Source organism: Giraffa tippelskirchi, chromosome 10 (genome assembly GCF_054371585.1).
Source record: "Giraffa tippelskirchi isolate mGirTip1 chromosome 10, T2T-mGirTip1v1.2.pri, whole genome shotgun sequence".
NCBI classification, from domain to species: Eukaryota; Metazoa; Chordata; class Mammalia; order Artiodactyla; family Giraffidae; genus Giraffa; species Giraffa tippelskirchi.
This window is the reverse complement of record NC_137284.1, coordinates 28,575,102-28,848,829: the sequence shown is the minus strand read 5'-3', so window position 1 is coordinate 28,848,829 and position 273,728 is coordinate 28,575,102. Positions and strand designations below refer to the sequence as shown.

Here is a 273,728-nt window from a genome sequence, read left to right as displayed (position 1 = left end):
GTTGCAACAAATTACCACAAACTAAGGGGTTTAAACAGAAATTTATTGTTTCATTTATGGAGGCTAGAAGTCCAAGATGAAGGTGTTTGTAGGGTTGGTTCCTTCTGAGAGCTGTGAGGAAAAATCTGTTCCATGCCTCTCCCCTCCCTTCTGGTAATTTGCTGGCAATCTTTGGTGATTCTTGGCTTGAAGAAACATCACTCTGATCTCTGCCTTTATCTTAAAATGTTCTACTGTGTGCATCTGTCGCAATATTTTTTTTCTAATAAGTATACCAGATGACAAAGGTCGATCTAGTCAAAGCTATGGTTTTTCCAGTAATCATGTATGGATGTGAGAGTTGGACCATAAAGAAAGCTGAATGCCGAAGTATTGATGCTTTTGAACTGTGGTGTTGGAGAATACTCTTGAGAGTCCATTGGACTGCAAGGAGATCCAACCAGTTCATCCTAAAGGAAATCTGTCCTGAATATTCATTGGAAGGACTGATGCTGAAGCTGAAACTCCAGTACTTTGGACATCTGATGTGAAGAACTGACTCATTGGAAAAGACCCTGATGCTGGGAAAGATTGAAGGCAGGAGGAGAAGGGGATGACAGAGGATGAGATGGTTAGATGGCATCACTGATTTGATGGACATGAGTTTGAGTAAGCTCCAGAAGTTGGTGAAGGGAAGCCTGGCATGCTGCAGTCCATGGCGTTGCAAGAAATCGAACATGGCTAACCGACTGAACTGACGAGACTCGTTGGACTAGGGGCGCACTCTACTCCAGTGTGACCAAAACTTAACTAATTATACCTGCAAAGGCCCTATTTCTAAATAAGATCACATTCTGAGGTACTGGGAGTTAGGACATAGAAATCTGGAAAAAACCAATTCATCCCCTAACAAGGGTACTTTAGCACTGCTGCTCCTTAAAATATGCACATTTTTCCTGCCAGGTCAACAGGACCTTAGTGAATATCTGCTTTATGCAAGACCCTTGTTGGGAGAAGGATGACTACAAGTATTTGGAGTTAATGATTTTTTTTCTTTAATATATGGTTATTTTATTTGACTGCAACATTTCTTAGTTGCTGCATGCAGGATCTTTAGTTGCAGCATGTGGGATCTAGTTACCTGACCAGGGATCAAACCCAGGCCCCCTGCATTGGGAATGTGGAGTCTTAGCCTCTGGACCACCAGGGAAGTCCCTGGAATGAATGATTCTTTAAGGTCTTGGCCTAGGGATTCAGCATAGCACAGTGGTTTAGAGCTTAGGCTCTGGGCCAGACTACCTGTTTGGGGATCAGTGAAAAATTAAGCCTTTAATCATGGATTGAGCATCCTTGTCCCACACTGGGTTCTGTAAATACACTTGTGAAGTACAGAGTCCTTGGCCTCTGTAGGAGCCTGCCAGGCTCCTCTGTCCATGGAATTCTTGAGGCAAGTATACTGGAGACTGTAGCCATTCCCTACTTCAGGGAATCTTCCTGACCCAGGGGGTGGACCCGAGTCTCTCACATTGGAGGCAGATTCTTTACTGTCTGAGCCACCAGGGAAGACCTTATAGGAGTTTAAAGCTCAATAGATAGCTAAATAAACCTATAAGTATAATAATGTCCTTGATTTATGTACTTTTCCATGTTTCTCTTGCAAGGGAAAAAAAAAGGCAAAAGAAGGAATGGCCAGAGATTTCTCTTTGTTCAGATTTTGAGCACATGATTCACACTGGTTTTGATGCTGTCCCAGATGAGTTTAGAGTAAGTGCTGGGTCATAGAAAGACCTTTGGTCTTTCAGAGTTCTGGTTATATTATACACTGTTAGATTCAGTTCTTTCCAGACTTTCTAATGTCTCTCTCTTTGCCTGAGACCCTCATTACTATCTTCTTACAGTCTTTAAAAAAAAAAAAAAAAAAAACTTTTAAAGTTAATTAATTAGGTAATTTATTTTTGGTTACCCTGGGTCTTTGATGCTGCACTCAGGCTTTCTGCCGGAGTCCAGCTCCAGCAGGTCCAGGGGTTCCCTCAGGATGGACGGCGTCGGCGATGCAAATGAGAAGACACAGCGAGTCTCAGCGTTTCCAAGTGTCTCCCAAGTGTCTTCCAACTTTATTATTTTTAAGACAGCTTTTATATTTTTTGTGGTACATAGAAACAAATGTAAAGTGTAGAGTCATACCAATTCAGCTTAGTGGGCATACCAATTTAGCTTAATGGGCATATGAATTCAGCTTAATGGGCCTATCAATTCAGCTTAATAGGCCAGCAGTTTTGACCTTCATCGAAACCATTTGCATATTTTTAGTTACCAAAAGCCTCATTTTGTTTACATCATCTTCTGGCCTGGGGGCCTGCTAACATCTTGTGACTCTCCATTGATAACGGTTGATCAGTCAGAACACTTTTGTATCAGGCACAGCAGGAAAGAATTCATCAATAGAAAGTTTCAAAGTAAAACCTGTTTTCGGTAATTTACTCTATGCCTTGAGCTTAACAGAAAAGAATGTGGTCCCATAAAGTCATAGAACAGCAAGCTGAAGTTCAGCTTTTAGTAAGAATCATCAGTTAAATCAACAATTGTCTTATTATTTGTATTAAAGCTAAACTTCTACTTATATAAATCTCTAACTATTATGCTTTTATTATATAGGCTAAATACGTTAAGAGTAAAAACATAGTGAGTAAATATAGATTAAGTAACAGTTCCACAAAGCAATATTTTTTGCACTTCCCAACAAGCCTTTTTTCCTGCGAAGGGTTTTGTGCCCATAGGGGCTTTCTGTGTGGAGGCTCTCAATATTATTTTATTATTAAGGAACAGGTATGCACATTAGCTCCAAAGGCACAGGTACATTTATTAAACAAACCAATATGTTAGCAAAAGGAATTTAGATCAGCATACTCTATATCCCAGATAATTTTATTTAGGGTGCTACCATTCAGGGGCCTTGTTGATTGAGTTTTCAGATTGATCTATTTTAGAAGGAAATCGGGAAAGGCCTTTTGCCTAAGTCACAGAAAATAAGAAGAGGTTTATTATAGTAAACATCAGAAAGACAGATATCTTTAAGGTGAGCGCTGAGGCAGCCTTCCGAGAATCCCTGAGGCCTGAGAAGCCGTGCTCAATCATTCCTCTTTCCCATGACTCTGTCATGGGTGGGATCTCGTGAGCTGGCTCCCAGCAGCTTTCTCTAGTTGTGGCGAGTGGGAACTACTCTTTGTTGCAGTGAGCGGGCTTCTCATCACAGTGACTTCTCTTGTTGCAGAGCACAGGCTCTGAGCACTTGGTCTTCAGTAGCTGCAGCACATGGGCTCAGTAGTTGCCGCTCTCGGGCTCTAAAGCACAGGTTCAGTAGTTGTGGCCCATGGTCTCAGTTGCTCCTGGATGTGTGGAATCTTCCCAGACCAGGGATTGAACCCACGTCCCTTGCATTGGCAGATGGATTCTTATCCACTCTGCCACCAAGGAAGTCCTCTTCTTATATTCTTAAGAGGGACACTGTTCTCCCCTCCAATATTGTACTGGAGAATCCTTTGAATCGCCATTCCTTAAATAGACCTGGGATAAGTGTTCTCTTGGTAGTAAGCTCTATGCTGGGCACTGATGATCCAGAGACAAATCAGACATGATTCATGCTCTAAAGGAGGAGCAAACATCTCAAGAAATGAGTGATACAGTGAGATGTGTTATAAGAGAGGCTTGTGAGGTGCTTTGATGGAAGAGAGAGAAAGGAATGACTGAAGTCATCTTTAGCTGCTGTTAGTTATTATAGTTGGAGAAGGAAATGGCAACCCACTCCAGTATTCTTGCCTGGAGAATCCCAGGGATGGACAAGCCTGGTGGGCTGCCGTCTATGGGGTCGCACAGAATCGGACATGACTGAAGTGACTTAGCAGCAGCAGCAGTTATCACAGTTAGTTCTGAATTTGCTTCAGTGTCCCTGGGACTGTGCCTTGCTAACAGCCTTGCATGTCTGTCTTATAGGGAATGTCAGAGCAGTGAGCCCCCTCACTCAGACATCAAATATCACTGAGTCAGAGCAGAAGAAAAACCCACAGGCTGTTCTGGATGTATTGGAATTTTATAACTCAAAAAATTTCTAACAGAAGTAGATAACTCCCTGATGTAGAAGTTTTTTATAGCTTATAAAATAGCACCATAGGAAATAACACCATTGCTATCATATTTGTTTTTAATTGATAACAATTATTATGTGAAGGGCTTCCTTGGTAGCTCAGCTAGTAAAGAATCTACCTGCAATGCAGGAGACCCTGGTTTGATTTCTAGGTTGGGAAGATTCCCCTGGAGAAGGGGTAGGCTACCCACTCCATTGTTCATGGGCTTCCCTGGTGGCTCAGATGGTAAAGAATCTGCCTGCAATGCAAGAGACCTGGGTTCGATCCCTGAGTTGGGAAGATGCCCTGAAGGGGGGCATGGCAACCCACTCCAGTACTCTTGCCTGGAGAATCCCTATGGATGGAGCGGGCTGGCAGGCTACAGTCCATGGGGTCACAAAGAGTCAGACACAACCGAGTGGCTAAGCACACAACACACAGCGTTATGTGATAGTGCGTTTAATGTGTATCTTTTAGGTAGGCAAGCCCAGTTTTTGCTCAAGGAACTGATTTTAATCATTCAAATGAAAAACAGGCCAGTAATAATAAATGGTCTTTATGTGTACTCATATATATATATAGGACTATGTTTATATATATATTATATATAAACATATATATATATATATGTCTATGTTTATATATATATATAAAGGACTATGTTTTTCACAATGTTTTTAATCACAAAATTGGGATTAGAATTCAGGTCTCCTGGTTCCTGAACCAGTACCTTTACAGTTTACCACTTGCTTCTAGTAACTGTATTTGGAGAACCTCCTTCTATAGCAGAGAGATTTTTTGTTTCTTAGGCAACTCATAAGAAGGCCTACATTTTTGGAAACTTGCCTTTTATATGGCAGCTTAGAATTTAGGGGAAGAAGTATCCTTAGTATACACCACTTCCAGTCCTCCTTTGTTTTGCAGACATTAGAGCCCCACATGCTTTTCTAATGTGGTGAAATTAGTGCTCTCTTAACCATTGGTCTTAACTCTGAGTCCAGAGATCTTTCTGGTGTTCATGCTGTCCCTTTCAAAGGGCAGTATTATTGGGGAAGGTGAGAACCAGGATGAATAAGCTAATTTTGAAGGATGCTTTTCCCGGCAAGTATCTGACTTGCAGCAAAGGGCACAGATGGTCAGGATGACAGATTGCAACTTTGCTCATGCTTCATGGTTGTGCCCTGGAGAGGGTCATGCATGTCCCTAGCATATTTCCTTCTTGACATCTGGCCTGCTGGGCCTGTCTCACTTCTTTCACTGGAGGCCTGGATCATTCCAAGGAGGCACTGGGATTGAGAGATGCTGGGTAGGCAAGTTTTCTAGTCAGGAGATCAGGGCTTGTGTTGTATAGAGTTTGTCGTGGAAACATCAGATTAGAAGCTGGCTTTGAAAACCTCAGCACCAGTCTTTGGAAGAATCTATTTTTATGTGTATGCGTGTACAAATACTATTTATGTGTATGGAAGCATAGCTCTGTTGGTTTGCATATGTTTGAAATTAAAGTCCACTTCAGTGTTTATGACTGAATATGGGTATAGATATACAGATGCAGGTAATTCTGTGTTTGTTCCTCTGTGCATGCATAAATGAATAACACTGAGTGGATATGTATGGATACATACCCATACAGCTACTTCTCTGTGTATAAATTTGTGCAAACTTGTATATGTGTGTGTGTGCATGCATGTGAGGGATTTTTAATTTTCTAGAATTTGAAGACCAGGGCTAACTGTCCCTTCTTCTCATACTACTAATTATGATAAAAACTACTTCAATTTGTATATGCTTACACATGAATTATCTCATTTGATTCTCATGATGGCCTTGAGAGATTGGTAGGGAAAAGAGTATTATCCCCATTTTGCAAACTCAGATGAATTAAAGAGGCTTTGGGAAAGTAAGTGACTTACTCAGAATGACTTAACTGCTGTGTGATGGAAGTGTGTTTTCAGCTTGGTCCCTTAAACACTTTGCTGTGGTATAACCCAAACTCAATCCTCTGTGCTAATTTTTGGTCATGTTTCCTATTTTTTTAGTGCTTTATATTCTGTACCAATTAGTAGCTAATGTGATAAGCAAATCCTTGTGACAGACAACCCCAAGTTTTGGGTTTTAGCCCACTTTGCCACTGATTTATGTAACCTTGTACCCGTTTCTTTTCCTCTGAACCTTAATTAATTTATTGTAAAATGAAAGGATTGAAAGTACTTTGCATTCTGTCATTCTAGGCTATGGAATGAAATTTTGATATATAGAAATTGTAAATCATATTTGAAAAGAGCAATGTTTACCTGTTTTTAATACAGTGGCAATATATGTACTACCAGAATATCTAGGGCATAAGGTGAAGGCATAGTGTTGCACTTTTTTTCTGTCTGGGGTGATGGACTTTTGGACAAGAAAAAATGTCAATCAGTCCTGAACTGGTTTCTCCAAGGTACAGATGGCTGTTGAGGATTGTTTTAAGAATGTGTTAACACAGCTTATGCGTCCACTATTTGTCATAGGATCAAAGAAGCTGTACCTAGTACTTTCTTATCCGATGAGATTGGAATCTTGGACATCCTTTGGGCTTGGTTCTTGGTGAGAATTAGGTTAAATTTGGTAGGCTTTTGTCCTTCTTAATTCCTTTGGTGGTGAACTGGTGAAGTTAGTTTCTTCTTAGACCTTTAAGAATTTAAGAATAAAATCAAATACAATACTTGGTCTTTGATCTTATGTTTTTGTTATAATCTTTGTTGGATCTATGTTTCACATTTCATTAAGTTTAAGCTTTCATTCATTGTAAGATACACCACTATTTTATATACCATTAAAGAAAAAAGTTGTCAGTTCAACCATGGAAATATCTTTGATTGCAAGATACATTTCTGTTTCAGAGGTGTTAATGTGGAAAAAATATATATCTAAGAATCAATGAACTATGGTAATTATCTTATTGTGGAAGTTGGATCTATTCTTAGGAATAAGATCCTGCCTTGATTAGACTTGAGATGATTAAAACTTCTGTTTTCCTAAGTCTTAATCTTTATCTTCCTGTGGGGAATAGACATGGATGTAGATGTGTCCTTTCTAAAAACTAGTCACGATGTGTTATGGATGGCTCAGGATGGTACCAGCCATGGATTACTTTCTCTTAAAATGCAGGAAACCTCTTTGGCCATTGAGGCTTGATGATGATATAGTTGATGATATGAATATGGTTCTAGCATAGTGTTTAGAAGTGCACAAATGTTCAACACTTGACTCCTACCAATATATATGTTAAGTGATTACTGGGTAAATTACTTAACTTTCCTTAACTTCAGTTTCTGAATCTATAAAAATAGACATGATGATAGTACTCAGAGCTGAAGTGAAGATTAAAGGAGGTAATGTTAATAATGTGCTTAGCATGGTTTTGGGCCCGTAGTACTAATAACACTATGATTATTATACTCTGAGCTTGGAAACTGCTTTACTGAATAGATTTCCTTAGCTCTCAAGAAAGGATTAACTGTAATTGTTTATTGACTAAATTCCTTGTCTTTTTCCCTTTGGAGGTAAATTTGCTGAAGATTATAATCCTAACATTTTGGTAAGCCTTTATTTCCTCTATTCTGATATGGGCAGGTATGATTTTTAGGGATCAGGTCAGTGTGGCAGATTCAGAGTCTGGGCTGAAGGGCACTCATCTTGGTCACTTGTCTACCCTGGGCCTCAGAGTAAAGGACTTGGATTTAGTAAACAATAAGCATCCCTTCCAGTTTTAGCTTATTAATGTTCTAGAAATTCTAACCTTAGAACCAGAAGAACTGGCTGCTAGACTCAGTTTTTCATTTGTAGATTTGAACCTTACAAAAACTAATTTGCCTTTCTGAACTTCAATTGTTTCATCAATAAAGTGAACATAATACACTTTGATTTTCCTGGACATGTCTTCAAATGGCTGAATTTGAAAGATAATTTTTTTCTTTTGAGTTAGTTGGGTCTACAAAACCAGGATTAAGACTTAATTGTTGAAGGGAGCAGATTCTATTAATTTTAAAGTCATTCATTCTGTCCTCTGAAGTTGTAGTGAATGCCCTGTCGGTTGAAGGGCTATTACAAAAATCAGTGATGAATTGGGTGGAAAGTAAAATTAAATGACCTCAAGGACTCCTCTATCTTTCTCAGCTTATGAATTCTGTTTTCAAGAGCAGATAAGATGAGATGTAGATATATTTGAAAGGGTCTTATGAATAGTAAGCAGTGATATATCTGAGAGATACTGCTGTTTTTTTAAGGATAAGTTTTGATTTATAGTCTTACAGTAAAGGGGGAAGCCTTAACTTGGAAGATGATTCTTCAGCTATGTACAACATACTTTTTATTTCCATGGAATGGAATCAAATGTGGACTGAAACTACAGCATATACACTAGAAATCAGCAAATGCTGGAACAGAGTAAGAAAAAGACAAATGAGGCCTAAACAAAACTCTTCACTGGGGTCTACTGACCACCACCAGAACCAGGGCTGGATCACATAATGGGGACAGATTCCAGAATAGTCTGAAGGGGAGTGGGGCAAAGGTGGGGAGGGGTCCACAGTGGGGTGTGGGTTTAGTACGAGATGAACCGCTCTTGGAATTTACAACATCAGTTGGATCTGTTTCTTAGAAATACTCAAGGAAAGAAAGGAAGATTTGATCATTACTTTATGAATCTGTCACTTTGCAATACCAACATTATCAGAAATAGGAATGATTCACTCAGATTCAAATTTCAGTAGCAGGAAATCAAACCATCATCACTGGCCCTCAGTACAAAACCTATGGTAGGCCCTCAGTACCTACCTAAAAGGTAGCTTACCCTATCCTCCCTCCTTGGCTCAACTGCTACCACTCCCCTCCCTGGAGGCTGCCACTCCATTGCTGCCCTCACACTACACAAGTGTCATACAGCCTCCCTAAGGTGGGCTGAAACAAGCAGGCGTGAAACAGGCCAAGACTCTGCACTGCAAGTCTGTCCCCACTTCCTTTTATACCACAAACTTTTTCAAGGATCTGGTCTTGCAGTAGGAGCGATAAATAGCCCTTTAGGGGGAAAAAAATTCCTTAAACAAAGGAGGAATTACTCAGATTACTCTAGACTGGTCATCTTCTGAAAGTAGGGCAGTTCTAAGATTCTCAAAGTCTATCAAACAGAGGTGAGGGTTGCCGGGAGCCAGCACACGAGATCCCAACCATGACAAGGTCATGAGGAGAAGACCTGAAGAGCAAGGCAACTCAGGCCTCAGGGATTTTGATAAGCTGCCTCAGTGCTCACCTTAAAGATGATATCTTTCTGATGCTTGCTATAATAGACTGCTCCCTAATTTCTTGACTTAGGCAGAAGGCCTTCCCTGATCCTTTTCTAACCAAGTCAATTTAAAACTCTAATCAGTGTGCCCCTCGAACGGTGGCACTCTATAAGATTATTCATAAAAAAGAGTATTTTAATCTAAGCTCCTTTTGCTAGCATCTTAGTTTGCTTGACAAATGTGCCTGTACCTTTAGAACTAGTATACATGACTGCTCCTCAGCAATAAACAGCATTGAGAGCCTGAACGCATAAAAGGCCCAATGGGCACAGAGCCCTTCGAGGGGGAGAAAGCCTATTGGAAAAACATAAGAAATATTACTTTATAAAACTGTTATTCAGTCTATATTTACTTGCTATGTTTTTGCTCTTAACGCCCTGAGCCTACCTATATAATAAAGGTATAGTAGTTAGAGACTTATAAAAATAAAGGTTTAGCCTTAATATAAAAATAATAGGACAGTTGTTAATCTAGCTGGTGATTTTTGTGAAAGAACTGACCTTGGTGCTACACTGTTTCAGCCTGCCGTACCATGACTTAATGGGACCACATTCTTCTCCCTTAAGCTCAAGGCAAAAGCTAGATTATAAAAAACAGGTTTTACTTTGAAACTTTGAGTTAATGAATCCTTTCTTTGTCACAATCCAGTGTGTCTGTATTCTTTAAAAAAATGTAGCTCTGGCACATTCTGTGCCTGATACAAAAATACTTTTAGAAAAAGTGTTCTGGCTGATCAACCCTTATCAATAAAGAGTCATAAGATGTTAGCAAGCCTCCAGGCCAGAAGATGATGTAAACAACATGAGACTTTTGTAAACAAGATGTACAAAAAAAGTATCCTGGTTTCGATAAAGGCCAGAAACTGCTGACCCGTTGAGCTAATATGGCATGACTCTACATTTTACATTTTCCTCTATGTACAACTTAAGATATAAAAAGCTCACTTTGAAAAATAAAGCTCAGATGCTGATGCTGCCTCACACCTGCCTAGTCTCGCTGTTTCTTCTCTACGCCGACGCCGTCCATCCTGAGGGAACCCCTGGACCAGCTGGAGCAGGACTCCGGCAGAGGGTGGCCTGGGAGGAGAGGCCTGGGAGGGGCAGGAGCCCACCCAGCATGTGCTGGGCAGGGCTAGAACAGCTGGTGGGTGATTAGGACACCATGTGCTCAGAGGTCTGGTCAGCTATCTGTACTCCATAGAAAAAGCCGCAATGTTGGGGTGTTTGGTTTAAAAATTCCTGGTGGGGACAGGGAATCTCTGAAGGAAAACGTTAAAAAGAATGGAAATGAGGAAGGAGAATGAGAGCTATTTCCAAGGACTTTTATGTAATAATAAAATTTTTAAAAAAAAAGGAGAAAGAACAAAAAATAAAGTGTCTCTTAAATGATTCTGAGAGTTCTAAAGATGAACTGAAAGGCAGATAAGATGACAGAGGAGATAGACAGTTTTTATTGCTGGCCTTGCCCCACTGAGCTTAGCTGGTCTCCATCTGAAGCTTCTTCCTGCCTTGGGGCTCTTTGGGCTCTGAGTCTGAGCCCCCATCAAAGGCAAAAATGGTGGATTCTCAAGAGTCTTCTCCAGCACCACAATTTGAAAACATCAGTTCTTCGGCACTCAACCTTTATGCTCCAGTTCTCTCATCCTGCAACTACTGAAAAAACCGTGGCTTTGACTATACAGACCTTTGTCAGCAAAGTGATATCTCTGTTTTTAAATATGCTTTCTAGGTTTGTCATAGCTTTCCTTGCAAGAAGTAAGTGTCTTTTAATTTTATGGCTACTGTTACTGTCTGCAGTGATTTTGGAGCCCAAGAAAATAAGATCTGTCACTGTTTCCACTTTTCCCCTTCTGTTTGCCAGGAGGTGATGGGACTAGATGCCATGATCTTAGATTTTTAATGTTGAGTTTGAAGGCAACTTTTTCACTCTCCTCTTCCATCTTCTCTGGTGGCTCAGATGGTAAAGCGTCTGCCTGCAATGTGGGAGACCTGAGTTCAATCCCTGGGTCAGGAAGATCCCCTGGAGAAGGAATTGGCAACCCACTCCAGTTCTCTGGCTTGGAAAATTCCATGGACGGAGGAGCCTGGTAAGCTACAGTCCATGAGGTTGCAAAGAGTTGTCCGGACACGACTGAGTGAATTCATGCATGCTTCCATCCTCATCAAGAGGCTCTTTAGTTTGTCTTCACTTTCTGCCGTTTGAGTGCTATCATCTGCATATCGGGGATTGTTATTTCTCCCGGCAGTATTGATTCCAGCATGTGATTGATCCAGCCCCACATTTCACATGATGTACTCTGCATATTAAGTTAAACAAACAGGGTGACAATATACAGCCTTGTCATTCTCTATTCTCAATTTTGAACCAGTCCATTATTCCATGTCTCACATGCTAGCAAAGTAATACTGAAAATTCTCCAAGCCAGGCTTTAATAGTACGTGAACCGTGAACTTCCAGATGTTCAAGCTGGATTTAGAAAAGGCAGAGGAACCAGAGATCAAATTGCCAATATCCGTTGGATCATCAAAAAAGCAAGCGAGTTACAGAAAAAAAGTACTTCTACTTTACTGACTATGCCAAAGCCTCTGACTGTGTGGATCACAACAAACTGTGGAAAATTCTTCAAAAGATGGGAATACCAGACCAGCTGACCTTTCTCCTGAGAAATCTGTATGCAGATCAAGAAGAAACAGTTAGAACTGGACATGGAACAACAGACTGGTTCCAAATAGGGAAAGGAGTGCATCAAGGCTGTGTATTGTCACCCTGCTTATTTACTTATATGCAGAGTACATCTTGAGAAATGCTGGACTGGATGAAGCACAAGCTGGAATCAAGATTGCCAGGAGAAATATCAGTAACCTCAGTTATGCAGATGACACCACCCTCATGGCAGAAAGCGAAGAAGAACTAAAGAGCCTCTTGATGAAAGTGAAAGAGGAGAGTGAAATAATTGGCTTAAAACTCAACATTCAGAAAGCTAAGATCATGGCGTCTGGTCCCATCACTTCATGGGAAATAGATGGGGAAACAGTGGGAACAGTGTCAGACTTTATTTTGGGGGGCTCCAAAATCACTACAGATGGTGACTGCAGCCTTGAAATTAAAAGATGCTTACTCCTTGGAAGAAAAGTTATGACCAACCTAGACAGCATATTAAAAAGCAGAGACATTGCCAACAAAGGTCCGTCTAGTCAAAGCTATGGTTTTTCCAGTAGTCATGTATGGATGTGAGAGTTGGACTGTAAAGAAAGCTGAGTGCTGAAGAATTGATGTTTTTGAACTGTGGTGTTGAAGAATACAGTTGAGAGGCCCTTGGACTGCAAGGAGATCCAACCAGTCCATCCTAAAGGAAATCAGTGCTGAATATTCAATTGGAAGGACTGATGCTGAAGCTGAAACTCCAATACTTTGGCCACCTGGTGCGAAGAACTGACTCATTGGAAAAGACCCTGATGCTGGGGAAGTTTGAAGGTGGGAAGAGAAGGGGACAACAGAGGATGAGATGGTTGGATGGCATCACTGACTCAATGGGCATGAGTTTGAGTAAGCTCTGGAGGTTGGTGATGGACAGGGAAGCCTGGCGTGCTGCAGGCCATGGGGTTATAAAGAATCAGACATGACTGAGTGACTTAACTGAACTAAACTAAACTGAACCATCAGTGCAAGAAAATTCCCTTTTCTCCATACCCTCTCCAGCGTTTATTGTCTGTAGACATTTTGATCCATGTGATCAGTTTGCTTAGTTTTCTGTGATTGTGGTTTTCATTCTGTCTGCCCTCTGATGGATGAGGATAAGAGGCTTGTGGAAGCTTCCTCATGGGAGGGACTGGCTATGGGGAAAACTGGGTCTTACTCTCCTGGGCCATGCTTAGTAAATCTTTAATCCAATGTTATGCTGATGGATGGAACTATGTTCCCTCCCTGTAGTTTGGCCTGAAGCCAAACTATAGTAGGGGTAATGGCAACCTCCTCCAAAAGGACTTATGCCAGCATGCTGTGGATTCCAGGACTGCTGCAGTCAGTGTACCTGACCCCGATGCAGGCCACTGTCGATGCATGCCTCCTCCAGAGACTCCTGAACACTCACAGACAGGTCTGGCTCAGTCTCTTGTGGGGTCATTGCTCCTCTCTTCTGGGTCCTGGTGCACACAAGGTTTTTGTTTGTTCCCTCTAAGAGTCTCTGTTTCCCAGTCCCATGGAAGTCCTGTAATCAAATCCCACTGGCCTTCAAAGTCAAATTCCCTGTGGATTCTCAGTTCCTTTGCTGGACCCCCAGATTGGGAAGTCTGTTGTGGGGCCTCGACATTTTGATGATGGCCCTTCTACTAGTGGGAGATGATATTTCATTGTAATTTTGATTTGCATTTCTCTAATAATAAGTGATGTTGAGCATCTTTTCATGTGTTTATTAGCCATCTATATCATCTTTGGAGAAATGTCTGTTTAGGTCTGCTCACTTTTTGATTGGATTGTTTGTTTTTCTCGTATTGAGCTGCATTTGGAGATTAATCCTTTGTCAGTTGTTTCATTTGCTATTATTTTCTCCCGTTCCGAGAGTTGTTTTTACCTTGCCTATAGTTTCCTTCATTGTGCAAATGTTTTTAGGTTTAATTAGGCCCCATTTATTTATTTTTGTTTTTATTTCCATTGTTCTAGGAGGTGGGTCATAGAGGATCTTGCTGTGATTTATGTCAGTGTTTTGTTTATGTTTTCCTTCAAGAGTTTTGTAGTTTCTGGTTTTACACTTAGATCTTTAATCCATTTTGAGTCTATTTTTGTGTGCAGTGTTAGAAAGTGTTCTAATTTCATTCTTTTACATGTAGCTGCTCAATTTTCCCAGCACCACTTATTGAAGAGACTTTTTCTCTGTTGTATAATTTTGCCTCCTTTGTCAAAGATAGGTTGCCCATAGGTGCATGGATTTATCTCTGGGCTTTCTATCTTGTTCCATTGGTCTATATTTCTGTTTTTGTGCCAGTACCATATTGTGTTGATGGCTGTAGCTTTGCTGTGCATTCTGAAGTCAGGAAGCTTGATTCCTCCAGCTACATTCTTTCTCAAGATTGCTTTGGCTATTCAGGCTCTTTTGTGGGAAACTACTGACATTATTTCTATACATATAAATTTACCTTTTCTAAACAGTCTTAAGTAAATGGATTCATATAACAGGTAGTCTTTTGTATCTAGCTTTCTTTTACTTAGCATAAAGTTTGCGAGATTCATTCCTGTTATATCAGGTATCAGTATTTCATTCCTTTTTGTGTCTTAATAATATTCTATTGTATTGGTATACAATATTTTGAAAATCCATTAATCAGTTGATGGGCATTTGGGTTGTTTCCACTTTTTTGGCTGTTATGAATAATGCTCATATGAACAGCCATGCTTTTGTGTGGATGTATGTTTTAATTTCTGTTGGGTGTATACCTAAAAATAGAATTGTTGGATTATATGGTGACTCTATAATTAACCTTTTGAGGAACTGCCTTCCAAAATGGCGGTACTATTGTACACTCCCACTAGCAATTACGAGAGTTCTAATTTCTTTGTATCTTCTCTCACGTTTGTTATTGTATGTCTTTTCTTTATATTCATCATAGTGGGTATGAAGTGGTATCTCACTATAGTTTTGATTTGCATTTCCTAATGGATAATGATATTAAGCATCTATTCATGTGTTTATTGGTCATTTATCATTTTGGAGAAATGTCTTTCTTGTTGTTTAATTTCATTCCACTGTAGTCAAAGAATACATTTTATGTATTTTAAATCCTTTTAAGCTTATTGATATGTGTTTTATGACCTGTCATATAGTTTGTGCTAAAGAATCATCCATATGTGGTTAAAAAGAATTGTATTCTGCAGATCTTGGGTGGAATGTTGAGTTGATTAATACAGTTGTTTGCATCTTGAATATCCCTGCTAATATTCATTCTGGTTTTGCTAATTATTGAGATAGAGTAGTGAGCTCTTCAGCTATAACTGTAGAATTTTCTTTTTTTCCTTTAATTCTGTCATCTTTTGCTTTATGCAGAACCACTTTCTTGTTAGGTGCATATGCATTCAAAATTGTTAAATCTTGATATATTGACTCTTTTATAATTAAGAAAGATCCTTTTTTATCTCTGGTAATATTTCTTAAAGTTTATTTTAATTGATATTAATATGGACACTTCCAGCCTCTTACGATCATTGTTTCTATGATACATCTTTTCCATTATTTTGCTTTCAACTTACTCGTGTCTTTGAATCTATAATGTGTCATTATTTATATGTTTAGCTTTACATTTGACATTTTGCTATTTGTTTTCTGTATGGATCCTAGCTTTTTCTGTTCTTCTTCCTTTTGTTAAATAAATTAATTTATTATTTTTCTTCTTTTATAAAAACTATATTTCTTAGTGGTTGCCTTCAGGATTAAAATATACATTTTAATTTATTATACTCTATTACAATATAATATATTATTATACTCTATTTCAGATCAACACAAAATGCTTTCCAATAAAATACATAAATTTGGTTCCAGTGTAGCTTCATTCGGAGAAGGAAATGGCAACCCACTTCACTACTCTTGCCTGGAAAATCCCATGGATGGAGGAGCCTGGTAGGCTGCAGTCCATGGGGTTCCTGAGTCGGACAAAACTGAGCGACTTCACTTTCACTTTTCACTTTCATGCACTGGAGAAGGAAATGGCAACCCACTCCAGTGTTCTTGCCTGGAGAATCCCAGGGATGGGGGAGCCTGGTGGGCTGCCGTCTATGGGGTCGCACAGGGTTGGACACAATTGAAGTGACTTAGCAGCAACAGCAGCAGCATAGCTTCATTCCCTGCTCTCTGCTTTGTGATATTATTACCATATACTCACATGTACATATGCATGTGCACACACATACATACAGATACATCTATGTATAAGCCCAGCAATAAAGTGTTATAACTATTGTTTTATACAGTTTTTTTGTTTTTAAATGTTAATAAAATTTATTTTAAAAGTTTATTTATGGAATTTTTCATGTTAATTTACATATTTACCTTTTCTTCTGCTTTTCATTTGTACTTGTGGACTTGAATTACCATTTGTGGGTTTTTTTTTTCAGCCTGACATATTTATTTCAGTATTATATGTAAATAGGTCTTGTGGTAAGCAAATTTCCCTAGTCTTTGTTTATATTGGAATTTATTTTTTTAATACAAATTTATTTATTTTAATTGGAGGCTAATTACTTTACAATATTGTAGTGGTTTTGCCATACACTGACATGGATCCACCACAGGTGTACGTGTGTTCCCCATCCTGAACCCCTCTACCACCTCCCTCCCCACCCCATCCCTCTGGGTCATCCCAGTGCACCAGCCCCGAGCACCGTCTCATGTATAGAACCTGGACTGGCAATTCATTTCTCATATGATAATATGCATGTTTCAATGCCATTCTCTCAATTCATCCCACCCTCGCCCTATCCCACAAAGTCCAAAAGACGGTTCGATACATCTGTGTCTCTTATGCTGTCTCGCATATAGGGTTATCGTTACCATCTTTCTAAATTCCATATATATGTATTAATATACTATATTAGTGTTTTTCTTTCTGGCTTACTTCACTCTGTATAATAGGCTCCAGCTTCATCCACCTCATTAGAATTCATTCAAATGTATTCTTTTTAATGGCTGAGTAATATTCCATTGTGTATATGTACCACTGCTTTCTTATCCATTCATCTGCTGAGGGACATCTAGATTGCTTCCATGTCCTGGCTATTATAAACAGTGCTGCGATGAACATTGGGGTACATGTGACTCTTTCAATTCTGGTTTCCTCAGTGTGTATGCCCAGTAGTAAGATTGCTGGGTCATATGGCAGTTCTATTTCCAGTTTTTTAAGGAATCTCCACACTGTTCTCCATAGTGCCTGTACTAGTTTGCATTCCCACCAACAGTGTAAGAGGGTTCCTTTTCTCCACAGCCTCTCCAGCATTAATTGTTTGTAGACTTTTGGATAGCAGCCATTCTGACTGGCGTGAAATGGTACCTCGTTGTGGTTTTGATCTGCATTTCTCTGATAATGAGTGATGTTGAGCATCTTTTCATCTGTTTGTTCAGTTCAATACAGTTCAGTTGCTCAGTCGTGTCCGACTCTTTGCGACCCCATGAATTGCAGCACGCCAGGCCTCCCTGTCCATCACCAACTCCCGGAGTTTACCCAAACCCATGTCCATCGAATCAGTGATGCCATCCAACCATCTCATTCTCTGTCGTCCCCTTCTCCTTCTGCCCCCAATCCTACCCAGCATTAGGGTCTTTTCCAATGAGTCTACTCTTCGCATGAGGTGGCCAAAGTATTGGAGTTTCAGCTTCAACATCAGTCCTTCCAATGAACACCCAGGACTGATCTCCTTTAGGATGGATTGATTGGATCTCCTTGCGGTCCAGGGGACTCTCAAGAGTCTTCTCCAACACCACAGTTCAAAAGCATCAATTCTGCGGCGCTCCGCTTTCTTCAGCGTCCAACTCTCACATCCATACATGACCACTGGAAAAACCATAGCCTTGACTAGACGGACTTTTGTTGGCAAAGTAATGTCTCTGCTTTTAAATATGCTATCTAGGTTGGCCATAACCTTCCTCCCAAGGAGTAAGCGTCTTTTAATTTCATGGCTACAATCACCATCAGCAGTGATTTTGGAGCCCAAAAAACTAAGGTCTGACACTGTTTCCACTGTTTCCCCATCTATTTCCCATGAAGTGATGTGGATTTATCTCTGGGCTTTCTATTTTGTTCCATTGATCTATATTTCTGTCTTTGTGCCAGTACCATACTGTCTTGATGACTGTGGCTCTATAGTAGAGCCTGAAGTCAGGCAGGTTGATTCCTCCAGTTCCATTCTTCTTTCTCAAGATTGCTTTGGTTATTCGAGGTTTTTTGTATTTCCATACAAATTGTGAAATTATTTGTTCTAGTTATGTGAAAGATACTGTTGGTAGCTTGATAGGGATTGCGTTGAATCTATAGATTGCTTTGGGTAGTATGCTCATTTTCACTATATTGATTCTTCCAATCCATGAACATGTAATATTTCTCCATCTATTTGTGTCCTGTTTGACTTCTTTCACCAGTGTTTTATGGTTTTCTATATGTAGGTATTTTGTTTCTTTAGGTAGATATATTCCTAAGTATTTTATTCTTTTCGTTGCAATGGTGAATGAAATTGTTTCCTTAATTTCTCTTTCTGTTTTCTCATTGTTAGTGTATAGGAATGCAAGGGATCTCTGTGTGTTAATTTTATGTCCTGCAACTTTACTATATTCATTGATTAGCTCTAGTAATTTTCTGGTGGAATCTTTAGGGTTTTCTATGTAGAGGATCATGTCATCTGCAAACAGTGAGAGTTTTACTTCTTCTTTTCCAATCTGGATTCCTTTTATTTCTTTTTCTGCTCTGATTGCTGTGGCCAAAAGTTCCAAAACTATGTTGAATACTAGTGGTGAGAGTGGGCACCCTTGTCTTGTTCCTGACTTGAGGGGAAATGCTTTCAGTTTTTCACAGTTGAGGATAATGTTTGCTGTGGGTTTGTCCTATATAACTTTTATTATGTTGAGGTATGCTCCTATTCCTGCTTTCTGGAGGGTTTTTTATCATAAATGGATGTTGAATTTTGTCAAAGGCTTCTCTGCATCTATTGAGATAATCATATGGTTTTTATCTTTCACTTTGTTTATGTGGTGTATTATGTTGAATGATTTGCAGACATTGAAGAATCCTTGCATCCCTGGGACTCAACTCAACAGTTGAGTCCACAGTCCCAGAGAATCCAGGAGCAGCAGCAGAGGTGGCACACATGACTTTGGCTTCCTGGCTACAGTGACTCTCATGGCCAAGGTAACTGGGAAGCAGTGAACACTACCCCTCCAGCCATAGAGGTACCAACAATTCTGCCCCCACCCCTACCCACAGTAGTGGATAGGATCCTGAGAACCTGACAGCACGAACATGGCAGAGGTGTCTACCTGACCTAGCTCCCTGCCCACCCCCATCCCCATGCTCAGGAGTGAAGCCTGCAGGAACCCAGAAGCAACAGAAAAGTCCATCATGCTGGTGCCCCAGGAAGCATTACCAGTGACACTGGTAGCATCAAGGCATCAGTGACCATGGAAGCACAAACAGTGATAGTAATGGCAAGGGACAAAACTTCTGACAGACATAAAGTAGGGGATATAAACTGTGGACTTTCAAGTATAATCAGAGGTAGATTGGCTAAGTGAAATCAGACATACTATAGTGCCACCTACTGGAAAATGAAAGACCTCTCATTTCTAATCTGTTGAATTGTTAGAACCAAGTCGAAAGGCATTCACTACTTCAAATGCTTTAGCAGAGAAACAACTCATCAATTGCCATAAGAGCCTCAGTAATGCTGTACCAAACAAAAAAATGACAGTTCTTCAGAAACCAAACTTAAAATATTGCAGCCTAACTGGTGGAGAATTCAAAACAGTTGTCATGAAGAAACTCAACAGGCTATAAGAAAACTCAGAAAGGCATTTTAATGAGCTCAGAAATAAAATTAATGAACAGAGGAATAATTTACCAAAGAGACTGAATATCTGAAAAGAACAAAAACAAAATCTAAAGCTGAAGATTCAGTAAATAAGATGAAGAATGCATTAGAACACATTGGAACAAGAGCAGAACATATGGAAGAATTAGTGAGCTCAAAGATAGAAATTTTAAAGTGATACAGCTAGAAAAGGAAAGAGAAATATTTTTCAGAATGAAGAAATTCCACTAAATCTATCTCACTCTTCTAGGAAGGGCAGCATTAGGGTAATGACAACAGCAGAAGAGAGAGAGAAGGGACCAGAGAGATTACTGAAAGAAATAATAGCTGATCCCAATCCTAAGAAACAGCTACACAGCCCAGGAAGCTAAGAGAACACCTAAAAAGTGAAGAGGAACTAAAGAGCCTCTTGATGAAGGTGGAAGAGAAGAGTGAAAAGCTGGCTTAAAACTCAACATTCAAAAAACTAAGATCATGGCATCCGGTCCCATCACTTCATGGCAAATAGATGGGGAAACAATGGAAACAGTGACAGACTTTCTTTTCTTGGGCTCCAAAATCACTGAAACCATGAAATTAAAAGATGCTTTCTCCTTGGAAAAAAGCTGTGACAAACCTAGGCAGCATATTAAAAAGCAGAGACATCACTTTGCTGACAAATGTCTGTATAGTCAAAGCTATGGTTTCTCCAGTAGTCATGTGTGGATGTGAGAGTTGGACCATAAAGAAGGCTAAGCACCGAAGAATTGATACTTTTGAACTGTGGTGTTGGAGAAGACTCTTGAGAGTCCCTTGGACTTCAAGGAGATCAAACCAGTCAATCCTAAAGGAAATCAGTCCTGAATATTCATTGGAAGGGCTGAGGCTGAAGCTCCAATACTTTGGCCACCTGATGTGAAGAGCCAACTCATTAGAAAAGACCCTGATGCTGGGGAAGATTGAAGGCAGGAGGAGAAGGGGACAACAGGACAAGATGGTTGGCTGTTATCACCAACTCAATGGACATGAGTTTGAGCAAGCTCTGGGAGAGGGTGAAGGACAGGGAAGCCTGGCGTGCTGCAGTCCATGGGTTCACAAAGAGTCAGACACGACTGAGCGACTGAACAACAACAAATAGTTAGTATATACGCCAGACTGCTGAGTGCTTTGCTTATTGTGTGCCTGACCTGGACACTTTCATAGCCAAGTCATCCCAGCAGTTCAAACCTGACCTCGAGTAAGTCTTATGGCCTAAACTGCCTGCCCAAAGTCTCCAGACAGCGTGGTTGCAGAGGAGATTGACACCTTAGAATTTGTCACTAAATTTGTAACCTGTAGCTCCTACCAGGTGAGGACAGCTATTCCTTTTCTCTCCCTAAGTTTACTATATTCTCACTGATCAACCCTGACAAAATGGGTTTTAGCATCAGAAGTATCCATTTATTTTAGAGAATGGAGTTCTATTGGATTTCCTGTTTTCCAACTAGCTTTTTTAAGACAAATATAGTATAATTTCTTTACAATGTTGTGTTAGTTTCTGCTGTACAACCTAGTGAATCAGCTATATGTATATATATATTCCCTCACTCACCTCCACTGCACCCACACATCTATCTCATCACAGAGCACCGAGCTGAGCACCCTGTGCTATACCTCAGGTTCCTACTAGCTATCTATTCTATACATGGTATTGTATTTATGTCAAATCTAATCTCCTAATTCATCCCACTCTCCCAATCCCCTTCCCCCATGTCCACACATCCATTCTCTAAATCTGCATCTCTATTCCTGCCCTGGAACTAGGTTCATCTGTACTGTTTCTCTAGATTCTATATACATTCATTAATATATTTGTTTTGCTTGTTTTGACTTAATTCACTCAATATGACAGACTGTGGGTCTGTCTACATCTCTACAAGTGACCCAGTTTAATTTCTTTTTCTGACTGAGTAATATTCTATTATCTTCTTTATCCATTCATCTGTCTATGGACACTTAGGTTGTTTCCATGTCCTGGCTATTGTAAAAGTGCTGCAGTGAACACTGGGGTACATGTGTTTTTTTTGAATTATGGTTTTCTCAGCGTATATGCCCAGTAGTGGGATTGCAGAGTCATATGGTAGTTCTGTTTTTAGTTTTTTAAGGAATCCATTGTTATTGTTGTTCAGTTACTAAGTTGCGTCCTAGTCTTTGCAACCCCATGGACTGTAGCGTGTCCGGCTCCTCTGTCCTCCACTATCTCCCAGAGTTTGCTTAGATTCATGTCCATTGAGCCGGTGATGTTATCTAACCATCTCATCATCTGCCATCCCCTTTTCCTTTTGCCTTCAATCCTTCCCACCATCAGGGTCTTTTCCAGTGAGTTATTTCTTCACATCAGGTGGCCAAAGTATTGGAGCTTCAGCATCAGTTCTTCCAATGAATATTCAGGATTGATTTCCTTTAGGATTGACTTGTTTGATCTCCTTGCTGTCCAAGGGACTCTCAAGAGTCTTCTCCAGCACCACAATTCAATGGCATCAGTTCTTCAGTGCTCAGCCTTCTTTATGGTCCAACTCTCACATCCATACGTGACAACTGGAAAAACCATAACTTTGACTAGACAGACTTTGGTTGGAAAAGTGATGTTTCTGTTTTATAATATGCTGTCCAGATTTGTCATAGCTTACCTTCCAAGGAGCAAGTGTCTTAGTTTCATGGGTGCAGTCACCATCCACAGTGATTTTGGAGCCCAAGAAAAGAAAGTCTGTCACTGTTTCCATTGTTTCCCCATCTATTTTCCATGAAGTGATGGGACCAGATGCCATGATCTTAGTTTTCTGAATGTTGAGTTTTAAGCCAGCTTTTTCGTTCTCCTCTTTCACCTTCATCAAGAGGCTCTTTAGTTTCTCCCACTTTCTTCCATTAGAATGGTATTATCTGGATACCAGAGGTGGTTGGTATTTCTCCTAGCAATGTTGATTCCAGCAAGTGATTCATCCAGGCTGGCATTTTGTATGATGGGCTGTATCAATTTACATTCCTACCAACAGTGCAAGAGGGTTCCCTTTCCTCTACATTCTCTCCAGCATTTATTGTTTGTAGATGTTTTGATGATGGCCATGCTGACTGGTGTGGAGTGATCCCTCATTGCAGTTTTGATTTGTGCTTCTCTAATAATGAGTAATCTTTGAGCATTTCTTCCAGTGTTTGTTGACCATCATTTTTTGATTGAGTTTTTCTTTAATATAGAGCTACATGAGCTGTTTTTATATTTTAGAGATTAATCCTTTGTGCATTACTTTGCAAATATTTTCTGCCATTCTAAGGATTGTCTTTTCATCTTGTTTATGTTTTTCTTTGCTGTGCAGAAGCCTTAAGCTTAATTAAGTCTCACTTGTTTATTTTTGTTTTTATTTTCATTACTGTAGGGGGTGCATCAAAAAAGAACTTGCTGTGGTTTATGTAAAGATTGTCTTTTCCTATGTTTTTCTCTAAGAGTTTTGTAATATCCAGTCTTACAGTTAGGTCTTTATTCCATTTTGAGCCGATTTTTGTGTATGGTGTTAGGTAGCATTCTAATTTCATTCTTTTACATGTATATGTTTAGCTTTTCCCTGTATCACTTTTTGAAGAGACTGTCTTCTCCATTGATCCTGTTGTCCTATTTTTTTATCTACATTTCTGTTTTTGTGCCACTACCATAATATTTTGATTATTGTAGCTTTGTAGTATATTCTGAAGTCAGAGAGCCTGTTTCCTCCACTTCTGTTTTTCCTTCCCAGGATTGCTTTGGCTATTCATGGTCCTTTGTGTTTCCATACAGTGCTAGAACCTTTTGTTCTAATTCTGTGAAAAGCTCCATTAGTAGTTTAATAGAAATTATATTGAATCTGTAGATTCCTTTAGTAGTATAATCATTTTCACATTATTAATTTTTCCAATTCAAGAATATACCTCTCCACCTTTCTGTGTCATGTTTTATTTCTTTTAGCAGTGTTTTATAGTTTTTTTGAGCACAGATCTTTTTGCCTCCTAAGATATGTTTATTCCTAGGTATTTTATTCTTTTGGTTGTGTTGGTAAATGGGATTGTTTCCTTAACTTCTCTTTCTGATTTTTCAATGTTAAGGTATAGGAATGCAAGAGATTTCTGTGCATTTATTTTGTACCAACTTTAACAAATTCATTGCTTAACTCTAGTAGTTTTCTGGTAGCATCTTTAGGATTTTTTATGCATAGTATCATGTCATCTGCAAACATTGACTCTTTTACTTCTTTTCCAATTTAGATTCCTTTTATTTCTCTTCTTCTCTGATTGCCATGGCTGGGATTTCCAAAATTATATTGAATACAAGTGGCAAGATTGGACATCCTTGTCTTGTTCCTGATGTCAGAAGAAATGCTTGCAGTTTTTCACCATTGAAATTGATGTTTGCTGTGGATTTGTCATATGTAGTCTTTATTGTGTTGAAGTGGATTCCCTCTGTTTACACTTTCTGGTTAGTTTTTAATCATAAATGGGTGTTGAATTGTCAAAATCTCATCTGTCCCTGCTAAGATGATCATACAGTTTTTATTCTTTAAGTTCTTAATGTGGGGTATCACATTGATTTATATGCATATATTGAAAAATCCTTGCATCCCCAGGATAAATTCCTCTGGATTGTGGTATGTGGAATGTTGGATTGATTTTTCCAGGTTTTTTTTTTTGAGGATATTTGCTTCTATGTTTATCAGTGATATTGGCCTATAATTTTCTTGTTTTGTGCTATCTTTGGTTTTGCTGTCAGGATGATGGTGACCTTGTAGTATGAGTTTGTGAGTGTTCTCCTGTCTGCAATTTTTTTGGAAGAGTTTGAGAAGGATAGGTGTTACCTCTTCTCTAAATGTTTGACAGAATTCACCTGTGAAGTCATCTGGTCCTGGACTTTTGTTTGTTGGAAGATTTTTAATCACAGTTTTAATTTAATTACTTGGTCAGTTCCTATTGTCTATTTCTTCCTGGTTCAGTCTTCGAGTGCTGTACTTTTCTAAGAATTTGTCCATTTCTTCCAGGTTATCCATTTTATTGCCATATAGTTGCTTGTAGTGGTCTCTTACAGTCCTTTGTATTTCTATGGTGTCTGTTGTTTACGTTCTGCTTTTTTATTTCTAATTTTATTGGTTTGAATCCTCTCCCTGTTTTTGTTGATGAGTCTTGCTAAAGGCTTATCAATTTTGTTTATCTTTTCAAAGATCCGGCTTTTAGTTTCCTTGATCTTTGCTATTGCTTTCTTTGTTTCTGTTTTACTAATTTCTGCCCTGATCTATATGATTTCTTTCCTTCTACTAACTTTGGTTTGTTTTTGTTTTTGTTTTTGTTTTTTTGATTCTTTTTTCTCTACTTGTTTTAGGTGTGAGGTTAGGTTCTTTATTCGATGTTTTTCTTATTTCTTGAGGTTGGCTTGTATTGCCGAAAACTTCCCTCTTAGAACTTCTTTTGTTGCACCCCATAGGTTTTGGGTCATTGTGCTTTTGTTGTCATTTGTTTCTAGGTATTTTTTGATTTCTGTTTTGATTTCTTCAGTGATCTGTAGGTTATTTAATAACATGTTGTTTAGCTTCCATGTATTTGTGTTTTTTAAAGTTTTTTTTTCTTTCTGTTGTTGGTTTCTAATCTCACAGTGTTGTAGTCAGAAAAGATGATTGATATGATTTCAATTTTCATAAATTTACTGAGGCTGCATTTGTGACCTACGGTGTGATCTGTCTTGGAGAATATTCTGTGTGCATTTGAAAAGAAAGTGTATTCTTCTGCTTTCAGAGGATATGTCCTATAAATGCCACTTAAGTCTCTGGGTCTAATGTGTCACATAAGGCTTTTGTTTGCTTATTAATTTTTCCCTCTGGAGGTTCTTTCCATTGGTATAAGTGGAGTATTAAAAGTCCCCTACTATTACTGTGTTACTGTCAACTTCCTCTTTTATAGCTGTTAGCCTTTGCCTTCTTATGTATTGAGGTAATCCTATGTTGAGTGCGTAAATATTTGCAATTGTTCTATCTCCTTCTTGGATTGACCCTTTGATCATTATGTAGCGTGCTTTCATGCCTCTTATGATAGGTTTTATTTTAAAGTCTATTTTATTTGATGTAAGTACTGCTACTCCAGTTTTCTTCTGATTTCCATTTACATGGAATATTGGAATATATTTTCATCCCCTCACTTTCAGTCTGTAAGTGTTCCTAGTTCTGAGGTTGGCCTCTTGTAGATACCATATATATGGGTCTTATTTTTGTCTTTATTCAGCTAGTCTGTGTCTTTTTAGTTGGAGCACTTAATTCATTTACATTTGAGGTGATGACTGATATGTATATTTCTCTTACCATTTTCTTAATTGTTTTGGGTTTGTTTTTGTAGGTCTTTTCCTTCTCTTGTATTTCCCACCTAGAGATATTCCTTTAGCATTTGTTGTAAAGCTAGTTTGGTGTTGCTGAATTGTGTTAGATTTGCTTATCTGTAAAGTTTTTTATTTCTTTGTCTAATCTGAATGAGGTCCCTGCTGGTTAGAGTAATATTTTTCTAGGTTTTCCCTTTCATCACTTTAAATATGTCCTGCCACTCCCTTCTGGCCTGCAGTTTTTCTGCTGAAAAATCAGCTGATAACCTTATGGGGATTCCCTTGAGTGTTATTGGTTGCTTTTCCCTTGCTGCTTTTAATATTTGTTCTTTGTATTTAATTTTTATTAGTTTGATTAATATGTGTCTTAGCATATGTTTCCTTGAATTTTTCCTGTATGAGACCCTGTGCTTCCTGGACTTGATTCACTATTTCCTTTCTCAGGTTAGGGAAGTTTTTGACTACAGTCTCTTCAGATTTTCCCAGGCTCTTTCTCCTTCTCTTCTTCTTCTGGGATCACTATAATTTGAATGTTAATGTGTTTAATGTTGTCCCAGAGGTCTCTGAGACTGTCCTCATTTCTTCTCATTCATTTTTTTTTTTTATTCTGCTCCTCAGCAATTATTTTGCTCCTTGCCTCTGCCTGTGTCAAGTGTGTGTTTCGGAGTGTCTGTGAGCTTAATGGGTGGGGCTGTGTTCCTGTCTTGCTGGTTGTTTGGTGTGAAGTGTTTGGCACTGGAGCCTGTAGGCATTTGGGTGAAGCTGAGTCTTGGTGTCAAGGTTGATACTTCTGGCAGAGCACTATTTAATATTACCTGGGCCCTAGAATTCTTTGGTGGTCTAGCATCCTGAACTTCATGTTCTGACCCTGGAGGCCCAAGCCTGATACCTGGCCAGTGAACCAAGAGCCTTCCAGCCATGCTCCATGGCCAGAGAAAAAAGAAAAAGGAAAATAAAATTAACAGAAAACAAGCCCCAAGATAAATAGCAAAATCAAAAACAAATACACAGCAGCAAACTGGAGACAATACACACACACACTCAAAGAATTAAGAAAACAAACAGACACACAACATCCAAGAATTATGATAAAAACAATGAAACTAACAGAAACAAAGGAGCAGACAGAAAAGAGGAAAAGAGAAAAAGAACAAACGAAAGAATTCAAACATGAGAACAGTTAATAAGGCTAAAATAATAAAAACAAAAAAGTGAAAAATAAAACAAAATCAGAAAGCTCACATACAGGAAAAAACAAAGAAAAATAAGTACATAGAAATAATAAAAAAAGGAAAAAAAATAAAAAACAAAGCATAAATACAAGATAAAAACCCCAGAAAACCACAAAAAGTAAAAAGAGCAAAATAAAAATGTGCATTAAAAAAATAAATAATATAAACAACAACACCATCCACTGAACAAAACAAAATAAACAAGGAAAGAATAATAGTAATAAGAATATTTCCTTGGGGCCTCCTCTGTCAGTGTCGGTGCTCCCACAGTGAACCGCAGACAATCTCAGCCTCCAACAGGAGGCCCTCCAATACCTGTAGATAGGTCTCTGGACCTGCTGTTGGAACTGTGGTGCCAGTTCAGACTCTCATCTGGCCGAAGTACTGTGTGTAATTGCCTCCAACGTCCATTGTTGTTAAGGCTAGACTGATAGCCGTTTGGGGACCACTCTGTCTATTCAGGTATTCCGCAGATGTAGGATTTACCAAGCCTATTGTGAAGATTTAATGTGTGGCTTGAGAAGCTGGACAAAATATTTGCATGTTTCTTCCTTAGTGACATTGCCCCTGGGGCTCAGCTTTTATTTTGGCCGCTACCTCTTCAGGTGCATCACCCTTAGGCACATGTTCCCCACACCAGCAATAGGGAGCAAAGCAAGGCCGCATTGGGTCACATTTACTTCTTCAGTCCTGGGAGGGGTACAGCAGCCACAATTGGGGTGTGTGTGAATTGCCTCAGCCATTAGGAACTGACAGGCAGTTGCAATAGTCTGGGGCATGCTTGCTCTCGTGTGAGTCCCTCTCTGTGCCCACAGGAACCAAAGAAACTGGTGGGTGGGGAAAGGGGTTGTACTGGTGGCCCTGCCTCTTGCATACCACTCAGTAATGATACCTTGCTTCTGTGGGATCCTGGACTTTTTCTGCAAATTTTCTTGATTGTGTTGCTCCTTACTCCTGTCCCTCCCTAGGCTGTCTATTCACAGCAGTTCCCTCCCTGGTTCATGCTCCAGGACCCACTTTACAGCACCCAGCCCCTCTCCATAACAGGAGCCTCATGACTCAGGCTGGGGTGCACAGAGCTCACATGGCCACACAGACCATGCAAACAATTCTTACTTTGTCCTGTCTTTCTCAGGCTGTCTCAGGACCTTTGATCTCCCTTTCTATCCCAGCTGATTTCCCCATCGTGAGATTTTTCTTAGTGCAGGGACCTCCCCTCCCCTTCAACTTCCTGCCAGAGTTGCTGGTCCCTTTTTTGATTCCTCTTTTTTTTCCCTTTCATCCTACCCAGTTACTAGAGGATTTTGTTTGTCCTTTTATGTGTTCAAAGTCTTTCACTAATGTTCAGGAGGTGCTCTGAGAGAATTGTTCCATTTGTGTATATATATCCTCCTGTTCCACCATATTCCAGTTCAGTGTATCTTTAAAATTTACCTTGAGACTTGGTCTTTGACCCACAGGTTATTTAACAGTGTATGGTTAAATTTCCAAATATCTGTAGATTTTTGTGTTATCTTTCTATTATGATTTCTAGTTTGATTCCAGTGTATCACAGAACACATTGTGCATGATTTAAATTCCTTTAAAAGAGGATTGGTTTTAAGGCCTAGAATATGGTGTGTTTTGGTGTATGTTCCATAAGTGCTTGAAATGCATGTACATACTGATGATGTTGGGTGAACTATTCTATAAATATCAGTTGGATCCTATTGGTTGATGTTCTTATTGAATTCCTCTTAAGTGTTTGTTGATTTTCAATGTAATTGTCCTATAAATTTTTGAGACTTTGATAATGAAGACTTGAACTATTGTGGGTCTGTTTTGCATTTCACTTCTATCAGTTTTCCATTCATATGCTTTGTAATTCTGTTGTCTGCTGCACACAAATTTAGGATTGCTGTGTCTTCTTTGTGGATTGACCCTTTCATCATTATATAATGTCCTTCTGTGTTTTTAGTAATTATCTTTGCTCTGAAATATAATTTATTTGGCATGAATGCAGCCTTTTCTGCTTTCATTTGATTCATGTTACCATGATATAACTTTTCCATTCATTTACTTTAATCCAACCCATACTGTTATATTTGAAGTGAGTTTGTTGTAGATAGCATATAGGTGGCCCATCATGAGTCCTGTTCTACATATTATACCAGGAAGGTGATGTAGAGCTCAGATCATTATTTTTTATTTATTTATGTCCTTATTTTTATTTATTTATATTTATATCCTGCCCTTTTTACTCAAATGGTTTAAGAAAACCTGCAACAAGGATTTTTGGAAAGGAACAAAAAAGTTCCTTTGGAAACTTTGAAACAAGGAAAAGATAAGCAGAGATAGGTTGATTACAGGGGCTAAAATATTGCTATACTTGAGCTTAAACTTTAGAATTGAACTTCCTAGAAGTTAAAGTAACAAGATATGCTATGTAATCCTCATGATCAGAAAAGAGAAAGTGTATCCCACTTACCTGTGACTAGATCATAACTATCTGATAAACTTTCTGCAGTAATGGATTCTCTACCTATGTTGTTCAGTGCATTAAATACTTGAAATGTGGTTAACAAATGAGGATCTGTCTTTTACATTTTATTTAATTTTATTAATTAAAACTTAAATAGCCACTAACTGGACAGCCCAAGTCTAAGGAAACAATGTAGCATAGCGTAATTGGAATCAGATGGGCTGGGGTAATTTTGGGCTCTGTCAAAGGTATGTGTGACTGTGTAAAAGCTACTTAACCTTTCTGAGCCTCAGTTTCCAGATCTGTGAAATGAGAAAAATGATAGTATCTAACTCTAAGACTCGGAGGAAATAAAATAGGATGTGCAAAGCATTTAACACAATCCCTGCTGCTGCTCAGTCGCTTCAGTCGTGTCCGACTCTGTGCGACCCCATAGACGGCAGCCCACCAGGCTCCCCCGTCCCTGGGATTCTCCAGGCAAGAATACTGGAGTGGGTTGCCATTTCCTTCTCCAGTGCATGAAAGGGAAAAGTGAAAGTGAAGTCGCTCAGTCGTGTCCGACTCTTAGCGACCCCATGGACTGCAGCCTACCAGGCTCCTCCGTCCATGGGATTTTCCAGGCAAGAGTACTGGAGTGGGGTGCCATAACACAATCCCTAACACATAGCAAATAATAGCCCTATTTTATACTGCTTGGAATTACCTGGTTTGTCAGACTTTATGTCTTGATTTTAACAGGCACTCAAATGGAGGTTTTATACAAGAATAACAATGAGGAGTCTCAGTTATGGTTAAGCATCTTGGCCAATAACTGGTTTTCTGTTCACAGAATCAAAGATCAATCAATGTTGTTAACGGTCTATATCCACTTCAGGCTACTTGAGAATACTCTGTATAAAAGCATGGGATTCTCTTGCTTTTCTTGTCAAGTTGTTAAGGGATTAAATCCTAATATTACCATTCAGTAGCTCTTTCAGGCTTGCTGTTCAGTTCTTCTTGTAGGTATATTAAAAGCAAAAAGTACTAATTTCAGTGGGCTTTTATTGAAACATGAGAAGATTCATTACTTTTAGTAAAAAGAATAGTTTTTAAACTAGGAATACCATATGTATTTAGTGGAGATAATGTCCAGACTTTGGGCTTGATACATTGATGTACAGTTGACTAGGGTCTGGCAAGCCCCAGCATACTGCCTAGAAAGAGAAATCAGAGGCTGGCACTCAGCTGGTGAGGTGAGGTATCTATAGGTCTCAAGTTTATCCCTTTTTTGTGTCAATTTTATTATTTTGCAGATTTAAGTAACTGGTATTTAAAACAACTTGTAAGTCATCTGTTAGTCCAAGCAGTGAATGATAGAATTGCTCTTACAATAATTAGAAAGTTACAAAAAATGGTTGGGGTTGATATTGCCTAGCCTGTAGGCTGCAAGGCAAGTTAGGAATTGACTGTGTTTTCATAATATTACTAGGTTCTTATATTTTTCTGATAAGCCACTCCTGTACAGAAAGGCCTGTGTGACAGTGTGATATCCTAGATGTTTAAATAGCACATGACAATGTGTGTGTGTGTGTGTGTGTGTGTGTGTACATATATTTGTAAAGTATATGAAACAGGCTTTATGGACAATAGCAAATGCAAACTCTCTTACATTGTTTTTAGTAGAAATCCCCCCAAAATGATAGTGTGACAATGACCACTAGAAAAAACTTTATCAGGTTGGCTTGCTCATTATGGAAACTATTTGACTCAGAGCCCCTATTCTACAGGAGGGTGGAGTTTTTAAAAAATGACTGACAATCTTTGTTTGCAGGTTTGAGAGGGTCTTGAAAAGATAATTGAGTTCTTCCAGCATAATCTTTTATGAGTTCATCATATATTTTGTGTAGGATCATACATGGTCCCGGAGAAGGCAGTAGCACCCCACTCCAGTACTCTTGCCTGGAGAATCCCATGGACAGAGGAGCCTGGTGGGCTGCAGTCCATGGGGTCGCTAAGAGTTGGACATGACTGAGCGACTTCACTTTCATGCATTGGAGAAGGAAATGGCAACCCACTCTAGTATTCTTGCCTGGAGAATCCCAGGGACGGGGGAGCCCGGTGGGCTGCCGTCTATGGGGTCGCACAGAGTCGGACACAACTGAAGCTACTTAGCAGCAGCAGCATACATGGTCCACTAGACTTTGAACAATATTCATTACAAAATAACAGTTTAATTAGGTGAATAATGATTCTATAAAATTGAGTCAGTTCTTTTGGGACAATAAATCTGGGAGAAAATATTTCCCAGATATCAGTGGGAACCTGTGGTCTCTTTCATTACATCATGTCACCAAGTCACCTTTCTCTATTGACTTTTTTATAGTCAAGTTTGAAGACTCCCACAGAGATTGAGTACTTATGTTCTTTGAAATAAAGATGTGATGGTTAGACTTATTTGATAAACTCTTTGGTATCCTTTTTATATTCTGCTTAGCATGCTTTAATTTTGTCTTGCTTCTGCTTTAAAACCAGGAGTGATATTATCAGACCTTGTTGTTGTTGTTCAGTTGCTTAGTCTTGTCTGACTGTTTGTGACCCCATGGACTGCAGCACGCCAGGCTTCCCTGTCCTTCATTATCTCCTGGAGCTTGCTCAAACTCATGTCCATTGAGTTGGTGATGCCATCCAACCATCTCGTCCTCTGTCATCCCCCTCTCCTTCTGCCTTCAATCTTTCCCAGGATCAGGGTCTTTTCTAATAAGCTGGCTCTTCGCATCAGGTGGCCAAAGTATTGAAGCTTCAGCTTCAGCATTAGTCCTTCCAATGAATATTCAGGACTGATTTCCTTTAGAATGGACTGGTTGGATCTCCTTGCAGTCCAAGGGACTCTCAAGAGTCTTCTCCAACACCACAGTTCAAAAGCATCAGTTCTTCAGTGCTTAGCCTTCTTTATGGTCCAACTCTCATATCCATACATGACTACTGGAAAAAGCGTAGCTTTGACTATACAGACCTTTGCCAGCAAAGCAATGTCTCTGCTTTTTATATGCTGTCTAGGTTTGTCATAGCTTTTCTTCCAAAGAGCAAGCATCTTTTAATTTCACGCCTATATTTGCCCTAACATGGAACCAATCTCCAGAATTTGTTTCATTTTCTGTTGATAAGAGAAGAGGAAAAGATGTCTAAAGAAGAAATCAGAGTGAAGTTTTAGAAAATCATCATATCAAAAGATTTCTTAATCTCTTAATTGCTACCTAACCTCAGTGGGTGCAACCATTTCAAGGGACATATAAGACAAGAGGAAGATGTATTCAACTGAATCTGTTGGTGAGGGGTAGGTGGTGATGATTAGTGAAGACTCCCTGAGCTGAGTCTTACACCAACAAGAAGTGTTAACTGGGTGAAAGTTGGAGGTGGGAAATGGGTCAGCCTTGCAGTAGGGAAAACATGAAGAAAGGTAAGGAATGGTATAGGAGAGTAGTACAAGGGTTTTGGTTTTGCCAGAGTTTCAATATGAATGAGGATGAAGGGGGGTTGGGGGAAGATATAGCTGGAGAGAAAGAAAAGATCTAATTGAAGGATCTTAAACTTTAACCTTTGGAATGAACTTTAAACATATTCAAGTTTGCATTTTAAAAAGATCACTACCTGAATTTGGAAATGTAAACTGGAAGTAGTGAGATTCTTTGGGAGTCTACTAAGTAACTACCTTAATAACTTACCATAGTAGTACTAAGCAGTTGGTACCCAAGGAGTTGATTAGGGGCCCAGTGGACATTGAAATCAACAAGGGAATGAGTAGGAGAGATAAATAGAAGTGAATCAGAAGTATAATAATCAGAATTTGGTTGGTATAAGTGGGAGGGGTGTTGCAAAGGAAAGTAAGCTATTAAGAATGAGGCATTCATTTCAGATCTTGTCATCCATAGATTTGGAGACACAGAAGATGGAGTAGATTTGAAAGTAAAGATCATTCACGTTAAGGTTTACTGAGTTTGAGGTGTCTACAGAAGGACATTGAGAGAAAGATGACCAGTAGATTGATGGATATAAGAGTCTAGAGCTCAAAATGAGGTCAGAGCTAGAGAAATAGCCAGAAGAATCAGATATTAAAGAAAGCTAAAACAAGTCCATTTTTGAAGCAGGTTAGTGAAGAAAAGCTTCCTAGGTGGCACAGTGGTAAAGAATCTGCCTGCCAATGCAGGAGATGCAAATAACACAGGTTTGTACCTCGATCAGCACGATCCCTTGGAGGAGGAAATGGCAACATACTCCAGTATTCTTGCCTGGAACATTCCATGGACACAGAGGAGCCTGGCGGGGTATAGTCCATGAGGTCACAAAAAGTCCAAGGTGACATAGCATGCAGTGAAGAAAAAAAAAAGCAAGAAAAATTATTTTAAAAGAAAAGACAATCAGTGACTACCTGGGCTATAAAAATAGTTAATGCCTGAACTAAATGACTGGTGAAAATTGTTTATTTTTAAAAGAAGAGAAGCAAACACGGTATACCTTAAAAGACATTTAAAGTGTGGTGCACTGTAAGGTTGGGGGCTGACTTTAGATTCAGTCTTAGTGCTTGACTGGGCATTAAGGCCACGCCCCTGGCCACGCCCACCAACACCTGCCACCTTAGTCCTCGTTCTGCCTGGCCTCCATCTTGAAAGACGTTGGTTTTATCTACCCTAAATTCTAGATTTAGGTTTGGGACCTTAAAGTCACGTAAATGTTGAGTCCAGCTCCGTGCTTTCCCTAAGTATCTCCAGAAAGAGGAAGGTACGTTAACACCCTTAAGTTGGCAGGCATACTTGAGTGAGGCACTGTATCCTGTCAGCTCACCATGGGTGAAGCTGGAGCTGCCGTTATACCTCTGCTGCCGGGAGGTCGCTTGAGAACTGAGAGCTTCCACCTAAGTGGGTCTCAGAAGCCCCGCGAAGCCCCACAGCCCCTGGGCGGGTTTCCTGCCTCGGCTTCTCTGGAAGTCCCTGCAGATGTGAAGGGTGCTCTATATATTCTGTCTCTTTTTCTAGTTTTATTTTTATGTCAGAACGTATTTCTGTTTGTCAATCCTGAGCGGCATGCCCTGGATTTTACCTCAAGCAACTCTATGAACAGTGGTGCCCTGAACTAAGTTGGGACTGAACACAAGAGCAGTAGGTTTTGGGGGAAAGGTCAGGGGTTCAGTTTAGGACATAATAAGGTTGAGATGCGTGTAAGAAGTCCAGGTGGACATTTCAGTACAGTTTTGATTGTATGGGTTTGGAAACCAGAGAAAAGTTGTTGGAGGGAAATCATGTTGATTAGCCTTTCCCTGTGCTCAGTCATGTCGGAACCCTTGTGACCACGTAACTGTAGTCTGCCAAGCTCTTCTGTCCTTGGGATTTTCCAGGCAAGAATACTGAAGTGGCTTACCATTTGCTTCTCCAGGGAAACAGTCTTAGTTTTTTCCTAAATACTACTTAATTTTCATGTGAATTTGGCTACTCTGACTGTTGGAAGTAAATGCAAAGGATCTGTAGATACGTGGGAGATGGTTATGGTAATGATTCTGGTTAAAATGCTGACTTTTATTTAGTATTCATGCAGTTTACATTCCTCCCAATCACAAAACTTTTGTTCACAACACCTTTTTTTGACAGGCCAACATTTGAAACACCAATTAGCGAAATTTCATCACCAGCCAGTTAAAACGTTTTTCTGATTTTAATTGTGTTTATTTTCCTTTGACCCATAATTTTTTTTTTTTATAAATACAGTGTTTTTTTCCTGAAATGTGGAGTTTTCTGATTATCATATTATGATTGATTTCTAACTTGACTGCACTGCAGTCAGAAAATATACTGTTAAATTTCTGTTACCCAACTAGGTTTGTTTTTTCAAGGGGCTTTATGGTTCCATAGAGTCCACTTTAGTTCCTTAAAGCTGTTGGATCATATTTGATTATGTATTCTTCAAATAGGACATTTCAGTCAAAACCATGGTAATATCAGCAATATTTTCAACTGTGTCCTGTTGTAAGGAGAACAAATTCTTATTTAACTCATTCAAATAACTGTATTTCCATGAAAATAAAAATAGTAAAAGAGTTTACCAATTTTGGAGGGATTGGATAGAAAAGATAAAGGCTTCAACTTTACTTAAAAAGGTATAATTTACCATATTGCCTCACCTGATAATTAGCTTAAGAGGAAAGCTTCCCTTATACCTGGAAAACATAGATAAAAAGCCAGTAATATTTTAGATTAAAATGATAAAAGTTATAACCATATTCATCAGATCACTCCATCCTATATATCTAATCATTGATCTTAATCTTTTGTTAACATTTTAATGAAACCATCAGGGTTTCCATTAGAATTTTTAAATTTCTTCTTCTGTTCAGGGGTATGATCTGAAAGTTATCTAAAACCTGTCTTAGTCCTTTCTTTGAGTCTTCTTGAAGATGAAGCATTTTTGAAAAAGCATAAGATGTACTCTGCAAATAGTTAAATAAGCAGGGTGACAATATACAGCCTTGTACTCCTTTCCCAATTTTGAACCCATCAGTTGTTCCATGTCTAGTACTAACTGTAGCTTCTTGACCTGCATACAGATTTCTCAGGAGACATGTAAGGTGGTCCAGTATTCCCATTTTTTTTAAAGAATTTTCCACAGTTTTCTGTGATCCACACAAAGCCTTTAGCATAGTCAATGAGTGAGAAATATATGTTTTTCTGGAATCTCCTTGCTTTCTCTATGTTCCATCGAAATGTTGGCAGTTTGATTTCTCTGTCTTTTCTAAACCCAGCTTGTACATCTGAAAGTTCTTAGTTCACATACTGCTGAAGCCTAGCTTAAAGGATTTTGAGCATTGCTTTGCTAGTATGTGAAATGACCACAATTGTATGGTAGTTTGAACTTTCTTTGGCACTGCCCTTCTTTGGGATTGGAATGAAAAGTGACCATTCCCAGTCCTGTGGCCACTGCTGAGTTTTCCAAATATGCTGGTATATTGAGTTCTTCACTTTAATAGCATCATATTTTAGGATTTTAAATAGCTCAGCTGGAATTTCATCAACCTTCACTAGCTTTTTTCCTGTAATGCTTCCTAAAGCCCACTTACTTCACGCTCCAGATTGTCTAGCTCTAGGTGAGTGACCACAACATTGTGGTTATCCAGGTCATTAAGACCTTTTTTTTTGTATAGCCCTTCTGCGTTCTTGCCACCCCTTCTTAATACCTTCGTCTTCTGTTAGGTCCTTACCATTTCTGTCTTTTATCATACCTGTTTAATTAAATATATTTTACAATTTTTATCTCTTAAAAATATTAGTCTTTAGTGAAAACGAAGAATCAAGCAGTTGTGAACATAGCAGCATTTCCTGATTGGCTAACTTATGAACATATTCTACACCTCTAGCAACATACATTTTCTCATAGCATAGTTTCTTTCCTCAGTATGGTACAAGACATACATCAGATGAACCCAAGTATCTTTAATTTTTCTCTCATATGACGATAAAAGTAGGTAAACTTAAACTTGTTAGCAATTAAAGTTGCCGTATTTTATCTTATTTAGAAGTGATCTGGATATTTAATGCCTTCCTATCATTGAACATAATTTAGCAAAACTCTAAACTTTCAAATTTCCGAATATTTTGAGAGAGATAGGCCTAAAATATAATTGGGCTGCAGAAATGGTGCAGTAGTAAAGAACCATCTTGCCAATGCAGGAGACATAAGAGATGCAGGTTTGATCCCTGGGCTAGGAAGATCCATGAAGTGGAAAATGGCGATCCACTCCTGTATTCTTGCCTGGAAAATTCCATGGACAGAGAAGCCTGACTGGCTACAGTCCATGGGGTCACTAGGAGTCAGATATCAAAACTTGAGCAGCAGAGCAGCAAACGGTCATTTTTCCCAAAGATTTCACCAAGAAGGTTCTTCTGTCATTTACATTTAATTAAAACAATTTATCAGAGAATAGTTATTTACTATGATGTGTTGATTTTAGATGTACAGTAATGTCAATCATATATATATGTGTGTATATATATATATATACATACACATATACATACATACACACACATATTACATTCTTTTTCAGATTCTTTTCCCATATAAGTTATTGAAGAATATTGAATAGAGTTCTTTGTGCTATACAGTAGGTCCTTATTAGTTATCTATTTTATATAAAGTAGTGTGTATATGTTAACTCTAATTTCCTAATTTATCACTCCCCCCCATGTTCCCCTTTGGTAACCATCAGTTTCATTTTGAGGTCTGTGAGTCATTTACATTTAATTTTCTTAAAAGTTTCATCATATCAACTTTTTTTTGCAGAAACATTTTGCAGCAGAAAGAATTTAACTTTAACTTTCAGTTAAAGTAGATAAAATAAAAGTATTAGACTTAATGTTGATGACATTAAAGATATGCCTATATTAATTAAATCAATCTTAAACTAATATTAATACCAGATATGAATTTAATACTGAATATTTACCAGCTGTCGTGAACCTGAAGTTCATTCAGGTTAGGTTTTTCCCCCCATATTTCTGAGAATTTATATAAGCAATTGATTTCCTTTAAGCCAGTTAAGTAGAGCTCACTTATAAATTCATTTTGGTAAAAGCATTCAGAGGTAAAGATATGTCACGCTTATAAAGTACACACATACATACCTAGAGATTTCACACCTTCATTTAAAAACTTAGTCATGAATTAGGTATTACAGTGTAAAGCAGTTTGTAAAACAACAACAGAAACAAAAAAGTTGGAATAAGTTCTATTTCCTCCATTGAGTTTAAAAGACCTCTTCATTCCCCCACTTGTCTTTCTTTGTCCAGATTTAGGTTCTACTAATTAATCTAAGGTTGTAATCTCTGGCTTTCTTATCTCTACTTGCTATTCTTTGGAACTCAGCATTCAAATGGATATATCTTTCCTTTTCTCCTTTGCCTTTCACTTCTCTTCTTTTCACAGCTATTTGTAAGGCCTCCTCAAACAACCATTTTTCCTTTTTGCATTTCTTTTTCTTGGGAATGGTCTTGATCACTCCCTCCTGTATAATGTCATGCACCTCTGTACATAGTTCTTCAGGCACTCTGTTTATCAGGTCTAATCCCTTGAATCTATTTGTCATTTTCACTGTATAATCATAAGTGATTTGATTTAGGTCATACTTGAATGGTCTAGTGGTTTTCCCTACATTTTTCAATTCAAGTCTGAATTTGGCAATAAGGAGTTCATGATCTGAGCCACAGTCAGCTCCCGGTCTTGTTTTTGCTGACTGTATAGAGCTTCTGCATCTCTGGCTGCAAAGTATATAATCAATATGATTTTGGTATTGACCATCTGGCGATGACCATGTGTAGAGTCTTCTTTTGTGTAGTTGGAAGAGGGTGTTTGCTATGACCAGTGTGTTCTCTTGGCAAAACTTTATTAGCCTTTGCCCTGCTTCATTCCGTATTCCAAGGCCAAATTTGCCTGTTACTCCAGTATTTCTTTACTTCCTACTTTTGCATTCCAGTCCCTTATAATGAAAAGGACATCTTTTTTGGGTGTTAGTTCTAGATGGTCTTGTAGGTATTCATAGAACCATTCAACCTCAGCTTCTTCAGCATTACTGGTCAGGGCATAGACTTGGATTACTGTGATATTGAATGGTTTGCCTTGGAAGCAAACAGAGATCATTCTGTTGTTTTTGAGATTGCATCCAAGTACTGCTTTTCAGACTCTTTTGTTGACTATGATGGCTACTCCATTTCTTCTAAGGAATTCTTGCCCACAGTAGTAGATATAATGGTCATCTGAGTTAAATCCACCTATTCCAATTCAAGAAAATTAGAGATACCAAGGGAACATTTCATGCAAAGATGGGCACAATAAAGAAGAGAAATGGTATGGGCCTAACAGAAGCAGAAGATGTTAAGAAGAGGTGGAAAGAATACAAAAAAGATCTTCAGGACCCAGATAACCATGATGATGTGAGCACTCACCTAGAGCCAGACATCCTTGAATGTGAAGTCAAGTTGGCTTTAGGAAGCATCACTATGAACAAAGCTAGGGAGGTGATGGAATTTCAGTTGAGCTATTTCAAATCCTAAAAGATGCTGCTGTTGAAGTGCTATACTCAATATGCCAGCAAATTTGGAAAACTCAGCAGTGGCCACAGGACTGGAAAAGGTCAGATTTCATTCCAATCCCAAAGTAAGGCAATGCCAAAGAATGCTCAAACTACCGCACAATTGCACTCATCTCACATGCTAGTAAAGTAATGCTCAAAATGCTCCAAGCCAGGCTTCAACAGTCCGTGAACTTCCGATGTTCAAGCTGGATTTAGAAAATGCAGAGGAACCAGAGATCAAATTGCTAACATCTGTTGGATCATCAAAAAAGGAAGAGAGTTCCAGAAAAACATCTCAGTTCAGTTCAGTTCACTTGCTCAGTCGTTTCCGACTCTTTGCAACACCATGGACTGTAGAACATCAGGCTTCCCTGTCCATCACCAACTCCCAGAGTTTGCTCAAACTCGTGTCTGTTGAGTTGGTGATGCCATCCAACCATCTCATCCTCTGTTGCCCCCTTCTCCTCCTGCCTTCTATCTTTTCCGGCATCAGCGTCTTTTCAGATGAATGAAAAGTGGCCAAAGTATTGGAGTTTCAGATTCAACATCAGTCCTTCCAGTGAGTATTCAGGACTGATTTCCTTTAGGATGGACTGGTTGGATCTCCTTGCAGTCCAAGGGACTCTCTCAAGAGTCTTCTCCAGCATCACAGTTAAAAAGCATCAATTCTTCAGCATTCAGCTTTCTTTATAGTCCAAATCTCACATCCATACATGACCACTTGAAGAACCATAGCCTTGACTAGATGGACGTTTGTTGACAAAGTAATGTCTCTGCTTTTTTATATGCCGTCTAGGTTGGTTATAACTTTTAAGGAGCAAGCGTCTTTTAATTTCAAGGCTGCAGTCACCATCTGCAGTGATTTTGGAGCCCCCAAAAATAAAGTCTGTCACTGTTTCCATTGTTTCCCCATCTGTTTGCCATGAAGTGATGGGACCGGATGCCATGATCTTAGTTTTCTGAATGTTGAGCCTTAAGCCAACTTTTTCACTCTCCTCTTTCACCTTTATCAAGAGGCTCTTTAGATGAAAAACATCTACTTCTGCTTTATTGACTATGCCAAAGCCTTTGACTGTGTGGATCACAACAAACTGTAGAAAATTCTTCAAGCGATGGAAATACCAGAGCACCTGACTGGCCTCCTGAGAAATCTGTTTGCAGGTCAAGAAGCAACAGTTAGAACTGGACGTGGAACAACAGACTGGTTCCATATCAGGAAAGGAGTATATTAAGGCTGGCTATTGTCACTCTGCTTATTTAACTTATATGCAGAGTACATCATGAGAAATGCTGGACTGGATGAAGCACAAGCTGGAATCAAGATTGCTGGGAGGAATATCAGTAACTTCAGATATGCAGATAACACCACACTTATGGCAGAACGCAAAGAACTGAAGAGCCTCTTGTTGAAAGTGAAAGAGGAGAGTGAAAAAGTTGGCTTAAAACTCAACATTCAGAAAACTAAAATCATGGCATCTGGTCCCATCCCTTCATGGCAAATAGATGGGGAAATAGTGGAAACAGTGACAGACTGTATTTTGGGGGGCTCCAAAATCACTGCAGATGGTTACTGAAGGCTTGAAATGAAAAGATGCTTGCTGTTTGAAAGATAAGTTATGACCAACCTAGACAGCATATTAAAAAGCAGAGACATTACTTTGCCAACAAAAGTCCGTCTAGTCAAGGCTGTGGTTTTTCCAGTAGTCATGTATGGATGTGAAAGTTGAACTATAAAGAAAGCTGAGCACCAAAGAATTGATGCTTTTGAACTGTGATGTTGGAGGACACTCTTGAGATTCCCTTGGACACTAAAGAGACCCAACCAGTCCATCCTAAAGGAAATCAGTCCTGAATATTCATTGGAAGGACTGATGCTGAAGCTTTGGCCACCTGATGTGAAGAACTGTCTCATTAGAAAAGATCCTGATTCTGGGAAAGATTGAAGGCCGGCGGAGAAGGGGACAACAGAGGATGAGATGTTTGGATGGCATCACCGACTCAGTGGACATGAATTTGAGTAAACTCCGGGAGTTGATGATGGACATGGAGGCCTGGTGTGCTGCAGTCCATGGAGTTGCAAAGAGTCAGACAAGACTGAGCAACTGACCTGAACTGAATCTCTGGCTTTGTGGACTGTGTTGCATTTCAAGAACATGATAGGGTGATAACTTTAAGCCTTTTCCTAGGAATGTTTTTGTTCTTTCAGGATCAGAATTTTGAAAAGATATTTTATCAAGGCAGCTTCTTTACTGGCATATGCAAAAAATCCATGTATTTAAATGTCAAAAGATCCCCTCCCATCTTGGCCATTTTAGGGTAAGATTTCCTTCAGTTCTCAGTTAAATAAATACTCGCAAATACTGGCTCCATACCAATTGGCTCCATGTTCATGAATCAACTGGAATTCCAGTAGGTCACTGTCTGTCTGAGAGCTGGTAGGCTTTAGAAGCCGAATTTCCCATTTTCTTTTAGCTTTATTTTAGCATACAACGCAAATCTTTCCAATTTTTTAGCCCCTATATAGCCAATTATTAACAAATAAGGTGATCAGACATAGACAAGACAAATAGGGCCAAAAATAAAACTAGAAGCTAGGTCCCCAGGATATTAACCCAGGTTTAGAATATCTCAGTACCTAAAACATTTTGTATTGTATCTATTAGTGTGGGCCTCTATCCTGTGATTCTGCTGAATTCCCACCAGCAGGACCTCTAACCCATGATTTAGACAATTTAGGCATAGGTAATTTTTAATAGGGCTTCCCTGGTAATTTTTGGTGAACCTACTCACCCAAAAGTGTCTTTCAGACCCAGAAACTATTTCTTAGCTGCAAAGAAAAATTATGTGCCAAATGTCAATGGCCCCATGCTCGGGGAAGTCCAGGGAGTGGTCCCTGGACCAAATGGAGCTGCTTGGGCTTATCCAGCTGTTGGGCTCATTGAGCTTGCTTGCTCAATACCAGAAAGCCACTAATAAACCATGGGTAAAAAGTCCATCTGCACTTACCTCCTGACTGACTACCAAATTTGTTACAGAATTAGGTTCATTTGCCTGATATATAGGAAACCAAACTCTAAGATGCTGAGGTTTGCAACAGAGACTAAATCTCAGAGCCAGGAAAATAAATCTCAAATTCAGCTTCCTGAATGTGGGGCTTCAGATGTTTATGGGATAAAGAAGTAGGGTGGTCTTGCATGGGGAAAGATGATCAGAGGTGTGGAAAATGTGAGGTAACTGGTATTCTGTGTAGATGTATCTGAGTTACATTCTTCTTCATGGGATACATGTTCATAAATGGAGGCAGTTTAGCATGATCATATGGTTAAGTGTGTGGGCTTTTGAAGTCAAAAGGTCAGCCACTGGACACTTGTACATGAGCAGTTTTAGGGTTGGTGGTCATAAATAGTTAGGCTGGCTCAAATTGGACAAGAGCTGACTCTTAAGTTCCTAATCTATGTGAAGCTTGAAGAGTATCTGTTCTGCAAGAAATAATTAAGAAAAGTTGCTCATTGATGGCAGGCTATAAGCAGAGAGTTTTTAAAAACAAGATATTCCCTTATCTGCTGATCTGTAAGACAAGCTTATGAATTTCTGTTACTCACCAGTTTCTGGTAATCTTATGGTGCATAGTTTCAGGGTGGCTTTTTTTTTTTTTTTAACTCTATGGGACATGGTTTCAATTTCAGTTCTTAGATGTTTAACACAATCAGTTGTGTGGCTCAGTATGTGATCACTGATGATAAATGCTCCATTTTCTTTGGAAAAGAATATACATACTGTAAATATTGAGTACAGTATTCTATAAATGGTAAAACTAGTTTATTAGTAGAGTTGTTAAATCTTCAGAATTCTTAACAGAATTTTTGTCTGCTTATTATATCCTTTATTGAGAGAAGTGTGCTAAATCTCCAAGTATTATTATGAACTTGTGTATATTTCCTCTAGAGGCTAGGTGATTGGATGCATATATATGAAAAATTATTTTTTAAAAAATCATTTTTCATCATTATGTCCTTCTTTGTCTCTTCTAATGTTTCTTTCCCTCAAGGTTTTTTGATATGCTGGTAAACCAGTGAGATACATGATGTCATTTGTCCCCAATTCTCACCCTTCCTTTAGTTACAGCCTTTTCTTCACACCTTTTGCCATTCAAGTTTACATTTGCTTCCTACCATAAGTTGATATGCTTTGCTTTTGACTTTGACATGAACTTATCCCTTAGAGCAAAAGGTTGAATTTGGCTTATACCTTGGGACTTGTTCTCTTGGACAAGTTCCATCACCATTAGAATATACTCAGGCCACCTGGAGCAGAATTGTCTGGTCATATTAGCTGAGGCCAGTCTAGATAAGCAGGATGAATAGTCAGTCAACTCAAATGTATGAGCAATAAATTCTTATGGTTGTATATGACTGGGGTTTTGGTCCTTGATTGGTACATGACATTATCCTGGTGATGAAGCACTGATACATATACAAGTTTTACGTTTTTTTTTAACCTATCTCAACAAACCAAGCTCTTCTAAAGTGTATATGATTATTGTTCTTTTAATCTAGTTAGACAGTTGTTGTTGTTATTTGGAGCTTTTAATTCATTACATTAAATGGCATTACTGATAACATTTAGTTTAACTCTAGCATTTATTATTTTTAGGTTTAAATTTGGCATTTGCTTCATTTATGACTTAATTTTATGTCCTTTGTTGGATTATTATGTTATGTCAGTTCAGTTCAGTCATTCAGTCATGTCTGACTCCTTGCGACCCCATGGACTGAAGCACGCCAGGCTTCCCTGTCCACCACCAACTCCCGAAGCTTGCTCAAACTCACGTCCATTGAGTCAGTATGCCATCCAACCATCTCATCTTCTGTCGTCCCCTTCTCTTCCTGCCTTCAGTCTTTCCCAGCATAAAGGTCTTTTCCAATGAGTCAGTTCTTCACATCAGGTGGCCAGAGCTGTTTGAAGTTTATAGTGTTTATCTTTAACTTATCCAAGTCTACCTTCAAGTAATATTATACCACTTCACATGTAGTAGAGAACTGTACAACAAACAGTACACTTTCATTTCCTTACTTCTGGCCTTCTGTCATACATTTTACTTCTACAGTTGTTTTAAGCTGCAGGATTCATTGTTATACTTTTTCCTTCAAACATTGTTATCTTCTAAATTGATTTTATAAATAAGAAAATCATTTTTGTATATCTACCTATATATTTAATACTTCCAGTGCACCCCATTCCTTTCTTTAGATGTGCATTTCCTTCTGGTATCTTTTTCATTCTTACTGAAAGACTTTCTTTAACTACTGGAAGTCTTTCTTAAAGACTTTCTATTTCTTTTAATAGAAGTTACCTGTCTTTCTACTTTTGAATATCTGAAAAGATCTTTATTTCACTATCATTTTTAGAACTCTTCTTGCAGGGTGCTAAATTCTATTTTAACATTTTATAAAATAATTTCTTCAGTTCTTTGAAGAGGTTACTCTACTGTTTTCTGGCTTGACTTTTTTTTTAAGAGAACTCATTTTTTTTGAAAGAATGTTCAAGAGTCATTCTTTAAGATTTTCTTTTTTCAGTGTTTTTAAGCATCTTGATTAGGATGCGTTTTATTTTTTGTATGTGCCTTTTTTATGGGATTTGTGGTGCTTCTTGGTCTGTGGGTTTATAATTTTCTTCAACTTTGGAAGATAGTAATTTGTTCTTCAAATATTTTTTGTCCCTTACTTTGTCCCTCCTCTCTTTCAGCAACTCCAGTCACATTTATCTTAGAATGCTTAAAGTTGTTCTGCAAGTCACAGTTTCTCTTCTTTTATTCAAATTCTCAAGTTTCTAATCTTTTTTTCTACAGTCTCCTCTTAATCTTAGCAGTGTATTTTTCATCTCACATGTTATATCTTTCATTTCTAGAAGTTCAGTCTACATCTTTTTAAAGAATTATTTTGTAAAGAATACGTATTATAAATATCAGTGAAATAAATAACACTTGTTGATGTTTGCAAAAAAAAAATCATGTATTTCCTTCAAATATACACCTTCTTCTGCTGTCTTGAACATGGGATACAATTGTAATGACACTTTAATGTCCTTGCCTACTAAGTCTGTCATTTGAGACGTTTCTGAGTTGTTGTTGATTGATTTTTTTCTTATTTATGGATTGTGAAGTTTTCCTTTTTTGCTTTTTAAATTATTTATTTATTTTTGGCTCTGTTGGTTCTTTGTTGCTGCCTGGGCTTTTCCCTAGCTGTGGCAGGTAGGGGCTACTCTCTAGTAGCAGTGTGAAGGTTTCTCATTGTGGTGGTTTCTCTCTCTCTTTTTTTTTTTTTGGCGGTGTCCTCTCTTGTTGCAAAAAATGGACTGTAGGTTACGTGGGCTTCAGTGCTTGTGGCTCCTGGGCTCTAGAGCACTGGTTCAATAGTTGTGGCACACAGGCTTATTTGCTCGATGGCATGTGGGATCTTCCCGGTTCAGGAATCAAACCCATATCTCCTGCAATAGCAGGTGGATTCTTTACACTGAGCCAGTGTGGAGGCCTCTATCAGGAAAAATCCTGATAATTTTTCATTGGGTGCTAGGCATTGTGAATTTTGCTTTGTTGGCTGTGTTTTGTATTAAAAAAGTATTCTTGATCTTGTTCCATTACTTATGTAACCTGGAAATATTTTCATTATTTTGAAACTTGCCTTTAAGTTTGTCTGGTTAGACCACAGCAGCCTTTAATGTAGGCTTAATTTTTTTCCCACCTCCCAGGCAATAACCATCTGAGTATGCTACGTGGTGCTGTAGGTATTACAAGGTTTTGCTGCTCTGGTGGAAATACCAACTCTTCTCAGAGTTGGTACTATGACCCTTTGGAGATTGTCTCATCACCTCCTTTTATGCAATTCTCTCCCTGTCCTCAGGTAATTTCTTTGCAAGTGTGTATTGATTAGTATACAGTCAGAGACTGGAGAGACCCAGGAGGTGCCCTTATTTCCCCCAATTCCCATTTCTTTCTGCTCATTTCTGGAATATTGCCAGGCTTCACTGTATTCTCACACCCTGTGCTTCATCCTGGAAGCTCAATACAGATTATAAATGGAGCATTAATAACACTCACTTCCTGTTTCCTCTCTCAAAGATTGCTATCCTTCACTGTCTACTATATACTATGTGAGACCTTTTGTTACATATTTTGCCTAGTTTTTAAATCACTTAATGTGAGAGTATTACCCTAGGCCTTCTTACTTCATTTTAACCTGAAGTGGACATTCAGACTATTTGCTTTTTGCTACAACACTGGAGTGCCTTTCCAAAAAAACAAAATGGAGCACAACAGAAAGTTTCCAGGGACATAGATAATTTCCTGGGATAAGGTCTCTAAGACTATTTTTGTTTCATTAAAAGAAAGTGAAAGTGAAGTTGCTCAGTCATGTCCAACTCTTTGCAACCACATGGACTGTAGCCTAACCAGGCTCCTCTGTCCATGGAATTATCCAGGCAAGAATATCAGAGGGGGTTGGCATTTACTTCTCCAGGTGATCTTCCTGATCCAGGGATCAAACCCGGATCTCCCACATTGTAGGCAGACACTTTACCATATGAGCCACCAGGGAAACCATGTTTCATTAAAATTTTTCCCCAAATCCATACATTCTCTGAAAGTTCATATGTCTGAGAGCCTTATCTGAGCACAGAAGGATGAGAAAATTCAGTATTGATGTCTAGATGTCCTTAATATCTGGCTATTGTTGTTTTGCTGGTAAGAAAGCCCTTGTTAGTGAAATGTCATCTCCAACTTCTTGAAACATCCTTAAAATAGGGGGAAGCACCCTTCTTTGTTCTTTTCTTCTTCTTGTTAGTTGGAATTTGGAATGATAGATACACCTTGAGCAGCCATTTTGTACTCTGAGGAACCATGTGTTGTAGTGGAAGAGCAAACTGAAAGATGTCTGGGTTCTAATGACATTGTAAAGCAACATACCACATAATTTCTTCTTTAAACCTTTGAAATTTTTTTTGTTGGCAAAAGCAAAAATAAACTTATTTAAGCCATTGCTGTTCTGAATATTCCATGATTCTTAATTGAAGGTAACTCTAGAAAAGCCACATGTGGGAGGAAAAAGAAGGGGCAGACACTTGTGTGTCTGAGTAACTCATTAGTAAAGAATGGTATTTTTTCATATACTTCAACCATGTCTCTAAGATCTCAGGTTATATCAAGATCATTGTTGTTGTTTTTCAGTTGCTATGTTGTGTCCAGCTCTTTGTGACCCCATGGACTGCAACACACCAGGCTTCTCTGTCCTTCACTATCTCCTGGAGTTGGCTTAACTCATGTCCATTGAGTCGGTGATGCCATCCAACCATCTTGTCCTATGTTGCCCAGTTTTCCTCCTGTCCTCAATCTTTCCCAACATCAGGGTCTATTCCAATGACTTGGCTTTTCTCATCAGGTGGCCAATGTATTGGAGCTCCAGCTTCAGGATCAGTCCTTCCAATGAAAAGTCAGAGTTGATTTCCTTTAGGATTGGCTGGTTTGATCTCCTTTCAATCAAGGGACTCTCAATAGTCTTCTCCAGCACCACAGTTTGAAAGCATCAGTTCTTCCTTGCTCAGCCTTCTTTATGGTCCAGCTGTCACATCCGTACATGACTACTAGAAAAACTGTAGCTTTGACTGCATGGACCTTTGTCAGCAAAGTGATGTCTCTGCTTTTGAATAGACTGTCTAGGTTGGTCATAGCTTTCTTTCCAAGGTGGAGGTGTGTTAATTTCATGGTTGCAGTCATTGTCCATGGTGATTTTGAAGCCCAAGAAAATAAAATCTGTCACCATTTCCATTTTTCCCCCTTCTATTTGCCATGAAGTGATGGGACTGGGTGCCATGATTTTAGTTTTCTGACTGTTGAGTTTTAAGCCAGCGTTTTCACTCTCCTCTTTCACCCTCATCAAGAGGCTCTTTAGTTCCTCTTAACTTTCTGCCACTAGAATGGTATCATCTGCATATCTGAGGTTGTTGATATTTCTTCTGGCAATCTTGATTCCAGCTTGTGTTTCATCCAGCCTGGCATTTATCATGATGTACTCTGCATATAAACTAAATAAACAGGGTGACAATATGCAGTCTTAATGTATTCCTTTCAGGAGCATATTACCGTTTTAATAACACATTCATATATATTATCTAATTTGAATTTTTTCAGCATCTATTAGTTAGCTAGGGTAGAGAACATGAAACCGTTTTAGCAGTGAAAAAACTAAACTTTGAATGGTGCAATATCTGCAATAAACACTCACCTAGTTAGTAGGAAAGATAGGCTGAAGCTCTGCTCTTCTACATCAAATCCAGTTCATCTTCCTAGATTATGATCTTTTGAAAGATCTGTGCATTATTGATGGAATTTTCTGTAGAATAGTGGGGGTAGGAAACATGAAGAAGCTATTGGATTCTAACTATTTTATTTACCATTTCAGCAAAAGGGTGAACCATGGATGATGTTAACAGGACTGAGACTGGAAATGAAGAGACAGGAAGATGGAAAAACTTTAATTCCTGGATTAAATACTACTTCAACAATGAATGCTATATGACTTTCCTTAATGGCTGCTACAGTTGCAAATGGGAAGCCCAACAGAAGAAAAAAGCTAGACGTCCACTCTGCTGCTGCTCTTTGGTATACAACTTGGGAGGGAGATGGACCACACTTTCTTAGATATGGGAAAGTGTGTATTCTCTCCTTGAGAGAAGTGCTGTCTAGTGTGCATGTCTCTTTGTGTGCATGTCTACATACACAGTCATGCATCATGTTTAATGGGTCAAAAATAACTTTATTTAGAAGGTGTAAAGTGGTCAGAATTAGATAGGGAAAGAATGGAGAATGGCAGAAGAAATGATATTAGAGGAGTCAAAGGGCTTAGTATATTTTAGGTGGAGTGGAGGATATGAATGGAGAACTGATGGGAAGTGAATGTAGAGAAAAAATGGGACAGATGTTGTGTGGTTTTAAGAATTTGACTTCTGCCATGTAGGAAATAGTCCCTAAATTAAGATCAGGCAAAAAAAGAATCCCTAAAGATTTTAAGCTTCTAATGTTGCCCAAGCTGTGTTTTGGAATGGTTTCATATGGAAGATGCAATAAAAGGTACAAGAGTAATGCAGGGAGATGTCTTTGCCTTCAAAGAGAAAGCAACAACAATATTCGAGGTAAAGCTGATGGTGTCCTGGATTAGCGTAGTAATGGCAAAAGTGGAGAAGAGCAAATTGATTCAACAGATATTTATTACTTAAGGATGATGTAGTAAGTCATAAGAGAGCTATACAGAAGGACATAGAGTGAAAGAAGAGAGGCTTCCTGGGAAAGATGCCATTGGAAGAGGCATTGTGGTATAATGGAAAAAATGCCTGAACCAGTGCCTGAGACAATGTTTTAGTCCTTGTTCCATCTCTTCCCTTGGGCTGGTTTTGTGCTATCTCTGAGCCCCTCTACAGATATGGAATTAAACTGCATAATTCTCAAAGTCCTTAGATAATTCTCAAAGCCCTATTTCTGCTCAGGGGAAGGAGTCTAGCATATAGCAAAAGAGCAAATTCCTTGTGTTCTAGGGAAAGACTGCCTGAATTAAATTTATGGCTTCATCACTATCTCCAAACTAGAGCTTAACTACTGTGGAACCTTGAGCCAGTTGTCTAACATTCCAGTGATTGGTTCCTCATTAAAATAATAGAGATGGTAGCAACAGTAACCACCAATTGGGTTTGTTGTGAGGAGAGAAGTGTTATGTGGAAACTTAAAACTGGGCTCAGCACACAATTAGCACTCAATAAATGTTAGCTATCATTTTGCTGTTCTTGGAGGCACTGACTTGTGAAGTCATCTTTCACTTATAGGAATGATGGTGTAGGGGATTCTGGGTGGAGGAATTCAGGTGGTCAGAAGTCCAGAGATAGAGAAGTATAGTGGTGTTTAGGGAAAAATGAATTTCTGGTATTGAACTTATGAGCAGATAAGGTGATAAATGGTAAGTGATCAGGTCAGAAAGGAATGTTTGAATCAAATTTTGAGGCTTCTTTATGTCAAGCTAAAATGTTTGAACTTTGTTCTGTAAACAGTGGGGAGCCTGTGAACATTTTGAGCAAGTATGGCAGCAGTGAGAATCAAAATAAGGAAATTTGTTTATGCAACAAGAACAAGTTCATTGAATGTGCTCTACAGTGAGTAAAGACCACTAAGGCTTCTGGCCTTCCTGTGGCTTGTATTGTGGTGGGATGAGTTAGGTAATAAACAGTAATGAAGAAAGATGGTTTCATATAGTGATAAGGGCTTTGAAGATAATACATTGGAAAATGGGAGCATGGTTAGAGAAGACTACTTTGAAGCAATGTCATGTGAACAATCTCTTAAATGTAAAAATCAAATCAGCCTTGTATACGTGTGCGGGCAGAAATATTCCAGGCAAGGGAACCAGGAAGTGCAAAACTCTTAGGAATTAAAGAGCCCCCCCTGATGAGGATGAAAGAGGAGAGTGAAAAAGCTGGCTTAAAACTCAACATTCAAAAAACAAAGATTATGGCATGTGGTTCCATCACTTCATGGCAAATAGAAGGAGGAAAAATGGAAACAGTGACAGGCTTTATTTTCTTGGGCTCCAAAATTACTGCAGATAGTGACTGCAGCCTTGAAATTAAAAGGCACCTACTCCTTATAAAAAAAGCTATGACAAACCTACACAGTGTATTAAAAAAGTGGAGACATCTCTTTGCCGACAAAGGTCTGTATAGTCAAAAACTGTTTTTTCCAGTAGCTATGTATGGATATGAGAGTTGGACCAGAAAGATGGCTGAGCACTGAACAATTGATACTTTTGAACTGTGGTACTGGAGAAGACTCTTGAGAGTCCCTTGGACAGCAGGGAAATCAAACCAGTCCATCCTAAAGGAAATCAACCCTGAATATTCATTAGAAGGACTTATGCTGATGCTCCAATACTTGGTCACCTGATGCAAAGACCCAAGTCAATGCAAAAGACCCTGGTGGTGGGAAAGATTGAGGGCAGGAGGAGAAGGGGACAACAGAGGATGAGATGGTTGGATGACATCATCAACTTGATGGACATGAGTTTGAGCAAACTCCAGGAGACAGTGAAGGACAGGGAAGCCTGGTGTAGTGAAGGACAGGGAAGCCTGGTGTAGTGAAGGACAGGGAAGCCTGGTGTACTGCAGTCCAAGGAGTCACAAAGAGTAACATGACTGAGCAACTGAACAAAAAAGGAACAGATCTGATCATGTTCTAGAAGCATAAAGAAGACCAGTATGTCTGGAGTTCAATAATGGAGTTAGTATTGAGAATGGAATGAAGTCAGGAATGGGCGAGACTTGATCGTGTAGGACCTTTGGGCCATGGCAGGCAGTTGGGATGATATTCTTGTACAGCCAGCTGCTCTGGGAGGGTTGTAAGCAGAGGAGTGACTAAGTGATACATATTTTTAAAAGTCCACACATGATTTGTGTAGAGAGAGAGGATAAATCCGAGTCAGAACCTGTTCTCTTCGTATTCCTACTCCAGAATTGGTGGTTTAGTGCCTTGTTACCTACAATATCTCTCACCATTTTGGAGTGCTCTGTTTTCCATATTGTTTCCTTATTCTTAGTGCTCACAATAACTGTATAATTTGTACAGGGCAGGGATTATTCTATACATTTTTAATAGTTTGGATGCAGTGTTCCAACGAGGCAAAATTTCTCATTCTTGTGATGCAGTCATAGTCCTGGGAAGAGCTTGACAGTGCATTGTTCGGCTAGTTTGTGATACAATTTTCAGTGCAGGGGTTGTCTTCAAGGTTCAGTTTGTACACGTTTCCAGAAAGATCATTTCCATCTTAGTTTTGAGCTCATAGATCTAGGCTGTTTCTCTGCTTGGTTGTGTGACCCTGAGTCATTTAACCTTACCTCTCTGAGTTTTAACTCTCTCTTCTACAAAATGAGATTAACAATACCTAACTCATATAACCCGTATATGAGAATTAAAGTAAATGTAAGTAATTTGTAAAGTCCATAGCATTATACTGGTACAAAATAGCTACTGGAAAGAAAAAAGATTTATTCCCTAATCTAATGCTCTTCTCCCTCAAATGTGGGTAGATAAGTGACTATTCATTAGTGAACTGATGAATAATGAATGAATGAATTACTCAGTGAATGAACATACATTTGGTACATGGAGAGGTAGATGAATTCAACAGATGATTGTTGAGAGACCATGATTGGCAATACATAGAAGTGTAAGGAAAGGTCCTCTTCCCCAAAGAAGAAACTGTGACATCAGATATAAACATAAACATACAACTCTAGTTCAGGATAATGTTATAAATACAATTTTGCAAAATTCCATAGGGTTAAAAGAATACAGTGGTCTCTCCAGTCAGGGGAGGGGGTAATGCTGCACTGTAACTATGTAGACCTTTGGGGAGTATAAACAGATGTTGCAGAAGTACCATAAATAAATGGAGTTAAATGAGATTTCTTTCTGTCTCTTCCCAGAGAGAGCGATTATTTTACCCATGGCTGATTATGTCATTTTGCTTGTCTGTGCTTTTATTTTTCACATGGATAGAAACTTCAAATGAATTCAATGGCTTTGACTGGTGAGTTTCACTTTTTGTATTTTCATTTGTGTAAGGGCTCTTTGGTATAATTAGCACATAGATCTTACTTCAGGCTGAAAAGATCTGGTAACATAAGAGGGAGGGTGGACAAAGTTGGATTTTCTACATCTGGTGGATGGGAGGCCTGACTCTGGGGAAGCATAAGCATGCTCAGCACCCTCAGCTACTATACTTCCCTTCCACCTGTGCTCACTCTCTCTCTTAGACCAAATCTGCCTCAGGGGGAAGCTTCCTCTGTGCTTCCAGTGCCCCCAGTCCTTCTATTCAGATGACTTCCTGATACCTTGTTCCTCAACTTCTTGATCTGGGTTACTGATGCCTATACTAGTTGGTCTTCATGATCTCTGTCCATGAACCCTGATATCTGTCTCACCTCCAGCCTCTTACTCTTTCTCTGTCCTTACTGGGCTTCCTAAAACTCTAAAGACAGGTATGGTGTATAATCTGAGCACCCTTCTGGCCAAACTCCTACTCTAAGACAACTCTCAGTTTTTCCAGCTTCTCTAGCCTTGATTGTTATATATCTTACCCATTATTTGGTGTTTGATGGGGAAAGGGGTCTGTTTAAGTATGAGGCTTTTTAAAAATGTAATTTATTGTTTTTGTTCAGTCGCTAAGTCATGTCTGATTCTTTGTGACCCCATGGACTGCAGCATGCCAGGATTCCCTGTCCTTCATTATATCTCAGAGTTTGCTCAAACTCATGTCCATTGAGTCAGTGATACCATCCAACCATCTCATCCCCTGTCACCCAATTCTCCTCCTACCCTCAACCTTTCCCAGCATCAGAGTCTTTTCCAATGAGTTGGCTCTTCGCATCAGGTTGCCAAAGTATTGGAGCTTCAGAATAAATTCTTCCAATGAATATTCAGGGTTGATTTCCTTTAGGATATCTGGTTTGAACTCTTTGTTGTCCAGGGGACTCTCAAGATTCTTCTCCAACACCACAGTTCAAAAGCATCAATTCTTCAGTGCTCGGCCTTCTTTACTGTCCAACTCTCATATCCATACATGGAGAAGGAAATGGCAACCCACTGCAGTATGCTTGCGTGGAAAATCCCATGGACAGAGGAGCCTGGTATGCTACAGTCCATGGGATTGCCAGAGTTGGACACAACTGAGCAACTTCACTTTCACTTTTCACTTTCATGCATTGGAGAAGGAAATAGCAACCCACTCCAGTATTCTTGCCTGGAGAATCTCAGGGACAGAGGAGCCTGGTGGGTTGGACACAACTGAAGTGACGTAGCAGCAGCAGCATATCCATACATGACTACTGGAAAAACCGTAGCTTTGACTATATGGACTTTTGTCAGCGAAGTGATGTCTCTGCTTTTTAATATACTGTCTAGGTTTGTCATAGCAATTCTTCCAAGAAGCTAGCATCTTTTAATTTCATGGCTGCAGTCACCATCCACATTGATTTTGGAGCCCAAGAAAATGAAATCTGACACTAATTTCCACATTTCCCCCATTGTTTGCCAAGAAGTGATAAGACCAGATGCCATGATCTTCATTTTTTGAATGTTGAGTTTTAAGCCAACTTTTTCACTCGCCTCTTTTGCCTTCATCAAGAGACTCTAGTTCCTCTTCACTTTTTGCCATTAAAGTGGTGTCATCTGCATATCTGAGATTGTTGGTATTTTTCCCAGCAATCTTGATTCTTGGGTCTGTTTAGGGCTGTTTTGTTGCTGTTGTTTTGGATGTTTCTTTTGGTTAGTCTTGTTAAAGGTGTGTCATATTGCTTATCTTTTTTAAAAACTAACTTTTAGTTTTGTTGATTTTGTCATTGTTTTCCTGTTCTTTATTTCACTTATTTACCAAGTAAACTGGCCCTTGAATGAAGGAAAAGCATTGACAAAAGATGAAAGACATTGCTGCGCAGCCAGGACTGTATGCTATCAACCTTACACCTAGTTTTCTCCTAGAAGAACTTATAATAATTTACCAGATTTCTTGTCATTGGGGAAGAAGAAATACTTTTATGGGATTCCTGGACACTGACTGTGAACTTTCTGAAATGTATAACTGGAGATATAAAATGCTGCTATGATTCCTTAGTAAGAGTAAGAACTTTTGAGTATTAGGTAGTCAATAGAATTCTGGTTCAGACCCATATCTTCAGTGGGCATAGTGGGTCCTTAGACCACCCTGTGGTTATTTCTCTAGTTCTGGAATGCATACACCAATACACATACTCAAAATCATTCACAATCCCCACAGCAATACTCCATCATCAAATAGAAGGTGTAAATATAAGAGTGAGCTCCCCCTGATCCTAAAGCCACAGTAGGTTTCATAGGCAGTTCCATGGCTGCCATGGCAAATTACCACAAATTGAGCGACATCAAAGAATACCATTTCTTTTGTTTTTTTAATTTTAAATTAGTTTATCTATTCTCTAATTTTACAATATTGTATTTGTTTTGCCATACAGTGACATGAATCCACCGTGGGTGTACATGTGTTCCCCTTCCAGAGCCCTCCTCCCACCTCCCTCCCCATCCCATCCCTCCGGGTCATCCTGGTGCACCAGCCCCGAGCACCCTGTATCATGCATTGAACCTGGACTGGCGATTTGTTTCACATATGATAATTTACATGCTTCAATGCCATTCTCCCATATCATCCCGCCCTCGCCCTCTCCCATAGAGTCCATAATACTGTTCTATATATCTGTGTCTCTTTTGCTGTCTCGCATACAGGGTTATCTTTACCAATTTACTAAATTCCATATATATGTGTTAGTATACTGTATTGGTGTTTTTCTTTCTGGCTTACTTCACTCTGTATAATAGGCTCCAGTTTCATCCACCTCATTAGAACTGATTTGAATGTATTCTTTTTAATGGCTGAGTAATATTCCATTGTGTATATGTAGCACAGCTTCCTTATCCATTCATCTGATGATGGGCATCTAGGCTGCTTCCATGTCCTGGCTATTATAAACAGTGCTGTGATGAACACTGGGGTACACGTGTCTCTTTCAATTCTGGTTTCCTCAGGTTGTATGCCCAGCAGTGGGATTGCTGGGTCATATGGCAGTTCTATTTCCAGTTTCTTGAGGAATCTCCACACTGTTCTCCATAGTGGCTGTACTAGTTTGCATTCCCACCAACAGTGTAAGAGCGTTCCCTTTTCTCCACACTCTCTCCAGCATTTATTGCTTGTAGACTTTTGGATAGCAGCCATTCTGATGGGTGTGAAATGGTACCTCATTGTGGTTTTGATTTGCATTTCTCTGATAATGAGTGATGTTGAGCATCTTTTCATGTGTTTGTTAGCCATCTATATATCTTCTTTGGAGAAATGTCTGGTTAGTTCTTTGGCCCATTTTTTGATTGGGTCGTTTATTTTTCTGGAATTGAGCTGCAGGTGTTGCTTGTATATTTTTGAGATTAATTCTTTGTCCATTGCTTTGTTTGCTATTATTTTCTCCCATTCTGAAGGCTGTCTTTCACCTTGCTTATAGTTTCCTTTGTTGTGCAAAAGCTTTTAGTTTTAATTAGGTCCCATTTGTTTATTTTTACTTTTATTTCCAATATTCTGGGAGGTGGGTCATAGAGAATCCTGCTGTGGTTTATGTCGGAGAGTGTTTTGCCTATGTTTTCCTCTAGGAGTTTTATAGTTTCTGGTCTTTATAGTTTCTGGTCTGATCTTTAATCCATTTTGAGTTTATTTTTCTGTATGGTGTTAGAAAGTGTTCTAGTTTCATTCTTTTACAAGTGGTTGACCAGTTTTCCCAGCACCACTTGTTAAAGAGATTGTCTTTTCTCCATTGTATATTCTTGCCTCCTTTGTCAAAGATAAGGTGTCCATAGGTACAGGGATTTATCTCTGGGCTTTCTATTTTGTTCCATTGATCTATATTTCTATCTTTGTGCCAGTACCATACTGTCTTGATGACTGTGGCTTTGTAGTAGAGCCTGAAGTCAGGCAGGTTGATTCCTCCAGTTCCATTCTTCTTTCTCAACATTGCTTTGGTTATTCGAGGTTTTGTTATTTCCATACAAATTGTGAGATGATTTGTTCTAGTTCTGTGAAAAATACCGTTGGTAGCTTGATAGAAATTACATTGAATCTATAGATTGCTTTGGGTAGTATACTCATTTTCACTATATTGATTCTTCCGACCCATGAACACGGTATATTTCTCCATCTATTTGTGCCCTCTTTGATTTCTTTCACCAGTGTTTTATAGTTTTCTATATATAGGTCTTTTGTTTCTTTAGGTAGATATATTCTTAAGTATTTTATTCTTTTCGTTGCGAAGGTGAATGGAATTGTTTCCTTAATTTCTCTTTTTGTTTTCTCATTGTTAACATATAGGAATGCAAGGGATTTCTGTGAGAATACCATTTCTTATCTCACAGTTTTGTTGATCAGAAGTGAGGTATGACCTGGGTATTTAAAGCGCTTAGCTGGCCTGTGCTTTTAACTGGGGCTGTAGGTGAGACTCACTTCCAGGTTTATTTCAGTTGTTGGCAGAATCCAGTTTCTTCTGGTTGTTGAAATGAAGTGCTTATTCATTAGTGATTGTCAGATGGGAGTGCTCAGCTTCTAGCTTGTGACCTTCTCTATCTTCAAATCTAACAGTTATGTTTCAACTCCTTCTCATGCTTCAAATTTCTCTGATTACTCCTTTCTCATGTCTCTGACTTCCTTTTCTGCCTTCTTTACTTATTTTAAGAGCTCATGTAACTACACTGGATTCAATCTAACAATCCAGAATAATCTCCCTACTTGAAAGGCAGCTGAATAGTAACCTTAATTGAAAATGTTCCTCTTACAGTCTAACGTAACATCATCACTAGTGACACCAGAGGACAAAGATATATATTATGTATGATATATATATATATATATATGTATGTATCTATATATATATTTCCCAGACCCTGATGCAGGGAAAGATTGAAGGCAGAAGAAGAGGGCGACAAGAGGATGAGATGGTTGGATGGCATCACCAACTCAATGGAATGAACTTGGGCAAACTCCAGGAGAGAGTGAAGGACAGAAAGGCCTGGCGTGTTGAAGTCTGTGGGGTCACAAAGAGTTGGACATGACTTAGAGACAGAACAACAACATACAGATATATGTGTGTATATATACACATATATATGTATTTAAATGATAAATATATAAATAAAATGTATGTTTATAATATATATAATATGTAAGGAGATATATATATATATATATATGAATTTTTGCTTATCCCATTTCTCTGTCATTGAAAATAAGATGTGTGAATAGTAGTTAACCTTATATACTAGTACTTAAATTAGAGGCATAAACATCATCCAGTGATCAACTGTCAGAGCAGATGTAACAAGCTTCTCTAGCATTTTCTGTGATAGCATAAGGTCTAATCCCAACAGTGAATACTTCTCTGGATCATTCCAGGCCAATCCAATATTTTTAATCATTTTGAAAATTCTCTGGCTTTATCTTTCATTTTTCTTTTTAAACTATTTTTAAAGCAATTGCTTATTTATTTTTGGCTTTGTTGAGTCTTTGTTGCTGCATGTGGGCTTTTTTCTAGTTGTGATGAGCAGGGGCTACTCTCCAGTTTCGGTGCACGGACTTCTCATTGCAGTGGCTTCTCTTATTGTGGAACATAGACTCTAGGATGTGTGGGCTTTAGTAGTTGCTGCATGTGGGCTCAGTAGAGTGGCTCACGGGCTTAGCTGCCCCATAGCCTGTGGGATCTTCCTGGATAAAGGCTTGAACCCGTGTCTTCTGCATTGGCAGGTGGATCTTTACCACTGAGCCACCAGCAAAGACTTCATCCCATTTTCTACTGCCTCTCCTTTTGAAACTTTAGTTTCTTGTGTGTTAGGCCTTTTGTCTTCTTCCCATAAGTGTCATATCCTTTCTTCTGTACTTTTCATGTGTTTTGTGTGTCTCTGTTTCCTTCTTGATATTTGTCTCCTGACTTGGTTTTTTGCTAAACAAATTATTTTGGCTGTGTTTTACCTGCTATTAAATTTGTTCACTGCATTCTTAATTTTTGTTGCTGTATTTTCCTTTGTAGAATTCTTAATTGGTTCTCTTTTTAATAGGTCTCTGTGCTTGGTCGCTCAGTCCAACTCTTTGTGACCCCATGGACTGTAGCCCGCCAGGCTCCTCTGTCCGTGGGATCCTCCAGGCAAGAATATTGGAGTGGGTTGCCATGCCCTCCTCCAGGGGATCTTCTCAACCCAGGGATCGAACCCAGGTCTCCCACATTGCAGGTCTCCCACAATTTTTCCTTTGCCAGCAGTACTCAGCAGGTAGATGGGACCTTCACGTGTTTGGTAGGGGAATTTGGAAATGACCTAATATTTAAATATTTACATGTGAGTGAAAATAGATAAGAAGGCCATTAGGTTGATGAGGGGAGAAAATAATGTGGCTAGAGAAATTATTGGAAAAGACAGAGGTACCATTGAAGGCAAAACCAAACTTTTCTTTCTCATTTGGAATGTAAAGTCAATATTGCTGCTGGATAAGTCGTGTAATTAATTCTTTGACTATCTTTAGACTGCTTAATGTCTATCCTGCGTGGTTTTTTCCCCTGTATTTCATTTTTTGATCATTACTCTGCTTGCATATAAACATTCTATTCTTGTTATGTGGGTATGAGTCCTTTATCTCTCTGAAGATTTTGAATATATTTTTTATTGTTCTTTTCTGATTGTTACCTTAATTATATTTTTGTGCAAGTTATTGTATTAGTTGGCATTATTAGGTTAATTTGTTAACATCATTTACACATTTTCTGATTCCTGGCTGTGAGATCATGTTTTACAGGATACTGTTCCCAGTGTCTTGATCTGGGATCAAACTTGCTAGGTTGACTGCTTGTCTAACTTTTTCTCTTGGCATGTCTTCTCACCCTTGACCAAAGATAATTTTTTCTTGTATTGAATGTAGTAATATGTTCAATAATCTATACTTTGTATCATTAAAACATAATTTCTCTAGGCCTCATAAGGAGAGAAAATAATTTCTGTTATCTTGAAATGAAGAGTCTAAATTCTATGATGTATAATATTTAGAGTAATTATAACATTGTTTAACTTAAATCAGTTTATTAGCGGTTTTAACTTATAAACTAATTTAGGAACAAGGAGGACTACAAATCTCTTACACGGGATATAGATGTTAATATAGTGGCTTGCTATTATGTAAGAGAACATATTCATAAGGACAAGGAATCTGCCAAATTGGCATGTATTAGCTATATGAAGGCAGTGAACTTATGGATGCTTTTTCTCTTTTTACATTCCATAATTTCTGCATTTTATTGTTTTTTAAAGAGTATATTTTTTTGAGTCTTTATTCTAAATAACTTTAAAAAGCATACAAGTTGTACAGAATCCTATTAATGTACCTGATTGTCTATAGAGCAAAATTAAAACTTCTCAACTAAATACCTGCAAAGGGTAACTGTTCCCAAATTGCTCCTCTTCTTATTCCCCTGTTTTCTTATGCCTCATCTAGTCCAGTTTTATCCCCTATCCTTGACAGAGATGCTACTAACTCTTTATTTTAGAAATTGAAACACATTTTTGCAGGGTTGTTTTCCTAGGTACAGGAGTCTGGTTCTTTTGGTCCATTGTCTTGCTGAGTTTCCTTGGAATCCTGGCTGCCTACACAACATTGCTACTGGTAAGTAATGTTTCCCATTTCTCCCACTCCCTTCCTGAGTCTTCTCATGAGGTGCTCTGTCTATTCTATGGTTCCCAATTGGTGCTGGGAGCCCTCAGATCACTCTTAACAGAGTCTGGGTTTTCATCAACCACTTAAATATTAGGCAGGAGGGATAGAGGGGTAAAAAGGCTTGTGCTGTTAGAGGGTGTGTCTTTTCACTTTGATCCTTTGAAAGGGTGGCAGACATACTTTTTCTCTTCCTGTGTTTCATGGCTTATTTTCTGATTCATTCAGTGTTGTCATTTTAGACACCTGCATCTTCACATGGCAATACACTTACTCATTGAACTACTCATTTCATAGCCCATCTCTTGAGGATCAGTCTTTGTGGACCTTGCAAATTATCTAGTGAGTTAAAGCTGTTCTGTGGAGCAAATGCTAATCCCCTAATCCAGGTGCAAATTACATTTTAGCAATGGTATTTAGGTAATAGAGACCCTGCCTGTTTCCTAACATAGTAGTGTTGTGTAGTGTGGAAAATTCACACCAGGCAGAGTAGTATCATGTAGTGTGAGAAATGTAGGTCAGGCAGCAGAGGAGTCTTCAGAACTGGAAAGTTTATGGGAGACTAACTTTTAGGTAACTAGAGTTTTTCAGTGCCCACTTACACATAGGACATGTATATCTTTCTCTGGTTTCATAATTTCTTGTCTCCACTGATTTCCCCTCTGATACTAAAGAACCCAACCCCCACATCAATTGACATCTGCATTAATTTTTCTTTCAGCAAAATATATTATATGAGTGATAAGTACTTAGGTTACAGAGATCAAAGACATTCTGTTTCTGTTTTCATACAGGGCACTTCAGAGATAAGTATGAGAAATAAAGTTACAGTTGTCCTTAATTCAATGAGTGTAGAATCTAGTAGGGAACTAGGACATAGACAAAAGTAAGGGACACAGAGCATTATAATTGTCATTAGAAGGTCCTAAATAAAGTTCTACCTGAGTACTGAGAAGGAAGAGTTAACTTCCAGCCAGGAAAATTAAGTAAGGCTTCTTGGAAGAAGTGGCACAGGAGGGGGATCTTGAAGGGATGTTAGATTTAGATGTGTTTATGGGGATGCAGAAAAAAAGTTCCAGAACATGGGGATTTCATAACAAAGTCAGCAAGACAGACATACATAGAGTTTGACTAGATAAGATGGAAGAATCAGTGATAGTGGTGGTTTAGTCGCTAAGTTGTGTCCGACTCTTGCAACCCCATGGACTGTAGCCTGCCAGGTTCCTTTGTCCATGGGATTCTCCAGACAAGAATACTGGAGTAGGTTGCCATTTCCTTCTCCAGAAGAATCAATACTATTAACATTTAAGGTATAATGAAGAATAAGGTGGAATATGGATAAAGTGATAGGATTTTCAAAGATTTTGGAAGGCATGAAAAATAGGCCAAGACATTTAGCATAAATCAGATTTATAGTTAGGATAGTCATTCTGGAAGTCATTGCATGGAGAGTGTATGTAGACAGAGATTAGTTAGAAACTTTTTAATGAGGAAGATGCAAATGAATAATGTGCTTGGGGCAAGAATGTGTCCACCAAACTGTACTTCATTCATACACAATAAACATAAAATGGTATAGGTAACTTCTAAGATGGACTTGCAGTGTCTAGTAAGCCATGTAGTTTAACAAGCTTCTACTCTATCCCACCTCTTTTTGGATATAGTGGCAGCAACAGAGGAGACCAGATTTCTATTTCTTTATCTTTCAGTTGTTTGTAACCTTAACCAAGTCACATAACTCTTCTAATTCTCAGTTTCTTTTCTTTCAATTGAGAGTGATAATGATATTTAATAAAGTGGTATATTATAGGACCTAAAAGTGAAAGTGTTAGTTGTTTAGTCATGTCCAACTCTTTGCAACCCAATGGACTGTAGCCCTCCAGGCACCTCTGTCCATAGGGATTCTCCAGGCAAGAATACTGGAGTGTATTGCCTCACCCTCCTCCAGGACCTCTTCCCAACCCAGGGATTGAACCCAGGTCTCCCACATTGCAGGCAGGTTCTTTACTCAAACTCCCTTTAATATCCTTAGCATCTAAAGACTCCAGTTTTCAGTCTCCATCTCCACACTGACTTGATGATTGCATAGACTTGGATTCAAATCTAATTAAGATTTATTGACTAATACCAATGTTAACAACAGTGGTTAACAATTGTAACAAGGGCACTGGTTCCTCAAAGAAGAGCTTTTTTTTTTTTTTAACATTTCAGTATTATTATTATTTTATTGTTGGCACATTTATAGGAGAAACTTGATTAGATGAGAAGAGGAAGCAAAATTTAAGGAAATTCAATGAGACTATCAAAGAGCTGGCCCCTCACTCCTGATCTCTTATTACTAGCTCTGCATAATACTAGGAATAAGCTCCATCACAGGAAAAAGAAGTTGGTAGGAACTCTGGAAGAATATTAGTGTGGTGATTGTTACAAATTTGCAGAGAAGATAATAAACTCTCTCTGGGTTGCTGGTGAATGTTACAAGTAGGAGGTGACATGGAGCACTGTTTGAAGGGTCAGTGGCATGGAAAGGGAGAGATTTTTAGGCAGAGGAATAGTATAACAAACCTCTGATGCTGAAAAGGGCAGGTGTAGCGAGAAGTGAATGTAATGCTGGACTGAAAGGAATGTTGAGTTGACCACAGTGTTTTGGGTAACATCGTGGTGATTTCATTTCAAATTATTCTCTTCTTTTTTTTTTTTTTATGTTTCAGGTTCTTGGATTTTTGTTGTGTTGGGAAAAACAACAACTATACCTACACTGGTATCATAAGGTAGGACATCTGAATCTTCAAATAGGAGACCTGAGACCAGGACTGAATGTGCCTTTTTGGCACTAAGTATTAAATACAGAGTTTCCCTTTTGTTGTCTCCCTTAGAAAAAAGAAATCTGCTTACACTATTTCAACTGAAATGATTCAGTTTCTAACAGGTGGAACTGGCTTACTGACCATGCTGAACCCAAACTTTATTTTTTCTCACTACTCTGTGTTATACTTACTATGTGTGTCTGTTATTCCCATCCCCATAAAATCTTGAGCAAGCTCCATTAATTTCCCAGTCCTTCATAATTACAAGGGCATTCCATTTCAATTATTAAACATTTCAGTTCATTGTAATGAATTCCAACTTTATGAGACATTTCCCTTACCCTATTTCACATGACCCAGGCCTGGAAACCAACAGTGGTGAAGAGAATATGATTGTCCTTTTACCTTTCTTCCAGAGTACAGCTCAGGGGAAGGAGAGAGAGCATAAAGAACACAGTCCCACAGCGAGGGTTTGGTTCCATTAGGACCAAGAAATTGCAGTTTTTGGCTCTTTACTGCACGGATTTTTCCATGTGTATTTTCAGAGACTCTTTATGCTGAGACCTTGACTGCAACTCTTGGTGAATTCAATGCCTGTCTTCCTGTACCCTCTAAAATTTCTCTGCTGATGTCCTTTTTATTCTCCCTGAGTTTGGAGCCCTTTAAAACTACACAAGAAAGTACAAAGGATCTGTTTTTGTTCTGAGGAGACAGGCATTACTGACCCAGCATCTGAAGACATGCAACTCATTTCCATCATTGCCTCCCTTGTCTTGTTTTGCCATGGGCTTGAGCATCTCCAGCACAGCCTCTTGGTATTTATAGACTTTTTCAGGCATGGTTTTCTCGTATTTCCTCAAATCCAGAAACATGTCAAACTCCCTGAGAGGTTCCCTTAAATTTCCTCTCACTTGAAAGGGAAGTATGAATTGAAAGTATACATTTAAGAGTTAGAAAGAATGGAAATTGAAGTAATAAGATCATGCAGGGAAAGAGGAAATTGAAGCATGAAATATGGGTGTTACTGAGATTCCCATAGGTTTTGGAGTTTGGCTTCTATGAGCAATTTGTCACTACCAAGAGTCCCTGTGGGTTAAACCATTCTGATTACCATTCCAGGCTTGTGTCTATTACAGAAACCATGCTTACCTCGCCTCTGGCAGTGAGCGCTGCTACTTGGCCTCTGCCACAGCAGAATCTCATCAGTGCCTTTGAACTCAGGAAGCCAGTTTCTGTGGCAGCACCTCTCACCATTATCCAGGCATAAAGCATGGCCACTACAGTGCTTTTCAAGGATGCTGACACTCTCCTCACCAATGTGTTTCTCAGTGTCCTCTGAGACTGCCTGTAGGGCACAATATGGAGTGGGTTAGCTGACCATAGGTGATAGCATTCCAACAATATTTTCTCTTTAAGAATTATTCTCAGTTTGTTGTAATCCACACAGTCAAAAGCTGTGGCATAGTCAATGAAGTGGAAGAGATGGGAATACTAGACCACCTTATCTGCCTCCCCGAGAAACCTGAATGCAGGTCAAGAAGCAACAGTTATAACTGGAGATGGAATGACAGACTGGTTCAAAATTGGGAAAGGAGTATATCAAGACTGTATATTGTCACCTTGCTTATTTAACTTGTATGCAGAGTACATCATGCAAAATGCTGGGCTGGATGAATCAACGTGAAATCAAGATTGCTGGGAGAAATATCAACAACCTCAGATATGCAGATGATACCACTTCAATGATAAAAAGTAAAGAGAAACTAAAGAGCCTCTTGATGAAGGCGAAAGAGGAGAGTGAAAAACCTGGCTTAAAACTCAACATTCAAAAAATGAAGAACATGACTTCTGGTCCCATCACTTCATGGCAAATAGATGAGGAAACAGTGGAAACAGGCAGATTTTATTTTCTTGGGCTCCAAAATCACTGTGGATGGTGACTGTAGCCACAAAATTAAGAGATGCTTGCTTCTTGGAAGAAAAGCTGTGACAAACCTAGACAGCATGTTAAAAAGCAGAGGCATCACTTGCTGTCAAAGGTCCATATAGTCAAAGCTATGGTTTTTCCAGTAGTCATACATGGATGTGAGAGTTGGACCATAAACAAGGCTTAGCTCTGAAGAATTGATGCCTTTGAATTGTGGTGTTGGAGAAGACTCTTGGGAGTCTCTTGGACAGCACAGTGATCAAACCAGTCAATCCCAAGGAAATCAACCCTGAATATTCTTTGGAAAGACTGATGGTTAACCTGAAGCTACATACTTTGGCCACCTGATGTGAAGAGCTGACTCTTTGGAAATGACCCTTATACTGGGAACTATTGCAGGAAGACAGAGAGAGTGGCAGCAGAGGATGAGATGGTTGGATGGCATCACCGACTCAATGGACATGAGTTTGAACAAACTCCTCGAGATAAGAGAAGGATAGAGAAGGCTGGTGTGCTGCATTCCATGGGATTGCAAAGTTTTGGACACAGCTTAGTGGCTGAATAACACCAACAACGATAACCTTTTGTCAATAAATTATTGGATTTTTTTCTTCCATACTTTTTAAAAAGGGAACAATGTTTAAAAATTTATTTTAATTTAATTTTCTTTATTTGTTATTTTTGGCTCCACTCAGTCTTCTTTGCTGTACACTGGCTTTCTCTAGTTGTGACAAGCAGGGGCTACTCTTCGTTGTTGTGCACAGACTTCTCATTGCGGGTGGCTCCTGTTTTTGTGGAGCACAGACTCTAGGCACATAGGCTTAAGTAGGTGCACCACATGGACTCAGAACTTGTGGCTCATGGGCTATAGAGCATTGGTTAGTAGTTGTGGCTCACCGGCTCTAGAGCACTGACTCATTAGTTGTGGCACATGAACTTAGTTGCTCTGTGGCATGTGGAATCTTTCTGGATGAGGGATCAAACCCATGTCCCCTGCATTGGTAGGCAGATTCTCATCCACTGTACTGCATGAAGTCTTCTTTCTTTCATACAATACAAAGAAATTGCTGGCATCCCAGTTCATTAAGCATGGGTTACTATTGAGTGAAGTTTTCAAATAAACAATTAGAGATGAATAATACCTGGATACTTATATATTGAACTTATATATAACTATATATATATGTACGTACATATACTTTACATATTGAACTTAGAATTGCTTGTTAGTGCACAGTGAGTGAAAGTCTCTCCGTTGTGTCCGACTCTTTGCGACCCCATGGACTGTATATGTATAGCTCATGGAATTCTCCAGGCCAGAATACTGGAGTGTGTAGCCTTTCCCTTCTCCAGGGGATCTTCCCAACCTAGAGATCAAACCCAGGTCTCCTGCATTGCAGGCGGATTCTTTACCAGCTGAGCCACAAGGGAAGCCCTGATAAATTCAGCCTGATTTAATATTATGTTCCTTTCTCCTTGTATAGTGAGCACCTTTAGAATTCATTCCCACACACAGGGTTTTTTTGGTCAATATATTTAATGAAGCCTTCATCTCTCGAGGTGTTTTGTGATCTAATTCCAGTTATGAATCCATAACCAATGAGAAGTGGTGGAGCTGGGTATTAGAAGAGTTGGAATACCCTTGGAAGATGACTAACTTGATTGGGCCTTTAAACCCTTGGCCTTCAGACCTCCCTGGCAAGGGAATTTCTTTAGGGCTCGGAGTTTCAATGTGCAAAGAACAAACTTAGATGGAAAGAGCACCAGGCCTATAGTGCATTCTCTTCCACCTAGGCATGCTCAGAGAGCAATGAATGACCTCAATCAAAACTTTTTAAATAGCTAATAACCCAACCTTCTTATAAATGTACTAAAGATTTTAATTAGCCAAAAGATAATGGCGAGTCCTTATTTATGAAAATTTATAGCAGCCTCTGACCTGTATATCTAGGTTGCTTATAATAAATAAACCTGGAAGTTATAGATTTATAGGGTGAGAGACATGGCTGGCTGGAGTTGTATAGTTAATGGAAGATATAAGAAAAGGATGCACCATAATGCAAAAGACTTCTGTAGAAAAATGTTTTCTCATACTTTGCTCAAAACACACCTCACACTTTAATCCCAGACCAGAGCATGTATCCTAATACAGGAAAGGAAAGACCTTTTTATGAATAGCTGCATTTGACAGTCAGATTTATCCAAAGGAAACTGTTTGTACCTTATAATTTTCAGTTGCCTTAAATCATTAGTAAAGCTTGGTGTTGAGTAAGATCACAGAATCACATGAGATTCATGTGAGTCTGATTTGTCTATAAATATTTGTGTTATGAGGCATTTGGTCTGCTAACAGTTTTTTTTTTTCTTCAGATTTTCACATCTATTTGTGTCTATGTATAGAAGAGATTGGACTGTAGGTTTTGTTTCCTGTGATTGTCTTGTTCAGTTTGAGTATCAATGTTTTTGCTGGCTTCAAAAAACAAGTTAGAATTCCCTCTTTATTCTCAGGAAGAGTTGGTTAAAATTGAAATATTTCTTCCATTGTTGTTGTTCAGTTGCAGCCCCATGGACTGCCACACACCAGGCTTCCCTGTCTTTCACTATCTCCCAGAGTTTGCTCAAACTCATCTTGATGGAGTCGATTATGCCATCCAACCATCTCATCCTCTGTGGCCAAATTGTCGTTCTGTCCTCAATCTTTCCCAGCATCAGAGTCTTTTCCAATGAGTTGACTCTTTGCATCAGGTGACCAAAGTATTGGAGCTTCAGCTTCAACATCAGCCCTTCCAAAGAATATTCAGGGTTGATTTCCTTGAAGATTGACTGGTTTGATTTCCTTGCTGTTCAAGGGACTCTCAAGAGTCCTTTCCAGCACCACAGTTGAAAAGTATCAATACTTGGTGCTCAGCCTTGTTTATGGTCCAACTCTCACATCCATATATGACTACTGGAAAAACCATAGCTTTAACTAGACGGACCTTTGTCAACAAAGTGATGCCTCTACTTTTTAATACACTGTCTAGGTTTGTCATAGTTTTCCTTACAAGAAACAAGTGTCTTTTAATTTTGTGGCTGTAGTCACCATATGCAGTAATTTTGGAGCCAAAGAAAATAAAGTCTGTCACTGTTTCCTTTTTTTCCCCATCTATTTGACATGAAGTGATGAGATCAGATGCCAAGAGGTTAGTTTTTTGAATTCTGAGTTTTAAGCCAGGTTTTTCAATCTCCTCCTTCACTCTTGTCAAGATGCTCTATAGTTTGTCTTGGCTTTCTGCTATTACAGTGGTGTCATCTGTGTATCTGAGGTTGTTGATATTTCTCCCAGCAACTTGACTCCAGCTTGAGCTTCATCAAGCCTGGCATTTTGCACGATGTACTCTGCATATAAGTTAAATAAGCAGGGTGACAATATACAGCCTTGACGGACTCCTTTCCCAGTTTGGAACCAGTCTGTTGTTCCATGTAAGGTTCTAACTGTTGCTGTGTGACCTGCATACAGGTTTCTCAGGAGATAGGTAAGGTGGTCTGGTATTCCCATCTCTTTCAGAATTTTCCACAGTTTATTGTGATCCACACAGTCAAAGGCTTTAGCTTAGTCAATGAAACAGAAGTAGATGTTTTTCTGGAATTCCCTTGCTTTTTCTATGATCCAGCAGATGTTGGCAATTTGATCTCTGGTTCCTCTGCCTTTTCTAAATCCAGCTTGTACATCTGGAAGTTCTCAGGTCACATACTGTTGAAGCCGAGCTAAAAGTTATACCTTGAGTTATACCTTTGAGTTATACCTTGCTAGAATGTGAAATGAATGCAGTTGTGCAGTAGAATGAATATTCGTTTGTATTGCCCTTTTTTGAGATTGGAATGAAAACTGACTTTTTCCAGTCCTGTTCCACTGCTGTGTTTTCCAAATTTGCTGGCATGTTGAGTGTAACACTTTAACAGCAGCATCTTTCAGGGTTTGAAATAGCTCAGCTGGAATTTCAAAACTTAACCATTGAAGGCAGCAAGGCCTGGAATTATTTTTTGAGGTTTGATCATGGATTCAGTTGCTTTCATAGGTACAGAAGTCTCTAGAGGGCACCACAGATATAGGAAAACTACATTTGAAGGGGAACAAGTTAAAATGTGTGTTCTTGGTTTCTTGTTCTTTCGATATAAAATGAATAGTAGATTTTTAAAATCTGTCCAACAGATATTTGGTGAATGATTACTGTGTGTCAGGCAGTGAGAATATGATCTTACCTAAATATTGTCCTTGACCTCATAAGCTTATAGTTTATTTGGGAAAAACATATGTTGAAAAGGCAATTACAAATACTGTTGACCTGTGATTATACTGAGTCACTTAAAGTGATATTGAATATTTAAAGTGGCCATTGGTGAGATATGCCAAGCAGTATTGAAGACCCAGCTGAGGTGGAAATAATTAATTAGCAAAGACATCAGACCATATAGCTGTATAATTTTTTTCCAGCCATGCTACATAACTTAGACTTGGCAGCAATAAGATCAAATCCAAGTAGTACTTGGGGTCTGAGGGGTGGTTAGATTAAAGAGATGAGGAATAAGGTCACTGAAATTGTGAGAACAAATATACATTTCTCAAGGACTGTTATGATCAAAGCCTACTGCATGGAAGTCAGGACATTCTTTTTGTTTCCCCAGATCCTGGTTCTGATAATGATTCCGTTTTGCTTATTTTTGTTTTGGATTTTATTAACTTACTGGAAAGAGAGGTGGCTCACCATTGGGCTGTCACTGCAGGTAAGCACCATACTTAGTTGTAGCCCTGTCTATCCAGATGTGTTCAGGCTGACTTTTCAATTTCCTCACAGGTCTTTGCTCCCTACATACACCTGAGCAGCATATCTGTGATGGTTTTGCTTTCATGGCCGGTGGCCTTCTACTTGATCCATTTGGAAGAAGAAGGTATGTTCTGTGGGTGGAACCTTCCCTGATTCTTCCAGCTCTGGCTTTAACTTCTGTACTTTACTCAGCAGAATAAGCAAAGCACCACTGTATCTTTTTGAAACTCATTTATCTTGTTACTCAAGCATGCTCCTTGTGATCAAACTTACAACCCTACATGGCCTGTCATAACATCCTGTCCTAGCATTTCCCAGGCTAAGCAGTCCATCTTCTAAAGAGACATTCTCCTTCTAGAAAAATAAGTGTTTTCTCTCATTAACTGTAGAGGAATAGATTGGAGTAGTTTTAGGGAGGGTAGAAGGTGTTTTATTTTTCATTTGGCCAGTGATGGTACAAGTCATAGTTCTTTTAGTTTGTATTCAAATATTACTATTTTCAACTCAAGAACCAGGTGCAGATATCCACTGGATACACTTTAGTCCTTCAAAGCAGTCTCTGGTGAGTCTTTGTCATGTCTGAGGACTTCCACAGAAGCAGAAATATCTGCCTCTGCCACTGCTTTCCTCTTCATTCTTTGTCCTAATATCATGGAAACAAATAATCAGAGCTGTACATGAAGCTGTTTTGAGAATGGAGTTAACTCTCAGCACTCTTACTGAGAAACCAGCAGAACCTGCTTCTGTCTATGTCTCTTTTTATTATTACTGGTTAAACAAGGAGTGCTTGCTTACTGACTTGTCCAAGGATGCAGGAAAGAAAAAAACAGGATTGGTAGTGTTGCCATTATGTGTGTATGTGGTCAGTGAATTTTAGGAAATGTTTCTGGGGGCAGGAACTTAAAGGGGACAATAATGAACTCTTTTCTTTTTTATTTCCTGAATTTTAGCTAGAATGAGACGTTACCAGATTACAAGTAATGAAAGAAGAAGAAATACGTGCTGTAGTATGCTCACAAAATTGAGAGGTTAGAGCTGGAGAGCTAGGTTTGAAAGTGACATGGATGGTAATTTAAAAATGTACAAATAGGTTAAATCCTCAGAGGCATAAAATAGTAAATGTTGGGATATTGCCAGTGATAACAGATATTGTGATTAGTCTGTGTGTTTGTGTATGTGTGTGTGTGTTTAAAAGAGGAGTGGGGGAGAGAGAGAAATATAACTATTGAGGGTCTATGATGAGTCAATAGTGTCATATCAATTACATGAGGTAATACTAGTAGCAGAATAGCTCCATTTTTCAGAATGAAGAAAATGAAGACCCAGAGAGATTAAACAATAAGTCTGAGTCACAAAATTAGAAAGTAGTAAAGTCTTCTTTGTATTTGGATTTCTTTCTACTAGTATCTCTTCTACTATTCCTCTCTGCCATCAATACCCGGGCATTTTAGGCTGATCTTTAAGGGCTTGAGAGTTTTCTCAGAACCAATCAAACTCCTCCTCCTTCTGAGAAGCTACTCCTTAACATTCCCTCTCCTTCCTGCCCCCTGAACAATTTATTCCCTTATTAATTTGTATTTGTAATTTTTTGTTGTTGTTCAGTTGCTAAGTCATGTCCAACTTTTTGTGACCTCATGGACTGTAGCACACCAGGCCTCCCTGTCCCTTACCATCTCCTGGAGTTCGCCCAAGTTCATGTCCATTGAATTTGTGATGCCATCCAACCATCTCATCCTTGGTCGCCCCCATCTCCTCCTGTCCTCATTCTTTCCCAGTAACAAGGTCTTTTCCAGTGAGTCGGCTCTTTGCATCAGGTGGCCAGAGTATTGGAGCTTCAGCATAAGTCCTTCCAATGAATATTCAGGGTTGATTTCCTTTAGGATTGATTGTTTTTATCTCTTTACTGTCCAAGGGACTCTCAGGAGTCTTCTTCAGCACCACAGTTTGAAAACAAATTCTTCGGTGTTCAGCCTTCTTTATTGTCCAACTCTCACATCTTTACTCAACTACTGGAAAGACCATGTCTTTGACTATACTGACCTTTGTCAGCAAAGTGATGTCTTTGTTTTTTAATACGCTGTCTAGGTTTGTTATAGCCTTCCTTCCAAGAAGCAAGTGTCTTCTAATTTCATAGCTGCAGTCAGCATCTGCAGTGATTTTGGAGCTCAAGAAGAGAAAATCTGTCACAACTTTCACTTTTCCCCATTCTATTTGCCATGAAGTGATGTGACTGGATGCCATGATCTTAGTTTTTTTAATGTTGAGTTTTAAGCCAGCTTTTTCACTCTTCTCTTTCGCTTTCATCAAGAAGCTGTTTAGTTTGTCTTCACTTTTTCCCATTAGAATGGTATCATCTAAATATTTGAGATTGTTAATATTACTCCCAACAGTCTTGATTCCAGCTTGTAACTCATCCAGCCTGGCATTTTGCATGATATACTCTGCATATAAGTTAAATAAACAAGGTGACAGTATATAGCTTTGTTGTACTCCTTTCCCAATATGGAACCAGTAAATGTAAGGTTCTAACTGCTGCTTCTTGACTTGGATACAGGTTTCTTAAGAGATAGGTAAGATGGTCAGGTATTCCCATCTCTTTAAAAATTTTCAAGAGTTTGTTCCGATCCACACAGTCAAAGGCTTTCTTGTAGTCAATGAGGCAGCAGTGGATGTTTTTCTGAAATTCCCTTGGGTTCTCTATGATCCAAAGGATGTTGGCAATTTGATCTTTGGTTCCACTGCTTTTTCGAAACCCTGCTTGTTCATCTGGAAGTTCTTGATTCAAGTACTACTGAAACCTAGCTTGAAGGATTTTGAGCATAACCTTACTAGCATGGAAAGTGAGCATAACTGCCAGTAGTTTGAACATTCTTTAGCATGGTCCTTCTTTGGAATTTGGATGAAAACTTACCTTTTCTAGTCCTGTGGCCATTGCTGGGTTTTCTAAATTTGCTGACATATTGAGCACAACACTTTAACACCATCATCTTTTAGTATTTTAATTAGCTCAGCTGAAATTCCATCATTTCCACTAGCTTTATTGGTATTAATGCTTCCTGAGGCCCACTTGACTTCACACTGCAAGATGCATTTGCAATAATTTTAATAATCATGCTTGTATTTGGGTAGCCTTTTACTTTCAAATAATTGAAATGTGGGGGACCTGAGAGAAATAGTAAATCTGTGAGTTCACAGAGTCAATGAACCCATGGATTAGATATTTATTGTAACTATTTTGGGGGGGATACTTATTTGCTTGAGATGGTTCTCCATTCTTCTTTTCTTTTTCATCACTTTTTCATTCCAACTTTTTCAGCTCTACAAGTGGCTGTTGGATTTCCCTTTTTTCTTATCCTTTTATGTCTCTATGTGGTGCCGTTTGGGACTTACTCTCCCTGCCTTCAGGAGAAGGAGAAATTGGCACCCAAGCCGAACTTCTTTGGACATAGAGGTGCACCCATGGTAAGTCTGAGCTTGATGGATGTGGCTGTGCATGGGTGTGGATGAGACAAGGGCACATCAGATCCTCAGAAACCCCTGGAGAAATAAAGAGGTTGGCTTGAGATGACAAGTAATTAATTGTAGAGGTTGGACTTAATTCTCCTAATTGTCAGTCCATTTCTCTTCATTATGTCCAGTGACATTGTCTCAGATGAACAGAATTCCCAAACCAGATTTGAGAGAGGAGAATGTAGGCAGGTTCTTAGACCAAAGAGCCAAGAGAACCAAACTCTGCTTCCTAAAGTCCTTTCATTACTGTGCCCCCTTCCTATGCTAAAATGGATGTTGGCAGAAAAGACTGTGAGATTAAAGGCCTGATGTCCTTTTCTTCCACAGCTGGGACCTGAGAATACCATAATGTCCTTTGAGAAAGCTGTTGAATATGGGGCCCATGGACTGGAGAGTGATGTACGAATAAGGTAGGAAATAAGGGGCCAGGGTGGGAGGAGAAAAGACCAGCGGATGACTCCAGCCTGGCCTAAGCTGTAGAGAGGACAAGCCCTGGGAGTTTCTCCCTTATTCACCTGGCACATCTGCACATAACACAATACATGAATCACTTCTCCTTTACGAACCACGTATCTGCATCTCTACATTCTCAATCACAGGCTCATAAATCACACACTCTATACAGTCTCCACACACAGCTCAAATTTGTCCTCCCTGCAAACATGCTTGCAGCTTACCTCTGTGCCCTACCTTAGCAATCTATTTAGCTAACATTTCCTAGGCATTGGTTATATTCCTACTATATCCTTCTTCTGAGTGCTAGTGAGAGGCAGATGAGTGAGACAGAGTCATGCTTAAGAGCTGTTTGCAGCCAGTGAAGGAGACATGGCATGTTTACAAATAAACACAGTATAGGACCATTTGTGGTGAGTGCCTTCCAGAGAAGAGTAAGGCAAATGCAGTGGAACCAGTGGAGGAGGAAGAGGCCACCTCTTTTGTGAAAAATGTGGTTTGAATCTGAATTCAAAGAAGAGAAATGTGTTGCTGAGGACATAAGGCTAGAATGTACATGATAAAGCCAGAATTAGAACTAGATTTCCTGACCCCAGACTAGGGTTCTTGTCAACAGTGACAACTATTCCATGCAGACTATTTGAATCAGGATTGAAACTGGATGCCCTTTCAGAGCTTCCATTTCATTGTGCAAGTTCCTCATGGTCATGGCCTAATGTGGTAATGGTGCTGTGACAGTGAGCTCCTGGCACATTGTCCTTTTCTCTTCTGTGACTTCAACTTCATTGTAGATGATCTTCCCAACTGCTCAGTTTCTCTGTTGACATCTTCATTTCCCATGACCACCTCCTCTACATACCTCCACCATCCACACTGATGGCTATGGTCTATACTTCATCGTTAATAAATATTGCTTATCAGTCATAGTCTAGTCAGGACATGAATACCATGAAAGTAACTAGAACAGGAAAAATCATATTATGATTACTAAGAAGTAAAATTGGCTAACTACTGAAAGTGGGACACAGGACGCTGGGAAGTGCGCAAATTGCAACTACTACTGTGTATTCCACCATATTTTCTCCATTAATTACCAAAAAAATTAAAAAAATAAGATACTGGACAAAATTCACAAAGCAACTAACAGAAAACTCTGAATGGTGAAGAATAGAATGTGGGCTGGCTTGGTTCATAAGACCAAAGGAACTTCATAATTGGGAGCAAGTTTCCACTTGCTAATTTCTGTTTTTCCTCATGTATTGTGACATGAGCTCTGAAGAGAGCTGACCTGGAAACACCTATAGCTGCAGACAGAAAAAAGCTGCACAAAAATCTGTTATTTCTAGCCCAATAACAGTATTTGTATTTTGTGTTAAGCTCATTTCACATCAGCATGATGTCAGTATAGCTCATTTCACTTTAGCATGTCAAGACTCATCTATATTGTAGCATCTGTCAAAATTTCCTTCCTTTTAAAAATTCTCTTAAAAAGCACATAACAAAATTTGCCATCATAACTATCTTTTAAGTGTACAATTTAATAGTATCAAATATATTCACATTGTTTTGAAACAAATCTATAGAACTTGCTCATCTTGCAAATCTGAAACTTGATACCTGTTAAATAACCTTTCCACCTTTCCTTCTGCCCTCAGCCCCTGCTTACCACCATTCTACTTTTTGCTCCTATGAATCTGACCACTTAAATAATACCCGTAAGTGGAATCATACAGTATTTGTCTTTTCGTGACTATCTTGTTTGATTTAGCATAACGTCCTCAGATTTCATCCATGTTGTGTCATGTGACAAGATTTCCTTCCCTTTTTAGATTGAATGATATTCCACTGTGTATATATATATATATATATCACATTTTGCTTCTTCATTTATCCTCTGATGGACATTTGGCTTGCTTCCGCCTCTTGGCTGTTTTGAAAAATGCTGCTATGAACATTAGAGTACAAGTATATTTTCAAGAACTTGTTTTCAGTGCTTTTAGGTGTGTACCCCAAAGTGGAATTACTGGATCATGTGGTAAATCTATGTTTGGTTTTCTGAGGAATTGCCATGCTAGAGAAAGGGAATTTAAAAACCTGTTCATAAAATCCTGGGCAGACCTCTGTATAACCTATGCATGAAACCACACAGACACAACACAACAGAAGGTTTGAGAATCTGTTGGAACACTATCTGTGTTGTAGATTGATTTCTGCAGAGCCTTTGGAAACTAAGTTGGCGTTAAACCCGTATCTTACAAATGTGGTCCAGGACATGTTTTCTGAACCTAGACATGTTAAAATAGATTTTAATGAGATTTCAAATCTCCAAATACTCAAAATGCTCAGGATACAATCCAGAGTTTTCCATACCAAGATCTAGAAGAAACTCAGCTTCAGTGAGAAAAGGTAATCAATAGATGTCAACAGCAGGAGAAACAGATGTTGGAATTATTTCTAAGAATTTTAAAGAAGCTATCATAAAATGTCCCCAACAAACAATTATGAACACTTGTTAATTGAAAAAATAAAAGGTGTTAGCAGAGAAAGAGAAGTAAAGAAGAATCAAATGGAAATGAAAAATTCTTAGACAAAAGATCATGATGTTAAAATTCACTCCTATGCATATATCAAATCATGCTGTACACCTAAAAATAATACAATGCTCTATGTCAGTTATACCTCAATAAAACAAGGGTAAGGAAAACAACTTGGAATATGAGGAATAAAACAAAGCAAAGGAAAGGGTAAAAAATACATAGGTGGGGACTGCTCTGGTGGTCCAGTGGTTAAGGAGCCACTTGCCACTGCAGAGGACACAGTTCACTCCCTGGTCTGGGAAGATCACAGAAGCTGTGGAAAACTAAGCCTGTGCACCGCAACTGTTGAGCCTGTGTGCTACAACTAATGAACTATACATGCCTAGAGCCTGTGCTCTGGAACAACAGAATCCATCACAATGAGAAGCACGCCCACCATAAAGAAAAGTAAGCCAACTCCTGAAACTAAAGAAAGTCCATAGGCAGCAACCGAGACCCAGCCCAGCCAAAAATAATAAATATCTTTTTAAAAAAGTAAATATTAATGGGTGATTCTTCTATTCCAGAGTTTAAAAATTGTGTTCAGTGGTTAAAGACAAAAGTGATAATATTGTTTGATATATGGGTCTCAATATATTTTGAGATATTTAAGACATGTATATCATAATGGAAGGAGGTTGGGTAAAGGGACCTAAAACGTATTCAGTTTTCTACATAATACTTGAAGTGGTAGACGGTTGACACTCGTAGAATGTGATCTATTGGGTCGTATTTGGAATCTTTGGGGCAACCACAAAATTCTACAAAGAGATACACAATTGACCCTTGAACAACAGGAGATTGAAGTGCCCTTCAGCTCAGTTCATTCACTCAGTTATGTCTGACTCTTTGGACCCCATGGACTGCAGGACACTAGGCTTCCCTGTCCATCACCAACTCCAGGAGCTTATTCAAACTCATGTCCATCAAATCCATCTCATCCTCTGTTGTCCCCTTCTCCTCCTGCCTTCAGTTTTTCTCAGCATCAGGGTCTTTTCCAGTGAGTCAGTTCTTCCCATCAGGTGACCAAAGTATTGGAGTTTCAGCTTCAGCATTGGTCCTTCCAATGAATATTCAGGACTGATTTCCTTTAGGATTAGCTGGCTTGATATCCTTGCTATCCAAGGGACTCTCAAGAGTCTTCTCCAACACCACAGTTCAAAAGCATCGGTTCCTTGGTGGTCAATTTTCTTTATGGTTCAACTCTCACATCCATAGATGACTACTGGAAAAACCATAGCTTTGACTAGATGGACCTCTGTCAGCAAAGTGATGTCTCTGCTTTTTAATATGCTGTCTAGGTTTGTCACAGCTTTTCTTCCAAGGAGCAATCATCTTTTAATTTCATGGCTTCAGTCACATTCCACAGTGATTTTGAGCCCAAGAAAAGAAAGCCTCTCACTGTTTCCATTGTTTCCCCATCTATTTGCCATGGGGTGATGGAACCAGATGCCATGATCTTCATTTTTTGAGTGTTGAGTTTTAAGCCAACTTTTCCACTCTCCTCTTCCACTTTCATCAAGAGGCTCTTTAGTTCTTCTTTGCTTTCTGCCATAAGGGTGGTGTCATCTGCATATCTGAGATTATTGATATTTCTCCCAGCAATCGTGATTCCAGCTTGTGCTTCATCCAGCCTCGGCATTTGGCATGATGTAATCTGCCTATAAGTTAAATAATCAGGGTGATAATATACAGCCTTCACATAGTCCTTCCTCAACTTGTAACCAGTTTGTTGTTCCATGTCTGGTTCTAACTTGCTTCTTGATATGCATACAGATTTCTCAGGAGGCAGGTAAGGTGGTACAAAATGAAGCAGGGCAGAGGCTAACAGAGCTTTGCCAAGAGAATGCACTGGTCATAGCAAACACCCTCTTCCAACAACACAAGAGATGACTCTACACATGGACATCACCAGATGGTCAATACTGAAGTCAGATTGATTATATTCTTTGCAGCCAAAGATGGAGAAGCTCTATACAGTCAGCAAAAACAAGACTTAGAGCTGACTGTGGCTCAGATCATAAACTCCTTATTGCCAAATTCAGACTTAAATTGAAGAAAGTAGGGAAAACCAGTAGACATACAGGTATGACCTAAATCAAATCACTTATGATTATACAGTGGAATTGACAAATAGATTCAAGGGATTAGATCTGAAAGACAGAGTGCCTGAAGAACTATGGACGGAGGTTCGTGACATTGCCCAGGAGGCACTGATCAAGATCATCCCCAAGAAAAAGAAATGGAAAAAGGGAAAACGGTTGTCTGAGGAAGCCTTACGAATAGCTGAGAAAAGAAGAGAAGCTAAAGGCAAAGAAGAAAAGGAAAGGTAGACCCATTTGAATGCAGAATTCCAAAGAATAGCAAGGAAAGATAAGAAAGCCTTCCTCAGTGATCAATGCAAAGAAATAGAGGAAAACAACAGAGGGAAAGACTAGAGATCCCTTCAAGAAAATTAGAGATACCAAGGGAACATTTCATGCAAAGATGGGCACAATAAAGGACAGAAATGGTATAGACCTACCAGAAGCAGAAGTTATTAAGAAAAGGTGGCAAGAATACACAGAAGAACTAGACAGAAAACATCTTCATGACCCAGATAACCATGATGGTATTATCACTCACCTAGAGCCAGATATCCTGGAATGCAAAGTCAAGTGGGCCTTGGGAAACATCACTATGAACAAAGCTAGTGGAGGTGATGGAATTCCAGTTGAGTTATTTCAAATCTTAAAAGATGATGCTGTTGAAGTGCTGTACTCAATATGCCAGCAAATTTGGAAAAATCAGCAGTGGTCATAGGACTGGTAAGGGTCTGTTTTCATTCTAATCCCAAAGAAAGGCAATGCCAAAGAATGCTCAAACTACTGCACAGTTGCACTCATCTCACACGCTAGCAAAGTAGTGCTCACAATTCTCCAAGCGAGGCTTCAACAGTACCTGAACCAAGAACTTCCAGATGTGCAAGGTGGATTTAGAAAAGTCAGAGGAACCAGAGGTCAAATTGCCAACATCCGTTGGTTCATTGAAAAAGCAAGAGAGTTCCAGAAATACATCTACTTCTGCTTTATTGACTACATGAAAGCCTTTGTATGGATCACAACAAACTGTCAAAAATTCTTAAAGAGATGGGAATACCAGGCCACCTTACCTGCCTCCTGAGAAATCTGTATGCAAGTCAAGAAGCAGCAGTTAGAACTGGACATGGAACAACAGACTGGTTCCAAATAGGGAAAGGAGTAAATCAAGGCTGTATATTGTCACCCTGCTCATTTAACTTATATGCAGAGTACATCATGCCAAATGCCAAGCTGGATGAGGCACAAGCTGGAATCAAGATTGCCAGGAGAAATATCAATAACCTCAGATATGCAGATGACACCACCCTTATGGCAGAAAGCAAAGAAGAACTTAAGAGCCTCTTGATGAAAGTGGAAGAGAACAGTGAAAAAGTTGGCTTTAAACTCAACATTCAGAAGACCTAAGGTCATGGCATCCGGTCCCATCACTTCATGGCAAATAAATGGGGAAACAATGGAAACTTGACAGACTTTATTTTGGGGGGCTCCAAAATCACTGCAGATGGTGACTGCAGCCATGAAATTAAAAGACGCTTGCTCCTTGGAAGAAAAGCTATGACCATCCTAGAGAGCATATTAAAAAGCAGAGGCATTACTTTGCCAACAAAGGTCCATCTAATCAAAGCTGTGGTTTTTCCAGTGGTCATGTATGGATGTGAGAGTTGTACTATAAAGAAGGCTGAGCGCCGAAGAATTGATGCTTTTAAACTGTGGTGTTGGAGAAGACTCCTGAGGGTCTCTTGGACTACAAGGAGATCTAACCAGTCCATCCTAAAGGAAATCAGTCCTGAATATTCACTGGAAGGACTGATGCTGAAGCTGAAACTCTAATACTTTGGTCACCTGATGCGAAGAACTGACTCACTGAAAATGACCCTGATGCTGGGAAAGATTGAAGGCGGGAGGAGGAGAAGGGGATGACAGAGGATGAGATAGTTGGATGACATCACCGACTGGCTGGACATGAGTTTGAGTAAACTCCGGGAGTTTGTGATGGACAGGGAGGCCTGGCATGCTGCAGTCCATGGGGTTGCTAAGAGTCGGACAGGACTGAGCAGCTGAACGTGTGGCTCTGGGGAGCACAGGGCTTTACCTCATCCCTACCCTACTCATCTTACTCTCAGGTCATTACCTTTTTCTTCATTCTAAAAAATCCCTGGATAGGGAAGCTACACTTTCACCATAAATAATATGATTAATACAAACCCCAAAAAGAGATCCCTAGGGGAGAAAAATACTGATATTGGTAAATTATTGACACTTAGTCCTTTGTTGTGATATGGGAGGGAGTACGGAACCTTAGTTAGACTTCTGACCTTGACGGGCTTTCTGAGAACCCTGTCTGCCAAGTTGACTGTATTCTGCCAATTCTCCCATTTTCCTTTTCTCCTCATGCCTGCAGTTTTGATGGGGTGCCTTTTCTCATGCATGACTATGACTTGACAAGAACGACCAATATAAAGGAGGTCCTGCCAAATGCCTCCAGTAGACACCCTTCCCTGTTTCAATGGAGTTTCCTGTCGACTCTGAATGCAGGCAAATGGTTTTCAGATGCATGGGTAAGATACATTTCCCAGGTCAAAAAACTGAGTCCTTTTGTTATACATGGTCACACACTCTCCTAGAAATAAATACACTGTGTACAGTATAATTTTGATGCCCTCGTGAGATGGGACTACCTGAGAGAATTGGAGAACTTCATGCAAAGCTATCATTTGATCTGAAAGAAGATTATTGCTGAGGGGAACCATGGGCAATAATGGTGGTTTGTTTCATATATTACAGTAGACTGGAGCAAGAAGATATGTAGTGTGTGTGTGTGTGTGTGTATGTGTGTGTTTATGAAAGAAAGAGGAAAGGAAGGGTGAAGGGAAGGAGAGAGAGACAAAAGGAGAGGTACAGAGGAGATGGAATATACACTGGGAAAAGAATCAGAAAAACATATTATGAGGAGAATATAGCAGTGTGTAAATAAGACAGTTTAGAATTATCCTGAGTATTTTAAAGTGGGTAAAAAAGTCAAGCCTGTCTTTTCAAGATAGTTTAAGAAAAAACAACTGACATTTTCCAGGTTATCATATGTTTACAGGGAATCCTTGCAACCTAGGTTTTACCACTCAGATATACTCATTTTGAATCTTTGATTTTGACAACAAATATCTGAGCAGGACAGACAGCAGACACTCATATTGCTAGTACCTATGGCAGCAGAGCTACAATACTTGGGGGTCAGCTGTGGTAATAGCTCTCTCACTAGATAATTGTGTAATTAGGAAAATAAATCTTCAGGTAATTTTGTTTATGTTCTAGGTGGAATGGAACTTTATTTATATTACATGTTAATCCTGAAGACTGACTTGATCCTTTTTCATGTTAAAAAAGTGACAAGTTAAGACTTAGGTAAAGAGAGAATTATCCACCTCAAATTCATTCTGTTAACAAGTATTACTATAAGGGACAGCTAAATGTTGGTTTATAATGACTATATCACCTCAGAATACTTATTCTCATGTGAGTAGATAGCCTACAAATGCTGTTTCCATGTGTGAAATGGTGGTATCCATCTGATATTCCAGGTTTCTGTGTGTGTGTAGGCTCTGAATATAAATCTCATCATACATGAATAAATAGAAACATACAGACTCGAGAGGCTTCTTTAGTATGTATAATGTATATAGGCTTAGTTTGCCATGTAGCAAACTTTTCTCTTGTAACTCAGCTGGTAAAGAATCCACCCACAATGTGGAAGACCTGGGTTCAATCCCTGGGTTAGGAAGATTCCCTGAAGAAGGGAAAGGCTACCCCTGGAGAATTCCATGGACTGTATAGACCATGGTTTGCAAGAGTCGGACATGACTGAGCGACTTTCACTTTCACTAGTTGGCCATAGGTAATGTTTTAACAAACATGTATTCCAAATGAAAAGGCCGTTTATTAATCTGATGTGTAATGTATGGTTTGTGAAAGTCTTATTGTAAGTGATGGAATTGGATATGTTGTTATAAAGTTTTGTTTATTTTATAGGATTAATAGTTTAATTTTAGCTTGTTTAGGTGGTAAGTTTACAGTGTTTAGTTTTTCGATTATTCTGGTTACTGAAGGGTATCTGAAAGCTTGACTTCAAATATGATTATCTAGGAGGCTTTATTTTTAGGTTTTATAGTAGAGCTTTCTTTGATTGCATGTTGTGCAGGCAGGAAGTCAAGGTGGTGTGGGCACATGATTGAAAAGATTTGGATATTTGGTTAATTTTTGTAGTAAAGAAATTGGTTTTGTTTGTGAAGGTTTTTCTGGGTGCTCTTTATTGGTTGGGTATAGTTATGGGTTGATGGTGGTCGTGAGTTGTTTATTATTTGTCAGTATAATTACTATTCTCGAGATTACTTGTGAAAATTAAATAACCTAATCAGATCTATAATTAAATAAAAATAGATACTAAAGTTCTGGGAGTTGTCACTGGAAGCTCAGCTGAGTTCCTATTTTTTAGTAAAACCAACCTTTGTGTGGAACATTTTATATCCTTTTGTGAAAGTATAAATCTCAAGATTACAGAGGAATTACTTGAGACATTTATCTCATGCATAAAGATAATGAACTAGGTACAAGTTTTATTTAGCACATTAATATGGGAACAAATAGGATGACAAAACCCAGTCAAGAGAAAAGTGAGAAACCAACATGCAAATTCTCAGTGCAACAAAGAGATGCTAAGAATTGCATTGCTAAGTTGGATACAAACCTAGTGTATTGTTTCAGTTAATACACTCTGTGACAATAACTTAATTTTAAAGTTGTCTTCTCTATGAAAACTCATTTGCATCTCTACTAGACAAAAATCCTGTCCTCTTTTATCAGTTTTCTAGAAGTCAACATCTAACTTTACATGGTAAATCAGTTCAGTTCAGTTCAGTCGCTCAGTCACGTCTGACTCTTCGCAACCCCACGAACTGCAGCACGTCAGACCTGCCTGTCCATCACCAACTCCCAGAGTTTACTCAAAGTCATGTCCATTGAGTCGGTGATGCCATCCAACCATCTCATCCACTGTCGTCCCCTTCTCCTGCCTTCAGTCTTTCCCAGCATCAGGGTCTTTTCCAATGAGTCAGTTCTTTGCATCAGGTGGCCAAAGTATTGGACACAGCAATTCAAAGAAAGATACATTCCCATAAGAGTCAGATGATCTTTAGGTGTACTTGTTAAACAGTGTGCTACAATGATACTAGAGGGTTCAATGATGAACTTATGCTTCATTTCTGAGTTTTGAATAATTTAGGTTCCTTCTTGTGCTCATAAATAACCTTTGTAGATTATTTAGAGGAGGGTGTTATTGTGATTTTGTGTTATTTAACCTTATTAATTTGCATCCAGTGCAGTTTAAAATATCAGTTAATACACATAAGGTTTATTGTTGTATAATCAGCAAATCTTAATTTAGATTGTGTTAAATAACTATTAAGCTTAATAAATTAAGGTTCTGTCTAGAGCATGTATAGGGAATCTAGAATTTCATTTTAAATAGTCCCTACTGTTCCAGACTCTTATTCTTACTATGACTTGAGAAGTTTACTTGAATCAGGTTTTACACATATACCTGCAAATGTCGGCAAATTTTTCTCTCCTGTTCCTGGTAATCAGTGATGTTTCTTCCTACTGTAATGCTGGGATAGTGTACAACAAGGGACACCAAACTGTTTGCCTAGGAAAGCTGTAGGCTTTGATTCCAAATACCAATTATGCATGTGTCCTTAGTGGGGACTGGTGGCTTGTTCTTTTGGATTGAATGACATGTATTCTCAAATATGATTCTTCAGTTATGACCTTGATGACACAATCAATTTTTCCAATTACATCCCAGTGTAAAGGAGTACATATTTTCAGCTTTTGCAAAAGACTGCATTGCCATGAAACATAGTGACTCAGTAAAAACAAATTTTACCTGAATTCAGAGGGGTGGTGAGAACAAGTTACTAAATAAAAGAATGTTTTGCACAAGTGTAACAGAAAAAAAGTCAAAAGAGAATGGGTTTTCTCATACACCCATGAGGAAGTAGAATGTTTAAAAGAGTACTAACAGGGAATTCCCACCTGGTCCTACAGTGGTTAGGACCCAGCACTTTCACTGCTGAGGGCCTGGGTTCAATCCCTAGTCAGGGAACGAAGATCCCACATGTCACACGATGTGGCCAAGTAAGAAGAAAGGAGTACCAACAATTTCCAAAAAAGAAAAGATGAATGTGCATGATTAGATTGCCCTCATCAATTTGTTCAATCTGGTGTAGGTAATGTCCTACTATATCTAGGGTTATCAGTATACTTCTGGGGAGTTATCTGCTCCTCTCTAAAATTTAATCTTGGAAATTCTGATTCAGTCCCCTGATCAGTTGGATTGGTATCTAATTGAGATGGCAGTGTCATCTTATACTAGGAAAGCTGTTTCCACGAGTTTCTTCCTTGCATATCAGTAGACAAGAGAATATCTGTAAGGTCCTCTCAAACATGATTTTGAGGTTAATTTTTCCTATTTCTGATCTGTATCATGTAGGAAAAACCTACAGATGAACATGGGAATAAAGCAGAAATCACATGATAATTAAAATTAATTTGATTATTATATGATAGTACATAGCAGTGTTAGAAAGGAGAATACAATAGTCTACTAAAGTGAAAGAGGAAAGTGAAAAACCTGGCTTAAAACTCAACATTCAAAAAACAAAGATGGTGGTATCTGGTTCCATCACTTTATGGCAAACAGATGGGGAAACAATGGAAAGAGTGCAAGCATCTTTTAATTTCATGGCTGCAGTCACCATCCACAGTGATTTTGGAGCCCAAGAAAATAAAGCCAGGCATGCTGCAGTCTATGGGGTCACAAAGACTTGGACACGACTGAGTGACTGAAAAACAAGAGCTCACATGGGTCTGGAAGATACTCAAGTTCTAACTAGCCATATTAGAAGATAGACTTTTTTGGACATATGGAAACTTCAGTAAAAACCCCAGAAAGGTCACACCATAGTAACAAGCCTAAACCAGCTCTAAATTAAAGGCTATTTTAGACCCACTTAAAAGAAATCCAATTGATTTGTTCATAATATAATCCACACCCCCCCCCAAAAAAAAGCACTTCTCTTGTAGCTCAGTTGGTAAAGAATCTGCCTGCACTGCAGGAGACCTGTGTTCAATCTCTGGGTTGGGAAGATCCCCAGTAGAAGGAAATAGCAACCCAGTCCAGTATTCTTGCCTGGAGAATCCCATGGACAAAGGAACCTGGCAGGATACAGTTCATGGGTCCCAAGACTCAGATACAACTTAGCGACTAAATCACCACCACCAAAAAAAAAAAACTAGGAGAGACAACAGTACTCAGACATCTAACAGTGTAACAGTTACAGTGTACAAGATCCAGTAATAAAATTACTGTGCATACAAAGAAGGTTGAAAATGTGGCTTAAAGGCAGGGAAAAACTACACATAAAGATCCAGAAAAAAAAAAAAAGAAAAAAGAGCTGATAGAATTAAGAGAAAGGGAGTTTTCAAAAGCTGTTCCAAATGTATCAAGGATTTAAAGAAAAATAACATAATGAGAGAGATGTAAGATATAAAAATAACTGAATAGAATTTCTAGAACTGAAAGCCTATGCCATCTGAAATTCTTCAGTATTTGTTGATAGTTTGTGTATTTTGAGTAATGGCTCTATATCATCAAGGTGGTTGAATGAATGGATATAGAGTTGTTCATAAGATTTTTTATTATCCTTGTAATGACTTTGGGATCAATGGTTATATTCCATTTTTTCATTCCTGATTTTCATAATTTGTAATTGTCTCTCCTCCCCTGCCCTAGAGATCTATGCATTGTATTGATTTTATTAGAGATACAGTATGTGGTTTTGTTGATTTCTGCTCAGATCTTTATGTTTTCTTTCTTTTGTTTGCTTTGGGTTTGATTTTAGGTTTTATGTAGTTTGCAAAAGGGTCAATTTTAGGTTACTTTAGTTATTTTTTCTTTTCATTATAAGCATTTAATACTATACATTTACCTCTAATACCACCTTAACTGTATCGTAGATTTTGATGTGTTGTATTTTAATTTTTATTTATTTTGAAATATTTTAAAATTTCCATAAGTTTTCTTTCTTGTTATTGTTTAGTTGCTAAGTCCTGTCTGACTCTTTGGGATCCATGGACAGTAGCCCGCCAGGTTCCCCTGTCCATGGAATTTCCCAGGCGAGAATACTGAAGTGAATTGCCATTTCCTTCTCCAGGAGTCTTCCCAAACCAGAGATTGAATTTACATCTCCTGCATTGGCAGATGAATCCTTTACTGCTGAACCACCAGGGAAGCATGACCCATGGTTTATTTAGAAATTTTCTTTAGATGCTTTCAGATTTTCTAGTTATCTCACTATGGATTTCTAGTTTAATGCTGTTCTGGTCTGATTACATACTTTGTATGTTTTCATATTTATTGAAGTTCATTTATTTTATGGTTCAGAATATGACCTGTTATATTGCTACAAATGCACATGAAAGGACTATGTATTCTGCCATTAAATGAGTTGTAAAATAACAAATAAAATGTGTCAATCCATCTTCCAATTTATTCATCCCAGCCCATAACCATAAGTTTATTTTCCACATATATAACTCCATTTCAGTTCTGCAGATAAATTCATTTGCAGGCTTTTTTTTAAGCACATATAAGGAAATCCAACCAGTCCATCCTAAAGGAGATCAGTCCTGGGTGTTCATTGGTAGGACTGATGTTGAAGCTGAAACTCCAATACTTTGGCCACCTGATGCAAAGAGCTAACTCATTTGAAAAAACCCTGATGCTGGGAAAGATTGAGGGCAGGAGGAGAAGGGGACGACAGAGGATGAGATGGTTGGATGGCACCACCGACTCAGTGGACATGGGTTTGGGTGGACTGCAGGAGTTGGTGATGGACAGGGAGGCCTGGCGTGCTGTGGTTCATGGGATCGCAAAGAGTTGGACACGACTGAGTGACTGAACTGAACTGAAGCAATACCATATATTTATCTTTCTCTCTCTGACTTACTTCCCTCAGTATGACAGTCTCTAGGTCTGTCTATGTTACTGCGCATGGCATTATTTTGTTCTATTTTGTAGCTGAGTAGTATTCCATTGTATATATGTATGACATCTTCGTTATCCATTCCTGTTTGTGGACATTTAGGTTGCTTCTGTGTGCTGAATATTGTACACAGTGCTGCAATGAACATTGGGGTGAATGTGTCCTTTCAGGCCATATTTTTCTCTATATATATGCCCAGGAGTGGGATTGCTGGATCATATGGTAGCTCTATTTTCATTTTTTAAGGAACCTCCATACTGTTGTCCATAGTGGCTGTACCAGTTTACATTCCCACCAACAGTCTAGTAGGGTTCCCTTTTCTCCACATGCTCTCCAGCATTTTTTGTTTTGTGCATTTTTGATGATGGCCTTTCTGACCGGTGTGAAGTGATGCCTCATTCAAGTTTTGGTTTGCATTTATCCATTAATTAGTGATGTTGAGCATCTTTTCATGTGCTTTTTAGCAATCCATATGTCTTTGAAGAGATGTCTGTTTAGATCTGCCACCCATTTTCTGATTGGGTTGTTTGTTCTTTTGATATGGAACTGCATGAGCTGTTTGTATATTTTGGAGATAAATACTGTGTTGGTTGCTTCATTTGTAAATATTTTCTTTTTCTGAGGATTTTCTTTACATTTTGTTTGTGCTTTTGTTTTCTGTGCAAAACTTTTAAGTTTAATTAGGTCCCTTTTGTTTATTTTTGTGTTTACTTTCATTATTCTAGGAGGTGGATGAGAAAAGATCTTGCTGGGACTTCTCTGGCAGTCTAGTGGTTAAGACTGTGTAAGCCATTTACTTGCCCTTGTGACTCAGCTGGTAAAGAATCTGCCTGCAATGTGGGAGACTTGGGTTCGATCCCTGGGTTGGGAAAATACTCTGGAGAAGGGAAAGGCTACCCAGTCCAGTATTCTGGCCTGGAGAATCCCATGGACTGTGTAGTCCTTGGGGTCACAAAGAGTTGAACACGACTGAGCGAATTTCACTTCACTTCTTCACTTCATGGTTTTTTTTTTTCTTTCTTTCTTTCTTTTTTTATTTATTTTAGTTGGGGGCTAATTACTTTACAATATTGTAATAGTTTTTGCCATACATTGACATGAATCAGCCATGGGTTTACATGTGTTCCTCTTCCTGGACCCCCCACCCACCTCCCTCCCCATCCCATCCCTCTGGGTCATCCCATTGCCCCGGCCCTGAGCCCTTGTATTCATGTTTAATAATACATGTAAATTTCTTTCTAATGATATCTTTAGAGCTGGCATAAATCATCTTGCTTTTTAAAGGTGCACTTTTGGGAGCCTTTCACATCATTAAAAACTTTGGTGACTTCATCATTCACCGTTACTCCAGAAGCCATAGTGCCTGTGGCTGAGGCTGTGGTGGAGGCTCTCAGAAATCATCTTAATTTTCTTTAGTTGGTTGGTTTTTGATAACTTTTCATGATTCGCAGTCTCTCATTATGTTATATCTCTTCCTTAGCCAATATCGGCCCAAAAGTTGGTTTGGGTTTTTCCATAAGATGTTGTGCAAAACCTAAACGAAGTTTTTGCCCAACCTTATATCATGGCCTAGATCAGGAGCTGACAAACTGCAGCCTACTGTCTAAATTCAGCCCAGTGGCTGTTCTGTGTGGCCTGAGAGCTGTGTATGGTCTTTGAATTTTTCAATCACTGGAGAAAATCAGAAGAATAATGTTTCATGATGTGTACAGCTCACATAAAACTCAAGTTTTTAGTGTCAGTAAATAAATTTTTATTGAAACACAGCCAAGCTTATTCACTTATGAATTGTCTATGGCTGTTTCTGCACTGTAATAGTTCAGTAGTTGAGACAGAGCTGTGTCTCACACAAAGGAAAAAGATATTTGACACTTCTCTCTTGACACATAAGTTTGCTGAACCCTGGATGAGGAACTGTTTGTATTTTATAGAGCTAATTTTCTCCTTAGAAGATTTGTGAATAGAATTATAAATTCAGTCTTAGAATTTCAATGTGAATTACTGCATAGACTTAAGATCTTGGTTTAAGACTTCAGAAACAGTAGGATGACCCTTCAGTAAAACCTGAAACATAACTTTCCAGGCCAATTGTTGATTTTGGTCTGATCAGGGCTATCAGTGTTGATGATCTTCATAAGCTAGGATAAGGACACAAAGAAAGTAAATATAGAACCAAAGAGAGTACATTTGGATATAACTGGTTAATAGCTCACAGATACTAAATGAATTTTTATCTTCCAACTGTCTGAGTTTGGGAATTTTTTTGTAAAATAAATGAAATAGATATATTGGTTGGACTAATATAAGGTATAGTTAATCCTTGTTATATCAAGTCTGCCATTATAGTTGGGTTAGATCTTCCTTAAATTCAGCACTAGGAAAATTTTAGGCAAAAGTTATCAACACAGATAATGTGAATTCTTACAGGTTTGACTCTAATTATTCCTGCTCTTTTCCCCTCAGGAATTCTGCTGCCATGACCATTTATTTACTTTTTGAATCAATATACTAGTGTCCATACTGATAGTTAAATAATGTTCAGTAGAATTTTCTGTAACTCCTGATACTAATTTTTCTGTGGTGCTTTTATTCTGGTTATTCTTTTGCAAATAAGATTCCTAGCATAAAAATTTTAGGAAAGGGCTGCAGAGAACAAAGAGGTGTTATGACAGTGGTCTCAAAGTAAAAGTTATAGGTTGGTTCATGGAAAAGGACTTAATATTGTTAAAAATTCCCACCATTTGAGTGGTTTTAAGCACTAAGGAATCTGATTTTCTACCGTAGTGGGATGAATAGTAAAGGTAGTGGCACTTGTTTCAATAAAAAAATGATATTGCTGTTTATATTTTTGGCTAGTTCTCCTCATGATTACCTGTTGGGTGGTAGTGTTTCCTTCTAAATGGAGTCGTTGAGAAGATTTTGCATAATTGTCCTTTTTTTAAAAAAATGAAGTATAATTGACTTAGAATATTATGTTAATCTAAGTTTCAGATGGATGACATAGTGATTTGATATTTTTATGCTTTGCAAAATGATAAAAATAAGTCTGTTTACCCTCTCACCATAAAAATTGTTACAATATTATTGACTATATTCCCTATAATTTATAACCTCATTATTATTTATTTTATAACTGGAAGTTTGTACCTCTGAATCTCACCTATTTTATTCATCCTCCCTTCCCTCTGGCAACTACTAGTTTACCCTCTACATCTGTCATGCGGTTTGATTTTGTTATGTTTGCATGTTTTGGTTTTTAGATTCTATATAAAAATGAAACTTCAAGCTTGTGGAATAGACTGAGAAGGACAGATGTTAACTCTTCTAAAAATTAGGTATAATCCACCTGTTAAACTGGCTGGCTGGAGCTGGAGTATTATTGTTGGGAATTTTAGGTTATCAGTTTCATTACTGGTTATTGTTTTGTTCATGCTTTCTATTTCTTCCATATTCAGTCTTGAGAGATTGTACCTTGCTAAGAATTTATCTTTTTCTTATAGGTTGTTCATTTTATTGGCATATTTTTATTTGCAGTTATCTCTTACAATCCTTTGTATTTCTGTGGTGTCAGTTGTAGCTCCTCTTTCATTTCTAATTTTATTTATTTGGGCCCTTCATCACTTTCCTTGATGAGTCTGGCTAAAGTTTTATGAATTTTGTTTATCTTTTAAAAGAACCAGCCCTTAGGCTCACTGATCTATTCTTTAGTTGTTTTAGTCTCCATTTTGTATATTTATGCTTTGATCTTCATTATATCTTTCGTTGACTAACACTGGATTTTGTTTTTTCACTTTGTACTTTCCTTTAGGTGCATATTTTCAGAATTTCTTTTTTACCTGAGGTAGACTTGTATCACTATAGACACCCCTTTTAGAATTGCCTTTTCTGCATCCAACAGATTTTTGGATCTCAGGGTTTCCATTTGTCTCCAGCTATTTTAAAATTTTGTCTTTCTGACCTGTTGGTCACTCATTGACTGTTCAATAGCATATTGTTTAGCCTCCATGTGTTTGTGTTTTTAAAATTAATTTTTATCAGAGTATAGTTGCTTTACCCTGTTGTGTTTCTACTGTATAGCAAAGTGAATCAACTATACATATACATATATCCCCTCTTGTTTGGATTTCCTTCCCATTTGTCACCATAGACCACTGAATGGGGTTCCCTTAGCTATACAATAGGTTCTCCTTGGTTATATATTTTATACATAGTACCAATAGTGTGTATATGTCAATCCCAACTTCCCAATTCATCCCACATATCCCCTTCTCCCCCTTGGCGTTCAAACATTTGTTCTCCACATCTGTATCTCTATTTCTATTTTGCAAATAAAATAATTATACCATTTTTATATTCCACATATATGCTAATGTTAATATATGATATTTGTTTTTCTCTTTCTGACTGACTTTACTCTCTGTGACTATGTAGATACATCCACATCTCTACAAATGACCCAATTTTGTTCCTTTTTACAGCTGAGTAATATTCCATTGTATATATGTATCCTGTCTTCTTTATCTATTCTTCTGTTGAGCGACAGCAGAGGACCCTTGGACTGGAGAGTCTTATGTGGGGCCCAGACCCCATGATTCTGGGGAGAATATTCTGTAGTTGTGATTATCCTTCCTTTTGTGGATTGCCTCCCTGACATATGGTTCTTAACTGTATAACATCTCTAGATTCCTTTTTTATATCTGTAATTGTGGAAATGTTCTCTACTAGTGTTTTTTTTAATTTGTTTATTTTTGGCTGTGCTGGATCTTCATTGTTGTGTTCTGGCTTTCTCTAGTTGCAGTGAATGGGAGCTACTTTACATTGTGGTATACACGCTTCCCCTTGTTGTGGCTTCTTTTGTTGCTGAGCACAGGCTCTAGGTGCACAAGCTTCTGTAGTTGCAGCACTCAGGCTTCAGTAGTTGTGGCACAGGGATTCCTTAGTTGTGGCTTGTGGGCCCTAGAGCATGGGCTCCAGCAATTGTGACACACGGTCTTAGTTGATCCACGGCATGTGGAATCTTTCTGGACTAGGGATCGAACCCATGTCTCCTGCATTGGCAGGTGGATTTCTATCCACTGTACCACCAGGGAAGTCCACTACAAGTCTTTAGGTTGTTCTCATAGATACTTGTTCTGCCAGAGGTTGTAGTTTGGGTGTGTCCATGGGAGAAGGAAAGTGGAGGGGTTTTCTACTGTGCCATACTGGCCACAACTCTAATTGTTCTGTTTCTTAACAAATTGATAAGTTGGATCATCCAGCAGCCCTTCTACTTGTAATTTCTCTAAGAACAGACATAGAGAACTGAGAACCATTAATATTACTTTTTACTTGAGAAACAAGGTTTTTTGTGGAGAATTTGTCTTCATTTCTAGCTTGTTACTTACTAGAGCCTTTTTAAAATGTTCAGTCATAGGCTGGAGAGAGTCTAAATTGGCTTTGTCCCATTTCAGTATATTTTTCTGAGTATTTTAAGGTGAGGCCTGATTTACCTAAGCTATTAGATTATCCATTTTACTACTTAAAACTACTGGAATCTAGTTTTAAACCCTCCTGTTAATCTTGATAGTTTTTGCTATTTCAATTTTTTTTGTTCAGGTTGTCCTTGAGGGAAAGACTTCATGAATATCCTTGTATAATGGATTTCCTATTCCCTTTGCCATTTGGGGACATTTTAGAAATTAAGCACAAATGAGTTATTTAAATCTGTTTTTGATCTTTCCCGTCCAGTTTTTTTCCACTGTTTTCCCCACATGAAGGTCTAGCAGTTAAGTGAATCATTTAGTCTAGAACTGGTAGAGCTAAGGAAATCTTGAGTTATGAAGCAAATTCCTATGTTTATGAGGATTAAGAAAAGACTTAATTATTGACTCAGCTGAGATCTCGACCATGGTTTAATTCAATACTGATGATCTGCCTTGTTGGTATTATGAAATATGATTCTTTCTTTCCTGAGAAAAAAGTGAGAAAGGGCAGCTTTCTAGGGTGTTACGGGAATGAGGAGAAATACAGAGGATAGAATAAGAATGAAGATTAAGTTGTGTTGAGATGAAGAAAGAATACTTTAGTCTTGAGAAAATGTGAGGTAGCTACTGCTTCCTTCTGAAAGATACCCATCTATCACTGACTTTACCAACAAGTGATCTAAAATTGGCAAATAATGGTAAAAGTAACAATCTACTAAGTTTAATATAGACCATATATATATATATATATATATATATGGACTGAGGTGTAACATAAAATGCTATGTCTTAAAAAAACTGACAGTTCTTGCTGTGAGAAAGTTACACTGAGTAGAAGTAGAAAAGTGAGGGGACTGTTGTGAATTGTGCAGTATTCTGTGTACCAGACATTCTCCTAGACCCAGAAAATATTTTACTATATTTAATCATCAAAATAATCATTCAAAATGCATAGATTATTCCTCCCCTTTCCAATTTTATAGTTTGAACAATAAAGACTTGGAGAATATAAATGGTTTTACCAAGGTTACAAAGCAAGAAGCATATGAAGCCAAGATTTGAATTGGGTTTAAGGCATATACAAATAAGTAACTATAGAGAACAGAATTAAAGAGGCACAAAATTAGTCATTGGAGTTTAATGCCATCAAAGTCTCTTTAGTTCAGAAATATTTCAGGAAGTCTTCATGAGGAGGTAGCATTTGAACTAAGCTGTGCAAGTAGAGGAAAGTTTTGTAACAGGTGAATGTGGCAAGGGAGGCAGATGTATGATAGAGGTGGGTTTGAATCCAATTCAGTCTGAAGCTAAAGCGTATTTTTTTGTTCATTGCCCATAACTAGAACAGTGAGAGAGAATGTGAGATACCATTGAAACTAAAAATGAATTGTATTACATTGAATTTTTAAAAAGTTTAAAAAGGGAGCTCTAGAGAAGAATAAGAAGAACCTTTAATGCAAATACAACAGGTTCTATGATATAGAATGCTGCTGCTGCTGCTAAGTCACTTCAGTCGTGTCCGACTCTGTGCGACCCCAGAGACGGCCGCCCACCAGGCTCCCCCGTCCCTGGGATTCTACAGGCAAGAGTACAGGAGTGAGTTGCCATTTTCTTCTCCAATGCATGAAAGTGAAAAGTGAAAGTGAAATCACTCAGTCGTGTCCGACTCCCAGCGACCCCATGGACTGCAGCCTACCAGGCTCCTCCATCCATGGGATTTTCCAGGCAAGAGGACTGGAGTGGGTTGCCATTGCCTTCTCCAATGATATAGAATAAATCATTGCAAATACCATCACTTCCAATGGAAATTACATTTAATTTCTCTTCTTGGCAACTCTTATCTCAGGACCAGTATTTCAGAAGTCCTGGTGGGTTGAATGGTAATGGATCAACATGGAGGTAGGGCTGGGTGTGGGCCTAAATGCAGGAGAATTGCAAAATGCTTTTGATAGGAGCCAATGTTTTCTCTGATGTACTTATTTTTAGATCAAACCATTTATTCATATGAAACCCTTATCAGAGGCTGATAAGAAAAGAGCAAGAAAGCAGAGGATTGCTAAGCTAACTGATTTATTGGAAATTGCACAGAAGAAAAAAAAATTGGTGATATTTGATCTTGAGGCTCCTCCTACAAAACATCCTTCCAGATCATCGTATATCCACCTTGTAGTAAGAGTGATCCTTGACTCTAAGATTGAGCAACATCTGGTATGTCTGTCTAAGTATTTATGATAGAGGTTGGGAGGTGGATTGCTTGTCCCAAGAGCATAGCTTTTCAACCTGACCTACCTTGTAGATCTTTCCTGGGATCCTTAAATAATTCTGCTCTCTATAGAAATGGAGTTGGTTGCTTATACAGCTACATGTGACAATCCAAGAATGACCCAGTTAAATTTACATCATTGAGGAAAACATTGAGGCTGTTTGCTGTTCCAAACCAAATGAAATGTCACCAGTGTGTTAAATGGGAATGTGTGTGATTGCTATACAATGTGACCTTCACCATCACCAACATGCATCTATTAGAAAGGGCCTGGGCATGGAACACTAAGGCTTTGAGGACTTGGTTTTCATTAATAATATAGAAAGGACATCTGGTTCTTATTTGAGCAGAGATTTGTTCATCATGTTTTTCAGAACTTGCTGCATTTTGGCAGCTAATCATTCCAAATGTCTTAAAATTTAAAAATATGGAAGAATGCTATGAGTGAAACAAGTACGTATCTTTGCAAATAGAACCATTTCCACAGATGAGTCATCCCCTGTTAGCAGGATATGACTCTGCTCAAAGGTGATTTTTTAGCATCATCACCCAGAGGAGATGTTTATAGTTCTGACTTTTCATCCACACCTACCAACTCCTCATCCACTTTGGCTAATATGATATCACTGTGGACCCTTGGTCCAATGATGTTAACTGGGAAAACTCATCTCCAGAACAACCCTGGTGAAAGCCTCATTATAGGAGTTCGTTAAATGTTGTATGGCAGAAACCAACACAACAATCTAAAGCAATTATCTTCCAATTTAAAGTAAATTGTAAAAAAGTTCATTAGACAATATTAAGTCAGGTTGACTATTCCACCAAAGGCTCCCTGTAAAATGTACCCATGCTGGAATGGGTCTCCTCCCATTCTACATGGGGCTATTTGTGTCTAGAGTGCTGATTATCCACTGAAAGACGTCCTATTTCTCCCTATAGATTGCTTGGTTACCAGGTTCTGAGAGAAACTATATCAAGAGCAAAGCTCCTGGTTTTCAGCACGTGGGCACATTTTATACCCTTCAGAAACTTGCGGATGAAAATATCACTAGAATAAATGTTGACTATAAGAGGTTGTACTACAATGGATTGAGGTAACTGATCACACCTCTTTTGGCATGTATTGCCTTACTTGCACAAAATCTGCATCCTAGCCAAGATACTTAGGTTCCTCCTCAGGATATCTGTGTGTGGTTATCTGTTTGGAACCTCCTATTCTCTTCCTCTTGCCGCTCCCACCCTTTGCCAACAAACATTTATCAATGATAGGCTCTCTTCCTGGGACAGTCTTCAGCCCCTTATCCTTGTGCTCCAATCTTTTATCATTGTTGCTCTTTTTCTTTTTATATAATGTTATCAGTGAAAGTCTGAGCTCAAAAAGTTGATGATTTTCTCTGCCATTACCAGATAGATTACAGTACCTTATAAATGGCTTTGTGATCCAGATATCTAGATATCTTATAGGAATAACCCAGGGCATAATTAAATCATTATTTCAAAAAACTTAAAATCGGCAGATGAATGGATAAGAAAGCTGTGGTACATATACACAATGGAATATTACTCAGCTATTAAAAAGACTACATTTGAATCAGTTTTAATGAGGTGGATGAAACTGGAGCCTATTATACAGAGTGAAGTAAGTCAGAAAGCAAAACACCAATACAGTGTATTAATGTATACATATATAATTTAGAAAGATGGTAACAATGACCCTATATGTGAGACAGCAAAAGAGACACAGATGTAAAGAACAGACTTTTGGACTCTGTGTGAGAAGGCAAGGGAGGGATGATTTGAGAGAATAGCATTGAAACATGTATATTATCATATGTGAAATAGATCGCCAGTCCAGGTTCGATGCATGAGACAGAGTGCTCAGGGCTGGTGCACTGGGATGACCCTGAGGGATGGGATGGGAAGGGAGGTGGGAGGGGGGTTCAGGATGGGGAACACATGTACACCCATGGCTGATTCATGTCAATGTATGGCACAAACCACTACAATATTGTAAAGTAATTAGCCTCCAATTAAAATAAATAAATTTAAAAATAAAATAAATAAAAGGGAAAAAAACAACTTAAAACAGCCTAGTATGAGAATAAAGTAAAATCATTTAGATACCACATTTATAAATATATAATTAGGGACAGATTTTCATAATTAAAACCACCTGGGAATGAAATGGTAACTTTTTCAAACTCAACTGTTATTAGTCACTGCTCATGTTAATCCCTTTACTCTTTCTATTAGATTTTAAAATAGTTTTTCAGATAATTCTAAATACTTCCAAGACACAGCTTCCTTGGAGATACAGATGTAGATGTGCATATAGTTACAGGCATCAGTTAAGAGATGTAGATATCAACATAGCTGTAGTTATAGATGTATATTCAAAATCTCTTGGGGTTAGTAGGAATTCCCATAGATACCTTTCTGTATTTGAAGCCATGAACTTGGCTGCTGGATGCACTTGTGTTACTTTTCCTGGCTCTTTGACCATAGCAGAATTGATCAAAAAGATGTCATTTTTTTTTCTTTCAACATTAGAAAATTATATATGTATGTGTATTTCTGTCTCCTTTTACTTATTTTCATATAGGAAATGTTTCTAGTTAATTTTTTTCTCATAATTATTATTTAGATTACTAGTAGTTGAAATTAATTACAATTGCTTCCATTTATTGAGCTTTTATTATGTGTCAAGTGGTTGGTAGACCGCAGACTCATTTTCAAATCCTGGCATACCCATCAGACAAGTGATGACCACACCTATGACTTAGACAAGTTTCTGCAAAGTGTTATCCCCATAACAAAATTTTTATAATCAAACAGGGTATTTTCTAGAGTTTCTCTCTGAAGGATCTCACCCCTTACTCCTGTCTTGACTAGTTAGTTCATTCCTGTGGGTGGTTCTGAGAAGCAGTGTGTCCTTGGAGAAGCTTCTCTTTTTGTTTAGTTGTGGTTGAAGGTGGGTTAGACCAATAGGAGACACTACTAACTTTGGAGAGTGTTCAGTTCTGTGTTGATCAGGACTCTTCCTCCACATTGTAGGATATTTAGCACCCAGTGATGTCACTGCATCATTGTGACAATCTCAAATGCCCTAGATATTTCCACATGTCATCTGAGAAAATGATTATTGTTCCCACTGAGAACCATAGGCTAGATGAATGTGTCCAGGTGAATGTTCAACTTCAGCCCAGGATTTTGTGATTATTTAAGGAGATGCAAATGCTGTCCCAACACTCAGGCATATCTTCACTCTTAGAAACTGGAAAGCAGGAGCTGTCCACGTGGCATGCCAGTCAGGTAGTCAGAAATGGTGTACCCTCAGCACAAAAACATGTCACAAAAATGGCACCAAAAAACTCAAGTTTCCATAGGTGACTTCTTACATAGCCAGCAAAATGATAGAGTATTAGTCCCATTTGAGAATCCACTTAAATTGAAAATAAAAGCCATATCTCACTTGAACTAACCTGTATCTCACTATTGAGAGATTTTGAGACCTGCAGCTTTTTTGTTGCTGCTGTAGGGCAAGCTTGCCAACCTCAAGGCAAGGTACTTGAAATCAGCAGCCATAAGCAGTTCAGTTCAGTTCAGTTCAGTCACTCAGTTGTGTCCGACTCTTTGCAACCCCATGAATCGCAGCACGCCAGGCCTCCCTGTCCATCACTATCTCCTGGAGTTTACGCAAACCCATGTCCATCAAGTTGGTGATGCCATCCAACCATCTCATCCTCTGTCATCCCCTTCTCCTCCTGCCCCCAATCCTTCCCAGCATTAGGGTCTTTTCCAATGAGCCAACTCTTCGCATGAGGTGGCCAAAGTATTGGAGTTTCAGCTTCAACATCAGTCCTTCCAATGAACACCCAGGACTGATCTCCTTTAAGATGGACTGGTTGGATCTCCTTGCAGTCCAAGGGACTCTCAAGAGTCTTCTCCAACACCACAGTTCAAAAGCATCAATTCTGCGGTGCTCAGCCTTCTTCACCGTCCAATTCTCACATCCATACATGACCACTGCAAAAACCATACCCTTGACTAGATGGACCTTTGTTGGTGGAGTAATGTCTCTGCTTTTAAATATGCTATCTAGGTTGGTCATAACCTTCTTTCCAAGAAGTAAGCGTCTTTTAATTTCATGGCTACAATCACCATCAGCAGTGATTTTGGAGCCCAAAAAACTAAAGTCTGACACTGTTTCCACTGTTTCCCCATCCATTTCCCATGAAGTGATGGGACCAGATGTCATGATCTTAGTTTTCTGAACGTTGAGCTTTAAGCCAACTTTTTCACTCTCCTCTTTCACTTTCATCAAGAGGCTCTTTAGTTCTTCTTCGCTTTCTGCCATAAGGGTGGCGTCATCTGCATATCTGAGGTTATTGATATTTCTCCCAGCAATCTTGATTCCAGCTTGTGCTTCTTCCAGCCCAGCGTTTCTCATGATGTACTCTGCATATTAGTTAAATAAGCAAGGTGACAATATACAGCCTTGACGTACTCCTTTTCCTATTTGGAAGCAGTCTGTTGTTCCATGTCCAGTTCTAACTGTTGCTTCCTGACCTGCATACAGGTTTCTCAAGAGACAGGTCAGATGGTCTGGTATTTCCATCTCTTTCAGAATTTCCCACAGTTTATTGTGATCCACACAGTCAAAGGCTTTGGCATAGTCAATAAAGCAGAAATAGATGTTTTTCTGGAACTCTCTTGCTTTTTCCATGATCCAGCAGATGTTGGCAATTTGATCTCTGGCTCCTCTGCCTTTTCTAAAACCAGCTTGAACATCTGGAATTTCACGGTTCACGTATTGCTGAAGCCTGGCTTGGAGAATTTTGAGCATTACTTTACTAGCGTGTGAGATGAGTGCAATTGTGCGGTAGTTTGAGCATTCTTTGGCATTGCCTTTCTTTGGGATTGGAATGAAAACTGACCTTTTCCAGTCCTGTGGCCACTGCTGAGTTTTCCAGATTTGCTGGCATATCGAGTGCAGCACTTTCACAGCATCACCTTTGAGGATTTGAAATAGCTCAACTGGAATTCCATCACCTCCACTAGCTTTGTTCATAGTGATGCTTTCTAAGGCCCACTTGACTTCACATTCCAGGATGTCTGGCTCTAGGTGAGTGATCACACCATTGTGATTATCTGGTTCAATACTGAAACTGAATGGTGCTATTTCTGATGACTCAGTGACTTATTTCACTATCTAAACTTTACATGGTTTAATGTGACACTTTGGAAGTTATGTGGTTTGAAAAATTGTCTATAATAAATCTTTTGTTTTTGAACATCAAAAAAGAAAAGCAGTTTAATTTAGCTCAGCAATATTTCCCAAATAGTAATATGTGTATAGACCAACTAGTTTTAGTGAAAAGTCAACACAAGCAAGATATGATTCTTTTTGTAAGGAAACCCATATATTCTAGTAGAGGAGTATACTGGTTTTTAAAATATACCTATACTACAGGGTGGATCATGATTATTCGTGAACCAGACTTTATTCCAAGCACTTCTCCTCAAGAAACACTGAATATTAAAAATTCAGCAGTTGTACCTTGTTAGTCGTATACTGTTTATGATCAGAATATTTATTCCAATCACATTTCCAATACAGTCTCTATGGTCAGTGTTCATTTTGATCAGACCACTGGTGCAAGACATTGTAACCTCGCCATTTTGACTGCTGCTGCTGCTGCTGCTAAGTCGCTTCAGTCGTGTCCGACTCTGTGCGACCCCATAGACGGCAGCCCACCGGGCTCCCCCGTCCCTGGGATTCTCCAGGCAAGAATACTGGAGTGGGCTGCCATTTCCTTCTCCAATGCATGAAAGTGAAAAGTGAAAGTGAAGCCGCTCAGTCGTGTCCGACCCCTAGCGACCCCATAGACTGCAGCCTACTAGGCTCCTCCGTCCATGGGATTTTCCAGGCAAGAGTACTAGAGTGGGGTGCCATTGCCTTCTCCCCATTTTGGCTGAGAATGCTTTAAATACATTGTTTTAACCAAAACTATATGAATACAAAGATGTCCTCTGATTTATTTCTGATGTGGGACTTCTAAGTGTTTTTAAAATTTTTAATTTTTAAAACTAATTTGTTGAGGTGAAATTCTCATAAAATTAACCAATTTAAAGTAACAATTCAGTAGACTTTAGTACATTCAGAATGTTGTTCAGCTGTCACCTCTAGGTCCAGTACATTTTGGTATTGGACATTTTTATTTTCCCTTTTTTGGTCAGTCTTGCTAGAGGTTTATGAATTGTACTAACCATTTCAAAAAACCAAATTTTAGCTTCATTAGCTATATTCTCGGAGAAGGCAATGGCAACCCACTCCAGTACTCTTGCCTGGGGAATTCCATGAACAGAGGAGCCTGGTAGGCTGCAGTCCATGGGGTCGCTAAGAGTCGGATACAACTCAGCGACTTCACTTTCACTTTTCACTTTCATGCACTGGAGAAGACAATGGCAACCCACTCCAGTATTCTTGTCTGGAGAATCCCAGGGATGGGGGAGCCTGGTGGGCTGCCATCTATGGGGTCACACAGAATCAGACACGACTGGTGCAACTTAGGAGCAGCAGCTATATTCTGTTGCAGGTTTTCTTTCCTATTTCCTTGACTGCTGTTATCTTAAGTTTCTTTTTTATATTCCCTTTAGGTTTACTTTGCTCTGCTTTTATTAGTTTCTTTAGGTAGAAAATTAGGTGTTTGATTCTAAATTTTCTCTTCTAGCATAAACATTTAAAGCTATACATTACCATACAAGCATTACTTACATTCCACAATATCTAATTTAAAATATTTAAAAAGTGTTTTATTTCCCACTTGACTCATAGATTACTTAGAAATGAATTGATAACCTTTTAAAAATGTATTAATGCATCTATCCTTAGTGTTATTTGCTTTTGACTTAAATTCATTGTGTGTGTGTGTGTTAGTCATGCAGTCGTGTCCGACTCTTTGTGACCCATGGACCATAGCCTGCCAGGCTCCTCTGTCCATGGGATTTTCCAGGCAAGAATACTGGAGTGGATTGCCATTTCCTTCTCCAAATTCATTGTGACCCAAGAACAAATCTCGATGACGTCAATACTTTAAATATATTTAAACTGGTCTCCTTGCCTACCAAATCATTTACCTTGATGAATTTCCCACGTCCACCTAAAAATGATGAACTCTCTTCATTTCTTGGATGTGGTGTTCTGTAAATATTGGTCACTTTAAATCGGTTGACAGTCTTTTTAAACATTTTATACTGTATTTTCCCTTCTTTTTCTATTGAGTTAACACAAAGCTGACACTTTGTTTGTTGCAGTTCAAACTCCCACACAGCATAGAACTTACCTACTGTGAAGCTTTATTATTAATTTCAAAGGTACAGCAGTCAATCAAGAGGTTTAGACAAAGCAAGGAAAGGTCAGTCATTGATTTCAGCTTTGCAGGGTTTTTCTTTTATTGGATTCATACTCTATGGCCTGCAGTAATAGATAAGAGCTCCAAGTGAGTTTTTGCAGAGCTGTTGCACTTAGAGGGGAGCATTTGCATTATAGAACATCTGCATTTAATATTCCCAAAGAGATGTGTAGTTTATGTTACCTTCTCCAGGAAACCATGCCTCATAAATCTACATTGTATAATTACTTACAAAATATATAATAAACATTCAACCAGGAAATCCTTTTTAAAAAATATTCTATGCATAAGGCCTCTCTTCACAGTAAATATTATTCTATTTAGAAAAGAAGTAGCTATCAAATCGACAAGATTAGACCATGTCACCTGCCTTCTTACTTCTGTGAGCAGTCTGCCACACCAGAGAAATTAAGGGCTCCAAATGCCTCGTCTGTGAATTATGGAGAGAGGGGTATTGATATCTCCCACTCTGGTTGCTGATTTATGTTATTTATCACTTTAGCTCTGTTTATTGTTTTTATTGTGGTTGTTTGGCTTCTTTTTTTTTTTTTTTTTCAGTTCTCAAACATCTTTATTCTTTATACCAGTGATAAGGTAATGGAAAAATGAACATTAACTGAGGAAACAACTAATAAGTACTCTGTAAACTTCTCAAACTCACTCAAATTTTTATTTTTTTTATTTTTTATTTTTATAAATTTATTTTATTTTAGTTGGGGGCTAATTACTTTACAATATTGTAATAGTTTTTGCCATACATTGACATGAATCAGCCATGGGTTTACATGTGTTCCCCTTCCTGGACCCCCCACCCACCTCCCTCCCCATCCCATCCTTCTGGATCATCCCATTGCCCCGGCCCTGAGCCCTTGTCACATGCATCGAACATGGAATGGTGTTCTGTTTCACATATGTTTGGCTTCTTACATTTTAAACACTTTTTAAAAATACATTTAAATTTAGAATTGTTAGATCTTGTTGGTGAATTCACCCTTTCATTATGAAATATCCATGGTCTCTGGTTATAATTCTTGTCTAAAGATTGCTTTTATTAATATTGCTACATTTTCTTATAGTTAGAGTTTGTGTGTTGTTTTTTCTGTCCTTTGTCTTTCAACTGCTTTGCATATTTATGTTTAAAGTGCATCTTTTATAAACAATATTGGTTCTTACTTTTTATGAGGATAATGTCTTTTTTAATGAGAATCATTGGTCCATTAATATTTAGTTTATCTGGTATACTTGGGTTTACATTATAATTAAGACCATTTTTTCTTATGTATCCTCTCTATTCTTGGTGAGTTGTTTTGGTTGTTCTTTCATGTGTTTTAATTTTTTAGTTAATTTCTAATTCTTTAGTGTTCCTTTCTGTCTCCTCTATAGGCTTTTACAGTTTTGAATTATTTTAGGGGTGGTTGCTCTAGGGATTATAATTATTTTTATAATCTGTAAATTAATATTATTCTATAATACAAAATACAAAATATTAAAGCCTTAGGGCAACACAATTCTATTTACTACCTTCTGCCCTTTGTGCTCTTCTTGTTATAATACTTTTGATATAAAACCCAGAGTTGTTGTTGTTGTTTAGTCATGCAGTCATGTCCGACTCTTTGTGACCCCATGGACTGCAGCACCCCAGGCTTCCCTGTCCTTCACCATCTCCTGGTGCTTGCTCAAACTCATGTTCATTGAGTTGGTGATGCCATCTAACTATCTTGTCCTCTGTTGTCCCCTTCTCCTCCTGCCTTCAATCTTTCCCAGCATCAGGGTCTTTTCTAATGAATCAGCTCTTCATATCAGATGGCCAAAGCGCTGGAGTATCAGCTTCAGCACTGGAGGATTCAGCTTCACTGGAGGATTCAGCTTCCAGTGACTATTCAGGGTTGATTTCCTTTTGGACTGACTAGTTTGATCTCCTTGCAGTCCAAGGGACCCTCAAGAGTCTTCTCCAACACTATTCTCCAACACTACCAGTTTGAAAGTGTCAATTCTTCAGCGCTCCAGATTTCTGTATGGTCCAACTCTCACATCCATATGTGACTGCTGGAAAAACCAAACCCAGTGTACATTTGTATTGTATTTTAAAAAATAGTCCGTAGTATTTTTTAAACTTTTTATTTTGAAATGATTGCATGTTAACATGTAGGAAATAATACAAAATGATGATGTGTGCCTTTTACCCAGTTTACTCCATTGGTAAAACTTGTAATGGTATGATATCGAAACCAAGCTATTGATATTGATAAAACCCACCAATCTTACTCAAATTTCCCAAGTTTTACTTACATTCATTTTATGTATCTTTTGTGTATATGGTTCTGTGTAGTTTTATCATATGTATGTTTGTGGATCTTAACAGCACAACCAAGATAGACTGGTTTAATCACCAGAAGTATTACCTTTTTTTTTCTAGCACAATCAATTTTAATTCGCATTGCTCATTATGAGAAATAATAAAGTATCAGTCATTGTAATTGCAAATGTTGACAATTATTCAAAGTCATTAACATCTCAAGACATAAGATAATACAGACTTAATGAATTTTAAAGATGTGGAGGTAAGGTAGGGAGAAGTTGCTAGGAATACCTTCAGTTTTGCATAGGCTCAGTAAACATACCCCGTGAATGATCATTTCCAGTTTTTTGAAGAGGTGAAGAGAGATTCTTAAGATACCACTAGCCTGGCCTCCTTCCTTATTAGCCACAGTGCTACAGGAAGTTGCTTCTAAACACATAAATGTCAGTGTTTCACTCAAACACCCTGAGGATTCCCCCACTGCCTATAAGAAAGAGTTCAATCTCCTTAGCCTTGGATTCAAAGTTCTTAATTTCCAGCTCCAGTTTTTCTTTTCTTTTCTTTTTTTTACAAGTGTGTGTGTGTGTCTGTGTTTAGTTTATTTATTTCAATTGGAGGCTAATTACTTTACAGTATTTTAGTGGTTTTTGCCATACATTGGCATGAATCAGCCATGGGTGTACATGTGTTCCCCATCCTGAACCCCCCTCCCACCTTCCTTCCCATCCCATCCCTCAGGGTCATCCCAGTGCACCAGCCCTGAGCACTCTGTCTCATGCATCAACCTCGACTGGAATCACCAGAAGTATTACTTCTGTTGCCCTTTATAACCACATTCCCCTTCCTTCCATCTGCATCTACTCACCTCAAACCCTAACCCCTCTCAATGACTAATCTCTTCTGCACTTCTATAATCTCGTCATTTTAAGAAAGTTATATAGAAGAATCACAGAGCATGCAACCTGTTGTGATTGGCATTTTTTCCACTCAGTGTAATTCCCTTTGACATTCATCCAGATTGATGCATGCATCTACAGTTTTTTCAATTTCATTGACGGACAGTATTCCATTGTATGAATGTACTAATATTTGTATAATTATTCATCAACTGAAAGATATCTGATTGTTTCCATTTATGATAGATAAATGTTATGAACATTTGAGTATAGGTTTTCATGAGAACATGATTTTTTAACTAAGAGTCTATAACTCACTCAGATTCCCCATTCTTTAAAAAGTGTCTTCATTGTGTTAAAATACATATAAAACTTACTTTTGCAATGATTTTTAATATAAAACACTGTGGTTTTAATGTACATTCACTGTGTTATACAACGATCACTACCATCTACCTATCTACTTTTCATCTTGTAAACTCAAATTCTCATTAAACAATGAACCTTCATCAATCCCTCATTAGAGTGTTTCTGTTTATGATTTTGATTCATGTAAGTGGAATCACATATTTGTCTAAGACTAACTTATTTCACTTAGGATGAAGTTCTCAAGGTTCATCCATGTTGAATTCATTCATTTCAGAATTTCATTCCTTTTTAAGGCTGAATAATAGTCTATTGTATGTATGTACCACAGTTTTCTTACCCATTCATTAGCTGATGGACGTTTGGGTTGCTTGAACATCTTAGCTCTTGTGAATAAGGCAGCTTGGAACATGGGTATATGAATAGCCCTTCAAGACCCTGCTTTCAATTCTTTGGGTATTTACCGGAAAGTAGAATTGCTGGATTGTATGCATTCTTTTTTTAATTTTTTGAGTAAAATACTGTTTTCCACAGTGGCTGTTAAAACAGGACACAAATGTTCCAAGTTTTCCATGTTAACACATCCTTATTGATTTCTGGTTTTTTGATGTAGCCATCCTAATGGTTTGGTATTTGTGATTTTTGGAATGTTTGATGAAATTCACCAGTGTAGTCATTGGGTCCAGGAATTTTCTTTGTTTGGAGAGTTTTGGTTAATGATTCAATTTCTTTACTCGTTGTAGGTCTATTTGTGTTTTCTTATTCTTTACTGATTTCTTTTCTGATTCAGTCTTGGTAGGTTTTATGTTGCTAGGAATTTTTCCATTTCATTGAGTTTATCTAGTTTTTTGAGATATGATTCCTTATAGTACTCTCTTATAACCCTCATATTTCAGTTAAATCGGTGGTAATTTTCCCACTTTAATTTCTGACTTCAGTAATTTGAGTCTTTTCTCTTTTTCATGTTTGTATATTATGTTAAAAGCTTATCAATTTTGTTGATATATTCGGAGAATAACCTTGGGTTTCATTGATTTTTCTCTGTTGGTTTTCTGTTCTTCATTTTGTTTATTTCTGTTTTGATCTGTATGATTTTCTTCCTTTTGCTTTTTCCATTTTCTTAAGTTTTAAAGCTAGGTTGTTGATTTGAGAGCTTTCTTTTTTTTTTTTTTTTAAATGTTTGCATTTAGATATACATTTCCCCCATGTACTACTTTTGCTACATCCATGGATTTTGTTATTTTCATCACATATCCAAATATTTTATAGTTTGCCTAGTGATTACTTTTTTGATCCACTGGTTGCTTGAAAGTATATTAAGTTCCACAAATATGTGAATTTTCATTTTTGTTTTGTTATTGACTTCTAACTTTGTCCTGTTACCTATCTTTTTAAGTCTATTGCGATTTTGTGGCCAAACATCTAGTCTGTCCTGAAAATGTTCCATGTGTACTTGAGAAGTTTGTGCATCCTATTGTTGGGTGGAGCATTTTGCATATGTCTGTTAGGTACAGTTAGTTTCTTGTATTGATTGAGTCCTCTGTTTCCCTATTTATCTTCTGTATGGTTGTTCTGTCTGTTAATAAGAGTGGGGTATTAAAATCTCCAACTATCATAATACAGTTTCAATTCTGTCAGTGTTTGCTTTATAAATTTTGCTTGTCTGTATTATGTACATAAATGTTTATAACTATTATGTTTTCTTGCTGTATTGAAACTTTTATTAATGTTCAAAAAATACAAAAAAAAGAAAAAATGGTAAATCTATACAGTGTAATATTATTCAGCCATAAAAAGGTACAAAATTGGGTTGTTTTTAGAAATGTGGTTGGTCCTAGAGTCTGTCATACAGAGTGAAGTAAGTCAGAAGGAGAAAAACAAATATCACATATTAATGCATATATATGGAATCCAGAAAAAGGGCAGAGATGAATCTATTTGCAAAACAGGAATAGAGATGCAGACATAGAGAACAGACATGTGGACACTAAAGTGGGGGAAAGGTGGGAATGTGAGGGTGGGATGAGCTGGAAGGTTAGGATTGACATATATATACCACCATGTAAAAAATAGCTAGTGGGAATCTGCTGCATAGAACAGGGAGCTCAGGTGTATGCTCAGTGATGACCTAGATGGTTGGGTGTGTGGGGTAAGAGGCAGGTCTGCTGCGCTGCTAAGTCACTTCAGTCGTGTCCGACTCTGTTTGACCCCATAGACAGCAGCCCACCAGGCTCCCCCATCCCTGGGATTCTCCAGGCAAGAACACTGGAGTGGGTTGCCATTTCCTTTTCCAATGCATGAAAGTGAAAAGTGAAAGTGAAGTTGCTCAGTCATGTCCGACCCTTAGTAACCCCATGGACTGCAGCCTACCAGGCTCCTCTGTCCATGAGATTTTCCAGGCAAGAGTACTGGAGTGGGGTGCCATTGCCTTCTCCATAGGAAGGTCTAAGAGAGAGGAAATATATGTATGCCAGTAGTTGATTCACTTTGTTGTACAGCAGATCTAAAATTGAATCTCTTGTAAACACCATGAAATGTGTTTTTATGCATTCTGCCAATCTCCATTTGATTGGAGAGTTTAATCCATTTCCATTTAAAGTAATCACTGATAAGGGGGGCTGTTGTCATGTTACTTCTGTCATGTCTGTAAATATTTGTTGTTTTGTTTCTGTCATCTGTTTTAATTTGTTATTTCTATATACTTTATAATCTTTTACTCCTTATTTCCTGCCTTACTGTTTTCTTTTGTGTTTAGTTGTTTTTTGCAGTGAAACATTTAAATCCTTTTCTCATTTCCTTTTTTATATATTATATACCTAATTTCCCTATGGTTACCATGGGAATTGCACTTACCATGTAACATTATGACGCTGTGATTGAATTTATACCAGCTTAAATTCAATGATATGCAATAGCTCTTCTCCACAGGTCCAGTCCTACCCCTTTTGCTTGTTGATGTCAGAAAACTTCATCTTTTTGTGTGCCCCTAAAAATAAACTAATAATACTTCTAAATGTAGTAGTTTCTCAAATGATATTGAAGACAACATGTGGAGTGATAACCAGAGTTACAAAATACTAGCTTTTAGACTAATGATTGTGGATTTTTTTTCCCTTTAAGTGTTTCAGTCTTAAATTATGTGAAAAATAAAGACATATTTAAGTCGTTGTATTTACAGACCATTTTTACAGTAATGCTAGATTTTAAATTTGCCCACATATTTACTTTTACTGAAATCCTTATGTTACCATACAGCATTGATTTACTATCTCATGACTTTATTTTACCTTGGCGGACTCCCTTGAATTTTTCTTACAGTGTCAGTCTAGTGGCCATGAGTTCCCTCAGCTTTCTTTTGAGAATGTCTTAATTTCCACCTCAATTTATTGAGTCCAAGCTCATACTTCTCGCTCCACAACAAGCCAGTAAATTGAGACAGTTTTTTGGGGCAAGTATTAACAACTTTGTTCAGAAAACTGGCAGACTGAGAAGATGTCTAGTATCTCACAGAAACATCTCACCAACTTAGAACTTAGTCTTCATTTATACTACAAGTGGAGGGGTTGTGGTTGCTTGGTGCAAACTTCTTGGTGTATAAATCCTCTGTTCTTGGAGGTGTCCGTGTAGTTCAGATCATGATTTCCATGGGGGTAGGGGTAAAGAGCTCTGTCTCTTTTTTGGAGGGGGCATTTCATAAATGCCATCTAGAGTCTTAAAGCATGCTCTGATAGGATTCTGATGTCAAGCTGTTCTGGCGAAAAAGTTATTTGAGCATTTCATATACAAAGGAAATCTCAACTCAAAAGGATTGGTTACTCTGGCATATATAAGAAGTTGTGTTTCAGGATGAGATCCCTTAGTTGGCATTCTGGAATTTGTAAGAAGGAATGATTTTGTACTTCTTTAGAGACTTTTGTGACTGAGATGGATCGAGATGTTTTCTGTGCTACCCTGGTGTTTACCGTAAAGTATGTTGCACCCTTGTCTATCAGAAAGTCAATCAGATCATTCCCCACTGTCAGTTTTACCTTGGGCTCCTGTGGGGAAATTGTAATTGGGTGCCTCAAGTCCAAGAGAGAATCTGAGCCTCTTCATTGATCTTCAGAGTTTTCCTCTCTTTCTGCCAAATGAAAGGTTCCTATATTTCTTTGTTTTGTTTTTAGTGTTTTAGCCCAGGACAGTCATTTTTTCCACTGTCCTTCCTCCTTACAGTAAGTATATTGTTCCCTCCTCCGTGGTGACTTACCTCTATTCAGGTTACTTGTCTTCTGGAATCAAATGCTGCTGCCAGAAAAGTGGCATTCTGTTTGCATCTTCTTATTTCTGTTATTGTTTCCTGTTGTTGAATATTTTAAAAGCAGCATCTACCAACTGAGAAGGGTTCATTCCAAATGCATCATCTCATGTCTGCAGTTTTCTCATATTTACATTTCTAGCACTTTTAGAGACCCCAGGATCTGCCGTGGGCTTGTTAAATTCATTGAAAAAAATCAGAGGAGTCTTTATTTGGTTTTTACTGAATTAAAAATAATTTATTAAAACCAGCCTGCTGGCTGTTTGCATTTAGGCCCTCGCAGGATAATGGCATAGGGGAAATTGGCTTGAGCAGGGAGTGGCTCCTGGTCCAAACGTGGTGTCCTAACAGGTCTAAGATGGCAATACCAGACTAGGTCTCTGTGCTCCGGGACCTAATACAGGATTTTCTAATTGATCCCTATAAGGTATGGGAGCCAGTTCAAACATTTCCTGAGCCCCAGCATTGGGAACTGGCTCTGGCTGTATAGGAAAGTAATGAAATAATGAGACATAGATATAGTCACATAGCAGCCAGAGTGGCTGGCGCAGGTGGCTCAGACAGAGGGGTGAAGGTTTTAAACAACATATCCTCACTCTAGTTCCCTTTCTTCTTTAATTTTCCCTGATGTAATAGCACAAATATTTGTACATAGGGTATTTCATCATTCTTCCCCACAGTCTTTACAGAATAGCTCTAATTGCAGAGTGTTTTACTGTAAAATCAAAAATAGCAATTGATCGTCTCTTAACCATTTTGTCTTGGCATAAACCTATCAGCCGAATTCTGGGCTGAGGCTTTCAGTTTTAAGAACAGAGTGGGAGTTTTCTCTTCTCCCTGGGAATGTCCCACTCTCAGACACAAACAGACAAGTTTTTGTGTGTGTGTGTGTTCCTTTCTTCCATTTGACATCAGTAAAAGTTTTAAATATCACAGACTGATTTGACTGTAAATCAAGAAATGGTTCTAAAACAAAGTGAAACAAAAGCTTAAAGACAAACAGAGAATTCTAAATAAGCCCTTAAGCTTGGTCTTGGTGTTTTATTTTACATATACCAGTGACACAGGCTGGAGAAGTGAAAGGCAACCCACTCCAGTATTCTTGCCTGGAGAATTCCATGGACACAGAAGCCTGGTGGGCTACAGTTCATGGTGTTGCAAAGAGTCGGATATAACTGAGTGACTTTCACTTTCAGTGACACAGGAGACCACAGATGATGCAATTAACACAGCAAAGGTGGCAGTACATGGTACACAGGGTCTCAAGATAACCATATAAATCCCATTGGAGTTCCAGACAGGTACTGTGACCACACATTGTTACAATAGAATGTTCTCTTTTCCTTAGTCATGGGTTCGTAGCTGTAATCAAACCACTCCCTAGAGGAATTTCTTTAGTAATAGTGGTTTTAAAGACAGAAATATAAGACAAACAAACAAATGGCACACACAGATGCTTTCATTCAAATAAACAGAAAAACCAGTTCGAAAATCGGATGAAAATCAGCAACTGTTTCCTCTTTCCAACAGGGTACCTTACTCAAATAAAAAAAAATGACTTATTCCTGAGAAGAAAAGCCCCAAACAGAGAGGAGTAAAGTTTTTGGTTTATACACAACAACAGCTTACCTGTTGACTTCCAGATACCAATTGCTCATTCCAACTGCCAAGTGCTGGGATAGCTGGGGCCACTTTGGGTGAATTTTATATGGAAGATCTTCAGCATAAGTGGTCCCAGCAGTTGCTAGGGCTTTATCCAATAATTTCTAAGTTGGGGATAGCTGGCCATGAGCAGCAGGGATCTTCTCTAGATTCATCAAAATTTGTTACCTAAATCCAAGCTCATACTGCTTGCTACCTGACAGTTGCTGGGTCAAGGAGTAGCAACTTTATTTGGAAAGCCAGCAGACTGAGAATACGGTGGATGAGTGTCCCAAAGCACCATCTTATCCAAGTTAGAATTTGGGCTTTTTATGTTCTAAAAGGAGAGAAGATGTGGTTGGTTGTTGGAACTTCATGGTATCCTTTGTTGTTGCACCTGTCCACGTAGGTCACATCACAATGTTCCTGAAGACCTCCAACAAGATAAGTGCTATTCTGTGTTCCACAACTTTTAATCTCTATGTAAATGGAAAAGTGTTATACTTTAATAAGTCATAACGTTGAGAATGAACTGTGCTATATATATATATCAGGCCATAGGCAACATTCTTGCCTTGTCACCAGAGCAATTTAACTTGCATATTAGAATAAACAGATCTACTATGGAGTCAGATTTGTTTTTTCCTATAACACCCCTTATTTTTAAAAGACAGGCTTTGCTGGATGTAAGTGTCTTGGTTGACAGGTTTTTCTTTTAACACTTAGACTATGTGGATCCACTACCTTCTGTCTTCCAAAATTTCTGATGAGAAATCTGCTCAGGATGTTATTGAGGATCCTTGTATGTAACAAGGTGATTTCACGAGTCTTTTCTATGCCTTTGGCTTTTGAAAGTTAGATTATAATATGTCATAGGGTGGATCTCTTTGAGTTCATCTTGGTGTACCCTAGATACACCTAGATTAAAATGTTTTATCAGACCACAGATCTCCAATAATTGGAGGATAGTGACCTTTTGGCCCATCTTGGCTTCCATAAGCTGTGTGTGAGCTGCTCCGGGAACATGGGCACAGCTGTCTGTGATAGGGCTGAGAATGCAGAGTGGATAATTGATACTGTGCTAATTACTGAAATTGACCAAAGTTAACCATAAATTATAAAACTTCCTGGAAGTTGCAAGACTTCAATAAACCCCATAGAGCCAAAACAGTTACATTTGGTAGATTTTGCCAGTGCAGTTGTTGGTTAGATGGGGGTAGGTTCCTGGTGCTTCTTTTTCTGCTGTCTTCCCAGAATTGCCTGCTGTGAATATAAGTTGTTACCTCTGTGGGATAAATGCCCAAGAATGCAATTCCTGGGGTATGATAGTTTGACAAGTTTTATGAGGAACTTTATAAGTTTTATATAGTTTATGAGAAACTGCCAAACATTTTCAGAGGGCCTATACCATTTTATGTTCCCACCAACAATGTATGATGATCCAGAGGTTCTCTGTCCTTTCTAGTTTAGGGCATTGTGATTCATTTTTAAATGTAGTCATTCTGTTATGTATGTAGTGATATCTCATTGTGGTTTTAATTTTCATTCCCTGGTGAGTATGTTCAATATTGAACATCTTCTCATGTGCTAAGTTGCAATGGTCTGTCCTCTTCGGCGAAAATGTCTTATACCATTTTTAACTGAACTGCTTGATTTTTTATTGTTAAATTTTGAGAGTTCTTTGTGTGAGTATAGTTCTTTGTTGGATATTTGGTTTGCAAATATTTTGTCCCAGTCTGTTTCAGCAGTGTACCATCTCCTTAACAGAGTCTTCCACAAAGCAAAAGTTTTAACATTTTGATTAGGTTTACCTTTTCAATTTTCTCTTTTATGAGTCATTCTTTTAATGTCAAGTCTAAGAGCTCTTTGTCTAGCCCTTAGATCTCAAAGATTTCTGTTTTTTTCCCAAAAGTTTTATGCTTTTACATCATGTACTTAACTCTGTGATCCATCTTTAGTCAATTTTTATATGAATTATGTGGTGTGGGTCAAAGTTTTCTGTTTTTTGCCTTTGCCTATACAATTGCTCTAGTACCATTTGTTGAAAAAAACTTTTTATTTCATTGGTTTAATTTTGCACCTTTAACAATGATCATTTTGACATGTTTGTTTGGGTCTGTTTATGGCTTTTAAATTGTTGTTCAGTTGCTCAGTTGTGTCCAGCTCTTTGTGATTTTACATTATGTTCCATTAATCTCTGTTTCTTCTCTAAGACCACAGTATTTTGATTACTGTAGCTATATAGTAAGCCTTAATATTGGTAGAGTGATTCTTTCTCACTTTATTCTTTCTTAGTATCATTTTAGTTAATTTTGGGCTGTGCCTTACTATATACATTTCAGAATCAGCTGGGCCAATTGTACAAAAATCCTTTCTGGTATTTTCATAGGAATTGCATTAAGCTTGCAGATCACTGTGAGAATTGACATCTTTATAATGTTGAGTCTTCCAATTCATAAACACATATGTCTCTTCACTTTTTAAATCTTCTTTGATGACTTTCGTCAGTTCTTTGTAGTTTATGGCTTATAGGTTTTGTTAAGTTAGTACCTAAGTATTTACTTTTCTTTGGAGTAATTGTTTATGGTATTGTTTCAATTTCTATATAGAAATGGCATGGCTTTTTGTATTGGTTTCAAAAAGTTTTGAAAAGTAGGTTTTTATTACTGTTTCCTTATTTCTATTAAAAAAAAAGCTTTTAGGTGATCTGTAGAATTGTCTTAGAGACAATTCCAACATACTAGGTAACTAATTGTAAGCACTCCTACAAATGTAGTAGTATGATTTTTTATCTTACAATTTATACACTGAGCCTAAGAACCTGCCAAGCTAGTATATGACAAAACTACATTCACACCCAGGCTTATACAGAGCTGTTTCCAATAGACTGTGCCATTGCAGTGTTAAAACAAAAATTTTTGAAGGGATTTATATGGCATATTTTGTGAGAAGTTTTCTCTGAAGGTGACAACTTGATTAGAATTACTAGATGTTCTTCTACTTATTTTCTTTCCATATCTATAGATACTGTATGCATATCTACTGACATTTAATGCACAGGGAAATTTGGGTTCCATTTCTCCTACTCGGTGCTTTTGAAAATTCTTTTAAAAATTTGAAATGTAAATATTTACCAGACAGGCATTCATTTATGTATTCCTTCAGTTAACTATTTATGAAGCAGGTACTGAATATATGGAAATGAATAAGACAGAATCTCTGCTTTAATATGCTTACAGTCAAGTAAAGAAGACTGATAGGAAAGCAGGTAGAGTAGAGAGTGGTAACTTCTCTGAAGGAAGTAAATATATTTGCTTCACAGTAGCATGTGGAGCTCACTCATACCAGCTCATTGGAGCCAAAGAGGTTTGCAACCCTGTTTTAACAGTGGTGGTTAAAATTGGGCTAAGGCTTCCCAGGTGGTGCTAGTGGTAAAAATCCAGTCTACCAGTGCAAGAGACATAAGAGGCACGGGTTCAATCCCTGGGTTGGGAAGATCCCCTGGAGGAGGGCATGGAAACTCCATTATTCTTGCCTGGAGAATTCCATGGACAGAGGAGCCTGGTGGGCTCCAGTCCACAGGGTCGCAAAGAGTCAGACACAACTGAAGTGACTTAGCATGCACTCATACATAGGAATATTTATACCATGGAAATTGGCTAATTTTAATAGGGCTTTCCTTCCTCCCATTTTTTCCTCCATCTTTTCTTCACTCTGTACCCCACTCTTCCTTCCTTCCTCTTTTCTTCCTTTCTTTCTTTTCCCCTTAGAACATGCATACTACTGTTGACTGAGGAGGAAAGGTATTAAATGCAGTTCTGTGTCTCACTGTAACATGAGCTCATTCTACGTGTCATGTCATAAGTCATCCCATGCCCAACTAATTCTGGTGATTTAAGTTATAGTCGTTCACAAATATTGTGGCTGTTTACCTTTTAGATGATAAAAATAAGATTAAATCTAAATCTCCTCTGGGTTCCTTTTCTTCCCAGAGAATATAAAGCAGCTAATATCAGCATCAACTTATACATCGTCAATGAACCTTGGCTCTTCTCATTGGTCTGGTGCCACAGTATTCAGTCCGTGACCACAGACAACATTGAAGTCCTGAATGAGATGAATCACCCTTACTACTTCATGGTGAGCTGGTTGTTCAGATTATTCTTCCTAGACTGATACAATAGGAGTCTCTGTCCCCCACCCACCCCTACATTGTCCACTGTGCAGTCCCCAGGGGAGCTACTTAAGAGTGGAAACAATATGTGCCATTGGAAATATGGCATTGTCCCTTCTCTCACCCAGATCCTTCTGTTATTCTCAGGGAGAAATTACTGTTGGTATAAATAATTGGCTGTTTATTGAATCCCCACAATGTGCCTTTCTTGGATACTGCAATTCAACCCTTTGAGCTAGCCACTAGGAGTAACGCACAGGGAATCTGAAATTTGAAGCTTCACATGATGCAGGATTCACAATATCTGACTCCACTGTGTTGATACTGCGTCCCCACCTGTAGGCAGAACAACAGTGACAGTGTCATGAGGTGTGGGAATTCAAGTGTACTTGAATTCCAAAGTGAAAACTGTGGGTCCTGACCAAAATGCTTTTGAGAAGGACTGTGAGTGTCCATCACCTAGCTTGATTTCCCCTTCTGTCCTGCTTCTGCTTATGATCAGAGGCTTGGGGACCTGAACACCTGAGTTACACTTCCAGCTGAATCTCATCACTTATTATTTATGAAGGGAACCCCAGCTAACCAATTAACTGCTACAGAGCCCATTTTTCTTATCAGTGTGTAAATAGGATGACTGCATCAGACACAATAGGCAACAACAGAAAACAGCTTAATTTCTCTTTTCTGACTTTTTAAACTGCTCTGTGAGCTAGGCTCTTCCTTACCCTGAATGAGATTTCTCTCAGATCTCATAGTTTTTCTAGTCATTCTTAGATAAACTTCCAACATACTGTTTAGTCACCAAAAAGCCTCAATTCAGGATCAAAATGTGTAGTCCAGAATAATAACTCAAACTCTAAACTGCCTTGAAAATTAAAGCTTTAGGCAGAGAAACCTAAATGAGAAGACTGAATATTTTTGGTTGCCTTCTCCATACTTCTAGCCTTACTGACCCTTTTTTTTTTCTGACTTGTTCAGGGTCAGGAGCAGGTGCAAAGTAGTTAGGGCAAAGGGCACAGTCTTGTAGGGCTGGTATTTCATTGAGGCCCTCTGGTGGCAGTGTAAAATTGCCTACCCCTTCTTTCTTGGTGGCTTGGGGAGGTTTCTACAGATGATCCCCAAGAAAACCTAGGATGGCAGGTCCCTTGGCTCAAGTGAAGCCTCTTCACTTGTCTTTCCCCATATTATTCCTCTTCTTGTATGTACTATATACTTTTCTAATGTTTTTGATTTTTAAAATTGCAGTGTAAACTTGTTCATTATATAAAATTCAGTTATTACAAAATGCAAATTAGAAAACAGTGCACCCTTCATAATCCTATCCCCTAAATCAGTAATGGCTCAAAATTGTCCCTTCAGATATATTAAATAAAATTTTTTATTTCAATACTTGGATTGGTAATATTTAAATTTATAATAAATTCATTTGTTTCAAAATCAAAGAGTGTAAAAGGATAAGTAAATTACTTCTTTCTAAAAGAAAGATGTTTAAAGGACTGAATGTAACTTTGGTCAAGGAGGTGGGACCAGCATCCTAAAGGCTTTCCTAAGCAGCCCATACTCTGGGTCAGAATATGCAGATTCAGCTCTTGGCTCTACCACTTATTGTGTTAACTCTTGGAAATGTTATCTAACTTGCTGGGCCTCAGATTGTTTATTTGTAAATTGGAGACAAAACTAGTAGAGTAGAAGCAGTTTTATCCAATACACATGGGTCTGCTTAGTGGTCTGTTTGTTGAAAAAGTTAGAACAGGACATCATAAAATAAGTTATATATAGTCTATTACCATTTTATTATGTTTACAAAGCATAACTAATATTTAGTGGCTTAAAATTAACAAATATTCATCTGTCACATTCCATATGATGGCTGAGTTGTTTCTCCAGCCTGAGACAGCTTGACTGGACTAGGTGGTCTAGGATGGCCTCATCCACATGTCTAGGTTCTTACCTGGGATGACTGTGGTTTCTTCATTTGGTCACTCATCCTCAAGGAGGCCAGCTTGTGCATGTTCACCTGCTGGCATTGGATTTCCAGCAGCAAGAGAGGTCAAGCACCAGTGCACATGCTTTCTTAAGGATCTCTCAGTGTGATGTTTGTAAATGTATCATTGGCCAAAGAAAATCACATGGTTAAGTTCAGATTCAAGGTGGGTGGGGGAAAAACAGACTTTACCTCTTAATGGAAAGTGACAGTACAGTCACATTTTTTATAGGCCTGCATTTTGAATCAAACAATGTGGCCATTTTTATAAACAATCTACTACAACAACAAACTCAGAATGGATTAAAGACATAAGACCAGATACTTTAAAACACTTAGAGGAAAGCATACAACACTCTACCCTGTAGGGCTCTCATCCAGATTCATTGGAGAAATCAAAAGCTTTATAGAAAAGCAAAAGCTAAGAGAATTCAGCACCAGCAGACCAGCATTGCAACAAGTACTAAAGGAACTTCTCTAAGCAGAAATGAAAACGCCACAGATAGAGACAGAAGAAATTACGAATGGAGAAACTCATCGGTAAAGGTAAACATACAGTAAAGATAGGAAATCATCTGTGCACCAAAATATGACACCAAAACCATCAATTGTGAGGAGAGCACAAATGGAGGATATTGGAAATGCATGTGAAATTAAAAGACCTTAAAACAATCTTGTTTATATATAGACTACTATGTCAAAACCCCATGGTTACCACAAGCCAAAAATCTACAGTACATACACACACACAAAAGAAAAAAAAACCCAAACACAACACTAAAGTTAGTCGTTAAATCACAAGATAAAAAAAGAAGTAAAAAGACCTGTAAAAACAAACCCAAAACAATTAAGAAAATTGTAATAGGAAAATACATATCCATAATCACCTTAAATGTAAATGGATTAAATACTCCTATCAAAAGACACACACTGGCTGAATGGATACTAAAATAAGACCGATATGTATGATGTTTATACGAAACCCACTTCAGACCCAGGGATATATACAAACTGAAAGTGAAGGGATGAAAAAGATACTCCATGTAAATGGAAATCAAAAGAAAATTGGAGTAGCAATACTCATATCAGACAAAATAGACTTTATAAAATAGAGACTGTTATAAGGGACAAAGAAGGACACTATATAACAATCAAAGAAACAATCCAAGAAGAAGGTATAACAATTGTAAATATGTATGTACCCAAATATAAGCACCTTAATACATAAGGTGCTTGATACATAAGGTGCTTAATACATAAGGTGCTTAACACAACCAAAAGTGAGAAATTGACAGGGATACAATAATAGTGGGGGACTTTAATATTGCACTTATACCAATGGGCTGATCTTCCTGACAGAAAAATTGATAAGGAAACACAAGCCTTAAATTACACATTAGACCAGATATTAACTAATATTTATAGAGCATTCCATCCCAATGTAACACAATACACATTGCCTTAAATGCACATGGAACATTCTCCAGGATCGACCATATGCTGGGCCACAAAGTGAGTCTTGGTAAATTTAAAAATATTGAAGTTATATCAAGTATCTTTTCTGATCATAATACTATGATACTAGAAATCAACTACAAGGGAAAAAAATGTAAAAGACCAAAAACATGTGGAGGCTAAACAATATGTTACTAAACAACCAATAGATCACTGAAGAAATGAAAGAAGTAAAAAGATACCTAGAGACAAATGAAAATGAAAGCACAGTGATCCAAAACCTATGTGACACAGCAAAAGCAGCTCTAAGAGGCAAGTTCATAGCAATACAATCTTACCTCAGGAAACAATAAAAATGACAAATAAATTAACATTACATCTAAAGCAAGTAGAGAAATAGGAACAAAGAAAACCCAGAGTTAGCAGAAGGAAAGAAATCATAAGATCAGAGCAGAAATAAATGGTAAAGAGATGAAAATGATAGGAGCAATCAATGAAAAATAAAAGCTGTTTTTCTTTTTAAAAGATAAAATTGATAAACCTTTTCCCAGATTCATCAAGCAAAAGGGGAAGGGGCACAATCAATAAAATTAGAAATGAAAAAGTAGAAGTTACAACTAACACCAAAGAAATACAAAGGATCATAAGAGACTAACACAGGCAACTGCATGCCAATAAATTGGACAACCTGAAAGAAATGGACAGATTCTTAGCAAGGTATGATCTCTCAAGACTGAACCAGGAAGAAATAGAGAATATGAACATACCAGTCACAAGCACTGAAACTGAAACTGTGATTAAATGCTCCTAACAGGTGAATTCTACCAAACATTTAGAGAAGATTTAACACATGTTCTGAAACTATTCCAAAAAAATTGCAGAGGAAGAAAAACTCCCTAACTCATTCTATGAGGCCGCCATCACCCTGATACTAAAACCAAAGATATCACAAAAAAAAGAAAATTATAGGCCAGTATCACTGATGAACATAGAGACAAAAGTCCTCAACAAAATACTAGCAAACTGAATCCAGCAACACATTAAAAGGATCATACACCATGATCCAGTGGGATTTATCCCAGGGATCAAGAACTTATCAATATCTACAAATCAATCAGTGTAATACACCACACCAACAAATTGAAAAATAAAAACCATATGATAATCTCAATAGATGCAGAAAAACTTTTGACAAAATTCAGCACCTGTTTATGATAAAAACTTTCCAGAAAATGGACATAGAACATACTTCAACAAAATAAAGGTAATATTTGACAAACCTACAAATAACATCATAAATCAACACTGAAAAACTGAAAACATTTCCTTTAAGGTTAGGAACAAGACAAGGATGTCCATTCTCACCACTTTTATTCAGCATAGTTTTTGGAAGTCCTACCTATGGCAATCAGAGAAGAAAAAGAAATAAAGGGAATCCAGACTTGAAGAACTTAAACTGTCACTGTTTGTAAATGACATGATATTATACATAGAAAATCCTAAAGATGCTCCCAGAAAACCACTAGAGCTCATCAATAAATTTGGTAAAGTTGCAGGTTACAAAATTAATATACAGAAGTCTCTTGCATTCCTATACACTAACAGCAAAAGGTCCAAAAGAGAAATTCAAGAAACAATTCCATTTACCATTGCATCAAAATAATAGAATACCTAGGAGTAAACCTGCCTAACAAGATGAAAAACCTGTACTCCAAAAACTGTACAATGCGGATGAGAAAATCAAAGAAGACAAAAATGGATAGAAAGATATGCCATATTCATAGATTGAAAGAATCGATATCGTTGGTACAGCTATACTACCTAAGGCAATCTATAGATTAAGTGCAATCCCTATCAATTTACCAATGACATTTTTCACAGAACTATAACAGAAAATCTTAACATTTTTTTGGGTACAAAAAGTATCTTGAATAGCCAAGCAATATTGAGAAAGAAAAATGGAGCTGGAAGGATCAGGATCCCTGACTTTGGTCTATATTAAAAAGCTACAGTCATCAAAACAGTATGATAGTGGCACAAAGATAGAATTATAGAGAAATGGGACAGGATGGAAAGCCCAGAAATAAATCCATGCACCTGTGGCCAATTAATTGATGATAAAGGAGGTAAGACTATATAATGGAGAAAAGAGAATTTCTTCAATAAATAAGGCTTGGAAAACTGGAGACCATCATGTAAAAAAAAAAAAAAAAAGTGAAACTAGATCATTCACCTTTTGACATAGCCTCAAAGTCTTTCTTTTGAGAGCATTCAGCTGACTGAATTTTGTATTCTCTCACTTGTATGTGCTTCCTAGTGCACCAGCTGTGACTTCTAAGTTTAGTTTCCTTGGTGTACAAGAACTTCAGCTCATTTGGTGAATGAGGAATCTGCAGATTTTTATAATCCTCCCACCCCTCAGTTGCAGTTTATTTTTTAAAAACCTCTTCTGTCATCATCGAGTTTTTCAAAGCATTGGCTTTTTTTTTTCGGAAAATGTTGTACTTTTTAAACTCTGGTCATACAGATTTAATATAACATTAATTAAACTCCTTCCTGGATGGTTCAGTGGTAAAGAATCTGCCTGCCAATGCAGAAGGCACAAGTTGGATCCCTGGATTGGGAAGATCTCTTGGAGAAGGAAATGGCAACCAACTCCGGTATTGTCGCCTGGGAAATCCCAAGGATAGAGGAGCCTGGGGGGGCTGCAGTGCATGGGGTTACAAAAGAGTCAGACATGACGTAGAGACTAAAACAACAACAATAATTACACTGTACATTTTTAACAAGTACAGGTGTTCTAAGTCATATGGACCGTAAGAACAACTGATTCTTAGTGACTGTACAGCTGATCTGGTGGGCAGCCTGCAGCAGGGCAAGGCATCAGTCAGTCAGTTGCCTACTGGGGATAAGGAGCCTTGGCTTAGTAGAAGTTGGTTAAGAGATTTTATTATGCCTGCCTAGTAGAGCTGTTGTGAGAATTAGCTGTGAAAATATACCTCACATGCATAGAATACTACCTTAGCTCCTGTAAATGCTCATTAATGCTCATTAACTTGATCATTAGTATTATTGTTGTTGTTCTTGTTATCATTAGTAATCAGACCAAGCAAAGACCTTCAATTAGGATGGAAATGACATAAGAAAGATAAAAATGCCAGACTTAGTACCATCAAGTACTATTGGAGGTGCAAAAATGAAGGTAGAAAGGGAGGATCAAGCCAGGGAATTAAAAAATTTATTCAGTAGAACCTAGTTAATGGAGCTGTGAAATGGGTGATGTAGGCAAGAAGCCTAGAGAAGTGGGCATGTTAGTTGCTGCTAAGTCGCTTCAGTCGTGTCCGACTCTGTGCGACCCCACAAACGGCAGCCCACCAGGCCCCGCCATCCCTGGGATTCTCCAGGCAAGAACACTGGAGTGGGTTGCCATTTCCCTCTCCAATGCATGAAAGGGAAAAGTGAAAGTGAAGCTGCTCAGTCATGTCCGACTCTTAGCGACCCCATGGACTGCAGCCTACCAGGCTCCTCCATCCATGGGATTTTCCAGGCAAGAGTACTGGAGTGGGGTTCCATTGCCTTCTCCGGCATGTTAGTTAAGAATGATAATTTCAACATTTTTATTTGGAGCATGATGATTTAGAAGAATAATTCCTAAATGCTGGTTCACAGACTGGTTGCTTGTTTCTGGGGAGCTTGTTAAAGATGCAAAAATTCTGATTCCTGAGTCGCTAGTGAGGCCAAGAAAGCTGTATTACGAAAGGCTGCAGCTCAGGTAGATTTGGATGCACAGCCAGGTTTGGGAAACTGTGCCATGAACACATAGAGCACTGGAAGTCAAGGAACTTGGGCTGTAGTCCTCAGTCTAGAGAAGACATGCTATTGTGACATTTCTGGGACTCCCTCAGACCTCTATCGAGGGTCCAAGGAAATGAAGTGTGTGGAGTGTTTTAGTCCTTGTAGAGCCCTCAGCACATGTAAGGGGGATTGTTAGGTTAGCAGCAGGTATTCTCTGTGTTTGACTTCAATCTCAGCAATCAAGGTTCCTCCTCCTGCTCTGCCCCTGTTCATTCCCGCTCAAGCAAGGGACTTGACTCACATGATCTACAGTCTTCTCCAACTGTAAATGCCTATAACTGTGTTTTCTATTTTGCAGACACCAAAGTTCTATCTGTTCTTGTGGATTTTCATGGATATTATTTCTGCAGTTTTCATTGTTTCCATATTTCATTTTCATTGGTAAGTATGCATTTGTAATTTTGTATAATTTTTTCCCAAAATAAGATAAAAATGGTTTTGTACTTTGTGACATTTGTGAAAAAAGTTACACTCTTCCCATGATCCCACGTGACAAATCCTCAGGGAGACAGGGTTTTAAGGGTTTTATCTTCCAAACCTCCTGTTTCTTCTCATGCTGCCTGCAGTTCCTCACACCCCCTCTACCTCCTTGATGTGAGACCATATTCTAAGGATAAGGACTCTCACTAAAGCTTAATCAAAGCTTTTTATTACATATCCCTTGTGGATCAATTGGGAGAGGACAAGAGTTGAAGGTTGAAGGTTGTTCAGAACATGTGTCCCACCTTCCACAGAATGGGACATAGCAGGGTGCTGGGTAAAGAGCAAGCTCACACTCCAGGAAGCCAGGGTTTTAGTCCTGGTTTTTCCTGTAGTTGCTGGGTGACCCTGGGAAAATCATTGCCCCTTTCCAGAACATAGTCTCTTTTATCTGACCAATCAAATGACATTTGAGAATTTTTGAGGGAAAAAATGAATCAAGATTATAAGGTTCAGGATGGGAGAGGGAACATCTGGTAGAAGAATTTTAGCTAGAAGAAATCATGGTCTTTAGATCTCATCATGCCCATCGTTTGCTCATTTGAGTTATCCTTTAAAGGAGGAGACTTCATACCCTCTGCCCAAGGTACCATTTGACTGGTAATGTTCTTTTCTGGCCACTGCCTGTGTTATTGTTGCTTTGGAAGAGGTCTGTGAGGCTCATGGACACTCTGCTTCCTTCTAGGTGGAGAGAGAGCCAGAGTGAAAAAATTCACCAGGGTATCACCAGTTACACAGGTAAAGTCAAAGGCCTAGCTCCCTCTCATCTCTTCACCCCTCCCCATTGCCTCCATGAGACAGGGCTTGCCTTTAATATTTCTGACAAGAGTTGAAGGAGTCTAAAGTTACAGGGTGGGAACCACTGAGAAGCTGGGCAAAAACAGGCTGTACACAGACTCTGCGAGCCCCTTGACATCAGAATACATTGTAGACTTTATCTTCTAAGCAGTGAGACTCCTTCGAAGATTTTGAACATGGTTGTATATTTGCTTGCTTTGTCATATATTCATTCATCACATGGTTATAGAATACCGACTTTGTGCCAGGCAGTGTGAGACTGAAGTACCTGAAAGCTTCGTATATGGAGGGTGTCTTGAGAACAGAGACTCTGGTCCACAGAGAGCAGTGAGGAAGCAGGAAAAGGTATAGCAGCAGTTGACATCTTTGGTTCAGCCATCTAGTTCCAGGACAGAGAAGCTGCCATGCTCCTCAGGGCTGAATGTGCTTTATGTGGCTTCAGTTGTGATGTATGTTGGAAGGTGGAAGGAAAAAATTGCCAAGATCCTGGAATGCTGGACTGGAGTCTAGACTCTGCATATAAACATCAGGGAATGGCAAGTGAGTTTCAGACAAGGGAGCAGTATGCTTAGACACTTGTGTAAAGGGATAGAATAGCAGAATGACTTATTAATCAGCAGAATAACTCAGGACTGAGTAAGTGGGATAGGTCCAGTAAGGGAAGGGAAGCTAGAGTTTATCATTCAGGAGGTTGTGGGGATAATCACACAGTGAGTTACTGGCTTGGGAAGCCAGTGTAATGTTAAAGGGAAAACCAGTTAGGAGGCAGAAGACTGTGCAGTACATGATGCAGTTTCCTCCCATTGCTGTTGGAGTCTTTAAGTAAAGTTGACACAGTCAAAAATGATTAATTAATTTCTTGTGAACAGTTGTGAGGATGATGAGATACTTTGTATCAGCAATCAGTCTTCAACACATATATTACTTAGATTTTCAGGAATGTATCCACAGAGACTACGAAAAAATAAGAAATTTGAAGGGTAATGGTCTTTTGTATTGTAAAACTGAACGTTTAAATCAAGTCACCCAAATTTATTAAGGTACAGAGTAATCTCCAGTGACTCTGAGTTTTATGGAATTTAAAAAGGTCACTCTGCAGGCTGTTAAGGAGACTGAAGGCTGTGTTCCAGCTGCCTTATGATATTCAGAAGTTATATCAGTAAACTGCTGCTGCTGCGTCGCTTCAGTCGTGTCCGACTCTGTGCGACCCCACAGATGGCAGCCCACCAGGCTCCGCCATCCCTGGGATTCTCCAGGCAAGAGTACTGGAGTGGGATGCCATTTCCTTCTCCAGTGCATGAAAGGGAAAAGTGAAAGTGAAGTCGCTCAGTCGTGTCCAACTCTTAGCGACCCCATGGACTGCAGCCTACCAGGCTCCTCCGTCCATGGGATTTTCCAGGCCAGAGTACTGGAGTGGGGTGCCATTTCCTTCTTCGATCATTAAACTAGGGCTTCCAAAACAAAATACTGTAGACTGGGTGCCTTAAACAACAGAAGTTGATTTTTCTCACATTTCTGGAGGCTGGAGGTGCAGAATCAATGTGTCAGCAGGTTTGGTTTCTTCTGAGGCCTCTCTAATTGACTTGCTGATAGACATTTTGTTGCTGTGTCATCACACAGCCCTTCCTCTGTGCACACACAAACCCCCAGTGTCCTCCATGTCTCCAAGTTTTCTCTTCTTTGATCTGACTGGATCAGGACTCACCATAATGGCCTCATTTTAATCATGCCTTTAAAGACTTTATCTCCTAAATTAGTCCTATATTGAAGTGCTGTGGTTAGGGCTTCAACATATGAGTTTGTGTGGCACACAGTTCTGCCCATAATAGTAATCTAATCAAGAAATGAAAAGAATATGGAATTGGTGTGGAAAGCATGGATGGGATAGAAGTTCTGAAGGAAAGTTCAAAGAACCATTTAAATTTGAATGAAGAAAGGTGGGTATCATGCCTTAGAAAATAAGTTAACTTGACAACACTTCCCACCATATTTAAATGAGAATAAGAAAATAAGGTGAGTAGATAATAAACTAAGAGTCTTTCATGTTTTTAATTTTTAGTTGCTTATTTACAGAAACCAGTTTTGCCTGATCTAAATAAATATATAGAAAGACCATTTGAGTACCTAAAAGAGAAAACTAGAAGGCAAGGGATGAAGTTTAATATCAGGGAATGAACAAAGATGACTAGAAAGAAGCCATAACCATAACCTAGAGCCATCAGTTCAGTTCAATTGCTCAGTAGTGTCCGACACTTTGCGACCCCACGGACTGCAGCACACCAGGCTTCCCTGTCCATCACCTACTCCCAAAGCAAAGCTTGCTTAAACTCAGGTCCATTGAGTCAGTGATGCCATCCAACCATCTCATCCTCTGTCGTCCCCTTCTCCTCCTGCCTTCAATCTTTCCAAGCATCAAGGTCTTCTCCAGTGAGCCAGTTCTTCACATCCGGTGGCCAATGTATTGAAATTTCAGCTTCAGCATCAGTCCGTCCAGTGACAGCCTGGAGCCATGCAGGGTGGGAAGAGCAGGCCTTGCATACTAAGCCTAGTGTCACATCTTGCACCATGACTACCTTTCAGATTGACATGTACTGCCGCACCTGCTGCTGCTACCTTTAGGATACACACACACACACACACACACTCACACATCTTTAGGATATATTTTTCAGCCCTTCAGAGAAGTTGATCCTTTATCTTTTGTCTCGTATAATTTCTTACGAAAAGTCATCCAAAAAAGAAATCTTCCTTTATTTTAATCATTGTTCCTATACTTGTAATATGTCCTTTTTAAGGTTATTTCTTTTTTCAGTAATTTGATTATGATTTACCTTAGTGTATATTAGTGTGTCTACCTGCTTAGAGTTTGCTGAACTTCTTAGAAGAGTATAAATTTTCAGCCTGTATTTTTCAAATATCTCTCTGCCATTACCTTCTTTTTGGGTTTCCAATTACATAGATATTAGATGGTTTCATATTATCTCATAAGTTACCAAGACTGTTTATTTTTATTTTTAGCCTATTAATTTCTATGCTTCATTTTGGATATATTCTATTAAAGTTTGGGTTGTTTTTGATCGCTGTGTAACAAATTACCACGAATCTATCAGTGTAAAGCAACACAAATTTATCATCTCCCAGTTTTTGGGCCAGGAGTCCAGGCATGGGTTTTCTAGGTCTACTGCATATCTCACCAGGCTCTCATGAAGATCTTGGCTTGGGCTGCAGTCTCATCTGAGACTTAAGAGTCCTCTTCCAAGCTCATTGATTGTTGGCAGAATTTAGTTCCTTACAGTTGCAAGAACTGAAGTCAGTCGTGTTTTCTTAATCACTCTTGACTGAGTTTTTCTCTGAGATCTAGATATTCCATTCAGGTCTTAGTCATAAGGCTTTCTCACATCATGGCATCTTACTTCTTCACACCCAGTATGAGAATATCTCTTGTAGCACATGGATTCAGGAGAAAGAGAACAAAGGAAAAAAATAATACACAAAATAAATAGAAAACAAATTGAAATATGGTAGTCATAAATCCAACCATTTTATTAAGTTCAGTTAACATAAATGTACCAAATACTCAAAGCAGTAGTAGAGATTGTAATATTGGATAGAATTAAGCAAGACCCAACCATACGCAGTTCACAAAAGAAATGCTTGAAATATAAAAACACAGATTAATAGTGAAAGGACAGAAAATTAAAATAAAATCAGAAGGGAGAAAAATGAAAAAGATAGGATGGAAAATAATATGCCATAAAAACAGCAAGCATGAAAATAATATCTGAAAGATAAACTTTAAAACATGGAGCCTTACTTTAAACAAAGATAGCTTAAGAAATAAAAGGTCAGTATATCAAGAAGGCACTATAATTATATAGTTAGTAACAGAGCTTCAAAACACATTAAACAAAAGTGGAAAGAAATAGAAAAATCATAGTTAAAGATTTTGACATTCCTCTCTTAGTACCTGAAAGAACAACTAAATTCATCAAAAAGTAAAATCAGAAAGGATATAGAAATCTGAACACTTCCAGCCAACCTGAACCTAGTTTACAGAAAATATTATATTCAACAACTGCAGAACGTACAATATTTTGAAATGTAAATGGCGTAGTTGCAAAATAGACCATACGGCAAGCCATAACGCAGATCTGGAAGATAGAGCTGATTTACCCAACACACAGATGCAAACACACTGAATTATGTAAAATAAGGAGACAGAGGAATATGTTCCAATCAAAAGAACAAGACGAAACCCCAGAAAAAGAACTAAATGAAACAAAGATGAGCAATCTACCTGATAGAGTTAAAAATAATTGTCATAAACGTATGCTTATTGAACTCTGGAAAAAATTGAAGGACATAGTACAAACTACAACATAAAGGACAAGAAAGTACCAAACAGAAGTAATAACTGAACCAGAAACATACATTAGAAGAGCTCAGCAGCAGAACAGATGAGATAATAGAACAAATCAGTGAACTGGAAGACAAAACAATGGAACTCACCCAGACAGAGTGGCAGAATGAAAAAAGAACTTTAAAAAGGAAAGATATTTTATGGGACTGTTGGGACAGCATCAAGTGTAATAACATGTACATTATAGTGCTCTCAGAAGGAAAAGAGAAAGAGAAAATGCCCCCAAAATTAACTGAAGAAACAGTGGTTGAAAACATCCCTAATCTGGGGAAGGAAAGAGACATCCAGATTCAGATCCAGAAAGCCCACAGAGTTCCAAATAAGATGATCTCAAGAGACACATACCCAGACACATTAAAATTAAAATGGTAAATTTAAGGATAAAGAGAATCCTAAAAGGAGAACACAAAAACCAACTTGTAATCGAGGGAAACAGCATAAGGTCATCAGCAGATTTTTTAGCAGAAACTTTACAAGCCAGATAGGAAAGGTGTGATATATTAAAAGTGTTGAAAGGAAAAAACTTCCAACCAAGAACTCTCTACCCAGCAAGGCCACCATTCAGAATTGAAGGAGATATCAAGAGTTTCCCAGATAAACAAAAGCTGGAAGAGTTCATCACCACTAGACCAGTTCTACAAGAAATAGTAAATGGAGTTCTTTGTTGGAAGAATACAAAAGTAAAAATATCACTGGAATATGTTTATGTATAATAAAGGTAGCGGAGGAATCACGTATAACAAATATAAAGATTAAAAAACAAAAGTAGTAAAAATTACTAAAATTGTAATAATTGGTAAAGGATGTCTAAAATAAGAAGATATAAAATGTGTCATCAATCAGTATATTTCAAAAGACTGAAATCATACAGTATTTGAGCACTAAAGTAGTTAAATTAGAAACAATCATTAAAATATCTAGATAATTTCATAATTATTAGAAATTGATGTATTTATAAACTTTTTACTGATCAAGATCACAAGGGAAATTGGAAACTATTTTAAAGTGTAATGCATATACAACAGCAAAACTTGTGTGGTACAACTTAAGCCATAACTTAGAGGGAAATTAGTAGCTTTAACTTTTAGAAGGAAGCCTGGCTTAATAGTGATTAAGAGTTTACCGTAGCAATCTAGAAAATGGAGTTATTTTTTTCACCAAGTAAAAGAAATGAAATGATAAAGATAGCAGGAACAATAAAATAGAAATGATACAAACTATGGAGAAAATTTAAAAAGTGAAAAGTTAGTTCTTAGAAAAGATTAATAAAATTGATAAATGCTTAGTAAGGGGAAAGAGGAAGAGACAGACTGATTGCCAGTATGATGAATGATTAATGAGAGATTATCTCTCCAGATTCTAGACATAAAAAGGAAAATCATGGAACATTTTTAAGCCATTAAATTTAAATGAAGTAAACAAATTACTTCAAATGACTCAATTTTCCAGAACTGAAAAAAGAAATAGAAATTTTAATAACCTATCAGAATTTTTCAGAATCAAATCCATGTATCAAAAACCTCACAACAAAGGAAAGTCCAGGCCAGATAAGCTTCACTGGTTAAGTGAATATTTAAGAAGTAATACTAATTTTATACCGACTCACTGAAAAAACAAGTGCATTTCCTAGCTGATTTTTTGTGGCCAGCAATAATCTCATATAAAAAATATCTGACAAAGACAGTGCAACATCTAAATATATAGATCAATATCATTCACCAACTTAGTCATAAAACAATATATTAGCAGATTGAATCCATCAGTATATAAAAAAGGATAAAATATCTGGAGCAAATGAGATTTATTGCAGCAGTACAAGTTGAATATATAATTTGCAGGTTAATCAAATTAATCTATCATCTAATCAAAATAGACTAGAAATAAAGTATATTTGACAAAAATCCACATCTATTTATGATCAAGATCTGAGTAGCCTAGTTATCGAATGAAACTTCCTCAATCTTATGAAAGATACTTAAAAATCAACCTCAGCCAGTATGATTGTCAATGGTGAAACCGAATTTTCTATCCAAGAGCAGTAATAAGGCGAGTCTACTCACTACTCACTACTGTCTGCTCTCACTACTTTTACTTGGTATTGTACTGAAGATCCTAGCCAGTTTCAGTTAGTTCAGTCACTCAGTCGTGTCTGACTATTTGTGACCCCATTGACTGCAGCACGCCAGGCTTCCCTGTCCATCACCAACTCCTGGAGCTTGCTCAAACTCACGTCCATTTAGTAAGATAGCCAGTTTAGTATATATAAATACATATAATAAATGTATATATATATATAAAGATAAATAACAGGCATAAATGAAGAAATAAAACTAATTTGCAGATATGACTATATACAGTAAAAAATTCTAAGGAATCAAACAACAAACCTACTAGAACTGGTGACTTAAGCAATAGCTCAGGAATGTTGTTGTTCAGGCTCTAAGTCATGTCTGACTCTTTGCAGCCCTGCAGATTGCAGCATACCAGACTTCCCTGTCCTTCACTATCTCCCAAAGTTGGCTCAAACTCATGTCCATTGGGTCAGTGATGCCATTCGGCCATCTTATCCTCTGTTGTCCCCTTTTCCTCCTGCCTTCAGTCTTTCCCAGCATCAGGGTATTTTCCAATGTGTTGGCTCTTTGCATCAGGTAGCCAAAGTATTGGAGCTTCAGCTTCAGCATCAGTCCTTACAATGAGTATTCAGGACTGATTTCTTTTAGTATTGACTAGTTTGATCTCCTTGGAGTCCAAGGGACTCTCAAGAATCTTCTCCAATGTCACAGTTCAAAAGCATCAATTCTTCGGCGCTCAGCTTTCTTTACAGTCCAACTCTCACATCCATATATGACTACTGGAAAAATCATGAATATTCAGAATTAATTTTCGTTAGGATTGACTTTGGTTTGATCTTGCTGCCCAAAGGACTCTCTCTAGAACCTTCTCCAGCACCACAACTTGAAAGCATCAAATCTTTGGCACTCAGCCTTCTTTATGGTCCCACTCTCATATCCATACATGACTACTGGAAAAACCATAGCTTTGACTATTTGGATCTTTGTCGGCAAAGTGATGTCCTGCTTTTTAATATGCTGTCTAGGTTTTTTCCCAAGGTAGCAAGCATCTTTTAATTTCATGGCTGCAGTCACTGTCCTCGGTGATTTTGGAGCCCAAGAAAATAAAATCTGTCACTGTATCCACTTTTTCCCCATGTGTTTGCCTTGAAGTGATGGGACCAGATGCCATTAGTTTTTTGAATGTTGATACAAGGTCAATATAGAAAAAACAACTGTATGTTGATATATTATCAGTGAATACTTTAAAAATTGAAATAGCATCATCTACAATAGTATAAAAACATAAATAGGAATTTTAGGAAAATATTGTAAGCCCTTGCAAAGAAGATAGATGATTGCTCACTGAAAACTACAAAAGTTTAGTGAGAAAAAGAAGACCCAGATAAATGGAGCAACATAACACATTTATGAATTTGAAAACCTAATATCACAGATATTGGATGTCATGGAATTGAAGTACAAATTCAATTCAGGTGCATTAAAAATCTCCATCAGCCTGTGAAGCTAAAATTAAGCTCATGTGTGCAACTGTTTCTTCAAGAGTGAAATTACACACAGGGGAAAAATAACTGGATTCTATTTTTGGGATTTTCACTCTCTTCTAAATTTTGTGTCCACAGTTCCTTCTTATATTGTAAATTCTTAGATAATTTTAATATATTTTCTTCATTTTATACATGATCCAGTTTTTAATTTGTCTTTGATGAGAGTCCATTTCCTAGCTGCATTATGAGAAAAAGTCTCCATCATCTATTTTTTCTATCATTCAGTTAGAAAAAAACCTGAAACTATTTTCTGAGCAATTACTGTGGAAAATTCTGAAAGAGATGGGAATACCAAACCACCTAACCTGCCTCTTGAGAAACCTGTATGCAGGTCAGGAAACAACAGTTAGAACTGGACATGGAACAACACACTGGTTCCAAATAGGAAAAGGAGTACGTCAAGGCTGTATGTTGTCACCCTGCTTATTTAACTTATATACAGAGTACATCATGAGAAATGCTGGGCTGTAGGAAGCTTATTTAACTTATATACAGAGTACATCATGAGAAATGCTGGGCTGTAGGAAGCACAAGCTGGAATCAAGATTGCCGGGAGAAATATCAATAACCTCAGATATGCAGATGACACCACCCTTATGGCAGAAAGTGAAGAAGAACTAAAGAGCCTCTTGATGAAAGTGAAAGAGGAGAGTAAAAAAGTTGGCTTAAAGCTCAACGTTCAGAAAACTAAGATCATGGCATCCGGTCCCATCACTTCATGGCAGATAGATGGGGAAACAGTGGAAACAGTGGCTGACTTTATTTTTGGGGGCTCCAAAATCACTGCAGATAGTGATTGCAGCCATGAAATTAAAAGACACTTACTCCTTGGAAGTAAAGTTATGACCAACCTAGATAGCATATTAAAAAGCAGAGACATTACTTTGCCAACAAAGGTCCATCTAGTCAAGGCTATGGTTTTTCCAGTAGTCATGTATGGATGTGAGAGTTGGACCATAAAGAAAGCTGAGTGCTGAAGAATTGATGCTTTTGAACTGTGGTGTTGGAGAAGACTCGTGAGAGTCCCTTGGACTGTAAGGAGATCCAACCAGACCATCCTAAAGGAGATCAGTCCTGGGTGTTCATTGGAAGAACTGATGTTGAAGCTGAAACTCGAATACTTTGGCCACCTGATGCGAAGAGCTGACTCATTGGAAAAGACCCTGATGCTGGGAAAGATTGAAGGCAGGAGGAGAAGGGGACGACAGAGGATGAGATGGCTGGATGGCATCACCGACTCAATGGACATGGGTTTGGGTGGACTCAGGGAGTTAGTGATGGACAGGGAGGCCTGACGTGCTGCGGTTCATGGGGTCACAAAGAGTCGGTCACGACTGAGCGACTGAACTGAACTGAAATGAACTGTGTAATAGACACTCCTGAGCACTATACATGGGGTGGCAAGCAAGGCAAAGTCTCTATTCTTAAAAAGCTCCCATTCTAATGGAGGATGTATTCAGTTTTCTATTTACACTGCTTCGGAGTCAGTGGTTGGGAAATACACGAACCTTAAACAAATGTTGATTTCCCCCTTCTGAGTGCTCCTGTGGTGAGTTAGAACCTCACCCAACAGACTCTTAAACTTAAGCACCTTGTTGTACAGATGACCGCAGCGAAGTCTGCCCAAAGGCTGGGTAGGGAGAAAACTAGGGGGAAAGAATCTAAAATGGTAAGTGAGGAGCTGACATTTTAAAGATGACTAGGATTTTACCACATTACTAGCAAAGATTGGAGAGTCGACTTTGGAGGAATCTATGTTGTTTTCTTTTCTATCCCACAGAAACTTCAAGTGCAAGCCTTCAAAACGAAGTATTGGAAATATTGGGTTTCCCTGGATTTTTATCAGAGAGGGAAATGGAACCTTCAAGTTCTAAAGCTGTTATACCGGAGGTTGTCGATGAAACCACTATACCAACCATGCATCCCACAGATGACATTGGACAACCAGTGCCCACTGAGCCAGCCTTTGAACCCATCCAAGCACCCACTTCGGAAGCCACCAGAGAGGCCACCCTCCAAACTGTATTGCCTACCTTGGAGGCAAATGAACCAACGGTTCCCTCCATTGAGAAGCCTCCTCCTGAAACGTAACCTGAAAAGCCCCCACCATTGACTCCCCCCAATAATCCTCTTTTATGATGGTTACCACCACACCCAGCATGTCCTTCTCCCCCTTTTGGGCTGTCTTCAAAGAATAATTAGCCACACTTGCCTCCTTCTCCTTTTTCTTCCTCTCTGTGCCCAGGGTGACCTGATGGTAGAGAGAGGTCAGGAAAGGGGTGTGGAAGAGCCAGGGAGGCTCTCAGGAAAACCACTCTGGTCTCACCTTTCCTCTCTAGGGGATGAGCAGAGGGGAAAGAGTATGATCCTGGAGTTGGAGCTGGTTGTTCTCCGGGTGTCGGAGGATCTGACTCATCCTAACCCTTCATAATATTCCCTGCTAAAGGAGTGGCTGTGGTGAACCTCAGCCTGTAAATAAAGGCAGCCTCTCAGGAACTGAGAAGGTGATTGATACAATGTTTGAGGCCCTCTGTGGTCACTCAGGCTGACAAAGACAAGGGAGGAGTGCCAGAGTGATGCCGTCTAGAGTCAGAGAAGGAGACTGGGTGTGAGTGGGGCAAAGATCTCACCCCACTCACACGTCCTGTCGTGCAGTGTGCGTGGGGTGCTTCCTCATAGCTTGTCGCTGGCTGATTCCCCAGTGGGGTGATGCGCTTAATCCCATGCCCACTTTGACCTTGAAGGGAAACTCAAGCTGAGAACCCTGGGTTAGAAGCAGGAAGTTGTGTTCCACTGTGTGACCATCACCTACTCACCCTCTTGTCCAGGGCTCATGTTCCCATGTATATGGTGATGGGCAGGGGCAGACACCACAGCACCTTCCCTGGGCTGACTGTGGAGTCCTGTAAACATTGTCAGATGGCCGCATTGTCATCTCAGAAAGCAGGGCTGTCTGGTTTGGGGACTTTGTTTCAGCAACAGCCCCTCCCCCTCCCACACAGGCGTCTGGAGACCAGGAATAGCACTCCCTGTGGAGTGGTTTGTCACCTACATGTAGGTGACCCCAGACGCTTGTGCATTTGAGGACAAGTGAGCTGGGCTGGCTGTGCTGAAGTATCAGGGGCCTTGAGGACTGATCCCTAACATGCCAGAGGCAACAGGATTCTCCCCTCTCACCTCTCCAGGCTCTCAGCCTAGCTACAGCCCAGAGGGATGCCCCACCCCCACATCACACATTCCCTGTCTGAAGACCCCACCCCAGAGCTGCCCAGGTCATGTCCAAACTTGATTGTTCCATCCTGATCACAAAGTAATATTTTACAGGTTCCCACTGGACATAAGGATTTAACCCCAGGCAACACGGTTCTTGGAGGTTCTGGGGTTCTTGGAGGTTTCTTGATTGACCAAGGAGATATCTCTGTCAGGATTCAAGGGCCACTCTAGATCCACTGGCTCTAGGTAAGGCACAGAAGCTGGATCCCCCTCTGGATCTCCAGCCAACCACACATAGGTCTCTACCTCCCAGGATGACATCCAGTATTGCCCCCTTAATCCTGCCCTGGTCCCAGCCCATCCCTTTAAGCCCCTTTCAAGCACACTGTGGGCTCAGGCTCCTCAACCCCCAATTCCAGAGTAGCTTGACCCTGCACTTGCAGAACCCAGAGATGCTTATATAGATCACTCACCTGCAGGACCCTGTCCTGGCCCCACACAATACCCCATCCCCCTTCCCCCCAGCAAGGACTCTACAGGGCCAGAAGATAAACACAGACTTTATGTCTGAAGTCATCAGGGGAAATTTGAGCAGTGGCTCAGCACTCACACTGTTATATATAAAAGTGTTCTGTCTACTTCACACCAGCTGAGGCTCCTGGAGTTTAGGGAATTAAGCCAGTCCCTTAGGTTTCAGGATAATCTTGGTTTGATTGTTCCCAGCATGGAGAACTAGGTGGTCCTCTTAGTTACATTTCCAGGCCATGCACAGAAAGTCAAAAGAGGTCACATTGTATGACTAGTCTGAGTTACGAATGATATCGAAGGAGCCAAGTCTCTTCCAATGGTAAGGTCACAGTAAGCCAGGACTAGAACCAACCAGGTGCTTCAGGGTGAATGGAGAGAGTTCTGCCTCCTGGCAAGGTCACCTCACTGGAAGAAGGGTCAGAGGCCACAGTGGTGCCATCAGTGGTGGCCAGCCAGCTCAACCTCCCTGCCTGGGTAGTCAAGGTCTTCCCCTGGCTGTGGAGGTCATTGATGGTCCTGAGCCAAGCATGGGGCCAGAGCCACCTTCCCACTGGTCCCTCACCACTCCTGGAGCCCCACTGTTTGCTCATGGCTGTGAGCATCTGGCTAATATAGGGAGTCAGGAGGTCATCCATCTTGTAGCCCTGAAAACAGCAGCAAGAAGGTAAACAGAGCACCGAGAAGGACACGGCCGTCCACTCAGACCCAGAACACAGACAGCTCCCAGGAAACTGCAGTGGACAGAAGCCTGGACAAAGACAAATCCTGCCCCCCTGGGCTCAGCCTCCCCAGCCAGACAGCTGAAGGTATGGATTCATCCATCCAGACATCTAGGGTTCTAAGTTATTGTGACCCCACATTAAGGTGCTAGTTTGTGGGTCCCTCAAATCCTGGATGCCTATCTCCAGGAGTGATTGTAAAGGCTGTACCAACTGAGCTCAGTCCAGGAGGCCTCATTGCAAATGGCTCTGCAGTTGACCTCAATGACCAAAGGCTCAATCTCTAAATATCAAAGACACTGGGACATAGTTACTGAGTGGGTGATGTGTTCCTCAGCTCTAGATTAAGTCCCTACCCCAGACCTAACCTGATCTAACCTTAGGTCCAACTTGATCCTGACCACAGGCTAAGCTGCACACTTCTCCTGTGATGTGGAGACTGGGAGGATGGCTGAAGCTGCACGCAGGGCTAGGGAACCCCCCCAGTCCTGGAAGGAAGTGCTCTCACCAGTGACGTCTCACAGAGGAGTTTGCTCCCATGCACCAGGTTCCCAGTGGTGATGTGGCAGAAGGTGTTGTGCTGCTCCAGTTGGAGATCTTGGTGGAGGGGTGAGTGGCCAGGATGTCCTGTGGGAGCAGAAAGAGTCTGAAGCTGCACAGCTGGACTGTCTGGCCTCGCTCTCCTCAGCTCCAGCCCAGAGACACCACCTGCATGAAAGGCTTGGGCCCTCAGATGGGGAAAGGAGCCAGAGGGTAGAGTCTAGCTGTGCCACAGAGCTGCTGTGGGAGGCAGGCTATGGTTGGGACCAGCTAGAGGGACAGCCAAGGAAGCTCAGGAGGCAGTCAGGTGTATGGGGCCAGTACTGAAATTTTAAGAGTTTCAAGAAACTATGGTCCCACATGAGATGATCCAGTGGAGTTGGAAGAGGGAGATGAGAAGACACCACCTTGGGGAACGCAGAGTGTGGGCTGGGTAAAGACGCAGCCCAGGGAAGCAGAGAAGAGTAGAGAAGCCTGGGAGACCAAGGGAGATGTGAGGAAAACCAAGCAAGTGGGCATGGAGCCAAGGAGGAGATGGTGGTCATTGCTGCCTTCGCCAGCAGCCCCAGGTGTGCCCTCCTATGTCAGTGGGAGGACTCTGCCCCCTTGGTAGGAACAGCTCAGGCCCTTACAACTGAGCACAGTTACCCCAGCACAGCCTGCCACCCCGACTAATGTGGGCAGAGGGCATTCTGGAGGGAGGAAGTGTGGGTGGTAGCGTCTGATGATGCTGAAAGACCAAGCACTAAAAGAGTTAAATGGATTTAATACTGAGGACTTTGTTCATAACTCAGAGAGCAGTTTTGATGGAGAGATGAGAGGTAAGGAACTAGACACAGCAAACACAGACAGCCTCTCAAGATGAGTGGCCAGGAGGGTGGATGAAGTGAAGATGATGGTGATAGAAAGGTCTTTTGGGTTTGGGTCTGGGGGCCTTTGTTAGAAGTGCATACGGAGAAGCCCACCCTCCCCTGCTCTTCCCTGTCACTGCTCACCTTGATTCTGGGATTGAAGAGGCTGAAATTCTTGTTAATGACAATTAAGAGGATCTCAGGATAGAGGAGATCAAGATGGCAGAGTGGGAGAACGCTCACGAAAACATCAAAATTACTAAAAATATAAAGCAACTCTCACTAAATTCACCTGAGACAAGCTGAACACTTGTTCTACAGTCAAGGATGTAAAGAAAGATACACGTAGACTCAGGAGTGTATGAGAAGTGATTAGGTCGGGACTGACCCCTTTAGCAGGAGACACGGAAGAGGAGAAGGATATCTTGGGCTCAGGGATTCTACTTAGGGGGTGAGAGGGTCAAGCCATGTGTTAGGAAAGTCCTGCATATAAATAGCCCTCCAGGACTATACCGTAGATAATTGTTTCTCCTAACTTAAAGAATAAGAGGAACATACACAAAATGCAGAATCAGAGGAACCATTCCCAGTTAAAAGACTATGAGAATTACCCTGATGGAACGAACAATGAAACAGACCTTTTCTGTATAATACTGGGATAGTCAAAAAGTTCGTTTGGGTTTTTCTGTAACATTTTATAGATAATGAGTTTGAAACTAAGTTCAAAAAGAAGGTAATGAAAATACTTAAGGAATGAAAAAATGCTGTGAACAGAAATGCAGATTACTGTAAGAAGGAACTACAAACTATAAAGCAGACACAAGAAAAATCAGGAAATTCATTTGCTGAGATGAAAACAGAACTAAAGGCAAAGAACAGCAGAATGAATAATACAGAATAAAGAATCAGTTATCTTAAAAACAGAGTAATGGAAACTATCCAGTTAAAACAGTAGACAGAAAAATCAAATTAAAAAAAAAATAAAAGCAATATAAGAGACTTTGGGTATAATACAAAGTGTGCTGATCTGTGCATACAGGGATTCCAGAAGGAGAAGAAAGAGATGAGGAATTGAAAATGTATTTGCACAAATTATGGCTGCAAATGTCCCTAACCTAAAGAAGAAAACAGATATGATGATACAGAAAGCACAGAGAGCTCCAGACAAGATGAACCCAAACAGACCTACACCAAGACATAATACAAATGGCAAAAGTTAAAAATAGAGGATTCTAAAGGCAGCAAGAGAAAAACAGAGAGTTAATTACAGGGGAACCCCCATAACGTGAACTATTTGAAGTAATAATGACCGAAAATTTTCCAAAGTGAATGACAAAAACCAAACCACAGATTCGGGAAACTCAGAGAACCTGAAGCAGGATAATTACTAAAAATTCTATACCTTGTTGTAATGCTATGGTTATGTTACTGTGTCATTCGGCCACCGTCTTGATGACGCATGCTCCAGATGCATGATCTGATGTACTGTGTTCATTGCTTGTACTTATGAACTTAAACACAATAAGGAATGGAAATATCATGAAGCATCCATCAAGAAAGGGGAAAAGACGTCCAGAGTAGATAAAGATCAGGAACAGTAAGAGTTTTGGGAATACTGTTTTCCCCCTTTGATCTGGACAATCAAAGGAGGACCAGATTGCTTTCCACCTCCCTAGCGCTGCAAAGTCTTTGAACTCCTTTGAGAACAAAGAACTCTGTAAGGTATAAAATATCAGTCATCCACACTTAAGGTAAGGTCACCTTCCACGAATGCGTGCATGTAGTGGATGGTGTTGATAAAGAGTTGATGGTTTTGAACTGTGGTGTTGGAGAAGACTCTTGAGAGTCCCTTGGACTGCAAGGAGATCCAACCAGTCCATCCCAAAGGAAATCAGTCCTGAATATTCATTGGAAGGACTGATGTTGAAGCTTAAACTCTAGTACTTTGGCTACCTGATGTGAAGAACTGACTCATTGGAAAAGACCCTGATGCTGGGAAAGATTGAAGGCAGGAGGAGAAGGGGACGACAGAGGATGAGATGGTTGGATGGCATCACCGACACAATGGACATAAGTTTGAGTAAATTCTAGGAGTTGGTGATGGACAGGGAGGCCTGGCCTGCTGCAGTCCATGGGGTGGCAAAGAGTCGGACATGACTGAGTGACTGAACTGAACTGAACTGAGTGGATGGTGTTCCCGCTGAGGCTCTGGTGCTCTGACCCAAGGACTTCCCAGCTGCTGAGAGCCAGATGAAGGTTCTTTCCCCTGAATTGGTGAGATTCATTTACTAGTGCTACTGTAAATTCCATTCTTTCCTTTTGCTTTGATCCTTGATTCATACTAGCCTAAATAATAAATTGATGTTTGCTACCATCTTGTGGACTGCATCTGGAATTCTTTTTTTTTTTTTATCTATTTTTTTACTTTACAATATTGTATTGGTTTTGCCATACATTGACATGAATCCGCCATGGGTGTACATGTGTTCGCCTTCCATGCCATGGGTGTACATGTGTTCGCCTTCCAGAACCCCCCTCCCAAAAAAGAAACACTGATGCAAAGCTAAACACTGCTGCTGCTGCTGCTGCTGCTGCTGCTAAGTCGCTTCAGTCGTGTCCGACTCTGTGCGACCCCATAGACGGCAGCCCACCAGGCTCCGCCGTCCCTGGGATTCTCCAGGCAAGAACACTGGAGTGGGTTGCCATTTCCTTCTCCAATGCATGAAAGTGAAAAGTGAAAATGAAGTCGCTCAGTTGTGTCCGACTCTTCGAGACCCCATGGACTGCAGCCTACCAGGCTCCTCCGTCCATGGGATTTTCCAGGCAAGAGTACTGGAGTGGGCTGCCATTGCCTTCTCTGAAGCTAAACACTAGACATATTATATTCAAATTGCAGAAAATCAAAGACAAAAAAAATCTCTAAAGAAATCAGACAGGAGGAAAAAAAATCCTTACCTATTGAGGAACAAAGATAAGAATTATGTCAGACTTCCCATAAAAAACCACACATACAAGAAAAGAGTGGACTATTTATAATTGCAAGAAATGTCAAAAGAAGTTCTTCAAAAATAAGGAAAACAATATAGCTGAGAAACTCAAATCTACATAAAGAAAGAAAGAGCATCAGAGAAGGAATATGTAGCTCTAAAATGAAGTATTTTAAATTTAGTTTAAAACTTCTAATAGAATAATAGAAAATTTTAGTAACCTTGGATTACATAAAGAGTTCTTAGAACATCAAAAGTATGATTTTTTTTTTAAATGGATAAATTGGACCTCATCAAGATAAAAAGCTTTTGCCTGTGAAAGACATTGCTAGTATTTCAAGACAAGGAATATCGCTAAGGGTAAAAGTAATATGGAGCATAATATACCTAATTGTATTATCTTTGCTTGTCAGTGCTATGCTCAGGTTTACATCCTGGAGTAGATAACTTTTGATATTTTGCTAAGGAACAGCACATAATTAAGTGTAAAAAATTTAATTTAATTTTTCTGAATTTAGGGTCCTATGTTTGGAAGATAGCATAAGAATGCTATAGTATACAAGTCATTTAAGATTGGAGTGTTAGGTATCTGAGAACAGAGAATGATTCTAGTTTTATTGTCTATTAAGCATACTGATAAAACAATGTTTTAAAATAAAAATAGCAGAACATAACATACTTTTAAGGAAATTTAATTCCTTAAGGTGAAAAACATTCGTTTTTGCTATCTAAAAATAATAAAGGGCATGCCAAACTTAAGGAATACAATAACAAAGCACAAGTTATTTGAAGGAAATTAGGAATAGATTTTGAAGTTATTATTAGACACAGAAAAAATAGTAGGAGACTAGCCTGTGTTCCTTCAGCTGCAAAGGGAAGTAGGAGACAGTGAGTCTCAGATAGTGACCAGTTCAGGACACTAGGTGGTGCTATTAGCCTAGACTATTTGATGTCACTGGCAGCTGGACAGCCTCAGAATAGAAAGATAGAAAGTCAAAAATTGCTTATATATTGAAGGTGTGATTTGTTTTGTAGAATATATATCAAAGTATTGCGATAATTCTTTATTTTCTCCTAGAGAGATGATTTTGAAATTTTTCTGTTTTGAAGTAGTTTCTTTTTAAATATTTTATTTGATGGGCACTCCATTTTTTTTATTTTAAATTAAAGATTATATATACAGTGTGTTTCTGTTTAGAACTCATAGTAAAACAAGATAACAGGTTTTCATATTGAGATGATAAATTCAGAAGGAACTTGGTGTTAAGTTTTAGTGAACTTACTTCAAATCGATGTTCAACTCCATTAAACTTTTCAAAATACTGAAAATAGTTTAATTCCTGTTGATTTAAGATTGAGAATAATTAAATTTATTATTTGACTTCTGTAGATGATTTATACCACTAAATTTTTATTGATATCTTCATTCAACAAATGACAGAAACCCCTAACTCAGTGTGGCTTAAACAAATGGAAATTTATTGGGTCACATAATTAGAAAGATATGGCATTGCTGATTTTGAGTGAAGCTTGATCCAGTGGCTTAAATTAATTTTTTGGATTCTCTTCAACTCTTAGCTGTGTTTCTCTCGCTTTTGGCTTCTTTTGCAAATAGGCTCTCATCTCCTGAAGGTGGGGTAGGTCTCAGCAGGTTTATATCCTTCTCATTTTGTTTGTTTGCGTCTAATGACTCCAAGAAGAGTTGTGGTGTTAGATCATATTAGGTCTGTTTGGCTTGTCTTGGGCTGCCTATCTATTCCGGTAGCTGTAGATAGAATTAGCAGTCCTGGATATTTAAATATTAAGAGTGTTGGAGGGATGGTTTCTCAAAAGCAGATTTGAAGATTGTTATAGCTTCCCTTGGGCTTCCCTGGTGGCTTAGATGGTAAAGAATCTTCCTGCAATGTGGAAAACCTGGGTTTGATCCCCAGGTTGGAAAGGTCCTCTGGAGGAGGGCATGGCAATCCACTCCAGTATTTTTGCCTGGAGAATCCCATGGACAGAGGAGCCTCGTGGACTACAGTCCACGGGGTCACAAAGAGTCGGACACGACTGAGCGACTAAGCACAGCACAGCACATAGCTTCCCTGGTGGCTTAGATGGTAAAGAATACGCCTGCAATGCAGGAGACCTGGGTTCGATCCCTAGGTTGGGAAGATCCCCTGGAGAAGGCAATGGCTACCCACTCCAGTATTATTGCCTGGAGAATCCAATGGACAGAGGAGCCTGGTGGGCTGCAGTCCAGGGGGTCGCACAGAGTCAGACACGACTGAGTGACTAAGCATGAGCACGATAGGACCTTTGCTAAGTGGACAGATGGCCCATAATATAAATAAAGATTTAGTCTATATTTTAAGGAAAAGACTAAATATTCAAAGATCCATCTGGTGTTTTAACAAAGAGAAAATTGAATTATGGTTGTGCAATAGTATAACATTTGTCAATAGAGACTCAAAAGCCTTTTAACCATATTTTTAAATGAGTTAATCTGAACTAACTTTGTCAAAATATTCATACATTTCATTGCCTCTTGCCACATTCATTATTTGCAGATATTACAAACCACAGCAAATATATCAGTAGTTCTCCTTCCCTCAAATCTTATGTAATTTATTGTACACACTTATTTGCCTTTAATTATTTTGTTTCACATTCTAGAACAACCAAATAACTTTCAGCTATTTCACTAAATTATTACATTTTGATTACACTTGTTTGACTTAGTATGAATAGAATGCTACATTTCTGGTTAAAAAATAGATATGCAACAATAACAAAGTTGACTGTATAGCATAGGAAACTATAGTCAATATCTTGTAATAACCTATGATGGAAAATAATTTCAAAAATAATATATGTGTATTTGTATAACTGAATCACCTTGCTGTGCACCTGGAACATTGTAAGTCAACTATTCTTCAATAAAATATATATATATTTAAGTTAAAGGTAACAAGGGAACATTTCACACAAAGATGGGCACAATAAAGGACAGAAACAGTATGGACTTAACAGAAGCAGAAGATACTAAGAAGAAGTGGCAAGAATACACAGAAGAACTGTACGTAAAAGATCTTAGTGACCTGGATAATTATAATGGTGTAATCACTTACCTAGAACCAGACATCCTGGAGTGAAGTCAAGTGGGTCTTAAGAAGCATTACTGCAAACAAAGCTAGTGTAGGTGATGGATTTCCAGCTGAACTATATCAAATCCTAAAAGATGATCCTGGTAAAGTGCTGCCCTCAGTATGCTAGCAAATTTAGAAAACTCAGCGATGGTCACAGGACTGGAAAAGGTCAGTCTTCATTCTGATCCCAAAGAAGAGTAATGGCAAAGTATGTTCAAACTACTACACAACTGTGCTCATCCCATGCTAGCAAGGTAATGCTCAAAATCCTTCAAGCTAGGTTTCAACATTATGTGAACCGAGAACTTCCAGATGTATAAGCTGGATATAGAAAAGACAGAGGAACCAGACATCAAATTGCCAACATCTGTTGGATCATCGATAAAGCAAGAGAGTTCCAGAAAAACATCTGTTTCTGCTTCTTTAACTATACTAAAGCCTTTGACTGTGTGGACTACAAAAATGTGTGTAATATTCTTAAAGAGATGGAAATACCAGACCTCTTTACCTGCCTCTTGAGAAACCTATATGTAGGTCAAGAAGCAACAGTTAGAACTGGACATGCAACAACAGACTGGTTCCAAAATGGGAAAAGAGTACGTCAAGGCTGTATATTGTCACCCTGCTTATTTAACTTACATATAAAGTACACCATGCAAAATGCTGGCTGGATGAAGCACAAGCTGGAAGCAAGATTGCCAGGAGAAATATCAATAACTTCAGATATGCAGATGACACCACACTTATGGCAGAAAGAGAAGAGGAACAAAAGAGCCTCTTGATGAAGGTGAAAGAGAATGAAAAAGCTAGCTTAAAACTCAACACTCAAAAAATGAAGACCATGGCATCTGGTCCCATCACTTCATGGCAGATAGATGGGGAAACAATGGAAACAGTGAGACTTTATTTTTGGGGGCTCCAAAACCACTGTGGACAGTGACTGCAGCCATGAAATTAAAGAGGCTTGCTCCTTGGAAGAAAAGCTATGACAAAGCTAGACAGATTATTTAAAACCAGAGACATCACTTCTCTGATAAAAGTCTGTATAGTCAAAGCTATGGTTTCTCCAGTAGTCATGTATGGATGTGAGAATTGGACCATAAAGAAGACTGGGCTCCAAAGAATTGATGCTTTGGAATTGTGCTGGTGAAGACTCTCAAGAGTCCCTTGGACTGCAGGGAGATCAAACCAGTCAATCATAAAGGAAATCAACCCTGAATATTCATTGGAAGGACTGATGCCGTGCTGAAGCTCAGCAATACTTTGGCCACCTGATACAAAGAACTGACTCATTGGAACAGACCCTGATTCTGGGAAATACTGAGGGCAGGAGGAGAAAGGGGATGACAGAGAATGAGATGGTTGGATGGCATCATAGATTCAATGGACATAAGTTTGAGCCAACTCCAGGAGATAGTGAAAGACAGGGAAGCTTGGTGTGCTGCAGTTTATGGGGTCACAAGGAGTCGGACACAATTGAGCGATGGAAAAACAACAACAATTCTATAACACAGAACCTGCTGTATTTGCACTGAAGGGCCTTCCTATTCTCTAGAGTTCCCTTTTCAACCTTTTATCCTAAACTCAAGGTAATAAAATTCATTTTTACTCTCATTGGTTTCCCAGATTTTCTCTCACTGTTTTAATTATGCGTAGTGGGAAAAAATAGACTTTGGCTTCCGACTGAATTGGACTCACTCCCAGCTCTATCACTTTTTTGTCTTCCTTGCTGTGTGTGTGTGTGTGTGTGCGCACATGTGTGTGCGTGCACGTGCGCGCATGAGCGCATGCAAGCACTCACTTGTATTGCATCTTTGCAACAGCATGGAATGTAGCCCAATCTGCCAGGTTACACTGTCCATGGGACTTTCCTGGAAAAAATATTGGAGTGGGTTGCCATTTCCTTCTCCAACACTAAGGCACACTAAGGCTTTGAATACCAGCTTTCATTTATGATATAGAAAGATCTTATTTAAACAGAGATTTATTCATAATGTTTTCCAGAGTGCTCTGCATTTTGGCAGTCAGTCATTCCAAATATCTTTAATTCTCAGAATATGGAAGAATGCTATAAGTTAAACAAGTATGTGTCTTTTTACAAATAGAACTCTTTCCACAGGTGAATCATAATAGCATCTCCTATTGGCAGAAAATGACTCTTCTCAAAAATAATTTATAGCATCATGAGCCAGAGGAGATGTTTATGATCCTGACCCTTCATCCACACCTATGAACTCCTCATCCACTTTAGCTAGTGTGGTGACACAGTGGACACTTGGTCCTGTGATGTTAACTGGGACCAGCTTAACTCAGTGCCAGAACAACCCTGGTGACATCCCATTATAAAAGTTCACTAGACAACTTTAGGGCAGGCTGACTCATTCATCAGACAAGAATCTCTGCTCCCTGTAGACTGTTACCCATGCTAGAATGAGACTCCTCCCATTCTACATGGGCCTGTTTGTACCAATACAGCTTATTTTCCACTGAAAGACTTGCTGTTTGTTCTTGCAGATTATTTGGTTACCAGGTTCTGACAGGAAGTATGTCAGGAGCAAAGCTCCTGGTTTTTCAACACACTGGCTGGTTATTCACCATTGAGGAACTTAGAAAATATCACTAGAATAAATGTTGACTACAAGATGTTGTTCTACAATGGGTTGAAGTAAGTGTTTAACCACACCTCTCTAGGCATGTGTAGCCCTTCTTGCATAAAATCTGCATCCCAGCCAAGCTACTTAGGTTCCCCCTCCCATCTCAGGATGTATGTGTGTGGCTTAGTTTAGTTCAGTCACTCAGTTTTGTCTGACTCTGCGACCCCATGGACTGCAGCACGCCAGGCTTCCCTGTCCATCACCAACTCCCAGAGCCTGCTCAAACTCATGTCCAATGAGTCAGTGATTTCATCCAACCATCTCATCCTCTGTCGTCCCCTTCTCCCGCCTTCAATCTTTCCCAGCCTCAGGGTCTTTTCCAATGAGTCTGTTCTTCCCATCAGGTGGCCAAAGTACTGGAGCTTCAGCTTCAGCATCAGTCCTTCCAATGAGTATTCAGGACTGATTTCCTTTAGGATGGACTGGTTGGATCTCCTTGCAGTCCAGGGGACTCTCAAGAGTCTTTTCCAACACCACAGTTCAAAAGCATCAATTCTTTGGTGCTCAGCTTTCTTCACCGTCCAACTCTCACATCCATACATGACCACAGGAAAAACCATAGCCTTGACTAGACTGACCTTTGTTGGCAAAGTAATTTCTCTGCTTTTTAATATGCTGTCTAGGTTGGTCATAGCTTTTTTTCCAAGGAGCAAGCATCTTTTAATTTTGTGGCTGCAGTCACCATCTGCAGTGATTTTGAAGTCCAAGAAAATAAAGTCTCACTGTTTCCATTGTTTCCCCATCTATTTGCCATGAAGGGATGGGAACAGATGCCATATTCTTAGTTTTCTGAATGCTGAGTTTTAAGCCAACTTTTTCAGTCTCCTCTTTCACTTTCATCAAGAGGCTCTTTAGCACTTCGCTTTCTGCCCTAAGGGTGGTGTCATCTGCATATCTGAAATTATTGATATTTCTCCTGGCAATCTTGATTCCAGCTTGTGCTTCATCCAGCCTGGCATTTCACATGATATACTCTGTATATAAGTTAAATAAGCAGGGTGACAATATACGGCCTTGTTGTACTCCTTTCCCATTTTGCAACCAGTCTGTTGGTCCATGTCCAGTTCTAACTGTTGCTTCTTGACCTGCATACAGATTTCTCAGGAAGAAGGTAAGGTGGTCTGGTATTCCCATCTCTTCAAGAATTTTCCACAGTTTGTTGTGATCCACACAGTCAAAGGCTTTGGCATAGTCAATAAAGCAGAAATAGATGTTTTTCTGGAACTCTCTTGCTTTTTCACTGATACAGCAGATGTTGGCAATTTGATCTCTGGTTCCTCTGCCCCTTCTCAATCCAGCTTGAACATCTGGAATTTCACCGTTCACGTACTGTTTAAGCCTGGCGTGGGGAATTTTGAGCATTACTTTGCTAGCATGTGAAAGTGAAAGTGAAGTCACTCAGTCGTGTCCGACTCTTTGTGACCCCATGGACTAGACATTAGGGCAGGACAACATTAGCCTACCATGCTCCTCCCTCCATGGGATTTTCCAGGCAAGAATACTGGAGTGGGTTGCCATTTCCTTCTCCAGTGGATCTTCCCAAACCAGGGATTGAACCTGAGTCTCCCCCATTGTAGACAGATGCTTTATGGTCTGAGCCACTAGTGAAGTGTGAGATGAGTGCAATTGTATGGTAGTTTGAACATTCTTTGACATTACCTTTCTTTGGTATTGGAATGAAAACTGACCTTTTCCAGTCCTGTAGCCACTGCTGAGTTTTCCAAATTTTCTGGCATATTCAGTGCAGCACTTTCACAACATCATCTTTTAGGATTTGAACTAGCTCAACTGGAATTCCATCACCTCCACTACTTTGTTCATAGGATGCTTCCTAAGGCCCACTTGACTTCACATTCCAAGATGTTTGGCTCTAGGTGAGTAATCACACCATCATGGTTATATGGGTCATGAAGATCATTTGCGTATAGTTCTTCTGTGTATTGTTGCCACCTCTTCTTCTGTTAAGTCCATACGATTTCTGTCCTTTATTGGGCCTATCTTTGCATAAAATGTTACCTTGATATCTCTAATTTTCTTGAAGGGATCTCCAGTCTTTCCCATTCTGTTGTTTTCCTCTATTTCTTTACATTGATCACTGAGGAAGTCTTTCTTATTTTCCTTGCTATTCTTTGGAAATCTGCATTCAAATGGGTATATCTTTCCTTTTCTCCTTTGCCTTTAGCCTCTCTTCTTTTCTCAGCTATTTGTAAGGCCTCCTCAGAGAATCATTTTGCCTTTTTCCATTTCTTTTTCTTGGGGATGGTCTTGATCATTGTCTCCTGTACAATGGCATGAACCTCCGTCCATAGTTCTTAAGGCACTCTGTCTATCAGATCTAATCCCTTGAATCTGTTTGTCACTTTCACTGTATAATTGTAAGGGATTTGATTTAGGTCATACCTGAATGGTCTAGTGGTTTTCCGTAGTTTCAACTTAAGTCTGAATTTTGCAATGAGTTCATGATCTGAGCCACAGTCAGCTCCCAGTCTTGTTTTTGCTGACTGTATAGAGCTTCTCCATCTTTGGCTGCAAAGAATATAATCAAAACTCTGTTAACCTTCGACCTGCTTTGTTTTGTAGTCCAAGGCCAAATTTGCCTGTTACTCCAGGTATCTCTTGACTTACTATTTTTGCATTCCAGTCTCCTATAATGAAAAGGACATCTTTTTGGGGTGTTAGTTGTAGAAGGTTTTGTAGGTCTTTATAGAGCCATTCAACTTCAGCTTCTTTAGGATTACTGGTTGGGGCATAGACTTGGATTACTGTGATATTGAATTGTTTGTGTATGGCTATCTTTGTGGAATGTCAAATTTCCTCTTCTTACACAACTCTCCTTGTCTGCCCAAAAACATTTATCAAGGGTAAACAATGTTTCTGTAACATAGTCTTCAGCCCTTTCTCCTGTCCTCCAATCTGACATAATTCAACCCACTTTTGTGTATTCTTGTTGTTTTTCTTTTTATATAGTGTAAGTTTTGAAAAGTCAGAGCTCAAAAAAGTTGCTATTTTTTTTTCTGCTATTTCTCTGCTATTACCAGACAGATTCCAGTACCTTATAAATGACTTTGTGACCTAATATCCAGGCTCTTATAGAATAATTAATAACATAACTAAATCATTGTTTTAAAAAATGTGAGACTGCCAAGTATGAGAAGAAATAAAAGTTCTTAATCATCACATTTATAAATTTTATAATTAGAGATACATTTTCAGAATTAAAAGAAATAACCGTATTTCTATTTAAGTGTTAATTTGATTAACGTTAATTTTGAGTAACTGGGTAGTTGAGTACATAGTGTGATTGTTGACACTGTAATGGCACAGCTTCTGAAAGTAATTTAAAAATTTGAGTGAGTTTGAGAAGTTTACAGAGTACTTATTAGTTGTTTCCTCAGTTAATGTTCGTTCTTCCATTACTTATCACTGGTATAAAGAATAAAGATGTTTGAGAACTGACTTGCATGAAAATTTTTTAGTGTTAAGCTTTAATTTGCCTAAAATTAGTACTGTGGTGCTTTCTAAAATAACTATTTTAGAAACCTTATTTTACTGCAGAATTTCCAAGTCTATACAAAAAAAACTGGACATATATTGGCAATTATTTTGTAAAGATTCTGTGAATTATGTGTAAGTCTCTTTTAACATTTAATATTTTTTAAATAAAAACTTATTTTTACCTAAAAAAATCTTGTCAGAAAGTAAGAGTGTGCTCAGAAAACAGAATTATGGAAGCATGCTGTTAAAGGGACTGAACTTAATGGCCTACTTCTAAATAATACAGTATAATAGGAAGGAAAAATTGTAACTTTACAGTGGAGAAACCAATAAGCACTATCTTGGCCAGGTAATCAATGTTAACATCATCATGACAAGTCATATTGATAGCCTATTACCTTGACATAATGTGGTAAGAGTAACACTTCATCTCTGTGATCTTCCTTAAAAGCCACATAACCCCAGTCTAATCATGAAAATTACATGTCAGACTAATCCCAACTGAGGGACAGTCTACAAAATATCTGATCAGTACTCCTCTAAATTGTTATTGAGGTCACTAAAAATAAGGAAATTCTGAGAATGTCATAAAGGAGATTAAGAAGACATGATGATTAAATGTAATGTTGCATCTTGGTCTGAATCCTGGAACAGGAGAAGGTAAAACTAATAAAATATGAATAAAATCAGAAGTTTAGTTCACAGCAATGGACCAATATTGATTTCTTAGTTTTGATAAATGTACAATGGTGATTTTAAAAATAGTAGAAACTGTTAATATTTTGAAGAATATTTTGAATGGTGTACAAATAGTACACCATTTTTTTATTAAAAATTATTCTAAAATCTGTTAGAAGGGGATAATTAAGATATACTTGACTGTGAAATATAAAGACACATACACATTTATCAACAAATGTTCCCAGAACATTGTAATTATGAACTTTTTCTGAGAAATTTACAAGGGAAAAACAAAAAAACCTGAGTCAAGATGACAAGAGACATAGAAATAGGACTGGTGCTCAGTATTAAATATCTACCTATTCAGATAACTTACAAATCTAATGTGTGTTTATGCATGTTGCTTTCAAATGTGTATATAATGTACATATATGTAAATGCTTCATATATGTATATTTGCATGTATATATAAATGTGTATATATTCACACATATTTAAGAAAATATACAAATCTGTCTTGACTTATAATGGGGTTACATATAATAAACCTATCATAAGTTGAAACTCTCATAGGTCAAAAATGAACTTAATAACACCTAATGTTGTTGTTTAGGCACCAAGTCCTATACCCCATGGACTGTAACTCACCCCATTCCTCTGTCCTTGGGATTTCCCAGGCAAGAATACTAGAGTGGGTTGCCATTTCCTCCTCCAGGAGATCTTCCTGACCCAGGAATCAAATTCAGGTCTCCTGCTTGACAGGCAGATTCTTTACTACCGAGCCACTAAAGAACATCATAGCTTAGCCTTGCCTCTTTAAACATGCTTGAAACACATTAGCCTACAGTTGGGCAAAATCATCTCACACAAAACCTATTTTATAATAAAATGTTGTGTAACTTACTGAAAATTCTACTGAAAATGAAAAAAAAAATGGCTTATATATACAGAATGGTTGCAAGTGTATTGGTTGTTTACCAAGCTTAATATGGAAACTCCTTTGCTTATAATGGAAAAGGCAATGGCAACCCACTCCAGTACTCTTGCCTGGAAAATCCCATGGACAGAGACTTGGTAGGCTGCAGTCCATGGGGTCGCTACGAGTCAGACACGACTGAGCGACTTCACTTTCACTTTTCACTTTCATGCATTGGAGAAGGAAATGGCAACCCACTCCAGTGTTCTTGCCTGGAGAATCCCAGGGACGGTGGAGCCTGGTGGGCTGCTGTCTATGGGGTTGCACAGAGTTGGACACGACTGAAGCGACTTAGCAGCAGCAGCAGCAGCTTGCTTATAAAAACTACTTGCTACCTAAGTCTTCAAAGTTCTGCCTCTTTCTTTGGTCTCTTCCTGTCCTCCAAGTGCAGGGGCCAGTTTCAGATTTCACTCTGAAAACTCCTGAGTTTACAAACCAACAACAGTGATCTGATCTACTCTAACATTATAATGAAGATAACCTGGGCCATTCACCATCTTTTGTACATGTCAATAATTTCAATATCATTACCCCTGCTTTGTCATAATTTTATTTTTTCAGAGTCTTCCTTCATGCTCCATAGAGTTTAATATCTCCTTCTCCAGTTCCCTTCCCTTTCACTAAACCAGAAAAAGAGCTCTCCTTAAAGTTCAGATTCCTTGGCTTTGCATTTGACACAGCTCCTTTGATGACCCTAGGAAAACTCAGATCCAAAGGCCATGAGCAACAGCTATGTCACCATGGAGTAAAGAGCTCTTCCAGTAAAGAGCTTTTTGTCTAGTGAGTGAATAGATTAGAAGACAAACTGCTTAGATTGTGAGAGCTCAGAAATGGCACCTAGGTCTAAACTGACCTCTTTCCAGAGCTAATGCTGAAGGATGCTGCTGAAAGGAAGAAGCTGGCTGACAGAACAAGGCTAGGGAACACTCTCATAGCATCCAGACTTCTCTGTGTGGTTTTTAGAGCCCCAACACCTGGACACTTACTTTGTAACTGAGATCAGTCCCCTCTTGTCAGTTCCTGTCGAAATGGGACAGTTGTAGTCCCTGACCCCTCTCTTGTTACTCTGCCTGGAAGTTCCTCTCATGAGCTCCCATGCACTTCCACCCTAGAGCTTCCACTTCCACTTCTAGTCCTACAGCCTCTAGTTGCCCCTGTCTGCTGGGAGCCCAGGGCTTCGTTAAATTCACAGGGCCCTGGAATCTGCAAGGAACCTGAGAAACCAAGCAGAAATCTGAGAAGTGTTGTGTAACTGCATGGTGGGCACACTCCAGCTCCATCCTGTAGATTCCTTCCCTGGGCCTCCAAAGTCCCACTCTGAGTTTCCTTGGTGATGATCAACCTGTAAACAAAGATTGTGAAACTGGCACTGCAGCTTCTGAAACCACTGCTGCTCAAACAGGACACCTCAATGATGAAGAAAAGAATCTCAGTAAAAGGAGGCCCACAGTGAAGAGCAGAGGGAACAGGTGAGCAGCAGAGCTAAGGCCAATACATTCCCACTCCTGAAACACTGTTTCACACTTAAAAAAAAAAATCTTTTGTCAAACTTCCAATACTTCTGTATTTCCTCACCTTCATTTACTAGCATTTGTCATGTTTAAATGATAAAACAGAAGCAATCAGATGAAAGTGCTCCATTTTTCTGGTGAATGTTAAATGACTAGTCTGGCATCCCTCATGTTAAAACAGATGAACTTTACCTACTTTTCTGAAAAGTTCGCTGCTTCACTTAACTCTCTGGATCTACTCTACTTCCTATTCAGACATCACGCCGACAACTGACCTCTTTCTTCCTGCTTTCTTAGTTTTTTTCCTTCTTGACCAGATTATTGCCTACAAAAGGAAAATATTCTGAGAAGGTAATAATTTTTTACAAATCAATTTTATGGAGGTATAATTTACATGCAATGCAATGCATGGGTCTTAAACTGCCTTCACTGTTTAAGCTCTCTTTATTTTAGTTGTTTTGGTTTCTTTTCCATCTGTTTAATTGCATTCCTTCCTAGCTTCACCCAGCCCACTTGTTTTACAGAGACTTGCCCGTTCCTATCCAACAAGAGCCAGCTGGGGCTGGTTAGGTCCACTCTCCTTATAGCTAGGCCAGCCAGGTCTCTTTATAAATGGTCTTTTCATGACTGAGCTCTGGAAAGCTCCACCCTCCTAGCCCGCCAAGGGCCTCCATTTGTGCCTGCGCAGAACACTTTTTAACTCCCTTTCCCCCTTACCTCCAATCACATTTCCCCATGCCAAAGACCTGCCTGCTTAGCCTATAAATACCCCAACCCCCTCACCTTGAGAAGGTGAGTGTGAGGCCTGTTCTCTGCTGTCCTTGCTGGGCTGCCTTGTGAATAAGCTCTTCCTCCACAACAAGCCTTGCCGGTGTATTGGCATCAGCATTTGGCTGGCGTGTTGGGCAAACGGATTTGGTTCGGTAATATTATCTTTAAACATTTGTTTTCTTCTTTCTTGAGTCTCAACAAAATGTCTGTATTAACATTCTCATGCTAACATGACAAATTACTACAAACAGTAGCTTAAAATTGGTATTATTTTACAAGCCTGCAGGGCAGAAGTCTGACTATGGTCTCATGGGCTAAAATCAAAATGGTAAGGAGACCTCGGTCCTTTCTGGAGATCCTTAGTGGGAAAGCCATTCCCTTTTTTTGTTGGCAGAATTGAGTTCCATGTGTTTGTAGGGAAGAGGGCCTGTATTCTTGCTGGCTGTCTGCTCAGGGTCATTCTTAGCTTATAAAGGTCACCTGTGTTTCTTGGCTCTTGGTTAATGCTCCCTCTACCTTCAGAGCTAACAGAGGAAGATAGAATGTCTCACATTTGAAATCTCTGCTACTTCTTCTGTCATTTCATCTCTCTTACCCCAGCCAGAAATAATCCTCACACTCTAAGGATCCCTGTGACTTAATTGGGCCCACCTGGGTGATTCAGAATAATTACCTTATTAATCACATCTGAAATGACATCTACAATTTAAAGTAACCTATTCACAGATCCCAGGGATTAAACTATTGACTATTTTCGGAGGGGGACTTCCCAGGTGGCACAGTGGTAAAGAATCTGCCTGCCAGTGCAGAAGATGCAAATGACCTTGGGTTTAATCCCTGGGTCAGGAAGACCCCTAAAGTAGGAAATGGCAACCCACTCCAGTATTTCTGCCTGGAAAATTCCATGGACAGAGGAGCCTGGCAGGTGACAGCCCATGGGGTTGCAAGGAATCTCACATGACTGAGCTACTGAGCACACATATACACATATTTTTGGAGGGCCATTTTTCTATCACAGTGACCCCAAAACACAGAGACTCTTTCAAGTTTAGTTAACAAAGAAAGAAAATCCAAGTTCCTGGTAGTGGGATTCTCAAAGTATAGAATTAGCAAGGGTCTAATGGTACTTAACATAAAAGCAGAGGTTTCATTATTTTAAAATGCTAGTTCGTGTCACTATAAAACTAAGGTATACAACATTTAAAATTTTCTCATCAAGTCTAAGCAAATTAACTGTTAGAAGTACATGGGTTTCTCATTAAGATTTTAGAATTGGGATTTAAGGCTGTTAATGAAGATACCTAGATGAGTAAATGACTAACAGATTAAGCAATTTTTTTTTTTTTTGGCTACTCCCATAATCACCAGGTGGAATACTGATGGAGTAAGAGGTCAAGAAATGCTTCTATGGTATTATTTCCAGCAAGTAAATAAAACCTAGACTACAGAAGCATCATGTTGAGGGAATGAGATTTTTACCTTTAATGATAATAGCAGATGCTTTTGTAACATGTGAAGCTGTGCCTAGAGCCCAGTGCTTTGCCACACCTGAGAAATGTGATAAGCTTATAGTTCTAGGACTTTGAAAGAATTAAGCTTATAGATAAATTTTGCTTGTGCTCAGTCGTGGTTGACTCTTTGCAACCCCATGGACTGTAGCCGGCCAGGCTCCTCTGTCCATGGAATTTTCCAGGCAAGAATACTGGAGTGGGTTTCCATTTCCTTCTCCAAATTTTGCTTGGACAACAGTAAATGTCAGTGAGTACTGGATGTACTCAAACTCTGTCTTCAGTGTGATTGACAAAATTGGAAACTTGCTATTTGAACTTAAAATTAGGTTGGAGCCTGTAATAAGTTAGAATAAATAAAATAGATTTAGCCACCTTTCTGTACTGGTTGAGGTTGATGAGAAAATAAATTGCTCAACAATCTTTCTCTCAAATCTTAGAGATTAAAGGCATATACAAGTATAGTAAAAGTAGAACTTAATGTTGAGGAGAGGTAGAAAATGATTTATAGTTTCATAGGAAGGAGTGATTTACTCTTAAAAGTGGGATAACAGGAGATAAGAAAGGCTTCTGGCAAGAAGGAAATTTTGAGCTGTTTAAAAAAAAATCTTTGATTCAGTAAGCAAATGTGAGAAGCAGGAGATTTTAGAGCAGGTAGGGGTAATTCTTTCAGTATAGCAAGAATGAGTTGTGTGACAGTTGGTTAATGTTATACTTTTTATAGAGCCAGAGCATCATATTCATTGTTGGTCCTTTGTTGTTCAGTTGCTTAGTCATGTCTGACTCTGCAACCCATGGACTGCAGCATGCCAGGCTTCCTTGTCCTTCACCATCTCCTGGAGCTTGCTCAAACTCATGTCCATTGAGTCGGTGATGCCATCCAACCATCTCATCTTCTGTCATCCCCTTCTCCTCCTGCCCTCAATCTTCCCCAGCATCAGGGTCTTTTCCATTGAGTCTGATCTTTGCATCAGGTGACCAAATACATTTAAAGTATTGGGCCTTCAGCTTCAGCATCAGTCCTTCCATCAGGGTTGATTTCCTTAAGGATTGACTGGTTTGATCTCCTTGCAGTCCAAGGGACTCTCAAGAGTCTTAGTATTCATAATGATGAAGACAGAACTAGAAGATAATTTGAGGGAAAAGGAAGGAAATAACTTTTTTTTCCCTATGTGCTTATACCCAGGCTTTTTGCTGGACATTTCACATTAACCTAGTTAATATAATCCTGTTTAAATTTTTACCTTACATGCAAAAACTCATTTCAGTCAGGTTAATCAGTGTGCCCAAGGTTGCATATCTGGTGTTACCAATAATAATGATAGAACATTATATGTTAAGTCACAGTTCCTATCAGTATGGTAGTAGAACAGCAGTTCCCACACTTATGTGCTTATTAGACTCACCTGGAGATTTCATTCACTTTCTAAATCCCAGATCACACACTAGAACTGTTAAGCCTTGGTGCCTGGTGGTGGATGCAGGCATAAATAATTTTCAGAGCTCTCAGAGTGATTCCACTTTGCAACCAAGTTTGGAAACAAAGTGTACAACACTGTCTCCTTTGAGCCTCACAGAGTTGCAGCATATAAATTGTAACATCATCCCCATTTACAGATGAAGAAACACATGTCTAGATTATGCCAGGTGTCTAAAGCCTTACATTAAAAATGATGGAGCCAGGACTTGAGTACAGGTATTTTAGCTTGAGCCATTTCAGTGCTTTGCTGTGACAGTCACAAGGCACTTTTGTTTCTCTACAAAGCAAGACATCTTTAGCTTTCTCATCATGCTATTTACAGTGATGCCAACTTATGTGCAAGAGAGACAGTCTTGCTGAAGAGATTTTTTTCAAAGATTGAAATATTCCAACTTGGGTGTTAATGTTGTGGTGGTTGGTTATTTTAAGATGGCAGTTTCCTGATACCTATTTCCACTATTTCTGGAGTTTTTTTTTTAATCCAGAAATGCTTCTTTTAGAGAACATCTAGGAAATTGTCTCAAATGTTAGCCCAAATTTTAAACTAATTACAAATGAGGCTACATCATCATTCAATTATTTATAAGGTACCAATAAATTCTGATTGCTTAAAAGTTCTGGTTCCATATAAGCAATGGCACAGGAGAACTAATTATAGAAGTTTCAGGCAAAAATGAAAAGTTTTTATTGTTCAGTGGAAATTTAATAATCTCTTCATTCTTACACAACACGTCACAGTATGTGCATGGTCATATCATTTGAACCTGGGTTCAGATGCTTTTTTTTTTCCTTTTTGGGTGAATAAACTTCATTTTTACCATCTTTAAAAGGGAATGAGGATGAGGGAGAGAGAGGGATGAATGGAGAAGGTAGCATAAACATATATAGTATCATGTGTAAAATGGATAGCTGGTGAGAAGTTCTGTATAACACAGGGAACCCAACCCAGTGCTCTGTGATGACCTGGATAGGTGGGGTGGGGAGAGGGGATGGAGGCTGGAGAGGGAGGGGATATACGTACAATTATGGCTTATTTACATTGTTGTACAGCAGAAACCAACACAACATTGTAAATTTTTTTTTAAAAAAGGGAATGATGCCTTACCAATAAGTCATTCAGAGAGTGAAATGAAGTAAATATAACACCTATCTCATGAAAGGTACTTGATAACATGTTAGAGTTCATTTTTATAATGATTATCTTATAATGTCATTTTAGATTACTGGGTATTATTTTTTTCCACTTTGCTCTTTAGTTTCTCTTATTATTTCATGGATGGGGAGAGAATTCAGGGAGGGACAGTGGTAAGAATCAAAATAAACCAAATCACTCCATGTGAGTTGCTGTCCAAAACCAGGATCTCCATATTGGCTCCTGGGTAAATGTAGTCTCTTGATTTTAGAGCACAGTCTCCATTGGAACATGTCCTAAAATAGCAAATGTTGACATAAATCTAGATATTGACAAAATACCCTGAATTCTTGGACACGGTGGTTTAGGAAATTAAAAAAAAAAAAAACTTAGTCCCAAAGATAACTTCATCTGAAAAGATTACAAGAACCAAAGCTGCAGTTGTTACTGTAAATTTGTACCTAAGGTGGGATTTCAGATGAGTCAAACTGAATCTCAGGGATCCTCATTTTCTACTTCCCAGTGATACTGTAATTGGGTCTCTATAGTAGATAGTGCTCAACCTGAGCAATTTTGACATGTGCTTCAGAGACATGACATGATCAGTGAAAAAGCTTACATAATTTAGACTTGTTTGGAATGGTTGGAGTTTGTGCTAAGTCGCTTCAGTTGTGTCTGACTCTTTGCAACCCCATGGACTGTAGCCCACAAGACTCCACTCTCCATGAGATTCTCCATGCAGGAATACTAGAGTGGGTTGCCGTTTCCTTCTGCAGGGAATCTTCCTCATCCAGGGATGGAACTGAAGTCTCTTATGTCTCCTGCATTGGCGGGCATGTTCTTTATCACTAGCGTCACCTGGGAAGCCCCCAGAATGGTTGGAGTAGATTCTCAAATATTGGGTTGGCCAAAATGTTCGAATATTTCATAGCATCTTATGGAAAAACCTGAACGAACTTTTTGTCCTACCAATAAAATGCCTCCAGAATTCCCAAAGACATCAGAATGATTAAACCTCATGAGATTCTTGTTTTGTGAATAAAATCATTGTATGAATTATTGCTTAGCAGTGGACACTAATGGATTAATTCAATACAATTAGTTAAGGATCATGTGTTAGTAACAATGCTGGAGATTCAATACTCTGAAGTTAGATGATAAGGTCAGCTTAAATAGAAGTGGTGTTACAGAACTATATATGATACACCTCTCAGCTGAATCTAACAACCAGTGGAAATAGCAGGAGAGCATATCAATTACATATAAAATGAGCTATTTTTGAGAAGTATCTAGAAATAGGAGCCACATGTAGAGGTAGTAAATTGTATTATTGAATAATGAAAATTATTCATCGTTGAAGCACTGGGGCTGTGAGAAATAGGTAACATAAGGGTTTCTTTCGGTTCCAGGATCCAATGGCCATGAGAGATTACAGTGAAAGCTGATAGGAGCACATTTGATATTTTAGTGAATTAAAAGCAAAGGACAGACATCTCTGGTGGTCCAGGGGTTAAGAATTTTCCTGCCAGTGCAGGGGATATGGATTTGACCCCTGGTCCGGGAAGATTCCAAGCCCGTGCCTAGATCCTGTGCTCCATTATAAGAGAAGTCACCGCAAGGAGAAGCCTGAGCAACACAACTGGAAAGTAGCCCTCATTTGCTACAACTAGAGAAAGCTGGTGTGCAGCAATGATGACCCAGGACAGCCAAAATAAGTTAAAAAAATTTAAAAAGCAAAAGAGATGCATTTTGATTTTTGTTGATCACACAGGGGAGAAAGTCACATAAGGGAGAGAGTCTTGAATTAGAATCCTGACTTTGGTTGTCTTGTGGACGACTGGCTATTATTCTGAGTGCTGGCTTCCTTACGTGTGTAATGTAGGCTAATGTTCTTAAATTTTAGGGTGAATTATAAATGGTGAACTTTTAACAAGGTCACTTACATGTCTGCTAGCAATAGTTTTTGTTTCACACTTTGAGAAACATTGACATTAATATCTTGATTTGAGATGTCACTAATAAATGTTAAATACACAGTATTTTAACAAAGTTTAAAATCCCGTAAGTGCCTATATCTGTATATCACTAGCTTCTCAAAAAGCTGCTGTACAATTTCTAGATTTCTGAGCTTCAAGAGCCAAAGTTTGCCTCGAAGTCCCCTTATCATGAGCTGTCTTCTTGAGTTCACGCCACATACTGTATATATTTTCTGTAAGTCTGCTGGGGCCATTTAGGAAATGGCCTTTGGATTCTCTGGTAGTTTTTAAAATAGACTTAGAAAATTTGAAATGGATCATGGAGAGCTAAGGGGCATACTGAATTTTCAGTTTGGGATGTCTTTAAATTACTTTAAAATGATGGGTTATTTTCAGCAGCTTTTCTTAAAGGATAATATTGGAGTCACATAGAGAAAATAAAGGCTATACATACTCCATCTCATTTTCCTGTGGATTGAAATTGTGCTTCATATTGTTTTATAGTACAGTAAGAATTGAAGAAATTGCACATTTTATTTGAATTTTCAGTTAGGGGTTAAGACTCAGTGCAAACATGATTTCCAATGTTCTTAACTCCTAAATATAGCCAATATTCATTTTGTCTTAATGGGCTGAGGGAAAGGAAAGAAAACAATGGAACTAGGAGACTTTGCTTGGTCTCCTGCAGTTTTGTTCACATGTGCATTTATTATCAGAGGGAATTATTCCATGGCAGTCATTGCCTAGGGACGATAAGAAAAGAAAAAATGTGTAAAACAAGTCCTAGAGCAAAGAGAAAATTATGCCAGGATTTTCGAGTTAAACGTGAACTTCTTCAGGGATTTATGTAACCCTCCTTTGCCCTTATCCCAATAGCTACTATGTGTGTCACTATTGCAAGCTTTGAAATTTTGACATAAGGTTGATTAATTTTTTCTAGACCAATCGTGCTCTGCTATTATTTGACCCAGAGAACAAATTTCTAGAAACATCATTCTGGCTGCACTGCATCAAACAACCTGAAGAGGTTGCTTCATACAAAACCTTCTTGTTATTGTGGTACTTTTTTAAAAAAAGAAGCAGTTGTGCCTCATCTCAGTCATTGCAGAGACGGTAAGTAGTTTCACTTTTTTTTTTTTTAACCAGCTGGCTGTTCTGCCTAATACATAAGTATCCTGTACAATACCTGACCCTAGAGCGGGTGATAATGTGACACATCTTATTTTCTTGCCATAGATCTTGTGGACTTCTAAATATTGAGGGTCAATTTGTTGATCTGGAGAATGTGAATAAAAGCTATGCTAGATAAAGAAGTCACCCAATCAATGATATGCAAATACATCTATCCATAATTCTGTGACCTTTGCTAAGAAAGTGTTAGCTCTTTCTTCTTGGTCCTCATAGGATTTGGTTTATGCTCATGTTTAGGCTGTATCACAGATGAATTGATATTTCTATTACTTGTGGAAGGTGTGTTTTAGGTAATAAATTATAAGCAATTTGAGAAAAGGAGCAATGAAAATCTTTGTATTTCCTACAACACTTCACAAAATATGTTATCAGGAGCTTAATGATATTTGTCAAATAAAAGTATAAAATTATCAAGATAGGATTACATTTATCTAGATAAATGTAGTTCATTCACTGTATAGGTGAAGAAACTAAATTTCAAAGAGGGAGTGTCACTTGCCTAGAGATGTTGTCAGTTAGGGAGCATGAATACTGGGAGCATTAACTCCTAGTCTGACACATTTACCATCAGCCGCATCAATTGGAATAAGAAGGGTTGCCTTAATTAGACTGCACTTCACTTAACTTTTTTCTCTTATTATTCTCTTATTATTCTATTTTTCTGATTTAGAAAAGAATATCTAATTTCCAAGTATGTGGTCTTCCCCAGATATTTTTCTACTTTTAAGTTTTAACTTGATTCTGTTGTGGTAAAAGAACTTATTTGTGTGACTTTAGCATTTTAACACTTATTGTAAGTATTTTGTGACAGGATGTGGTTTATTTTGGTAAATGTTTTCTGTGAAGTTGGAAAAAATGCATATCTTGCTGTTCCTTGGAATATTCTGTAAATATCAGTTAGATAAATTTGGTTGATTATATTATTCAAATTTTCTATGCCCTTACTGATTTTCTATTTTATTAAATCTCCAAATATAATTGTGCTTATTTCTTTTTTTAGTTCTAGTTTTATTTTTTCCTTTAAAAACATTTTTTAATTGGAAAATAATTACTTTACAATATTGTGATGGTTTTTGCCATACATTGACATGAATCAGCCATGGGTGCACATGTGTCCCCCTATCCTGAACCCCCCCTCCCACCTCCCTCCCCATACCATCCCTCTGGGTTGTCCCAGAGCACCCACTTTGGGTACCCTGCTTCATGCATTGAACTTACACTGGTCATCTATTTTACATATGGTAATGTACATGTCTCAGTGATATTCTCTCAAATCATCCCTCCCTTGCCTTGTCCCGCTGAATCCAAAAGTCTGTTCTTTACATCTGTGTCTCCTTTGTTGCCCTGCATATAGGATCATTGGTAACATCTTTCTAAGTTCCATATATATGCTTTGCTGTTGCTGCTGCTAAGTCACTTCAGTCATGTCCAACTCTGTGTGACCTCATAGACAACAGCCCACCAGGCTCCTAATATACAGTATTTGTCTTTCTCTTTCTGACTTACTTCACTCTGTTTAATAGGCTCCAGATTCATCCACCTCTTTAGAACTGACTCAAATGTGTTCCTTTTTACAGCTGAATAATATTCCATTGTGTATATGTACCACAACTTCTTATCCATTCATCTACCAATGGATTGCTTCTATGTTCTAGCTATTGTAAATACTGTAAACTTTGCTTCCTTGTCCTGGCCATTGTAAATAGTGCTGCAGTGAACATTGGGGTACATGTGTCTCTTTCAATTCTGGTTTCCTCACAGTGTATGCCTAGCAGTGGTATTGCTGGGTCTTATGGCAGTTCTGTTTCTATTTATCTAATTTCTAACTTTTCATTTGAATATTGAAGTTTTGTTAAATAAGTAAACACATATTCTCTTGCTGGATTGATCCTTTTATCTCTGTGAGTTGAAATTTTTCTTTTTGATAATATTCTTTGTCCAGTAGTGATATGTCTAATATGAGTATAATCCCTTTTCACCTTTTTTTGACTACTTATAAGCATGATATTTATGTGTATACACACACACACACACACACACACACATATAGCATACATTTAGACTTTAGGTATCTTTTAAGTTTGGTTTATCATAGATAAAATGGTTGGATCTTGTGTATTATCAAATTGGTCATGTCTACTTAAATTTTCAAGTTCTTTAAGTTTTTAATAGAAAATTCTGATGTCTCAAGTTTATTTCAGGCTACTCCTCAGTAGAGGTTTCAGTCAACTTCCAGAAATATACTAGGTGCATCCCTAGTTAGTTGAGCTAACACAATGGATCCAGGATCCAGAATCTTAGTAAATTCACTCATATTTCTAATTATTTCCCACTCTGATGTTATGTTCTCTTCCTTGTTTAACAGAATGAGAATATGTCACAATATGTATTCTCAAAATTATTCTGATAGAAATGAACGAACTCTTGTAATTTATTTTCCACATTTAATCTTTCTGTTCCTAGTTAGACTTTGAATTATTTCCCCTATTTAAGAAGACTAATATCATAGTACAGTTATCTGGAGGAAGTGAGGGTGGTGATCATGGGGAATGAAGAGAACTGCTGTTCTTTAGTTGGATATGTGCTTCAGGAGATCCTTAAATCTGCTTCAGGACCAGCCTTATTACACAGAATAGGATGGTTGCTTGTGCTGGTGAGGGGCTCCGCTCAGAGGATTTCATTCCTGATATTCAAATTTACTGTTTTCTTCTGTTTTCAAATTTTTTTCCCTTATAGCTCCAACTTTTAAATGAGACTTGTGGTGATGTTAATGTAACTTCAATTGTAGTACAACAACATAGAATCCAGTGGTAATGTTCAGCTGAGTTTTCAAATACATGATCCCTGTGGCTGTGAGATTAGCATTCTGAGCCTGGTCATAAAAGCTCTGATTCTTTCACCATGCCTTCTGAGAAGAGAATTAAATTCAGATTTTTATTTTCTTTAAGATCCCAATCATATCAGAAGTAGCAATTTGGACACCAACTCTGCCCTAATTCTTATATTTATTTTGGCTTCATAATAGATTGGCTGACTCAGTACCACCTGTGACAAAGCCTTGCCTTCATTATGCATTTTATTCTAGATCATCATAGGCTGATTATTTGAATAATAACCATGAAACACTCTTTTGGGCTTCCCTGGTGGCTCAGACTGTAAAGAATCTGCCTGCAATGCAGGAGACCCAGGTTCAACCCCTGAGTTGGAAGAATCTCTTGAAAGGAAGGGAATGGCTACCCACTCAATATTCTTGCCTGGAGAATCCCATGGATAGAGAAGCCTATTGGGCTGCAGTCCATGGGGTCACAAAGAGCTGGACACGACTGAGCAAGTGACGCTTTTACCATTCTTTTGCCCTACCATGAAGATGACTATCTGTATCCACATTCTACCAATGCTGATGTCTTAGTAACCAAGCAGGATTAACTGGTCAAATACCTGATCTCATATTTTCATCTTTGTGGATCTGCAGCTCTGCTTTCCGGAGAAGGCAATGGCACCCCACGCCAGTACTCTTGCCTGGAAACTCCCATGGATGGAGGAGCCTGGTAGGCTGCAGTCCATGGGGTCGCGAAGAGTCGGACACAACTGAGCGACTTCATTTTCACTTTTCCCTTTCATGCACTGGAGAAGGAAATGGCAACCCACTCCAGTGTTCTTGCCTGGAGAATCCCAGGGACGGCGGAGCCTGGTGGGCTGCTGTCTATGGGATCGCACAGAGTTGGACACGACTGAAGCGACTTAGCAGCAGCAGCAACAGCTCTGCTTTCAAATACTGTACTAGGATTAAAGAATAAAACAGAAATCACTAAAGGTATTTTGGGCTTCCCTGGTGGCTCAGACGGTAAAGAATCCACCTGCAATGCGGGAGACATGGGTTTGATCCCTGGGTTGGGAAGATACCCTGGAGAAGGGTACCTACTCCAATGTTCTGGCCTGGAGAATTCCATGGACTATACAGTCCATGGTCTTGCAAAGAGTTGGACACGACTGAGTGACTTTCAAAAGCATTTTAAAAAGGAACAGGAACAAGGAGTTTAACATAAAGAGAATTATACTCTATCAAAACCATTGAAAGTTTAGAGTTGTTCCATTCTGGACTTACACTGCTTAAAACAGTACCCATGAGAACACAGAACTGGCTCTCTAGGCCTGTACCCTTTGTCATGGCCATAGTCTTTACCCACAGTCTTTGAATCCCTCTCATTTCTTTTGGCTTCTGCTGAAATGTAGCTGTATCAGTGAAGCCATCTCTGACCACCCAATAGAACAACCCACTCAGCATATCTCACATGCTATTATATTGTGTTATTTTCTCTATGGCAATTCTCATCTGATATTTATTTAATTGTACATTTCTTTATCAACTATTTCTTCAAGTAGAATATCATTCTATAGTGGGGGAATTTTGTTCACTGATATATTTTCCTGCTTAGAATTTTGTGTGTCATATTGTAGGTTTGTAATATCTGGAGTGAATAGATGAATCGATGGACAAATGAAAATTTGTTCCTTTGTCCATGGTTTTGCTCCTACATTAAGTGTATTTTCCTCCTCTATATCTTCCCAAATTCTTGGCATGATTCAACATACAGCTTACATCAGGCATCCTCATGGTTTCTTCTCATACTTTGTGATCCCTCCTTCCTGAGATCCTAGCTATTTTTGCAGTCCATACCAGGTTATTTAGATTCTGCCATATTTTTAAAACATATAAACACTATAATATTTGTTATAAAGCCTTATAATACTTGTGGGGGCAAAGCCAGTCCCTTTGATTTATCTTGACATTTTGAGAACCTTATGTTTTAATAAACATAGTTCTGTGCCAAATAGTTTATGTGAAACAAGCATGCACTGTTTTTCAAGGGTTTTGTCTATGTTATCATGCCAATGATAAACACTTGATTACTTATCATATGTCAACTCTAGTTCTCCATACTTTATATTTACTATCCCATACAATCATGACAAACACTCTGTAAGAAATGTAAAATAATTTTGTGTATGGGGCAGTTTGCTGTCAAAAATTTATGACTCTGCTGCCATTGATACATGTGATATGTTGGGAGAAGGGGAACCAGACTTGACTGTGCTAACCCACTCCAGTTCTTGCCTGGAGAATTCCATGGACAGAGGAGCCTGGCGGGTTATGGTCCATGGGCTCGCAAAAGAGTTGGACACTACTGAGTAACTAACACACTGGTCAGCCTTGGTCAGAGTTTCCTTGTATGCCAGCTGAAGGAAGTGACAGGAGTATCTCTAAGGCCCCTTCCAGTTCTAATAATCTATAAATCTGTGACTTAGAAAAATTGAAGCAATTCAAGGATATTATTAATGAGAGTATAAAAAGCAGAATATTAAGGAACATAATTTCTCTGAGGAAACCAGAGATCTCCCAGGCTTCCCCAGCTCCATTGTCTGTAGTTGCACGAATCCCAGATTCACTCTCATTTTTTAAGACCTTTATAGTTCAAATACATTACCTCCTAGCTGGATGTAGTTATTTGAAAATGAATAGTTTAAAAATTGTTTCTAAAGTACAAACTAAAATTCTCTCTCTAGAGGAAATTTTAGTCTGTATGTTAGAGACTAAAATAATATTACTATGAAGAAATCTTGTTTATTAAACTTTACTAATGAAAGTAAGAGTTGGGGTCCTGACAGAAAACAAATCACACTTGAAGATTTTGATGTAGGATAACTTGCTGAGGTATAAATAGGATAAAATATCCATGAAAAAATGTGAAGCAGCCACAGATGAACCCTGTCAAACTGTTGCCTCATCTAGGCTTAAAGAGCAAGAGGAGAAAATAAGGGTAATGAAAACTAAACCATAGAAGTGCCAGCTCACAGAGGTGATACCTTAGAACAGGGGTCCCCAACCTACAGGCCACAGACCACTCCCTCCTGTCAGATGAGTGGCGGCGTTATATTATATATATAGAAATCAAGTGCACAATAAACGTAATGTGCTTGAATCCTCACAAAACCACTCCCCTACCTCCAGTCTGTGGAAAAATTGTCTCCCACAAAATCAGTCCCTGATGTCAAAAAGTTGGGGAACTACTGCCTTAGCACACAGCCACTGTCATACCAACAGCAAGGCAGGCAGACAACAGCAGTAGGAGGTGTGAGTATCAATATCCCAACTTTTACCCAGCCTATACTCCTGAACCCTGTCAGTGTCATCCATTGACCAGCTCAAAGATATAGATGCAGTCTATGCAGATCTGTCTCCTGAATTATAGAGTGGGATAAAGGTGTTGAAAAAATGGGTGAGGTAACACAAGATCACATTATTAAATCAGATTCATACAAATCAGATTGCATCTAGTGTTAGATTTTTCCTGATGTCTGCATCCTTGAAATTAACCGAGAGACATGATCTAAACAGGAAAAGGTCTGGCTCGTTTGGGGACATCCTTGGTCCTTCTTTATTAGTGAAATACTTGGATAGCTTTTGGAGCATCTCCGTTCTATACCTCAGATGGTCACTATTTTATATACCACTTTTTAAGAATGACAGGCCCATAAATCCACATATCCCAAGTTTATTTCCTATAAGCAATTGTAATTAGAGACATCCTGCTAAGATAATTCAATAGCTAAGCACTCTCCTCCTAGAAAATATTCTGTTTAGCAGAAGGTCTTACATTATTAAAAAGAGATTAGATTGTACACATTCTTTTCTTTCCTTGAGTCTCCTTGATAAGGAGGAGAGTATTGGAGAGATGGTATATGTGATTTTATACTGCCAGCTGAATTTAAAAGTGAGGCACAGTTATTAATCTTCATACAAGATAACAGGTAAAAGGAGTTAAAATTTAACATAAAGCATAGCTGCTTCATTGACAGCTACAAGGAGGCAAACTTACAGCTGCTGTTTGCTACCACTGATTTCGTATTAAGCTCACCCATTCCTAACAACTCAGTATATTTTTGTTTTCTCTGCTAGGAAACCCAAATCTTCTCTGGATGCATATCCTTTTTGTTGCAGTTGTTTAGTGGCTAAGTTGTGTCCAATACTTTTGTGACTCCATAGACTGTAGCCTGCCAGCCTCCTCTGTTCATTGGGTATCCCAGGCATGGATAATGGAGCAAGTTGCCATTTCCTTCTCCAGGGCATCTTCCTGACCCAGGGGTCAGACCCACATTTCCTGCATTGGCAGGTGGATTCTTTACATCTGAACCACCTGGGAAACCCTATAGTTGCAAAGGCTGCCATAACAAAATAGCACAGACTGGTTGGGTTAAACAATAGATTTATTTTTTCACAGTTCTGGATGCTAGAAATCTAAGATCGAGGTCCTGGAGGATTCAGTTTCTAGCAAGGACTTTCTTCTTGGCTTGCAGGTGGTTGGCGCAGCAGTAAATAGGGGAAGTACTGCTCATGATATTGAAGGGGATATTCTGAACACGCCCATCCACACAAACACATCAAGACTTGTTCCATATCTGCTACTATCCTGTTAGCCAAAACAAGTCAAAAAGGCATTTTTCAAGTTAAGCAGGAAATGCACACTCCTGCCATCATCAGGCCAAACAAGCCACATGGTTGAACCCATTAACTGTTGGAATGGAGTATACTTTCCATAGAGTGTATATATTTGAGGGAATACTGACTCAATAACTTGATGCAGTAATTTAATCTATTACATGTCTCAAGTCTAGGTAAGTGGAATTTTTCCAAACCCCCACCCTCTGCCACATCACACAGGTGTATATTAACCATAGCTCTCGTCATGATACTATCATTCCAGAGCTAAGCTACTTACTATATTGCTCTAACCTGATTTCAACCTTACATAGTGCCAGTTGTCAGTGCCTAACAGTCCAAGATTTATTTCACAAGGTTATTAGGTATTGTCTCTATGCACTACACTTTTATTCTCTTTTACCACAGGGGAAATATCTACTCCTCATTTGCTATGCATCTGCCTCTCTCTGGTTTTTAATCTTTTTTTTTCATTTATGTCTAGTTCTCTTATAATTACTTCTAATCTTGTGTTTTGGAATATTGATTCCATAAGATGTGAGATATTATTTCATTAGCTTAAAACAATTATTTTTTATTGAGAAACTTTAAAAAAGTTAGCCGAGGACAAAGATAGCTTCTTAGACATTCATGGATGAGTAAGTTCATATGTATTATATGATCCTTTCTGTTTAAGGAGGTTTTATTTATTGTACAATTTTTCATTTGCTTGGCAGGTTTTATATAGTTTGAAGATATTTATATTGCATTAATTCTTTAATTGTGTATCTTACATTGTAATGGTAATATCCTTAAAAAACACCCTGAAATTTATAGGCAACAGAGGAATTGTACATGATTAAAAGATAGTGGACAGCATAAATGTTACTTGAAGGCAGAATTTATTATTCCAAGTGCCATGTTTCTTTTCAGTAGCTTAGCTGCCATGGTTGACTAATGTTCCCCTAGATTTTGCATATAATAAAACTTTATATATTTAAGTAAAGTTTGTTTGAAAGATACTTTAATTCTATTTCTGTCCTGATTTGAAAATTTAGCACAGTCTTGCAGCTAATGAACTTTGTTCTATTGTGAGAGGGTCATGTCAGAATGAAGCCATTAATCACTGTAATTCCACAGAGAGGAGACTAAAATTGTTAAAGAGTGAAGGTTTAATAAGTGGGAGTCGCTATAAATGTCACTTCAGATGTGAACCAATGAAGAGACAGGTAATGATTCAATAGTAGTGTATTTTTAAAACTATATGTAGCCTGACTTGAAGAAATAGATTCATTTTTGGAATGATTTTTATGGAACCAGTTTATCTGAAAATTGCAGCTAAGAAAATGGTATGTGTGTGATACTAATTTATCCATTTTTAACTGGAAGCCATAAAAATGTATATTAATTGGAAGATAAACATTAAGAGAAAACTTTTCTTCAGAATAACTCATCCTGCACTTGAGAAGCAATTGAAGGGTTATCTCTTTGAATAAGGCAAAAATATGAGTAAAATTTTGTACCTATAATTTCAAACCTCATTTTTTTAACTAAAAACAAAAGGGGGAAATATTTGTGATTCAAGATCTGCAGATTAAACATATTACTGGCCAAAGAAGCATGGTGTGTTGTTCAGTTGCTAAGTCATATCTGACTCTTTGCGACCCCACAGACTGCAGCATACCAGGCTTCCCTGTCCTTCACCAACTCCTGGAGTTTGCTCAAACTCATGCCCATTGAGTCGGTGATGCCATCCAGCCATCTTATCCTCTGTCATCCTCTTCTCCTGCCCTCAATCTTCCCAGCATCAGTGTCTTTTCCAATGAATTGGCTCTTTGCATCAAGTGGCCAAAGTACTGGAGCTTCAGCTTCAGCATCAGTCCTTCCAAGGAATATACAGGGTTGATTTCCTTTAGGATTGACTGGTTCGATTTCCTTGCCATCCAAGGAACTCTCAAAAGTCTTTCCAGCACCACAATTTGAAAGCATCAGTTCTTCAGCACTCAGTCTTCTTTATGGTCCAGTTCTCACATCCATACACGACTGTTGGAAAAACCATAGCTTTGACTATATGGACCTTTGTTGGCAAAGTGATGTCTCTGCTTTTTAATATGCTTTACTATGGTTTATCATAGCTTTACTCCCAAGGAACTTTTAATTCAATGGTTGTAGTCACTGTCCTCAGTGATTTTGGAGCCCAAGAAAAGAAAATTTGCCACTGTTTCCATTTTTTCCCCATTTATTTACCATGAAGTGATGGAACCAGATGCCATGATCTGAAGTTTTTTTGAATGTTAAGTTATAAGGCAACGTTTACACTCTCCTCTTTCACGTTCATCAAGAAGTTCTTCAGTTCTTCTTTGCTTTCTGCCGTTAGGGTGGTAACATCTGCATATCTGAGATTGTTGGCATTTCTCCTGGCAATCTTGATTCCAGCTTTTACTATATCCAACCCGGCATTTTGTATGATGTACTCTGCATATAAATTAAATTAGCAGGGTGACAAAGTACAGTCTTGTCCTGTTTGAACCAGCCCATCTTCCACGTCTGGATCTGTTGCTTCTTGACCTGCATAGAGGTCTCAGGAGGCACCTAAGGTGGTCTGGTATTCCCATCTCTATAGGAATTTTCCACAGTTTGTTGTGATCCACACATCAGGGGCTTCCCCGGTGGCTCAGCTGGTAAAGAATTTGCCTACAATGCAGGAGACCCTGGTTTTGTTCCTGGGTTGGGAAGATCTGCTGGAGAAGGGATAGGCTACCTACTCCAGTATTCTTGGGCTTCCCTGGTTGCTCAGCTGGTAAAGAATCTTCCTGCAATGCGAGAGACCTGGGTTCAATCCCTGGATTGGGAAGATCCCCAGGAGAAGGGAACAGCTATCCACTCCAGTATTCTGGCCTGGAGAATTCCATGGACTATGTCTATGGGGTTGCAAAGAGTCAGACATGACTGAGCTACTTTTACTGGACTTGGACACAGTCAAAATCTTTGGCGTAGTCAATGAAACATAAATAGATGTATTCCTGAAATTCCCTTGCTTTTTCTGTGATCCAGTAGATGTTGACAATTTGATCTCTGGTTCCTCTGCCTTTTCTAAATCCAGCTTGAACATATGGAAGTTCTCAGTTTATACACTGTTGAAACCTAGCTTGGAGGATTTTGAGTATTTCCTTGCTAGCATGTATAATGAGCATAATTGTGTGGTAATTTGAACATTCTTTGGCATTGCCCTTCTTTAGAATTGGAATGAAAACGGATCTTTTCCAGTCCTGTGGAAGTATGGTGTAGCAAACACCAAAAATGGTAGAAAAGCATTATCATAATTAAAAGTATTTTTATTTTGTGAAATATGGAAGGTTAATGTTGCTATAGCCTAATTTAGCAAATTTCTTAACTCCCTGGTCCTCAGTTTCCTTGATTGCAAAATGGATCAGTTGTATGAACTAATATATAAGATCCCTTCTAGCTCTGAAAGGTTGTGACTATTTAGACAACCTAATTTATAATTAGTGACAAGTAGCTTTCTCTCTGGCAAAATCCTTATTGGTTACTAAGAATAAAAATGCTAACATTATACTTCTTGGCCTAAATAATTTTCCTCACAAAGGCATGTATGCTCAGTCATGTCTGACTCTTTGTGACTTCATGGACTATAGCCAACCATGGACAAATTCCTCTGTCCTTGAAATTTTCCAGGCAAGAATACCGGAGTGAGTTGCCATTTCCTTCTCCAGGGAATTTTCCTGACTGAGGGATTGAACCCACGTCTCTTGCAATCCTACATTGGCAGGCAATTCTTTACCAGCTGAGCCACTGGGGAAGCCCAAAGTGAAAGTGAAAGTCACTCAGTTGTGTCCAACTCTTTGCAACCCCATGGACTATACATTCCATGGAATTCTCCAGGCCAGAGTACTGAAGTGGGTGGTCTTTCTCTTCTCCAGGGAATCTTCCCAACCCAGGAATCAAACCCAAGTCTCCTGCATTGCAGGTGGATCCTCTACCAGTGGAGCCACCAGGGAAGCCCATTTCCTCATAAAGAGAATGTTTAAGCAGGTTTTCTTTAAAATCTAAAAAAATAATTGATATGCCCTATATATATATATATATATATATAAAATATCTATATATACACATGTGGATTTTTTATCTTTCAGAAGACTCTTATAAATGTCAAGTAGTTTGTTTTGAATAATAATTAACATCAGTTTATTCTTCAAGATGCTAAATCTTCTGAAAGCCTCTTTGCCCAGTGTCTCATATACTATAAGACATCAATAATTAAGTGCAGCCAAGAAAAACTTTGAAAGGCAACTCTGACATTATTTAGGGGCTGTTACTGATATCCAAATTGCATATTTTTTTCATCAAATTGCTGTGAAAATGGCATCCTATGTTTTAGGTAATATTTACATATGTCATATACATTTATGATCACTATCTCTCTGATAAGGAAGCTATGCATGTTTTGTTGAAACTGGAGTCCCAGGGGTTTTCTGTTATACTACTCCAAAATTTTAACTGAATGAATGTCACAATTCATTTCTGAGTGATGAAAGAATACTACATAACTTTAAAACATTTCTTGATTTTTAAGGTAGAGTTAGTCTTACTTTCCTCCCTAATCCATGTTTTTGTTAAATTTCTATAGAGATAATTCTCCTTTGATGAGAAAGTACATATTATGAAGAATAGTGTTTTAAAGAAAAGCAAATTCTTTGGTTCTTCAGTGGAAGCAATTGCTGAAATTGAAACAAGTAAAATATTTCCTTCCTTCTAGGAATACAATATGAAGTGCTTATAGAGAATAGTGAGTAAATACTTTCATAGAAATGAGAGCTTAGAAATGAATGAATGTGGAATAGAAACTCAAGGCTGAATTTTCTTGAATGGAAGTTGTCATTTAAAACAAGTATATTTGGAAAAATACTCATGTTAGCCTTCTGTCTACAACACAGAGCTCCTTTTTTTCATTCTGCAGCTGCTCTGTTTAGTTTTAGAATCTGAGTCTATCTTGACCTTTCATGCAGTCATAACCAAATAGATTATCAATAATGTATATGCTTAATATATTCAGTTTCATCCTAAAGACAAAATATATTGCTGATTATATGTTAACTTTAGAAAGGTCTATGGCATCTCATATTTAGACAACCCAGATCAGAAGTGTAGGGAACTTTAAACTTAATTATAAAAAGCCAGTATACTTTGAGTGTCATCTGGGTGTTAGTGGTAAGCAGTATCTCATAGAGTTGATTTTAACCTGGATATAGAAGGACACCTAGAAACAACTCTCTCTGGAAAAATTTGACATCCTGTCAGTTCCATGTACCATGAAACTCATATATAAATATATACTGTGTTTTTGAAATAGGGAATAGTTTAGAGATATTAATTATCCACACCACACACTCACAGAAATAGTCTCGGTCTCTGTCTCTCTCTCTCTCTGCCCCCTTACGCCCCCCCACCTTCTCTTCCCTCATTTCTCTCACCACATTTAAGTAAGTAGATATCTGGGATTAAGACTCTGCTTAGCTGTTGACTAGATTTGCTGCTTTCAAATTAAAACATAGTATTATTTCCTATTTCTATATATAAAGCACCTGAACTGTAGAACATTTGTGAATAAAATGCCTTGGAGAAAATGGGTTCTTACTGCACTCTGAACATTTTCACATTTGAAAGATTTTTGTTTTTTAACTTTTATGTTTTTATCCATCTTATATTGCTATTAGTTAGAGTCTAAAGATGATGTTTTTCCAGTATACTTTCTTGACATAAAACTAAGTCAAATCCTGGCTCTATTGCTAATCAGCTATAAGATTTTAGGGAAGTCAGACAACATTTCTGGGTTTCAATATCCTTGTCTGTATAAGTAAGTCATTGACTGTACAGTTATTTAAGGTCTCAATGCTCTTCTGAATAAATGTCAGTGATAATTACCTCTGTTTTCTATTTAGAATAAATTGTCAGTCAAGTAAAATGTTAGTCTTCACCCACTATTGAAATTTAAAGTTGTGAAATTTAAGAGATTTGTTTCCATTTTTTGCATTCCCTACTTGACATCCCTGTAAGCATCTTTGAATGTTAATGAAAATTTGAGTTCACGTTAAGACAGGTTACTGTTTCACTTCATGGAACTATTATAATAACAACAACTTTTAAGGAAGAAACAGTTGTTTCTTGAGAAGCTTGAGTTTGCAAGGTATTTAACATAAATTCTGAATAAAACTTTCCCACTGTAAAAGATAGGTGGTATTATCCTCTTGAAATTTAGGAAAGTGAATTTTAAAAGTGATTCCTTTCCTTAAACCTCAAGGAATTGAAAGATATGTTTTGAACCCAGTTCTGTATAGTGGCAAAGCTGGCCCCATTGCATGCCACTCATCAATGAAGGAAAAGGGTCAATAATGAATTGGCTTTGGTTTCTTCAGGTATTTATGCTTTGAAAGCCCTTCCATTAGCTTTTATTGTTTGGGTAAGTAGGTTCTTTGTGTCTCATTTTCTTCATCTGTATGCTGCTAACTGCTATTGCTTCTAAGTCGCTTCAGTCGTGTCCGACTCTGTGCAACCCCATGGACGACAGCCTGCCAGGCTCCTCGGTCCATGGGATTTTCCAGGCAAGAGTACTGGAGTGGGTTGCCATTTCCTTCATCTTTTAATCTATAATCCTTTAAATTTTTTAAATCTTAGCATTTTCTGATATATAGGGAGAGTTAATGTATCAGGAGAAAATATTTAGGACAGAAATTTAGCTAATATTCCCAGGTACTCATGTGTCAGTGGAGTCTGATTTATTTTATCATTTCTGTCCTTGCTGCTCACTTACCATTTCTTGCATCATTGAACTTGGTTAGACCTTATAACACTGCAGGGTTGGGTTCAAGGATACTGTCCCCTAGAAGCCTTTATGTCTTCATGGTTAATGGCAGTGACTTTGATTGAATCCTTACTGCTGGCTCCCATTTTTTGCATCATTGAGTTTGCTTAGACCATGTAAGTAAACACTTGTGAATGGGACCCCCACAGATATTGCTGTGGGGAACTGTAATTGTTTTAGGGTAGTTTGGCCAGGAATTCCCATCCTAATTCCTTCAAGATGGGGTCTACTCAGTCCAGAAATATTCAGTAAAAGCTGTCTTCTCTTTTCATGTGTTGGTTTTGAGAAAGCCCGAGGCCTAAAGCAATTCTTTAAGGATTATAAATCCTTATAAAGGATTATAAATTATGTAATTGTTATATAATTAACCTAATTCTGCTTACTTAAATCTAAAGCAATACGATGTTTTATATTTAATAAGCAGAGAGGAAGAGAAAGTGGGTTCTGGGCAGGGAAAGCAGTAGATACAATCGAAAATCTGGGAGAGGCCATAGTTTTGTTGATGTTACTTGGCTTGGATCTCATTTTCTTCATCTGCACAAAAGAATATAAATTATATAATCATTATATACTTAACATATAGGATTCTTGACATGTAAAGGTATGGATATTACTGTGTGGTCCTAGAATTGTTTTTAGGATAATTTGGCCAGGGAGACCCAGTTCTTCATCCTGGAAAAAAAAGTTATGAATGTGGGCAAAATTAAATGGACTATAAATGTAGCACAATGAGAAGGGCTTGGCTGTTATAAATGAGTTTGATAACAAGAAATAAGTACTTAAGCAGTGATGAGAGTTACTGAAGTTCCATCTAATCTGTGTTCTGTTCTTTCATTCAACAACAAAGTTTCTGGGGAGAAGGTCCATTGGCTTCCAGCATATTCTCAGTGGGGTTTTATAACTCCAAATTCATACAGTGTTTATGTCAGTTATCTAATTTTTTTCAAATGGCTTGTCAATGCTATTTATTCAACAGTGTCATTGTGGTAGGATACATAATTGTCTCCAATAAGGAAAGCTGGGGAGATAACCAAAAAATAATTGCTTTAGGCCTCGGGCTTTCTCAAAACCAACACATGAAAAGAGAAGACAGCTTTTACTGAATATTTCTGGACTGAGTAGACCCCATCTTGAAGGAATTAGGATGGGAATTCCTGGCCAAACTACCCTAAAACAATTACAGTTCCCCACAGCAATATCTGTGGGGGTCCCATTCACAAGTGTTTACTTACATGGTCTAAGCAAACTCAATGATGCAAAAATGGGAGCCAGCAGTAAGGATTCAATCAAAGTCACTGCCATTAACCATGAAGCCATAAAGGCTTCTAGGGGACAGTATCCTTGAACCCAACCCTGCAGTGTTATAAGGTCTAACCAAGTTCAATGATGCAAGAAATGGTAAGTGAGCAGCAAGGACAGAAATGATAAGATAAATCAGACTCCACTGACACACGAGTACCTGGGAATATTAGCTAAATTTCTGTCCTAAATATTTTCTCCTGATACATTAACTCTCCCTATATATCAGAAAATGCTAAGATTTAAAAAATTTATATTTCCATGAGGAAAAACAATTTTGTTTCACAGTATCTATGGTTCTTTTTACTTAATGTTGTGTTTCATGTTCTGTCACATTTGAATGCCATTGTTTTTTTGATTCTTTCAATTAGGAAATTCTCTATTTGAGGTTTTGGAAATGAGCTTATGAGTAAAGATACACTGGTTCTTATATTGATTTTGCACAAAAGAAGTGGCCTAAGAATAGAGAATGACCGTAAGACATATGCACTGATTCAGAGAAGGGGACTAAATAACTCAAGGTGAATTAAGAGGCATGTTCCTTCTCTGCTAGTGAACGTGATCTAAACATAATTTCTGAAACTTATGCTCACTTGTGACTGAAGATACCCTATAGTTATTGCTTATCTCATGGCCAAAATCTTTACTAGTCAATGAAGGTGATCTCTACCTGGGGTAACATAAATTAACAGGGAAAGTAGTTTTGATATAATTGCTATAAAAGCATTATAGATATGGGAAGGATTTATATAAAGTGATGTGGAATTACATAGGAAGAAAAACAAGCAGATAGCAATATACACAATCTAGGACAGTAATTTGCACTGAGTTTTAAGTTTGCATTAGGCTTATCAGGCAGAAGATAGCGAACTGTTTTAGAAGATATAAATTATTATCAGTTCAGTTCAGTTACTCAGTCATGTCCGACTCTTTGCGACCCCATGGACTGTAGCACGCCAGGCTTTGCTGTCCAGCAGCAACTGCCAGAGCTTGCTCAAACTCATGTCCATTGAGTCGGTGATGCCATCCAACCATCTCATCCTCTGTCGTCCCCAACTCCTCATGTCTTCAGTCTTTCCCAGCATCAGGGTCTTTTCCAGTGAATCAGTTGTTCGCATCAGGTGGCCAAAGTATTGGAGTTTCAGCTTCAGCAACAGTCTTTCCAATGAATATCCAGGACTGATTTCATTTAGGATAGACTGGTTGGATCTTCTTGCAGTCCAAGGGACTCTCAAGAGTCTACTCCAACACCACAGTTCAAAAGCATCAATTCTTTGGCTCTCAGCTTTATTCATAGTCCAACTCTCACATCCATACATGACCACTGGAAAACCCATAGCTTTGATTAGATGGACCTTTGTTGGCAAAGTAATGTCTCTGCTTTTTAATATGCTATCTAGATTGGTCAAAGCTTTTCTTCCAAGGAGCAAGAGTCTTTTAATTTCATGGCTGCAGTCACCATCTGCAGTAATTTTGGAGCCCCCCCAAAATAAAGTCTGTCAATGTTTCCACTGTTTCCCCATCTATTTGGCATGAAGTGATGGGACCAGATGCCCTGGTCTTTGTTAATTGAATGTTGAGTTTATTTTTTTAATTAATTTATTTTTTATTGAAGGATAGTTGCTTTACAGAATTTTGTTGTTTTCTGTCAGACCTCAACATGAATCAGCCATAGGTATACATTTACCCCCTCCCTTTTGAACCTCCCTCTCATCTCCCTCCCCATCCTGCTCCTCTAGGTTGATACAGGGCCCCTGTTTGAATTTCCTGAGCCATACAGCAAATTCCCCTTGGCTGTCTATTTTACATGTGGTAATGTAAGTTTCCGTGTTACTCTTTCCATACATCTCACCCTCTCCTCCCCTCTCCCCATGTCCGTAAGTCTATTCTCTATGTCTGTTTTTCCATTGCTGCCCTGCAAATAAATTCTTCAGAACCATTTTTCTAGATTCCATATAAACGCGTTAGAATACGATATTTATCTTTCCCTTTCTGACTTACTTCACTCTGTATAATAGGTTTTAGATTCATCCACCTCATTAGAACTGACTCAAATGTGTTCCTTTTTATGACTGAGTAATATTTCATGGTGTATATGTACCACAACTTCTTTCTCCATTCATCTGTTGGTTTTGCTTCCATGTTCTAGCTATAGTAAATAGTGCTGCAATGAACAGTAGGATACATGTGTCTTTTTCAATTTTGGTTTCCTCAGAGTATATTCCTAGGAGTGGGATTGCTGGGTCATATGATGGTTTTATTCCTAGTTTTTAAGGAATCTACATACTGTCTTCCATATGGCTGTATCAATTTACATTCCCACCAACAGTGCAAGAGCATTCCCTTTTCTCCACACCGTCTCCAGCATTTATTGTTTGTAGACATTTTGATGAGGGCCATACTGACTGGTGTGAGGTGATATCTCATTGTAGTTTTAACTTGAATTTCTCTAATTATGAGTGATGTTGAGCATCTTTTCATGTGTTTGTTAGCCATCTGTATGTCTTCTTTGAAGAAATGTCTGTTTAGGTATTTTTGCCACTTTTTGATTGGGTTGTTTGTTTTTCTAGTATTGAGTTGTATGAGCTGCTTGTATATTTTGGAAATCAATCCTTTGTCTGTTGTTTCATTTGCTATTATTTTCTCCCATTCTGAGGGATGTCTTTTTACCTTGCTTATAGTTTCCTTTGCTGTGCAAAAGCTTTTAAGTTTAATCAGGTCCCACTTGTTTACTTTTATTTTTATTTCTGTTACTCTAGGAGGTAGATCATAGAGGATCTTGCTTTAATTATGTCATCAAGTGTTCTGCCTATCCTCTAAGAGTTTTATAGTTTCTGGTCTTACATTTAGGTCTTTAATCCATTTTGAGTTTATCTTTGTGTATGGTGTTAGGAAGTGTTCTAATTTCATTCTTTTACATATAACTGTCCAGTTTCCCTAGCATCATTTATTGAAGAGGCTGTCTTTGCCCCATTGTATATTCTTGCCTCCTCTGTCAAAAATAAGGTACCCATAGGAGCATGGGTTTATTTCTTGGCTTTCTATCTTGTTCCATTGGTCTGTATGTCGATTTTGGTGCCAGTACCATACTATCTTGATGACTATGGCTTTGTAGTATAATCTGAAGTCAGGAAGGTTGATTCCTCCAGCTCCATTCTTCTTTTTCAACATTGCTTTGGTTATTCAGGGTCTTTTGTGTTTCCATATGAATTGTGAAAATTTTTGTTCTTGTTCTGTGAAAAATGCCATTGGCAATTTGATAGAGATTGCACTGAATCTGTAGATTGTGTTTGGCAGAATAGTCATTTTCACAATATTGATTCTTCCTACCCAGGAACATGGAATATCTCTCCATCTGTTTATGTTGTCTTTGATTTCTTTCATTAGTGTCTTATAATTTTCTCTGTACAGTTCTTTTGTCTCCTTAGGTAAGTTTATTTCTAGATATTTAATTCTTTTTGTTGCTATGGTAAATGGGATTGATTCCTTAATTTCTCTTTCTGATTTTTCATTGATAGTATATAGAAATGCAAGTGGTTTCTGTATCAATTTTGTATCCTGCAACTTTTTTAAAGTCACTGATTAGCTCTAGTAATTTTCTGATATTATCTTTAGGGTTTTCACTGCAAAAAGTGAGCACTTTACTTCTTTTATGATCTGGATTCCTTTTATTTCTTTTTCTTCTCTGATTGCTGTAGCTAGGACTTCCAGAACTATATTGAATAACAGTAGTGAAAGTAGACGCCCTTGTCTTGTTCCTGATCTTAGGGAGAATGCTTTCAGTTTTTCACCATTGAGAATAATGTTTGCTGTGGGTTTATTGTATATGACCTTTACTATTTTGAGGTAGGTTCCTTCTATGCCCATTTTTTGAAGACTTTTAATCATAAATGGGTGCTGAATTTTGTCAAAGGCTTTTTCTGCATCTATTGAGATGATCATATGGTTTTTATCTTTCAATTTGTTAATACGATGTACCTCATTGATTGATTTTCATATATTGAAGAATCCTTGCATCCCTGGAATAAGCCCAACTTGATCATGGTGTATGAGCTTTTTGAAGTGTTTCTGAATTCTGTTTGCTAAAATTTTGTTGAGGATTTTTGTATCTATGTTCATCAGTGATATTGGCCTGTGATTTTCTTTTTTAGTGTTGTCTTTGTCTGGTTTTGGTATCGGAGTGATGGTGGCCTTGTAGAATGCATTTGGAAGTGTTCCTTCCTCTGCAATTTTTGAAAGAGTTTTAGAAGGATAGGCATTAGCTCTCAATGTTTGATAGAATTCTCCTGTGAAGCCATCTGTTCCTGGGCTTTTGTTTTTTGGGAGATTTTTTATCACAGCTTCAATTTCAGTGCTTGTGATTGAGTTGTACATTATTTCCATTTCTTTCTGGTTCAGTCTTGAAAGATTGAGCTTTTCTATGAATCTGTCCATTTCTTCCTGGTTATCTTTTTTATTGCCATATAGTTGTTCATAATAGTCTCTTATAATCCTTTGTATTTCTTCATTGTCTGTTGTAACCTCTCCTTTTTTCATTTCTAATTTTGTTGATTTGATTCTTTTCTCTTTTCTTAATGAGTCTGGCTAAAGGTTTGTCAATTTTATCTTCTCAAAGAACCAGCTTTTAGTTTTATTAATCTTTACTATTGCTTCTTTCATTTCTTTTTCAGTTATTTCTGCTGGATCTTTATGATTTCTTTCCTTCTACTAATTTTGGGATTTTTTTTGTTCTTCTTTTTCCAGTTGTTTTAGGTGTAATGTTAGGTTGTGTATTCAGTGTTTTTCTTGTTTCTTGAAGTAGGATTGTATTGCTATAAACTTCCCTCTTGGAACTGCTTTTGCTGCATCCCATAGGTTTTGAGTTTTTGTGTTCTCTTTGTCATTTGTTTCTAGAAATTTTTTGATTTCCCTTTTAATTTCTTCAGTAACCTGTTGGTTATTTAGAAACGTGTTGTTTAATCTCCACGTGTTTGTGTTTCTTACAGTTTTTTTCTTGTAATTGATACCTAGTTTCTTAGCATTGTGGTTGGAGAAGATGCTTGATATGATTTCAATTTTCTTAAATTTACTGAGGTTTGCTTTGTGACCCAAGATATGGTCTATCCTGGAGAATGTTCCATGTGCACTTGAGAAGGTGTATTCTTCTTCACTTGGATGGAATGTCCTGAAGATATCAATGAGATCCATCTCATCTAACGTATCATTTAAGACTTGTGTTTCCTTATTAATTTTCTGTTTTGATGATCTGTCCATTGGTGTTAATGAGTATTAAAGTCTCTTACTATTATTGTGTTACTTTCAATTTCTCCTTTTTTGTCTGTTTGTATTTTTCTTATGTATTGAGGTGCTCCTATGCTGGGTGCATAGGTATTTATCATTGTTATGTCTTCCTCTTGGATTGATCCCTTGATCATTATGTAGTGTCCTTCTTTATCTCTTGTAATATTCTTTATTTTAAGGTCTATTTTGTCTGATATGAGGATTGCTACTCCAGCTTCTTTTGTTTTCCATTTGCATAGAATATATTTTTCCATCCTCTCACTTTCAGGCTATATGTGTCTTGAGGTCAGAAGTGGGTTTCTTGTAGACAGCCTATATATGGTTCTTGTTTTTGTATCCATTCAGCCAGTCTGTGTCTTTTGGTTGGAGCATTTAATCCATTTACATTTAAAGTAATTATTGATATATATATTCCTATTGCCATTTTCTTAATTGTTTGGGGTTGATTTTGTAGATCTTTTTTCTTTTCCTGTATTTCTTGACTGTATAAGTCCCTTTAACATTTGTTGTAAAGCCGGTTTGGTGTACTGAATTCTCTTAACTTTGGCTTATCTGAAAAGCTTTTTATTTCTCCATCAATTTTGAATGAGATCCTTGTTGGGTGCAGCAATCTTGGTTGTAGATTTTTCTCTTTCAGTACTTTAAATATATCCTGCCATTCCCTTCTGGCCTGCAGAGTTTCTGCTGAAAGATCAGCTGTTAAGCATATGGGGTTTCCCTTGTATGTTACTTGTTGCTTCTCCCTTGCTGCCTTTAATATTGATTCTTTGTGTTTAGTCTTTGTTAGTTTGATTAGTATGTATCTTGGTGTGTTTCTCCTTGAATTTATCCTATATGGGATTCTTTGTACCTCTTGGACTTGATTGACTATTTCCTTTTCCATGTTGGGGAAATTTTAAAGTATAATTTCTTCAAAAATTGTCTCATACCCTTTCTTTTTCTTTTCTTCTTCTGGGAGCCCTATAATTCGAGTGTCAGTTCATTTGATATTGTCCCAGAGGTCTCTGAGACTATCCTCAGTTCTTTTCATTCTTTTTACTTTATTCTTCTCTTCAGAAGTTATTTCCACCATTTTATCTTCCAGCACACTAATTTGTTCTTCTGCTTCAGATATTCTGCTATTGATTACTTCTAGAGTGTTTTTAATTTCAGTAATTGTGTTGTTTTTCTCTGTATGCTTATTTTTTAATTCTTCTAGGTCTTTGTTAATTGATTCTTGCATTTTCTCCATTTTGTTTTCATGGTTTTTGATCATCTTTACTATCATTATTCTGAATTCTTTTTCAGGTAGTTTGCCTATTTCCTCTTCATTTATTTGGACTTTGGTGTTTCTAGTTTGTTCCTTCACTTGTGTAGTATTTCTCTGCCTTTTCATTATTTTATTTTAACTTGTTGTGTTTGAGGTCTCCTTTTCCCAGGATTCAAGGATAGTTGAAGGTTGAATTCTTTCTTCCTTTTGGTTTCTGCCCTCCTAAGGTTGTTCCAGTGGTTTATGTTAGTTTTGTATAGGGTGAGGTTTTTGCTGAGTTTTTGTTTGTTTGTTTGTTTTTCCTCTAATGGGCAAGGCTGAGTGAGGTGGTAATCCTGTCTGCTGATGATTGGGTTTGTGTGTTTGTTTTGTTTGTTGTTGTTGTGGCATCCTGCACAGGGTGCTACTGGTGGTTGGGTGATGCTGGGTCTTGTATTCAGGTGGTTTCATTTGTGTGAGCTCTCACTATTTGATACTACCTAGGGTTTGTTCTCTGGTAGTCTAGGGTCTTGGAGTCAGTGCTCCCACTCTAAAGGCTCATGGCTTGATCTCTGGTCATGAACGAAGAATTCACAAGTGGTTTGTTATGGCACTAACTGAGATGAAAACAAGTACCCAAAAATAAGAAACCAAAGATGAACCCCAGAAAAAATGGCATTACAAAATCAGGCAAATAATAATTAAAATAATGGAATATACACATACACATATACACCCATGAGCAAAGTAAAAACAGTCAAACAAAAATAAAATACAGTAGATTGATCCAGTGAACAAAGGAAATAAGAAATTGTATTTACCAGTTAAGGACAAAACTAAATAAAGCACAAACTGGAAAACAAACTAAGGCAAGGTGCCAAGTGGGGAATAAAGCAATGAAAATAAAACTAACAAATATGTTGAGAGGAAAGGAAAAAAAGAATAGATATGCAAAGTTAAATAGAGGTAGATAAAGAAGATTTGTGTACATTAAAAATCGGGCATATTGAGTGCAGCACTTTCACAGCATCATCCTTTAGGATTTGAAATAGCTCAACTGGAATTCCATCACCTCTACTAGCTTTGTTCGTAGTGATGCTTTCTAAGGCCCACTTGACTTTGCATTCCAGGATGTCTGGCTCTAGGTGAGTGACCACAGCATTGTGGTTATCTGGGTTATGAAGATCTTTTTTGTACAGTTCTTCTGTGTATTCTTGCCACCTCTTCTTAATATCTTCTGCTGTTATGTCTGTTATGTTCATACCATTTCTGTCCTTTATTGTGCCCATCTTTGCATGAAATGTTCCCTTGGTATCTCTAATTTTCTTGACAAGATCTCTGGTCTTTCCCTATCTATTGCTTTCCTCTATTTCTTTGCATTGATCACTGAGAAAGGCTTTCTTATCTCTCCTTGCTATTCTTTGGAACTCTGCATTCAAATGGATATATATTTCCTTTTCTCCTTTGCCTTTAGCTTCTCTTCTTTTTTACAGCTATTTGTGTGGCCTTCTCTGACAACCATTTTGCCTTTTTGCATTTCTTTTTTTGGGGATGGTCTTGATCACTGCCTTCTGTACAATGTAACAAACTTTTGTCCATAGTTTTTCAGACACTCTGTCTACCAGATCTAATTCCTTGAATCTATTTGTCACTTCCACTGTATAATGCTAAGAGATTTGATTTAGGTCATACCTGAATGGTCTAGTGGTTTTCCCTAATTTGTTCAATTTACATCTGAATTTTGCAATAAGGAGATCATGATCTGAGCCATAGTCAGCTCCTAGTCTTGTTTTTGCTGACTGTATAGAGCTTCTCCATCTTTGGCTGCAAAGTACATAATTAATCTGATTTCGGTATTGACCATCTAGTGATGTCCATGTGTCGAGTCGTCTCTTGTGTTGATGGAAGAGGGTTTTTCCTATGACCAGTGTGCTCTCTTGGCAAAATTCTGTTAACCTTTTCCCTGCTTCATTTTTTACTCCAAGGTCAAATTTGCCTGTTACTTCAGGTATCTCTTGACTTCCTATTTTTGCATTCTAGTCCCTTATGATGAGAAGGACATCTTTTGGGGTGTTAATTCTATAAGGTCTTGTAGCTCTTCATAGAACCATTCAACTTCAGATTCTTTGGCATTAGTGGTTGGGGCATTGACTTGGATTACTGTAATATTGAATGATTTGCCTTGGAAAAGAACGAGATCATTCTGTTGTTTTTGAGATTGCATCCAAGTACTGCATTTTGGTCTCTTGTTGACTATGAGGGCTACTCCATTTATTCTAAGGGATTCTTGCCCACAGTAGTATATTTAATGGTCATCTGAATTAAATTCACCCATTCCAGTCCATTTTAGTTCACTGATTCTTGAAATGTTGATGTTCACTCTTGCCACCCCCTGTGTGACCACTTCCAAATTGCCTTGATTCATGGACCTAGCATTCCAGGGTCCTATGCAATATTGTTCTTTATAGCATCAGACTTTACTTCCGTCACCAGTCATATCTGCATCTGGGCGTTGTTTTTGCTTTGGCTCCATCTCTTCATTCTTTCTGGAGTTATCTCTCCACTGATCACCAGTAGTATATTGGGTACCTACCAACCTGGGGAGTTCATCTTTCAGTGTCCTAACTTTTTGCCTTTTCATACTGTTCATGCGATTCTCAAGGCAAGAATACTGAAGTGGTTTGCCATTTCCTTCTCCAGTACACCATGTTTTGTCGGAATTCTCCACCATGACCCATCTGTCTTGGCCCTACATGGCATGGCTCACGGTTTTATTGAATTAGACAAGGCTGTGGTCCATGTGATCAGTTTGATTAGTTTTCTGTGATTGTGGTTTTCATTCTGTGTGCCCTCTGAGGGATAAAGATAAGATGCTTATGGAATCTTCCTGATGGGAGATACTGACTGTGGGGAAAACTGGGTCTTGTTCTGATGGGCGGGGCTATGCTCAATAAATCTTTAATCCAGTTTTCTGTTGATGGGTCAGTGTTCCCTCTCTATTGTTTGACCTGAGACCAAACTATGGTTGGGGTAATGAAGATAATGGTGACCTCCTCCAAAAAGTCTTGTGCATGCACTGTTGAATTCAGTGCCCTGACCCTGCAGCAACCCACTGTCGGCCCACCCAGAGACTCCTGGACACTCACAGGCAAGTCTGGGTCAGTCTCTTTTAGGGTCACTATTCCTTTCTCCTGGGTCCTGATGCACTCAAAGTTTTGTTTGTGCCCTCCAAGAGTCTGTTTCCCCAGTCCCGTGTAAGTTCTATAATCAAATCCCACTGGCCTCCAAAGTCAAATTCTCTGGGGATTCTCAGTCTCTTTGCCAGATCCCCAGGTTGGGAAATCTGTTGTTGGTCCTAGAACTTTCTTAACAGTGCAAGAATTTATTTGGTGTAAATCATTATATGACAAAGCAAAGGTGACTGGAATCATTTTTTAGACCTATATTGGCTTCAGACATACAGAAGCCTTGTTAATTTTTCTTGTGACCCTACAAGGCTATCTCTAATTTTTTGCTCTTTTCTGTCTATACATGTTACATTAGTTGTTGAACTAAAAAGGTGAGATATCTAACAACCTGCTTATGCATATAAAGTATAAACCAGGAACATATGTACAGTTGCAGGTCTGTGTATGTGTGCTGTCACGCCTGACTTTTTGTGACCCCATGGACTGTAGCCTACCAGGCTCCTCTGTCCATGGAATTCTCCAGGCAAGAATACTGGAGTGGGGTGCCATTTCCTCCTCCAGGGGATCTTACTGACCTGGGGATCGAACCTGAGTCTCCTGTGTCTCCTGCATTGATAAGTGTATTCTTTACCACTGCACCACCTGGCAAGCCATATGTAGGGTTAGAGGCTGGGAAATCATAGAATTTCTTAATTTGTATATTGGAAAAAGTGTTTCCCTTTTTTGTGATTTTAATCTATCTAAAAGTAACTATAAATGACATTTGAATTTTATAGCTTGTGTTTTGCTTTGGAGATATTTTATTGCCAGAGAACTCAGGGAGAGCCATTTTTGTTCCAATATAGAAAAGAAAACCTAACTGATCCATGCACATTAGAACTATATAAATATAATATTTGGAAATGGAGTTTAAATATCGCTTTTTTTTTTTTTACTGAAATTTCAGCTAACAGAATGCAGTGAAAAAGATAAATTAGAAAAAATAAGTTTATTGTATATAGCCTATTGGAGTAGGAAATGGCAACCCACTTCAGTGTTCTTGCCTGGAAAATTCCATGGACAGAGGAGCCTGCCAGGCTAGAGTTCATGGTGTCACAACGAGTTGGATGCAACTGAGCACAGCAGCAGCATATAGCCTGTTATAGTTTAATTTTTGTGAATGATTATTTGGGTTAATATCATACAGCAGAATTTTAGGACCTTCTGACATTTAGATGTTCGTTCCTTTTCTTTTTCTTTCTAATCAACTGCCAGAAATGAAGTCTGTCTAGAAAGATAATGTTTTTGCTGATACCCAAAGCAGTTAACCAACATTTTAGAAGAAAATATAACCTTTCATGTTTCAGACTATAAGTTGTCATATAATCCTTACAAATTATATAATCTTTATAAATTAAATAATTATATGTTTAATTAGAAGTGTGTTTGATATAGATTCTCCTTCCATTAAAGCTTTCAAATATTCAACATATAAAAAAATAGGATATTTAAAGAATTCAGTATATCACTTAGTTCAAGGTAGATATTTAAAATATTAGTATTCCTTTCTTTCTCCACCACTCATCCCTAAAGAGTGAATGTGTTTAGGCTTCAATATCTCTGTTCAGTTCCTGTAACCATGAAAATATTTGTATATGTGTGTTTTTTAATGATGATTGATTATTCACGATGTAATGCTATATCTGAAACTACTTGGTTTCTGCAAGCAGCAGACTGTCACCCAGCAAGGGTTTAATAAGTAACTCCTTGATTTTTAAATCATGACAGAATTTCAGAACTGGTTTCTGCATTTCACTAATTGGACCATTACCATTTTGTACAAAATTAATTGCCATGTGATGGTTTTGTTCATTGGCTTCCTTCTGTGCTAAATTCCCAACCAAATGTTATTAGAGGCATATGATTTCTGATTTCTTCATTAAAGATTTTATTTTGTGATAATGTGGCTATATTTTCAATGTGTGGTTGACTCCTCAAAAATTATTTAATGGTTATTCTTAAGTATTGTGGGGGGTTGAAGTTTTGCTCTCTCTCTTTTTTTTTTTAAGAAAATTATATATAGCTAACCTCCTGTAGAGTTTTGTTTTGTTTTTACAAAATTTCCTGATACATAAAGTGTTAATGTGAACTAAAATTGTAAGGCCTTGTTTAGCTGTCCAGATGTTTTCATTTAGCTTGAAAATACTTTGCTTCTGTTGAAGGCATGAATGAGTTATGATGTAAAATTTATAGCAATTGCATTTTTCTTTCTCTGACTTAAGCATCTCATATAAAGAACTAGGGAATTTTAAGTGCATTCAGTATTTCAAAGACATTTTCTTTTAGAGTTGGACAGATTTTAATGTGTTATTCTTGGTCAATGTTAGTTTGTCCCTAACAAGCTCAAATTCAAAAGAGGTTTCCTTTTGAAATACTGACAAATTTGAAAGACTATGAGACAGATTTTCAAATGCAGTAAATTTACTTCAATGATGCCTCTTGGAAGAGAGCAATACTCTTCTCCCCTCCAAATTTAACCTTAACATTTAATCTATAGGGTTATTATTTTCTGTATTTCTTTATATCCTCCTAACCCAGGAGGAGAAGGGGACACAGAGGATGAGATGGTTGAATGGCATCACCGACTTGATGGGCATGAGTTTGAGCAAGCTCCCAGAGTTGGTGATGGACAGGGAGGCCAGGCTTGCTGCAGTCCATGGGGTCGCAAAGAGATGGACACGACTGAGCGACTGAACTGAACTGACTGAACTGAAACCAGGCTCTGAAACAAAGCTGTGCACTTAATAGGCTTACTTCTTAGTATTGGAATTGCCACTTGGAACAATTCTTGAGTGAAAATTTTCATCTCATCTTGAGACTATGTCTGCATATGAACTCAGTGTACAGGTCAAGGTCTTAGGGAGGAAGGCTGAGTGGGAAAGCCATTGGCTACTGAACTGAAAGACCTAGGTATTAATCTTTGAGCTACCATGCACTTCTATAAAATCAGTGAGCCGACCCAGATTTCTTGAACTTCCTTTCCCTCATCTCAGATCAAGATGATACTACTTGCCTCATGGATTATAGTGAAGATTAAGAAAACATATATATACTAGTTAACACTTATGGAGTACTCACTGTGTAGCAGGTATCATGTTGAACACAGTAGAACACCAAAATCCTGAGAGACAAGTACTGAAACCCAACATTTCAGTGAGAAAACTGAAGCCCAGAATGAAAGTAAATTGCTCACCATCACTCAGCTGGTAAATCAGGCTCCAGACCTGTGTCCTTAACTAGGCTTCAGCACAATTTCTGTCCAAAGTATGTGATCAATAAATAGTAGCCTCTCTCATCTCTGTCTTCTCAACTCACAGGTCAGGATGCTTATGCATGGTAATCCACTGTCCAGTGAATGTTGAAGCATTCATTTCAGGCCGTGGTGTAAATCGCTTTCCTTTGGTGTTTTCTGTCTGGTGATTTATTTTTATCTCATCTTTGACATACTCTACCTCCATCTGGTGTTACTCTTCTCCTTATAGGAGCCTTAGGTGTTTAATGAATAATTTGGGTCTTTATTTCATAATATTGTTATTTTCTTGGTTTCTATGGTGAAACCTTTTCAGTCTTCTCTCTGGCAATTTATTCTAGCCATTGTTGTTCTCTCCTCATCCTCTGCCAAACCCTCTAATTATTGAAATACTCCTTCCTACTCTTATACACAGGCTTCCCTGGTGGCTCAGATGGTAAAGAATCTGCCTGCAATGCAGGAGACCTGCGTTTGATCCCTGGGTCAGGAAGATCACCTGGAGAAGGAAATGGTGACCCACTTCAGTATTCTTTCCTAGAGAATTGCATGAACAGAGGAACCTGGTGGGCTACAGTTCTTGGGGTGGCAAGAGTTGAACATGGCTGAGCAACTAACTTACACACTCTTCTACACTCTGTCCTTCCTTTCAAATGTATTCATTTTAAATCAGGAAAGCAAATATTTGTTCTCATAAGGACTCACACTAATTAGAACTGGGAGACAGAGTTGAGCAGGACTCAGTGTAGATCTAGAGACGTGCTGCTTATTCCCTTCCCTTCATTTGTAACATGGCTTCCATTTCACGGTGTCTGTAATTCTCACTTGTGTTCAGTCTATTTTCCTTACTCTGCTGATCATCTCCCTCTGCTTATTTGGAGTTTGCACATGGTTCATCATAAAAATGCATGATAGAGGGAGTTTTTAACCTTAAGTGCCACTGCTAACAGGTCCATTATTTTATTATTACATGGTTCACATTCCCAAGCAACAAACCTTTATAGTGATGTATTATTATTTGACTTTTGCCTCTATCTCTGGCTTCGCTTTGACCCTCTGTCCCTGTGGTAACCATGTGCTGTCACATTGCCTTTCTTTCTGTAACTGAAATGGGACTGGCTTATCTCCCCCTCAGGTTTTTTATACTTGCTATTTTTTGCCTGGAGACTCTTTCACATCTTTGCATGGCTGATGTCTGTGAAAAACTCTTTATTCTAGATGCAGCATTTAATCATCTTTCATTCATCAAGCTGTGATTGATTTTTGAAAGCAAGATTTCAAAAAGGACACAAAAAGATGCATAAGTTTTATAATTTATCATTGATTTATGATTTAAAATTTTCCGTTTCTTTGTTAGATTGACTTTTTTGTCAACCGTGGTTAATTATTTGTAGCACAAGCAGAAATATTTAATTTTATCCAGTAGCTTTTCTATAGAAATTTTTCATCTCTGGGGTTGACTTTGTCAAGTCACTCCAGACTCAATAACCTTTCAACCAGTGTTTGAACCCTGAGATACAGTGGCTCATTTGTCATGGATGTCTGAGGCAGAATTTAGGCATGTCATGGGGACTGATACTCTCAGTGATTCTAGGTCAGTCAAAGAATGAGAATCGCTAACTCATTAATTATCTGAAATCTCTTGTTTTTCTCTCACAGCTTATTTTGAATTCAAAGCTCTGGAGATCACTTCATCTTTTAAGCTCCTAGAGAGTGTTGAATTTATTTATATTGAGTTTCCTGCTCCTTGTATAACTATTGTCATTAGTTCACTAATTAACATTTGTTCATTGCTTTTTGTGTTTATAAGACACTTACCTAAATTTTTAATGTTTACTTGGCTTAAATGTGAAAGGTCTTTCTGGAGGCAGTTTTTTTTTCCCCCCATAAATTGTATTTGGCACTTGTAGGGGCACAAAATTTGCAAAATGTCTCTTTAGCTTGTGGATCATTTCAAGTTTTAAACAATCAAGGTCGAAAAGACTCAGGAAGAAACTTTGACCTTCCCCCTCTAACTGCCTGAAAGAATTTAGATAGAAAGCCTTTGCTGAAATAGAGCTGTCACCAGAGAGGTGGTATATGGTGGGGGAAAGTAGGCAAAGCCAAGAAAGCAGAGTGCTCTCTGTTTCCCATTATTTCTACTGGTCCCAGCAAGCATGTGTTTACCAAACATTTGCTCTTCCATCTCCATGTCAGTTGCCTCCCTCCCCTTTGAAGTCCCAAAACACTACTCTGAACATCCTCTGTAGTCTAAAGCTGACAGTGGTATTTAAGGTGAGAGCTTTCAGCCCTTTGGTGAGTTACTTAGTTTTCCTGGATCTTCCCCATGGATACCTGTTATTAAGCCTTAGTCTGATTGTCTTCTGTCAGTTTAAATTTTAGTCCAGCCAGAAAAGCCTAGAAGGATAGAGGAAAATTTCTTCCTCTTCAACACACTTTTCCCAAATTGCTTAAAGTTTGTGTGTGACAGTATTTAATGCAGGCTTACTCACTCACTGCATGTGCATGTTTGGAGACCTAGAAGATCGGGACCTTAAAAGGCAGAGGTTGTAATTGTGTGCTGTGTGTACATGCCTTGTGTTTACTTGCTATTAAGCAACAACTGAAATTTTATTAACTTATCTATTTGACAAAAACTTACTGAACACCTCTGTTCTGATTTCTTGGAATTATTTGAAACAGAGTTAGCAAAGATCCATGACCTCAAGAAACTTCTGCTATCTACCAAAAACAAAAAATAAAGAAGGCTGCAAATAAGGAAATATTATTTGGTATCTTAGGAGTTGCAATTCAAGAGACACAGATTTGAGTAATAACTCAAATGAGATCTGAGGGAAATAATAAATGGTGAGGGTTTACAAAGACGACAGACAAAAATAAAAATATTCAAGAGGAGTTACACAGGTTGTTTTACAGAACTATGATTGGTGCTGCCAGGCATTCAGTTTCTTGTCAGCAAATGATAACTTGCCAAACTGCATTTTCCAAGGGGTGAAGAAAATGAGTTCCAGGTGGCCTGTGAATGGCCTGGTCCAGAGTTTATATTGCATTTAGGTGAGGATATGTTTGAATGCTGCATCCACAGTGGCCTCCTGATTGCATTATAGATCCCTTTGACATAAGTGTCTCCATTTTGTTGTTCATAGTTAACACTATCCCAGTGACTTCTATGGATTATAGAGGGGAAGAAATGTCAAAGTCACTTATACATTTCTTTTTTTTGGTGAGAAATTGTGATCTAAGTAGGGATTTTGCTATGTTTAGAAATATGGACAGAATTCTGTGGAAGGCTCTTAGGTTTTGCACATTTAGATTTCAAGATTCTTGCATCTAATAATCAAGTATGGTCAAAGCCATGGTTTTTATATAGACACATAGTGTGATACTCAAATAATGTACAACAAAGTAACAACATATAGTGGGCTCTGCTATGTCTCCAGCATGTCTTAATTGTTATAGATAAAGACCATTTTGAGTGAAAGTCACTCAGTTGTGTCCAACTCTTTGTAACCCCATGGACTGTAGCCTGCCTGGCTTCTCTGTCCATGGAATTCTCCAGGCCAGAATACTGGAGTGGGTAGCTGTTTCCTTCTCCGGGGGATCTTCTCAATCCAGGGATCAAATGCTGGTCTCCTGCATTGCAGGCAGATTCTTTACTGTCTGAGCCCCCAGGGAAACCCAAGGCCATCTTTGAAGTCCTTCTACATTTGTAATCCTGCTCCTCATTTTAGGCCTGTTACTGCTAACAGTTCTCACTATTATCCCTGGTAATAGCATCATGTGGTTGCAATCTCCGCCCTCTACCAGAAAAGTAACCTCTCTAAACTCCAGAAACTGCATTTTTCTCTACAGGATCAGATGTTTCTGTCCTGGTGCTAGCTGATTTTGTTGGTCCACACAATGGGATTAAATGTCCCTTTTTGCCTAGAAGTATCCTTTTTTTGGCTTAGAGCTATAATTTAAAATGTGCCCCTTTTAGCTCAGTGAGGTGAACAGTCTTCTAGGTAGTATTTCTATACAGAGTTGTTGTTCTTGTTGTTCATTTACTCAGTCATGTCCGACTCATGGTGACTCCATGAACTACAACACTCCCAGCTTCTCTGTCCTTCAACATCTCCTGGAACTTGCTCAGACTCATGTCCTTTGAGTCAGTGATGCCATCCACTATCGAGTCAATGATGCCATCCAACCATCTCATCAGATGGGTATATCTTTCCTTTTCTTCTTTGCCTTTTGCTTCTCATCTCTTCTCTGCTATTTAAAAGACTTCCTCAGACAACCATTTTGTCTTTTTGCATTTCTTTTTCTTGGTGATGGTTTTGATCACCACCTCCTGTACAGTGTTATGGACCTCTGTCCATAGTTCTTCAGGCACTCTGTCTAACAAATCTAATCCCTTGAATGTATTTGTCACTTGCACTGTATAATCATAAAAGATTTGATATAGGTCATACCTGAATGGCCTAGTCATTTACCCTACTTTCTTCAATTTAAGTCTGAGTTTGGCTATAAGGAGTTCATGATCTGAGCCACAATCAGCTTCCAGTCTTGTTTTTGCTGACCGTATAGAGCTTCTCCATCTTTGGCTGCAAAGAATATAATCAATCTAGTTTCGGTATTGATCATCTGGTGACGTGTTATACAGTTATTTAGCCATTATTCTCCAAAATGTGTTCCTCAGAACACTAGTCCTATGCAGTAATTGAATAGAATTTCTTTGCTAGAATATTTTTGGGAAACACTTTGTGTCATCTCTTCCTCTTGAAACTCATAGTATATTAATGTATTAAAGGTTATAGGAGTCATGCAAAACAAAACAATAACTAAGTCAAAAATCTTTGTTCTGACCAATTTTTCCTATAATTAATTAACAAGAATACATTTTTAGGGCTTTTCTGGTGGCTCAGTGGTAAAGAATCTGCCTGCCATGCAGGAGACTAGTTCAGTTCCTGGGTCAGGAAGACCCCATGGACAGAGGAGCCTGGCGGGCTATAGTCCAAGGGGTTGCAAAGAGCCAGACACGGCTGAGTGACCTAAGAGATACATTTCTAGTATAACACGAATGACATCTCAAACATTTTCAGTGTAATTGGCTTTAGAAAATGCTCATGACTAATATTGTGTGTGTAATAGAATCATTTGACTTTCCTTGATGCTTGTCATTTTTCAACCCAGTTACCTTTCATAGCTTTATTTTTATTTCAGTGAAATAATGGTTTTGCTCATTTTTTGCTACTGGAATTCATTCTTGGCTACAAATATATAGAAACAGTAGTAGTATTTATTATTCTGAATATATAAAAAGTCACTTAATTTTAATTAATATATGTCAGATACAGAATTATTAATTTTTCCTTATGTATCTCAAAGGTCATATGAAGATGTTATTGGAAGTGAGGAACCAATGCATTATTAGTCCAGCAAGAAACAAAAGGTTAGTTAGTTGTCAGTTGCTCAGCTGTTTCCGACTCTTTGTGACCCCATAGCACTCCAGACTCCTCCATCTATGGGATTTTCCAGGCGAGAATACTGGAGTGGGTTGCCATTTTCTTCTCCAGGGGATCTTCCTGGCCTAGGGTTTGAATTTGGGTCTCTCCCACATTGCAGGCAAGCTCTTTGCTGTCTGAACCACCAGGGAAGCCCCTCAGGCAATATAGAGATATTTTAAAGTCTAGTCATGACAAGACATGTATTCTATGATTTAGAATTGATTATTAGACATGACTGGCCATACTCTTAATATTTTATTCAAACAGTACATAAAGATCAATAATCAGAAAAGCTGATAAAAGAACTCCTGTAGTCCCAGGCTTCACAAAGGTTAAGTCTAATTTGAGTGTTTTCAAATGAAAGTGATATTATATTATTCAATATTAGATTGGCCAAAAGTTTCTAAATAAAAGAGGTGTTTCCAGACAAAAAGGGACGTTTAATCCCATTGTGTGGATCCAGAGAATGGAATCAACTTGCATCAGAGCACGAACATCTGGTCCTGTAGAGAAAATTCAGTTTCTGGAATTTAGAAAGATAAGTTTTTTTAGTCAAGGGCTGAAACTACAGCAACATGATGCTATTACCAGGGATAATAACTAGTGAGAACTGTCAGCAGTAAGAGCCCTAAAGTGAGGAGCTAGCCTTCAAATAGAGAACAGAGTGTAAGAGACAAAACTGAAGAGTCTGTGTGTGTCAGATACACTGACACAGGTTTGCTGCTGCTGCTAAATCGCTTCAGTCTTGTCCAACTCTGTGCGACCCCATAGACGGCAGCCCACCAGGCTCCCCCGTCCCAAGGATTTTCCAGGCAAGAACTCGGGAGTGGGTTGCCATTTCCTTCTACGATGCATGAAAGGGAAAGGGAAAGTGAAGTCGCTCAGTCGTGTCCAGACTCCCAGCAACCCCATGGACTGCAGCCTACCAGGCCCCTCTGTCCATGGGATTCTCCAGGCAAGAGCACCGGAGTGGGTTGCCATTGCCTTCTCTGGACACAGGTTTAGACTGGACCAAAATTGATTCTTTATCTGTAACAATTAAGACATGATGGAGGCATAGCTGAGCCTACTGTATGTTGTTGTTGTTTTAGTTATGTATTATTTGAATACCACCCTTTATATAGATAGATAGATAGATAGATATAGATATATATTCCTAATATAAAATGTAGTAAAACACAAATGAACCTTTTGGCCAACCCAGTAACAGCCACAGAAGTTAAAGGCTTAATTGTAAATATACCAATTTCCAAGATATTGCTCCCAGATTTACTGTTTTTGGTAGTGTGTGGTGTCTATGGATGAATTAAATATGATTTCTGGCCTTGGAGAGCAATTAATACCCTGAGATACCATAGGGCAAGGCAGATACACAACTATAAGCAATATTGTCAGACTAACATTTACTTGGTGTTTACTCTGGATTGTCATTTACATACATTTGCATTTAATCATCACAACAAATCATCAAAGTCAGTGGGTGGCATGTGTTGCTACTAACCCAAACATAAGTTCCTTCTAATATATCCCGTCTTATGATGCATTGTGGGAGAAGGCAATGGCACCCCACTCCAGTACTCTTGCCTGGAGAATCCCATGGACTGAGGAGCCTGGTGGGCTGAAGTCCATGGGGTCGCTATGAGTCGGACACGACTGAGCGATTTCACTTTCACTTTCCACTTTCATGCATTGGAAAAGGAAAAGGCAACCTACTCCCGAGTTCTTGCCTGGAGAATCCCAGGGACGGGGGAGCCTGGTGGGCTGCTGTCTATGGGGTCGCACAGAGTCGGACACGACTGAAGCGACTTAGCAGCAGCATGATGCATTGTTATTGGTCATGATCAGTTAAGACAGTCATAATCTGTGATTTCTGAGTCTTTGTTGAAGCCAAGGTCTGGCCACATTTTTCACTTCTGGACAGTGATAAATAAAGGAAAAACTTCTGGGTGGTAGGGACAACTTTATAGAATTTCTGCTTTCCTAGTAAGGGAAGCCCAAATAGGCAAACCCTGACACTGTCTGTTCTTTGCTTCCTGCCTTGAACTCTAATAATAAAATGTTCAGTGGCTGAATCTATCTTGTGACCTTGAAACAACAGATGTTAGGAATAAATTCAGCACATTAAGGATGATAGGGTAGGGACACAAAAACAGTTTGAATTTCCACTTTCGTTAAAAAGAAGCTGAATCAACACTTGTAATGCCTTACATCTGGATTTTTGTGTATGTGAGAAAAATGCACCTCTGTTTGCTTAAATCAGTGATAGCTTCCTGTTATATGTAGCTAAAAACATTTCTAATTAATGTTACTTTATATTTTTGTAGGAGGATAAAGGGAGAACTAAGATCTAAAGACACTAAATGACTCAAGGTGACAAAAAATAAGTGAGGGGGCTAAGATCTGAGCTGACTCTAAAAGCCATACTTATCCCATCACATATACCATACTTTAAGAGAATATAACAACTCATCCAGGAGATCAAGTAGGATTTTACAGAAATAGAACACCAAGATCCTCCCCATGGGCATGGGAAAATTCCACTGCTAATATTGAGAAAGTTATTGTCATTAGAAGACATCTGCTGAGGTCTGGTATTATCCAGAAATCTGTAACATGTCAAAAAAAAAGTATTACTAAAGATTAGGGATGAAGTAAAGAAATGCTCGAGCTGGGTATACTTTAACCTGTCTAAGTTTATTTTAGATAAATTAAAAATTTTCTTTGCTTAGTGGATATTTTTATCTAAGCTTTTTAAAAATGATGGCTGAAAAATCAGCTCCTATCTATGAAGACAACTGGACATCTCTGTGGACCCCATCTCTCTGACTTCTCTGCAGCCGATGAATGATTTGCTGACAGTTTGTATGAATTTGTCACTGGGCCAACTTTGGTGAGGCTGAGCACTAGTGTGTTGATGATTGTGCTCAATGAATGTCATTTTATCCTGTGTCTGTTCATTTTGTCCGACTTGGTAAGCCAGATGAGCAAAATAAATTGTGAAGCAAAGTAAAGCAGACTCCAATAGCTAAAGGATAGACTCTGTGACCTCAGGGGTCATTCCCATCATGGATGTGTGTGGATATGTGATTTTTCTTTGAGTTTAAAAGGGTTTTGTTGATGTAATTGTTGAAAACCTTGTTTTGTTTTGAGTCAGGTTTCTATATACACTTTTCAGCAAGCCTTTCAAGATTTACCCTCTCCCACTCCTGTTCTCTTCCATTAAAAGTATTCATTTTATTTGTATTTACCAATCTTCCTTTACTTACAATGTGGCTACATCCCAATAAGCCCATTGTAAGCTGAGTGCAATTCAAAAATGCATTTAATACACCTAACCAATAGTTTAGCCTAGCCTAATATGCTCAGAACACTTACATTAGCTTACAAGTGGGCAATATTATCTAACAGAAAGCCTATTTTATAATAAAGTGTTGAATCTCTCATGAAATGTATTGAGTACATACTGCAAGTGAAAAGCAGAATGGTTGAATGGGTGCAGAATGGTTCTAAGTGTATCAGTTGTTTATCCGTGTAATTGCATGGCTGGCTGGGAACGTGGGCTCTCTGCTGCTGCCCAGCATCACAAACTTATTAGACCACATATTGATAGCCCAGGAAAAGATCAAAATTCAGACTTTAAAGTTTGGTTTCTACGGAATACTTCCTGCTTTTGCTCTACCTTGAACTAAAAAAGTCATAACTCGAACCATCATAAATCAGGGACCATCTCTAGTTACCTCATGGATATCTAAGATGATTTTCCATATTTTTTACTAAAAAATGCATTCCTCAGCAGTAAAAAGAAATGAGCTATCAAGGCATGAATAACACACAGAAACTCTAAATATATATTACTAAGTGAAAGTAATTTGATTTCCAACTCTATGATATTTTTGGAAATGCAAAATTTTGGAAATATTGAAAAGATCAATGATTTATAGGGTTTGGGAGGGTGCAGTAGGCAGAGCACAGAGGATGTTTAGCTAAGTGAAAATATACTGCATGATACTATGATGATGGACATATATCATTATACACTTGTCCAAACCCATAGGATGTACAATACCAAGGGTGAACCTTAAGGTAAACTATGAACTTTGTGTGCTTAAGATGTGTCAATGTAGGTTCATACTTGTTTAAAAAAAAATACTTACCATTCTAGTGAGTGATGTTGATAATGGGGGAGACAATGCATGTGTGGGGGCAAAGAGTATCTGGAAAATATCTATACCTCCCTGTCAATTTTATTGTGAACCTAAAATTATTCTGATAAGACCTTATTTTTTTTAAGACAATACAAAATTTGAAAAAAATTCAAGGAATTGAATGGTATCATATCTCTCTTCACCAATACTTATGTTTGGGTGAGGTTGAGACATTTTCACACAATAAAAATTGGAGACAGCTTTGAATTCAGTAAAGTAGCCTAAAATAGAAAACTTAAAGTATGATATTGTGTTTGTGTGTGTTATTGCTCAGTTGTGTCTGACATTTTGCGACCACATGGGCTGTAGCTTTCCAGGCTCCTCTTTTTATGGTATTTCCCAGGTAAGAATACTGGAGTGGGTTGGCATTCTCTTCTCCAGGGGATCTTCCCAACCCAGGGATTGAACCTGGGTCTCCTGCACTGCAAGCAGTTTCTTTACTGTCTCAACCACCAGGGAGATTCAAAATGTAAATTAGGAAATAGAAACTTGAGGATAGGTAGAATTTTCATCCATAGGTCAGTAATTCTATAGTTATAGAATGAGCTTCAAATATATTTTCTATAGCTACCATTTATGGCATGTTATGTCGTAGACAGTATATTGTTTTCCAATACCTGCCAACACCATCATGTGCATATAAGAGATACAACTAAAATTAGACATTTGTTGTCTGTGCATAATCAGGGCTGGAAAAGTCACTGTGTCACAATCTGCTTCTTATAACTTTGAATTTGGTCCAAACTAATTCTAATTTCAGATGATCTGAAATCTCCTTTCAATTAATCAAATAGGTTGAGTTGTACTCAAGTTAGTGAAAAATACAAGGTACCTATTTTATACATTGATATAGGAGTACATATATATGTTCTGTACAGAAGCTTGTAGTTTCTTCATTTGCTGGAAGTGAATACACTTTTTTAACCAGTATTTTTGTCTGGTCAAAGTCCTCTGTTTTCAGCATGTGCAGATACTCTCCTGGATAGCTTACAATTTTTTCTCCAAGAATTTGCATCATTCTTATTTATATTTCTCTTTGAAATTTGCACAAAATGTGATATTTACAAATGCTCAAAATTTACTTTCAAAACTGTCTTGATCCCTTAGTTTCTGTAAGTATTTTACTTCTCTGTAATGCATTCAACATGATGCTAACTTTCCTATTCACCTGTAAGTGTCTTCTTAGTCTTCATGAGCAAGCCATTTTGGGTCTCTGTTCCCTTCTGCATCCCTTCTCCTAGTCTCTGAGGCTCTTTGAGTGAAAAATTGGCCAAGCCCTGCTGTATTTGAGAGAGTCACATGTGGGTTGGTATGTACTCCAGAAATTTTGTCCCATTGCTTTATTGTCATGACCCCACTCTGTATAACACCATTCGGTGCTAGTTATCAGCAGCTTCCCTGGTGGCTCAAACAGTAAAAAGTCGGTCTACAATGCAGGAGACCCAAGTTTGATCCCTGGGTCACGAAGATCCCCTGGAGAAGGAAATGGCAACCCACTCCAGCATTCTTGCCTGGAAAATCACACAGATGGAGAAGCCTGGCTGGCAACACCCTATGGGGTCACAAAGAGTCAAACATGACTGAGCAACTAACATGCACACACACACCAACAGCACTTCTTTTAACCATTCACAACTTCAAACTTCAACTTCTGCACTGAGGGCAAGTGCTATCTGGTAGCTATTTGTTAAATGTGTGAAAGAATGTAAGAATAGCATCCATTGACTAGTTAGGAGACTTTAATATCAGTAAAGGTTTTGAGTTTTCACTATTTCCTAAAAAGTGTACTGAAAACATAAGTTAACATGTATGTGATTTGCTTTCTGATGCTCGTGAACTAATTAGGAAAGATTTTACCTGGCCACGGAGATTTTGGACTGGCTCCTCCATTTTCTTAGGAAAATGAATTGCATGATTCTCAATGCAGTGAAGTATCCTTAGTTTACTTGTGTGTAACAACATCCTTCACATCCTCATGCACAGACTATTCTGCTGTTTCCAAAGGTTCTCTAAGGGCTATGCCAGTAAGTTGAAAGAACAAATCAAATAACCCTGAAAGGACCTTGAGGAAGATGAGGGAAATAAGAGGTCATTTTTGGTAGCTGTCCACTTTCTTAAGTCAGAACATTGGTTGATTCATTACAATCCAAATCTGTTTCTTAGCCTCCAGGTTTAAGGATTTTTTTCCCTCAGTCATTTCAAAGTATTTTAGTCAAGGGAACATGACAATGGGAGAACAAGAGTCAATGTTTTCCTTTTCAGTAACTGAAATGTTTGAGTCCTTTAAAAATCTGGAAATATCACTAGCAATCAGAATATCATTTTATAAATACAGCCCAAGAAGGTAGAATGTTTTACCTAGACTCTGATAAAGCTGTATGAACCATTCCCGCTCCACAGCACACCACCGTCCTTTGGATTTTTATATCTCAACTCCATGGACAAGATGCTTTGATGAAAATTTAATGAAACTTTTGATGAATATTTTAGTACATAACTATGAAGTTTATATTTGGCATCCAGTTTATTTTATCATAGCCTGGACCTAATTATTATTAATGGTTATGATCAAGCTACAACTTACAATATTTTACATTCTTTGTATTAATTATTAGCTTCACATATGTATAACTATGTTTTCCTTCGTTTATGGTCAATTTAATGCATTTTGCTGTTATATCTCTTCATTATTCGATGGGTGTGAGTTAGGTCAATTTTTATTGACATCTGCTTACATCTAGTTTAAACTTTAGTGATATATATAACTTAGTTGTGACTGGAAATCACATGTATGCATTGCTTTAATCAATTTGCCTTTTGGGACCCAGGCTCCCTTTTATATGCTGAGTGAATTATGGAGTTTATATCCCAGTCTACTGAAGATAAGTAAGTTAGTATTACTTAAAATTTGTATTCAAAATATAAGATACCTCATGAGGCATATGTTATTTTTAGATAAAACAGGTGTGAGAGCACAGTGACATTAACTGATAAAGATCAGATAGCAGGAGTGTTTTATGTATTTTCAAAAAACGTGGATGTTGTCCTAGAAGCAAAGGAGGCCATTGAACCATTCTGGCGTATTTTAGAAAGGGTACATGGAAATATAGAATAAAATTTAAAAGTGATGAGATGAGAAAGCAAAAGTGAAGAGAAAGACTAGTAAGAGTCTCTTGCAATGATCTGGTAAATGGGAACACAAAATCACAGCATAGAGGGAATCCTGGGATAAGTGTGGAAATGGGGGTTGTATTAGGATTCTCTAGAAAAACAGGACCAATTGGGTATGTATAGAGGATATTTATTACAAAGAATTTGCTCATGCAGTTTACAGAGGCTGAGAAGTTCTGCCATCTGCCAACTGGAGGCTCAGGAAAGCTGGTGGTATAACTTAGTCCAAGTCTAAAAGCCCAAGAAATAGGAAGCCTCTGATGTAGATTGGGCTTCCTGGGTGGCTTACTGGTAAAGAATCTGCCTGCCAATGCAGGAGGCTCCAGAGACACAGGTTTGATCCCTGGGCAGGGAAGTTCCCCTGGAGTAGGAAATGGCAACCTGCTCCAGTATACTTGCCTGGAGAATCCCATGGACAGAGGAACCTGGTGGTCTACAGCACATGGGGTCACAAAGAGTTTGACACAAGTGAACAACTGAGCAGACACATGATGAAGATTATAATCGGAGTCTAGGGACCTGAGAACCAGGAGCACAGAGAGGTGTCCCAGCTTAAGAGAGAAAAGCTGAATTCTTTCAACCTCTGCCTATTTGTCCTATTCAGGCCCTTATTAGATTGGATTGTGCCCACCCATATTGAGGATGGCAAACCACTTTACTGAGTCTGTGGATTCCAATGCTAATTTTACCCAGAAATGCCCTCATAGAGACCCAGAAAGAAGGTTTAGCCTAATATCTGGGTACCCCATTATCTAGTCAAGTTGACACACACACAAATAACCATCATAAGTGGGAAAGTGACAAGTGAGAAGTTGCTGGTAACTGACTGGGAAACTTGAGGCAAATGATTTTTAATAACTACATTTCTTAACTGTACTTTTCTCTGATTCGCATAATCTCCTGATTCCATTATCTAATAGCTTGCCATCATTATCCATTGTTATCTTTATAAAATATACAGCGCACCACTGCCTTGAGTTATTGGCATTTTGGTTGACATGGAGAAAAGAGAAGAGACTATCCATGAGTCAAGACAGAATATTTCTAAAAGTCTAAAGGAGGAGGGCATTTGAAGTGGGAGTTGACCAAGAGACTCTTATAGCTCACAGAACTATGAGTGAGGTCCTAGATTTATTATTGTATGTGGGAGGAGCTCCCCATGGCCTTGTATTTTTTCCCTAAATGTTAGGGAGAAAGCAATACCCAAATCCTAGCTAACTTGTGGACATACAAACTAGAGATATTTAAGTTACAATTTAAAAAATAATTTTAAAGAATTTTTCATGAGAAAACTTTGTACAAACTATGAGATCCTTAAAATAATGTATATCTATGTTGGAAATCAGGCATGAGTTCTAATTCTGTGATGCTTGTTCAGTGTGTAACTTGGGACAAATTAGTATGTCTCATTTTACTTATCTTTTATATTCAAAAGTGATTATAGGTGCTACAAAATGTTACCTCCTAACTGCTTTGAAGACTCAGAAGATAAATATGATATGTGTTCTTTCTTTATATAATTCCTTACTATATCTCTAAACCTGGCAAAGTGTGCATTCAGCCACTGTTGAAAGGTAGTGACTCTGGAGCTATGATCTGGAAGAATAACCAGATTAGATAACTAGAGTAATTACTTACTGAGCAGCTATTGAGTGGTAGCTATTAATTTTGATAGCGTTTAATTTCCCACAAACTTTATACAGTAGGTTTTGTTATTTTCTTTTAGGTGGAAAATTGAATTCTGACAGTATTTAAGTAAATGATCAAGGGGAACAGCTTATTTAACTTCCAGAATGTCCAGGGACTACTCCAAACTCAGCAAATTATTTGTATTTTCCTCATTAATATGTTATTAGTTGCACCAGTTTTGTAGCACTCAGTCATGAAATGAGATGACTAGATGTCCCTTCCTGAGCTTCTTTAAAGAACAGGGACCCCTTTGTACATGTTAGAAGAAAATAAAGACTCTATGTCTTATCTATAGTCAAACTCAATATTGTTTATATTAATATAATGACAATCTCCACCATCAATAGTAAATCATTTCTTATGGCCTAGGTGTTGAGTTACTAATAAATTAATATTATCCTAAACTTATGTCTTTTCACATGTTAGTAAAATGTGTTGTCCTAAAGTGTTATAAAGTGTTTCCTGAATAGCTTAGCAAGCATGATAAATATTCACAATCAGAAAAGTTAACTTTAGGGAAAGAGACTTTCCTTATGGTGATGGAATGTTTCATAATAGACTAAATTTCTTTTTGCCTTTTTCACCCCTATTCTGACTCTCATTTATAAACAGTATAATTTGACATAAGGACACAGATATAACAGGGGAAAGAAAGGAAATTCCATACAAAATGTATTTTCTATTGCTCATTTTTGTCTCCCCTTGCTCAGAGGAAATTTACTTGAGCATTTTGCCAAAACAAAAATAGTAACAACAACAAAAAAACACATTAAAGATTACTTGTTTTTTTTTTTGCTGACTTTTGGAGATACTTACCTGGTGTTGTCTGACATAAAAATGGCCAGAGGCAGACGTTAACTGGTACCTACATTTTAAAGAACTATTGAGATGTATGTGATCTCATCAGTTGGAGAGGTCAAAAGAGCATCCACAGCTTTGCAATGTAATTGAAAGTAAGCAGAGATCGTTCTCACTCTTAACATACTGAATACTGATTAAGACATTAATTCACAGGAAATACAAAGTTTCTTTAATGGTAGAATTATGATCCCTAATTGAGAAGAAAAAATAAGAGGTGAAGGGGCAGAGTCAGAAAGCAAATGTTCCTTGCAGTACAGATCTATTTTGATTTAGGTACTCAATATGAGAAAAACACCCAGACAGAAGGAACAGCTGGCAATGTTTCTTAAAAGCCCAGCTTGTAACCAGTCTCCACCAGCATTTTACTCACACCTTAAGGACTCCACTACCAAGAAGCCCCTCCCTCAGCTTCATGGTGGTGGTCATGTGATATTAGCTTTGGGAAGATGAGTTATTTACAGATGAAAACAAACTTGATTTTTGCTTAGAGAAAGTTGGGAAAATCCTGAAATAAAAAGGAAGCTAGGCTTTCATGATTGTAGGAATAGGCCAGCTCAAGAAGTACTGTGAAAGCCATACTAAGAGGTTTCTGAGTTTATTCTAGAGGCAATCAATTGTATTTAGTAGGCATTCAGTTCAGTTCAGTCACGCAGTCGCGTCCGACTCTTTGTGACCCCATGAACCGCAGCACGCCAGGCTTCCCTGTCCATCACCAACCCTTGGAGTCTCCCCAAACCCATGTCCATTGAGTCAGTGATCCCATCCAACCATCTCATCCTCTGTTGTCCCCTTCTCCTCCTGCCCCCAATCTTTCCCAGCGTCAGGGTCTTTTCAAATGAGTCATCTCTTTGCATCAGGTGGCCAAAGTACTGGAGTTTCAGCTTCAACATCAGTCCTTCCAACGAACACCCAGGACTGATCTCCTTTAGGATGGACTGGTTGGATCTCCTTGCAGTCCAAGGGACTCTCAAGAGTCTTTTCCAACACCACAATCAAGAGCATCAATTCTTTGGTGCTCAGCTTTCTTTATAGTCCAGCTCTCACATCCATACATGACTACTGGAAAAACCATAGCCTTGACTAGATGGACCTTTGTGGACAAAATAATGTCTCTGCTTTTTAATATGCTGTCTAGGTTGGTCATAGCTTTCCTTTCAAGGAGTAAGCATCTTCTAATTTCATGGCTGCAATCACCATTGGGGAGTCAGATTTTTTGAGTGGGAGTGTGACATGATAAGAACTATGGCATAGAAAGAATAAACCTTGGTTATTTTTAGGACAATTGGAAGGGGAAGAGAATAGAAGCAAGGATGCCCTTAAGGAGGCCATGTTTATGGTCGAGGAAGGATGATGTTGGCTTGAACTAGAACAGTTACTATAGGAATGGATGTTAGCACCCAGGTAAAAGATTACATTTTAAAACCTGATTCTATATGACTTGATAGTTGATTTGGGCCAAGAATGAAAGAAAACAGATTTGAGCAAGCAACCTAAAAAGGGCTCTGAAAAAAATCAGTTTACTTATCTGACTATGTGTACTAGCTGTGTGACCCTGAATAGGTTGCGTGCCTTTCTGAATTGTTTTCCTCAAAACATTATTACTGTGTAAGTTAATCATGACAAGTTCTTGTTTTCAAGAGAGAACTGACCTATCTTGCAAGTTGTCTACATCCTTCTGTTCCAGGAATTCCTTTCACAGTCTCCATTTTATAACATGAAGTCTATGATTATATGTACTTCATCCACTAGGATTTCATCTTGATCAAAAATATTAGTAATCCAGTAGCAATTCATTAACCAAATATCAGGTTGATTTTCCTCTGTTGTCCCCTTCTCCTCTTGGGAAAGATTGAAGACAGGAGGAGAAGGGGGACGACAGAGGATGAGATGGTTGGATGGCATCACCGACTTGATGGACATGAGTTTGAGCAAGCTCCAGGAGATAATGAACAGGGAAGTCTGGCATGCTACAGTCCATGGGGTCACAGAGAGTCAGACTTGACTGAGTGACTGAATAACAATAGCAATTCATTATCAATTTGAAGATCTGTAGGGAAATGTCTTTTTTAAAAATAATTCTCATTCTGTATCAAATAGAAGGTATTTTCCTTTTGACATATATACACTCTTATATATAAAATAGATAACAATAAGAACCTGCTGTATAGCACAGGGAACTCTACTCAATTCTCCGTAATGGCCTTTAAGGGAAAAGAATTTAAAAAAAAAAGAGTGGGTGTATGTGTATGTACAACTGATTCACTTTGCTGTACACCTGAAACTAACATAGCATTGTAAATCAACTGTATGCCAATACAAATTAAAAAGAAAGAAAAGGTCAGAAGAAGTGAATTTAAGCATATCTTAGAAGTGTGGAGTGAGAAGTCTTGGTAGATCTTCTAAACAGCAAATTAGAAATCATAGGCTATGAGTTCATCAAAATAACTGGGAAAACTAGTCAATCAACCTGATATTTGGTTTAAAGATGACAAGCATAATTATATTGAGTTTTAAGATATACCTGCCCACTTGGTTTGACATTTTATTCAGAAACGGGTTGAAGACAAAATATGAAGAATTTATTCAGAAAATTTTTGAAAAATGGTACTAGGTCTCATTAAGCTTATGTTGCAATCTAATTTGGATTTTTCTGACTAATTTTAACAAGTGATGAACAGTGGCAGTTGAATTAAAATGAAAAAAAGTAAATGTATGAATCGCCAAGATGTTAATATCGGGTTCCTTAAGTTGTGAAACATCAAAATATAAATTTAAATGAGATCTTGCTGTCATGTAGCATATAAATGAATAGTAGTAGGAATAACAACTATATCTAATATTTTAGGGCTAATATTAAGTATTTCCCTTGGGATAGGTACTTGCATACATTCTCACTTAATTTTCTCAGAAACTCTACAAAATACATAGGCATAACTTATTAGGGACCTACACAACACCTGCTTCTCTGTCCAGTGTGTCTATGTTTTGGATCACAATTGGTCAGAGTCGACCATGACAATCATATCCTGATTTTTCTAGTCATCTTACATTTACAGGTGGCTGTTTGAACAGATTCTGGCCAGTGACCTGTAAAATGCAAGTCAGTTTCCATTGTCCCTAAAGCCTTTTCATGCAGAAATTCTTCACATTTTCTCAGCATATAACGTTAAGATTAAAGACAGGAGTTATTTTTAGGAATGCAGAAGAGCCAGCATTTTGCTGCATATATTTGAGAAAAGCAACATTTCTAAAGATGGTACTTAACTAATCCTTTATTTAATTGAAATTTGAGCATTTACCCATTCACAGATTAAAAATTATTACAAATAGAACCAGATTTTCAGAATTAAAATATTAAGAATTCTAGCACAGAATAATCACTATGAACAAAGCTAGTGGAGGTGATGGAATTCCAGTTGAGCTATTTCAAATCCTAAAAGATGATGCTGTGAAAGTGCTGCACTCAATATACTAGCAAGTTTGGAAAACTCAGCAGTGGTCACAGGACTGGAAAAGGTCAGTTTTCATTCCAATCCCAAAGAAAGGCAATGCCAAAAAGTGCTCAAACTACCACACCATTGCACTCATCTCACACGCTAGTAAAGTAAAGTTCAAAATTCTCCAAGCCAGGCTTAAACAATACATGAACCATAAACTTCCAGATGTTCAAACTGGTTTTAGAAAGGGCAGAGGAACCAGAGATCAAATTGCCAACATCTGCTGGATCATCGAAAAAGCAAGAGAGTTCCAGAAAAACATCTATTTCTGCTTTATTGACTATGCCAAAGCCTTTGACTGTGTGGATCACAATAAACTGTGGAAAATTCTGAAAGAGATGGGAATACCAGACCATCTGACCTGCCTCTTGAGAAACCTGTATGCAGGTCAGGAAGCAACAGTTACAACTGGACATGGAACAACAGACTGGTTCCAAATAGGAAAAGGAGTACGTCAAGGCTGTATATTGTCACCCTGCTTATATAACTTATATGCAGAGTACATCATGAGAAACACTGGGCTGAAGGAAGCACAAGCTAGAATCAAGATTGCCAGGAGAAATATCAATAACCTCAGATATGCAAATGATACCACCCTTATGGCAGAAAGCGAAAAAGAACTATAGAGCCTCTTGATGAAAGTGAAAGAGGAGAGTGAAAATGTTGGTTTAAAGCTCAACATTCTGAAAACAAAGATCATGGCATCCAGTCCCATCTCGTCATGGCAAATAGCTGGAGAAACAGTGGAAACAGTGGCTAACTTTATTTTGGGGGGCTCCAAAATCACTGCAGATGGTGACTGCAACTATGAAATAAAAAGACGCTCCTTTGAAAAAAAGCTATGACCAACCTAGACAGCATATTAAAAAGCAGAGATATTACTTTGCCAACGAAGGTCCATCTAGTCAAAGCTGTGGTTTTTCCAGTAGTCACATACAGATGAGAGAGTTGGACTATAAAGAAAGCTGAGCGCTGAGGAATTGATGCTTTTGAACTGTGGTGCTGGAGAAGACTCTTGAGAGTCCCTTGCATTGCAAGGAGATCCAACCAGTCCATCCTAAAGGAAATCAGTCCTGAATGTTCTTTGGAAGGACTGATGTTGAAGCTGAAACTCCAATACTTTGGCCACCTGATGCAAAGAGCTGACTCATTTGAAAAGACCCTGATGCTAGGAAAGATTGTGGATGGGAGGAGAAGGGGATGACAGAGGATGAGATGGTTTGATGGCATCACCGACTCAATGGACATGAGTTTGAGTAAACTCCGGGAGTTGGTGATGGACAGGGAGGCCTGGCGTGCTGAAGTGCATTGCGTCGCAATGAGTCCGACACGACTGAGCTACTGAACTGAATGGAATGTAGTATAACACTGTGACAAAGCCACAAAAAGAATATCTGTAAAAACTAGAAGATTAAGAATATAGAGCAGATGTAAAAGATTCATTTCTCTTTAGAATACTGGCAGAATACTTTAATTACCACTTTAGGATGAATAAATTAAATGTACTACATTCACAAATATACCCCATATTTTACACAGATTATATGTACATATGTGTTTAAAATATAAAACATATATCAATAACTTGTACCAGTTTAAATAAGGTCATTCTTGACATTACAGATAAAGCTTATGTCAAGATTAAGTTGGAATAAAATCCTAATTATCAGGATCAGTATCTGAGATGTTGCCAGTTCCCAGCTGACAGGGAACGAAGATGTTGCCTGTTGCCAGGGAGCAAAGACAGGAAGAGTTTCCTTGCACTGGACTGCTTCTGTGTGAGTATATATGAGTATGTGTGTGTGCACATGTTTGTGTTGCAGGATGTACACCACAGTGTCAGTTACAGAGTAAATAGTCAACATATGGCCCTACAGAAACCATGTTTCCAGTTCAAGCACAGTGCATGGCAAATAGATCTTGCACATGTGGAGATGTTTGTGCTATAGTAGAAGTATCCATGATGCTTAAGACACACATTTTATACAACTTTGTTATACCAGATTGAGCAGATTGAAATGGATTACTAATATGTTTTTCACCTCACCTGGAGCCAAATTGCTTACATTTCAGGGTACAGACCATCCCTCTTCCCTCAAGAAAATATTTATTCACATTTCAAGCTCTCCCTTTCAGTGATGAAGAAGAGGAAATAGATTAGCTCCTACATAAGCTTTGTGATTCATAATTTTGGGATTATTCTCCTATGTGTGCAACGTCTATATGGTAAACACTGTGTTATGCCAAGGAGGAAGTGAGCCATGGGAACAGGCACTAATGTATTCTGTAAATAAATAGCTCATCTGCCCCTGGTCCAAAAACTTCATACTTACTTTCAGGAAAACATAAATTAATATGGATATTGAGTAATAATGAATTTGGGTAGTCTTTGTCCCAGGTTCTTGGGAAGTAACTTCTATATCCTTGTACTGTCTTGAGTGATAAGAATGTTTTGATCCTATGTAATGTGAGCTGTTCAAAGAACAAAAAGGCTGTTGAATTAAAAAATAAAAGAATCTTCAGGACAAGCTGAAGTAATAGACTATAAGTTCCCATCTAAAGCAATAATAGCAGAACACTCCAAATAAATGAAACAATAGCTTTCAATATACTAGATATCAGTGATCCCTCAGAGGCGGGGAACAAATTAAGAAACCCCTCAAACTTTTTCGTACTTTTGTTTGAGAAAATTTCTAGGCCAGGGTTTAGATGGGAGCCCACATAGAGTTAGTTGACTCTGTAAATTGAGAATGTGGAGCTGAGAGGCCAAGTAAGTATAGAACAAGTAGATCACAAAGGGCACAGGGAAATTTTGGAGTGACACGTATGCTCATTTTCTTGACCATGGCAATAGATTCATAGGCATATACTTATGTGGTGGTGATGGTTTAGTCTCCAAGTTGTGTCTGACTCTTGTAACCCCATGGGCTGTAGCCTGCCAGGCTCCTCTGTCCATGAGATTCTCCAGGCAAGAATACTGGAGTGGATTGTCATTTCCTTCTCCAGGGGATCTTCCTGACCCAGGAATTGAGCCTGGGTCTCCTGCATTGCAGGCAGATGATTTACTGACTGAGCTATGAGGGAAGCCCATATACTTATGTCAAGATGTTCAATTGTATGTCTAACTACAATAAATTGTATATAAATTAAACCTCAATAAAAATATTTTAACCAAAAAATGAAAGGATATTCCCTTTCAGTAACTGAGATGACCTTAAAAATGAACTCTCCTTTCCTAGTATTGAAGTACTTAAGCACCATTAATCATTAGATTGTTGTTTAATACACGTGGCACTATGCAACTGGGTAGTTTCTGGAGCTTAATTTTCAAAATCCATTGAACTGCTCCTACTCTACAGTATAACATTTGCACTCATGTCCTCTTATCTTGACTACATGTAATTTCTACTCTAATAAAAATATCATGAACATAAAATAAGGTCTTATCACTTGTAAAATGAGCATAGACATTGATTACCACTAACTTGTCATTAGTTATGTGTAACTAATTGCAGGTTTTTAAATTAAATACATTTAAGAATAATCATAATATCATAACCAGTTTGACATATTTAACTGTCCTTAGATTTCCTTATTATTATTATTGTCCTTATTTTATAAACATCTGTTCTCATCCTGTTTAACTTTTGGCAATTAACTCTAATAACTCATTTATGACTGTGGTTCACTTTCCTCCTTGTTATTAACAGAAGAATTCTATTCAAATTTCTGTAATGAAATATTCCTTTTGGAATCCAGGCATTTTGCTGTGGCCAGGCTCTGCTGCTGCCTCTGCTGTGGGTCAGAGGCAGGCACAGAGCCCAAATCCTCAGTACTGCACAGAATCTATGATGCATTTACCTAAAACTCTGTGTTCAATATGTAACATAAATCATGCTATTTGTTTTAGGTTTAGATAAAAATATTAACTGAAAGAAACTTGATAGTGGAGTTATTGGAATTGAAAGTTACAAGCAGAATTATTCAGAATTTTTTTTGTGTGTTAGAAAAGTTGTAAATTTTATTCTGAAAACAATACAGAATATTGAAACATTTTGAAGAAGAATTATATGAACAAATTTGCGTGATAGAGTGTACTTCCTTGCAGCATTGTGCAGTCAGTATTTATCAGGATGAGAGAATCACATTCATAGTATTAAGAGAGCCCCAGAAGATGCTGGATAAAAGTTAACAAATAAGAAATTTTCATGACAGGAATGTCTTTAGGATGAACATACACTCATATATGTGTGCATATGTAACTATATAAATCCTTGTTGATCTGTGGTATATTCTTATGAAAATTATTTAATAATGTATTTATCCCAATTCCATCATGATTTCAAACCTTCAGTAAAGTACACTGCCTGCAAATCTATTGAGTTAATGAGCTCTTGAGGATCATTAGGGCTTCCCTGGTAGCACAGTTGGTAAAGAATCAGCCTGCAATGTGGGAGACCTGGGTCCAGAAGATCCCTAGGAGAAGGAAACGGCTGCCCACTCCAGTATGCTAGCCTGGAGAATCCCATGGACTGTATAGTCCATGGGGTCACAAAGAGTCAGACACGACTGAGTGACTTTCACTTCTGGGGTCGTTAAAGGAGCCCATATTTGCATTAATATTAGGTAGAGAAGAGAACATAGGGAGTAGTTGAGAAAAAAAAAAAATCCCAAAATTCAAAAACAGTATGGAATTAGAATGAGATTTATCCAGTGAATTTTCTTTGGGAACTTACAGAAAGACCTGGAATTAACAATAAATGTGGAACTAGTTCTCCACAAATTTGTTCTGACTAAAAAATAAAGGAAAAGATGACCTCAGAATGTTGGAGAACATAAACACAAGAAGATTGGGGCTATATATTCTTTGAAAGAATTAATTAAAATTAAGGCTATATTGAATCCAATTTCAAGGCTATAATAAAGTATATGAAAACACTAAGTACAACTCTGACATAATCAACAGCTGAATATGCAGTATAATAGTTGGTAATCAGAAGGTATTTATTCCAGTTACACTTCCTATGTTTGCTCAGTTTTGACTTAGGAAAAGAGAAACTGAGAATTTTAGTTTTATTTTACATTTCTATAATATCAGTTTGTTGGAAATTCCTTATATAAGAAAAGATATATTATTTGTTCTGCTTGCTCCAACTAATTGCCAAGTTTGTCTGTAGAGCTCTCCATAGTTTGCTTGGAGTCACTGGTAGGAAAAACAAATGAAAATCAAAACTTTGTGATCTTTTGATTTAAAATAGTCTTTAAAAAATCCAGCTGAAATAATAATGACTATTTACTGAGAACCTTTGAAAAATTGCCAATAAAAAGTTTTAGCTTAGTTGTTGGCATAAATTTCTAGGTAACTCTTTCTTATTCTCATTTTATGTAGAGAAAATGAAATCTAAAAGGGAATAATCAAGAGATAATCAAGGGAGAAACTTGTTTACAGCATATGCCATAGAAAGCATTTAGAGGGACATGTTTCATCCATAGTTTAGTAGGAAAAATAATCTTGCCAAAAGAGTCCCTTTGTACTCTGACTCTGTTAAGTCTAGAGGGACGTCTGTTCCTAGGAGCTCTCCATTGCCTTCTAGATGTTTGTCAGCATTTTTATTCTAAGGGAACAGCTTGAAATAGTGTGACAATAACTCTTAAGGGAATTGTATGTACACTTTCCAGAAATCTAAAATGTAATGCCACTTAACTTCTCAAGTGTCCTGGGACCGTTCCCAACTGTTAGTGTTGTGTATCTGCTTGCCGCAATCAATACTCTATTAAGTACAGCAGTTTTGTAGCACTGAGCCATGAAATGGTGTGACTGGTTTTTCCAGACTGTTGCTTCATTAAAGGACAAGGGGGTGCAATATGTTTTGTTACTAGAAAACTATAGAAAATAAATCTAGTTAATGATTATGAATAAAATCAATCTTGTCTGACACTAAATTTGTTTGTACTAAGATGCTTCAATCATGTCTGACTCTTCACGACCCTACGGACTGTTGACCACCAGGCTCCTCTGTCCATAGGATTCTCCAGTCAAGAATAGTACAGTTCGTTGCCATGCCTTTATCCAGGGGATCTTCCCAATCCATGGATTAAAACCACATCTCCTGCACTGGCAGGCAGGTTCTTTACCACTAACGCCACCTGGGAAGCCCGATATTAAATTTGATGAAAAGCAGTTCCCACCATCACTAGTAGATTATCTGGGTTTTCTTATTGATTTAGTTGAATTTGCTTAAGGGGCTGTTGGCATCATTGCATGAATTGCTGACTTTTTACATTGCTCCACTTGACTCACAATTCAAAGTTTTGATGTCCACAGACTGCTTAGATCAGCTCTTAGAAGATAGGCAAAGTATTTTTAAGCCAGCTTAGGGAGAGACACAAAAATATTGTCTTTGTCATTATGGGAGATGCTTCACTGAGTTTTATATGGTTCAGAGAGTTATGAAGGCTTCTAACATTTTGACTGTAAGATGGTAGCCCAAGCATAGCAAACGTTCCAAATTAAAAACAGTAGTAATGACATATTCAATGGACAAAATTATTGCTCATTAAAGACAAGGCTAATGGTAGTTCTTTAATTATTGATTTATTTACCACTGTTGTTTCCAAAACTTTTCAAGGAAGTTGTCATAAAAGTTATGTGGGTAATATTGATTAGATGGAAATAAAACAAAATGACACAGAGGATATCTGAGTATTGTTAATCCAAAAACTGCTGGGCTGATAGGATAACTGCAGTTTGCCTTTACATTTACTTCTGCTAAGCTACTTGGAAGTCAAACATGGATGGATTAATGGATGGATAGATAAATATAGACTGATAAAGTTTTCTTATTTTCATTTTACTCAAAATGGCTGGCATTAGCTGGATGTTTAACATTGTCTGGATATTGTGAGAAATTATTATCCTTATTTAATTCTCATGACAAATGTGAGATGTGTAGTGTTATCCTTTTTTATACAGACAAAAGCATATAGATTTATAAAGTTTTATGGTACTTATCCAAGGTTATCAGTATCTAAAGACCAAAATCAAATTACAAACTCAGAGTATTTTGTTGTCATGTTGTTTGAGTTTTTATCTACTGGGGAGAAATTATAGAAGGACTTTGTATAAGAGCATTGAATTATATAACAGACAAGCTTTACAATTCTATTTCTGTTGTTCTTATTTCAGTAAGGAGGATCCATAGTAAGCTACTGATGTGCAATTCATTGTTCTCAAATTTTTTTTTTTTTGCCTATCTCATCTTGCAACAAATAATATTAAATACATCAAAGTTCTATATGATTTTTAGGCTCAGTTTTGAAATCTTTTAAAAAGATATATTCATATCGAATTGTGAAAGTTTGTTTTTAGATTTGAAGGAGACAGTATTGCAAATATCCTAGTATATTAACTTACCTATTGTAAGATTCAGTAAATGTTACTACTATTTTCTTTGGACACTTTCTTCTTAATGATAAAAATAAATCTATGTCCTTAGTCCTTCCATAACATAGACCTCTAAACAGTTGACTACAACTTACTGATTTTACTGATCTTTTATTTACCTTAGTGTTGCTTTTTGTCCATGACTAATTTCTATTAAGCTGATGTTTTGATGGTTTGTACCATGTTGATTTGTAAAGCTGGAAACTGTTGTTCCTGGCATCAACTTTGCCTTATGGCTCCAAGTTAGGGTGGCCAAAATGGAACTTCCTTTGAAAGATTCGGAAGGCAGAAGTGAAGTTGAAGCATTTCACTTGGAAGGTGATTGCAGTTAGACACAGAACTGACAGTCACAGAGAAGCTCATTGAGTTCCATTTGAACACATATTCCTGACTTTGTATCCAACTCATTTTCCATCTTCAGGAACTGGCGTACCACCAGATGCTTGGCTAGAGTCTCATAGAAGCAGCACTTGCAGAGAGGGAACAGCTTCCCACAGACTTCTTATATACAAATTCCTTCTTTGCAATTTCAACTTATTAGATAGATGTACTTTTCCTTTTTCAGATTTCCTAACATGTTCCAACTTATCCACTCAAGCCAGTGTTTCATATGTGCATATTAAGGACTCTCTCCATAATCCTTCAACTCTCTGTGCCATAATTTCACTTCCCTTATCAACTCCTTTATGTGTATAAGATCTAATTCTTACATAAATGGAGGGAGACAGAGAGAGAACACAGGAAGGAAGGAAGACAGTACCAGTCATGCAAACTCTTTCTAGAAGATCATTTACTCATTAAAAAACACTAATCATGAAAGATCCTATTCATCAGAACCTGTACTCAAATTATTTTTCATATGACTGGTAAATACTCTAAGAAGACCAGTATAAATTGAGTCCATGGAGGAAAATATTTAACTTTTATTTCAAGGAAAATAGATAAAATTATACCATGTCTAACCAGGGAATCAGTTTACCTTTTCTATAGGGATTTCAGGTTTGATGAAATTATGTATTGGGACATAGCACTACAGCAAATATTGGTAGCCTTGGTCTGTAGGGCCCAGAGTTATTGATGTGTATGTGTACTATTAATATAATATGTTCTATATATTAGCACAATTTCAAACATTGTTATTATAAATATAATAGTGGATTGAGAAAACATAATGAATGCTCAGTAGATGAAAGATCAACTTCACAAAAAGGAATATTTCCATATGTCTATGTAACTGTTTATTAATAGCATAAATTTTTATTCTCCTTCTATGGTCCTTGGCTTCCTAATCTGACTCATCTAAATATAGACAATAAATAATACTGCTAATATGACAGGAAAGAAGGAAGAAAATAAAGAATTTCATGTGAAAAGTGTACTCTGTTACTATATTTTTATCTCTAATACTTTATCTGAAAAAATGGAAATTAGTTGGAAGATACAATATATTAGGCCCCATTCCCGAAGAAAGCAGTAATGATGTTTGAAACATATTTATGTGCTCTAAAATATGTAGCTAATTAAGTAACCAGGATTTTCTACAGAAGTTATAAAAATGTGATTTTATATGAACATGTTTTAAAGTGCCATTAAACTAGCTTAACCCTGGAGTTTCAAAGTCTGCTTATCTCTAGTTTCAAATAAGCAAAAGTTTTGTGAAGTAGCTAAGGCAAGACACAGAGTATGGATCCATATGAAGTCATATTTTCTTGAAAAAGAAGATATGAATTTGTCAAATTTGCTTGATGTTGGAGTACTGTGAGATTACAGTGCAGGAGGGTTCCCTTTTCTCTTAATCCTCTCCTGAATTTATTTGTAGGCATTTTAATGATGGCCATTCTGACCAGTGTGAGGTGGTATCTCATTGTAGTTTTGATTTGTAATTCTCTAATAATGATATTGAGCATCTTTTCATGTGCCTTTTGGTCATCTATAGGTCTTCTGTAGAGAAATGTCTGTTAAGGCCTTCTGCCTATTTGTCGATTGGGTTGTATTTTTGTTGAGTTGCTTGAGCTGTTTGTATATTTTGGAAATAAAGCCCTGTTGGTCACATTACTTGCAAATACTTTATTCTGTAGGTTGTCTTTTCATCTGTTTATGGTTTCCTTTGCTGTGCAAAATCTTGTAAGTTTAATTAGGTCCCATTTTTTTGTTTTTGCTTTTATTTCTATTACCTTTGGAGACTGACTTAAGAAAATGTTGGTACAATACATGTCAGAATTTAATTTGCCTATGTTCTCTTCTAGGAGTTTTATGGTGTCATGTCTTATATTTAAGTCTTTCAGCTATTTTGAGTTAATTTTTGTGTATGGTTCAGGATGTGTTCTAACTTCATTGATTTACATGCCACTGTCCAGCTTTTCCAACACAGTTTGCCAAAGAGACTCTCCTTTCCTTATCATATAGTCTTGTCTCCTTTGTTGAAGATTAGTTGGCCATAGGTGTGTGGTATTATTTCTGGGCTCTCTATTCTGTTCTATTTATTCATATGTCTGTTTTTGTACCAATGGCATACTATTTTGATTGCTGTAGCTTTGTAGTATTGTCTGAAGTCTGGGAAGGTTATTCTTGCAGGACAAAGTAAAAAGTATATAAAAGGAATGAGTAGCTGGTATATGACATACAGATGTTTAGATCAAAATTAATGAATCCTGGACTGAGGCAGTATTTCTTAAAGTGTTACTATTTAAAAACAACAAGTTCTAAGAAAGTGACTTACATTCTCCATAAATATTCAGCTAATATTTATACATTGAAGGATTGAAGCCATGGAGTTTAGGGATGTTAGTTTCGTTCACTAGAGAATAGGGAGACATTCTTTTGAGCAAAGGAATTATGTGTGATTAGTGGTGTGTTTTTAGAAGAATAACCCATTGGCCAGTGCTTCCCCCATAGCTCAGTCAGTAAAGAGTGTGCCTGCAATGCAGTAGACCTTGGTTCAATTCCTGGGTCAGGAAGATCCCCTGGAGAAGAAAATGGCAACCCACTCCAGTAGTCTTGCTTCGAGAATCCCATGGACAGAGGAGCCTGGCAGGCTACCGTCTATAGGGTTGCAAGAGTTGGACATGACTGAGTGACTAAGGACACACAATCCATTGGCTATGTTTTGAAAAGTTTGGAAAAGAAGCTACATTTCAGCAAGAATCATCCTGGCCTAAAACAAAGTGGTTAACTATGGGAATTGATAAAACAACCGAAGAATAAGTTACATTTTATAACTTGCTGCTATACGATTTGATATTTAATTAAAAGACAAAATAGGAAGCAAATATAATTAACATTATAGAATAATGTTGAAGAGTAATGGTAGTAAAGTAATAAAGTCTCATAAATATTTCATGACCAACACTTGATAGCTTTGAGATCTTAAATATGTCACACCTTTATCTTTGTCTTAATTTATTCATAATTAAAATATTAACAACTGTTCCCAAACCCACATTTATTGTGACGTCTAAAGAGTATAAATATGATGGAATACTTAGGGACTGACTTACCAGATGCTATAAATTATTATATCTAGTAATATTTTAAAAGGTTTAATCACATATATCAGCAATATGATTCATTTCATTAGTCTAATGATCATCATTATATAATAAAGAACATCAGATAATGGATATGTTCTGGAAATCCTAAGTACAATACATTCTTGAGCTGAATCAATGTAACTGAGGGTTAGATCTTCCGGCTCTTTACAATGTAGTTTGAAGATTATGCATGTGTATGTGTGTGCTCAGTCATGTCCAACTCTGCGACCCCATGGACTGCAGCGCACAAGGCTCCTCTGTCCATGGGATTTTCCAGGCAAGAACATTGGAGTGGGTTGCCATTTCCTTCTCCAGGGGATCTCCCTGACCCAGGGATCAAACCTGGGTCTCCTGAATTGCAGAGAGATTCTTTACTATCTGAGCTACCTGGGAAGCCCCATTGAGTGTTCAAATGCACACTTGATGCTTACAGAAACATTTTGGCAACCTGAGTCTTCAATAGTTAGGGAGCCAGTTGCTAGATATTTATGAAATAGTCAATTATAGATATAAGATATAAAAAGGCAGGTGCATTAAAAAATGAACTTTGGAAACTGGCAAGAAAGTCATTTGAAATTATTTTTTTCCATCAATGTGTCCTTATATTTAAAAAAGAAATTGTTCCTTGCAGAAACTGATAATTAGATTTATCAAAAGCCATCCGTGTTTATTGGACTTCCCTGGTGGCTCAGCTGGTAAAGAATTCACCTGCAACATGACCTGCATTTGATCCCTGGGTTGGGAAAATCCCCTGGAGAAGGGAATGGCTACCCACTCCAGTATTCTGGCCTGGAGAATTCCATGGACTGTATAGTCGACTCATGGGGTCGCAAAGAGTTGGACACAACTGAGCGACTTTCACTTTCTTTCATCTGTGTTTATGGGTTAGGAACAAATAATCATATTGGATAAGCAGATGTGGCATGCACTCACACATTAACGACTTCTCACAGTATGGTATCTTCAGAATAATTTATGTGAAGCAACCTACTTCTTCAGAGAGAGAGAGAGCCCACCTTGTGGGGGATTTTCTTTGTAATGTGGATGCTATAGCACTGGCTTTCAACATAGTTGATGCTCCTCCCAATTTCTCTGTGTAACAACTACCTAACTGCATACTACCACATATATTCTAAATATAGTCCTGGACTCTTTCTTCACACTAAATTATTTATAGCTGAAGTCCTCTATATTAATTGTTTTAACGTGTAATTTCAGTTGAAAGTATGGGTTTTGTAATTACAATACTTTGATTTCAAATCCTAGCTCTGTCAAGTAAACCCTTTTTTCTTCAGCAAATATCTACTTTTCTAGGCCTCAGTTTCTTAATCTGAAAAATTCAGTTAATATTTCTTTATAATCAGGGCATTTTAAGAGTAAAATGATAACATATTCAATATTTAAGCAAAGCTCTGGGAACTGATATCCTATGCAGTATACTTTGTATGGTTCAAAAGAAGCCTCTTCTCCCTTAGTACACTTTACTTCCATGTGCTCATTATTGTTATAATTTTCATGATCACCAGGTGAATAGTGCCTTCTAAAGTTGTATCCTATACAATTTACGTAGCGTTGGCCACTTCCAAGTTGCTAGCACAAAGTAGAGGCTCAGTGCGTGGTTATGAGAGTAATGTCCCATTTATAAAACCTTAAAATGTGGAAGGAATTTCAGACTTGTTTGTGGACAGCAGATAAGCTTGAGGATTACTGAGTGGTAGCTGAACCTTGCTCTAATCAACTTTTGGCTTTTCTCTATCCAAAATTACTCAGCACTATCAGTTAAGTGGTACAAACAGTTTACTATAATTCCATTTATTTTTCTTCATCATCCTAGGAAGTGTGAGGTGGGTTCCCTGTGTTAAACTGCCATTATGAATTTCTCCTGGGAGAAGGTACTAACTACTTAGACACTCCTCTTGACTTTGCAGCTCAATTTTGCTACTCTCTGTGGACTTACGTCCCTAATTGCCCTATCTTACATTTTATTTTCCCTGTAAGCTGCTCCAAATTATTTTGATTTGGAGAAAATGAGGCATAAATGCTAAACATATATGGAATCATAATTACACATTATATTTGAAACAGAAAATGAATTTAGCTTCACATTTTCCAGAGTTGCTGGGCAGAGGCATGGTTTATGAATTGTGAGACTGTATGAAAAATAATGAGGTAGTGAAACTAGTACCAGTAAGCTTTATTTTATCTTCCTTCTGCAATTTGGTTGCCTTATTTCCATACACTGAGATTCAAAAATAGTAGAAATAATTTCTTGTACATGTTGCAAAATTGTTGACTGTCTGCTTAACATTATTATATCTCTGCTTTGAAGTTGCACTGGCTAAAAGCATATTTACTACAAATTCAAGAAGAGAGTTGGAAATATTTTATTCCTTTTTGATACTTATGTTTAAAGTATACTAATGCATCTTTTAGAAAATAATTTTATATGTTGCCCTTGTTATTTGCATGACATCAAAAAGTCATTCATCTTCATGAAATTAAGTCTCTTAGTTTATTAATGTTGAATATTACAAGTTAATTACCTTCTAATGAAGTAAATTTGGGTTAAATGAAATGCTCTATTGTTCAGTATTTTACTACCAAGTGTTAAAGGTGATGAGCTTCAATAAGTTGTGCCATAACATTTCTCAATAGTCTGTGGTCAAAATAAGTAGAGATAATGTTGTACAGACTTCACAGTTATCATGGAAAATAAAGTATATGTATATATTTTTAAAAAGTATTAAAGAGTTTTTCAGAGTAATTACTATATATCAAGTACTTTACATATACTATCTCATTTATTTCTGATGACAGCCTTATAAGCTAGGCATTATTATTACCTTCAATTCACAGATGAGGAATTCAGACATAAATAATGTTGCTGCTTTAATAGGCAGAAGAGTAAATATATATGTTTAAAAACACCAAAAATTACCGTATTACATGAAATCATTTGAACAAACAAGAATAATTGAGTCCCCCCGTATGGAATTAGAATTAATATAAACATGTATAATAAAGGCATATTCAACTATTAAATATGTGCATGTATATATACTTGTATTACATACCTTTGCATTAATTCAGATGTAAGCATGCATGTATGTATATGTGAACGCTCATGCATGTGTAGAGAGATCTTCAGTTTTAAACAATGTTTAGTAAGTTCTCATATTGGTCTTATATTATGACCAACCTAGACAGCATATTAAAAATCAGAGACATTACTTTGCCAACAAAAGTCCGTTTGGTCTACTGGTTTTTCCAGTAGTCATATATGGATGTGAGAATTGGACTATAAAGAAAGCTGAGTGCTGAAGAACTGATGCTTTTGAACTGTAGTGTTGGAGAAGACTCTTGAGAGTCCCTTGGACTGCAAGGAGATCCAACCAGTCCATCCTAAAGGAAATCAGTCCTGAATATTCATTGGAAGGACTGATGCTGAAGCTGAAACTACAATACTTTGGCCCCCTGATGCGAAGAACAGACTTATTGGAAAAGACCTTGATGCTGGGCAAGATTGAAGGCAGGAGGGGAAGGGGATGACAGAGGATGAGATGGTTGGATGGCATCACCAACTCACTGGACATGAGTTTGAGTAAGCTCTGGGAATTGGTGATGGACAGGGAAGCCTGGCCTACTGCAGTCCATGGGGACGCAAAGAGTCAGACACGACTGAGCCATGGATCTGAACTGAACTGAAGTCCTCATATTAATATCAAGTGTTGTTTCACTAGGTAATCAATGAGAACACTATGCAGATGTAACAAAAGAAAATAGCATAGATCTGAAGCTACCCATATCATTTACTTTTCTAATTTATCATAATCTTGTCATCCATTGATCTTCAGACACACAATTTAGCATTGAAAATGGCTGTTTTTTTATCCTTGAGTGTCTGTATTGTTTATAAAGAGATCTCAGTCCTTCTGTGTATAGTAGCTCAGTGAAGTCTCTGTTGGATATTACACTGATTTTTAAAGTCTGGTCCCTATTAGCTACTGTGCAAGTTAGGTAAAGCATAAATTTGGTAGAATCTATACTTCAAAAATGTCTATCATGCACCTGGAGCTCCTGCTCTGCAGCTCAGCAGCACTGAGAGAAATAATGGAGACTGAGTCTTAGCAGGAGGATCACGTCTGAATAGAATTGTCTCCATGAAACGGTCTTATTTTGTGCAGAAGTTATTGATACTATTACTTGGTCTGTTATAATATCAAGTCTCCCATTCTTCTCACTGCATCCACCCAGGGTTTTATGTAGTATTTATTATTTCTGCTCTTTTATGTGGAATAAAATAGAGAGTGATAACACTGATATGTTGTGTTGTCTATAATTTACTTTAAGCCACTGCAGTATCAGTGAGGTGAAATGCATTTGTATGTTAGTTTTCCTGTTCACCTTGGGACAGTTAATTTTGGAAGCTCTCTAATAGGCAATGTTAACTCTCCGGAGGTGCTGTTCTCCAAATGTCTTAATATGATTTTGTGGTCTTCACCATACTGCTTGCTAATTAAGGGATGATAAATATTTTATATTGGTGAAATAAATGGTATTAAGATATGGGAATTAGCTAGAAATACTGTACATTATGATATTATTAAGAATATAAAAATCTGGTGAGCTTTGTAGATAGTTCTTGCACGTAGAGTTCTTAGCCTAAGATTCTGATTTGATCCTGGGTCCCACCACCTGCGTAGTGCTGTGCAGTCCAATCTGATAGAAGCTAGACACATGTAGTCACTTAAATATAAATGAAATAAAATGAAATTAACATTTTCATATCTGTCACTTAGTTCATGTGGTTTTAGAGGCTGTCTGTTGCATCTACTCCAAATAACCCACGATGTTGAAGTGCAGGCTGGCTTATGTCAAGTTACAACAACAAAAAATAATAGACTGCATCTCTAGAATTCTTACTGTGCTCTGAGCACTTTGTTTGAATTGTCACAGTTGATCTTTACAAAAATTTATGAGATAATGTTTTATCTCCATTCTTCTGATGGGGACAGTGAGATACAGAAATATGCATCTGTACATGCACATACAACTGTAATTAGTATATAAATATAACTTTATATTATAATTTACAAAACATTACAAAAACTTTTCCCATAGGGTCTCTTTGTTCTTTATAGTAGCTATAATACATATGCAATGTCAGTTGTAATGAGGTATGATTTCAGGACTATTCTTTGCTTTTTCATAGTCTTTTTAAATAATAAATGATGCACAAGTGGGCCTTCCTCTGCCTTAAACCTTCTGCTTCTTTTGAGCTATACTTGTTAAATAAATTCTCCAGCACAGATTATGAAATAATTAGAACTCTTGCCAAATAATACCTAGTTTTTTCAAAAAGTTTATATTACTGTAGAATTAAAAAAATTATACAGTTGTGCCCCAGTTTTACAGCATCTTCTTATCTATGCTATAATTATATGTTTTACAATTTGTTAGTGTAAAAATGATTCAATATGCATTTATACACAACTCTTTGATATGTATACACATTGTCATTCTCAAAGGTGAACATTTTTAACTATATGTATTTATTATCTTCCTTGGGGCTTCCCTGGTGGCTGAGATGGTAAAGATTCTGCCTGCAATGCAGGAGACCTGGGTTCGATCCTTGGATTGGGAAGATCCCCTAGAGAAGGGAATGGCTACCCACTCCAATATTCTTTCCCGGAGAATTCCATGGACAGAGGAGCCTGGTGGGCTATAGTCCATGAGCTCGCAAAGAGTCGGACACAACTGAGTGACTAATATTTTGTGTATGTATGTTTCTTATGTTCAAAGTGACTAATCATTTTGTATTCATTTAACTTTTCAAAATTTAACACTAAGTATGGGAGATTACATGTAGACATTTTCTCTGTATTTGGTAATTATGAACTGTTTGTAAGAGTTTTTTAAAATAGGTTCACTTGGTATATCCATGTACAGCGTTGCTACAATTGCTTGAATACATAACACACCATGACAGAATGCCAGATACTTGAAACATCCATGGGAATGTTGGTCTACAAAATTCCTAGAGCCCGTTGAGTGTTTCCATGATTCCAAAAGCTCTTCTGATAGAGCTGCCTTATTGATTGTGCTTAATGTTTAAAAGGCAGTAAAATTGAAAGAGTAAAATTTTAAAGGGGTTTTCATGAAGCTAACCATTTGTCTAATGCCTTACTTTTAGCACACGTTATAAGAGTGAAATTGGATCACAAATTCTTCGCCAACATGCAGTCAACTATATGGAATTTCTGTGGTACAGCAGATACTCATCCAACACATAAAATCTAGGGCAACATGACCTTTAAGAGTCTTTCTACATCTTACAATTTATGATTCTGTAGTTTCACTTTTTATTACTCAGAAGGTCTTATAATGCTGAAAGTGGGGATGGAATAAGGTGTTGTACAACCTTCAATTTAAAGAAGGTGAATGCTGTATTCTTTCTGTAATATCAAAATTGTTAGGATCTGGAAAGCAGAGTATGGAGTCCCAAAACTTTCAAGCTGATATATAAAGGATCCTTCCATCTTCTCCTGTTGTATTCTACTTCTCTGACTCTATAGTAACTATTACTCAGGAGAATAAACATTCTTCATAAACAAGCCCCATTTTATTATCTTAGTCTTAATATTTTATTTGAGTGTCATGTAAGAAAAATTCCTCTCTTAAAACCCTCACTATATAATTAAGAATCTTAATAGTCTGGTAAAACCAATACCATCTCGTCCTGTTTTTTAGCCCAAAATGAGGGGCAGGGTGAAGCCCAGGCCATTGGCTCATGCCAGAATTGGTAAGTAAGGCTTGTGCCTAAAAGTAAAGGCTATACCTGAAAGAAAGAGATATATAGCTAGACATCCATGGGATCACAAAGAGTTGGACACAACTGAATGACTACACTTTCACTTTTCAGGCTTCTTAGGACAGTAATGGTATCTCACACCTTTTTATAATCCAAAGTATTTAGCTCAGGCCTGGCACATGGCTGGTTACCATATTCAGAGTTTTAATGAGGGTATCATGAAGCAGAATTAAGACATTCCATGTCCCATTGACATGCAGAATGTAGAAGCAGAGAATAGTAAATTATGAAAGAGAACAGTTGAGGAACCTATTTTTTAAAAGCAGACACCTTGTCTAACTGTCCATTAATAAATCCCACACTTTGAACAATATCTGGTACCCAGGAAAAGTTCAACTAGTCATTCATCACTGAATAAGAAAATGAACAAATATATATGTTTATTGTCATTTTAATTCTATCAAGCAGAGAATTATAGATATAGCAAGATACCAACATGGCAATGGAGTAAAATGAATCTGGTGTTTATTTAACCAGCATCCTCTAAATTGACTGTCTAAATTGACCACAGTGACTTGATAGTTATTTAGATAACTACTTCAGATAAATTTTACTCTTCCTTGTGGAAGTTATAATAAGGGGAGGAATAGTATTTTTCTTACCCAGGCTGGAGTGCAATTCAGCTGGAAATTGGCACTTTTGATTGTTACGCATAGAACAAAAGGTTAATAATGAAAACATTCTGTATGGGGATCTGAGAACAGAATACAGGAAAGACCAAGTAACAAGGTTTGGAAGATAGAATCTGAAAACAGTCTCTAAAAAATATACCAATGAATGTAATAGTTTCCTGTGCCAGTAGTGAGAAACTTCTATATGCTCAGTTCAGTTCAGTTCAGTTGTATCCAACTCTTTGCAACCCTATGGACTGCAGCACACCAGGCCTCCCTGTCCATCACCAACTCCCGGAGTTTACTCAAACTCATATCCATTGAGTCAGTGATGCCATCCAACCATCTCATCCTCTGTTGTACCCTTTTCCTCCTGCTTTCAATCTTTCCCAGCATCAGGGTCTTTTCAAATGAGTCAGTACTTTGTATCAGGTTGCCAAAGTATTGGAGTTTCAGCTTCAGCATCAGTCCTTCCAATGAATATACAGGACTGATTTCCCTTAGGATGGACTGGTTGGATCTCCTTGCAGTCCAAGAGACTCTCAAGAGTCTTCTTCAACACCACAGTTCAAAAGCATCAATTCTTTGGCACTCAGCTTTCTTTATAGTCCAACTCTGACATTCATACATGACTACTGGAAAAACCATAGCTTTGACTAGATGGAGCTTTGTTGGCAAAGTAATGTCTCTGCTTTTTAATAAGCTGTCTATGTTGGTCATAAGTTTTCTTCCAAGGAGCAAGCATCTTTTAATTTCAAGGCTGCAGTCACCATCTGCAGTGATTTTGGAGCCCAAGAAATTAAGTCTGTCACTGTTTCCACTGTTTCCCCATCTGTTTGCCATGAAGTGATGGGACCATATGCCATGATCTTAGTTTTCTGAACGTTGAGCTTTAAGCCAACTTTTTCACTCTCCTCTTTCACTTTCATCAAGAGACTCTTTAGTTCTTCTTCCCTTTCTGCCATAAGGGTGGTGTCATCCGCATATCTGAGGTTATTGATATTTCTCCTGGCAATCTTGATTCCAGCTTGTGCTTCATCCAGCACAGCATTTCTCATGATGTACTCTGCATACAAGTTAAATAAGCAAGGTGACAACAATATACAGCTTTGTCGTCCTCCATTCCTGATTTGGAATCAGTCTGCGGCTATATGCTAGGCATCTTGAATAGCTTATGCTTGTCTTGTGGCAAGGAGTATCCCACTCTTAGATCACAGAGGACGACATCAGTGATTACCTCCTCGTGAGAGCTAAGCTGTGTAACCTCTCTGTTAAGGTTGGCATGGAACTAGGGATATTTGAATTAAAAGTCAAGATCACTCATCTACCCTGTTTCTTGAAGGTTATAATAAGATATACTATGATAGCAAAATTATATGTTTTTCCTTCAGTATGTTTCCTTCCTTTGTCTCATTGGAATTCAAGGCCATTTAGCCTCATAGAAATTATTTAGGAGCAACAGAAAATCCCTTTGCTCCTATTTATGAAACTTTATTTCCTCTAAGCAACATCAACAGTATTCTTTCTCTCCCTTGTCATGCAGTGTGAACGCGCTTAGTCCCCTAAAGATAAGCATCCCTCTAAAGCACAGGCTACACAAGAGGAAAAAGACTGATCAACAATGTGGACGGAAACTGTTATCTCTTCTAAAACTTCATCTTCTATGTTTACCATTCTCACTGTCTTCATTTGTTTAACATCACTCTTAGCATGGAACGGAGCTCACTACTAAAATGAAGCAAGAGCTCAACAGGGACCTAGTGTGTGCACTTGGTCACTCAATCTTGTCTGACTCTGTGATTCCATGAACTGTAGCCCACCAGCCTCCTCTGTCCTTGGGATGGCCCAGGCAAAAATATTGCATTCCTCCAGGGCATCTTCCCAACCTAGGAATCAAACCTACATCTCCTTAGGCTCCTGCATTGCGGGCAGATTCTTTATCACTGAGCCACCAATAGTCTGCAGATACAACATGGCAACCCCCTTACTAATTTGCCCACATTTTTACTGCTTACCCTCTCCTTGAATCTGTCCTAGACACACAACCTTCCTTGCTGCCTTTTGAATACCCTGGATATGCTCTGTTTTAAGCCTTTACTCTATTTTCCCCTCTGCCAGGAACACTTTTGCCCAGACATTCATCCCACTTTTCCTTCCATAGAGTAACTTTGAGTTTCACTGAGACTTCTCTTCTCAGTGGCAAGATTATTGACCCTAGTTTTTTTGCCTGATCACTTATACCCTCTCTATAACAAATTCATGTAATGTCAACAATTCAGTTCCTGCTTTTGATAATATTTTTAAAATAGTTGAAGAAATGAAGGTCAAATGTATACATAATTATGTAAACCAAAAAGATCCAGAGAGAGATGTACATGATCTAGGCAGAGTTTTAAGCTAGATGCCAAGTAAGAGTATTTAAAGTGAACTATACACTCTCCTATGTGCTTTCCATGCAGGTCTCTTAAGCCTATGAAAATATACTGAGAGAATTTTTCTTGTTCATACAAGGAAACTGAGGTAAGAAATATTAAACTTACCAAAATTGCACAGCAAATGACAGATGAACTCAAGGTTTCCATCAAAGTTTGTCCACCTCTAGAACCAAGTCCTTAAATCACATCACTTTGGATGAGAACTAAAATGATCAGAATAGCTCCTTGTCTGGATAGAAATTGAGTGGGTCTTGCAAGTCATCAAGATTTAGGTTAGTTGCTATTTAAGGAAAAATAGCAACTCTGGCTCAGAGACAGTAAATTTATCACTGCTGTAATGTAGCATGATCATGTAACTTACCCTTGGTTAGTCATTTTAGGGAATTGCATAGGAAGTTATTTGAAATCTTGACTAAATAAATATCTCTGCTTCCATATTTGTTGCTACTCATCATGGATTGGATGAGGACAGAATGAGGTTGACAGATTTCAGTTTTTCAGGATGATCCAAATGCTGGAAAACCCACATGATTATTTAAAAAAAAAAAAAAGGCGTAGTTGATTCCTTTTCTTGGTTTCATTGTATAGAAGGAAAAAAGAAAAATTAGTTCACCCTGTCCAGCCAAATACATGAAATCTTATTTCAGTGCCTGAAGGATTCATCATTCTGTCAGGTCAGCTGCATTTCTATACACTGTTTTTAATCAAAACCCATACTAACAGAATTTGTGGTGGGGAAACTGAAGAAACAACTCAAATTCATGAAAAATGTCGTCATGTGGGGAAAAAATAAGTTCAAAAGATGAACTATGAGGCACTTGTAAAAGTTTAGATATCATAAAGTTTGGAAAGATAAACCCTGGCATTCCAGGAGGCACTGATTTGTTAGTGTTAGTAACAATGTGAAGGCAGTGACTCTCTTGGAACACTCAGGAGGAAATCAGCAACCATCACACCCAGGTCCATTCACCAGCACAGACTACGCACTCCTCTACCACAGAAAATAAATCAATTTCAAGTTGGCTTTGTATTACCAAAGATGGGGATTTCGTAGAGATATGTTATTATACATTGAGGCAAACACTGCATGGGCTTCCCTGGTGACTCAGACAGTAAAGAATCTTCCAGTAATGCAGGAGACCTGGGTTTGATCCCTGGGTTGGGAAGGTCCCCTGGAGAAGGCAGTGGCTACCCACTCCAGTATTCTTGCCTGGAGAATTCAATGGACAGAAGAGCCTGGCAGGCTACAGTCTATGGGATCAGAAAGAGTCTGACATGACTAAGTGACTAACATTTTCACTTTCTGCATGCTATTATTTTAAGAGAAAAAGAAAGAATTTTCCCTTAAAAAGATAGCTAGTACAAGCCACAGGACCGTTAAGTCTTGTTCATTTATAGTAAAAATAAGGAGAAAGTTCATGCCTTGCGTTTAGAACGTACTAGAATCCCACATCCTACCCAGAAACACACCTCTCAGTTCCTCTAGGGCAGTAAATTTCTTAGTGGCATTGTAGTGGGAGCCCCAATGGCCAAACACACTGATGTATACATTGTAGGTGATTCATAACATGAAGGGACTTAAAATACTTGCTTTTGAAGAATGCAGACCTCACCAAAAGGAGTGGGTAGTCTCCAAGATATTTAAAAGTGAAACAAAAGCTCTTATATTTTGACTCAGAGGAAAAAAAAAATCTCTGAGATGGATAACAGCCCTTGCCCTTTTCAGTTGCTATTAATGATTTTATGTTATCAGTGAATATTGTGTTTTTGAAAGATGGCATTGTCTCCTAGGCATTTATGCTCCAGATCTCGTCTTTGCAGTTTGTACCCCTTGTTATCTTTAACAATAAAAGATTCATTTAGATTCACAAAAATGTCATGCAATGTGATTTGTTTCGTATTTTAAAATGGGGAAATGGAAACTGTTGGCTTTCATAGAAGCCTTCAGTGATTCTGACCTTGGTTCAATAATCCATTTAGAAGGTGTCAAATGATTGTGTAATGCAAAGCACATAACCCAGCTAAAATTGTCAGTTTTCCAAGTGCTAACACCTTTCCTTTTGTAAACTCAAAGGAGATTCTTCTTAAGTTCTTTGTTTTTAAACATGTTTTACTTTAGATTATTCTATGGTTATATGTTCTCTCTCAAATACCTTGAGGATAAATGGAGATAATGAAAAGAAAACATAGGAGGTGTGGGAGGAAAATGCACATAGATAGCAGAAAAATATACGAGTAAGAAAATGAAGTAAAGGTTACTTTATCTGAGTGACATAGGCCAGAGCATTCCCAGCATATTATAATGTCCTCTGGAGAAAGCAATTATAAATGGAGCTAATTTAGGAAGACTATTTTGAGGAATATGCTTGGAATGACTGCCCTGTATTGCCACAGGTCTCCCTTTGATGGATACTCTCAGACAGAAATACATTTACTTTGCATTTCAATCTTGCATGTATGAATTTTTGTCTTTTCAAAACTACAAAATGGAGCAAATGAGTAATACAAAAAACAATAGTTTAAGACAACAGCCCCAAACCCTTTTGGCACCAGGAACTGGTTTTATAGAAGACAATTTTTCCACAGACTGGGGGTTGGGATGGTTTGGGGATGATTCAAGGACATTACATTTATTGTGCACTTTATTTCTATTATTATTACATCAGCTCCACCTCAGAGCATCAGGCTTAGATGCTGGAGGTTGGGGACCCCTGCTGTAAGATATAAAAGAAGTGAAGACGTGCCGTACACTTCTCTTACACTGTCAAGGCTCCTAGATTAGTCTTGGGCTTTTTGTAATACACTGGAAACTCTCACATAGAGAAATTCCTCCATTACTTGTATTGTCCAGGTCACTAGTCATCTTTTTTTTTTTTTTTTTGTCATTCAGCAAATATTTATTAAGCACATGAGCCTTGTTGTAGGAGTTGTGAACATGACTTTTTTTTTTTTTTTTTTTTTAATAAATTTATTTATTTTAGTTGGGGGCTAATTACTTTACAACATGTGCCTTAGAATTTCAGTACAAATAAATGCCATTCAGATATGTTTGGATTGAAAGGCACTCTTGAGATAAATTAGTCCAGGAATGACAGGTATATATTGACACAGTTTCTCTAGTTGATTAGTTTAGCTGCCTGGCATACTATATTTAACAGGACTCAGTTAGGCTTAAAAAAACAGAATTTTGGGAAAATTTAGTAATATCTCCTAAGGACATAGAAGAATATTTGTAACCTTTGCACCAGATATTTGTTGTCACATATTCCATTGAAAAATTATATAAAATTCACATTACATACAATTCACCATTTTAACTATTTTGAAGTCTACAGTTAATCAGGTTTTAGTATGTTTACAGTTCTGTGTAATCCTTATCAGTGTGTTTCTAGAATATTTTTACCATCCTTAGAGGAACCCCATGCCTCTAAATTTCTCTGTTATCCCCATCCTCTGAAAACCGCTGAACTACTTTGTCTCAATGTGTGTATGTGTGTGCGCATGCATTAGTTGCTCAGTTGCATCCTACTCTTTGTGACTCCATGGATCCATCAGGCTCCTTTGTCCAGGGGATTCTTCAGGTAAGAATGCTGGAGTGCGTAGCCATTCCCTTCTCCAGGGAATCTTCCCGACCCTGTGATCGAACTCAGGTCTCCTGTACGGCAGGCAGATTCTTTACTGTCTGAACCACCAAGGAAGCCCTAAAGTGAAAGTTTTAGCTGCTCAGTCATGTCCAACTCTTTCGTGTCGCCATGGACCGTAGCCTGCCAGGCTCCTTTGTCTGTGGGATTTCCCCAGGCAAGAATACTGCAGTGGGTAGCCATTCTGTCTCAATGGATTTGTCTAGTCTAGACATTTTATATAACTGCCAGCATAATGTGTTTTTTCTAATGACTGGCTTCTTCCACTTAGCATAATATATTTTCAACATTCATCCACGTAGGAGCATATATTAGTGTTTAATTTCTTACAACTAAATAATATTTCACTGCATGGATATATCATATTTGTTCATCCATTTAGTGGTTATATGATTCAGTTTTGTAGTAAACAAGTAGCATCCTTTGAAAAATATCTTTTTCTACAATAGTAATTATACTTTTTGTATTTATTTAATTAGTATATTTTTCCTTTGGTATTATTAATATTTTAATTAATATTTATATGAATGAATAAATTAACATTTAGTTAAATATTCATATTTAACCCTTGATTTTTCATGGTAATGGAAAATGACCTTTCACATACATCACCTCAAACTTTTTAAATTAGATGAACATGTGAATTAACATCAGAGTCACTACATATTTTTTATCCCCTATTTGAGGTATGTTCAAAATTTGACATTAATGGAAAAAAAAACTACAGTGAGTCTTCTCAGAGTGGGCAAAGAAGAAACAAATGAATATCTAGTTAATATAGAGTAGAAATAATCTACTGTTAGAAATACCTTGTATATCTTATTAGTATTTAAGAACTCAGTGCCATGGCCTAATGGAAACAATACAGATTTTGAAGTCAGGCAGATGAGGGCCTGAATGCTAGGTCCACGGTTTCTTAATTATGTATTGCTTGGCATGTTATTTTAAGTTCCTTATCTGTGAAATGTGGATAATAATAATCCCCCAAAGAGGGACAGAGCAGAGATTAGAGGAGTTAATATATGTACAGTAACTAGTACATGACACACAGGAGCTCAAGAAATATTAAGTCCCTTTCTTTTGTAAACTATGCTTCTGCTTCATTATTAATCATCTGGTGTTATCTGAATGAGCTGCACAATCATTCCCTCCCTGCCTTTAATGCATACTATCTTACTTTATTAGGAAAGCTTTCTGCCATTTGCTTTGCTTTTCACTCTTACTTCTTTTTTAATCTTCAGGGAAAAAAACTGACAAAAACAAAAGCTTTCACTACTTCTAGAGTTATCGGTATATTTCCTATAAGACTTCCTATATTCTTTGTGTCTTTTTAGGTCAAGGAATTTCTCAGAATTCATAATGAAGTCTGGCACAGTTTTTAGCTGCTTTGATATTCATCTTAGCTACTGTAAGCCCCACCATACTGTAAGCTCTTTAGGGAAGGTAGCTTGCTAAGTTTGAAGTTATGAAGATTCACACTTTACAATTTTTAAGCTAACAGTTAACCTGACATAGTGTGCTGTGTAGGTAGTGTATGTAGGTATCTCTTTGTGAGGTATATATGATGCATATTATTTCTATATATTCACACATATATGCATACACATATATATGCATATACATTCTTGTGTGTACTTAGAGGAGACTTCTGGATCAAAGCACACACCATTTACTCACAGAGCATCTTGTGCATCTTGTGCTTCCCATGATTGCTCCACTCCTAATTTTTCCAGGGTGACCCATGGAGAGCCAGAGGTAACACGGAAGGAGAGCAACTCCTGACTTGAAAGGCTTAGCAACTTACGTAGAGCCCTGGCATGTCTTCCTCTCCTCTGTTCCAGAGAAAGAGAGATCTTTGCCTTGGAACATAAAGCCATTCTGGGAAGAGAGAGCTTTCCCATCCTGGAAGGAAGCAAATGACTCCAGGAGAGATATGAATTAAGTCCCTCCAGAGCAATGTGCTATCTCTAACTTCCAAGGCATATCTGCTATTCACTCATAAAGCCCAGACTGTGCAGAAATATGAAAATGTTCATGCTGCTTTATCTCTAAGTATAACCATGTCTCTCTAAAGTTTGCATTTCCATTTCCCAAATGCTTGTTGGAAGAATAAATTAATTTATGGTGTCTTCTTATTCCATGATTCTCTGTTTTTCAGGTATTCTAACTGATTTTAAAACTTCCTCTTGTAAACATTTTCTCTTCCTACTAGAGTGTAAAGCTTTTGTAAACATGAACTATACTTTATAGGTATTTTGGAAATCATAGTGTTAATAATAGTGCTGACTGCAAGAAAATTACCCAGTAATTACTGGTGGCTGTCCAGTTATTTCAGTTAGTCAACATAAGGAAGGAAACAGTCTATATTTTTGATATTTTAATGTATATGATTTGATGATATGTTCTTAAAAGGTATTGTTGTTGTTCAGTCACCCAGTCATGTCCAACTCTTCGCAACCTCATGGATTATGGCACACCAGGCCTACCTGTCCCTCACCATCTCCCGAAGTTTGCCCAAGTTCATGTCCATTGCATTAGTTATGCCATCCAGCCATCTCATCCTCTGACGCACTTTTCTCCTTCTGCCCTCAATCTTTCCCAGCATCAGGAACTTTTCCAATGAGCTGGCAGTTTGTATCAGGTGACCAAAATACTGGAGCTTCAGTTTCAGCATCAGTCCTTCCAATGAGTATTCAGGGTTGATTTCCCTTAAGATTGACTTGTTTGATCTCCTTACTCTCCAGGGGACTCTCAGGAGTCTTTAGCACCACAGTTTGAAGGCATCCATTCTTTGACGCTCTGCCTTCTTTGAGGTCCAGCTCTCTCAATAGTATGTGACCACTGGGAAGACCATAGCCTTGACTATATGGACTTTTGTTGGCAGAGTAATGTCTCTGCATTTCAACACACTGTCTAGGTTTGTCATAACTTTTCTGCCAAGAAGCAATCATTTGATTTCATGGCTTCAGTCTCCATCCACAGTGATTTTAGAGCCCAAGAAGAGGAAATCTGTCACTGCTTCCACCTTTTCACCTTCTATTTGCCATGAAGTAATGGGGCTGGATGTCATGATCTTAGTTTTTTAATATTTAGTTTTAAGCCAGATCTTTCACTCTCTTCCTTCACCCTCATTAAGAGGCTCTTTAGTTCCTCTTCACTTTCTGCCATTAGAGTGGTATCATCCACATATCTGAGATTTTTGATGTTCCAGCTTATGATTCATCCAGCCCAGCATTTCTCATGATGTGCTCAATGTATGGGTTAAATAAACAAGGTGCCAGCAAACAACCCTGTTGTACTGCTTTCTCAATCCTGAACCAATCAGTTGTCCCATACAGGGTTCTAACTGTTACTTCTTGACCTGCATACAGGTTTCTCAGGAGACATGTAAGATGGTCTGGTATTCCCATCTCTTTTAGAGCTTTCTATGGCTTCCCTGATAGCTCAGTTGGTAAAGAATCCACCTACAATGCAGGAGACCCTGGTTTGATTCCTCAGTCAGGAAGATCCACTGGAGAAGGGGTAGGCTACTCACTCCAGTATTCTTGGGCTTCCCTTGTGGCTCAGCTGGTAAAGAATCCACCTGCAATGTGGGAGACCTGGGTTGGATTTGATCCCTGGGTTGGGAAGATCCCTGGAGAAGGGAATGGCTACCCACTCCAGTATTCTGGCCTGGAGAATTCCATGGACTGTATAGTCCATGGGGTCGCAAAGAGTCAGACATGACTGAGTGACTTTCACTTTAACAGTTTGTTAGGATCCACACAGTCAAAGGCTTTAGCATAATAGATGAAACAGAGATAGATGTTTTTCTGGAATTACTTTGCTTTCTCTATGATACAAGGAATGTTGGAAATTTGATTTCTGGTTCCTCTGCCTTTTCTAAACCCAGCTTGGATGTCTGAAAATTCTTAGTTTCTGTAATGCTGAAGCTTGGCATGCAAGATTTTAAGCACAAGTTTACTAGCATGGGGGATGAGTGCAGTTGTCTGATGGTTTGAACATCCTTTAGTACTACCCTTCTTGGGAATTGCGATGAGGATTGACCTTTTCCAGTCCTGTGGCCACTGTTGGGTCTTCCAGATTTGCTGACATATTGATAGCATCAACATTTTGATAGCATCATCCTTTAGAGTTTTGAATAGCTCTACTGAAATTCTATCACATCCACTAGCTTTATTGACAGCAGTGCTTCCTAAGGCCCACTTGACTTCATACTCCAGAATGTCTGGTTCTGAGTGACTGACCACACCATTGTAGTTATATGGTTAATTAAGGTCTTTTTTTGTACAGTTCTTCTATGTATTCTTTCCATCTCTTCTGTACCTAAACATCAACATCTTAGGAACTGGTGAACTGAAATAGACAGGAATGGGCAAATTTAATTCAGATGACCATTATATCTACTACTGTGGGCAAGAATCCCATAGAAGAAATGGAGCAGCCCTCACGGTCAGCAAAAGAGTCTGAACTGCAGTACTTGGGTGCAACCTCAAAAATGACAAAATGATCTCAGTTCATTTCCAAGGCAAGCCATTCAACATTACAGTAATCCAAGTCTATGTCCCTACCACTGATGCCAAGAAGCTGAAGTTGATCAGTTCTGTAAAGAACTAGAAGACCTCCTAGAACTAACACCAAAAGAAGATGTTCTATTCATCATTGGGGATTGGAATCTGAAAGTAGGAAATCAAGAGATACCTGGAGTAACAGGCTAGTTTGGCCTTGGAGAACAAAATGAAGCAGGGCAAAGGCTAACTGAATTCCACCAAGAGAATGCACTGGTTATAGCAGATACCCTTTTTCAACAAAACAAGAGATAACTCTACACATGAACATCACCAAGTGGTCGATATTGAAATCAAGTTGATTATACTCTTTGTAGCTGATGGAGAAGCTGTATAAAGTCAGCAAAAACAAGACCTGAAACTGACTGTGGCTCAGATCATCAGCTTCTTATAGCAAAATTCAGGCTTCAACTAAAGGAAGTGGGGAAAACCACTAGGCCAGCCAGGTACACTTAAATCAAATCCCCTATGAATATGCAGTGGAGATGATGAATAGATTCAAAGGATTAGATCTATTAAACAGGGTACCTGAAAAACTATGGACAGAGCTCTGTAATATTGTACAGGAGACAGTGATCAAGACCATCCTCAAAGAAAATAAAAGCAAGAAGGCAAAGTGGTTATCTGAAGAGGCTTTATAAATAGCTAAAGAAGGAAGAGAAGCGAAAAGCAAGGGAGAAAGGGAAAGGTACATCCAACTAAATGCAGAGTTACTAAGAATTTCAAGGAGAGACAAGAAGACCTTTTTCAATGAACAGTGCATAAAAATAGAGGAAAACAAGAGAAGGGGATAGACTAGAGATCTCTTCAGGAAAATTGGAAATATCAAGGGAACATTTAACCCAAAGATGGGCAAAATAAAGGACAGAAATGGTAGAAACCTAGTAAACGCAGAAGAGATCAAGAAGAGATGGAAAGAATACACGGAAGAACTGTACAAAGATCTTAAAAGTTATACAACTCTTTTATTTTTGATATTAATCTACACAGTATGTTAAAGCATCTCCATAATATAATGCGGTGTATGTGCATGCTCCGTTGCTTCAGTCATATTTGACTCTTTGCAACCCATGGACTGTAGCCCGCCAGGCTCCTCTGTCCATAGGATTACCCTGGCAAGAATACTGGAATGGGTTGCCAGTTCCTTCTCCAGAGGATCTTCCTGACACAGAAGTCAAACCTGTGGTTCTTGCATTGGCAGGTGGATTCTTTACCACTGAACCACCCAGGAAACCCAATATAATGCAGGTGTCTGTCTGAATAGGAGTATGATTTCAATACTTAACATTAGTGACTTTTCAAAGATGTTTTAAAACAGCAGCTTCCATTGAGTTAATCCTTACTCTGTGCCTGGCCCTATAATAAGTTGTCAGTGTCACTTTTCATTTTTGTGTCCTTGGAGACCCGCATTGACAACAGTTTAAGGGTATTCTTTTTAGAATTTACTTAAAGTGATTAATTAGGCAGCCTAACTAGAGGGCAGTCTAGGTAATCCACTTTTTTCTCTTACTCATGACTTACTTGCTTAAAGAAGATACAATCTCTTATGGTACTAAGCATATTTATGGCCTTGAAATAGTGCCACACGAATCTGTAATTGCTCTCTCTGCAGGATGGTAGGGTGGTTTGCCATTATCAACTGCAGAGGCATATAATTCTTCCTAGACACAGTAGAAACTCTTTCCCATTCCAGAACAAGATGTATAATAATAAAATTCTGGAAACTAATATGCCTAGATGAGCTGTTCTAATCCAGTGTACAATGAGAATAAAAACAGCTTGGCATGTGAACCCCTGATTGCTTTTGCTTCTTTTCCCCTTCAGGATACGATTGATGCTTGCAAGTGTGGTTATTTGTTGCTCTTCTGTGCCTGTTCTCTTCAAAGGTTAAGTTTCTAGGCAGTACTGAATAGTCCGTGCCAAAGTTTTGTGATGGTTGTTGCTGTTCTCTATTATTTTCACTGACATCAAGGCGTTTTTCACTGACTTATTTCTCTTTTAGAAAATGCTAGGTTACTTTTCAATAGATCACAGTAGGAATGCTTTGGGACACAAAATGAACTATACTATTAAATGCAAAAGTTACTATGTTTAATTATGAAGATCAAGACGGCAGAAAATTATTTACCATCCCAAAGAGGCCTTAGTTCTCCTCTCCTTGCATCTCTACTTACCCTAGAAATTTGTCTGGTCAGTACAATGTGCCAAAAGAAACATTATATACATTTCAAGCTAGGTCAAAAGAAACTTACAGTCCCAAAGAAAGCTACAGTATTAATCATTTCATGCACTGAGAGATTTACCTCATAATTTCTTACAGGAAAAATATTTTAATTTTAATTCAACAGTGAACTAAATTTGAAATAATTGCTCTAAAGTTACCCCCTCCCCAAAAAACTATACTAAAAAAACCTTATATTTATTATTCTATGTTCCTCAGTTGTCATGTGGCCTTTCTCTGGTACTCTGATCGCTATGAAATATATCACTATAAAATACAGAAAAAATTGAAAGATGATAAAAGAAGAATATTCATTGTGGCTCTTTTTAGGAAAAAATTTGGGGATATATACTCTGGGAAGAGTATTCATCTCAAAAATATCAAATAATCTAAAAACAGTTTCACTTTAAAAAAAAAAAAAATGTGCTTTATTACATCAGCTTCAGTAGTACCAATATGTGTGCTAGGATTTTTTTCATCGTTGCTAAGATTATTTTGCTAAGAACTCACAATATATCTTTTTGTGAAAAAAAAAATTCTTACCATAAGCCATATTGTGTGAGAAAGCAAAGATTAAGAAAAGCTAAAAATCTTGCAAAGTCCAAATAGCACATTTCAAATTAGATTCAAGACTCAATTTATCTAATTTAAGAAGTCACCTTTTCACTGCATTTTGAGCTTTAGTAATTATCAGCTAATTTATTAACTGCTACAATTTCTGTTTTCACTGATTACAAATTGAAACCAATTTAATAATGTTAACTATGAAAGTCATCATAATTAATGCTATTTATTGGTGAACTACAGTATTTATGTTAACTACAATAGAAGGTTGAAAAAAAATTCTGTGGTTGATCAGATCTGTAGTTACTTTAACCATGAATTCTGTTAGTAATTTATGTATCTGAAAATTGTGTAATAAATTTATTATTTACTGTTAAAAATAAGTGTTTCCTAGAAAAAAAAGTATACCACAAAAGGAGATTAGAAGGACAAGTAGTCTCTATTGCTTTCACTTTCAGTTTTAAGAGATTTGAATTTTATGTAGCATAAATTAGACCAAGGATAATTGATATTTATATTGAAATTGATATTTATATTCTATCAGTAAAGTTTTTGATAGAAATATATGAGTCAATATAATTCCTGGAGCTATACACCTTATGTGAAAGTTGTAGATATGAATATCACCTAGTATATGTAATTATTTTTGATTTGCAATGAATTTGAATCATGTGCACAGCAAAATAGACTGAGAATTAGTCCAATGGTCCACACAGTATCAATATCCAATAGAACTATTTTTTTCTCTATATGGTACTCTTCTTTTATTGAATATAGGTTTCACTTTTCTGTCTGTTAGAATTAATTGTCTTTAAAAAAGATGATCAATTTTACTGGTATTTGAGATTTTTTTAACTCACAAAATATATTTGTGAGTTTCTAATATTCTGTTTCTCTCCATTACCAAAAATCAGTTCAGTTCAGTTGCTCAGTGGTGTCCGATTCTTTGGGACCCCATGAACTGCAGCACACAAGTCTTCCCTGTCCATCACCAACACCCGGAGCTTGCTTGACTTGTCCGTTGAGTCGGTGATGCCATCCAACCATCTCATCCTATCGTCCCCTTCTCCTTCTGCCTTCAATCTTTCCTAACATCAGAATCTTTTCCAATAAGTCATTTCTTCACATCAGGTGGCCAAAGTATTGGAGTTTCAGCTTCAGCATCAGTCCTTCCAATGAATTTTCAGGACTGATTTCCTTTAGGATGGACTGGTTGGATCTCCTTGCAGTCCAAGGGACTCTCAAGAATCTTCTGCAACATCACAGTTCAAAAGCATCAATTCTTTAGTGCTCAGCTTTCTTTATAGTCCAACTCTCACATCCATACATGACTACTGGAAAAAAAACCAGAGCTTTGACTAGATGGACCTTTGTCTGCAAGTAATGTCTCTGCTTTTTAATATATCTAGATTGGTCATAGGTTTTCTTCCAAGGAGAAAGCGTCTTTTAATTTCATGGCTGCAGTCACCATCTGCAGTGATTTTGGAGCCCAAGAAAAATAAAGTCTGTCATAGTTTCCATTGTTTCCTCATTTATTACATGAAGTGATGCGACCAGATGCCATGAACTTCATTTTTTGAATGTTGAGTTTTAAGCCAACGTTTTCACTCTCCTCTTTCACTTTCATCAAGAGGCTCTTTTGTTCTTCTTCACTTTCTGCCATAAGGATGGTGTCATCTGCATATCTGAGGTTATTGCTATTTCTCCCAGCAATCTTGATTCCAGCTTGTGCTTCATCCTGGCTTTTCACATGATGTACTCTGCATATAAGTTAAATAAGCAGGGTGACAATACATAGCCTTGATGTACTCGTTTTCCAATTTGGAACCAGTCTGTTGTTCCATGTCCAGTTCTAACTGTTGCTTCTTGGCCTGCATACAGATTTCTCAGGAGGCAGGTAAGGTGGTCTGGTATTCTGAAAATCAACTCCATATAAAATAAAATTCCATAAAAATTAGATTATTAGCTTTGGAAATTAGATATTCACCATTAATCAAATAACAGGAAAAAAAAAGACAGTGATGAAAAGAATTATCAGTGTTTGTAGAGTAATAAAAGTAAAAATGTGTGAATCTTGTTTTCACACTTTTACCTGGTATCCTTAGACATGCCATCTTGACTTTCTCATATATTAAAGGAAGACAGCAAAACTACTTCAGGGAACAGATGAACGATGAGGAAAGTTCTTTATACATTCTTCAATATACGCTATTCTTAAGCATTTTAATTCTTAAGTGGACCAACAGCAACATTAATAACCTATGGCTTGCATGAGATTGTCACAGAACTGTCCTTTCTTCAATGTGAAAGATACTCAGACATTATCTTGAATAACAGAGAATATTACTTTAAAACTATGAACTGTAGTCAGATGTGATGTGCTACTATTAGTATTTTTGGTGTTTGCTTACTGAAACCTCTGCTTCATATTTCAGTAGCTATTTAAATCTTTGCCAGCACAGTAGATGATTATATATTACTCAGACCCTGACCTAAGTAATTGCTGCCTGGAAGTACTTTGGCCTAATAGAGTAATAATTGCTCAAAGTATGACCAAATCCCATTCCCCCTGAAACTCTTATTCTCCTGCTCTCAATATTTTAGGAAATTGTGATGGCGTTTTTATTGCTCCTGACCACCTCTGGCTCTGATTCTTTGTTTCTACTATAATTCTTCTCTGGTCTGCTACCTCCCGCCTCTGTCATTTCTAGAGGATGACAGTTCAGCCAAAATGAAGGTGGCTGAACTAAAACATAAAATCTTTTCACCATCAATTTTCTTCTAAACTCAAAGCTATAACATTATGACTTAGTACTGGTTAGTTTTCTATAACAGTTTTACATAGTTCATTTCATCTCATTTACTCTCGTAAATATCAGTGAGTTTTTCTCTCGTAAATATCAGGTTTTTATGATGCATACTAAATTCTCCATTTTAGAAAGGTGAAAATTGAGGATCAGAACATTTACAAAATGGGATCATGTTATGAAATAAGCAAAGATGTCTCACAGAATAGAATTCCAAACTCTGATCTTCTTAATCTAGACCAGAAATGCAGTCCTTTCCCTATTTAAGTTCATTATTTGACTTCTTCTTGAGTAAGTATGCTCATCCATTATCTGGTAAAATGTCCGTCCTTGTTATTTCTAATTGTATTCTCTCATTTTCTTCAACAACTTTCTTTTTTTCAGATCTATAGGTAGTATTTTCCTCTATTTTTAACCCCTTTATAGACTATATTATTATTCTGGGTGACATAAACACCAACTAAAATATAATTATAAACATGTCAAGTGTCAGCACTAAAAAATTTTGATATTAGTAATTTCAATTTCCTCTTTTCCACCAATTAGAGTGTGTAACCAAAATCAACACATTTTGCACTTTAGAACCAGACTTTTCTTTGCTTTGATTTTCCTATAGTTGAAGACACTTGCAATTCTGAAAGATAGTACTTCTTAAAAATGATGCAAACAAAAATCACAGATTTCGCCTATTGTTGACCCACTTAAAAGTGATGACAATTTGTCCACAGTAGAAGCCAGTGTGCTATGCTAAGAGGGAGCAATTATTAGAATTTTCTATCAACCATGCATGTAGAGTTTCCAAGTTGTCAGCAAAATCATGTGCAAATTATCATTAGGCTAAAATTAGAGTATATAGAAATCAGTACAATAACTTTCACACAGCATAAATATCTCATTGAATTAAAAAAAATGCATTTGTATTTTGGACTTTCAGAAAACAAGCACAAGGATATATTTCTTTTTACCATAATCTGTTTCAACTATTCTAGTATTGGCCTAAGATAATCACTGCATGTATTTACATGTTTGATTATGTATAACATAATTAGGTTCAGATTTGAGTTTTTAAAGCAAAACATTTCTCCCAGGGTTCAAACTGTTTTCCAATCATCCTTTGCCTTTGGCAGGTTAGTTGCCTTTGAGCTTAATGGCTTCAGTATAGAATGTATTATTTCTGTTTTAATTGTTTTAATTGTAAATTCAGCTCATGTTCTTATAAATTGTACAATTTTAGTTATTTCACAGAAATAATGTGGGGCAGGGTGTGTAATGGTGCTAGCTGATCTTAAAGTTGAGAGTGTGCTTTGGAATTTTGCTTCCAATCTATAAACAGTGCAATGACATCAAACTTGACAGAATACAACATTTGTAATTCTACTGTTGTCCCTGCCTCACTCAGTACCGTCATTTTTCAACCCCACAGTCCATCCTTCCTGTTAGAGTAGAATATGAGTTTTGGGCTTGCTCATATGTTATTAAGGCTAAGGAATGCATTTGTTCACTTTAAAAATGTTGAACGAGCATTTGTTTATATGCCAGAAAAACAAAGACAAACCTGTTATTCCTTGTGAGAATTCCAGCATATTATTCTCCTGGGGCTCTTTAGAGAGCAGATCCAGATGTAGGTGGGTCTGGTATTCTGTGTTAGTAACAAGCCCCCAAGGAGTTACAGTGCTGCTGTCTGTCAGAAAAAACACCATGAGTCACAAGATTCCAGGAAAGTGAGACAGAGCAAAAATTAAGTAAGTGAAATAAATGTTTTTCCAGAGACTTTTAGGTGTTATAAAGAAGAACAAATTAGGAAATGACTAAAATTTCAGGAGTAGAGTTTCCAATTTTAAATAGAGTAGTCAGGAAAAATCTCTGCTAAGCAGATGATATTTGAATACTCGTCTTAGGTAGTAAGACAAGCAGATATCTGGGTGGAGAGCATTCCAGGTGGGAGAAATGAAAAATAAAAATGAAAAATACTTTGAGTAGTCACATGAGTAGTATGTTGAGGCACAGCAAGGGAGAATGTGGTTTGGGTAGAACGGGCCAGAAGGAGCTTAGAAGAGCTCAGAAAGTTAACAAGGAGCCAGATGACAGTGTTTTGGAGGCCTTTTGGTAATGACTTTGGCTTTTATTCCGAGTGGTATAGTGGGCTTTGAGGATCATTCTCATTACTCTTTTGAGAAATACACACACCTTAAAAGGCAAACTGGGAGGCTCGTGCAGTCAGCAAGATGAAGATGGTGGTGGTTAGTATGAAATGTTGGCTATAAATGTGAAGAGTTATAGACATATCTTGACGGTAAAAATGTCACTGGTGGACTGATGTAGTAATTTAGGGCGGGACAGGGGAAAGAAAGTAGTTAAAAGTGATTCAAAAAGCTTTGGCCTAGGCAACTGAAAGGAAGGATATGTCATTATGTGAGCAGAGAAGATCAAGTGTATTGTAGTATTAGGGAGGAGATTAAGAGTTCAGTTTTGAAAGTGTTAAGATTAAGATGGCTATTACACATTTCAGTTGATTTGTTGAGTAAACAACTGGATATAGGAATCTATCATATATATCTTCATCAGTCTATATATGGAATTTGAAGGTGGGACCCTGGATAAGATCAGTATAAAAGTTAGTATAGATGAAAGGAATTCCACTGTTGAGACATCAGAAAGGTGAGAAGCACCAGTAAAAGGGAGTGGGAAGCGATACTGGTAGGACAAAAAAAGCAAAGAGAACATGCTGGCTTGGAAGCCAGAAAGTCAGTGTTTTAAGAAGGATAAAAGAATTAAATGAGTTATTAACTAATGATAGGGGGCTACCCTGGTGTCTCAGATGGTAAAGAATCTGCCTGCAATGCAGGAGACCCAAGTTCAATCCCTGGGTCAGGAAGATCTCCTGGAGAAGGGAATGGCAACCCACTCCCATATTCTTGCCTAGAGAATTCCATGGGCTGAGGAGCCTTGTGGGCTACAGTCTACGGGATCGCAAAGTGTCAGAGAGGACTGAATGACTAACATTTCCACTTTTTTTTTAAAACTAATAATAAGATTATAATTATATATAGCAAAGTAGAGCTCACTGAGGATCTTGAGAACTGTTATTTTGATAGAACAGCTGTGTGAATTAAAATGAGTTAAAGATAGAATGGGCAAAGTTACACTATAGATAGCTCTTTGGGGAAAGTGGGTCTTTTAGTTTGTCATAAAGAAAGAGAGAGTGAGAGGAGGGTTTATTCAAGGATGTGAGAAGTCACATCTAGTCTGTATGCTAAACAAGTAACAAATAGAAGTGATGATATAGCCAAAGGAATGTGTAATTACCTACCCTTCCATAATCATGTAATCCGTGGCACAAGTGACATGACTGGCTCTTCTGGGAACACAAAATGTTTACCTACAACAGAAGACTAGGCAGAAAATATGGGTAAAGATGCATGTCTGTCTAAAATTCTCAGTGTGTCCCCTACTGTCCTGAGCCTATATGCAAATAGTAATAACTTACTAACCTCTGACTGATCACTTGCTAAAAGCTCCTGCAGCCATTAGTGCTTCCACATGGGTGTTTGATAAAAAGGAAGAATGAAGTAGGCATAGGCAGTCATCCATGTTCAGGAGGCAAGACCTGGTTCAATTTATAATTTCAGTCCTAGGAGGATGAGGACTGTTGGAAAGAGAGCAGAGTGGCAGGGCTGTTTCTTGTACTGGTAAATGCCAAGGGACGTCTTACTAATCCTAGTTAACAGAAGGAAAAGATGGAAAAAGAGAGAGACAAATAGCAAAGAGTCGTGTTGCCTTTTATGTAGAGAGAAGGTTTTGGTTTTCTTCCTTGCACTTTATTCCTTATACTCCTCCCACATCAGCCACAAGTAGGGAGAAAGAAAAGAAAGAAAGAAAGAAACGGAAGTTGCTCAGTCGTGTCCGACTCTTTGCGACCCCGTGGACTGTAGCCCACCAGGCTCCTCCGTCCATGGGATTCTCCAGGCAAGAATACAGGAGTGGGTTGCCATTCCATTCTCCAGGGGATCTTCCCAACCTAAGGATCCAACCCAGGTCTCCTGCACTCAGGCAGATGCTTTAACCTCTGAGCCACCAGGGATATATGAAAGTTAATTACAGTGTGCTCAGGGTTTCATTACATTTTGAGCACATAATGTCTAAGGAATATGGCATATGGGTGTCTTATAAGCTAAGCAATTGGTTGTTTTTCCATCCAGAGCCTTTCACTTGATTTTCTGTTTAAAACCATATGTTTAACCCAGACCTTAAAGTGTATATAAAGACTTAAACCAGTGCTTACTGTGCCTGATAAACAAAGCCCCTTCAGGAGCAAAAGTGTGAACCTACAGACTACATGCTTGCCTTCATACCTCCTCTATTAGTCCTGTCTCTTTATATCATGACTTATCATCTTTTTCCAAACATGTGTTTGGTCCTCAGATCTAACAACACATTTGGTTTCTGTTGTTATGACTCTGGGACTTTATTCTATATTAAAAATAATAATGATGATATTATAAAAATGATTATTATCTACCCTGTTCTCTCTCAAAGAGCTGAGGGGTGCAAAAAAAGAGATGTATTTTAGGATAGAAATTGAAGCTGGTATTGTGGTGGTTGATTTAACCATTTCTGAATCAATCTTCAGTTGTTTTGTTGACTAAATTGATCTAGCTGAACTATGATTCTGATGCTAATCTTTCCCCAAATAATATCCTTCAGTGTTCTGTTCCTACCTGGTACTCAGATTTCTCGATATCTTAACCCCAGCCTTCTCCTCTATTTTAATCTGCCTCCATGTGTTTCTATAACGCAAAGTTATGTGTTCTTCCTTAACTACACCATTGCTTTCAAGTCATTGTGAGACCTACTTCTCTTAAACATACTTAGATTCCTTTTCCTTGTTTTAGGACCTTCTCTTCATTCTACAAATTTGGCAGCATTCTTTTCTACTTCCTCTATGTATCAGTCCCAAATTTCCCACAACTCACTAGAAATAACTATTTCCTAATACAGTGTAAAATTACTGATTGCTCTTTTGTTTGACTCCTTCCTGCACAGACTCTGGCCTTTGGATTTGTCTCTTGACTAATATACTCATTTATGATAAATAATTCAGTAAAACCATTTAATAAAATATTCTTTGTAAAAAAACGAACAAACAAAAGTATAGTTATCTAGGTTAGCGACTATGGGTGCCAGTATCTTGCTATACATGTCAGCTTATCCTGTCTTGATACATACACCTAATAACACCTAGAGATGTTTATAACTCTTGATATTTATATTGGTACCAAGTGAATCTTTAAAATAGCTGCTTATGGTTTTGGTGTGAGAGTACATGCAAAACATTAGCAATGATAAAGTTACAAAGATGTTACTGTCTGGAGGGATTTAGTAGATCTTTATGTTCTCATTGCTAGGTTCTAGTAAAATGATTTTGCTGGCTATAGTAAATGATTACTGTTTGGAATACTCTGAAGTTCTCTTTGCATTGTATTTGTCTTGATTTTCTTCTGTATCCCATGGGTTCTTACATAAAATTGATCCTGGGCTAGAATGTTGCTTTTTCCACTTTAGGACACCTAAAGGATATAATTAAGATGGTACAGCTAAAAGGGTTTTTGTTTTTTTTAAAGCACTGAATCTTAAATAAATGACTTGTAAGTGGATATTGTGAATGCTAGTTCCCCTTTTCTTCTCTCTCTCTTGTTCATCAAGAATAGATTAAAGATCTCTCATCTGAACAACTTTTGCTAGGAGCTTTGCCTGTCCCCTGCATTCTCTCTACCATGATCATATTAGTATATCATCAAGGAGTGGGAGAGGTATCTAAAAGTCTGCTTCCTCTTTTTCTTCTGAAAAGACTCTTTCTATGGCTCCTTCTTCCCAACTTGCAAATTGATCACAGACTCTTTTTATAAAGAGAGCATTTATAAATTGTCCTGCATATATGAGCTGGGACTTTTCATTAATCAAAACCTGCATCCTTGCCTGAAGCTAATATGCCTGGGGCTTGCTTGGTCCATATGTATCAGTATAAATTGAAGGAAGAACTTTCTGTACTCTCTTCAAGGATTTTCTTTTTTTCTTATTTAAAACTCCCACAATGAAACTGAGCTAGTAAGCTTCTCCCTCGAGGCACGACCAATGTATATCTTGAGTTCTCTCTATTATTCTAATTTCATAGGATTTTTCTCTTTATAGTAATGGCAACTCATTAAATGGACACAAAAAAGTGGATTTAATGTTTATACAATTCTAAAACTTTTCATCCATATGAATTCACACACAGTTCGTGTTTTAAAAAATTCTTTTTCATACCATGCATTTCAATTTGGGATTCAAAAAACCTGGTCATCATTTCTAGAGGACATATTCTTCAGTATACTTATATGTCAAAATAAGGTTAATATTCTTGGGCAGTTGTTTTCTGATGAAAGCACAGTTATGATACAGTACTGCAATTCATTCTTAAATTTCAAGACTGGTTTGGTTGCCAAGATATATAGGATCATTCCTTTAGTATAAAAGATGCTCTAGTTTTGCTAATTATAATTAAAATCAGAGAATGACTGTTTCTCCTGTTCACAATGTCAAAAAGAGATGGCATTAAGTCACGATCTAGACAGCATTGGCAAACAGGTGGGTATAAGGACACTGACATATAATTTTACTTAGATGAATCACATCACATTTCCTGTAATTTAAGGGATAAAGTCTTTCCTTTTGAGGGAGTCACATGCTGTAAAGATTAGTTAAATGACAGTATGAAGTTCCACCTGGGCTGGAGCTTATGCTCATGTACTAATTTGATAGGAATGCCATAACCAAGTACCACAGACTAGGTGACGTAAACAGCCGAAGTTTATTTTCTCACGAGAAGCTGGAAGTCCAAGATCAGGTGTTCATCAGGGTTGGTTTCCTCTAAGGACCATTCTCCTTAGCTTGTAAATGGCCATCTTTTCTCTGTGTCTTCACGTGCTCTTCCCTCTGTGCACGCCTGTGTCCTAACTCTTCTTATATAGATACCAGTCACACTGGATTAGGACACACTCGTCTGGCTTCCTTTTTCCATAATTACCTTTTTAAAGGCCCTATCTTCAAATATAGTGGCTACTGAGGTAATAGTAAATAGACTTCAAGATGTGAGGTTTTTAATGCACGATTTAGCCCCTAACAGTCCTATCTGGGGTCAGTTCTTTGGCCTGATAGTTGAGCTAAGGGACTTCTCTCAATCCTGTGGCACCTCTGCATAGTTCAGAGCTTCATGAGACCTCCAATCTGTCTAACTCGTATCTCAGGTTTCTGTCACATTGCATTTGACTTCTTGTCAGCAAGGACAATTCCTGGGCAAGGTGAAGTCTGTCATCAGTGCTGCCACTTTGTTTCTAATGAGGAGACAAGAGTTAGCTACCCAGGGAGCTATAACAGAATATCATAATGATGAAATGCTCTTTTGATTCTAGCAGACATTTGTCTGACACCAAAATTCCCATCAGCACTTGAAGGGAAAAAGAACCTCTCTGTGAATGCCATTTAGACTGTCAGCAAAACTAATCAGGATTTAACTCATTTTTAATATTCTTCATTTAGCCTATGAAATTTTAACAGATAGTGCACAATCTAATGCTACACCGTGATACACAGAAATATCTACAAAACAACTCTTTAAATAATGTTAGTGCCCTGTGACATTTGAAAGTAATTACTAAATAATAAAAACTTGATCTATCATTCAGAAACAACAGGTATTGACAAACATGAAGCTTCATTTTAATCTAATCGTGGGTTTGTTTCTACTTAACAGGTTTATACATTTTGGAAAATGAAACAAAAAGCAGAAAGTGAAATCAGTATTTTTATGTTCAAACAATTAATATGGTTTCCTTAAAAAAAGAAAGAAAGAAAGAAAGAAAGAGCCTATAAATGCTGTGAAGACTGCCAAAGTATTTTCGTGGATTTTATTGTCAGTAACTAAAATTACTGACAGTAACTAAAATAGTGGAGAGGACAATCTTCATCATTTGTATTTTCGCCATTTAAACCAGGGGTAGTAGGAGATTTCATTATTTACAATCACTTACTTTGACATTTAATTACTCACTGTCTTTTGTAAAAGCCTAAGAGCTTGAAAGAAAAGCTATGACCAACCTAGATAGCATATTAAAAAGAAGAGACATTACTTGCTAACAAAGGTCTGTCTAGTCAAAGCTATGGTTTTTCCAGTAGTCATGTATGGATGTGAGAGTTGGACTATAAAGAAAGCTGAGTGCTAAAGAATTGATGCTTTTGAACTGTGGTGTTGGAGAAGACTCTTGAGAGTCCCTTGGACTGCAGGGAGATCCAACCAGTCCATCCTAAAGGAAATCAGTCCTGAATATTCATTGGAAGGACTGATGCTGAAGCTGAGGCTCCAATACTTTGGCAACCTGATATGAAGAACTGACCCACGGCTGATTCATGTCAATGTATGGCAAAAACTACTACAATATTGTAAAGTAATTGGCCCCCAACTAAAATAAATAAATTTATTAAATTAAAAAAAAAAAAAGAAAGAAAGAAAAGACCCTGATGCTGGGAAAGATTGGAGGTGGGAGGAGAAGGGGACAACAGAGGATAAGATGGTTGGATGGCATCACCAACTCGATGGACATGAGTTTGAGCAAGCTCCAGGAGTTGGTGATGGACAGGGAAGCCTGGTGTGCTGCAATCCATGGGGTCAAAAAGAGTCAGACATGACTGAGCAACTGAACTGAACTGAAGAGCTTCATTGCTTACCCATGTTCTTGTGTGTATTCAGTCACTTAGTCATGTCCCACTCTTTGCAGCCCCATGGATTGTATCCTGCCAGGCTCCTCTGTCCATGGAATTTTCCAGGCAAGAATACTGGACTGGGTTGCCATTTCCTTTTCCAGGGGATCTTCCTAACCTAGGTATCAAACCTGTATCTCTAGCATCTCCTTCATTGACTGGCAGATTCTTTACCGCTAGCACCACCTTTATTGGCAGGGTTCTAAAGTCTGTGAGTGCAGTTGTAAGTTGTTTGTCTGAAAAAATCCATCCCAGAATTGCTTAATCAAGGCTGGAACCACAGTCCATATTCAGGAGCTATTTGTAATATTGGACTCGAAAATTGGCTATAATTGTCATTTCAACATTCTAGCACGGTATTCCTCAACGTGAACCAGAATTTTCAAGAATTTTAGAAGATAAAAGTGGAATCATTGAATATACTCCTTTACATAGCTCCTCGGGAAAACCTTTCTCACTGAAGTTCAAGAATTTTTTAAGAGGATTTTATAATGTTGATTCGGAGAAGGCAATGGCACCCCACTCCAGTACTCTTGCCTGGAAAATCCCATGGACGGAGGAGCTGGTAGGCTACAGTCCATGGGGTCGCTAAGAGTCGGACACGACTGAGCGACTTCACTTTCACTTTTCCCTTTCATGCACTGGAGAAGGCAATGGCACCCCACTCCAGTATTCTTGCCTGGAGAATCCCAGGGACGGCAGAGCCTGGTGGGCTGCCGTCTATGGGGTCGCACAGAGTCGGACATGACTGAAGCGACTTAGCATAGCATAGCATAGCATAATGTTGATTGAGCCACATACATCAGATTCCCCTATTTCCCATCCATAGCCCTAAAGCCAATCAATTACTAAATCTGATCTGTTTGCTTCAAAATTATTGATCTCCCTTCTTTCTTTTTCAGTTTCATTTATTGTCATTGCCATAATTCAGGCTCTTCTGATTTTTAATTTGATTCTGTAGTAATGATCCCATTGGTCTGTGTTTTTCTCATCTAATTGTCTAGTTATATTGCTTTCCACATAGGACCCAGAGTGACCCTTCCAAGGGCAAATCAAACCTTGCCCAAGATCAAAAAAGACCCCACAGGGGCTCTCCTTGGTCTTCAGATAATTCCAAACTTGTTTCAGTGCGCAGAAAATTTGTCAAAATCTGCTGCTTGCTTACATACCCACCATCTTATCTTCTCTGGTAAATATTATTTAAAATTCAATTTTAGTTTTTCTACTTACTTTTTAGCCATAACTCTTTGCATTATTTTATTTTACTTAACTTACTTTAGTGGTTGTTCTAGTGACTAAAACATATTTCCTTAAATTTTGGAAACTGCTTGGAATTAATATACTACCACTTTATCTTTAATGTAAAATCCTTGAAAATGCACAGTTCCACTCACATACCCACTATTCTTTGCAGCATATTTGTTATATGCATTGCATCTGTATATGCTCTAAAACCCACAATTCAGTGTCAAAATTGTCCTCTAATTATGTTTTTTATAAATAAAGTGGGAAAATAGTCTTGTATTTACACATATATTTACCATTTCAGCACCATTTATTTCTGAAAATCTGAGTATCCATCTTATGTAATTTCCCTAAGAAACTTTCTGTATTATTTAGTGTAATACAGGCTTGCTACCATCAAATTCTTAGTTTTATTTATGGTTTATTATAATTTGAAGGGCTTCCCTGGAGGCTCAGATGGTAAAGAATTGGCCTGAAGTATGGGAGATCTGGGTTCAATCCTCAGGTCAAGAAGATGTCCTGGAGAAGAGAATGACTACTCACTCCAATATTCTTGCCTAGAGAATTACATGAGGCCACTGGAAGCCTGTGCAGTCCCTGGGATCGCAGAGTCGGACACAGCTGAGCAACAAACACTTTTACTTTCATTTTCATAGTTTGAAAGATACTTTCATTGTATATTTTAATTTTCATTGTGTAGATCTTCATTGACTATATGTATATTTATGTGTGTATATGCATACATATACTAATATACATATGTGCTTATATATCTATTTTCAGTACCTTAAAGATATCATTTCACTATAAGTTATACTTGAAATAAAACTATTGTTATGTGTCAAATTTCTTCCCTATTCCCTGGATTGCATGCATGTGTGCTCAGTTTTGTCTAACTCTTTGAGACCTCATGGACTGTAGCCCATCAGGCTCCTCTGTCCATGGAATTTTCCAGGCAAGAAGACTGGGGTGGGTGGCCATTTCCTACTCGAGGGGATCTTCCTGATCCAGGGATCAAACTCACATCTCTTGCATTGCAGGTGGATTCGCTGCTCCACCTGTGAAGCACATTCCCCTGATTACTGTTCTGTAAACAATTAGGTAGAATACCAAAAAATGTTTAGGGAAATCTGCCTGATACTCAAATTTTGAGCATTTACTTTAAGCAAATTATTAACTAATATACACCAATTTCCTTGCTAGGTGCTTTACACCTATAAGCTGCATTAGAATAGAATTTTTATGTTTAGACTTTTGTCTGTGGTGTTGTGATGGACACTGAGGAGTGGAGAGATGCCACCATAAAGTAAATAATGGACAAAAATTTAAGCTTCAAAGAATTTACACTTTTGAGCACTGGTGGAATAGTGGTGAGCATAGCTGCTTTTCAAATAATTTAGTTTTGAAAATTTGATGGAATATTATGACTTACAAAATGACTACAGAATGCTTTAAATAAGACATAGATCAAGTAGTAAGTTGTATAGAATTAATAGGCTCTGGATAAGTAGGATAAGTGGAAAGAAATTCTGGTTGAAGGAATAAGCAGAAGTAAATATCTGTATATTAGTCAGCTCAGTTCAGTTGTTCAGTAGTGTCTGACTCTTTGCAACCCCATGGATTGCAGCACACCAGGCTTCCCTGTCCATCACCAACACCCAGAGCTTGCTCAAACTCATGTCCATTGAGTTGGTGATGCCATCCAACCATCTCATCCTCTGTCATCCCCTTCTCCTCCTGCCTTCAATCTTTCCCAGCATCAGAGTCTTTTCTAGTCAGTCAGTTCTTTGCATCAGGTGGCCAAAGATTGGAGTTTCAGCTTCAACATCAGTCCTTCCAATGAATATTCAGGACTGATTTCCTTTAGGATGGACTGGTTGGATCTCCTTGCAGTCCAAGGAACACTTAAGAGTCTTCTCCAACACCACAGTTCAAAAGCATCAATTCTTCAGCACTAAGCTTTCTTTGTGGTCCAACTCTTTCTTCCCTACATGACCACTGGAAAAACCATAGCTTTGACTAGATGGACCTTTGCTGACAAAGTAATGTCTCTGGTTTTTAATATGCTGTCTAGGTTGGTCATAGGATTTCTTCCGAGGAGCAAACGTCTTTTAATTTCATGGCTGCAGTCACCATCTGCAGTGATTTTGGAGCCCGAGAAAATAAAGTCTCTCACTTTTTCCACTGTTTCCCCATTTATTTGCCATGAAGGGATGGGACCAGATGCCATGATCTTCATTTTGTGAATGTTGAGCTTTAAGCCAAGTTTTTTACTCTCCTCTTTCTTTTACTTTCATTGAGAGGCTCTTTAGTTCTTCTTGGCTTTTTGCCATAAGGGTGATGTCATCTGTGTATCTGCGGTTATTGCTATTTCTCCCAGCAATCTTGATTCCAGCTTGTGCTTCATCTAGTCCAGCATTTCACACAATGTGCTCTCCATATGAGTTAAAGAATCAGGGTGACACTATACAGCCTTGATGTACTCCTTTTCCTACTTGGAACCAGTTTGTTGTTCCATGTCCAGTTCTAACTGTTGCTTCCTGACCTGCATACAGGTTTCTCAGGAGGCAGGTCAGGTGGTCTGGTATTCCCATCTCTTGAAGAATTTTCCACAGTCTATTGTGATCCACACAGTCAAAGGCTTTGGCATAGTCAATAAAGCAGAAATAGATGTTTTTCTGGAACTCTCTTGCTTTTTCAATGATCCAGCAGATGTTGGCAATTTGGTCTCTGGCTCCTCCACCTTTTCTAAATCCAGCTTGAACATCTAAGTTCCCTAAATACCTGTATATGCTGCTGCTGCTAAGTCGCTTCAGTCGTGTCCGACACTTTGCGACCCCATAGATGGCAGCCCACCAGGCTCCGCTGTCCCCAGGATTCTCCAGGCAAGAATACTGGAGTGGGTTGCCATTTCCTTCTCCAGTGCGTGAAAGGGAAAAGTGAAAGTGAAGTCGCTCAGTCATGTCTGACTTTTAGCGACCCCATGGACTGTAGCCTACCAGGCTCCTCCGTCCATGGGATTTTCCAGGCAAGAGTACTGGAGTGGGGTGCCATTGCCTTCTCCGACCTGTATATGAGGAGGAATAAATAGTGAGTGGTTGGGAAATAGTTTTATTGGGTATAAACTTGTTTTTATTTGCCAGTTTATTCTTACAAGACTGCATCAGGAATTGTTTAGTAACAGTACAGTTCACACAGGATATAATAACAGAAAATTTTGTCTACATTTCTTTTCAACATAAAATCAATTATCTTTCTTAGTTAATCATTTTGATGAGCTTCCTAAATTAAAAAATATTAACAAAATAAACACTGAAATGTTTTAAATGTATTATAGGTTGCAGTAAAAGCCAAAATATTGTTGTTGCTTTCTATTAAATGCCCCATTAGCAAACCACCATTTTGCATTTGAAACTGGTGTTTGCATATGATTTTATTATGTTGATTCTCCCATTTTAGAGGCAAACTCAATTAATTTGGTGCTAAAATCCAAAGGAATGGTGAGGTCCTTCAAATGATGTTAGTTTTCCCTTTTTACCCATCTGTTAAATGCATCATGCTTAGATGTGATATTGTCTATACCATTTTTTCCCAAGTCCATTTTACTTTCAAAAATAAATAATGGAAATATATGTGTGTGTATATATGTCCATATATATACATATGGGGAAGATCCCCTGGAGGAGGACATGGTAACCCACTCCAGAATTCTTGTATGGAGAATCCTATGGACAGAGGAGTCTGGTGGGCTACAGTCCATAGGGTTGCAAAAGTCAGACATGACTGAAGTGACTTAGCACACATATATGTGTGCATATGTATACATATATGTGTGCATGCATGTGTGTGTGTGTGTGTGTATGTATACTGTGTTTGCACTGTTTCCCCATCTATTTCCCATGAGATGATTGGACCAGATGCAATGATCTTAGTTTTCTGAATGTTGAGCTTTAAGGTGACTTTTTCACTCTCCTCTTTCACTTTCATCAAGAGGCTCTTTAGTTCTTCTTCACTTTCTGCCATAAGGGTGGTGTCATCTGCATATCTGAGGTTATTGATATTTATCCCGGAAATCTTGATTCCAGTTTGTGCTTCTTCCAGCCCAGCGTTTCTCATGATGTACTCTGCATATAACTTAAATAAGCAGGGTAGCAGGGTGACAATATACAGCCTTGACATACTCCTTTCCCTATTTGGAACCAGTCTGTTGTTCCATGTCCAGTTCTAACTGTTGCTCCCTGACCTGCATACAAGTTTCTCAAGAGACAGGTCAGATGGTCTGGTATTCCATCTCTTGAAGAATTTTCCACATTTATTGTGATCCACACAGTCAAAGGCTTTGGCATAGTCAATAAAGCAGATATAGATGTTTTTCTGGAACTCTCTTGCTTTTTCGATGATCCAGTAGATGTTGGCGATTTGATCTCTGGCTCCTCTGCCTTTTCTAAAACCAGCTTGAACATCTGGAAGTTCACGGTTCACGTATTGCTGAAGCCTGGCTTGGAGAATTTTGAACATTACTTTACTAGCGTGTGAGATGAGTGCAATTGTGTGGTCGTTTGAGCATTCTTTGGCATTGCCTTTCTTTGGGACTGGAATGAAAACTGACCTTTTCCAGTCCTGTGGCCACTGCTGAGTTTTCCATATTTGCTGGCATATTGAGTGCAGCACTTTCACAGCATCATCTTTTAGGATTTGAAATAGCTCAACTGGAATTCCATTACCTCCACTAGCTTTGTTCGTAGTGATGCTTTCTAAGGCCCACTTGACTTAACACTCCAGGATGTCTGGCTCTAGGTGAGTGATCACACCATCGTGATTATCTGGGTCGTGAAGATCTTTTTTTGTACAGGTCTTCTGTGTATTCTTGCCACCTCTTCTTAATATCTTGTCCTTTTGTTAGCTCCATACCATTTCTGTCCTTTATTGAGCCCATCTTTGCATGAAATGTTCCCTTGGTATCTCTAATTTTCTTGAAGAGATCTCTAGTCTTTCCCATTCTGTTGTTTTCCTCTATTTCTTTGCATTGATCCCTGAGGAAGGCTTTCTTATCTCTCCTTGCTATTCTTTGGAACTCTGCATTCAAATTGGAATATCTTTCCTTTTCTCCTTTGGTCTTCACTTCTCTTCTTTTCACAGCTATTTGTAAGGCCTCCTCAGACAGCCATTTTGCTTTTTTTCATTTCTTTTCCATAGATGGGGAAACAGTACAAACAGTGTCAGACTTTATTTTTCTGGGCTTTAAAATCACTGCTGATGGTGATTGCAGCCATGAAATTAAAAGACGCTTACTCCTTGGAAGGAAGGTTAAGACCAACCTAGATAGCATATTGAAAAGCAGAGACATTACTCTGCCAACAGAGGTCCATCTAGTCAAGGCTATGGTTTTTCCAGTAGTCATGTATGGATGTGAGAGCTGGACTATAAGAAAGCTGAGCGCTGAAGAATTGATGCTTTTGAACTATGGTGTTGGAGAAGACTCTTTGGAGTCCCTTGGATTGCAAGGAGATCCAACCAGTCCATCCTAAAGGAGATCAGTCCTGGGTGTTCATTGGAAGGACTGATGTTGAAGCTGAAACTCCAATACTTTGGCCACCTCATGCAAAGAGTTGACTCATTGGAAAAGACCCTAATCCTGGGAAGGATTGGGGGCAGGAGGAGAAGGGGACGGCAGAGGATGAGATGGCTGGATGGCATTACCAACTTGATGGACATGGGTTTGAGTAGACTCCGGGAGTTGGTGATGGACAGGGAGGCCTGGCGTGCTGTGATTCATGATGTCGCAAAGAGTCGGACATGACTGAGTGACTGAACTGAACTGATACTGTGTTTATCAACCTATATCATCTCTCTCTCGCTCTCTCATGTTCACCTTTGCTGCTGTTATAGGCTTTCATCCCTAGAATTTTCTCATGACTTAGAAGAAAAGTGTTTTCTTCAGAGCTGTTCAGACAATAAGTATATTGCATCAAGGCTTTATGAGTATTTCTTAATATATGCATTTGTTTTCTGGAAAATGTGGAAGGGAATTGTGCTTTTGAAAGCCTCAGGTCATCAACAAGATAATTCTTGTATGTTTAATAGATTTTTTTTTTTTCAAAACAAGATTTTATGAAGAGTAAAGCTGAAGAGAGGACTGGGGAGAGAAGAGCCTTGGGAAAGAATATATAGAAATATATATACGTACATACAGTATAGGAATAGAAGCTTATAACTGAATTCATCAAGTTTTTTCACATAACATGTAGAAAAACTGGATAAGAGCACCAATAAAATTTATTTCAACTTACAATGTGTATGTGTGTGTGGAGATAGACTGTAGAGTTTAGTTAAAATCTGTCTCTCTGTTACAATAAGCATTAAATTGATCATTCTCACCTTCAATTAACTGAATGTAGGAGGTGAGGTGGAGAAGACAATGGCAACCCACTCCAGTACTCTTGCCTGGAAAATCCCATGGATGGAGGGGCCTGGTAGTTTGCGGTCCATGGGGTCGCTACAAGTCGGACACGACTCAGCGACTTCACTTTCACTTTTCACTTTCATGCATTGGAGAAGGAAATGGCAACCCACTCCAGTATTCTTGCCTGGAGAATCCCAGGGATGGCGGAGCCTGGTGGGCTGCCGTCTATGGGGTCGCACAGCATCAGACATGACTGAAGTGACTTACCAGCAGCAGCAGCAGCAGGAGGTGAGGAAGTTTCTGATTCTCTTAGTTTTAATGTGGAAAAAAGTCATAAAACATCATTTTAAATTACGTTGTTACTTAAGCTACCTCTGGTGAGGAGAAATGTTTTCTTTGAAATCATATAATGAAAAAATATGCTCAGGAATAAGCATTCTTAGGTTTTGACACTGTAACATTTTCAGAAATTATTTCTAGATATTAAATAATTACTTCTGATCTTTTATCAAAGATCAGGACCATGAAGTAGGGAGTTTATAAGAAGTCGTCTTTGCCAGTTTCATTATAAGTTAATTGAATAGAAGTAGCAGGATTTTGGCCTTAGAGTACAGAATGAAGCAGGGCAAAGGCTAATAGAGTTTTGCCAAGAGAACACATTGGTCATAGCAAACACGCTCTTCCAACAACACAAGAGAAAACTCTACACGTGGACATTACCAGATGGTCAACACCGAAATTAGATTGATTATATTCTTTGCAGCCAAAGATGAAGAAGCTCTATATAGTCAGCAAAAACAAGACTGGGAGCTGACTGTGGCTCAGATTGTGAGCTCCTTATTGCCAAATTCAGACTTAAATTGAAGAAAGTAGGGAAAGCCACTAGACCATTCATGTATGACCTAAATCAAATCCCTTACAATTATACAGTGGAAGTGAGAAATAGATTTAAGGGACTAGATCTGATAGACAGAGTGCCTGATGAGCTATGGATGGAGGTTCGTGACACTGTACAGGAGACAGGGATCAAGACCATAACCAAGGAAAAGAAATGCAAAAAAGCAAAATCATTGTCTGAGGAGGCCTTACAAATAGCTGTGAAAAGAAGAGAAGCGAAAAGCAAAGGAAAAAAGGAAAGATATTCCCATCTGAATGCAGAGTTTCAAAGAATAGCAAGGAGAGATAAGAAAGCCTTCCTCAGTGATCAGTGAAAAGAAATAGAGGAAAACAATAGAATGGGAAAGACTAGAGATCTCTTCAAGAAAATTAGAGATACCAAGGGATCATTTCATGCAAAGATGGGCTCAATAAAGGACAGAAATGGTATGGACCTAACAGAAGCAGAAGATATTAAGAAGAGGTGACAAGGATACACAGAAGAACTGTACAAAAAAAGATCTTCATGACCCAGATAATCACGATGGTGTGATCACTCACCCAAAGCCAGACATCCTGGAATGTGAAGTCAAGTGGGCATCAGGGAAGCATCATTATGAACAAAGCTAATGGAATTCCAAGTGAACTATTTCAAATCCTAAAAGATGATGCTGTGAAAGTGCTGCACTCAATATGCCAGCAAACCTGGAAAACTCAGCAGTGGCCACAGGACTTGAAAAGGTCAGTTTTTATTCCAATCCCAAAGAATGCTCAAACTACTGCACAATTCCACTCATCTCACACACTAGTAAAGTAATGCTCAAAATTATCCAAGCCGAACTCAGCAATATGTGAACTGTGAACTTCTAGATGTTCAAGCTGGATTTAGAAAAGGCAGAGAACCAGAGATCAAATTGCCAATATCTGCTGGATCATCACAAAAGCAAGAGAGTTCCAGAAAAACATCTATTTCTGCTTTATTGACTATGCCAAAGCCTTTGACTGTGTGGATCACAATAAACTGTGGAAAATTCTTCAAGAGATGGGAATACCAGACCACTTGACCTGCCTCTTGAGAAGTCTGTATGCAGGTCAGGAAGCATCAGTTAGAACTGGACATGGAACTACAGACTGGTTCCAAATAGAAAAAGGAGTATGTCAAGGCTGTATATTGTCACCCTGCTTTTTTAGCTTATATGCAGAGTACATCATGAGAAACACTGGGCTGGATGAAGCACAAGCTGGAATCAAGATTGCCAGGAGAAATATCAATAACTTCAGATATGCAAATGACACAACCCTTATGGCAGAAAGTGAAGAAGAACTAAAGAGCCTCTTGATGAAAATGGAAGAGGAGAGTGAAAAAGTTGGCTTAAAACTCAACATTCAGAAAAAGAAGATCATGGCATCTGGTCCCATCACTTCATGGCAAATAGATGCAGAAACTGGAAACAGTGGCTGACTTTATTTTTCTGTGCTCCAAAATCACTGCTGATGATGACTGCATCATGAAATTAAAAGATGCTTGCTCCTTGGAAGAAAACCTATGACCCCCTTGACAGCATATGAAAAAGCAGAGACATTACTTTGTCAACAAAGGTTCGTCTAGTCAAGGCTATGGTTTTTCCAGTGGTCATATATGGATGTGAGAGTTGGACTCTAAAGATAGCTGAGTGCCAAAGAATTGATGCTTTTGAACTGTGGTGTTGAAGAAGACTCTTGAGAGTCCCTTGGACTGCAAGGAGATCCAACCAGTCCATCCTAAAGGAGATCAGTCCTGGGTGTTCATTGGAAGGACTGAGGTTGAAGCTGAAACTCCAATACTTTGGCCTCATGATGGAAAGAGCTGACTCATTTGAAAAGACCCTGATGCTGGGATAGATTGAGGGCAGGAGGAGAAGGGGACGACAGAGGATGAAATGGTTGGATGGCATCACCGACTCAATGGACATGGGTTTGGGGGGACTGCAGGTGTTGGTGATGGACAGGGACCCTTGGCATGCTGCAGTTCATGGGGTTGCAAAGAGTTGGACACGACTGAGCCACTGAACTGAACTGATGCTGGGAAAGATTGAAGGCACGAGGAGAAAGGGACAACAGAGGAGAAGATGGTTGGATAGCATCACTGACTCAATGGACATGAGTTTGGATAAACTCCGGGAGTTGGTGATAGACAGGGAGGCCTGGCGTGCTGCAGTGCATGGGCTTGCAACGAGTTGGACATGACTGAGTAACTGAACTGAACTGAGAAGGATTAAATGATCTGTTTAGTTGCTACATCATGTTCCACTCTTTGGCCAACAATAAAATGCATAATTCTGGGTATAAAAATGGGGCCTGGTGAGGGTTGGTGGTCAGAGATGATTGCTATCTCAATTTAGACTGATGATTTTTGGCAACTTAGACAGGCCTGTGGCTCCGGAATGCCTCATGCAAATTTGTCACGTGCAAATTATTTGCTTTAGTTGTTACAAATAGAGCACTGTTTAAAATTTAGAACTATTTATTTAAGGGACTTCCCTGTAGTTCTGATGGTAAACAATCTGCCTGCAATGCAAGAGACCCAGGTTTGATCCCTGTGTCAGGAAGATCCTCTGGAGAAGAAAATGGGAACCACTCCAGAATTCTTGCTTGGAGAATCCCATGGGAAAAGGAGCCTGGTGGGCTACATTCTGTGAGGTTTCAGAGTTGGTCAGGAATGTGTGACTAACACTACTATTAGTATTGTATTTAAAAACCACAAAAGGGCTGTTAAGTCTGTAAGATGTTCCATTTCCCATGAGTATGTCATCCAAGTAGAGCCTGCGAGAACAGAGCATCAAAGGAGAATGTGTGTTGCCAAGGTAAATCATGCTGTTGTCAAACTATGACACCAACTTAGCCTGTATTACTTGAGGAAAATAGTATGCAAAGTAGAACCCGGTGAACTCACTGGGTAGCTGTGACAAGGTATTGTCTACACTGTTGTTTCTTTTTGTTTAATTGCTGAGTTGTATCTGACTCCCTTGGGACCTTATGAGCTATAGCCCACCAGGCTCCTCTATCCTTGGTATTTCCCGGGCAAGATTACTGGAGTGGGTCACCATTTACTACTCCAGGGGATCTTTCCAACCCAGGGATCGAACCCACATCTCCTGCATTGGCAGGCGAGTTCTTTACCACCAAGGAAGCCAGTCTATACAGTTGAGTGCAGAAAATTCATAAATGTAATTCATCATTTGAAGTACCAGAATTTTGACACCAAACTGATTTTGTGATGTTGAAATGATAAAGTTAGAAAGAGATTTGCAAGAATTGTCCATAACATTACTTATGGCACTAGATTTTGTCACAGTTGGAGAGTGTGGAAGAATATGTCCCACTTATGTTTGTTCATTTGTTTCTTCTGCAAACCTCCTCCCCTTCTCATCACTTCCCTTGGGTAAGAAGTACACGCCCTTAGCCTTGGAAGTTAGGGCCTGTGAATTCTGACAGCTTGAGTATGTTGCATGAAAAACAACTAAATTAGATACTGAAGTAACTCTAATTAAAAAACATTCATCAGGCACTTAAACTTTCTCAAGTACTTTGATAAACCTCTGAGATAGGAAATGAATAAGCATTTTTTGCCTTGAAGAGCTCTGTGTCTGGTTCAGGAAGTATGCTGTACAAACAAATAAAATACAACCCCAAACAGATAGAAGCAAGAATGGGGTCCTGAAGCAGTATAGGACTCAATATCAATAGTTACACTAGGAATGGGTGACTGCTTCAGGGTCAGCTCACTGGAAGGCATTTTATTTGAGTTTGTATTTTAAGTGAAAATAGAAATTTTCCTGGAAAGCAAGGAGTAAACTGTTCCAAGATGAGAAATCCCCCTAAGCAAAAAACAAAACAAAACAAAACAAAAAGTTATATCAATCATAAGTATCAGATGGAAGACAAAAGAGATGAAAAAATGTAAGGACACCAGTTTCAGACTTTGATATCATGTGGATATTGGAGCAGTAGGACAGGGAAAATTAAAGGAATAGTTGTGGGAAGAAAGGGCAGAAAAATGAATAACATAATGAGCTCCATTTAGTGATTAAACAAAGCAAAGGACATAGTTTGTATCATTCACTGTCATGACAAGAAACAGATGGCATACTCAAATTTGGGTAATTTATGGACAATGCATGATAAAGGAACAACTTACAGAGGGGTGGGTAGGTTATAGATAAGCTACAAGCTACAGTAAGGTACAAAGGGGATTCTAACAAGCAGGTCATGGTCACCATCCCATGGGTAAAGGCAGGCAGCAATTATCTGAACATGGAGACAGATCTTTGTGGATAAAACCATCTCTTGAAGGGTCTGTGATTTTTGCTCAAAGGATGATCAAGATTTCTCAGGCAGCCCTGCAGGAAGGAACCTGGGAAACAAATATGCTGTCCTTAGTTCTTTCTGTTTTCTATCTATTGTTAGTGTTCTCCATTGGTCAAACCCAAACAGCCAGGTGTCACTGATATCTGTGTACTATTCAGCTGTCCTGGGTACAGAGTACAGAAAAAAAAAAAAGTATTTATTTAGAGAGACCAACAGAAGATTTTTCAATACATGGGTCAACTTCCACCTTTAAGATTTGGTTGAATACAAATACCCTTTTCCAAGCAACTATTTTTCTCATAAAATGCATTTCTATTGTTTTTTAATAACACTAGCAATAGGAATATATATTCATAAATTATAAATATGTCATCATAATATAAATGTGTTTTGTTCACATACACAGAATCAACTCCCTGAAATTTCCCTTGTGTCTCATGAACCCATGTTAGGGTCAATTTATTCTCTTCCAGTGAAATATTTGTTAGATTTTTTCCATCTGTTCCAAGCTGCAACATACTTAATTTGCTATAAATAATCCATTTAGTGTGACTTAGATAAAAAGTAATTATTATTGACTAGGTTCTAATTTCCCAAGGAATATTAAAAGTAAAATTATCAAATTATCTTTTTAGGAACAGTCCCAGATACAGTGCTCATGGGGCAGTTTGTCTGCTATAAATGCCAAATGTGTGAAAATTGTTTTCAAATACTGCCAGTTACCCAGTGCTATAAATACCTCTATGACTTATGAGGCTCTGTAGAGAAGAAGCGATCATTTGTCAGAATTTATAGTCAAGAGAAACTTTACTATGAAAATACAATTTCATAAGATGACTCTGGGAACAAATATTAGAAATTTCTATCATCATGATATGTATGGATCGCTAAAGCATTTTGCCATTTCTTGAAACTATGGTATGGTAATTGGTGTGAATTATTCTTTTGGGTACTACTCAGTAAAGTTGTTTAAAAAGGATATAAAAGGCAAAATAGGTATGTTTTCCATATAATGAACCACTTTTGAGAAGCTTATATTTCTTATAAATACTTGCTAAAAATGGCAAGTCATTTCAGAAGGGTGAAGATTGACATAAGATAATGTTCAGTTACTTGATAAAAATATTAATAAATTATGGTGGAGCTTTAAAATAAAGGGTGGATGGGCCTGAAGACACTGTGCCAGGAGGGATGCGGGAAGAAAACTTACTTAACTAAATAGTGAAGGTTGAAACCTCAAATTACAGATTTGTTGAATTTCCAAACTGCTCTATTTCTTTCGGATAGGATATTCATGTCAATTATATTTTGAAAGGAATTATTGGATTTTTGATATCGTAGAAAAATCTCAAGAGATAAATTCTATAATTCTTAAATTATATAATAACAGTATGGAATGATAAGAGGTGTGTTGAACTAATATTCAAAAGAGTTTAAGTTCTGATTCTGAAGTCATGAAGGACTGACTTTGGAAAAGTCATATAATCTGTCTGGATTGCTGATGTATAAATTATTCTGGGCAGACCTTGTTAAACAATGTATCATCTCTTTCACTTTTAATATTGGTTAATATTGACTTTATAACTTGGTCCTGAAAAAGACTAGTTTATTCATAAAAATTATAAAAAAGAAAATAATGCAAAGGATGATACAGTCCTTGCTTTGCCTTTCTTTTATTTTACTTATGATTAGCTAGAAAGTATTTCAAGGTGAAGGCTATAAGTAAATTTTTACTCCTAAGAAGCAGAGTACACAGTTCTTTTGAAATGTACAATAAAATGTACTTAGTAAGTAATTAAAATGTAAAAAATACAATAAAAATAATAAAAGTAAAATAAAATAAATAAAAGTACAATAAAATGTACTTAGTAAACTGATCAGAGACAACAGGCTTACTGGGATCCAGATATTTTTTTCCTTAAATGCTAGTTTACATACTTGTTTCACAAAAATTCTTGTAGATGTTTTAAAACAGATTCCCAAGCTTTAACTTTAGACACCTAGAATCAGCCATGTTTGATGTAATCAGAATTTAAGTACAAAACCTACCCAAGATAATTCTTTTTTTTTTTTTTTAATAAATTTATTTATTTTAGTTGGGGGCTAATTACTTTACAATATTGTAATAGTTTTTGCCATACATTGACATGAATCAGCCATGGGTTTACATGTGTTCCCCTTCCTGGACCCCCCCCCCACCTCCCTCCCCATCCCATCCCTCTGGGTCATCCCATTGCCCCGGCCCTGAGCCCTTGTCTCGTGCATCAAACATGGAATGGTGTTCTGTTTCACATATGATAATATACATGTTTCAATGCTATTCTCCCAGAACGTCCCACCCTCACCTTCTCCCTCAGAGTCCATAAAATTGTTCTATGCATCTGTGTCTCTTATTCTGTCTCGCATATACGGTTATCGTATAACAATTAATCTCAAAAATATACAAGCAACGTCTGCAGCTGAATTCCAGAAAAATAAACGACCCAATCAAAAAATGGGCCAAAGAACTAAACAGACATTTCTTATGTGCAGACATAGAAAATGAACTTTCCTAGACCACCACTACCACCACCTCATAACCACCACCACACTCTGCACCACAAAAACAGTGATTCTTTTTTAAATTTATTTATTGCTAATTGAAGGATAATTGTTTTACAGTGCTGTGTTGGTTTCTACTGAACATCAACATAATCAGCCATAGGTTTACCCATGTCCCCTCTCACTTGAACATCCCTCTCACCTCCCTCCCCATCCCACCCCCTAGGTTGTTACTGAGGCCCAGTTTGAGTTCCCTGAGTCATACAGCCCAGTGACTATCTATTTTACATATGGTAATGTATATTTCCATGTTACTCTCTCCATACCTGCCACCTACTCCTTCCTCCCCTCACAGCAATGTCCTTAAGCCTGTTCTCAATGTCTGTGTCTCCACTGCTGCTCTGTAAATAGGTTAATCAGTGTCATCTTTCTAGATTCCATATATATGCATTAGGATGCTGCTGCTGCTGCTGCTAAGTCGCCTCTGTCATGTCCGACTCTGTGCAACCCCATAGATGGCAGCCCACCAGGCTCCCCAGTCCCTGGGATTCTCCAGGCAAGAATACTGGAGTGGGTTGCCATTTCCTTCTCCATTAATATGAGATATTTGTTTTTCTCTTTCTGACTTGGATTGCTGGGTCATATGGTGTTTTTATTCCTAGTTTTTTAAGGAGTCTTAATAGTCTTCTCCATAGTTCAGTTCAGTTCAGTCACTCAGTCGTGTCTGACTCTTTGCGACCCCATGAACCACAGCACGCCAGGCTTCCCTGTCCATCACCAACTCCCGGAGTCCACCAAAACCCATGTCCATTGAGTCGGTGATGCCATCTAACCATCTCATCCTCTGTTGTCCCCTTCTCCTCCTGCCCTCAATCTTTCCCAGCATCAGGGTCTTTTCAAATGAGTCATCTCTTCACATCAGGTGGCCAAAGTATTGGAGTTTCAGCTTCAACATCAGTGGCTGTGTTGATTTGCATTCCCACCAACAGTGCAAGAGGGTTCCCTTTCCTCCACACCCTCTCCAGCATTTATCGTTTGTAGATTTTTCGATGATGGCCATTCTAACCAGTGTGAGGTGATATCTCATTGTAGTTCTGATTTGCATTTCCTTGGTAATGAGCAGTGTTGAGCATCTTTTCATGTGTTTATTAGCCATCTGTATGTCTTCTTTGGAGAAATGCTTCTTTCAGTCTTTTCCCCACTTTTTGATTGGATTGTTTCTTTTCCTGGTATTGATTTGTATGAGCTGCTTGTATATTTTTGAAATTTAATCCTTTGTCAGTTGTTTCACTTGCTATTATTTTTTCCCATTCTGAGAGTTGTCTTTTCGCCTTGCTTATACTTTCCTTTGCTGTGCAAAGCTTTTAGGTTTAATTAGGTCCCACTTGTTTATTTTTGTTTTTATTTCCATTACTCTAGGAAGTGGGTCACAGAGGACCTTGCTATGATTTATGTCATAGAGTGTTCTGCCAATGTTTTCCTCTAAGAGTTTTGTAGTTTCTGGTCTTACATTTAGGTCTTTAATCCATTTTGAGTTTATCTTTATGTATGGTATTAGGAAGTGTTATAATTTCATTCTTTTACATGTTGCTATCCAGACAAACAGTGATTCTTAATTGGAGAGGCACAGACACTCTTTAGACTCTAAACACTAAACGTAGTAAAGAATAATAATAATTGTAATTGGAGGGATTTCAGATCAGAGTTTTAATGGTCCCTGAGGCTGCCTAGTTCATCAAAGTCCTAATCCCTATAGAGCCTTAAAAAAAAAAAAAATTAGCAACATATGTTGCTCTGCTGCTGTTTTCATGCAAGCATGGAATTTCAGTGTTTGGATTGTAATATAGAAGGCAATGGCAACCCACTCCAGTACTCTTGCCTGGAAAATCCCATGGACGGAGGAGCCTGGTAGGCTGCAGACCATGCGGTCGCGAAGAGTCGGACACGACTGAGCGACTTCACTTTCATGCATTGGAGAAGGAAATGGCAGCCCACTCCAGTGTTCTTGCCTGGAGAATCCCAGGGACAGAGGAGCCTGGTGGGCTGCCGTCTATGGGGTCGCACAGAGTCGGACACGACTAAAGCGACTTAGCAGCATCAGCAGAAACACTCAAATTCTAGTATTCTCTGGGAAGGATGTAAAGCAAGAAAAAAGAAAGAATGATGTTTCTGACTGATAAGGGGACAAAGATGTAACAGTAGACCAATTATATAATGATAATTAGGCCCCATGCAGTGTTGCATAAATTCTAACAAATGTGGTGAATGTGTTTATAGCATAAAGGTAAAAGTACATCTTCCTGAAATAAACATTATGTAGCCAGATCAAGGATGTAGTTTACTATAGCAGAAGTATTTTACTAGTGTCGCTTCATTACCAACTTCATGATATACATTAAGCTTTTATATGTTGAGGAATAAATAAAATTTTTTGGTTAAGATTAACTCTCACAGCAACAAGAATATATTAAGCATTTACACATTTAACCTTAAAAATATCTTTACCCTCCAAATTTGTTTCTTTTTTTTTTTACTTTTGTGATAATTAGAATGAAAAGATATACTCTACCATCCTCTTTATTGAAAGTCCTAAAGTGAAACCACTAAAAACCAGATGAAAAAGGGAAAGCTTTTTGGCTACTTGAGTAAGAGGATCAGTTTAAAGTGAGCATGTCCTGACTTCTGGCAGTAAGCAGATATTTTGTATGTTACAAGCATTAGGATGATCATGAGAAAAGAATACTAAGAAACAGAAATGTGATGTAGGTCAAAGCAAAATATTTCCCTGAGGTTAGTTATAATGATCTGTTTTCTCAAGTAGATACATAAGAGTAAGAAAAACTGGGAAACTGTGTTCTGCAATTTCACATTTGCAAAGAAAAATGTTTGGCTTAAGATCAAGGCATGTTATTTTTGGTCATACAAGGACTGCAGAAATCCTGACCCCTTTAACTCTTTTAAATTTTTATGAGAAATGTAGTAAGTAGTTGATTAATTCAGTAAGATAATTTCCTTATGGTAGTGATCTTTAGTTTCCTATAATATTAACCTAGAATTAGTCCATGTTGTAGTCTTATTTTTATTTCACAACAGTCTTATGCAAAATGAGTACAAAACAGAAAAAGTGGGGGAAAATTCACTAGTAGATTCCATTTCATATATATATTTATAAATAAAACACTGAAGTAAACAAAGATGAATTTATTTCAACAGTATTATGTTATTTTCAGTGTATAATTATTGTTCTGCCTTAATTAAATTTAGTCTTAAATATTTGTTTTTTAATGCTATCAAAAATGGAATTTTTAATTTCATTTTTTATTTTTAATTACTACTGTATAGAAATTCAATTTTTCATATTTATCTTCTATCATTGCAAGTGGTATACTGAAATTTAATAGGTCTAGTTTGTGTGTTTTTATTAAGATTTCCCTTATAAAATATCATGCCTTTGTGAATGGAGATAACTGTGTTCCATCATTTCCTGTCTGAATTGTATTGCTTTTTTCTACCTAACTGCAATGAAAGACCCTCTAGTATATTGTCGAGTAGAAGTGACGGGTGCAGATATTTTTGCCTTTCATTTAATCTTAGGTTGTGGTGTATTCAGTCTTTCACCATTAAACATGATGTTAGCTGTGTGGTTTTCATAAATACCTTTTTTTAATGTTAAGGAAATTCCCTATTATTACTATTTTTGAGTGTTTTAATCAATGATGTATGCTATATTTTGACAAATGTTTTTTCATTGTTAAGATGGCCATGGGCTTAATTTGTACAGTATATATAATGACATATATTATACACAGAGAAT

General features: G+C 38.1%; 1 protein-coding gene and 1 long non-coding RNA gene across 15 annotated transcripts; both read left to right on the top strand.

The window, feature by feature from the left end:
- The first annotated feature begins 34,655 nt into the window (after positions 1–34,655).
- Positions 34,656–136,637, top strand: LOC145524716 (glycerophosphodiester phosphodiesterase domain-containing protein 4-like). Of its 14 annotated transcripts, XM_081537461.1 has the most exons (19): positions 34,656–34,769; positions 49,557–49,756; positions 51,193–51,294; positions 53,620–53,723; positions 59,810–60,019; positions 61,321–61,400; positions 64,160–64,219; positions 70,848–70,946; positions 71,018–71,111; positions 71,938–72,015; positions 74,304–74,449; positions 74,825–74,907; positions 82,009–82,165; positions 96,148–96,369; positions 97,364–97,518; positions 117,328–117,475; positions 125,102–125,184; positions 125,969–126,021; positions 135,901–136,637. In XM_081537461.1, the coding sequence occupies exons 4-19, from the start codon at positions 53,702–53,704 to the stop codon at positions 136,209–136,211; spliced, it is 2,001 nt and encodes a 666-aa protein (XP_081393587.1). In that variant the 5' UTR covers positions 34,656–34,769; positions 49,557–49,756; positions 51,193–51,294; positions 53,620–53,701; the 3' UTR covers positions 136,212–136,637. The 14 variants fall into 14 exon arrangements, with proteins under 14 accessions (XP_081393587.1, XP_081393586.1, XP_081393594.1 ...); XM_081537460.1 differs by lacking the exon at positions 51,193–51,294; XM_081537468.1 differs by lacking the exon at positions 59,810–60,019.
- LOC145524719 (uncharacterized) lies at positions 109,206–112,878 on the top strand. Its single transcript, XR_014067785.1, has 2 exons — positions 109,206–112,608; positions 112,792–112,878. It is a non-coding gene; the product is annotated as an uncharacterized LOC145524719 (long non-coding RNA).
- Positions 136,638–273,728: the final 137,091 nt, after the last annotated feature.

Bases quoted from the DNA above. Each gene is read 5' to 3' on its own strand.
- LOC145524716 (XM_081537458.1), top strand. From the start codon at position 49,571: ATGGATGATGTTAACAGGACTGAGACTGGAAATGAAGAGACAGGAAGA. The intron at 82,166-96,147 runs GTAAGATACATT...ACTTATTTTTAG, and splicing joins AATGGTTTTCAGATGCATGG to ATCAAACCATTTATTCATAT. The intron at 96,370-97,363 runs GTATGTCTGTCT...TTCTCCCTATAG, and splicing joins CTAAGATTGAGCAACATCTG to ATTGCTTGGTTACCAGGTTC.